General features: G+C 41.7%; 1 protein-coding gene across 5 annotated transcripts; it reads right to left on the minus strand.

The window, feature by feature from the left end:
- Positions 1-24619: 24619 nt before the first annotated feature.
- Positions 24620-223366, minus strand: EGF (epidermal growth factor). 5 transcript variants are annotated; one of them, XM_077476715.1, is made up of 24 exons: positions 221962-223362; positions 221751-221829; positions 202214-202820; positions 163725-163924; positions 162010-162191; positions 154163-154393; positions 149730-149941; positions 147822-147944; positions 146311-146433; positions 135514-135636; positions 130105-130230; positions 129763-129899; positions 126800-126948; positions 124695-124799; positions 124064-124284; positions 118108-118275; positions 95608-95775; positions 90509-90625; positions 86036-86161; positions 80688-80810; positions 74151-74301; positions 70106-70267; positions 40687-40764; positions 24620-26885 (listed from the first exon to the last, which is right to left on the minus strand). In XM_077476715.1, exons 3-23 carry the CDS (start codon positions 202341-202343, stop codon positions 40710-40712), a joined length of 3132 nt encoding a protein of 1043 aa, XP_077332841.1. In that variant the 5' UTR covers positions 202344-202820; positions 221751-221829; positions 221962-223362; the 3' UTR covers positions 24620-26885; positions 40687-40709. The 5 variants fall into 5 exon arrangements, with proteins under 5 accessions (XP_077332841.1, XP_077332840.1, XP_077332842.1 ...); XM_077476714.1 differs by having other exon boundaries at positions 202214-202825; XM_077476716.1 differs by lacking the exon at positions 40687-40764 and having other exon boundaries at positions 202214-202825; positions 221962-223366.
- Positions 223367-252051: the final 28685 nt, after the last annotated feature.

Genomic DNA, 252051 nt, shown 5'->3' on the forward strand with positions numbered 1-252051 from the left:
GATGATGGTGTGAAGTTTACTGAGGAGAAACAGGAAGTGAGAAATTCAGACAAAGAAAATAACATTTAGAAGGGAAATCGAGGGAAAAGGTAAGTGAACCAACAATGCACTAGTTTAAAGGACAAAGAAAAAGAAGAAAACTGCGCAATCCCTAATACTTCTATTAGGATATAAACCACTCTACCTTAAAGAAGTGTATCTTGTGATCTATTATTCTAACACACCAAACTTATGACTAAATAAACCATAAGACATTACTTATAACTAAATACAGTAAACATATATATTGCCCCTCATAGGTTATGAACCAAAAGGAAAAAATTTACAATTCTAAGTCAACGATTCAAAGACAAGAAACATATAAAGTAGAATCAAACAGTGCTGAAAATGTATGTGATAACATAAAGTCCATTAAAAGTCCAACTGGAGAAACACCCTGTGTAGAAGGGATCTATTCAATCGTAAAACTTTTCAATCAACGTGAAGTAAAACCAGGTGCACCTCCACCAGACAAGTAATAATAGCCCCTTACCAGACGTCCCGGTAGGGAGCGCTTAATCGAAAAATGGGTCTGAAGATGGATCAAACTTGAGCCCTCCAAATGGAACACTTTAACGTAAGACAGGTTAGGAGATACGCCAGTCATAAACCATCCAGCAGGGGAAAACGCTGTTTGAAGCGGGACTCAGATGTGTAGCATTGTAGGATCAAGGAAGGTTCACCATAGGGAGGAAAGGATGCTCCAAATAGTGTAAAATCATTTATTAAAACAAAAATATAAAACAAGAGATGCACTTACAAACATGAAAGAACATCGGGCATATCATCAAACTGGGCAAGCGTCGGCCGATCGCGAACACCAATCGATATCCCTTCTGGTACCAGTTCACATGAGGCAAGTCAGCGTGTCACGCCACCCAACGCGTTTCGTGAAAAATTCACGTCGTCTGGGGTATGGGTGACACGCCATATTGCCTCCATTATATAGTGAATGTTGGAACAAGCCACCTCCTCCGTTGTGTGAGAGCCTGTTTCACTTCCGGAATCAAAGGACCAGGCCTCACTCTCATATCCAATAGAGTGCGAGCCTATTTCACTTCCAGGATCAAAGGACCAGGCCTCACTCTCATATCCAATAGAGTGCGAAGTCAAGGGGCCAGGGCGGCGGAAGTGATCCATGCAATCACCCGCCCCTCTCTGTTTACGACTGTAAAACGACGCTCCTTACAACGGCGTGCCAACACGCCGTATGTAACGAGCGGATGGCGCCACATCGTACGTCACGAGCGGATGACAACACGCCGTACGTAGCGAGCGGATGGACGGCGCACATCACCCACTACAAGGAAGTATGTGCGCTCCATCTGATGCCAAGTCTCGCTTTCAATACAATGTACGTAACGAGCGGATGACAACACACCGTACGTAGCGGGCGGATGGGCGGCGCACATCACCCCCTACAGGGAAGTGTGTGCGCTTCATCTGGTGCCATGTCTCGCTTTCAATACAGTGTAGTCGTGGCTCCAGACCTCCTTAGCAAATAAATCTTCCTCCATATCACGAAGGAGGAAGAATAAAGAATTATATATATGTATACCTCAAATAAAATTAAATTAAAAAGGGAGGAGGGGACTAGTCCAACCCCAAAATTAAAAAATTATTAACTAACACTTAATAATCAAAATGGATAAAACATACAAAGCACTTGGCAATACATTACATATTAAGATAGCGGTATTAACTAAGCTACAAAGTTCACCCACAGCAAAAAAATAAAAGGGGCATACACAACTGTATTATGTAGAACTCAATACATTATGAGAAAAAAGATGTTTCTCTCTCAAAATGGAAAGAATGGGAGCTTACAAGAAAAACCATCAAACGCTACATTGAGGCAGAAAAATCCACAAATATCCAGATCCAACAATGTCTGATGGAAAAAGTCATAAATGCTTTACGTCCGTGCCTAGAACACTGGCAGGAACAACACGTCAAGCATTATTAATAAACGCATTAACGTCTGTATCTGTGTTCATACCGTAAGGGGTGTAAGTTTTTAGTCTATGGATCCACGACATCTCCAGCCGTGAGATCTCTCTGACCAGAGCTCCCCCCCTCCAGTGGGGTTTGTACTTATCAATCCCCATGTACAAGGTGTTAGACGGATCCCTTCCATGTTTCTCGTCATAATGTCTAGAAAAAGGGTGTTTGTCAAAACCCCGTTTAATGTTGGCGATATGCTCATTCAATCTGACCTTGAGGGCTCTCTTAGTTCTCCCCACGTACTGAAGCCCACAAGGACATTGGATGAGATAAACCACTGCTTCTGACGAGCATGTGATGAATGGCTCCACTGTATATCTTCTCTGGGTGCTGGTGGAGACGAATTCAAGAATTTTAGAATTTTTGTTCTTATTGTAGGAGCACACCTGACAATTCCTACATCTATAGAACCCTTTGAGGTTCTGAAAGAAGCATCTGTCCTTCACAGGGGGGTTCTGTACACTAGGAGCAATCATATTGCCTAGTGAAGAGACTCCTTTAAAAATCACTCTAGGGACTTCCGGTAGGATAGTTCCAAGAGTTTGGTCATTGGTCAAAATATGCCAGTGTCTACTAGTTTAAAGGAACCTATTTAGAAAATAAAAAGCAAAGCTTTACAACCCCTTTAAAGTATATCTAAAGCATTATGAATGGTGAAGTGGTGAAGCGCCCCTATATTATTTTGCTCTCCGTGTCCCCATTACAGAGATTTTGTCCCTCTATTTGGGAACACGAGAACAGGAATAGAGGGGAAATACGCCAATATGGACAGTTGTTCCAATGACAGTGCTCAAAGAGAGATTTCTCTTGCTTTGGAGAGAAGCCATTTCACTTCCTGTTGAGTTTTGAAAGAAGAAGTGAAATAAGATCTCCTTATAAATAAATAAACAGCAAAACAAATAAATAAACAGCAAATAAAAGTACCGACAAACCCTAAAAATTCCTTCAAAAACAAAAAAGATTTTCTCACTTGCATGGGCATGTGAAATACTACGGTTACTTCTGTAAAATATATAATGTATACGATATCTATAGAAAGTGACATAATATAATTATAATACAATATATAAAATCAACACTATTATAATATAGATTTCATTATGCTCTGCCTTTTTCATATGGGAAATATGCTCAGAATCATATTTATTATAACAAACAGCGAGTTATACACAGAAGCCATGTTTATATCCTTCTCATTTATGTATCCTCAGACAACCCTTGCTGCTAAGAGATCTCTTTTATTATTGTTACAGTAAATATTTGTATGCATGTCTGGACCCTTTTCTCTGGTTCATTGTATGATGAAAGGATAACAAACTACTCATGTGAAAAAAAAATTACATTTTTATGCAAAACAGAGGGATTTGATGGCTTTCTTCTTCAAACTTCAACACCATCAGAACGATGTCCAAGCCTTTAAGTCATGCTTAGTTATCACAAACAATACACAACCCTTGGAGAATATTCATGAAGAGTTGTGAATTAGCAGATATACTGTATATGGAATTTAACAGCATTACACAGTGCCATAACAGCTAATCACAGATCCCCATAGAAAATATCTGATGGTGGCCCCCCCGGTTAACTTTGTTTTGTGGCAGCTGACAGTCTCAACTGTAACAATATGTGTCATTGATCTTAAATAAGGTTTGCCTAAATCAAAGACAGGCAGCAGGAGAGCCGTCAGCATGGTTAGTACACTACTATTGACAAGGCTATTGTTATACCACTGGTATTTATGATTACTTCTATTCTATAAAAGAACACTCCTTAATAGGCTTCAAAATGTTATAATAATAAGAGCTTTATTTTTATGGTTACAATTAACACGTGCAGCCAGAGCTGTTTTTGCTATTTTCTTTAAAATAATCCTTTTAGGTCTGAAGCTTAGTTAAACCCCTATGAAGACATGAACCCTGTTTTGAAATATACTGTTGCACATACCTGTAAAACATTGACAAACTTTCATACCCAAAAATTTACATAGGCATTTAAAAGCTCATATAGGGAATCAGTTTACAGTTAACTATGAATAATGGCTCTAAAATGTTTGGTCTCATGGGGTGCTATGTAACATGTGTCACACAATTTAAGTTTTTAAAGCCAAAACTTTTTTTTTTCTTTTTCGTTTTGCATAGACTTGGAGAATTAATGTACATCTCTCCAAATGAGCAAAGTCAGATTTGCTATCAAAACAGTTGTCCCTGTCTCTCTGTTCCTGTTCTGGTGACAAAATGTGTTTTTCTCTCACTTTAATTGTATTGCAAGGGTATTGTTTGTTTACTCTTCGAAAAAAGCTTGCTTTTCATTATCAACCCTGAGCATGGGCGTCCGCAGATAGGGGCAAGGGGGGTAAAGTGCCCCCCCCTGGAATCAGGGATCCGATCTTAAATTCAGCACAGTTGCATCGCTATCAGGGTGCGGACAGCCCGAACCCGGGTGCCACCCACTAGTGGAGTAACGCCATCAAGGTGCTGTCAAGCCCCCATCAGTGTAGTGTGACTTCAGGCTCTTTTCCCTGCTCAGTCCAGCAGAGAACTCGGCGTTGCTGTGACAAGAGAAAGTCGAACTGCGGGCTATCAAAGGTTTCCCCCACTCGCCCCCCCCTTTCTCCTGTCAGGGACAAGAGACAGCGGCTCTCACCAGATTCCCTGCCCAGCTTCCTGCCCACTCCGTTCCTTCCCTATTGCCCATAAGTGAGAGCCAATCAAAAGAGCCTAGGAGAGGAGATCATCATGGGACAGGTAGTCCCAAAGATTGGCGGCCCCATTTTTCACAAGGAGGAGGCTACAGCTCGATTAAGAGAGATTGAGAGACTGCAGCCTGGAAAAAGCTGAGGGAGAAAGCGCTACAGGACAAAGAATGAGGAGTGTGCTGGGTGGAGGCCAGAGAGAGAGCCACGCTGCCCAGTGCCACCAGAGAGAGAGCCACGCTGCCCAGCGCCACCAGAGAGAGAGCCACGCTGCCCAGCGCCACCAGAGAGAGAGCCACGCTGCCCAGCGCCACCAGAGAGAGAGAGACACGCTGCCCATCACCACCAGAGAGAGAGAGACACGCTGTCCAGCACCACCAGAGAGAGAAAACTGAGCCACTACCAGGGTACAGACATGATACACTACTGACCAGAGTCACCCCCGGGGAACCCAGAGTGAGCGATCGTCCAGCCGGAAGGATCACTGCTGTAGTTTTGCTGGGTCTGGTAAGAGGGCCTGTTGGCCAATATCCATTACTTATCCTAGGGACTGTACTACGTCTGCAGTCTCTGACCATGATGATGTGATCAGGACAGTGTCGAAAAGGGGCAGTGCATGGGTGACCCTAAAATGATGCCCCCCCTTGAAAAATTTCTGCGGACGCCCATGACCCTGAGTTAAATAAACTCCATGTGAATCTGCAGTCTATATTCACAACTACTGTTCCTTCATCCCTTTGCAAAACAGAGTATCCAACATTGGAGGTGGACAGGGGTTTTAACAATCTCACATTCTTCCCTCATTGTTTCCCGTATTTTCTTTTTAAATTATTTTTATTGTTTTGAGGTTGGTAATTTAAAAAGAATTTTACCAAAACAAAGCATATCCACTTCTTTGTAATTCACATGAAAACAAAGGTCAACTTATTATTTGCTATTGGGTGCAAAAAGTATTCGAACATAGAATGCGAGGTGTTATAATGTCCCAGACATGTCATTCTTGCTGAAGGGAGCAAGATCTTGCCTTCCATATCAGATGTTGTATGTTTCGTAACAACAAAGGTAAGCATTTCTGACAAACTCCATGAGATAGTGTAGAAGTAAAGAAAGAGTAGAAAAAGTACAGAACAGAATAGAGGCGAGTAAATAGAGAAAAGTGGAAAACAAGAGATGCAGCCAAACCCAGCTCTCTGAGTTACTCATTGTTTATCTGAGAGATACTTTATCCATGTTTCCCATATTTTCTCGAATAAAAATATTTTGTCATTCAAAATGGCTGTTCATTTTTCTTTCACCATAACGCATGACAATTTAGATTTTATTAATTCAAACAAGATGGATGATGACTTCAAAGACCTGGCAATTGGTACCCTAGTTACTAGAATCTTTTCAGTATTTCCAATTAATAAAACCCATTTATATCGTAGTCTAAATAACAAGTAACAGTGAAAATAATAATAATATTTTCTCTAGTGTTGTTAAGAACTATATGGTTCAAATAGAGCTGGGTTGACCATTACAAGAAATCCTTGTGCAGATTCTTCCATACCATATAGCTTGAATAAAATCCATAATGATCCTCCACATACCTCCACAAATGTATGCCACTCAATATAAAATATAGGGAGAAGGGAGAAGGGAGAAAGGCTCCAATAGTGTAGTATTTTAAAAATGGAAGATTCAATTTATTAAAAATAACGATTAGACTCTCACATTAAAAGCAATGAAAACAGCACATAAGAAAAATGACTTCCTGGCGTCTTCCTGCCGGCTACTGACTCAGGGCCAGTGGCCGTGAGTCAGACGCAATACCAGAAGTGACGTAAGACTGGCGGAAGACACCAGGAAGTCATTTTTCTTATGTGCTGTTTTCATTGCTTTTAATGTGAGAGTCTAATCGTTATTTTTAACAAATTGAATTCTTATTCTTATTCTGGTATTATGTGAATACTATTAGATCCAGCTGCATTTTCTAGCACTTTGTGTGCAATTTGCACGTGTATACATTTTATTTTATATTTATCGCTGTTAGTACACGTTTAGTTCATGAGCATTTTTTATAGAACTTTTTATAAGCACTTGTTTGCTATTTTTAGTTTTTGTATATGAGATTTACCACTATTTATTGACCATATTCGTAGTTTTCACTTTTAGGTAGTAGCACGAAAGCCTTTTTTTATATTACATATAGCTTGAATGCCCACAGGGCAATACGGCATATAGATAAAGATAGGTTAGGAAAAAAAGAAGGATTGGTACCAGAAAATATGGACAGTAGTCAAGTGTCATCAAGGCTCTTGGTGAAATGAAGTATATACAGTATGTCCACAAAATTATTTATAGTTTGTGGAAGATTAAAATTGGTTTGGATTAATACAGTAGCATAAATTCCTTTATGGGAAAAATAATACATGCGCAACACTTTCCAAATATATATATTTGTATATAGATTACCCTTTAAAGTAAATGAGAATGTGTATTTATTTCCTGGTCCATTCACTTTTCCGTACACTGATTTTTTTTATATAAATATTAGACTGTCCATATAATAACACAAGATATTTACCTAATTAGTTATTTGTGTTTAGGTGCTGACAGCATGGTGACAGACATTCAGATTCAGATTTCTAGCTTGTATCCTATTAATCTGAATGGGGATATGATGATGTGTATAAATGCTTTCAGTCCAAGATGCTGACCCTACCAGAGACCTTTCTTGATGAAGACCACATTTCAGCCACCAGTCACTGAGGTCAGCATTCTGTATGTTTCCTCACAGTATTTTCCATCTCCTAGTTACAAGGCAGTCAGACATATTACTATTTCCCTAAGAAAGTTTGGTTTGATGAAAAGAATTGGAGCAGGAATCAGGATTCTTAACACAAATATCAGGAGTCTAGAGGACCTTTATTGTCCTGGTGTCATTTTAATGTGACATGAAAAAGACGTTTGTTTTTTGTTTCCTTTTATTGTTCAGCCTGGACTTTTTTTAATTACAGCAGTTTATTTAATATACAAAAACAATGTGATTAAAAGGTACATTAATTCACTATAAATGTAATCTTGGTGTTATTTTCTCCAGCCTAATGTCAACATGCCAAACAGATTAAAAGGCCGCTGGTTAACTAGTAGTATCAAATGTATTTGAGTGGGAGTGAGAAGGAATCCATCTCGCAGAATGTTTTCCACAGACAAGTCTTTTTTTAGACGAATTACTCACTACGTCATAGCTAGATATCAATGTTTATTGCACAGCTTAGCTAGAAACCTTAAAGAAGAACTTGAGTAAGCACTATTTGCTGCTAAACAAACCACATAAAATAACTGCAGTTCAGTTAAAAAAGAAGGAGCATGTTACCAGCTCGTTGACAAAGGTGCTGAGTTGTGTATTGGACATGCCACTTGGCACCTTGCACTTGTATACATATTCCTGCTTCTGCTCCTCTCTCTGGGTGAATGGAGCTTTATTATACAGTATATTATATATGTAAAGCACTGCTTAAATTGACAGCACTATATAAGCATCTGTAATAATACAGTATGCATAAGTGTCCCAATGGACATCATGGTTTGCAGAGATGGATTTTGTTTTTTACAATGTTGTTGCTTACTGGTCTACTTGCATCCATTGCGTGTGGGCATACTCCCGCGTGTTCTAAAAGAATTGAGCTCTGTCATTTTAAAGCCATTGTTTAGGGACTCTTTAATGACTCTAATAGTATCACTGGATTGAAAAGGCCAATGTGGTGCCTATCATTATAAAGGGGTCAAAGTCTTTACCAAGTAACTATATACCTATTAGTTTAACTTCAATAGTTGAGAAGATACTTGAGAATTTAATAAAAGACCACATATATTAGTTTTTGCTATAAAAAATACTTTAAGCAATAGCCAGCATGGATTCATTAAAGACGGAAGTTGTCAAACTAATCTAATTTTTTTTTGAGGAGGTAAGCAAAACCTTAGAGTAAAAAGAATTCTGGCTGGCTACATGTCCAGTAAAATCACCTTTATTTCAGCATTCCCAAAAACATTTTAAAAACACAAATAGAGGGGAGCAGCATCACCAGCTAACGCATTTCACACTCCGTTAGTGCTTAGTCATAACTCAAAATTATTCTTTTTGCACATTGGAATCCACAATGGATGGGGGCCAGCACCTAGTCTGTGTGTTAGTGGAGTTGGGGATGGGAGACTGACCTAGAGTGGTGTTCATTCACATGTAAGCAAAACCTTAGACAGTGGCTGTGGACGTGGTATACATGGATTTTGAAAAAGCGTTTGACACAGTTCCCCACACAGGACTAATGTAAGACATAAGGTAAAGACTACAGGCTTGGAAAAATCAGTTTGTAAATGGATAGAATACTGGCTTATAGACCATATTCAGTGGGTAGTAATTATCGATTTATACTCTGAATGGACTAAGGTTATTAGTGTGTACCCTAAGGTTCAGTGTTGGGACCCTTACTTATTTAATTCATAAATGATATAGGATCTGGGAATAAAATGCAGTGGAATAACATCCTTACAGGATGCCTCCAATTTACAAGCCAAACTCAATGCATTGTTTAATTTGGCAACTATGTGGCAAATGAGGCTTAATGTTGATAAATATAAAATGATGCACTGGGGGCTAAGAATATGCATGCATCATACATACTAGGGGGAGTACAACTGGGGGAATTAATGGTAAAGGATCTGGGTGTTCTGGTAGCTCATAAGCTTGATAGTAGCATGCAATGCCAAGCTGCGGTTTACAAAGTGAGCAAAATCCTTTCTTGTATTAAAAAAGGTATGGGCTGCAGGGAGAGGGACATCTGCCCCTGTACAAATTATTAGTAAGACCTCATCTGGAATATGCAGTTCAGTTTTGGGCACCAGTTCACAAAAAGGATATTGGGAAACTGGAGAAAAGTGCAGAGGAGTATAACCAAACTGATAAGAGGCATGGAGGAACTCAGCTATGAGGAAAGATTAGAGGAGCTGAATTTATTCTGTCTTGAGAGGTGAAGATTAAGGGGGATATGATCAACATGTATAATTAAATAAGTGGTCCGTGTAGTGGTCCATATAGTGACTTGGTGTAGAGTAATGCACTGTAGGGTCATCACAGAGGACAAGGGGGCATTCTTTACGTCTGGAGGATAAGAGATTTAATCTCCAAATATTGAAGGGCTTCTTCACAGTAAGAGCTGTGAAAATGTGGAAAAGGCTTCCTTTAAAGCTGCTTCTGGCTAGCTCAGTAGACTTTTTTAAAAAGGCCTGGGTTGTTTCCTAAATGCACATAATATAACTGGATACTAATATCTAAAGGTAAAGTTGATCCAGGGAGTGACTTGTTTTCCTCTGTCCCTCTCCTACTTTCCTTTATTCTCTCCCCTGATAAAAATGTAATTGTTCTAAGTTTGAACAAGAACTATTAAATGCTTTATACTGGCGACTATTCTGTTATGCAGCATATTTGGCTTGTATAGCTTTACGTGTCGTCAAAGATGCCTCACCATAATTTGAATAGTTACTATGAAAATGAATAAACATATGTTTGCCTATAAAGCTGAACCAGGAACTATTCAATTGCCTCTTTAGGGATAAAGAAGGAAGTAAATTGGATCATACCTTATTAGGGTTTTTTTTTTTTGCCTTTTGTGGGCATAAGATAGTGTATATGGAGGTTTTTATGGAGGTTTTTAATTTGTATGTGTTTTGAGGGTTTTTTTCTCTGTTGGTTAAACTGATTAATCAGATTAATGAAGTATCTACAATATCTGTGTGTCAATGACAGCTCTGTACAACCATAGCGATAAATAGAGTCCATCTCAAACTACCTGAATACATGCACACCTGTTTGACAGTTCATCCATAGAGGTGAATAAAGTTCATCACACACCACAGGGATGCTTGTACACTTTTCCAAGTAATGAGTGGCATTTACAAGACACAAATCATTACTCATCTAAATGAGGCATTTACTGTCAATCGGATGTCTATCATAGAGAATACAGAAGAATTTGAACTTTTAAATTCATTTAAAAATAGATAAATAAGCAAGATAGCTTTTATGGTGTCATAGAATTGTTATGTTGTCAGCATGATATAGTGGACTATGGACACATTTTTTTTGAGACAGTCAAAACCTAAACTACATGTCAACATTGCAAAGAAATATTGTTTTAAAGTTTTTTTCAGCTGAATATCCCACAAAATCCAAGTTTCCTAGCCATTTTAGATTAAAAAATAGATTAAAAAACAACTTCTAAGACAGTGAATCATGCACTTTAATTCACTGGTATGTGGCCAACCACAGTGCCTCTAGTGGAGACCCATAATCACTAGCTGCTCTTTGTGCTAATTGGCCTTGTCATCCCCGGGGTTGTAACTTCATGACACTAAAGCTGGCTATAAACAGAGCAATTATTTTTCCCTGCAACAATGGGTTGTCACAATTAAAGACAAAATTAAAGCCAATTAAAGCCACATACACACGATCGGTATTCCGGCCAGAAAAAGACAGATGAGAGCTTTTTATCGGAAAATGCGACTGTGTGTATGCTCCATCGGAATTTAGCTGTTCGAATTTCCGCCAGCCAAAAATTGATAGCATGTTCTCAATTTTCCCAACGGTAAAACTTTCTATCAGAAATTCCGATCGTGTGTATGCAATTCCGACACGCCAAAAATCACACATGCTCAGATTCAACTACGAGACAGAAGCTATTGGCTACTGGCTATTGAACTTCCCTTTTCTAGTCCCGTCATACATGTTGTACCTCACCGCGTTCTAAACGATCGGAATTTGGTGTGGCCGTGTGTAGGCAAGACAGCTTGAGCGGAATTCCGTCGGGAAAGCCATCAGAGCTTCTTTCAACGAGAATTCCGATCGTGTGTACGCGGCATAAGTGTTCTCTTGACGGGGAGGCAGTGGGAGCTGTCCCCACTGGGAAAACAGAGATTATTGCTAGCAGCTATTACAGCAATAGCAATAATAATATTTAAAATCTGGCAGGCTGGTTGCACCCAAGTTGATCTATCGATCAACTTGGGTATATTCAGCCTGCTCATAAATGGATCATACTTTTTACTTCTCAGCCTCCTGATTAGACAGTGAAAAAGCAGCACCATACTATAAGAGTTTAGAGTGAGAGTATAGTGGAGTGTATTACAATAGAATCCCAACTGTCTTACATTTATGGATCTTGCTATTTTCTCATCTGGCCCGGTGCAAATCGAAATATGGGAAGCTAATATAAGAAGAGATTTCAGGAATTTTTACTAGCAGTATTTAAAATGATGTGCTCTTATTTTTTGCCAACTAAAAAGTAGCTATTTAGATTTGCTTGGAGTTCACTTTTGGCTTACTTTGTAGGCAGTGATTTGAAACCACATTGCATAGTAAAAGAAATCCATGTTAGTGGATCATGCAGCACTAACAATGTAAAATCACAGCTTCTAGTCTATACCAACATTAAAATTACAGAGCTCATTCTAGATGGACTTGTACTTTTTCATATCGCCTTGACAGTTTGCATAGAATACCACCATGTTTGTTGTGCAAGCAGTGGCAGAGGTCAGTCCTTTTTAAATTAAAATGCAAATATTTCTGCAAGGCCGGTACGTCTCTGCTGTGTGCTTTATCCAGGGCTTAGGTCTTTATGGCTGTACTGAATGCCTCACTCTCAAATAGAATAGTTCACGACACTGGTATTAGGTAAGACATATTGTAGTATATGATAAGCTCTGTTAAACAAATGATTATTTGAAGAACAAAAATTCCATGCCACCAAGTTTACTATTGTTAAATATTTGTGACGTTTGGATTTTTTTATTTATTTTTTGATGATTCACTGAAGAAAGGAAGATACTAGTATCTTTCTTTATAATTAAGGAGCCACAAGATCTAATTTACAACCTACTTAGGAGTTTGTACCACTTTTGTTTTGGCATGGTCAGTTTTATAGAGTATACTTTGTGGTCACCAGAACTATCATGTAGCTGTTAGCTGTGGTTGCTACATGATGTATAGACATGCATTGCAAATTCACACATTGTCTAAGTTACAATTTACCTATGATGTGGCATTCCTGAACACATGAATGAATAACCACTTTGTGGTCTTAACTAATATAAAGTTAAAAGGATATCTACACCCAAAAACAAAAATATAATATACCGTAGCTTACTAGTCCTTGTATGTTTATAAGGCAGTGTGGAGTAAAGTGGTGCAGCTATATCAAAATAACATGAAATCATAGATATAAGATGTATGATATCACTATAAGTGTTGCAAAAACACACTGGAGTATGAATATAAAAAATCAAAGTATAACTCTGCTATACTATAGTATCCAGTGATAAATGTTGAAAAATAAAGTGTTCAAGTGCTAATAATATAAAACAATGAACAAAACAACAAATGAGCGTCCGTTTCTTTAAAAATTGTGTTCAAACTATAAACAAACAAGTCCCAGTTCATACATCCATATAGATGATCATCATCAAGAAAAGTAACAGGTGGTTGAATGAATATTGTGGTATATAATTAAAAAAAACAGTGACTCTTCACCCATGCTCCCCCTCGGGTCCACACTCACCAAATAGGTATACCCCTACAGGGGTGAAAGGCCTCACAATGGAGTCAACTCTCCATCCTATGTTCTCTCCTCATCATCCATGATCGTATTATGCGATCACATATAAGGGTAAAGAAAGGGGATCCGTATGGATACGTTTATTGAATAAAAGTTCATTAAAAGCACTTTCAATAGTGCTGGGAAAAAGTATACATGTGCATGAAAGTTTGTCTGGGACACCTTGCGTTCCACAGACCAAAAATCCCAAACCGGAAGTGACGTAGTGATGCTGTAAGCTCCACCCTACATGTTTTGTCTGCAGACCTCATGTATGTCTTGACTGCTTTCGTTTTAATCAGCAAGTATGGAAAATACCTGTTGTTCTTTCTAGGTAGAGTTTTTGTGAGTCTATTCCCCTATGCATTGCATGAAAAAAGCAATTCTAGAGGTAAGTGTGCCGTAATGTGCAAGCATACTGTGTATGGCAAATGCTGGCCACACACAACCCTTAGTTTAGTTTCACTTTAACGTTGAACAAAGCTCTATAAAGTTGAATAAGACCCCATTTACACACATTCATAACATGCCCGTTATTTGCTTGTTTCCACACGTTGCACATATGGCAGCCCATTCACTTGACACATGCCAAAACCTTGTGTGGCAAAATTTGTCACTGAGCCAGGCATGTTTGGCAAAGCAAGCATGGTGGGGCAGAAATGTGTGATTCTGCCTGCATTTTCAGAGTGACCACATGTGAATGCAGCCTGAAAGTAATATTTAAGACACATTTAAAAAACAAAAAACAAACATACTTACCTGCTCTGTGCAATGGTTTTGCACAGAGCAACCCCAATCCTCCGATTCTTGGGTCTCCCGCTGGCGCTCCTAGATCCTCTTCTTCTCAGTGTGCCCTCATAGCTAACAGCTTGCTCCCAATCCCTGCTCTGTGCGTTCATAAGAATCACAGAATGGGCCTCGTCCCCAACCCCTCCTCACTGGCTGTGATTGACAGCAGTGGGAGCAAATGGCTCCCGCTGCTGTCTCTCAGCCAATGAGGAGGCAGAGAACCCGGAGAGCAGCTGCTCTTGTGCACATCATTGGATCACGTTCAGCCTTGGTTAAGTAGTGAGGGGGGCTGCTGGGGGATCTGCATATTGAAGGTTTTTACCTCCATGTATAGAATGCATAAAGATAAAAAAAAAACTTCAGGCTATAGAACCACTTTAAAGCCTAACACTAACTATTCTTACAAATGTTCCTTTTTCCTCTTCCTACCTACTTTTCCCTGTGTTAGTGAGGACTGACAACAGTTGGGATGCTATGAGTGATGTCAAACCTTCCGGAATTCCAAGCCATTGTCGAGGGCTTCATGATACAGGGGAGTCGGAGCTGCAAAATCACATGACTGGATAGGACCTGAGTGAAAAAGGGTAAGTATACAGATCTTTTTTTGCACAGGGTGGGCGGGATAGGTGTGACGAGGGAACAGTTTTAAGGATAGCTAGTGTTAGGCTTTAATTCCACTTTTAGGCCAACCTGGGTGACACTGACATCCAAGGCTTCTTCCATAAATAAAGTGGAGGAAGCAAGAAAGTGGGTGATAACGCCATCTCATCTAAGGGCTGGTAAGCTGCAAAATATAACTTTTTTGGTTTGGCTTAGATACACTTAAGCAAGTTATTTGTTAAAGGCTAAGTTCAGCTTTGCAAAATGTTACATGTTACACCAGCATTTAGGGCAGCGTGCTCATCCAGTGTGGCCCACAGAGCCCTCTAATGTGTCCACATGCTCTGGGATGGGGGACCGGCAAGCCCACATCAAGGGTTACTGACCCATCAACACAGGGCATCAGAGTGGATGGAACTGGCACCAAAGAAAGCAAGCGGCTGGAGAGGGAGCCAGAGCTGCGAAAGTCAATGTTTCTTCTGCAGCACCAGCTCTTGTCCCAGGAGAAGTGCATTTGGTATCACTCTGCCTGGGACAGGAACCTTTCTAACAGCCTAGTAATGCCAGCACAAGCTGAAAGTCAAACAGGTCAGTTTATTAAACATCACATAGTCTTGCAATAGGAATATTATTTATTAAACATCGCATAGTTTTGCAAAGAGCATATTAGCACATTAAAAAAAGGGTTATTAGTCTGCTTTTACACTGATTCACAAGTGTAGCGCAGCTTTCCTGTGGGTTTGGAATTTGAAATTCTGTTTAATTTAATTTAATTGTGGCCCGCAACCGGTTACCAAATCTCTTAAGTGGCCCATGCTCTTCAAAAGGTTGAGCACCCCTTATTTAGAGTGTAACATGTAACAAGTTCCAGTAGCGCTTCCTCCAATGACAGTGGGTGAGGGTCTTTTTCCCCTGCAGTCGCTGTCACATTTGAAATCTGTGTGGCTGTGCAAGACTTCACCTGCACAGCAGCAACATTTATTTACAGGGATATGTGAATAAATAAACGACAAGTCCCTCTACCACCGCAGCAGACAAACTTGTAGTTTCAATGGACTGAGAGTGTACTGATCAGCATGCTCATAGTCCATTCACTCTTTCTCCAGCTTTCAAATAGAAAGCCCATAAAGAAGTACTGGCAGAAGACAGGAGGAAATGTGTGCAGGAGACTGACATTGCACTCGCGATCCACTGACTATGGGTGCATTGCTTTTGCAGATTCCTGTGGGGAAAAATAATACGTTTTTTTCTCAGCAAAAATATGTATTATTTTTCCCTTAAAGGTGAAATTATCCTTGAACTGCTTTCTGACCACCCACTGTCAAATGACGGCGGGGCAGAGCAGCTCTTGTTCTGGGACGCCATCATATGCTAGGACACGGCATCCCAGAACAAGAGCTGCACTGCCCCGCCGTCCGAGGCTCTTTAACCCTGTGATCGCCTGTGTCCAATCACAGCCGGTCACATGTAAACAAGGAGATACCGGTAATTGGCTCTCCTCGCCTCACACTGACAAAGTGTGAGGAGAGCAGAACTGATCAGCGGCATCTCCTCACAGAAGGACATCTAGGGATGTAATAAGGGCACTGACCATCAGTGCTCTGATTACAATAAAGAAATAAAGTGTAACAATACAGTGCCCACCAATGCCAGCATGCAAGGCCCACCAATGCCAGCATACAGTGCCCACCAGTGGTAGAAATCAGTGCCCACCACTGCCCAAAAGTGCCACAAATCAGTGCCCATTAGCCATACCAGTCAGTGCTGGCAATCAGTGCTGGCCATCAATGCCCATCACTGCTGTCCATCAATGCCCATAAGTGTCACCCATCAGTGCCACCCATCAATGACCATCTGTACCGCCTATCCATGCTGCCTATCTATGCCCACCAGTGCTGCCTATCAGTGCCCACCACTGCCGCCTATAAGTGCCCACCAGTGACACCTATTAGTGCCCATCAGTGCCACCTAACAGTGCCCATCAGTGCCACCTATCAGTGCTCATCAGTGCCACATATCAGTGCCACCTATCAGTGCCCTTAAGTGCAGCATATTAGTGCCTCATCAGTGCACATAAGTGCCGCCTCATCAGTGCCCATAAATGCAACCTCATCAATGCCCACCAGTTCAGCCTATCAGTGCCCATCGATGCCACCTCATCAGTGCACATCAGTGAAGGTAAAAAATTACTTCGTTACAAAATTTACTGACAGAAAAAAAGTAAAAAATATTATTTTTCCAAAATGTTTGGTCTTTTTTTTTGTAAAAAATAAAAAATGCAGCAGTGATTAAATACCACCAAAAGAAAGCTCTATTTGTGTGAAGAAAATGATAAAACATTTGTTTGGGTACAGTGTAGCGTGACCATGCAATTGTCATTCAAAGTGCGACAGCGCTGAAAGCTGAAAAATGGAAGGGGTGTTAGTGCCTGGTAGGCAAGTGGTTAAAGCTGAATTCAAATGAGGTTAAAAAACACACATGAATGCAGTTCAGCGTTTAATAATAAATTGTTCAATTCATTTTTAAATACAGCTTATGTAATTACCAGAATTTGCCTTGGTACTAGTCTCCTGTAACCCCCAGTAAAGCAGTACTCCATCTGGAAGATGTGAGATCAACACTGGGAGTCAATCACGTGTACTGCCTGGACATGTGTTGGCAAGGAGCATACTGTAGACAGGATGCCTACTCTTGGTTAGTCATTCTAGGTTGGGAGGAAGGGGTTAATGCTTGTGTTGCCTTCCCTTGTGTTAGTTGGTTTTCCTCTTGGGTCCAGTCTCCCTCCTGTATGATGTAAAGGGAAGAGGCCAGGATCCTGGGGGGGACCTGGAACAGAGAAGAACCCAGACAAGCATGGAAACCTGGTTCAGGCTCAGAATGCAGACTCTGAATTATGTCCTAAGAAGCTTGTTGGAATACTGACCCATTGGACATGTACTCCTTTGTTCGAGCTATCACCAGTTTACTTTTCCCAAAGATGCATCACCTGAACAGGTAAACTAGGGCAGCCATAGTTAAGTTAAGTTAAGTTAGGTTAAGTTAGGCAAAGGACATTGTCACATGTTGTACATGTTCTGTCAAATGTTCAGTAAAGTTGTTTACTCTGCTCAAAGCCTGGTCTGAAGTTACTGAAGGGGTGCATGTGGCGTCCTGGTATCTCTCTAAGGAATATGGGTCTAAACTAGCACATTGGAGTCTATGAAACATCACTACAACAAAGAAGTTGCTATGAGTAACCAGAAGGAAGAACAGACGACCAGTCATTGGCATGGTACCTGAATAGATGACAGGTTCTCCAGAAGTGAGGGGGATCAATATTCAGCTCCCTTCCTAGCTGTCTGTCTCCATCGTTAACTGGGAGAGGATTAGTATTACAGAAATCTAATACCTGGTCACTTGTTATGGAACAAGAAGGGTTAAGGGGAACAGGCATGAGGTGCGTGCTATGTGCTCAGCGGAACCCCATTCTGTTACTGGCAGGGCCGTAGATAATTTTTTTTCCTGGTTGGGGGGGGGGGGGGGGCAGTTCTGGTCTTTCAAACTTAAAGGCATCATTTAAACTTTAATGTTGGAGGAGGTATGGTAAAAACATTTGACAGCAGAGTGGGGCCATGAGGCTTTGCAGTGCAGTGCAGCAAAAATGATCCTCATTGAACTGAATAGAACGCAATGCACGCAGTTGTGGTGCAGTAGTGTACTCATTAGTACAGCAAGCTCCTCCTAAGCTCCCTAGTTTTTTTTTTTCATTCAGCCCGTTGGGTTGAACTAAAATAAACTTACCGTGTGAACCAGGCTTTAGATCTCATTCATATGTTCTAAATGGCCATGGAATGGCAAATATGTCATGAATACTTATAGCCAGGATCACAGATTTTACCTTTTTTGTCAGCTGCTCAGCCTGTTCACCTGAGTGATGGGCTTAAAAGAGCCACTGCTATTAACATGTATCTGCAAATCCAGTGGTCCCTTTGTTTAAGCTCCGGGGGACAAAGCAAAACACGTTGGGGTGTGGCCTGGTCTCTCCCATCACTAGTAAATTACCATAGGACTCCGTGGATGTGCGGCACCGGGGATTTTTTTCTCTCTTCCCTTTAGTGACTACAGGAGGTGGGATGAGCTCCATCCCTTGCCGGCACTCCTGCAGCACATTCAGTATCATCTACATTACCCCCCACATTGATTGAGCCTGAGCGACACACTAAAAAATCGTGGGTCACAGTGGTTACCTGCTGTTAGAGACAAATTTCTGACCCCGTATACAGAGAGATTTCATCCAAGGGCAAAAATGTACCCCTACCTGCAGGTCACCACTGGATGTGCAGATAGATGTGGGTACATGTTTACAGCAGCAGACAGCCTTATCTCTTTTCAGCCCATCACTCAGGTGTACAAGCTGAGCAGATATTGGAACATCTGAGATCCCGGGTGCAGGTACTTGCAGTATACTTGCTGCACCATGGTCATGTAGGATGTATGAATGAGACCCAAGACTTGATTTTAGTTAACCTCACTGTGCAAGTTGAGCAGGTGCAAGGGGCAACATATTGTGGTAGGCTGTAAATTCAGTGATTTATTTAAACCTTAAAAAACTGTGTCCTAAGAAATTTTATGAAATGTTTTAAGAGATGAAAAAAAATATATTGTGCACTACCTACCACAGGATGTTGCCCTTTGCACCTGGTCAATATGGTTGGCTTTTATTCAGTCGTAAACTGTAGTAAACCCAGCTTTTGCACTTACAAGTAAGCCTATAATAACGCTTACCTGTAGGTACAGTGGATATCTCCTAAACTTGTGGTGTTTAGAATATATTCACATGGAAAGCAGCCGCGATGTCACCAATGCATGCGCTCTGAAGGGACACCGCTTGGTTGTACTTCTTATGGATGGGAGTGCAGTTTGTTCTGCACTTTTGTGACCCATTTTTAGTCGACAGCCAGCTATAGCCCGCAGTCAGCTGACATCGCTCAGCAGGTCCAGGCTGTGGAAAGATCCTAACTTTAAAGTCAGGATTCACCCAGATGCCTGGACCAGCAGATAGCCAGCCGCTTCTGCCCCATCCACAGCCTGGTGTTCCAGTGAGCTTGGGGGGGGGGGGGGGCATAGACAGGAACTGACAGTCACCACCCTTTGCTCACTAAAGGCTGAGAACAGAGTGATCAGAGGTCTTTGGTCGCTCTATTGTTTGTCTTAGAGGCAGCTGGAGACAGATGCAACATTGGATCAATGCTCCATCCACCTGTGTAAGTATAATTAAAAAAAAAAACATCTCTTTTAAAGGAAAAAAAATCCCCCTCTCCTTCCTAAGAACCCTCCCCAAGCAAAGATTCCCATTGTAAAATATCTCCCTCCCTCAAATATTCCCCCAAAAATTAAACCCCATCTCTAAACTGACCCCCCCCCCCCAAAGCAAAAATATCTCCCACAGTCAACACCCTCTCCCCCAGCAAAGATTTCTAATTATGAAGAAAATCTCCCTTCATCCAATCAAACTCCCTCCCAGAAGCAAATCCCTGCCATTATCCACCCCCTGTAAACTTCTCTACAAGAAACCCCCCCCTTCCCCAAAAGCAAACCCACCCCCCTTCCTTAACCCCCCACCAAAAAAAACTCCCCCAGGCTAGAATTCTCACTCCCTCCTTCCCAAAAACAAAAATGGATGCCTCCCCACTTACCAGACCTCAGATTCAGCATGGCACAGAAGTAGGAAAACTTCTGCATCCCCAGTCTCCCTTCAGCTGTGTCATATGATACCTCAAGGAGGAGCCTATAAGTTCCCTCAACCGTGCACTGTCAATTGCCGGCATTTGAGACCTTGCAGTAATGTCATGCTTTTCAGGGGGACCCCTTATTAAACTGAGTGGATGGGGCACAATAGAAGGGGGGCTGGCTGCTGCACTCTGAAACTCTGATTGCTTCTACTGTGCTGATGCTGAGGCTAAACAGCAAGGACACTGTCTGTGCATTTTGCCAGGATGCTCTGGGGAGTGTTTGAACACCCCTGACTCCCCTCCTTATCTACGCCCCTGGTTACTGGGAGTGAGGTAACAGAGGTATGCTGACTGGTGGAGTGGGCATAGGCTCTGCATGTCCCTCCTAATGAAACACATACACTTGTTCAAGTGTGTAGGACAAGGGACAATATCTTTGGAAGATCTCCGTATACAACACTACACACCAGTGGTTCATCTCTGAATTGGGGGACTACCTTAATGTTTGAATTCCACATGACCCCCTTGCCTGGTCCAAGGCATTGGTGAGCAAGCCTTTGGGCAAGGTATTACTCTTGTGCTGGGAGGAGTGAAACCGTTTATTACCTGATGTATTCCAAAGATTCCACCCCGAGTAGGCCTCCTGTGTGACCCACACTGGGCGCCCAACGAGTTAATGGGGAACATATGGAGGAGTTGTCACCCACCTACTATAACACATACCCTACCCCTTACATATTGATAGGATGAGAGAGCAGAGTAAGTAGAGGTATGGGCAGAGATGTGGATGTGCACTAGATCTATTCAAGTCAGGTTACCAGCTTGGCTGTGCTGTTCAGAAAAGCCCAATTTCACAGCGCACAGTTAGGAATAACTGCTTTAAAGACTACTTCTTTTGAAAAAAAATATAAATGGTAGCACAATTTTCTTTTACTGTCAAGTTGGGCATCCCATAATCCCTAACCCCATCCAAGTTATCACCTCCTCAATATAACAACAAGCACAAAGCTCAAGGACAGTTTTTCTGCATCTGGATGCAAGTTAAAAAAAGGCTAAGTGACTGGCTGTGCAGCAGTGGGTAACCATGACATTTACAGCTCCTACGGGGGTAGTGATACACTGATAAAAAGCAAAATCTTTTTTTTTAATTACCTCAACAGGCAAGCTATACAGATGTCAAATATGTGTATAAACACTGATCTAATATGCTGGTGCAAAACTAAACTCTTATGCCGCGTACACACGATCATACTTTCTGGCAAACTTGGTCCGGCGGACCAGAATCCGTACGACAATTTGATCGTGTGTGGGCTCCAGCGGACTTTTTTTCCCCAAAAGTCCGATGGACCTAGAAATAAAACATGTTTCAAGTCTATCCGACTCGAGTCCGACGGACTAAAAATTGGGAAAACCGTTCATCTGTGTGATAGTCCGACGGACCGAATACAACGCAAGGGCAGCTATTGGCTACTGGCTATTGAACTTCCTTGTTTAGTCCCGTATATGTCATCACGTTTAAAATGAACGGACTTTCGAATGGGCTTAGTTCGGTCATGTGTGGCCAAGTCCGTTTCATTCAGAAAGTCCCCCGGACCTCCGCCAAAAGTCCGTCGGGAAGACCGTCGCACCTAGTCCGACGAAAAGTCCGGTCGTGTGTACACGGCATTATAGTACATCAGTACATAATGCCATAAATAAAAACTATGCTGCTGCATAAATAGTGACATTAATAAACTAAACCTTCATATGCATATAACTATTATAATACCCTTCTTGTGATGAAAATATATAAACAGCCAACATATGCACATGCTGTAAACATCAACAGAGTTAGTCCAAAAGAGTCCAAAAAAGTTAATGAAAGTACTTGTGCGCCTATAGAAAAAAGGACATGTGCTCCGCTCAAAAGTGCCTCAGGTGTTCCCATATGGGACAAAATGATATCACAAAAAATGGCATAATACATTTTTATGCATATCAAGGTTTAATTTATTACAGTGTCACTATTTATACAGCAGCGCAGTTTTCATTTATGTTATTATGTATAGTTTTATGTGCTTATTTAGCACATTAGGTTAATTGTGGCAGCTGAAACTCAAAATATTTATTTTATTCACTGCATTTTATAGTTTATTATTTTATAGTTTATTTATACTTTATTATTTGTAATTCAATCTATCGCGATACACTAAAAAAATTTCCACGGTGTGAAATAACATGTTGTAACTTTTAGTACATTACCCTGGATGCATGCAGGCAGGCAAAAAGGGCCCATATAATGGTAAAGGAAGTAACTTCAGACCTAATTTGTCTAGTTGCCAAAATTGCGTAGGATAGCCTAATCAGTCCAGGAATGACTAGCTTCAGCCTATATAATAAACCTTTGCATATACAGTAGATACAGTTTCAGAAAACTCAAAGAACATATGCTTTAGCTTGTAACAGTAGAGTTTGGGTCACAGCAGCTGAATGTTTAGGTATTTACCTTGCAATACAAGCCATGATGGGTACTGCACAAGACCTATTACATTCTTAACGTTCCATTTCCAACAGATGTAATCTAAATAAATATGTAGAATTTAGCACATTTGACTTATATACGTATGTGTGCCTTTCACAGCTTCACCAAACATTCAGAGCAGGCTGCTTCTAATACTTCCTCTTAAACGGTTGTTTGACAAATTACAATGTTAAAACTGACTGGAAAATGTACAAGAGAAAAAGCAAAAATTTCTTACTTTTGTATGTAAAGGCTCGTCGTACACACTATAAGAAAATTGGGCGAACATTTTGGTCCAAAGAATTTTCGTACGATTTTCGTATAGTGTGTACACAACTTTCGACTGCCTCATGATGGTATAGAATTGCCACTCATGGAATGCTATAACAGCAAAGCATGTACACTTCAACAATAGATATGGAAGCAGTTGAAAGGATCCCGCATCACTGCCTCATGATGGTACCGGATTGCCACTCATTCGGATGTATTGAAGTTGTTTGTCTCCCTTTTAACGGGTGCTGTGCCACTTCCATGGGCTGTCACCAACATCAGGTAATCCAAAGGTAATACAGCCATTGGCTGATGGATGGGGCAGCTGTTTCCTGATGTTTTCTGGGGGAAACTGTTCAAGATTTGGATACAGAAACCAGGCAGGGCTCCGGCACCTTTATCATTGCCTTCTACTAGTTGTCTACCAGTGACTTCCACAGAGGTCTGAGAACGGAGCCGCCCATGCTCCGAAACACGTTACTGCCCACCACCTCTCACTGACGCCATTGGCCTTGTGTGCCCCAGTGGGGAACCCGGAACACAGGCCGCCTTATTGCACTTGATTACATTTTTTAATATAGAGGCGTCTTTCTTTCTGCAATACTCGGTTTTGGTGGTGGGTACTCACAAATGAGGGTGGTTGTGGATTGGCACTAATGTCATCTCTAATTATCCTTTCTGCACTGGAATATGTCACTTTGGACTTTCTTTACATATTTATGCTTTGATTATCACCTGACACGTTACTATGTTGCACTGTATGGATTCTAAATTTTTATATGGGGTAAGGCCTTCATTGATTGTGTGTTTTAGCTGACAGTTGTCTATGTCCTTGGCCTGTAAAAAATTACAAGTTAAAATGTAGACAGAACTCAGGTAAAACCACAAAATGTATTTAAAAATCCATTTAAAGTTCAATTGCTTCTGCTGACTGTTATACCTTAGCATTGTGCTATATGTGTAAAATACAAAATACCACCCACCATGTTAACCTTTCTGCCCTAGGGTGTAATGCTGTTCTGTTATAGATACCGTGAGGGAACATTTGTCCACCCGTAGACCAGGATGTGTGTTACTAGCGGAATCATAAGGTAAATAAAGCCTTAGAAATAACACTAATGCAGACACCATAACTAAGGACTGGTAAGCTGCAATATATTATATATCTGTTTTTGAATTTAAATATGCTTGAATGATATTTGTATTGTTTATAAAAAAACAAATATATATATATATATATATATATATATATATATATATATATATATATTATCTCTGTCCAAATTTCACTTTTAATAACGTTCATAAAATGTTTGGTTTGCTTTTCCTACAATAAAATTTTGTAAAGCAAGGCAACATATTCAAAATAACAAGGCTGGAAAGTGTATGACGGGTTCAATTATTTTATATACAAAGTGTTGAAGACATGTAAAGCAGGAAAAGATATTTGCTATTTCCATGACTGATGTTTCACCAGCTGCTACCACTCTACAATTATTTCACCAACTACCAATAATGTTAGACCACATTTTAAATAAAAAAAAAACATATTTTTGCTTGTCACAGTAATTTTTTTTATGGTGCCCATCACACCATTGTATTTAGATATGCGGATGTTAGCTGCATAACTACAACAAAATACATCATGGTAAGAGTGCTGTAGAAGATTTGAGAATGATTTACTACAGGTTTTATACTAGCCTAGATGTTGTTGCTGCTAATAGTTATTCAAGCTAAATGGAAATATTAATTTTTTGTTATGTCAAAGCTGGCCAAGGCTTCTCACAAAAATTCAGTAAGTATTACACTTTGTAAAAATCCCTGACTAAGGGGCTTATACAGACTACCAATGGGGCAATGCTAAATATGTATGAAACAATCAATATCCAATAAGGGGACTGGAGTAAGTTTTTGTTCATTAATGGGAAGGATTCACTTGTAGGATCCATGTGGAGGAACACCTTGCACTATAGGAACAAGGGAATTCTTGGAATACTTAATAACTAATATCCCTTAGCATGTCTATAGGTCTTTCCTTAGATGCATCTGACCTCTCTATTCCATTCCATCCAAGGCAGGGGTTACTACTCCAAAGATGGAAAATTCAGTATACCGGTAATTGTCCCCTTTTAGATTTTAGTTTTTTTTTTTTTAACATACATAGCGAACCTTCTATTCTTTTCAGAGACTGAGCCATATGTACTGTATAATGATGTGATATGCAATGTTTAGAGAGTCATGTAGGTATTTTTAACAGTATATGACCTAAAACAGTTTGTTACACTCCAGTATTTTATTGGCTATTGATTTTTATACACATATTTATTATCATTTGTTTTATTTAAAGTTGTTTTATATACCATATATGCAATCTGTGTGTTTTATGGGTTAACAGAAGACTAGATATATCACAGCAGATGATGCCTGCTTTGGAACTTCATTTTTCTGATTGAAACATCAGACTAAGTTGCTTGATATGAAGTCACTGTAATTCATTTGTATTTGTACATTTCCGCTTACTCCGCATTGGTCCAAGTGGTGCACAGAACCAAGCCACAGCAAATCAACCTAGCATTTCCAGTAAAAGCTGCTCCAGTCTGATTTCATAATTCATTTATACCAGAGAAATACCAAGAGGTTGAAATGTTTTTGGGCAATAGGAGTAATATGGGGAAACCAATAGGAATGCAGTGCACTTCTGTTTAGAGCACCAAAGTACACAAAACTGGTGAATGGAGCTTCATAGTGTTAAATGTATTGAAGGAAACAATTAAATACTGTCCGTGATACTTTTTTTATTTGTACTAACATACAATTTTTCAGGACAAGCCTTTGGGGTATGTTCCCTTCTCCTAAGTCCTAGCAGTACTGACCTTGAAGAAGGGGAAATACCCACGAAAGCTTGTCCTGAAAAATAGTATGTTAGTGCAAATAAAAAAAGTATCACGGACAGTACTCAATTGTTTCTGTTGCAAGTGCACTAATATGGCTACAATCACCTCAAGAAAGTATTGAATGGAAATATTACAGAGAGATATAAAGAAGCCCTTAGGAAATCACTCCCTTTATGTTACGCAATGTTCAACCAGCAAGGTAGAAATGTGAGCACAGACATAAACTTCCAAACCTATCTTCTTTAATGTAGTCTACAAATCCACCTAATGGATATAAGAGGCTGAATTTAACCAGCAAGTCCTTGGATAGCTTTTTGCAATCACTTTGCTTAATTGGCTCAGTCCAAAAAAATACTATTATATAGTAGTAGTGGAGACTTTTCCTTAGAAAAATACAAAAAAAAGATGTCCACCTGCACTCTGGGCCTGAGCTGTTTGATAGCACTGGGAACAATGTGAACTATTTCATGTCTAAATTTAAAAACTGCTCATTTTGGAGCATAGTAGTTTTTAATCAAATAAGATTCCCAGGTAAATCTGTTGAAATTGCACAACTACGTAGAGGATTCACATTCTTCTTATTGCTGCAAATAGCTGTTCTTTCTGTTTTGCATTCATCTACAAATCAGATTATGGAACGCTGTTGTTTTTTGTAGGCACAGTCATTTTCATGTTAGTTTACACACTCTTGAAGCTCTGCTTTATTCTTCACAGACCAATTACTTGTTCATTTTTTCGTTTTCACAGTCTTGCTAGCCACTGACAAAAGAAAGAATGCAGAAAAATCAACAGCAAGTACAAGGGATTTTAAAGAAATCTTCATTTACTTAGGAACCCAGTCCAGCTTTTGTTTACATGACACTAGACACACAGAGTAATATCCTACCTGACTAAACAAGCTGCAGTACCAAATTTCACCAGCATGCGTACATGCAGAAAAAAGCTGGGGATGCAATTTCTATATTGCCAATAAAATCAGGGTGTAACTCGCTGGTGGGTTTTGTAGTCAGGAAGCCACCCTAAATTTGCAAAGAATGCCCAATAACACACATATGCATGCTCACACATATTTAAAGACAGATGTATACAATATAGAGCATGTTCTTGTCAGAAAATGATGTGCTGTAATGCTACCTTGAAGAAAAGCTTTCGGTTGACACCCAATATACTGGCATAGCTTTAAAAGCAATAAGAAACCTGACCTGTGGTACAAAGAGACATTTCAGCACTACATCTCCCTAAATGTCACTTGTGAGACATAGGCTTTTCCAGCGCAATGTTTATTAATGGTAAAAAAACATCCACCTGGCAATAAATCCTATGTAGGAAAATACAAATTAAGCAAGGCTTGGTAAATAAAATGAATATGAGCCTGTCTCCTGTAACAGACACAAGTGGTCTGCCTCTATTGTAAATACAGTTGGTCATTTTTATACTACATCTAGTTGACATTTACATGTCTGCCTGTGGGTATTGTATACAAAGAAATGATGAAGAGATGTATGTATCTTCTAAATGCAATTTCTATGAAATCATATTATTAACATATACATTATATTCATCATATGAATTAAGAAGAATATATTCTACCACCTCCACCACAATGCATCATGCATTCTTATAAGCCATGTGTCTATGAGAATTCTAAGTCATCGGGGATCATATGGAATTACAAGATGAAGTCAATAAAGCTGAGGTCTGAGATTTGTCAAAGAGGTTTCCAGTTTATATTAAACCCTTCCAGTCTGCCATCCATTGTTCTCATTCTAATAAAAGTGGGCATTTTAGGACGCAAGTGCTGGTATCATGCTCTTGTTAATGCAGCAAGATACCTTTATTGGGTCTAGAGATGGGAAGGCCAGGAAAAAAAATGGAAAAATTGGGTAAAAAATCTTTTTCTTTTTTTTTAAAAGCGTTTTTTGTTTTTTTCTGGAAAAGATAAAAAAAAAGAAGTATGGAATATGTTTTTAACAAAGATAAATACTATATCTACGATATGGCATTTCAATTATATATAATGAAGACCTTAACCACTTCCGGTCGCCTCACGCAGATATACTGCGTCAGAAGGGCACTTACAGGCAGAATCATGTACCTGTAGGTTGCCCTTTAAGAGGCGGGTTGCGGGCGCGCACGGGCGCTTCGTGAGCAAGATCGCGGGTCCCGCGGACTCGATGTCCGCAGGGATACCAGCAATCATCTCACGGAGAGGAATAACGGGGAAATTCTAACGTAAACAAGCATTTCCCCATTCTTCCTAGTGACAATGTCACTGATCACCGCTCCCTGTAAACGGGAGCGGTGATCAGTGTTGTGTCACACACAACCCCTCCCCCCACAGTTAGAATCACTCCCTAAGAAACACTTAACCCCTACAGCACCACTTAGTGGTTAACCCCTTCACTGCCAGTCTCATTTACACAGTAATCAATGCATTTTTTAATTGCACCGATCGCTGTATAAATGTGAATGGTCCCAAAATCGTGCCAAAAGTGTCCGATCTGTCCACCATGATGTTGCAGTCACAATAAAAATCGCTGATCGTCACCATTACTAATAAAAAAAAATTATTAATAAAAATGCCATAAAACCATCCCCTATTTTGTAAATGCTTTAACTTTTGCGCAAACCAATCAATAAACGCTTATTGTGATTTTTTTCTACCAAAAATATGTAGAAGAATACATATCAGCCTAAACTGAGGAAAAAAATTGTTTTTTTATATATTATTTGGGGATATTTATTATAGCAAAAACTAAAAAATAATGCTTTTTTTCAAAATTGTCACTATTTTCTTGTTTATAGCGAAAAAAATAAAAACCGCAAAGGTGATCAAATACCACCAAAAGAAAGCTCTATTTGTGGGAAAAAAAGGACGACAATTTTGTTTGGGATCCACGTCACAGGACCGCGCAATTGTCAGTTAAAGCGGCGCAGTGGCTAATCGCAAAAAGTGCTCTGGTCTTTGGCTAGCCAATTGGTCCAGGCTTAAGTGGTTAATGAAAGATTTCTGAGATTTTATGTAAAGTCTTAAACTAATGCAAGTTTTCTCAGCTGAAGACAAGCAAATCCTGGAATACAGTTCTAATAAGACTGTACTTATCAATGTAGTTCTCCAAAAAGAAAAATATGCATTTCTGCCACTATGGGGGCACTGCAGGGGAAAGCTCCAGTTTAGTTTGCTTGTGGGCTCCATCTTGTGCTTCCTACAGTTGGGGGATTGTTGGGATACAGTATATGATAGTTTCTGTCCTCTCAGGCTTTAATTGATAGGTAAGAGAGTAAATTTGTCTGAGAAATCAGTTTAACTTTATAACCTTTAAATGATTCCTACTAATGTTCTCCATCATCAGAGCATAATGTTTCCCTATAGTCTGCTCAGTAAATAGTTTTTTGCTTTTCCTCAGCTTTTTCTACAGCGCAATTTCTGCCGAGAGCAAATCTGCAATTTGCAAATACTGTGAGAAGAAATATTCTTTTCCAAATGCTACGAGGATGAAAAAACACATCCTTGCATGCCAGAGGTGCCCTAAAGACATTAAAAATACTTTATGGAATGAAAAGATGACAATAATGAAAGTGCAGGGAGATTTTCATCCAGTTCTCATTCCAGAAACACTCTTTCTGCTGCTTTTGGATCATCACAAAGTGTTTCTTCACCAGCAGCATCTTCAAGCAAGGAATTGTTACAAACCACGGCCTCCCAAAAATACACAATGCCTTCATTTATAGATAAAATGACAACTGAAAATCAGGAGAAAATTGATCAAGCTCTTGAAAGAGCAATATATGCTTCTGTATCAGCATTGCCAATAACTGAAAATGCATATTTGCAGGAAACTTTTACATTATTATGAGGGAAAAGGGGGGGGGGGGGGGTTACATGTTCTGCTGTATAGTTGAAATGATCTTAAGATATACAGTCCTTGCTATTCTATTTGTAATAAAAAATTACATTTTAAAAAGCAAGTTTAGTTCATTTGCTGAATATGCTGTAGTTTTATTTCAAGCATACATGTATATACACTACATTTCATCTTCCCAGTGTAACAAAACTATTTTTCAGTTTGTAAAACCACACTCTCAATTATTTTTTAATGTTTCCAAAATGTAATCTCTAATTGGGACCTGGGGGTTAAATGAGTCTTTTGCCAAAAATGTACACTTTCATGGAAAAGTGGGTGAATACTCTCCATCATAGTGGTTCAAATAATAATGGCAAAATAGACAACCAAACATATACATCTTGAGTGGCTAGATTGTTGTCAAAAAAATAAATAAAAAAAAAACTTTGAAAGGATTTAAGAGTCCCTGTGGCCTATACAAAGTGGGAATGGTGATTCTTGTGAAATAAATCACTGGTTCACTAAATCAAGGTGTTCACTGAAAGCTTTAGTGATGCCATTATTTCTAGTGAATATTTAGGCTACACGCATACTACTTTACAGCATAGCCATACTGAGGGAAATATAAGCTGTACAGTTGCTGACCTCTGAAAAAGCTAGTTGCCTGTCTGTCACACTGATCCAATGGCTTCTTGACCAAGAACAAATATGGAGATTAGAGGTTCGGAATTACATATAGTTACATAGTAGTTAAGTTGAATAGACAACAGTCCATCCAGTTCAACCTGTGTAGGTCAACGTGAGTCAGTGTCAATAATAATTTCCCACATCCCTCTATATTGTGTTCTTTAAAGCCCCATACACACTATCAGTTTTTCTGCTGAGTTTTTACTTCAGATTTACCAAAACCATATAATATGAGAACAAACCTTAGGAGTTTCAATGTGTATGCAATCAGGCAGGCCCTTCTACTACATGGTTTTGGTAAACCTGAAGGAAAAAATCAGCAGAAAATCTGATAGTGTGTATGGGGCTTTAGATGCATGTCCAAGAGTCTTTTAAAAAATATCAATACTCCTCACTGACATCACCCCTTGTGGAAGAGAGTTACACATTATGACAGTGAAAAATCCCCTTCACAGTTTAAGATTAAACCATTTCTCCAATCTCATTGTGTGGTCCTGTGTCCTCTCACACCCCTTGAGATTGAATAGCTTTTTTCCTATGCTGGGAACACCATTGAGATATTTGTAAATCACTATCATGTCCCCTCTCAAGAGTATTTTCTCCAGCGAGAATAAATGTAGTGCTTGTAGCTGTTCCTCGTATTTGAGGTCCTCCAGTCCCCTTATTAATTTAGTTGCACTTTTTTGGACTCACTCAAGCTTCAGCACATCTCTTCTGAGGTCTGGTGACCAGAAGTGGGCGAAATACTCCAGATGTGGCCGGACCAGAGTTTAAATATAGTGGCAGGATTATAGTTTTATCTCTTGAGTATATCCCTTTTTTATGCTTGCCAATATTCTGTCGGTTTTGGTAGCTGCAGCTTGACATTTCATGCTATGTTCCCCTAGGACCCTCAGATCTTTATCCATCCTCGACTCCCCCAGAGGTTCTCCCCCCAGTGAGTAGTTTGCATTTATGTTCTTAGCCCTCAAGTGCATTTTTTTGCATTTCTCCACATTAAGCCTCGTTTGCCATGTAACTGCCCACTCCATTATTTTGTTCAGGTCTTTCTGTAAAATTTCTATATCCTGCTGTGAAGTTATTGCCCTGCTTATTTTTGTATGAAACAAAAAGAGGGGTTTGGGACTTTAAATGCGGTGTGTGGGATCACACATCTCCATCCCTATCTATATGCAAGAAAAAGAAGAACCATGAGTACATGCATGGTAAATAACACATATTATTAACCAGATGTTCATAAAAACAATCATAGCAACTTGGAGATGACATATTGAGGTATAGGATAGCTGTCCATCATAAAGAAAATAAAAAGCAACATTTTATATGTGGTCATGTCTGTCAGATCTTTGTGATCCCTTTCTGGTGGGCTGATCTGAGTTCATTACCCGGTAGCTGCAAGGCACACTGGGCGCCCTCCCTCTTTCCTCTTATCCACCTTTGGTTGATGCAGGGGACTGGGCGGGCCAGTCCCACTGTGCATCGGCGCCACGCTTCCCCACACCATGTACACGGTGCCCTCTCTGGGCTTCCTGTTGCTGGCGTAAGTGGGATTCCAATCGTGGCCAGCACATGGGCACATGCATCTAATTGTTGTAGGCTGCTGTGGTCGCTCCGGTAGGAGGGCCTCTCCTTTCATACTGTGCCAGCGTGATGCTGGGAGGAGCTTATTTGTTCATGCTGAGCACATAAAGATCCCCACTTCACTATGTTAGCTCTCCTGGCAGAGCCTCCGGCAGCATACTGCACAAATCTGTGGATCATGGTTCTCTGTCACAGCTTTAGGTAATCACCTGTCTGGGCTTTCTGCCTATGCTTTTCAGTGTTTGATTAAAGACAGCATTGGCTGGTTTTCATACTTTTTCTTTTATCCTCTGCACTCTTCCTTTCCTTCTGAGCAGGTATGGCATTTTTCACTATTTCCACTCCACACTTCATTTGTATCCACCTTTTATCTTGGTGTTAGGCTAAATTTACTCTTAAATAATTTTCAACAATATTATATACCCTATATATTCACAATCTACGGGATTTATTCGCGTTTACAGCATTGGAGCCCAAATGGTTTTCTTTCTTTTCTTTTTGATCACTTGTTTCCTTTTCTCTGGGGGTCATGATGTGCATCCGGCTTTCCTGTGGACCCCTTCCTCATCTCCCGGGATTAACATTTTAAGCAGCCACCAGTTTTCATGTTCACATGGTCTAGACTTAATTGACATGTAAGTACTTAGTGAAATGAGTTAATTTCTCACCTCCTTTACATACTGTATATAGTCTCCCTTGTGTTTGGGTGTAACATTGGACCTTATCATTTTATTTATGCTTTTTTACAGACATTGGTGCACTCGCCCCTGATGATGTGGTAGGAAATCATGAAAGGTGCGTTGGGCCAATTTTGATGCACCATTTTCTTTTTAGATGGTTTTATTTCATCCACTCCCAAGTTGCCCCAACCACTTCAATACAGAGCATTTTTAACCCCTTCCTGCCCAAGCCAATTTTCAGTTTTCAGCGCTGTCGCAATTTAAATGGCATTTCTTTTGTTGGTATTTGATTATTTCTGCAGTTTTTATTTTTTGCGCTATAAATAAAAGAAGAAGTTGGAAAAAAAAACACACAATATTTTTTACTTTTTGCTATAATAAATATCCAATTTTTTAAAAAACAAAAACAATTTTTTTTCTCAGTTTAGGCCAATATGTAGTCTTCTACATATTTTTGGTAAAAAAATTGCAATAAGCGTATATTGTTTTGTTTGGGCAAATGTTATAGTGTCTACAAAATAGGGGATAGTTTTATGGCATTTTTATTATTGTTTTTTTTTTTTTTACTAGTAATGGCGGTGATCTGCGATTTTTATAATGACTGCGACATTGCGACAGACATATCGGACACTTTTGACACCATTTTGGGACCATTCACATTTATACAGCGAACAGTGCTATACAAATGTTATTACTGTATAAATGTCACTGGCAGGGAAGGGGTTAAAACTAGGAGGCACTCAAGGGGTTAATTGTGTTACCTAGGGAGGGATTCTAACTGTAGGGGGATGGGACTCACAAGGGGAGGAGACCGATCGGTGTTCCTCTGTACTGAGAACACATCGGTCTCCTCTCATCTGACAGGACGTGGATCTGTATGTTTACACACACAGATCCACGTCCCTCCTCTGTTAACGGGCAATCGCAGGTGCCCAGTGGACATTGTGGCCGCCAGGCACATGCATCGGCTCCCGAGTGACGCGGCCTGAAATGACACCAGCTCAGGATGGGAGATCCCTCCTGCAGACGTCATATGATAATGGCCGGGATGGGAAGTGGTTAAATAACAAACATGTTATACTTACCTCCACTGTGCTGTTTGTTTTGCACAGAGTGGCCCCGATCATCATTTCTGGGGTCCCCCAATGGCGCTTGTGGCTCCTCCCAGCATCAGTATACCCCCTAGGAGAAGCGCTCTCCCTGGGGGTTACCGTGGGGGTGCACTCCCTTGTCCAGCATTTGTGTCCATAGACACAGAATGCTGGACTCAGCCACGCCCCCCAGCGATCGCGTCATTGGACTTGATTGACAGCAGTGGGAGCCAATGGCTGTGCTGCTATTCATCTATCCAGTCAATAGCTGAGAACCCCAGCCAGAGAGGTAGAGCGTGTTTTCGCATTGGGAACGAACAGGCTCAGGTGAGTAAAATGGGAGAGGGGCTGGGGGACTGGTCAGTGACAGAAGTTTTTTCACCTCAATGCATAGGATGCATTAAGGTGAATAAACACGAGGGTTAACAACCCCTTTTATGATGGACAATTGACCCTTACCTTAATATGTCATCTCCAAGTTGCTATGATTGTTTTTATGAATTATGGTTAATAATATGTTATTGTTATGCTTATTTACCATGCATGTACTCATTTTGCTATGTCATGTTTTTTAATGTATTGAATAAAACATGTCTTCGTACATTGACTCATCTTTTAGCCATGCTAGACTACCTCATTTGAAATCCAAAACCCTCTTTTTCTTGCATGCATATTTTTGTATCGTCCACAAAAACTGAGATTGAGTTATGTATCTCATCCTCTATATCATTTATGAATCAATTAAACAGAATTGGTCCCAAGACAGAACCTTGTGGTACTCCACTTACCACTCCAGACCAGTCTGAGTACATGTTATTTATCACTACCCTTTGGACGCACAAATGGTCCATGCCTGCAGACCTCAGCTTGTAGATTAAACGTTTATGGGGAACTATATCGAATGCTTTTGCAAAATCCAGATACATCCGCAGGCCTCCCCCTCTAGATGGCAGCTCACTTCCTCATAGAATGTTAACAGATTGGTCTGGCAAGAACAACCCTTCATAAACCAATGCTAATTACTACTAATTATGCTGTTTTCATCAGCAAATTCTTGGATATAGTCCATTATCACCCCCTCCAATAATTTACCTACTATTGATGTTAGGCTGACTGGCCTGTAGTTCCCGGGAATATGTCTATGTCCTTTTTTGAATATTGGTACAACATTGGCTTTTCTCCAATCAGCTGGTACAATTCCTGTCAGTATGCTGTCTGTAAAGATTAGGAACAATAGTCTAGCTATAACCCCGACTGAGTTCTTTGAGGACTCTCGGGTGTAAGTCATCTGGTCCTGGTGACGTATTTGAGTTAAGCTTATCTAGTCTTTCCTTGACTCCGGCCTCTGTTAGCCATGAGGGTATATCATGTGATGTGTTACTAATAATATTGTCGTGGTCAATACACCCCTCCTTTTCCTATGTAAAAACTGAGGAGAAGAAAGCATTTAGTACAGCTGCCGTCTCTGTGCCATCTGTAACCACCCTCCCATCATTTTCAATGAGCTCCAATTTCGCTTTTTTTACTGTTAATATATCTAAAGAATTCCTTGGGATTTTTTTTACTCTCCTCAGCTATGTGTCTCTCTTTTTTAGCCACCCTGATTTCGTTCTTACACTTCTTATTGCATTCTTTGTAGCATTAGAATGCTGATAATGCCCCCCTCTGCTTTATATTTTTTAAAGGCCATTTTTTTCTCTCTAATAAGAATTTTTACGCTACGGTTTAGCCATCCAGGTTTACCCTTCGATCTTCTATATTTATTTCCCATTGGAATACACTGTGTGATACCTTTGTTTAATATGTTCCTAAAACATTCCCATTTTTCCTCTGTGTTCAATGTTTCTAGGATTTGGTGTCAATTGATGTCTTTTAGTATTGAGCACAGTTCAGAAAAGTTGGCTCTTTTGAACTTTTGAGTTTTTGTGCTACCCTCATGCCACCTTTTCCTATGATTTACGCTAAATATGATCATTCTGTGATTGCTAGATCCCAAGTTGTCCTATACTGTCACATCTGAGATCGGGCTTGGATCTTTTGTAATTAATAAATCTAGCAATGCATCCTTTCTAGTTGGAGAATGCACCAACTGAAACATGAAGTTGCCCTGCAAGAGATTTATGAAATGACAGGCCTTTAATGAGTGAGCTGTCCCCTCTGCCCAGTCAATATCGGAATAATTAAAATCTGCCATTATGCATTATGATGACATTTCCCTGCCTCGCTGCCCTTTCTAACTGTGATGGGAGGTCTACTTCCTCTTCCTCTTTTGGGTTTGGGGGCCTGTAAACATACCCCCACTATCCATTTCCCTCTTACTTCTTCTCTTTGAAGTTCTAATCTACCCACACGGTCGCTCTTGTCCGTTACACCGTTTTTGATACATAGACGCACCCCTCCCCCCTCTTCTACCTTCCCTGTCCCTTTGATACAAGGAATACCCCTGAATATTTGCCAGCCAGTCGTGTGAGCTGTCAAACCAAGTTTCTGTTATTCCCACAAAGTCTAAGCACTCCTCATGTAATAGCAGCTTCAGTTCCTCCATTTTGTTAACTAGGCTTCTAGTGTTTGTATATACTCCTCTCAGTGTTGTATGGGTGCATATTAAATTTTCCTTTTTTCATGCTTTATTTTTGATTTGACCCCTCATTCACTCCTGGATTAGACATTTCGGCTATATTATCACTACTGGCTCCAATATTACCCTCTGTCTTTTGCTCACTGCTGACTGTCACTTCCTTAGAACCCCCCCCCCCCCCCCCCCCACACCTAGTTTAAAAGCCCCTCCAACTTTGTGGCAATTTTTCTTCCCAAAATTACTTTACTTGCTGCATTTCAGTTACTCAGAGTCAGAAAGTGTTACAGCTAAAGACAGCCAGGCCAAATACCATTTTCAGAAGGTTCGTAAGACAACATCCAGATTTTTTTTTTCAGTACAAGCCTAACCTCTGAAATGCTCCTAAAGTGTCACTAAACCCACAACAGTATATATGCAGTAAAGCATGCTTGTTTTACTCACTGTGGAACCTAAGGGGTTAATCCTGCAAAAAGGCTGCTTGATCCTGTCTTCTCTGAGCCTTCCCTTTTTCCACAGTTTCCAATCTATCTAATGCTAGTACATAGCCTTGGGGGCACTCCGCACATGCTCAGTTTGATGTGTATTGCTAGAGAGTTTTGTTTTTGTTTTTTGGGAGGGTGCATGTGACCGGCAAGGGGCCAATCAGCATTGTCCAGACAGAGGGTCAGGAGTCATGCAGCCTCATAGGACAGTCAGAGGAGAATGAAAGCTCCTCCTACAAGCTTTAACCAGTGCTGGGCTGGACACTGATATAAGTCCCAAGACTGCTATATACAGCGGATAAGAAAAGGTATTTAGCATTTGGTGGGGAGTCTATTGTTGCTGGAGGATCTTATGTTGCTAGAGGGTCAATTCTTGCTGGTAGGGATCTACTGTTGAGGGGGGGCCAATTGTTGCTGGCTGCTTAAGGGTCTTTTGATGCTGGCTGTTAGGAGATCTACTGTATTGTTGCTGGCAGGGATTTATTGTTGTTGTTCAGGGGTACTATTGTTGCTGGCGGGGTCTATTGTTGTTAGGAGGATCTATTATTACTGGGGGGGTATTATGTATCTGGAGAGGATCTAATGTATTGCTTTTCTTTTATAATTAATGAAACCCATAAAAATTACTTAGCACCACAAAATTATACTTAGTTCTGTATTCTCTGAAAGGAGGGGTACTGAGAGGTGGGTGAGGAGTGGAACCAAGGGACAGTGCTCAGAGGTGGGTAGGGGGCAGAGACAAGGGTTGACTCAGAAGGGAGGAGTACCTGCTCCTATTCTTTGAGAAAAAAAGCCTTTACTTCTGTTTTCCTGAAGACTGACAATGAGGGTTAACTTCTTTAACCACTTCCCAACCTGCTCCCATACATATACGGCGGCAGGTTGACTGTCCTGCGCAAATCGCCATACTATGCCTCCTTCAAGAGGCATAGTAGGCGCACGCAGGGACCCGATGCACGTGGCCGGCGGGCGCGATCGCCACCGGCCACCTGTAATCATGGGCACGGGACCCTGAACGGGAATTTATTTGTGTGTATACACACAAATCCCTGTTCTGACAGGGGAGGAGAGACAGATTGTGTGTTTCTACTAAGTAGGAACAGTGATTTGTCTCCTCCCCCAGTGAGTCACATCCCCTCACAGTTAGAAACACACCTAGGGAACACACTTAACCCCTTGAGCGCCCCTAGTGTTAACCCCTTCCCTGCCAGTGACATTTATACAGTAATCAGTGCATTTTTATAGCACTGATCGCTCTATAAATGTCAGCGGTCCCAAGGAAGTGTCAAAAGTGTTCGATCTGTCCACCGCACTGTCGCAGTCCTGAAATCAAATCGCTTATTGCTGCCATTACTAGTAAAAAAAAAACATAAAAATTCCATCAATCTATTCCCTATTTTGTAGACGCAATAACGTTTGCGCAAACCAATCAATGTACCCTTATTGCAAAAAAATTTTTTAGCAAAAATATGTAGAATAATACATATTGGCCTGAACTGACGAAGATTTTTTTTTTATTATTTTTTTGGGGGGGATATTTATTATAGCAAAAATTTTAAAAATATCGTTTTTTTTTTTCAAAATTGTCACTCTTTTTTTGTTTATAGCGCAAAAAAAAAAAAACGCAGAGATGAGCAAATACCACGAAAAGAAAGCTCTATTTGTGGGGAAAAAAAGAACATCAATTTTGTTTGGGTAAAACATTGCACGACCGCGCAATTGTCAGTTAAATTGACGCAGTGCCGTATTGCAAAAAATGGCCTGTTCATTAACCACTTTCAGACTGGACCATTTTGCTGGCTTTAGACCAGACCACTTTTTGCGATTCGGCACAACGTCGCTTTAACTGACAATTGCGCGGTCCTGCGACAAACAAAATTGATGTCCTTTATATCCCACAAATAGAGTTCTCTTTTGGTGGTATTTGATCACCCCTGCAGTTTTTATTTTTTGTGCTATAAACAAAAATAGAGCGACAATTTTGAAAAATACTCATTATTTTTTACTTTTTGCTATAATAAATATCCCCCAAAAATATATAAAAAAACATTTTTTTTACTCAGTTTAGGCCGATACTTAATCTTCTACATATTTTTGGTAAAATAGGGGATAGTTTTAGGGCATTTTTATTAATAATTTTTTTTTTACTAGTAATGGCGGCGATCATTTTATTGTGACTGGACAATATGGCGGACACATCGGACATTTTTGACACATTTTTGTGACCATTGTCATTTATACAGCAATCAGTGCTATACAAATTCACTGATTCCTGTGTAAATGACACTGGCAGTGAAGGGGTTAATCAGGGGGTGGCAGTGTAGGGGTTAAGTGTGACCTAGGGGCGTGTTACTAACTGTGGGGGGCTGGGCTGTGTGTAAGTGAACACTGATCTCTGCTCCAATCACATGGAGCAGAGAACAGTGTCGCTTGTTGCTAGGCAGAACGGGGAGATGCTGTTTACATCGGCATCTCCCCGTTCAGCCTCCCCGTAAGACAATCGTGGGTATCCCCGCAGCGATCGAGTCTGCGGGACCCGCAACCGGACTCACGGGGGTCCCGACCGGCACGTGCGATGGCAGGGCGGCAAATACAATTGGACGTACCTGTACGCCAATATGCCTGCCTGTGCCATTCTGCCGACGTACATCCTCGTGCGCCAGTCGGGAAGTGGTTAAGGGGGCAAAGCCTTCCGGGGCTGAAGTGGTTAATAGACATTAATGTTCACTTGGAGAAGACCAATATGTGTGTTAAGTTAAATAATCATCTGATGGTGGGAAAGTCCATCATGTATATCAATGTATATCTTTTTCCCAACAGTCATAAAAGTGTTTGATATATAAGTTTGTAGAATAAATGGTTACTTAGCATGTTCCTCACACCCATCAACTGTTTCTGATATAACCAAAGGATACTAAGCCTAAATGCAGAGGGTAAAGTTCATTGATTTATTATTTATTATTATTTATTAATGTAAGCATTGGGGGTTGCATTCACTAATTTTGCCTTTGGATCCGTAGAAAGAACATTCCTGAATGAGATGAACAATTTGACTTGGAGTCTGGGGTGTGTTTTTTCACCCAGCACCTGTATATACGTAGTCTAAATACTGGCAGGACTCAAGCAGGATGTAAGGGATACAGGAGGTTAATCCTGCAATGTGTCTCCCTGTTCACAAACACTGTAATAGACGCGTTGGCCCTTAATTATTATCATTTTGCATATATAAGAGATAATAAGAAATATTTTCGATGCCTTTTTAACAAAAGCTGTTTGTAAAAATATGCGGGTTTCGACTAATTTGATAGGGTCTCACATATTGCAATACAGCATGTCATCGCTTTGCCATTTCCTTAATTTAGACTGGGCTCTCCAACTGTTGTGTGCTGGGGCTAACAATAACACTGGCTCATAACTGCAGAACATCCAAGCAGCTGTGAACTTAGAGGGATAACAATGAAGTAAGATGACCTGGAGTTCAGGGCAAAGTACTCAATGACTCTGGCAGCTATTTAATGTATAGAAGATGTGAATTATTTCATGGATAATCTCAAGTGGATCCCCACTGCCCTTTGATCCTCTGCTGCGACATATTAATAATAAAGAATTACTGTACCTCAGGCTGGCTTCTGCACATTGCTAATATGGCTCGATGTGGCGCCCGTCAGTGCTTCTGCTTTGTACGAGCTGATGCCTTACAGTGAAAACAGAAATATAAGAATGCAGTAAGTCAGACTGACCTAGGTAGCGTTTAAAGAATGTTGTGTAAATAATGATGTTATGCATCTTAGGTCCTTGTATTGGTCATAGACATAATTGTATTGTCATCAAAGTGGTAGATTTCGGATAGATAAGGTGAAAAAATCTTTCTTATCCCATGGAAACCAGCAGATACCAAGGGACTGATTGGATAGGCTATAAAACCTTGCACAATTATGATGCTTTTCATCAAGATAAAAGCTAGAAATGTCTGATTGTGCTCCTTCCTCTCTATTCTATTTATCTAAACATGCATGTTTGGGACATCCAGTTGTACATACACCAATCAGCCATACCATTATGTCCACTGACAGGTTACGTGAATAACACTGATTATCTCATTACAATGGCATCTGAAATTTGGTGTGATATATTAGGCAGCAAATAAAGCTGATATTTTGAAAGCAGAATAAAATGGGCATTGCAGTTTGTTGTCTATGGGGTGTGTAGCTTCAGACTAGGCAGGGTGCCCATGCTGACCCGTGGCCACAACCAAAAGTGCCTACAATGGGCATATAAGCATCAGAGGACTACGGAACAATAGAAGAAGCTGACCTGGTCTGATTAATCATGTTTTTTTTTTACATCATGTGGATGGCTGGGTGCATGTGCATCACATACCTGGAGAAGATATGGCACCATATATAGATGAATAGGGGAATAGAGCCCTATCATTGGTAATAGTCAGAGGAGTAGTGTCCCATCATTGGTAATAGTCAGAGGAATAGTGCCACATCATTGAAAATAGTCAGGGAACTAGTGCCCCATTAGTGATAATATTCAGAGGACTAGTGCCCTTTTAGTGGTAATATTTGGAGGACTAGTGCCCAAATATTGGAAATAGTTGGAGAAAAATGAGTCCCATCATTGGTATTATTCAGAGGCAAGCCAGCGGAGGCAGCGTGATGCTTTGGCCAATGTCCTACTCGGAAACTTTGGGTTCTGCCATTCATGTGGATGACACATACCACCCACCTAAATACTGTTGGTGACCAAGTATATCCAGTCATGGAAATTATATTCCTTGATGGCAGTGGCCTCTTTCAGCAAGTTTGTGAATGGTTTGAGGAACACAACAATGAGTTTGAAGTGTTGACTTGGCTTCTAAATTCTCCAGATTTCAGTCCATTAAGCATCTGTGAGATGTGCTGTAAAAACAAGTCCAATCCATGAAGACCCCCACCTTGAAACATACAGGACTTAAAGGATTTGATACTGATGGGTTTGTGCCAGATACCACAGCATACATTCAGCGGTGTAGTGGCGTCCATGCCGACGGGTCAAGGCTGTTTTGGCCACAAAAGGGGCTCAATATTAGGTGGGTGGTCATAAAGTTATGGCTAATAGCTGTATGTGTGTGCAGCCAACAGACAAGACTTGAGGGGGTCTGATTGTTCCTACGTGTACAACCATCCTCAGTCCATGGCTAGATCTAGCTCATTTTAAAGAAGTCTCAGAAACCGATTAGAATATAACTTTTTTTGGTAATAATGTGCTCTATGTGCTTTTTAACTTTTTACTTCAACTTTTTATCAGCTCTACGAGTTGTATTCAAAGCTAACAAATTGGGTCCAATGTTTTATTCTCTGTCCTGCACTGCTAATTAGACCAACAAATATTTGCAAAAGCTCTACTTTAAATTGTAATCATGTAGGTAGTTGAGTATTGTTCACATACTCTTATATGACAATTCACATAAAAAAGAGATTTTTATACCATTATAACTAACATGAAAAGTCACTGAAAAATGCTTTTGTAAAGCCAAGGCCACTGTAATATTAGTAGAGGTGGGCACACACAGACCCTATCATCTACCAACATCTAAAATCTCTTAAAGACTCCAATAGGAACATTTCCCCACCTAGATTTGTGTCTCTGCCTATATCTTACAATGTCACTATCTTTATGCAGAACTCTATAATTATTTACATATTCTACCCTAAGATGAATCCATTTGCAGTGGGTGGCACAATTATTTGGCTGTGTCATAGCTGCAGCACTTTATCTCAAATTAGAAATTTGATGGGAATCTCTCTTCTCCGGAGTCCCTTAAAATACAGGAAACCAGCATGGGAGAGCAGCAGAAATATCAAGGCCAAAATATTATAGCACAATGTCAAACTTTGCCCTGCAACAGGTTTGTAAGTATTCTGTGATGTATTGAGAATGCAACCTATGCCATCTATAAAAGCCAATTGCTAGGTTTTAAACATCACAATAACAATAGCAAAAGGAAAAGTTCTTATGCCCAGTATTCTAGAACCACCCTAGCACACGGAGATGCTATTGATGAACTTCTGCTCTTGCAAGATCCATCTGAACATTTTCTTCTCTCTTCACAGGTAAATCTGCGTTTATATCCCCATCTACTTCAAACTGAACACTGATTCTACTGCTCACTCTACTACTCACATGCTTATTTGGTAAATCTGCGTTTATATCCCCATCTACTTCAAACTGAACACTGATTCTACTGCTCACTCTACTACTCACATGCTTATTTGGTAAATCTGTTTTTCACTGCTGTTTCAATCTCAACCTGTAGCCATGCTCACATTATTTCAATGTTTATTTAGCTAGTAAGTCTTACCTAAATTATGGCTTAGCTTATCTTGACAATCTTGGCCTTTGGTCCTGTTTCGATTTGAATGTGATGTGAAAAGACTTTCTCTGCTAAATGTGTGCCCAATATTACCTCCTGATTGATTAATTGCCAGATTCAACCCACACCCAACACAGTATAAGAACAAGGCCTTCTTTACGGGGGAACACATACAGGGGGCTGCACATACAGGGGGTTCTTCCAAAGAAGTGGGGTTCTTTAAATAAGTGGCACTTCTGCTCTTGCACTTCAGTGATTTGCACAAAGCAACCCACAGCAGACTGCAGGTGACTTCATTTCCTAATTATCTTTCCTTCCTCCCTGAAACATGCACTCTTTACTTCTCCTCCTTTTCACAATTGCAGCCTCTATCCTCAAACTCCCTTTTCTACATCCCCCTGCTCCATCCCACAATCTGTACATATCGCCATCACTTCTTCCCTCTCCTTACTACTGCACTCATTATCTCTTCCTAACTCTAAACCCACTTGCTACCAAACCCCCCAGGGTACTGAAGCATATCCCCTCATACAAATCCTACTCTCATATTACCTCCCTTACATTTCTACTTCTGCTGGCCGCTGGAGACATTTCCCCTAACCCTGGCCCACCCTTATTTAACTGTACCCAACACACCTATCACCCTACACCCTCTGGCAGTCGCAATCTATGCAATTTAGTCTCGATTCCTCTTCTTCCCAAAACCAGCTTCCCCCTCTCCTGCGCCCTCTGGAACGCTCGCTCTGTCTGCAACAAACTCACAGCTGTTCATGACCTCTTTGTCACTAATTCCTTTAATCTACTTGCTCTCACAGAAACCTGGCTCCATGAATCTGACACCCCTTCTCCTGCTTCCCTCTCCCAGGGTGGCCTTCACTGGACTCACTCCCCTAGGCCTAATGGACGCAAGGGAGGTGGAGTGGGACTCCTCCTATCCCCCCAATGCACCTTCCAGATTATTCACTCGCCTCCCTCTCTTTCCCTCTCATCATTTGAAGCTCACTGTATTCGTCTATTCTCTCCTACTTCCCTAAGAATTGCTGTCATCTACCGGCCCCCTGGACCAGTATCAACTTTCCTTGATGAGTTCTCTGCCTGGCTACCCTACTTTCTGTCATCAGAAATTCCCACAATCCTTCTTGGTGATTTCAACATCCCTGCTAATACAAACACTCCTGCGACTTCTAAACTTCTTAGTCTAACCTCTTCATTTGACCTGAAGCAATGGGTACAGGCTTCTACTCATTCTGATGGCAACACCCTTGACCTTATATTCTCCTACCTTTGCACTCCATGCAACTTCTCAAATAATCCTTCTCCTCTTTCTGACCATCACTTAATTAGTTTCTCTCTCTCCCTGTCTTCCAACACCCTTCCCTCCAATCGTCTAACAATCACCCGTAGAAACTTTCGCAACTTCAACTCTTCTCTCCTTTATTCTGCTGCTGGCCACCTCTATGACAAAATCTCTCCCCTGTCCTGTCCCAACCAAGCCACTTCCACCTACAATAAAACCCTGTCCTCCATCCTGGACAAACTTGCTCCAATCACTACACGCAGAATCAGACCTCGACCACTACAACCCTGGCAAACAGATGACACTAGAATTCTCAAAAAACGCAGTCGTGCTCTTGAGCGTCTGTGGCACAAGACCAAGTCTCTCAAAGACTTCAACCAATACAAATCTGCCCTCCAAAAATACTACTCTTCCCTTCACACTGCCAAGCAGACCTACTTTACAACTCTTATTAACACCTTCTCATCCAGTCCCCGTAAACTTTTCTCTACATTCAACTCTCTACTCCGTCCTCCACCGCCTCCACCCACTGACTCACTCACAGCCCAGGAGATTGCTAATCACTTCAAAAACAAGATTGATACAATCCGTGATGAAATCTCCACTCTACAGGTATCTCCCCCAGTTAAGACCCCACAGGCACTCTCAACACTCCCCTTATTCAAAACTGCCACTACAGACGAAGTTGCTAAACTCCTTTCTAACGCCCACCTAACCACCTGCCCCCTGGATCCTATTCCCTCTCAAACACTACAGTCACCATCTGACTCTATACTACACTCTCTAACCCACATCTTCAATCTCTCCCTCACCTCTGGCATTTTCCCCAATGCTCTAAAACATGCACTGGTCACCCCCATACTTAAAAAGCCATCCTTGGACCCTACCAATCCCAACAACCTACGCCCTATCTCCTTGCTCCCTTTTTCCTCTAAACTCCTCGAGCGCCTGGTTTACAACCAACTGAGTGACTACCTCATCAAAAACAACCTTCTTGATCCCCTTCAATCTGGATTTCGCCCTCAACACTCAACAGAAACTGCTCTTTTAAAACTCACAAATGACCTACTAACTGCTAAAACCAACGGACACTACTCTGTACTCCTACTTCTGGACCTTTCAGCTGCCTTTGACACGGTTGACCACCCTCTCCTCCTCAAAAAACTTTACTCCCTTGGTCTCCGTGACTGTGCTCTTCAGTGGCTCTCATCCTATCTATCCCAACGCACCTTCAGTGTCACTTACAATTCTACTTCCTCCACTCCTCTTCCCCTCTCTGTCGGGGTCCCCCAAGGTTCTGTTCTCGGACCTCTTTTATTTTCAGTCTACACCTCTTCTCTGGGTCAGCTGATAGCCTCTCACGGCTTTCAATATCATTTCTACGCTGACGACACTCAAATCTATCTCTCCGCCCCTCAACTTACTCAATCAGTCTCCTCACGCATCACCAACTTACTAACAGACATATCTGTATGGATGTCACAACACTTCCTTAAACTCAACTTGTCCAAAACCAAACTTATAATATTTCCTCCCCAACGCCCCTCTTCCCCTGACTTCTCTGTCAAGAGCCATGGCACAACCATTCACCCATCCCCACATGTCAGGGTGCTAGGTGTTATCCTGGACTCTGAACTCTCCTTTCAGCCCCACATCCAATCACTTTCCAAAGCTTGCCGCCTCAACCTCCGAAACATCTCTAAACTACGCCCCTTTCTAACCAATGAAACCACAAAGCTCCTGATTCACTCCCTGGTTATCTCTCGCCTTGATTACTGCAACTCCCTCCTCATTGGTTCACCTTTAAATAGACTATCCCCCCTTCAGTCCATCATGAATGCTGCTGCCAGACTCATACACCTTACAAACCGCACAGTGTCTGCTAGCCCTCTCTGCCAATCCCTCCATTGGCTGCCACTTGCCCAACAAATTAAATTCAAAGTACTAACACTTACTTACAAAGCCATCCACAACTCTGCCCCCAGCTACATCTCTAGCCTAGTCTCCAAATACCAACCTATTCGCCCACTTCGTTCCTCCCAGGACCTCCTGCTCTCTAGCTCCCTCATCACCTCCTCCCATATCCGCCTACAGGACTTCTCCCGAGCCTCGCCCATCCTCTGGAACTCACTACCCCAATCTGTCAGACTGTCTCCAAATTTATCCACTTTCAGGCGATCCCTGAAAACCTTCCTCTTCAGAGAAGCCTATCCTGCCTCCATCTAAGGACTTCACTATTCTCTCCATTAGCTCATCCCCCACAGCTATTACCCTTTTGTATAACTTGACCCTCCCTCCTAGATTGTAAGCTCTAACGAGCAGGGCCCTCTGATTCCCCTTGTCTTGAATTGTATTGCATTGTACTGTCTACCCCAATGTTGTAAAGCGCTGCGTAAACTGTCGGCGCTATATAAATCCTGTATAATAATAATAATAATAATGTCAAACTTTGCCCTGCAACAGGTTTGTAAGTATTCTGTGATGTATTGAGAATGCAACCTATGCCATCTATAAAAGCCAATTGCTAGGTTTTAAACATCACAATAACAATAGCAAAAGGAAAAGTTCTTATGCCCAGTATTCTAGAACCACCCTAGCACACGGAGATGCTATTGATGAACTTCTTCTAAATATGCTAGTTACCTGGCTGTTTACTTACCACAACCTAAAATTTCAACCTTTTTTTTACCTTCACTGACCTGGCACAAGTATGCAGATCAGGAAAATTGGAGAAAAGTCAGGTGAAGTGCCATTTCACACTGTAGCGATGCGGGAACCCTACGTATCCACTGTGGGTTCCCCCATCGCATGTCTCCCGGCGGCAGTTGACACTGCCCTATGTGAACTGCTGGGAGTGTCAGTTAAAAGTTAATGACACCCATAATCAGTTTGCATATCGCAGTGCGAACTGCAAATTCAGACAGGAATTGGATCACATGGGTGTAAACACCCACGCAATCCCATTCTGCTGTGGACCAAAAAAAGGATCCTGTGCGAGTTTGGTCCAAATGTGATGCAAATCCAGCCATACTATCTGTATAAAATGCTGTAAAACATGTAAAACGCTGAGGTGATCAAATACCAAAAAAATAAAGTTATATTTGTGGGAAAAAAAGTGTTGCACAACCACGCAATTGTCAGTTAAAGTAACGCAGTGCCATATTGCAAAAAATGGCTTGGTCAGGAAGGGGGTAGATCTTCCGGAGGTGAAGTGGTGTAACTGAACAAGGTTTTGCACCCTTAAACCATCACCGATTGTTGGACAGAAGGTGGGGTGGGCTTTTGAGTGGAGGTTTGTCACAATGGAAAAGTTATATGGCAACCTGGATTCTACTAACGGTTAGTGATTCCAATTATGTAGGCCTTTATGCCCAAAAATCCTAATAGCAGCAGCATAGTATAATGCCTACGCTTCAATTTGCCAAAGCAGGAAAAATAGCAATATGAAATATGACTGGTAATAAAAAAATTATATGAAATTTCCCAGTCAAGAATAAAAAACCTACACAGGTATTTCACGTTATCAGTAGCAATCTAAAAGCAGTTTGTTAATAAGGTCTTTGATTCAACCTGGCCTATTCCCCTGTTTAGCACATATGTTTTTTTAGCAAAGCTACATGTATTATGTCATAGAGCAAACCATAATGTCAGACTGGATGGGTATTCTGGTGCAGTAGCGTGTGAGCCTTCTCACCAGATGTCTTCACATGTGACATAGATGTAATGTTTTCATGGCTCAGTTAAACTTTAAGCAAAGCCGCAGCAAACACAGACATCCAAGTCAAGATAGCTGAGATAACTAATGGGATGGTTAAATCAGGAACAGATGGCAGTCTCTTTTTGGAGGAAAACAGGGATTACCATGATGTTATATTTTCAAAATTCAATCAAAACATGCCAGCTCTCTGCAGGAATCTGGCCATTTGCTTTCAGAACTGGATGCTCAGTGCCATAAAGCCATTTTCAGAAACAAGAGAACAAGAGGAGAAGTAGTGGAAACAAATAATGTTGAGGTCAAGGGTATAATTAGAAATATGTCATTTTAAGGGCCTGCAGCAAGCGCCATCTTTTCCCAAAGGTACAGCACATTTATGATTATCACCACATTAAATAGAAAGAAATTGGTTTTGGCTTAATTTTATTTATTTACGGTATTAATTGGTGTACACCACACACAGGCGTATAACACGCGCATTCATTTTAAGAGGGAAGTTTCAGGGACATTTTTTTTTTTAAATAAGGAACTTTGAAGAAAAATAAGGGTCAGTGCCCATCTGTAGCCTCACAAGTGCCATCAATGCAGCCTCATCAGTCACCATCAATGCAGCAGTCTCACTATTGCCATCAATGCAGCAGCCTCATCATTGCCCTCAATGCAGCAGCCTCACCATTGCCTTCAATGCATCAGCCTCACCATTGCCATCAGTGTAGCCTGATCGATGCCCATCTGCAGCCTAGAGGGGTCGGGACGAGCACCAACAGATTACATACAGTGAGAATCTCCTATGGTAGACAGAACAGGGGTCCACTGGCGGCCCAGGAGACGGGACTTCCTATTACAAAGGCCACCAAGTAAACAGGAGATTCTCCTGTATGTAATCTGATGGCGCTTATCCCGCCCCCCCTCCCTGTCCCCTCCTAGGCAGCTAAAATTTTAGTTTTGGCATATAACACGCACATGCTATTTGCACCCGATTTTCAGGGTGAAAAAGTGTGTTATACGCCAATAAATACGGTACTTATTTGAAACTTTAGTTTAGATGTATGTATATACTGTAGTTGTGTGCGTAAAATTCTTATTGAGCTCTTTAAAGCAGAATTAAACTGTATTTGAGCACCAAAAACTGAAATCGCTATTTAATACATTTTTAATCAAAGCAAACTCACTCATTCATCCATGTCTCCGTGCTTTATTATATTGAGAAATCACTTTAAACCCCCCCCGTTTTTGAAGCAACAGATGATCAGATTACAGTTTCCTACATTAGGCCGGGATCATACTGGTACGACATGACAGTCGTATGACTGTGGATCCGACTTTGCCCTACCACCTCATGTCCGACTTCCATCTGACTTCAATGAACGAGATCCGACTTTGATCCCAAAAATACCAGGCTCTTTGAGTCTAGCATGAATCCTAAGGGGAAGCCCATGCCAAAACAAAAAAAAATGCGTGGTGTCCCCTCAAAATCCATCCCAGACCTTTATCCGAGTACACAGACTGGCAGGTCAGGAAAGGGAGGGGGAGCAAGTGCCCCCCTTCTAGGATCATACCAGGCCACTTGCCCTCAACATGGGGGGTGCTTTGGGACAGGGGGAACACTGTGCCCCCCACCCAAAGTACTTTGTCCCCATGATGATGGCGACAAAGGCCTCTTCCCGACAACCCTGGGTGGTGGTTGTCAGGGTCTGCGGGCGGGGGGCTTATTGAAATATGGAAGCCCCCTTTAACAAGGGGGCCCCCAGATCCTGCCCCCCCACCCTATGTGAATGAGTATGTTGTACATTGTACCCCTACCCATTCACCCAAAAAAGTGTCAAAAAGAAATAAAAAACAGTACACAGCTTTTTGACAAAGTAGCTCCAGCGTCTCTTCTCCATCCTATTTCTTCTCCCTCCGGTGATGTCTTCATCCTCCAGTTCTTCTCCAGTTCTTCTTGCTGCGCTGATGTCTTCTTCCTCTGATTCTTCCTCTGGTTCATCAGCATGGGGACTAGAGCCCCCATGTCCCAAAGCACCCACCCCCCCATGTTGACGACATATGACCTGGTATGGTCCAGGAGGGGCGTCGCTCATCCCCCCTCCTCCTGACTTGCCGTGCTACATGTTCAGATAAGGGTTTGGTATGCATTTTGGTGGGGGGCCCACACAGTTTTTCTTTATTTTCGAATGGGGGTTCCTCTTATAGATTCATACCAGACCCAAAGAGCCTGGTATGGAATTGGGGGGGACTCTACACCCTTTTTTATTTTGGCGTGGCGTTCCCCTGCAAGATCCTCAGCGCACAAGTTGCATGCCAAAGTTGGATCAGTTAAGATGATGATCCGACTTTGATCTGACTTCAATGATATTTAATGGGCTGAAGTAGGACCAAAGCCAGCCCAAAGTAGTGCAGGAACCTTTTTCAAAGTCAGACTGACTTGTGTCGGACCAGTTAAAATGGCTCTCATTTTTTACACGTCATGCGACATAACATGTGCTCGCAAAGTCGGAGCGTATGTTGTACCAGTGTGAACCCAGCCTTATCCTAATGTATCTGTTCTCACTCTTTAGAAGGAAATCTTTCTACAATTTGGAAAACTGTGCATGCTGTGGGCTATCTGTCAATTGAACTTGCTTGTTGGACTACAAGAACTGTTGTTTTTAGAATTATCTCTGCTGCTGGAATTGCTGTGCTGTGATATACTGTATTAAATTTCTGTTCTGAACAAACACCTGATTTTTGCATCGATTTATATTGATATCTTACATCACCATTTCTTCCTGTTCACAGTCTTGCACAGTCTATACAGCATTACCAACCTATGAAAGTTTCCAAAGGCTTTAAAGAGGAAGTAAACCCTGATGAGTTTACTTCCTCTTTTTTTCCCTGCAAAGGTAAAGCATAATGGACTACTATGCATCGCATAGTAGCCCATTATGTGTCACTTACCTGACACAGGAGCCAGCGAAGTCGCCGCTGTCCCCTGTAGTCCGCCGCATCCATCTTGCTTGTGGCGTCTCGCAGCTCCGTCGAATGACAGCGGCGAAGCCGCGATGACGTCACTCCCGCGCATGCGCACGGGAGTGGCGTCTCGCAGCTCCGCCGCTGTCATTCGGCAAAGCCGCGATGACGTCACTCCCGCGCATGAGCACGGGAGTCGACAAATGCGGCGGCTCCATTCTTGGAACTGCCGCGTTTAGTGCGCCTGCGCGCCGCTGTCTACGGCGCATGCGCCGTAGACAGCGGTGCCCGTTTTCGGGCAAATATCTCCTAAACCATATTTCTCAAAGTCGTTTGTAAGGGTTTACTTCCTCTTTAATCTTGTGTGGAAGAGATTAGAGCAAACTGACAACAAACCTAAAGTTACAGCATTTGCCTTATTCAAAAGATTTTACTTTACTAGATTGTCCAACAGAGAAAACCAGACATTTCAGGAACTGAATTGAGTGATCTTCTTCAGCTGAGGAAGACCCACATCTCTCCGGTCTTAGCTACTTAGACATTGCACAAGGTGTGAAACTATTGGAAGAAAAATTACCTTTACAATATTTAAAAAAAATGGGCAGCATTGGGCTTAAGGTATAAGAAGGTACATTAAAGTGATTGTAAACAATAACCTTGTGAACCAACCCATTCAGTTTGAAATAGAAATGAAAGTCAAAACATTTGTGTATAGATAAAAAAAAAAACATTAAAATAAATAGCTTTTTACCCTTTTTTTATAAGTGATTACCTTCCCTCTGTTCTTAGCTGCTAAAGAGCTGGGGGGAGAAGAAGCAGCAGCAGCACACTGAGCTTTCCAGTGAATGGCTGTGCAGGGGGGAGGGGAGGCATATCAGGACAAGTCTTATCATTGGAAGAGAACAGGCTGAGTTCCCAGCATAGCTAGAGAACTGAGCACGCTGGGAAAGATGTGGTTCTGTGCCTAGTGTGGTCAGTTTGAAATAGGAAAGCAGGGGGACTGGCGCACCAGGGATTTCACACAAAGGAAGAAATACAAAGAAAACAGGATACTTTTTCATACAAGTACATGGTACAGCAGACACATATAAGGAATATGAAATGTTGGGGTAACAAATGCTTTAAGACTCCTTCCTGCCTTTCTTCTTCTTTTTTGAAGTTCATTAAAGAGAGATTCCACCAAAAAAAAAAAATATTAAAAGCCAGCAGCTATAAATACTACAGCTGCTGACTTTTAATAAATGGACACTCACCTGTCCCGGGTTCCAGCGATGCTGGCAGCCGAGGCCGAACGATCGCTCGGCTCTCGGCTGCTGTCACCACCATTCTAGGTGAGGGAATCAGGAAGTGAAGCGAATCGGCTTCACTTCCCGGTTCCCTACTGCGCATGCGCGAGCCGCGCAATAGGAAATCTCCGCGCTGTCACTGGGACCCGTGTGTGTCCCAGCAGACAGCGCGGCAGGGCAGGAAATGGCATAGACTCCCACGGGAGTCAATGCCCGGAAGTGGGTGAAAATACCTGTCTTTGACAGGTATCTCCACCCCCCTCCCCCCTGAAAGGTGCCAATTGTGACACCGGAGGGGGGGGGGGGTCCGATCAGCGAAGGTTCCACTTTAGGGTGGAATCCCGCTTTAAGGACTTAGCCAGGAAGGATCCAAGCTTTTCAATTATCGACTAGCAAATCTAACCACAAAATACAGAGACTCCAGAAACATTGTCTCAGTTAAGTTGGCAATACATGGATCGAAATTCAGCTGGTTCAGCAGGGACTGGACAAATCTTGATCCATGTATGGGCATCTTGGTTGTACAAAAGTCGATCTACAGTCTCCTTCAACTATCATATCTAAATATATTGAGCTACATTAAACATTGAAAAGGACTTTGAGCCCTAGTTCACATTGCACACCGCATGTGATTTGCATGGGAATCATGCCACATTCCTGTGCAAATCACATGCGATTTGCACCTTTCATTTTAAATGGCTCGAATCGCACCGCATCTGCATGAAACTTGCTTGTGGAACTTCAAAAACTATTGTTTTAAAAAAAATTCTGCTGCTGGAATTGCTGTGCTGTCATATACTGTATTAAATGTCTGCTCTGAACAAACATTTGATGTTTGCATTGCTTTATATTGATACCTTACATCACTATTGCTTCCTGTTCACAATCTTGTGCAGTCTATAGAGCATTACCAGCCTATCAAAGTTTCCTCAGTTTAGTTTCTGCATATAGTGTGTCTCCTTTGTTTTCAGTATCTCTATGGTGCCACCCTGACATGCACCCTCCTTCCAGCTGGTGCCTTGCATGTGGAACATAGCAGAAGAACTGCTGAAATGACCTGGCTGGTGCATCCACAATAGGGTCCACTGGTGCTGTCTGGCCAGTGTATTTGCAGTAGTAGCTGTTGTCTTTCTGAGACTTTCAATCACAGTACTGTGCATGTGTCAGCTGGGCAAAACTCTAGCAGCCCCCTACTGTGTAGTCACTGGCTGGGCACAGATCCAGCTATTAGGAAGACAGCAGCCAACTTTGCATGGGCTGGCCATACAGCACCAGCAGCTCCTACTGCCCTGGCCAGGCATAGCGCCATTGCATATTGCATTGCTTTATATCTATAACGTATGTCACCATTGCTTCCTGTTCACAGACTTGCGCAGTCTTTACAGCCTTTTTACTTTATTATAGTATAAATATTTGTGAATCTGAAAGGTCCAACTTCTGGTGGCTAAGTATCATAGCATAATCTACACTATAAAGACAAAGAAATTGGAAAACTAAAACTGAAAAACACAAGTCAGGGGACAGATACAGAACAATTTCTAAGTCACTGGATGGACTTAGAAATCTTTGAAGTGCACTTAAATTATCATTAATAAAAGGAAAGAATATGGCACAGCTGGAAATCTTGGCTGCCCACCAAATGTGAGTTACCAAGAAGAAGACTAGTGAGGACAGCCACCAGGAGACCTATGGCTTTACGGAAGAGTGGCAGAAATATCCATTGTTGGGGGCGTGGCTTGGCGCGTGGCTGAGGTGGCAGCTTGTTAGAGGAGCTCCGGAGGACCCGCAGCCTTGAGCCTGTTGTCCTGCACATTCGCCCACGATAATGAGCAAGCAGAACAACTGGACACCTCACACATTGTCCCGCTGTTTGGTGGTGGCCTCCCAGAGCAGGAATATATCTGAAATCTTCAGGAATCAGTCCTTGAGCAGTGTGGCCAGAGTCAAGATAGCGCCGACACACACAGAGGAGGACTTCAGTGAAGACTCTCAGTCAGCGGCGGAGGATAATGGTAGGGGACTTCCACAGGCTGAGGTGGCTGGGAAGCACAGAGAGAGAACTATCAGCAGACTTCAAAAATTTACAACCTCACACTCTAATCATTTCATAGAAATGAATAGACATTTAGAGGATCTCGATAACAGAGGTAGACGGAACAATATTAGGGTCAGAGGGATCCCCAAAACAGTAGATAACGAACAAATCATCCAGCTTTACAGAGGGTATTTAATAGCCTATTGGAAAGGCCTGAGGATACTGAAATTGAATTTGTGAGAGTACACGGGGCCCTGAGAGTGCCTGGCCCAGACACTATGAACCCACGTGACATCATATACTGCCTGCAGAGCTTCATATCGAAAAGAGGATATCATGCAAAAAGCGTGCCGGAACGATCAAATTGTGTTTAATGGAGAAGTGATAATGCTCTTTCATGACTTGCCTCAAATAACTTTGAAAAACCGCAGGGCTAGACAAGCTCCGTGAGAAGGACCTGCGTTACATCTGGCGCTTTCCATTTGCACTACTTGTGAGCCATAATGGCCGCTAGCATTCTGTATGCTTTCCGGATGACCTCCCTGAATTCTGCAACTCGCTCCAACTAGGCCAAGTTGATCTCCCAGACTGGTATCAAGAATTTCTCCTTCCACCCCTACACAGGAGCCTCCCTTGCTCGCCATGTGCTTCCCCTGACAAACAGCAGTCTAAAAAGATGAAGCAAAGCCGTCAGGGAAGCTCAATCACTGGCAGCCCCAGGGCACAATGATACCTAAAGGGTGACCTACAACTTTCAGCCATATGTGCTGATCACTATGTTCCAAGTAACATCTTCCACCTTTTATATGCCTCCTTTTGCCCCCTTGTTTTTTGATCACCTCCTCAACAATTTCTGTGTTTTTCCCTTTCTGGGACCCGAGGCGCCCTATTCTATGTTAGGCAGAATAGTGACCAAACTTGTGTGTGATTTTACCCACCTTTCACTGGAAGGCTATTCATGCATAAACTTTTGCAGTTACAAGTGGCCCACCTCCCACCCATGACTTTGCCAAACCAGCCACACAGTATACGGCCTGAGAGGTACCCACAAGGAAGACACCTGTGTTTACCCATTAATGAACACAGGCCTCTGACTTCTTTTGCTATGCCACAATGTATACTCAGATGCCAACTAACTCTCAAGGCATTTAGGAACTTCTGTAATCCAGGCTGCAGCACTAAGAGGTTGGCCTGAAAACGCAGACATGTATATATTAAGCAATTATATGCAGCAGACTTCCAATCCACTTCAATATGGGACAGTTATGCACCTATTAATAGACAGATTATGCTTAATAGTTGCTTTAACAGTAATACCAGCTCAGGATTTATATATATTATATATGTCCGTTTTAGGCCTCATGCACACGAGACGCAGATGAAACCTCTGTTAAAAAAAAGCGTTTTGCCGCGTTTGCATGCCGCGTTTAGACGCGTTTAGACGCGTTTAGACGCGTTTGCGTTTAAACGCGTTTATAAAGATAACATCATGTAGACCCTCCCCAAGCTCTCAAAGCATTTTTTTTAACTATTTCTGCTATTTTGATCAGAGTGAGCAGCAGCAGCATAGAGAGCAGTTGTACACTTGCATTTGCCGTGTCACTTGCCACGGCACCTGCCACAAGTTGTGGATTGTCCACTTGCCACGTCACTTGCCACAAGTTGGGGATTGTCCACTTGCCACATCACCTGCCACGTCACCTGCCACAAATTGTGGATTGTCCACTTGCCACGTCACTTGCCACATCACCTGCCACGTCACTTGCCACGAGATGTGGATTGTCCACTTTCCACGTCATCTGCCATGCCACCTGCCACAAGCTGTGGATTGTCCACTTGCCACGTCACCAGCCACATCACCTGCCACAAGTTGTGGATTGTCCACTTGCCACGTGACTTGCCACATCACCTGCCACGTCACTTGCCACATCACCTGCCACAAGTTGTGGATTGTCTACTTGCCGCGTCACTTGCCACATCACCTGCCTTGTCACTTGCCACGTCACCTGCCACAAGTTGTGGATTGTTCACTTGCCACGTCACCTGCCACGTCACCTGCCACAAGTTGTGTATTGTCCACTTGCCATGTCACTTGCCACAAGCTGTGGATTGTCCACTTGCCACATCACTTGCCACGTCACCTGCCACGTCACTTACCACGTCACCTGCCACAAGTTGTGGATTGTCCACTTGCCACGTCACTTGCCACAAGCTGTGGATTGTCCACTTGCCACATCACTTGCCACATCACCTGCTACGTCACTTGCCACGTCACCTGCCACAAGTTTTGGATTGTCCATTTGCCACGTCACTTGCCACGTCAGCTGCCACGTCACTTGCCACGAGATGTGGATTGTCCACTTTCCACGTCATCTGCCATGCCACCTGCCACAAGCTGTGGATTGTCCACTTGCCACGTCACCAGCCACATCACCTGCCACAAGTTGTGGATTGTCCACTTGCCACGTGACTTGCCACATCACCTGCCACGTCACTTGCCACAAGTTGTGGATTGTCTACTTGCCGCGCCACTTGCCACATCACTTGCCACGTCACCTGCCACGTCACCTGCCACAAGTTGTGGATTGTCCACTTGCCACGTCACTTGCCACAAGCTGTGGATTGTCCACTTGCCACATCACTTGCCACGTCACCTGCCACGTCACTTGCCACGTCACCTGCCACAAGTTTTGGATTGTCCACTTGCCACGTCACTTTCCACGTCAGCTGCCACGTCACTTGCCACATCACCTGCCACGTCACCTGCCACAAGTTGTGGATTGTCCACTTGCCACGTCACTTGCCACATCACCTGCCACGTCACTTGCCACGAGATGTGGATTGTCCACTTGCCATGTCACTTGCCACGTCACCTGCCACGTCACTTGCCACGTCAGCTGCCACGTCACTTGCCACAAGATGTGGATTGTCCACTTGTCACATCACCTGCCACATCACTTGCCACATCACCTGCCACGTCACCTGCCACAAGTTGTGGATTGTCCACTTGCCACGTCACTTGCCACATCACCTGCCACGTCACTTGCCACAAGATGTGGATTGTCCACTTTCCACGTATCCTGCCATGCCATCTGCCACAAGTTGTGGATTGTCCACTTACCACGTCACCAGCCACATCACCTGCCACAAGTTGTGGATTGTCCACTTTCCACGTCACTTGCCACTTCACCTGCCACGTCACTTGCCACAAGTTGTGGATTGTCCACTTGCCACATCACTTGCCACCTGCCATGTCACTTGCCACAAGTTGTGGATTGTCCACTTGCCACGTCACTTGCCACAAGTTGTGGATTGTCCACTTGCAATTGCAATTGTTTAAAATATTTTTCTAATGGTTTTTCATCATTTGCAATCATTTTTGAGATTTTTAATGTAAAAAAAAGGTCACCTTTAAAAACGCATATAAACGCAAACGCGGCTAAACGCGGGTGCCGCGTTTAGCCGCGTTTAGCCGCGTTTAGCCGCGTTTTGCGTCTGAAACGCAGAAATTTTTGTTTCTGAACGCATTTTTTTGCTTCTGGAAAAACGAGATTAAACGCAACTGCATATAAACGGAAAAAAACGAGACTGTGTGCATGGACACATAGGATAACATTGAATGAGTTCAGGTGCAGTTGAAAAAACTGTCCAACTGCATCTGAACGCGCGTTTAACTGCGTCTCGTGTGCATGAGGCCTTAGATATGGTGGTAAACCGAGCAGTTCAGATGCTCCTACCAACCTATCGTGTTTCCACCTTTAAAACGTTTCTCTTTTCTCTGTTTTATTGCATGTTCCTGTTATGTAATAATATTATTATTATAATTTTTGAACACAAAAGATCCAAAGATACCTACCTTTTATGCGCTCCCAAAGGTTCATAAATCTATATCTGAACCTCCAGGTAGACCAATAATATCTAGTTGCCAATGTCTAACGGAAAATAGTAGTTCATTAATTGATAACTATTTACGCCCACACGTTACATCATTATTTTCCTATATTAAGGATACTATAGACTTACTTAAGACGATTGAGGGAATGTCCTTACCTCCAGACTGTTGGCTTGTTACTATTGATGTGGAATGTCTCTACAACGCCATCCCCCATGATAGGGGGGGTGGAGGTTGTACAGACATTCCTGAATGAAAGAAGTCCTCGGAGTGCTAGATATACGGCTTTTGTAATTGAATTGTTGAATTTTGTGCTTGGACATAGTATCTTCCAGTTTGATCAGACCCATTACCTCCAGGTGCAGGGGGTTGCGATGGGGACTAAATGTGCCCCATCGTATGCCAACCTGTACCTGGGGGGATGGGAAAAAGAACTGTTTTTGCGAGATGATGTGACACCTATGATTGAGAAAGTTCTTGCCTGGTACAGGTATTTGGATGATATCCTTATTTTTTGGTCTGGAACTGAAACTGAATTAAATCAATTTTTCCAACTAATTTTGATCAATAACTATAATCTCTATTTTACCCTTAAATACGATAGAAGGGAGGTTGAATTTTTGGACCTTAAGATTCGTGTTAACTCTGATGGTTTATTGACTTCCTCTATTTTTAGGAAGCCGACGGCTGGAAATACTATTTTACTTGCTAATAGTTCACATCCGCCGTCATTGATACGATCTATACCATATAGTCAATACCTTAGACTCAAACGAAATTGTAGCCAGGAATCAGACTATAAACAAGCAGCTAAAGCCCTTTATGATAGATTAAATGTACGTGGATATAGCCATAAATGCCTGAAAAAAGCATATAATCTAGTTCAGCAAAAAGATAGGAACACCCTTATTTTTTCTAAAAAGTTCTTTAAAAAAAACTAATACAGTAAGATTAGTTACTAGACACTCTAACCAAAATAATAAATTTAGAGATATAATACAGACATTTTGGCCTCTGTTATTGGCTGACTCTGTGGTGAAAAAATATGTCAATGAATATCCGGAGATTACCTATAAACGTGCTCCTTCTTTGAAGGACCGTTTGGTACATAGTCATTTTATTGACTGTGACAATGAACCCAAAATAGGGAAATATGGCTCCTATCCATGCGGACATTGTGACATGTGTAGATATATGGCTAGTTGCAGTAGATTTAAATTGCCAAATGGAACCTGGCATCAATTGAAATCCTATGTGACTTGCTCCACACTGGGCATAGTGTATTTAGCACAGTGCCGGTGTGGAGGGTTTTACATAGGTAAGACCAAAAGAGCCTTCTCGATACGTATGCGAGATCATATAAAACCAATTCTAATTAAAAAAATTACTACTGCAATTGGCAGGCATATAGGCTTACATCATGGCTTTAACCCAGACTACATTAAATTCCAGGCACTAGATCATGTTCCACTCTCCTCGAGAGGAGGAAGTGTTGATAAAAAACTTCTACAGATAGAAGCAAAATGGATATATAATTTAAAAGCAACAATATTCCCTGGGTTCAATGAAAATTTAAGTTATCGATCAGTTCTTTAAAATTGATGGTATTGTTGCCATAGTAACTGATACCTCCTACTTCTCCGATCTGATGTGAAGTGATGAAGTATGGCGGTTGGGGATGGTATTTGGGGGGGGGGGGATTTGGGTTTTGTTTTGTTTTGTTTTGTTTAGTTTTGCTTTTTATTTTTATTTTTTACCTTATTTTTAATAATTCCATAATTGTTAATTAGGGAAAAGATGTTATATTGGATGTATTTGTACTTTGCTGTGACACTTTATTGTATTGATATATAGAACTACTGATTCGTATATGCTTTTTGTTTTTAAGGCATGAGATGGGCTCTGATTATGTACACGGATTTCGCGATCAGTCTGGTCCATGATCGCGATCGGACCGATTGACATATGGGGGTATATTTTTCTTTTCCTCTCCTCTCCCCCCCTGTTTTCGTCTATATCCCCCCTTTTGTTTCCTACACCTACTTTACCATGCGATTCTCAGTTTTTTGAGTATCGCATGTTATTTATATGCATGGCTTCCAGTCGGCGACCTGTGGCGTTGTGGCATTGGGGAGGAGCATATGGACGTCCAAGGGCATCTTAGCTGGGTTGGACCTCATCCGACCTAGCAGGCTGCCCATTGGTTAGCGATAGTGCCTGCGTGTGAGACCGGGGAATCTAACATCCTGGGGCAGTGCGAGTGTGTTGGCTGGGGCACCGCATTAGCCGTGTTCTCGCTGTCTCCTCCAGCGTTGCACTGAATACCGGTATCTATACCGATGCATTATGGGAAACGTAGTTTCCCGATTCCCTTACAGGTCTTCTCGCGCATGCGCATTGCCGCTTTATACGTCCGCATCGAGCCGGTGACGTCAGACGCCGGCTCGATGGACGGCGGCCCTATATATTGGGACACTATGATACCCGGCTCAGTCGTGGGGGAGCCGTGCTAGGAGGAAGTTCACGTCCATAAAACCGGTTAGTAATTTTATCAATGGATCGCCAAGAATAGCTCCTTTTTAGTATTTAATCAATGCCAAATATATCCTTCTTTTTTTCAGACACCCTGTAAACAGGCTGTGAAGCCTGCTTGGGTGCGCCATCCTTCTGAGCTTGTCCTAATTCGAAGGGATTTTTTGTACATTCCGGTTGGTGCAATATTAAACTTTTGGACTATAAAAAAGGAACTTCTATTCCATCTTCGATTATGTAAGTGGATGATTTTAAATAAACAATAATCTTGCTCCACAAAATAATATTTTTAACAAAAGCAAAATGCATAAATTATAATGATTGTTATACATGATAAAATAAGCTAAAATGGCTATAGGACCAATTTATATTATAATACAATTGAAATGCTAAAATAGCTCTTGTCTACAAAGAGTATGTTGAAATATTTTTTTGTCCCGATTAGCCGTCGTCTATGCCCTCCTCGGCTATATTGCTTGGCTGTTGGACTTGTTGCCCTGCACTCTCCAATTCATCTGGCAGATATATTTTTTTCTGGGTGACGAATGGGTCGGTAAAGTGGGGGTGAGCATACTTCCATTTCTTGAGCCTTACTCATGTCTTTTAACCACTTCCCACCCGGCCAATGCACATATACGGCCGGGTGGGAGCCGCCTACTCCTGATAGGACGTTCAGGAACGTCATTCAGGAGTAGCGGGATCGCGCGCGCACGCGCCCGCGCAGCGGCGCGATCCCGATGCGCCCGTGTCACCCGGACACGGCGCATCTCAGATCGGCAGGAGGGCTCTGTGATTGGCCCTCCTGATCACATGACGGCCGTGTCCAATCACGGCCGTCATGTGATGTAAACAAACAGCCGGTTGCTAGGCAATCGGCTCCTCCTCTCCTCACACAGAAGTGTGAAGCTGTGGAGAGGAGAGCAGATCGCTGCAGCCAGCTGCTGATCAGTGAGTATGAGCTGCTTTTTACAGCTTTTTACTCACTGATCACCAGTCTAGTGTACACAGTAAACACACCACACAGTAAACACATCACACAGTATAAACACAATGTCCCCACACATGTCCCCAAAACATACATGTCCCCAAATAATAAAAACACATGTCCCTAATAATAAAAACATGTCCCCCACATATGTCCCACTAAAATCACATGTCCCAATGATTATCTGCACACATATGTACGTGATCACCTGCACACATATGTACATGATCATTTGCGTACATATGTCCGTGATCACACAAACCAATTATTATACACTTAACGGATTTTTTTTTACCAAAAACATGTAGCAGAATACATTTTGGCTTAAATTTATGACAAAATTTTTATTGGATTTTTATTGAAGTAGAAAAAAGAAAATATTGTTTTTTTTTTCCAAATTTCCGCTTTTTTGCGCTTATATCGCAAAAAATAAAAAACGGAGTCGTGAATAAATACCACCAAAATAAAGCTCTATTTGTGCGAACAAAATGATAAAAATTTCATTTGGGTACAGTGTAGCATGACCGCGCAATTGTCACTGAAAGCGCTAGAGCGCTGAAAGCTGAAAATTGGGCTGGGAAGGAAGGGGGCGAAAGTGCCCTGTATTGAAGTGGTTAAACACTATATATGTTGAATATATGTACTAATAGTGTATAAAGAACTGTACTTTGTGAAATTAATTTATGTTTTCTCTTTTATTTTTGATTTTGTTATGTTGGTAGTTGGCTTATCCTCTGATGAAGCAATAAGCGAAACATGTCGGGATAAATCAATCACAACTACCTCAACCTTACCTTTCCTTGGACCACAAAGCTGTATACAATTTTAGTATGACTATACAGATTACTGCTCTGTTTTTATAAATTTTGTATAATAAAATATGTATGGAAAAATCTTTTATTTATGAATATAATTTTGACTTTTTGCACCATTAATGTCCCATTTTCTAGGTTTGGTTTACCTAAAAAAATAACTTTTTTTGATATTCCTAAAAGGGATGAGGTGCCATTTAATGGGGTGCTGATGGAGGTTTGAATCATTTCCTTTTTGATCTAATAATATTATGTTATCTTGACTGGGTTTACATCTCAAATGTTGGGTAATGCTCCAGAAGATATGACACCCTATGACAGATAGGGCTGGGAATGATGCCCCCTCCTACTGCACCAAAGTGCAGAATAACTTCTTTAGAACCTTATTATTAGCCACCAAATGAGGCTGCGGACCTATAATCTCCATTCCTATAGTTCACCACCCTTAAAAAGTAACAGGCATCTTGCCCAGTGTTGTTCACATCAGCCGGTACCGCCCATCACCCCATAAAGTGCCTCCTGCTGTGGCATTTAGCCCCGCAGGAGTGCACTACATAAGACCTTGTGGATAGTATATCTATTTAAAAGGTGTCAGATCTAGGACTCACTTTTTTCTCTTCTGTTATACTCTGTTTCTGTATACTCTCATATCTTGGTAGTAGCTGCTTCCACCTTTACAAGCGTTTAACGAAATTATATGTACCCATTCTCACTATTTAACTTACCAATGTTGTTTACATGTCACAGTCTGTCTACATCTGTTCCATGGCATACTTTTCGCTGGGACACAGTTACACAGTGGTCTCTCACAGTGGCGGCTGGTGAAGTTTTTGGATGGGGGGGCGCCAGACCCCGCCCATCATTTTGGCCCCTCCCACTTCTCAAAAAACACGCACCTTATGTAATCTGAAAAAAAATTTGGCGTGGTTTCCCCCCTCCGAGGGCATACCAGGCCCTTAGGTCTGGTATGGATTCCAAGGGGAACCCCCTACGCCGAAAAAACGGCGTGGGGGTCCCCCCAGATCCACACCAGACCCTTATCTGAGCACACTACCCGGCCGGCCAGGAAAGGGGGTGGGGACGAGCGCCCCCCCTCCTGAGCCGTACCAGGCCGCGTGCCCTCAACATGGGGGGGTGCCTTGGGGGAGGGGGGCGTGCGGCCCCCCCACCCCAAAGCACCTTGTCCCCATGTTGATGAGGACACGGGCCTCTTCCCGACAACCCTGGCCGTTGGTTGTCGGGGTCTGCGGGCGGGGGGCTTATCCGAATCCGGGAGCCCCCTTTAATAAGGGGGCCCCGGATACCGGCCCCCCACCCTATGTGAATGAGTATGGGGTACAATGTACCCCTACCCATTCACCTGTGAAAAAAAGTACAAAAAAAACACAACACAGGGTTAAAATATTTTATTGCACAGCTCCGGGGGTCTTCCGTCTTCGGGGGTCTTCTCGCCAGACTCCTCCGCTATCTTCTTGTAGCTCTTTTGCTAGCGGAGGAGCCCGGCTTTCTTCCTCGCCGCCGGCCTCTTCTCCCGACTTCGGGGGTCTTGTCCCCCTCTTCGGTTCTTCTGCCGGGCCACCGCGCCTTCTTATAGCTCTTTTACAGGCGGTGGCCCGGTCTTCTGTCGCCGCCGCCGCCGCCCGTTCTTCTTCTTCTTCTTCTTCTCCTTCTTCTCCAGGAGATGTTGCCTCGACGATCTCCCTGGCCGGAATGCCAGGGACGCGCTGCGCTGCCACTTATATAGGGACAATGGGGCGGTGTCACATGGGTTGATGTCACATGGGTTGGTCACATGGGTTGATGTCACATGGCGACTGTGACATCAACCCATGTGACCAACCCATGTGACATCAACCCATGTGACACCGCCCCATTGTCCCTATATAAGTGGCAGCGCAGCGCGTCCCTGGCATTCCGGCCAGGGAGATCGTCGAGGCAACATCTCCTGGAGAAGAAGGAGAAGAAGAAGAAGAAGAAGAAGAACGGGCGGCGGCGGCGGCGACAGAAGACCGGGCCACCGCCTGTAAAAGAGCTATAAGAAGGCGCGGTGGCCCGGCAGAAGAACCGAAGAGGGGGACAAGACCCCCGAAGTCGGAAGAAGAGGCCGGCGGCGAGGAAGAAAGCCGGACTCCTAGCAAAAGAGCTACAAGAAGATATTCCCTAAAGGGTACATTGTACCCCATACTCATTCACATAGGGTGGGGGGCCGGTATCCGGGGCCCCCTTATTAAAGGGGGCTCCCGGATTCCGATAAGCCACCCGCCCGCAGACCCCGACAACCAACGGCCAGGGTTGTCGGGAAGAGGCCCTTGTCCTCATCAACATGGGGACAAGGTGCTTTGGGGTGGGGGGGCCGCACGCCCCCCTCCCCCAAGGCACCCCCTCATGTTGAGGGCACGCGGCCTGGTACGGCTCAGGAGGGGGGGCCGCCCGCTCGTCCCCACCCCCTTTCCTGGCCGGCCGGGTAGCGTGCTCGGATAAGGGTCTGGTGTGGATCTGGGGGGGACCCCCACGCCGTTTTTTCGGCGTAGGGGGTTCCCCTTGGAATCCATACCAGACCTAAGGGCCTGGTATGCTCTCGGAGGGGGAACCCACGTCAATTTTTTTTTCAGAAATTTGGCATGGAGTTCCCCCTTCAGAGCTCATTCTCTGATTGGCCACGGCAAAAGTCGTCTGGCCTGGGGAAACCTTTCTGGCTGTGAAAGCTTTTTGCATTCATTCAGCTAAATGCATGAACATTCTCAACAAAGTAGAAACTAGAAAGCCTTTATGCGGTGACTCACCTGTCTCACTGTCTTGCAGCTCCGCTCGGGCTAAGGAACGGAGCTGCCGACGTCACTTCTGGGTTTCGTGAAGCAGCCGAAAGCCGGAAGTGACTGCCTGTCTAAGAATGACAATGCTCCCGCCCGTAGAATCACAGTGATTTTACGGGCGGAAGCTAGTCGGCGTTCTGCAGTGCGCCGCAAGGCTGGTTTTTAACCCGCAAATGAAGCGCCATGGATGCAATCTTGTGATTGCATCGACGTGGCGCTTCTCATAGTGCACTGTGACCGGCACCACAGTACACTGTGTTAAATTGTTAAATGACATTTTTTTTTTTTTTTAAATGTCTTAAAGGGCCCGTTTTTTTTTTACTTTTTTTTTTTTAACACCTAGGGAGGGGGGGGGCGGTGCCCGGGCGCCCCCCTATGGGCGGGCTGCCACTGGTCTCTCATAATGTCAGAGGATTAAAGAAAGGTAGGCCGCATTTTGCCTTCTTACAAGAGACGCATTTCAAGACCCATAATGTACCCAGGCTCACTGATTCCTATTTTACTGAAGCACACCATGCCACAAATGACTTGACAAAATCAAAAGGGGTTACAATATTGATCAGCAAGGAAGCCAACTTTGAACTTACTGACAAACTGACAGACTCGGAAGGGAGATTTATTTTACTTAAAGGGAAACATAGAGGTATCCCAACCACGATAGCTAATGTGTACTTTCCAAACACATCCCACTTAACCTTCTGTCAACGCTTAGTGAGGGAACTTGAAAGCTTCAGCTCGGGGCGCATAATCTTGGGTGGGAACTTTAATCTCCCTTTAAACCCCTTGACAGACACCTCCTCAGGTAAAATGTACATAACATACAGAATTCTGAATAGTCTAAAATCATTACTGAATTCCCTACATCTCATAGAGTTGTGGCGTTACCTCTGTCCAGACGACAAGAATTTTACCTTTTACCATGCGCCAGATACTTGCGGATCGACTATTTATTCATTATCCCGCAGAGATCTATATACAGTCACAGAAGCAAACATTGGTATCCAATCCATATCTGATAATGCTCCAAGCTCACTTATGTTAGATTTGACAGCCTCCCCTGCTAAAGCACCTACTTAAACTCCTCACTACCGACCAATCACGTGTTACTGTCAAAAATGACATCACATTTAAAAGAATTCTTTGAACACAACATAACACCCGGGATCTGTTGATATGGGAGGCCCACAAATGTTCTATCAGAGGGGAATTAATTAAGATGAGAGCCAACGAAAAACGGATAGGGAAAGAGATATCCCCAAACTGACAGACAACATTTTGAAACTATAAACCCAACACAAACAATCTTTGACAACACACACTGTGACTGAATTACTGGAAACTAGGAAAACCCTGCAGAAAACAATTGACGCCACAACTAAACAAAAATCTATTATGAACGTGGAGACAAAACTGGCAAATTCCTAGCCAGGGCCCTGAAAGGCCCACAACACAACAACATATTCTAGGCATACGGAATAAGGAAGGGACATAACTGATAAGCTGATCGCCTAACATTTCCATGACTATTACCCTAATCATTACAACCTACCAACACCACATAAACCGGCAGACGTACAAGGAAACAGATCACAAATTATACAAGACTACCTAAATTCCTCTAAACTCCCTAAGATAACAGACGCAGACATTGAAATTCTAGAATAACCCATTGAAACATCTGAAATAAGACTAGCAATAAAAGACCTAAAGACAGGGAAAAGCCCTGGCCCGGGTGGTTTCTCATCCAATTACTATAAAACATTCATAGATATCTTGACCAATCCCCTAACAAAGGCACTGAATTCCTTCTCAACACCTAGAGAAGCCCCTCAGACATTTCTCTCGGCATATATAATGGTCATACCCAAGCCAAACAAAGATTCAGCACACTGCCCTAGCTATAGACCGATTTCCCTGCTAAATTTGGATGTCAAACTATTGACAAAAATTATAGCCAACAGACTAAGACCTTTATTCCATACACTGATCGGACCTGAACAGGCGGGATTTATGCCAGGTAGGGAGGCAAAAGACAATGTCACAAAATCACTCAATTTAATCTTTGTGGCCAGAATGCGAAAGGTTGAGGGCCTTCTCCTGTCCCTTTATCAGGAAGGTGATGGCTGCACAGGACATCCAGGGATTCCAAGTAGCAAGTACAGAATTTAAAATAGCAGCTTACGCTGATGATTTATAATTTTTCCTGATAAAACCACTTAAATCAATCCCTACACTGCTGAAGGAACTCTCCTTATATGGATATGTATCCAACCTAAAAATCAACTATACAAAATCAGAGGCGATGAATATCACTTTACCAGAGAAAATACTCAAGAACGCACAACACAAAAGTCCCTTTAAATGGGAGACTTCGGCTCTCAAATATTTGGGTATCTGGCTGACTACCCAACTTTCCCAAATTTTTGAACAAAACTTCCTACCCCTGCCCAAAATTATAGGGAAGGACCTGCTATCCTGGCACTCGAAAAACTTTTCCTGGTACGGTAGAGCAGCCATATGTAAAATGTCCATTTTACCTAGAATAATTTACCTATTCAGAACCTTACCCATAAAGATCCCCCAAAGTTTCTTCAAAACCCTACAATCGATCCAACTTGAATTAATTTGGGCGCAAAAACGCCCGCAGGTCAAATTTGACCTCATGACCAGACCCAAAGAAAGTCCTATACCCTTAAAATTGAATAATGAACAAACAGAAATGGAATGAACTGATTGGACGATATCAACTGGAGTTGCCTGCATCCCAAAGTAACGAATAGAACAAAATAAATTTAAGATTCATTCATTATGTTCTGATTCAGAAAGTCTGATGGATCCACCTTCATCCAACCCAAACACAATAGGTAGGAATCTATTTCTCTTTTATACCTTACTGAATTTATTGCATAATGTTTTCATTTCATATAAAGTGCATTCTTTGTAATAATGCAAAATGTTAATGCAAAAAGAGTCAGGCTGATTATCCAAGTGTCAAAGACTACTTCACGGCTCACATCCAAATAAAACAAATGTATCCGAATTAATACGTATTCATTTGTTATGTTATTAAATTGAATTCATTTCCTTATTCCGAATTGACTTTGTTTGTTGGGCTGTGCATATACAAATTAAATGAATGGTCTCTCAGGTTCAACCCCAACATAAAAAGAATCTTATTAGAATGTTCATGCTACGCTCACTAGAATAAAAATGAATGGATCTGAATCAATTTTGACCTATTGTTATGTCATTGTTATTTCGGATGCTTCAAATATTAACAAAAGGCCCAAACTATCACATCGTGTCATCCGAATAAATACAAATTAATTTGTTGTTTTCCTTATAATTTATTTTGGATTCACTGAAATTCGTTACTATTGTCATTCGGAGTTTCAGATATATCCGAACCTCCAAATAACGAAAATTCTGTCCGAATTTCAATAGATAACTAAACAAATCTCATATGTCAACATAATTGGATGATGGACGTCAGCAGAGCTCCCCCTCATTTACTAAGCTCTGGAGAAAACGCACTTGCAGAGCGTCTATTTGCCTTTAGTAAATCAACTCCACTATTACAGTAGCGGGCAATGCACCCGTACTGCAGAGCACCACAACATGTTTACTGTGATTGGGTGTGATTTTCTGTGCATTAGCAAGCAAACATACATATTAAAGCGGAGGTCCACCCTAAAGTGGACCTTCCGCTCATTGGAACCCTCCCCCCCTCCGGCGCCACAATTGGCACCTTTCAGGGGGAGGGGGGTGCAGATACCTGTACAGTACAGGTATCTGCACCCACTTCCGGGATAGCTCTCTGCGGAAAGGGGCGTAGATTGCGCCCCTTCCGCAAGTGCCCGCCCCTTTCCGCAAGTGCCCCGCTGCCTGCTGGGAAACACACAGATCCCAGAGGTAGCGGGGACCGTCCTTATTGCGCAGCGCGACTCGCGCATGCGCAGTAGGGAACCGGGAAATGAAGCCGAAAGGCTCCATTTCCTGATTCCCATACCCAAGATGGTGGCGGCAGCACCCGAGAGACGATCTAGAGATCGGCTTCGGGTGCCGACATTGCGGGCGCGCTGGACAGGTAAGTGTCACTATTTTAAAAGTCAGCAGCTGCAGTATTTGTAGCTGCTGGCTTTAAAAAAAAAAAAAACGCGGAGTCCCGGCAGACTCCCGCTTTAAATTATATAGTTTGTGTTTGCAGGAAAGCAAAATCAAATGGGTTTCACGAGTCATTACACTTTGCATTGCTCTACTATATCAACTTGCCAGAAAAGTTAGCATATTCATATTTTTTATAAATAATCACTATCTGAAATGATCTTCAGCTTATAGTACATGAATATTGCAGTCACCTGTAATGGTATATTACAAAGGACCCAAGACCCAGAGCCAGGAAGAGGACAACCAAAGATACAGCAATGGTAACACTACGAATCCTCATCTGTGTTGATCGTGGCTCCCACCACTTCAGGTCGTCAAACTGGCATTGTTCTCCCAAATACCCGTTCACACAGCTGAAATGTGAATTAAAATATTATGAGATTCACACGGAGAAAAATACATTTTTAAAATAGCACAATGTGATTACACTCATTTCAAACAGTAACAAAAAGTATTGCTAATATAATTAATTTGTTTAAATGGTGTTCTAGAGGACTCTGCATAGCTTGCCTGTGGCTGCGGCACTGTGTCAGGCCTCAGGCATTCCGAGTGCAGCTGTTATCATTTACAGTTCTGCTCCTTTACCCTGGACAGCCACTGGTATGTCCAAATGCATGCAATTATTTGTAGTGTAGCATTAGGAGAGCTGAAACACTGTCTACTAACTGATATTATGTAAGATACGACTAGACAGACAATTTGTTTGAAAATTCTTTTAAGTAAAAGCTGTTCCAGGCCTGCAGGCTAGGCAGTGTAAACTATTTCTTATTGTTATATTTACAAAGGTGCTGCAGAGGGGAAGGCAGGGACAGGATCAGGATACTACATACAAGGCCTCATGTACACTGGGCACTAAGCCCTAGTAAGGCCCCTTTCACACTGCCGCAACTTGAAAGTAGCATGATTTTGCCGCCATTTTACTGCAAATTTGCAAATTCACAGGCACGATTTCAGGGAATGTCTGTGTAAACTTGAGTTCTTTGGACCTCAACTCGCATCAAAGTCAGACCAAAGTAGTACAGGGACTACTTTGAATTTGGTGCGACTTGAAGTCGCACAGATATGAATGATACTCATTGGAAATCATGGGGTACGACTTGTCATGCGACTTTGCAGTCCCAAGTTGCAGGACAAGTCGCACAAGTGTGAAAGGGGCCTTAATAAGATCCCAGCATTTTGGTGGGGGCAGAAGGCGCATGTGCACCACCCAGGTCTGCTGCCAGCAGCCTGGAATATGCTAAAATGGCAGGATTTCATACACCAGGGCAAAATGCCCAACATCCAGTGTGCAGGAAGCCTAAAGATGAATATATCTTTTAGCAACTGATATAACAAAATCATATACCCAAAAACAGAAAAAAATCATTGAGGTTGATTTACTAAAACTGGAACGTGCAAAATCTAGTGCAGCTTTATATATGGCTGGAGCACATAAGCAGTACAGTGTATACTCTCGGCACCTGTATAATGCCGAGCATAAAGTCAGGTGCTGGGACTGTATGATTTCAGTGCACATATGTAGGACTCACATTATGAGTGTCTGTCCACTGGTCTGAGAAAGAAACTACCAAGTCCAGAAAAAAGGACGAGAATGGTAGCAGAAACGGTGACAAAGAAGGAGAGTGCCAGGTCTTGCATAGCTGGAGCAGGCCAAACTAGGAGGTAAATATGCAATACAATGCTGTATATACTTGCACAAATGCTCCAGGAACTTGCTTTGCTTTAGTTTCACTTCAAGTTAAAATGGTCATGAAATCTGAACAAAGCACATATCTGTGGTGTTTACTTTACTCTCTCCAAAGCCTTAAGTGTAATTTGTCTCTGGTGCTTCGTTCCTCTGTTATCAGCATGACTCACTTCTCAGAAGTTTTCCCAACACATGAGATACATTTTGGGAGGGGGGGAGCCCAGGACAGAGCTTGTCTATTCAGAACACAGTTTTTCTGCTGTGTGGAGGAGGGTGTGTGCCTTTCCTCCAATCAGCTCTCACACACTGCTACTGCAGCTCTCCACCCCCTCCTCTGTGCTCCTGACAGATTACGATGAAGAAAGACTTTTCTGCCCTTTTCAAGAGGTGTACAGAGGAGAAGTCTGAGCTAAACACGTAAAACCTATGTAAAGAGATTTGTTTAATTTCCTTGTAGTATTTGAGGCTGTTCACTTCACTGGGTATATGTGAGGGTTTACATCCAATTTAAGGTACTCATAGACATGATATGGAGGTCAGAAGATCCAAAGGCCAAATTATTCAAAGTGAACCTAAAGCAAAAACATTACTTTTTCTTTTTGCATATAGTGTGAAAAAAGATTAGAACCTCTGTCAGTTTTTTTTATTACTGCCAGGGCCTCCCTAGAGAAATTAACTCGCACAATTTGTCCTGGTGACCATTTGTCACAAGAATGGGAATACAGGAAGTCTACCAATGGGGACATATGTTCTGGTGACAATTAAAAAAGGCATCTCTTTCAGTTTGGTGTGATTTGCTCTCATTTCCTGTTTTGTCTACAGGAATGAAGGGAAATTACTTGACAAAGAGTCAGATGGGAAAAAAAGGGTTTTAAATATACTTTTAAACAATTAGTGCATCGCCATACTTATATTTTTGGTGTGTACAAGTTTATTTACTGTATTGACACCAGCCTTATTTGAGGTAATGTTCACAAACTACAAAATCACATTTCTGCTATTTTTGCTTGGCTTTCTCAGTCTATTTAATGGGACAACACCGCCACCTACTGGATTTTAAAAGAAATAGCATTTAAGTATATTGTGTGTTGGAAACTTAAATGTGATTGACATGTAAAATCTTGACTGTCATATACAATCCAGCCTAATTAAATAAAACAATGATGAGTTTGCACAAAACATTTAGATAATTTTTCATCCTATCTAAACAGATTCCAATCCAGTGTAAAGATCTCTATGGCAGCGAGTGGTATTGTACATTCAGATTCTTCAAAGTATATGGTCATCTTACGTTTCCCCAATGGGGGAACTTCCTCTCACTTTCTGCCATGTCATTGAAACCGGAAATTAGTGCAAATGTCTCTAACAGGGACACAGACAGCAATAAAGAAATATATTTGTTTCCTAAATGTACATAATATAACTGGATACTAATATTTTTAGGTAAAGTTGATCCAGGGAATATTCGATAGACTCTTATGGGATCAGTAAGGACATTTTACCCTGTTAGAGCAAATTGGACCATGCTATGATGTTTTTTTTTTTTTTGCCTTCCTCTGGATTAACTGTGGGTATAGGATAGGGTTGCCCCCTTTTCTTCAAGCCAAACCCAAACACTTTAGCGGCCTGGGACACCTTTAGGTGCCCTAAGGAGAGGAGTATTGTGGTGCGCATAGCGCTAACATTGGGTGTGCCCAAATTGCTCTTGCTGACATCATTGCCCTGCCCCCAATGATGGTGAACCCCCAGAGAGCTGCCTGCAGCTCCCAGAGGGCAACAGATTTGTGTTTGACTATCTTGGCTACCTGGGGAGCCACAGCCCAGTCTGGATAACGTGTCCGGGTTTCAGTATGCCTGAAACCCGGACACATGATTCAAAACCTGGACTGTCTGAGTGAATCCCGTATAGGTGGCAACCCTAGTATAGGATTGTGTTTAGGCGCTGCCATCTTAACGAAGGGAAGCAGGCAGTAGAGCCTTGCGGCTTCACTGCCCGTTTCCTACTGTGCATGCGCGAGTCACACTGCGCTTTGTGAATGGGCCCGTTGTTTTCTGGGGGACACACATGTGAAGGCAACGGGGCTGCTCGCTGAAGAGGAGGAAGCTCTATGGAATAGGCAGATTAGGAAGACTGCCTAGCAACAGGGGTTTCTGGTAAGTTAAAAAAAAAATCTAATTTTATTTTTTTTAAGAATATTAATGCTATTTTTTATCTTAGGGTGGCCCTCTTCTTTAACAACTATAACGAAGATCGAAAGGGAGAAGAGATCTTTCCAATTCTTCTCCACGCCATTCAAAACTGTTTGTTAGAGCCAAGGTTTAATAGGTTAACTAGAAGATACAGGGTGCCCCGTGTTAATGCATGACCTGTAATTGTGAACAATTTAACAAAAAGGATGAAAATATGTTATAAAGAAGGATTATATACTGGAAAAATCAGCCAAAAAAAAAAGTGACCTAAAGGGAGGAGAGCAATGTATACACAATAAAAAGTCCAAGCAGATACACCTGGTTACCGGTAAATGACAGATCTAATTCCATTGACTTACATGCATCCATATTCTTCTACTGCTGGTAAGTAGATGCACACGCCCCCATTATGACAGTAGTCATCATAGAATTCAGGGCAATTCTGTATATAGCCGCTACCTGAAGAGTTGTATACGGTTGTAAAAAAAGTGCTGGTAGGTGTGGTCAACTCTGAAAATAATGTAATATTCAAACATTAGCAAAAAACAAACCATTATTCCAACCTCTCACAATATATACCAATGTGGTCCACACTATAGCATGTAAGAGATATATTACAAGCCATTTAGCATGGCAGTCATCTAAAATTGAACTACATTAAACCAATTACACCATCTCCCATAAACGCAAGTCCGTGTACATTAACAATACAGGATTACTGTAAACATATGCAGGATGATATAACCTGCTTATGTTATAAAATGGTGTTATAAAATCATTTTTTATCCTTTCCATCATTTGCCACTTTGTTTGGATTTCCAATCAGACACCCAGCTGTGTCAATACAGAGGTTGTTCCAACCACTAAGGTGTGCTGGAGGGTCTCTGAACACTGTTCGCATGACATGAGGGTCAGTGGAAGCCTTCCCATGCTGAAGTAATACATAAGGCAGGGTCAGATTACAATCATGTGCCCTCAATAGTTTTGCACCTTTCACCATAATGTAAATTTGAATGCGTTAATCAATCCAAAACAGAAATGTAATGATATTGCAGCTTACCAATCCTTAAATGTAGTGGCTGCATTCATTTTCTTTTTTAGGCTTTTTTCCTTTATTTTTAACTTGGCGATCTGACTACTTACACACTTCCTGCCTTAGGGTGTCTCCACTCTGGATTGAGGAGCAACAGAGACACCTTTGGACAGCAGCAGTGTCAATCTGAGCACATGGTAGTGTTAGAAGGCCTAGAACATGTAGATCAGTGATTCTCAACCAGGGTTCCGTGGAACCTTAGGGTTCCTCCAGAGGTTGCTAGGGGTTCCTTAAGCATTGGCCAATTTCTCCTCTCAGATAAGGTCCCACTGACACCATTGATCTTTTTAGCTATCTCTAAGGAGGTAATTCTTCCCAATGACCACAAGTGTAAGGACCATTCCTCCCACTGACCATCACACTATTGTATCATGAGTTGTAGATTTCTAATTTTTAGCAGTTGTTCCCTGAGACCGGAGAACTATTTCAAGGGTTCCTCCGTGTTGAAAAGGTTCAGAAAGACTGATGTAGATGGACTTTACTAACAAATTAAAGCAGAACTTTAGCTAACAAATTAAGTGAAATAAAATGCAGTCTAATCCTATAGATTATAGTTATAAGGACATGTGAATCGTCTGTAATACCATTTAAGGTGCCACTAACAAAAATAAAATTACAATGCAAATGAGTGTATATGAATGGTGGTGATACCTTCTGCTAAACAGGGTGAGCAGGGTGGAACTAAACACCCCTCAATCCAATGTTGCATCACAGATCCCTTAGGAACTTCAGCTAACACTTATAAAGTAGTTACAGCAACAGTTTTTTTTTCCTTTTAGGGTAAAGATTTTACATAAATAAATAAAAGTGACCATTAAGCACCCCTGTCAGTGTCAACCCTCTAACTGCCACCTTTGCTGAACAGCTTGGTCTGCTAAAGGAAGTTGAAACATAACAGACTTACTGGCCGGATCAACAGATAAAGGAAAAAAGCCTTTAAAGAAAACCATGTTTACCTTGTTTACTTGAAGCTCATTTGTAAGTAGTGGGATCGTGTGATTGCCACAACTTGGCTGATTATGCCATACTACCAGTATGTCCAAAAGCTTATATGCTGATATTTATTTCCTAGACATGTATTTTGCATAAACTCCTGAAGAAGTGAACAGAGAGTCATGAAAAGAGTTGGGTTTTTAAATGCAAATTGCCAACTATGTATCTATATATGAAATATATGAACTGTTTAATGTCCATTGTTCATGATGTATTTATATTTGGAATGTATTTATAATATAATTATGACTGTGAAGAAAATGATGTCTTCATTTTATATATACTATAAATTAGCTCTATATATTTTTCAACTGATTTTTATTGTGTCTATAATGTGTAGTTATGTGTATTTGCCATACAGTACTTTCATGCATGAATCGCTTCTTTTAACCGCTTGCCGACCGGCTCACGCCGATATAAGTCGACAGAAGGGCACATACAGGCAGATTAAAATACCTGTACGTTGCCCTTTAAGCCCGCCGCGACCTCCGTGAGTGTGATCATGGGTCCCGCGGACTCAGTGTCATCGGGGACACCCGCGATCGTCTCACAGAGAGGAAGAGCGGGGAAATGCTGACAGGACACTGATCACAGCTCCTTGTAATCCGGAGCGGTGCTCAGTGTAGCCCCCCCCCCCACAGTTAGAATCACTCCCTAGGACACACTTCACCCTTACAGCTCCCCCTAGTGATTAACCACTTCACTGCCAGTCACATTTACACAGTAATCAATGCATTTTTAATCGCACTGATCTCTGTATAAATGTGAATGGTCCCAAAATAGCGCAAAAAGTGTCCGATCTGTCCGCCATAATGTTGCAGTCATGATAAAAATCGCTGATCACCGCCATTACTAGTAAAAAAAAAAAATTATTAATAAAAATGCCATAAAACTATCCCCTATTTTGTAGATGCTCTAACTTTTGCGCAAAACAATCAATAAACGCTTACAGGCATACCCCACTTTTAAATACACAATGGGGTTTATTTACTAAAGCTGGAAAGTGCAAAATCAGGCTCCCTTCTGCATAGAAACCAATAAGCTTCTAAACCCCAGATTGTTCAATTAAGCTTTGGTAATAAAACCTGGAAGCTCATTGGTTTCTATGCAGAAGTGAGCCTGATTTTGCACTTTCCAGCTTTGCTAAAAAAAAAACATTGTGTACTTAAAAGTGGGGTATGCCTGTATTGCGATTTTTTTTACCAAAAATATGTAGAAGAATACGTATCGACCTAACCTGAGGAAAAAAAAATTATATATTTTTGGGGATATTATAGCAAAAAGTAAAAAATAATGCAATTTTTTTCAAAATTGTCACAATTTTTTTGTTTATAGCGAAAAAAAAAAAGAAGAGATGATCAAATACCACCAAAAGAAAGCTCTATTTGTGGGGGGAAAGGATGCCATGTAGCGTGGCCACGCAATTGTCAGTTTAAGCGACGCAGTGCCGAATCGCAAAAAAAACGCTCTGGTCTTTTGTCAGCCAAATGGTCCGGGGATTCAGTGGTTAAAGTTCCAGGGCGAATGCTTTGATATTTTGTACATGCCCTTTTGGTGCTCTAGATCACATTTTATTTTATTAAAAAAAGGAAATAAATGCCGCCGCCACATCTAAAAATTGCTAAGCTGCAATGTAAAAAATGTCTTGATTTTGGGTTAAATACCAATTGTATGTAGCAACTGATACCCCTATTTCCACAATAAAGGAAAGGATAACAGAACACCAGAGGACCAAGAAGTGGAAGGTAAAAAATGTCTTAGACAGAACAGGTAAGAACAATTAAATGGGTTGTAACAACTTGTACTGTGCACTTCAACTCATATATGCTATATTATACAGCAAATACATCACGGAGCTATATAATTTATTATTTTCTGATAATAATGAGGCTTTCAGTTTTAGGCTGAATCTGGTCACTATATTCTGGGGATTCTGGATATGCACTTAGAAATTTGGGCATAAAAGAAAAGATTTGCATAGCTCCACTTACCTCCCTTTTTTTATTTATGATAGATGCTGTGACATTTTAAGAAGGTAATCATAGCGCAAAATAACGCATATTTTGACAAATGTAGGAGTTGGAATGAAAATGTATGAACTGGTAATACCCCTTGTCCTTAGTAACCGCTTCACACACTTGCCCTGGATATATGTCATGGCACCTCAGTAAAAGAATGCAGGGCTTAGTGGGAATGGGTCAGAGCTTTACAGCACTGTGACTCCAGCACATTTATGTCATAGCTCCACTACGACTAGGCTTTGCAGAGGTACTGACAAGAGCTTTAGTCCAATCTGTGTGTTGCGAGTATTTACCAAAGGAATACAGACTATTCACTTAGCAAAATGAATGTTCACTTTGTAGCGTTTATTTTGCAACGTGACTTTTTACTTAGTGTAGTGATTAAGGTTTATAAGAAGTGTTAATGGCAAAATCATCCAACTATTTGCAAGCAAAAATCCTTAAGTTCTTTTTTTTCCCTTAATTACAGTAATACCTTGGATTGCGAGAATAATTTGTTCCAGAAACATGCTTGTAATCCAAAGCACTTGTATATCAAAGCGAATTACCCCATAAGAAATAATGGAAACTCAGGTGATTTGTTCCACAACCATTTTTTCATATAAAAATGATTACGGCAATACAAAATACAGTATAAAGTGTACTGTAAAAATAAAAAAAAATTAACCTGCACTTCAAAAGACAGTACAGTATAAAATGTACTGCAAAAATAAAACAAATTAACCTGCACTTTGCCTTTTAAAAAAAGAAGGATCACAGTTTTAATGTAAAAAAAAAAAAAGACACAGTAAAGCTGTTGGTGTACAGAATACAGTACTGTATATGGCCAGAGGGCCAGTGGCTCTGGTGGCTCCCAACGCTTCCTGGAGAACTTGGGGACACTGTGGAACTGTTGACGTCCCTTCTGGGTACTCCGACCGTGCGTTACACCCGCCCCACCCACCTGGGAGTGTCTCCAAGTTCTCCAGGAAGCACTGGGAGTCACCAGCGCCCCGGACCTCTGGCCACATACAGTACTGCATACACCAGCGACACTACTGTATGTATACATCAGTGGCTTTACTGTATACAACAGCAGATTTACTGTACGTACACACCAGCAACTTTGCTGTATGTGTACACTAGCAGCTTTATTGTATACAACAGTGGATTTACTGTACATATACACCAGCGGCTTTACTGTATATAACAGCGGATTTACTGTAAGTAAACACCAGCAGCTTTACTGTACGTACACACCAGCAGCTTTATTGTATACAACAGTGGATTTACTGTACATATACACCAATATGTTGTTTGTCTTGCAAAACGCTTGTATAGTGCATTACCAGTGGCGGCCGCTCACACTAATCCATGCGTCCGGCCCCTAATCTACATGCAGGACGCCAGACACATGGATTTCAATTTGTTTTGGGTTTTTTAAGTACATGATTAGAACCTGAGGCTCTAATTGGCTTAAAAAGCGATGGGCTTGGGGCGTAGAGCACTGCGCCCTGAGCCCACCCAGTTGTGTGACATTAGCAAATCAATATTTCCTAATGTATTCCTGTTTCTCCTCCTAAGTCCTAACTCCTGATTGGCCAGGAGGAGAAGAAATCGCCGGGAGTCAGGAGGAGACGCAGAGGGGGAAACTGCCAAAGCCATGACCTGGGACAGTGGGGGTAAGTGGCGATCGATCGAGTGCTGGAGGTGGGGGGTAGGTGAATGTTTGGGTGGGGCCCCCCCCCAAGAAAGTTGAGGACCAGATGCCACTGCACGTTACTCGCAAACCAAGGTATTACTATTTCCCTTACCTGTAATGGGGTATTGAAGGTGAAAACAGTGTCACGTTATTTACAAGAAAGATCTGTAATTTTAACATGCATATTTAACTGCTCATCTCACCCCTTCATGTTGTATTGGTTCCTACATATGTAGGTGACATGAGCTCCAACCCTATAACCATGTGCTTGTAAAAAATGATCCGCTCATCCTCAACATAATGACTGTATAAAAGTTCATTTCATTGAATCACAATCATGACAGTGCATGTTCAGACTGTGCTGTTTCTCAGCATTACTGTTTGCTTTTAACAGAGCCCATAAAATGGTTTTAAACAGGCACTTTGTTTGGGATGTGCTAATCGTTTCATGAGGATGTACTTTTAACAAGTACTAGCATACTACCTCTATTTCAAGGGTAGCTGTAACCACTATACATTTTAGCATCACAATCTATGTCCATGAGCTGTTCAACTACTGTATGTTATGTATGTTACTGGAAATAAGTAAAAACACATACATAATTAATAACATAGTGGCTGCATTTATATATACTCAAAAAGCATTAAGCTTAAAAAAAAACAACAACAAAAAAAAAAACTTTAAATGTAGATTAAAGAAATAGAGTAATGCCTTTACTTTCTAAATGATAGGAAGAGTAATCATGGTCATAAAAAGGATTAAATAACACACTTCATAGTACATCAAAATTTTAAAGGCGTAAATGAATAGCATAATACAATATGAAGAAAAAGGGAACTGTGAACAATTTATATAGTTAATCACTTAAATCTCTAACACTGGATGTCAATTACGCCAAATGAAAAGAAGTGGAAAATGAAGAGACTTAAGAAACAATCATGATTATGGAGATTTCAGAAGATTATTCCCAAACAGCAGCAGGAGACATATGAACAGCTTATTAACTATGCAGGGATTCCATGGCTCCACTGTAAGACTTCTTTGGTTAACCACTATCCCTGTGCTCACTTTGCTTTCCCGGTGTCAGACTTCTGTGAAAAAACTCACCCAGGCAGTTAGCGGCAGTTCCAGGAACCCCATTACTACATATGCAGGTGTAATTCCCCGGTGTGTTTGTGCAGGGGAACTCATCTCCACATCCGTGAGTGCCCTGGGTGCATTCATCAATATCTACCACACAAAGGCATACAGTAAATAAGATTATAATACAGACTATGACAACATAGAATCATATATTTTATGTACATATGTGTATTATTTGTGTTAGTAAATTTTACCAGCTTACTTATATTACACGAAAGAGGTTTTATTCAACGACATCTTATACAGTGTTAGTACATTGGGTAAAAGCATGGCAGTTTTGTGTCTGATGGGCTGCACTAAGCTCTCCATGTAATGTATCATATAATAAATCATAGATGACAAGCTCTGTACTCCTGTACTACAACAGCAATTAGTGCAGTTCAAACACCTGAAGACATTTCATACATGTGTAAAGACTTAACAATGCAAAGACATGCCTCTTCCCATTAAAACAAAGTGCTCTTATCCCTTATGCTGTACTGCCTTAACTTAATGGATGCCTACACCCAGTGGTGGCAGCTTCTGGTATCTGTTCAAATTTTGTTCAAAAAGTCTTCTGACTGCACCCACACAGTAGCTCCTTAGCCCTTGTACACACGGTCGGAGATTTCGACTACCAAATCCGTAATTCCGACCGATTAATACCGGAACATCGGAAATTGTCGGAACATCCGATTGTACATAACGTGATGGCGTTATTTCGTTAGACGGGACTTCATTCAGGCTAGTAGCCAATAGCTTTGGTCTAGGAATTTGATCTGAGCATGCGTGGCACCTTGTCCGTCGGAGTAGGCTACACATGATCGGAGTATGTCCGATAGGAGCATTTTGTCTGAAAATTTTACCGGCAAGTTGGAAAACTTGGTCCGTCGGATATTCCGACGGAAACAGTCCGATGCAGACCACACACAGTCGGAATATCCGACAAAATGGTCCGATAGGACACATTCCGTCGGAATCTCCGACCGTGTGTACAAGGGCTTAGACTTCTGTGGGTCTGTGCCCAATGGCAAGAGACAGGGATAGTTTCATAGAAGACTATGGGATGCTAATGTACAGACATGGCCAGCATACAGAATGCTTTTGAAACAGGATGTAGACAAAAATTGGAGGCCACTGGATCAAGGTGGGTATGCCTCTTAGGGGTGCACTTTTTTAAAGTGTACTTTTTCTTTTAGGCTTGTCCCATGCATTGCTATGTCACAGCTAGAGCAATGCATGGTACACACATGATATGTAGCCATGACCCACTCAAAGAATGATCTCCAACAAGACCCAGCACATATTATAAATTTTTACATAAAAACGACTTTATACTTTACAGGTCCTTCCTTCTCTTGTTCTGCAACATGTAGACATACACTTGAATTCAACATCTTATAAATATGTACATCCAGCTTCTACTTGTTTGAGATATACAAGCTTGTTTTCTAGCATCCAAAGACTGGCCATGACGCCTCTTTTTTTGATTGGGGCAGAACAGCATCAAATTAGACAGCAAGACCTCTCTTACCAAGCTGACATGGAAGGAATAGGGATGGGACTCATATGACACAAAGGCATGACTCACTCATAGAATGATCTCCAACAAACACTAGTAAAGTATTATTAACTTTAGTAGTAAAGTATGTTTTAACTTTTTATCTTCACAAGTTAAAATACTTACTGGTATTTTAACTTGTGGGCACCCCTTGTACACATATGGGTACAAAAGGGGACAGCATGGGAAAAAGATCCCTACCTGTATTAGAGTTCCTTTCCTCCGAGCCATTTTAACACTCTATACCACCCCCATGGTGGCAGTCAAACTCCTGCATTCCTTATCTTTAACATTCCTGATCTTAAATGGTACCTGCAAAGATTGTCCTTTGTCCACACTGCTTTTTTTATCTTGGTACAGAACCACCAGTCTCTAATTTTCATCACAATCTGGATATCTCCTGAATTATCATACAAAACAGAAATTCTACTATCTCCCTATATGCCGACAATGTCCTTCTAATACAAAACAAACCCACATGTATCACCACCAAATCTTTATAAGAAGTTAGAGGAATATGGCTCCTTGTGGGAATACAGAATTAACAACACCAAAACTGAAGCACTTCCTATCAATGTTAGAGCTCCCCACTTTGGTCAGCTGGAAATTAATTTTAACTATAGCTGAAAGGCAGATTCCATTTCGTACCTAAGTGTACACATCATGCCTACTTATTGGTCTCTCTATAAACAAAACTTCCCCCCCTTATGCAAAGATATAGCACACAAATGGAAAACACATCCTCTATCTCTACTGAAATGAATTGCAACAATTAGGATGTCTATCATTCCTCAATGTCTCTATTTATTTAAAACACTTCCTATTAGGGTTCCTTTAAAGATCTTGCAAAAATTCAGATTGCCTTCATAAAGTGATTGTAAATCAATTTTTTTTAAAATAACAAACATGTTATACTTACCTGCTTGAGTAGCCCCAATCTTCCTCTTCTCAGGTCCCCATTTGGCTCTTCTGGCTCTTCCTCTTCTCGGTGTGCTACCAGAGGAAGCTGCTTCCTATTATGGCACACCTGCGGGGCTTGATCCCGAGCCATGCTGCCTGCATCCATAGACACAGACAGTGCGGCCTGGCCCAGCCCTCCACTACTTCGTCAAAGGATTTGATTGAAAGCAACATGAGCTAATGGCTCCTGCTGTTGCCTCTCTATCCTGGGAGGAGGGACAGAGAAGAGAGAGGAGAGCCGTTGCTCTAGGGTACAGCACTGGATTTACATTAGACTAAGGTGTGTATAAGGGGGAACTTGGGGGGGGGGGGGGTGGTTGAAAAAGCTACATTAATGTAAAAAAAACCTTCTACCTATACAACCACTTTCATCTCATATGGAACTACATGACATCTTTAGAGGGCTGCTTTGCACACCTAAATCCCAATGAAGTGTTGAAATTATGGATATAACAGAATATTATTTTGCAGTCCACTTGAGACATCTGGTGTCTTGGGCCATGTTCTGGTCCTAGAACTCCTGGACAGAACCTGAGTACATTTGGCTGGTGCTCATTCACCCCAACTCTTTGCCCTGCAGCTCAGGATACACAATATCAGACTCCAAACGTCTGGCTTCAATGCAATTCACTAAACTTATCTGGTGGCAAACCAAAGACAAATTCAATTTGACATCTACAAAATCATTGTTGACTTCCTTTTTCTGCACTCTGGGTATCCCTGATAACTCACAAATAGCCTTGGAGATTGTGCCCTTGCCTAGATTCTATGCTTCTTCTGTTCTCCAAATTACAGGATAAATATAACCTCCCTTCCTCAACCTTTTACAGTTATGTCCAAATCCAAAACTTTGCCCAGTTTTATATGAAATACTTTAAATTCAATCAGCTCACGCCCTTGTCGAAGTTCTGCAGGGAGGATGAGTGATATATTCAAAACAATGAGTACATTTCTTGAACATCCTTATATGTTGGTTGGAAAAGGTAGGGGGGGCATGAATTTCCCTTGAAGATTTGGCTAATGTCCTGTCTACTCTATATAACATCTTAATGTATTGGTATTATACTGTACTTAATGTATCTCATAAATTCCACAGTCAGTAACATGGCCCACTTAGCAGTGGGGCTAATTATAACATATCTGGTGGTCTTGCTCTGGCACCACATCTTTCTGGGGGGAAGCCGTTGCTTTGCTCTCAAAACTAGGGAAAACTTTTATCACTTTAGACCTTCTGACACACCTATTGGATCTCCCTATTTGAAGTGTAGAAAGTGTTTTTAAAAAAAAATTATTTCCCATATTCTAACAGAGACACAATTCCAGATAAACACTAAATGGACAACTTCCCCTACTTTGCATGACTTATTGAATAACATCAAAGAAGTAAGATTACTGAAACACCTAAGGCAAGATTGCACAACACATTGGACAAATTTAATGCTGTGTCGGGCATTTGAAGCACCCGATTTAAAGCATACGCTGACCTTCCTCTGTAATTTCATTGTGCACTAGATGGTTCCCTTTTCCCCACATATTCCTGCCCCATTTTCTCTAACCATTCCCTCACTCCTTCCCTTACATCTCTTTTTTTATGTTTCTTTCTTTTTGTATTGTTTCTCCACTGGTGTTATAACTAAGTCAATACTACCTGTCCTCCACATACTAACAGATGTTGTTTACCAGAAGGGCAATGTTGACCTAAATTCCTATATAGCCCTATTGAGCATGTTATGTACTGTGATCTATCATGTTTCACATGAAAGAGAGTTTGTTACCCTTGTATGTAGATCTCTCCATGTATCTTGTTATTTAACAAAATTCCTACCTAAATAAATTCTTAAAAAAAAAAAAAAATTCTTAACATAAAAAAAGAACTACTAGCATGGCACGAGTTGCTGAGCTGAGTGATAGCAGACTATTTTAAAGCAGCACGTATATGTAACATAATGCTCATATACTGCATATGATTAGCTGATAAAATGAAGAGTAAGGCACAATCCTGTCCTACTCGAATGAGATGCGCAATGAACTGTTAAAAAATATAACAGAGTTAAAACATTTTTTAACCTAAAACATGTAACCCAAATAAGAGTGTTCCTTATTGTAGAGTGCGTGTGTCAGTGTCAGTTCAATGACTCTCATGACTATTCATCAGAACCAGTTATTTGATGAGTTTAACTACTGGGTCATTCTTGATTTGAGCCTTGTATTCATATTAAAGATTTCCAATAAATCTATGCACTTGTTCCATTTGTATCTATTTTGTTACAGCTGCCAAAGGAAATGAAGAGAAATGCAGATATAAGCACGAAAAAATCTTAGGCTTTAGCCATTGATCTGAGGCTAAGGCAATATTCTCTTGACTGTAAGCTATGGAAGAAACCATTAACAAATAAATAGAATAGAGTTTTTATGCTACATAATCATGTCATCTTTTCTTTATATTCTGAATATATTATATATTATAATAAGCAATGCACTTCAATTTGCAGACATCTCTAGAGCCAGATGTAATGGCGTATAATGAGCACTATCTTAACTGAATGACTATCCTCATGATTAACTTTTTAATGCTACAAGACTCATTAAATAGGGCAGTGCAGGCAGGACAAAGTCCTGGAAAACCAGCAGCAACTAATAATCCTCATTTCAACAGTTAACAGTAACCAACTCAACGAAAGATAATTGCTGACTAATTGCTTTTATGCTTCAAAACATCAGACAGTAACAGGTGGTAAAGTGTGTTTGTAAAAGACACTCCATTCACCCATGAGCAAAGACTCCAATGCGAGAACTGGATATATTTGCTTACCTGCGCACTGAAGGCCATTTCCATGGAAACCATCTCTGCATCGGCATATATAACCACCCTCCATGTTGATACACTCTGCATTGTGTGGGTCACAGGCATCAAAGTGTGACAAGCATTCATCAATATCTAAAGTAAAGCATCAAGTTAAAAACAAACAAGTGTTCACACTTTCTGAAATACCTTGATTATACAAATGCCATGACTCAGAACTCTCATTATTAGTTAAAAAAATATTTCGTCAAAATAATATATTGCTCTATCTACATCTATCTACATTAGGACTCATAGATACAGCCGTTTCTGGTCATATAGTGTAAATTCAGGCGTATTTCCCTGCCAGGGTGTCCACGGGTAACATGTACAGCTGCAAATAAAAGTCAATGGGATTGATTTACTAAAACCTGAGCATGCAAAATCGGGTGCAGTTTGCCAAGAAACCAATCAGCTTCCAGGTTTTTTTGTCAAAGCCTAGTTGAATAAGCTAGAAGCTGATTGGCTACCATGCACAGTTACGCCAGATTTTCCACTCTCCAGTTTTTGTAAATCAACCCCAATGGCATCTACGGGGCTATACGTATTTATACGTAAGTAACTTGCAGAAACGCGCATATGAATATATAACTCTGGATGCAAATTTCTACCTCCAGAGTTGTAAGTCTGTATGCATGTGGGTGTTTTTGCAGGTACTTGGGTATACATGCTTATAGGCAGGTATGGCCATTGACTTCTACAGTATAGGTGGTTGTACACATTATCTTTGGGCTCCCTGGTAGGGAAATATGCTGGGATTTATACCATATGGCCAGATACAGCCATGTGCATGAGTCCTTACAAGCAAATGCCTTTATAATCCTTCTGACTGCAAAGTATATAAATTAAGGAGATGAGTGGTGGAATGTGGTGTCCACTTCTTCACCTTCTAGTTTCTACTATTATATCAATAATGTGGCAGCTGTTTTTTTCATTGAGACATCAGAGGGAGGTTGAGGGCTGTCTGTTATTGGTCTATGTAGATAGAGGTGCGTGATGTACAATAAATTCACCTGTGCCAAGAATATATGTGCATAACAAAAAAAGTTAGTCAGAGTTTACATTCCACAGTGATGCATGTTTAAATAGTAGGAGATTTGTGCTGTATTTAAAAAGAGGTGTCACTTATGTATGCTTAATATAAAATAGTAAAATTATATTTTACACTAGAAATGTTCATACAATATTAATTACCATGGACATATGCGGCAAGCAATGCTATGCCTTTTCATAATAGCCAAAAAATGTAGCATTTTTATATACACAACTGTTATGGTTAATGTCATTCAGTATGTAGGTCTAAAGAGCAGTTCTCAAGGATTCAGGCATAAGACTGAACAAAGGAAAATCTTTTTAAATCTTGCATAATAACAATAATGATAATAATTATAATAATAATTTGCATTCAGTCTTGATTCATTTTTACATTGTCTAGCCTTTACTGGAAAAATTACATAATATACCCAACACAACATAAATATCTCATCTGGTAACCATATGCCTAGATACTTTTTTCATTCATATTTTTATGTAAGGCACAGAACTCTGTCCATAGTTGCCAAGATCTGAGAATGACAGCAAACTACAATTATACCAAGGCATATATATATATATATATATATATATATATATATATATATATATATATAGTCAAGATAACAAATATATTGTAGGAAATTAATGCAGCTTTCCAAAATGCAGGCAATTTTACTGTAAGGCCCATGCCAAATTGGCGATCTTGCTCCTGGTGACGATTTGCTTGTGTCAGAATAGCTACAAAATGCTGAGAAAATTCTCACCTGTTTCCACATGTCACTCATTTCCTGGCTGGATGAGCAAGGGATCAATCCCTTGCTGACAGAATCGTAGCAGAATGTAACTCGCCAGCAACAGACTGACACCTTGCTTATCTGGTCACAGAAGGTGAAGTATATAAAAACAGGGCAGTATTTGCTCTGCCATGTATAGTGATCTAATAACCAGCAAGTTGTCACCAGTTACAGGATCAATAATGTGCCGTGGACCTTAGAGTTGATTGGTGTTCAAAATTGGAGACATTGCTGGGGACACAATTTTCCAGGGACACATTTTCAAAACCAGAGCATGTCCTTGAAAATGAAAAACTGCTGGCAATCGTGTTGTGTCTTAATGCGCTACGTGATACAAAAATAAATCCCCATTACACAAGCCAAGATATGTTGCTGAAATATTGTAAACAAACATCTAGGGGTTTGCTCAAACCATGTCAATCTGTATATATCAATGAGGGCTCAACGCAACAGCATATAGAAAACAATCGTTGTCTATGTTCCCTGTTCACACCATAATGCTGCTGCATTGCGGTGAATAGCAAAAAACTGCAGACACATACATTACACTGTGGATAAATGAAGTGTCATTTTGTAACACTTTGATAAAGTTGAAAAAAAAAGAAAACAGTGTGATGCAACCACACGTTGCACCACCCCTCACCCCTACACAACACAACCAACAATGGGCCTTTAAAAGGAAATACTGTAAAATGCACAACAATATTGATGTTGAAACTATGGCTCCACTTTTCTGTAAAGAAGCTAGAATGCTTATTCATATTCTATTCTGTAATTTGAGATAATCAATGTAAATACATCTTAATTAAAGTCAAAATAAGTAATATATTGACAAGACGAGATAGCCAAAATACAAACGTGAGCATGCAAATATGTATTCTCAGCAGAAATATGTTCCTTTCTGTTGTCCTAATGAATAAGTGCAGCGTCACTGTGTGAAACGCATCTACCTGTACCTGTTTGCCTGTCCTGTGGTGTTATTAATGTTATGGACTACAATAAAACGATTCATCACTACCTCGGTGTGCAGCCATCCATTCCTTTTATCATTTCCAGCACTGGTAGGTTATGCCACGTACACACGACCGGACTTTGACGGACTGGGTCCGGCAGACAATCTGACGGACTTTGCAGCTGAGGTCCGCCGGACTTTCAAACAAACGGATTTGGCCACACACGATCACTCCAAAAGTATGTCGGATTCGAACGTGATGACGTAGAATAAGGAAGTTCGTAGCCAGTAGCCAATAGCTGCCCTAGTGTTGGTTTTAGTCCATTGGACTAGCACACAGACAAATGGATTGTCCGTTAAACTCTGAGTCCAGCGGACAAATTTGAAGCCAGTCTTATTTCTAGGTCCGCTGGACTTTTGGGAAGTCAGGCCCACACATGATCTAATTGTCAGACAGACTCTGGTCCACCGGAAAGTCGATCGTGTGTACGCGTCATTAGTGTAGGAGTTTTGTGTTGGGCCTTTGGTGCAGGGTTTGATGTTACAGCAAACTTTGTCTGTTATCTCCCACTAAATGAGCAAAATATACTATATGATCAAAAGTTTGGGGAAAGTTGACCAACACACCTATTTGAAAACTGTTGGACAACCCAGTTCAAAACCATGGGCATTAGGATGCAGCTTTCTCCTTTACAGCTTCACTCTTCCAGGTAAGCTTTTCAGAAGATCTTGGGATGCGTTTATGGTCATTTGTGCTCATGTAGCCAAAAGAGCATTTTTAAGGTACTGATGTTAGATGAGAATATGTGGCTCACAATTTGTGTTCCAACTCATCCCATATTTAGAAGAGCTCTTTGTAGATGACTGAAGTTCCTCCACACCAAACATTTCAAACCATATCTTTTAGAACCTGCCTTTTTTGTTGGTCTGATGATCTGGTGTGATATACACATACTTTTCACCATATAGTGTTTTTGAAATGGCAGTGAGTATAATTCAATTGGAAGTTATTAACAACATAGCTGAATATGACGCGTGTTACAATATCCTGAGTCATTTACATGCTGAAATTAAATGTAAGCTTAACATTGAGATTAAGATTTATAAGTGTGATAAGTGTATATTTGTGCAGTAAAACTCCTTTTTTGCCGAAAACAATCCGTCATGATTCTCTGGTGCCAAAACACCCTTTTCAGAAGCCATAAAGAACCTCATAATGGTTGTTACAATTGGTCAGAACTGGGAAAACTGTCCACAAAAACACAACAGATACATAAAAACATCTTAAACCTCATAAAAATTGTTACAATTTGTCAGAACTGGGAGAATTGTCCACAAAAACACAACAGATATTAAAAAAATATTCAGTGAGTTTTCAATATCTACATTTACAAAAACTGAAATGTCAGTTTCAGCTGGACGTATGGTTTATATCACATCATAATTCCTATAACAACAGAGATGAATGGGAGCTTGTTTTAAGCCCCAATGTAAATTCTTGCATATTCTGAGCACAGGGAATCTCCGTGAACCCACTGCATTTTACTTACATCATGGGTTGGGGGTGATTTATTACTTGACATACAAAAAAACTGAAAGGGTTTCATCATTTCTTTTCACTTGATTACTGCAGTGAAAATAAGTAAGTGATTTGATCATTACCATGACAGGACTTGCCATTCCCAGTATAGCCTTCCAAACATTGGCATCTTGGTCCATCTTCTGATGGCACACAGTAAGCATTGATATCACACGAACTGTCCCCACAGCCACTCTCATCTGTTTGAAGAACAAAGTTTATAGCCTTACATTTCTGCCAAAAAGAATTACAGACCCAACAGGTGCCTCAGCTATGTGACCTTTTTACATTACATTTTCAGGTCAATATGGATTATTCCTAAAATACTATCATGGCAGCTAGTTATTGCAGTGCATTGCCATCTATAGTTTCCAGAGACGCTTTTATTAGATTAACACTGTGAGTGTCTAGCTCAAAGTGGCATTGAAATAAACACAGATCTACAGATTAAGGTGTATTGTATTATATGCCTCAATGGCAAAACCATTGCATTTAATGATACCTAGTATAATAATGATACCTAGTATAATTAAAATTCACAAATTATATTTGATGCCTGAAATACAGCTAAAGACATAAGGGTTGATTTACTGAACGAGTTTAGGCTCTTCACTTAGCTTACGGTAGTTTATAAGGTGAACCCTTGACTACCCCAACGCGTGAGAGGGTAATAATTTTTGGTGCATCTATCCATGCTATACAGCATGAATAAACAAATATCTTGTTGCGGCTTTTGTATTTGGATAGTCAGCCCTGCTGGATGATTGCATGCAGTAGTTGTTCAGCAGAAAATTATGCAGCAGGCCACCTACTTCAATGGGGTCAGCAGGGCCATCCACTGAGCGAAAATTGGATGGTTCCTTAGGAACCATCCAAAATCTTTACAGTGTATGGCCCATATAAGACAATTGTGACCAAAAAAGCTAGAGAGGATGAATCTCCCTAGCAAGGACATAGAAAAGATAAAAACCCAAACAGGGGTAGTAACCCTTCCCAATTCCTTCTAAAACTGTAAAAAAAGTATTTGCTTTACAAGTAATAATCTAGTTTAAAAATTTGGATTACTTGGATGTATCTGGATACAGGTATACCACAAGCAAAAGAACAATGCCTGTTCAACATAATTGGTTTGAGCCAGTGACTGTTGAACAGTGACATTGGAAGCAGCATGAAAGTAAAATCTAGAACAGAAGTGAGGACAGCAGTGGTAGTCAATGTATATTTCACAATGTTATAGACGTTTGAAACTGAGCATATGAAGGAAAACTACATAAGAGTTTAATCTTTCGTGAAAACTATCAGTAGCCCCAGGATTATGTGTAAATCTAAACTTTTCCTGTAAACGTCAAGTTAGGCCGTCAAGTTAGGTGCCTTTTCTGAGCCTTCCTTTGTCCCTTTAAATGTGATGTGCAACCACACCGACCAGTAGCAGAACAGTCGCTGGGACATGGTGTATCCAAGTTTGGCTTTTTACTAAAAAGTCAAGATATGAGCTTAACTATATTTGTCTGTATCGCTGACTGTACTAATTATTTTGACATTCATTATTTATCATATCCTCAGTTGGAATTGCCTAGGATTATGTTAAATAAATGTTGTAAGAAACTTTTCTACATAGAGTTGACTTTATGTTAATTTTTTTTTGCAGTCAGATTATCTACTGTATATCTGGAGATGGCTGAGTAAAAGAAATATGTAAACTTTTTAATATCATATAATTTGTACACTAATCTTAAAGTAGATTTTGGATAGATTAAGCCACAACAGAAAGTGAGAGTAAATTCATACAAAGTGAGGGAAGTCCATGGTTGTCACCAGGGTCACCAGAATTAGAGTCCAAACTGGAAGATTCCAGCTCTATTCCTTTTCTGGCGACAACTCCTAATTTTGTCACTAAATAATTAAAACAACGGCAAGTGGACACGATGGTACAGAATCAGTGTGTAAGAGTTCCTTTACTTTGCTTCACATAAAGAATTTTAAGGCATATCTTGTTTTCTAGACTTTACAATAAAAGCCCCCACAGTACCAGCAACAAGTTCCCACCACTGCCAGAAATCATTCCCCTCCAGTGCCAGCATCAGTGGCCATTAGTGATGCCAGTAGGTGCTGGCTATCAGTGCTGCCCATCAATGCCCATCGATGCCACCCATCAATGCCCATCAGTACCCATCAGTGCCTCCTATCTGTGCCACTTATCAGTGTCCACCAGTACCACCGATCAGTGCCCACCAGTACCACCCATCAGTGCCCATGAGTACCACCCATCAGTGCCGCCTATCAGTGCTCATCAGTGCCACATATCAGTGTCATCTAATCAATGCCCATAAGTGCCGCCTCATCAGTGCCCATAAGTGCCACCTCATCAGTGCCCATCAGTGCAGCCTATCAGTGCCCATCAGTGCTGCCTCATCAGCGCCCATCAGTGAAGGAGAAAAATTACTTGTTTATAAAATTTACTGACAGAAACACTGGAAGCTAATTGGTTTCTATGGAGAGCTGCACCAGATTTTGCACGCTGTTGTTTTAGTAAATGAACCCCATTGTCCTTGAGAATTTAGTTATAGGTTGCTTGGGATAAAAAATGTTTCCTTTGATTTATAACAACTCAATTTAATGCAAAAAAAAAATCAGCACCATTGTTTTGCAAGCACCATATAATGTACAACTTCAAATAGCATGTGTTTCACCTAATATATGCAATGTAGCTTAAAAATATCTAATATGTTGTGATGGTTTTCAAACTACCTGCTCTGTTGAAAACTTTTTTTTAATGACATAATATTTATATTAGATTTATATAACTGTTTGATACTATATTATGTGATAATAATTAACACTTGGCACTAGTACCCCTTGAATTTTTTCTTTTTACCATACGAAAAGTGCATGTTTCGTATTAGACATTACTAACTATCAGGGTGGTCTATGGAAGCTGAGCCACAAAGTAATAACAATGGCTATGCTGAGAAGCATATTTGCGTATTCATCTGCAAGCTTTTTAATTTCACTGTAAATAAACAGAAAGGACTGTGCTAAACCTTCACACTACCGTGCTTACAGGCAAGCTAAAATAAATTGATTTCTTAAAATAAAATAAATGTGTAAACAGTTTATGCGAAAAAGATCCCTCTAACAAAACTGTAGGATAACTTCTCCAGAAATCTATTTAGCGAGTTTCAAAAACCCCAAAGACTCTTGTCATAAATTATGAATGGACATTACCGATTTTTATGCTGTTGAATTTCGTCTGTTTTGCGACATTTAAAAAAGTAAATAAAGAGCTAAAAATAATTGCTGCCGTGATTAGGACATTAAAAATACAGATAAGATTAATCTTTTCCGACAGTAAATGTATGAAGCATTGTGCTAAAAAATTTATTTCAGGTAGAAATACTAAGGACAGTTTACAAGATGTTTTTGACATGCAAGAAAAGATCCTCTATTGTTAAATATCTATAGCTACAAAATTATAAAAACAATTTAACTAATTACATTTTTTACTGCTATTATTTTAATATTTTACTACGTTTTATTAGTTTGCATTTTTTTTTTTTTTACCATAGTGATCCATATCTATTTAAAATATATCCAACAAAAATATGTTTTCGATACAGTAGGAAATGATTATAACCCCTATGATTTTTTTTTTTTTCTGTCTGTCATTGAGAACATTTTCCTTCACTCTCGCTATGGAGATATAACATGCAGTTTGAGGAAATCTCTCCAACGTGAAAGGAAATCCCTTTTGTCACTGGAGCAGGTGTCCTTATTGGAAGATTTACCCTCATCTCCTGTTCTAGCAACAACTGTAAAACTTTATATTTCCCATCGATTTCTGCCCTGGGGACAATGGTTTACCAAGACCAATAAAGAGGGTGATTCCTTCTCTCTCTCTCTCTCTCTCTCTCTCTCTCTATCTCTCTCTCTCATTTCCTTCTCTGGCTTTTCTTATTCTCCCTTTACTTCCTTGATATTCTATTAAAAAATAAAAAATAAAGGAAGTAGGCAGCTCCGTATTTCTTTTTGGTGTGATTTGTTTCTTAAAGTACAGAAAGAATGAACCCATACCTGACTTATTCTCTATATCGCTCTCTTGATTTTTTGTGGGGTTACAACATTAGTTTACTGTATAGAAATGTTGTATGGTATACCATTGGATATGCAAATGTCTATATACCAGTCTTGTACTGTTCTGTATATGCCTGTTCCTGAGCCTAAATAAAATATTTGCAAAAAAAAAAAAAAAAGTGTGATTCCAGATGGGGACAAAGACTGCGGTAAAACCAGACAGAGGTTATAATCCCCTGGTCAAAAAAAAAAAAAAAAGTTACATGTTAAAGTAAAATGGATACATGTTAAGCAATGCTAACTAGGACACTTTCAGGTAATGAACGAAATTTAACAATTGACTGATATTTATGTTTGATAATATGTTAAATAATAATAATATCACATAGAAAAATCTTCATCTCGTTTTAATTGGTTCATTATTAACACATTTTTGAAAATATTACCAAAAATGTAATTGATTCATTATTAACACATTTTGAAGATGTTATCAAAAAGTGTAATTAAAAAGCATAAACTAGAATTTGACTATAAGGCTATAAATTCAGCATGCTTTTTTGTCTTTATAAATTAATGGCAAAATTTATTCCTATAAAGGCATTCCCCACTTTTAAGTAAACAATGGGGTTTATTTACTACTATTTACTAAAGCTGGAATGTGTAAAATCAGGCTCACTTCTGCATAGAAACCAATGAGCTTCTAACTCTGGCTAGTTCAATTAAACGTTGGTAATAAAACGTGGAAGCTCATTGGTTTCTATGCAGAAGTGAGCCTGATTTTACACTTTCCAGCTTTAGTAAATAAACCCCATTGTGTACTTAAAAGTGGGTATGCCTGTATATATACATATATATAGATATCTATAAATATAGATATCTATATAGCTATCTATCTATATAGCTATCTATATAGATATCTATCTATATAGAGATCTATCTATATAGATAGCTATCTATATAGATAGCTATCTATATAGATAGCTATCTATATATGTCTATATATATATATATATATATATATATATATATATATATATATATATATGTCTAGATATATATCTATATATATATAATATATAGATATAAAACAAGAAATTAAAACATACTTTACCTGATAAAAATATCTCAGCAACTAACTCATTGCTGCCATGGGCACTCTCTTTCGTAACGTTCCCATAAAAGATGGTACTTAGCGGGCCGTGAGGGAAGGACTGGTTAAGTGTAGCTCCGTCGCTAACAGCTATGCCTTTTCTAGGTTCCGACGTGATGTCTGCAAAGGCTGTAACACAAAGAACCATCAAAACTTCATCTTAAACTAATTACGCAGTCATTAGGTTAGTCATTACCAAGCTTCACACTTTGGCTCTCTTTTTTTTATTATTGTTCTTAATATAAGGGGCATTATGTGTATAATAGGATCAAGAGGTAAATATAGACAGCTTGGGAGCAGAATTATGTTTTATTATAGTCAGGTGCTAGTCGACTGTCCCATAATTTGGTGCGTGTTTAACGATAAGCAGAGACTAAGTTTAAACTAAAGGCTGAATAAAAGAGAGTTACACTTCTAACAAGCGAACGCTCTCCACTTTGAACATGAGCCAGTGCTTAAGCCCAGGCCTTCAAAGAAGATGAACGAGGACACTCCCTCTGCACGCAGTGGTGCCAAGCCAGGATATCTGGACACATCACAAGTATTCTCAGATTAGATTGTCAGCACAGTAAAGCTTCCATTATGCTACATCAAGGCATCTAAAGCAGTTCTCTTCCCCTTTTCCATTCTTTATGTCTGGGCCAGAAATACAATTCAATCCATGAAGGGTATCAAAACAAAGTGGTTCTTCTAATTCCATCCTTCTAACACTATAAAAGATTAGGACTGCAATGTAGTTATGAGCGGCGCCGAAAAAACAATGACTCACTGGCGCATTATTGTCTATTTAGGGAGAACGTGCACAGGACCCACAGTGTGATAAAATGATAAGCTCACAAACAGAAAAACCCTCACAAAGGATACACCTGAATGCACTGTAAATAAAAACATATTTGGGGGAAGATTAAGTTAATCCCAGACTACCTGCTGTTGTTTTAGAGGCATTAGCAGTTTTTCCACGGCTCCGTTTCGTAAAGTCTTTATTGAACAAATGATGCACACGTAGTCTGCTCTCACACATCACCACCCTGACACCTTTTTATGAATGGAAAAGTGTTCTTCCTTACCAAGCTCATCAATGTCAGCTGTCAGGTCTCGATTTTCCAGGTACACTTAGGAACAATCTGTTGATAGCGCGGGCCAAATTTAGAACTCCCGCTGTAGAGGTGCATTTCTAATTTCAAGCATTTTAAGTAGCTCTTAACTTTTAGATTAAGTGATTTTAAGAGTTTAAAGGATAGAAAATGTTAACAAATGTTCCTCCGATTAGTTACAGCAACCGAGCATGCTGTGATTGGACCATTGATATACCAAGTAGCCCATTTATAAAAGGTCCAAAGGAAAAATATTGATCAATATTCACTGGTTATTAACTGGATGTTGATCATTTTCCTTTGGACTGTTTTTTAGGGGTTTTTCACACTATTTTGGGCTTTAATTTTTCTTTACCCTGGCATTTAATTCCAGCTGGAATTTTTTTTTTGAGAAACCTTCCTACTGTGCTAAGATCGAATGGTGAACATGACAATGTATACCACAATACAGCATACAACCGGGATATTTCTGATGTCATGTTACATTTATTTTTATTTTCCCAAAGAAATAAAAAGGTAAGTAACATATATGCAATATATATAATATATATATATATATATATATATATATATATATATACCATATTTATCGGCGGCGGCGTATAACACGCCCCCCAAGTTTAGGAGGGAATTTAAAAGAAAAAAACTTTTAGGAGGGAAGTTTAAGGAAAAAAACTTACATTTAAATGCCCAATAATGCAGCCTTGTCAGTGTCATTTGCAGCCTTGCATTGCAGCCTTGTCAGTCATTTGCAGCCTTATCAGTTATTTGCAGGCTTGTCAGTGACTTTGCTGTTTAAAAATGGCGCCGCCGAGATACAGAGCGAATGTCCTGTGTATCTCGGCGGCGCTCGGTAGTTCTCGGCCTTTCTGGGCTATTTTCGGCCATTCTCAGCGGCTTACGGCTTTCCGAAAGCCGCCGAGAACACCCGAATGAGGCCGAAAATACCCGAAAGCCGGCGAGAGTGGCAGAGAAATTTAGAAACGGCGGGGGATCAGCGTATAAGTTATATGTTTCACATGCAGTTATTATTAGACAGAGATTATCAGGATATGTGTGTTGGGACTAATAAATCATAAATTGCTCATTCATCACTTATTGTCATGTTGTTTGCAACTTTTCTTTATTCAAATACATTCACAATTCTTCGCTTCCCATGGCTTTACATCCAACATCAGTATCTGACCTCCCAAATGAGCTTCTGGAAGAATGGTCAAACGTTTCCATAGACACACTCCTAAACCTTGTGGACAGCCTTCCCAGAAGAGTTGAAGCTGTTATATATAGCTTAAGGGTGGGCCAACTCAATATTGAATCCTACAGACTAAGACACGGATGCCATTAAAGTTCATGTGTGTCTAAAGGCAGGTATCCCAATACTTTTGACAATATAGTGTACATTAAACAGGCATGGTTCACATCAGGAAACCTGCCCTGAAATACAATGCAGCCACCACTTGTGTACATGCAAGTAGATATGAAGTAGCGGCAAAGAGGCTGCAAAAGATCAGCATCACTAAAAGGCAACTTAAGCTGGCCATATAATATATAATTTTTTAATTCAATTTCCTTTAGATTAACCTTCAACTATATAGTGCAGGGACTTGCCTGCATACAAATTGAAAGGGTTTGTCTTTGACCTCATATAATATGGTATTATTTTGGTAAATCTAAAGGAAAATTGTACAAGAAAATTGTATAATGTATTTTCAGACTTAGGATAGAAGAAATATTTTATAAAAAAAAAAATTAATAATTAATTACTTATCTAATTTTAACCACTTGCTGACCGCCCTACGTACATGCACTGCAGGGTGGTGGCTCTCCTGTGCAAAATTATGTACCTATCTATAATTTTGCTCTTCCAGGTCTGTGGCACACACACACACTGCCTGTGACCAGCTCCCACTGTGATTGGACACAGCGGAAGCGAAGCCAAACAACGGGTCCCGTCCATCGTTCCCGAGAGCGGCAGAATGGCGGTCTGCCTATGTAAACAAGGCAGATCGCCATTCTGTGACAAGGGAAGACAGAGATCTTGTGTTTCTGCTAATGTAGAACACAGATCTCTGCCTTCTTACAGTTAAAGCACACCCCTCAAAGTTAGAAAGCACTCCCTAGGAACACATTTAACCCTTTGTGATCAACCCCTTCCCTCTCCACTAAGTGTCACTTAGTGTCCGATTTGTCCACTGCAATGTCGCAGTCCCGCTATAAGTTGCTGAACGTCACCATTACTAGTAAAATAAATAGATAAATACAAATTCCATTAAAATATCCCATGGTTTGTAGACGCTATAACTTTTGCGCAAACCAATCAATCACTATATTATAGTGTGCCGTTAATAAATTTGTTAAGTTTTGTTCTGTTCCGTTTCGTATTAGCCGTTAATTCGTATTTCGTAATTCATGTCTGAAATTCAATTTGGATTCGTACGAAATACGAATTTTATTATGTTAGTTAACTTTTCGTAACAGTTACGAACATTGGATATGATGAATTTATCAGTATGATGGGGTCCCACCATCCCTGTGCTGTGCTCATTATGAGGGGCTCCCACCATCCCTGTGCTGTGCTCATTATGAGGGGCTCCCACCATCCCTGTGCTGTGCTGACTTCCTGAGTTTTTAACTTCATCATAACGAATAATCGTAATTAATGAACATTTTTATTTTGTCCGATTCTGAATCTCCCATCGACTACCAGTACCGGCCTCCCACTCCCATATTTTTAAAAAAAGGTAATTTTCCCAACTCTCACTCAGCAGCAGAAGAAAACCTCTGATTGGTCAACAAAACACCAATCACGTTTCCGTTGGATCCGAAATTCCTAAACGAAATTTCGTATTTCGTACAAAATTCGGAAACATAGCAATTCGTATGTCGGATCCTCCAGAATGTACGAATTTACGGAAATCCGTCCGAATTTTTGATTTTGAATTGCACATGTCTACAATATGCGCTTATTAGGATTATTATTATTATTTTTTTTTCTTACCAAAAATATGTAGCTGAATAGATATTGGCCTAAATTGAAGAAGACATTTTTCACTTTTATTGGATGTGTTTTATAATATAAAGTAAAAAATATAGTTTTTTTTCCAAAATTGTCGCTCTTTTTTTGATCAAATACCACTAAAAGAAAGCTCTATTTGTGTGGAAAAAAAGACGTAAATTATATATTATATATATATATATATATATATATATATATATATATATATATATATATATATATATATATATATATATATATATATATATATTATATATGCATGGCTTTGCATGACCGCGCAAGTGTCAGTTAAAATTACTGGCCTGGTCATGAAGGGGGGTAAACCATCTGGGGCTGAAGTGGTTAATGCATCATCTATAGGCTCTAATACGACTTGTATTATACAATGCTCATGCAGACAAGCAGTAGATATCACACACGTATTGCAAATCATAGCATATAGGAGAAAACTATTTTTTTATTGGCAGTGCTTTAGGAGATTTCACAAAAAGATTTCCATTTAGTGACAGCTGTAAAAATATGGCTTTAGATTACAGGCAAATGTTTATAAAATATGAGTGACTATCCATGTGACACAATTGAAACGCATAGGCTTACATTTGAATTGTGAGATTCAGACTATTTCAACTGCATAAACATCTCCAGTGCAAAATAGCACAAATAGTTATGTCATGTCGTAATAAAATCCACATCAATCATTTCATCAGAAAACAAATATGTCATTTAAGGAGAATTTCAAAGCAAAGGAATTAATGCATACTTTCACAGTAAGTACTTTCTGCAATTCTTGAAAAGAGTAAACAGCTTTTGGCATCTCCGTCAATGTTAACCGCTTCAGCCCCGGAAGATTTTACCCCCATCCTGACCAGAGCACTTTTTGCGATTCGGCACTGCGTTGCTTTAACTGACAATTGCATGGTCATGTACCGCTGCACCCAAACAAAATTGATGTCTTTTTTCCCCCCAAATAGAGCTTTCTTTTGGTAGTACTTGATCACTTCTGAGGTTTTTCTTTTTTTTTTGCGCTATAAACAAAAAAAAAAGCGACAATTTTGAAAAAAAATGCATTATTTTTTGCTATAATAAATAGCCCCAAAAAATATGTATAAAAAAGTATCTTTCCTTCAGTTTAGGCCGATATGTATTCCTCTACATATTTCTGGTAAAAAAAAAACGCAATAAGCGCATATTGAGATATATATATTTTATATATATATATATATATATATATATATATATATATATATATATATATATATATATATATATATATATAGGTTTGCACAAAAGTTATAGCTATAAAATAGGGGATAGTTTTATGGCATTTACATTTTTTACATTTTTTTATTAGTAATGGCGGCAATCTGCGATTTTTATCGGCACTGCGACATTATGGCGGACACATCGGACCCTTTTGACACTATTTTGGGACCATTGTCATTTATACAACGATCAGTGCTATAAAAATGCACTGTTTACTGTGTAAATGACACTGGCAGTGAAGGGGTTAACCATTAGGGGGCGATGAAGGAGTTAAGTGTGTGATTGTAGGGAGTGATTCAGGGGGGGTGAGCTTCAAGTCACATGACAGCGATCACCGATTCCTATTACAGGGAGCGGTGATCTCTGTCATGACACAAGGCAGAACGGGGAAATGCCTTGTTTACATAGGCACTTCCCCGTTCTGAGGCTCCGTGAAACGATCGCCAGGAGACTGGCGGACATCGAGTCTGCCGGTCCCACGGTCGCGGAGCCTGCTAACCCTGGCTCTTAAAGGGGACGTACAGGTACACCCATTTGCCCACCATTGCCATTGTGCCGATGTATATCGGCGCGTGGCGGTCGGCAAGTGGTTAAAGTATAATTTTTAAATTTTTAAGCTGAACTCTGAGAAATCAGAAAATTCTCAAGGGTTAATTCCTCAATCTATCGGGCATGGAAAATAAGATTTACTTACCCGATTCTTTGCTGTGGGTCACTTATTTGCACTTATTTCTGCACTCCTGTGACTTGTATTCAGTCAACAGTGGGCTAAAGTCTGCTGCCTGCTGAAGTCACTTAGCTGGTCCAAGCTCTTGAACCAACTTTAATGCCTGACCTGCAGCTGGTTTAGGTTCTTGTGCATTCTATGCATTAGGCTGGGTTCACACTGCTGCGATGCGGGAGCGCTGCAAATCTACTGTGGGTTCCCTCATCGCATGCCTCCCGGCGGCAGTTCACACTGCCCTATGCGAACTGCTGAGAATGTCAGTGAAAAGTTAATGACACCTCCAAATCAGTTCGCATATCGCAGTGCGATCTGCAAACTTGGACAGGAATCGGATCGCACGGTGTGAACACCCATGCAATCCAATTCTGCTGTGGACCAAAAAAAAGGGTCCTGTGCAAGTTTGGGCCGGATGCGATGCAAATTCAGCCATACTATCTGTATGGCTGAAATCGCATCGCACAGAGATCGCATGTGATTTGGACTGCAGTGCGGTGCAAATCACATCCAATCTCATACACCGCAGCAGTGTGAACCCAGCCTAAAGGTAAAAAACCTTCTGTGTGCAGCTGCCCCCCTAATACTCACCTGAGCTCCCTCTCAATCCAGCGATGTGCATGAGAACTAAGCATCTTACGGGTCTCTCATTCCTCATTGGCCAAGACAGCAGAGGGAGCCACTGGCTCCTTCCACTGTCGATCACAGCCAATGAGGGGAGAGCAGGGGGCTGAGCTGTGGCTCTGTGCATCATTAGGATGCATAGAATAGGGCTCGATAGTAAGCACGCATCAGTGCCCCAGAGCAAGCAGCTGGCTTTTGGGGGCATTGGCTGAAGAGGAGGAGCCAGGATCGCCGGCCAAGGACCTGAGAAGAGGAGGATCAGGTCTGCTCCGTGCAATACCACTGGACAGAACAGGTAAGTATAGAATGTTTTGTGTTTTTTCTTAAACTAACCTTTAATGTCGCTTAAAAGATGTTATATCTGCTTTATACATGTTCTCCTAAACTAAACTAAACTAAAAATCAATGCAAACGCCAACTTGCAGAGTGCAGTAAACCAATGGGAATTCATATTTCACTGATCCTATGTCAGTAAATTGAGATCACTTTACAAAAATCAATTTTTCATATTACTGTTACTCTTTATACTGTTTTATTCATAAATTCAAGTGACTCTCAGCATTAACAGCATATGGACCTTATACACGTGAGCACTGGAGGACACTAGGCCATCTTCCACTTAATCATTGACCATTGTCTATCCTTTTTGCTGCATGCAATGATATAAGCATTGGAGTGCAAGATTTAACAGCTTTAGGAATAGATGACACAATTGTTCATCATGTTGTGAACATTACAGTCATGATGGGTTGTTTTTCCAATATAAACTTCAAATCCTGTACCCTCAAGCTCAGATTAAGGGGTATGGCTAGATCCAAATTTTTGAGTTTAGGGAGGTCGCTTCAGTTGCAGGATGAATGATGGCCATACAATCAATTTTGTTGGTGGTTGGGGACATTAAACAGCAATTTTCAACCACAACATTCTGTCACCCATGGTTTTATTTATTCTGCAGTTTTCAGCTACCCAAACATTTGAATTTGATTCAAACCACCACAGTGCCCATCAAAAGTAATTTTCTATCATTTTTAATACTTGAAGCTGGGAAACTGCTTAACCACTTTCAGACCGGACCATTTTGCTGGCTTAAGACCAGACCACTTTTTGCGATTCGGCACTTTAACTGAAAATTGCGCGGTCGTGCGACATGGCTCCCAAACAAAATTTACGTCCTTTTTTTCCCACAAATAGAGCTTTCTTTTGGTGGTATTTGATCCCCCCTGCAGTTTTTATTTTTTGCGCTATAAACAAAAATAGAGCGACAATTTTGAAAAAAAACGCATAATTTTTTACTTTTTGTTATAATAAATATCCCCCAAAAATATATATAAATTATTTTTTTTCCCTCAGTTTAGGCCGATACGTATTCTTCTACATATTTTTGGTAAAAAAAATTGCAATAAGTGATTATTGATTAGTTTTCGCAACAGTTATAGCGTTTACAAAATAGGGGATAGTTTTATGGCATTTTTATTAATATTTTTTTTTTTTTACTAGTAATGGCAGCGATCATCGATTTTTATTGTGACTGCGACATTATGGCAGACACATCGGACATTTTTGACACATTTTTGGGACCGTTGTCATTTATACAGCAATCACTGCTATACAAATGCAGTGATTCCTGTGTAAATGACACTGGCAGTGAAGGGGTTAACCAGGCGGTGGCAGTGTAGGGGTTAAGTGTTCCTAGGGGCATGTTACTAACTGTGGGGGGCTGGGCTTTGTTTTAGTGAACACTGATCTCTGCTCCAATCACATGGAGCAGAGATCAGCGTCACTTGTTGCTAGACAGAACGGGGAGATGCTGTTTACAATGGCATCTCCAAGTTCAGAAGCCCCGTGAGATGATCGCGGGTATCCCCGCGGCAATCAAGTCCGCGGGATCCGCGACCGGACTCACAGGGGAACTGATGGCAGGGCGACATTTAAAAATGGACGTACCTGTACGCTAATATGCCTGCCCGTGCCATTCTGCCGACGTACATCAGCGTGCGCCGGTCGGGAACTGGTTAAAGTGTAAACTATTAGTTTAAAACTATGGTTAAATGCCTGATGGAAAAGCTTAGAATTAATGTACACCTATAAAGCCAAAACTTTTTTTTTTTTTTTAAATACAATTGAGCAATTACAATTTTTATCTGATTTACATTGCTGTCTGTGTTTTGGTTAGGTAGATTCATGATTTCTATTTGTCTTGGTGACCACTTTATCAATGGGACCAAAAGATAGAGAAAATCCAAAATTTTGAGTTGTCATCAGAACAGGAACATAGAGGAAATCTTCCAGTGGAGATGCTTGTTCCATTGACAACTGTTCAAAACTGGATTTACTTTTAAGGATATGCAGAGTGGTTTCAGCTAGATTGATTTAGCCTTGAATTTGCTTAATCTCAATTTCACTCATTCAGCTTCTCATGCCGCGTACACACTATTGGAATTTCCATTGGAATTCTGCTCAAGCTTGGCTTGCATACACAGGGTCACACAAAAGTTCTCTGAACTTTCGACCGTCAAGAACACTATGACGAGCCGAGAAAAGGAAGTTCAATGCTTTAGAGCATGCGCCGATTGTTTCCGAGCATGCATAGGAATTTTGCGCGTCGGAATTGGTACAGACAATCGGAATTTCTGATTGGAACTTTTCCAACCGAAAAATTGAGAACCTGCTGTCAATCTTTTGCTGGCGGAAATTCCCCCAGCAAAAGTCCGATGGAGCATACACACGGTAGGAATTTCCAACCAAAAGCTCAGATCGGACTTTTGCTGGCGGAATTTCCGATCATGTGTATGGGGCATTAGGGGAAACTTGCTTGAGGCTGGGTTCACACTAGTGCGAATTTGATATGCTTTTCTCCGCAACCAATTCACATATCAGGAGATTGTGACAGGCTCCCCATAGAGCTGGTTCACACATTTCCGGAGCGGCTCCGGTGCGAATTGCACAGGAGTCCTGTGCGTTTTCTGCTCCGTTTCAGGTCTGAATGTAGCCAAAAATTCAGGCTGAAATCAGACCTGAAGCGGTGAATGGAGACACACCGGACCCCTGCTGTGAGCAGCTCTGTTCCTCAGTGTGAACCCAGCCTAAAAGAAGAACAATTAATTAAATAATGTATTTATAATTAGTGTGTTTTTAAAAAATATATTGAGGGTAGTTCACTTCATTTGAATAACTATTCCTTATATTTGTGTCTTTCCCTTTTCTTGCATTTGATCATTTTTTGCGTAATCACAACTGTCTGTATTATACTTGTAATAAAAAAAACATAAAGTAATCATGCTAATGAGAGTCCATTTTTGGCACGAGAACAGATCCAGAATATTTAAAAGGAGCTTCCCAGAATCCTTAAAAAAATACCAATATCCACCTTAATTTCGTCTTTACTTTTAGTTCCACTACATTTGACCAAACTGGACAGAAAGTGACAGGAAATCTCGCAAATGGGACACCGATGGCGAAAACAGGTGTATTACCATTTCTCAATCCATTGAAAAATGAAAAAAACTGTTTGCTTCAGATATACTCCTTCCCTCCAACCAAACCAATAAAGACCAATCCAGGGGCAGACTGACAACTCATGGGGCCTCTGGGCAATAGGAGATTATGGGGCCTCCAGGCAGTCAGAGATTATGGGGCCACACAGTAAACACACACAGTATACAATCACACAGTATACACAGACATGTTTCTATTGGCTGAGAAGTTACTGGAGAGGTGGGGCAGCTATAATCCCAGGATCTTTAGACCAAAAGGGTGTCTTTAAGGGACATTTCAGAGACAGATGTAAAGAAAAAAACACAGATTTTTACATAATGTCCCTGATTTTATTGAGGCTGGCAACCCTGGTGGGGCCCCCTAGTGGCCCGGGGCCCTCAGGCAGTGTCCAAGTGGCCAAATGGTCAGTCTGCCCCTCGAACAATCCTCCAATTCCTCCTACCTTCAGTTTGGAATGTACTTCTATCTGTGAGTAAATTGTTGCGTAGGGGAGTAGCCTGGAGACAGGGTAAACCTACCAGCTACTCTAAAAATCCACTCTGGAGTTTATAAAGGGACAGCTGTAAAGTTTCCATTTAATTTCAAAACAAAAACATGAACATTTTTAATCCTGAGTATTATACAGCCATGTTATAAGTGTCCCATGGGTTACATGCAAATTTGTCAGTAATCTACAAGATGGGAATTGTAAATTTTGCACAGTTGAATTGTGTTTAGCCTGATGGTAGTATAGCTGGATAGTTGCCTTCAGCAAAAAAAAAAAAAATAAAAGAAGAATGTTTAAAAAAAAAAAAAAATAATAGTAATAATAATAATAATAATAACAATAATTATTTATATATATATATATATATATCTATATCTAGAGATATATATATATTTATCTATATCTATAGATATATCTATAGCTATGGATATAGCTATAGATATATCTATATATATTACACATCATATTGCTATGCTTTGAAGAATCACCAGATAAAACATAATTTTGCATTGGAGAACGTGTCCCGTCGTTTTTACTATTGGATATTGGTGGAAAATTGGTGGAAAAGTCCACCTTGACACTTAAACTCCTGAAAAACAGAGGTACAGAGGAAGTAACCCACCCTATGTTTGGATATATAGATATAGATATATCTATATAGATATATAAATATACACTGTATAAATATTTATATCATTTCATTATGGGGAAACAAAACAGATTTTTAATTAATTAAGTAACTAATTAATTAGGTTTCCCTAATTTTGTATGCAGAAGTTAATTGAACTTGAGATTACAGTTTTAGTTGGAGAGGATTTGCATCTTAAATAAGAGGCTCAAAAGCTGTTGAATGGCGCTAGCTCTACATAGATCGTATGAATCACATTTTAGCTGGTCTAACATCTGTCTTCCTTTGCACACCTATTCTTTTTATTTTTATTCTGCTCGGGGACAAAACAGACTTTTGCCTTTTTTTTTTCACTTGTAATTCCTTCCACAAATCTTAAATACGTCAAGTATCGGTATGATCTTGGGTATAAAACTAAAGGCAGGCAGTGTGATTTTCATGAAATCTTTTGTGTAAATCTTTCAACATCTTTTCAAAGGAGCTTCTGAAAACTGCTGATAGAGCCTGCCGACGGTTCATATTCAATATTTTCTTTTAGTAACAAGAAGAAAGCCAAGATCTGCCAGCGGCATCTAAAATATGTCAAAGATAATCACAATAGAGCTTCATCACTCTCTCAGGTCATATATCACGATGGCTCACAATAGGTTTGGACACAGTGTTCTGGGGCTGACTCTATAAAATGAAAATAGACATCAGCTTAGTGGTCATTTTTAGTAATACGCTCATTTTTTTTTTTTTCAAACTGACGTCGCCTCTGCCAGTGCCGAACGCCCATATTAGCCACTGGGACTATTTAGGAAAGCATAGTGTCATGACATGGTAAGCTTCAATCTGCCCTCCTAGCATAATTATGTTGTCATGTGTCATGTTTATGGGGTCAGCATGTTTTCCAAATGGCCTGAAAACTTAGTGGCCAGTGGTAACAATGCCTTCTGTCTGTGTTATCACTCTTGCCTCTAGTTACTACTTAAATAGGGAACATGAATGACATGATGACAATGAGGATTACAGGGGCTTCTGCTGTGCCATCCTCTCCCCCAGCTGTTGTTAAAGACTGAGTGCAATTCCACTGTTAGTAAAAGGACAACAGCCTAATGTTGAGGACAGCAGTCTGGAATGTAGAAATTCGAGCCTTTGTCACTGTTATCTAGCCGAGCCGAGAAATTTACCAAAGAAAATTGTCATTTGTAGGATTATTCTCAACCGGACTAAGTCATAATGCTCTCATCACAGATATACTGTTGTGTTGGGAGATTTTACCTTTTTTTTTTTTTTTTTAGACCAGTTGTGATTTTCTGCCACCTGGGTCTAGTTTCTATCTGATAATGAGCCCAATCATCACTAATGTCATTAAATATGTGCTTTAATGCTGTATTTAGGGATAGTTCTGCCTAAGAATGCATGAAGATGATATTGTTTTGACTGGGACCAGCGCTTAGGCTTTCAACACTGTACAAGATTATTATCATGAAAGCCAGAGCTCACGCGCATGGGCATATTGGGACACATATCGCATATTTTAGCACCCGGGAAGCCATAAGTGTTATGTGCAGCTGCTTGTACAAATGGATGCAGGATACAGCTGTATGCGGCTATACGCAGCCCCAATCATAAACATGCATACATCCGTGTGCATGAGTTCTTGAAGAATATACCAAGACAAAATAATTTTGGAGTTTTTCGATAGAATGAAGAAGGTTTAGAATGCCTGTCACTTTTTATTAACCACGTAAGGACCAAGCCTCTTTTTGAGATGTGTTGAAAAAGTTAAAAACATTTTTTTTTGCTATAAACTTACTTAGAACCCCCAAACATTATACATTTTTTTCTAACACCCTAGAGAATAAAATGGCGGTCGTTGCAATACTTTCTATCACACCGTATTTGCGCAGCGGTCTTGCAAGCGCATTTTTTTGGGAAAAAATATATTTTTTGAATAAAAAAATAAGGCAACAGTAAAGTTAGCCCAATTTTTTTTTATATTGTGAAAGATAATGTTAAGCTGAGTAAATTGATACCCAACATGTCACGTTTCTAAATTGCACTCGCTTGTGGAATGGCGACAAACTTTTACCCTTAAAAATCTCCATAGGGGACAGTTAAAAAATTCTACAGGTTGCACGTTTTAAGTCACAGAGGAGGTCTAGGGCTAGAATTATTGCTCTCACTCTACCGATTCATTTCATATGCAGACACTACTCACGCTTCTGCATGCGAGCTCGGTGGGATAGGGCGTGTTTTTAAAAAATATATATTTTTTTTATTTTTACACTCAGATCTCATATTTACACAAAAATGCATTAAAAAATTGTCATTTACATTTTGTTTTTAAATGGCCCTTTAAGAGCTGTGGAATTTACGTTTTGATGTCACTTCCGCCCTGCATTGTTATGGAGACGGGTGGGGGCCATCTTCCCCTCACTCGTCTCCATATCCACCAAGGGTGAAGATCTGATTGCCTCCGCCGCTGCCGATGGTTTAGGTAAGCGGCGGAGGGCAACGGGCGCCAACCACTATTATCGGAATCCAGACTGCCGGCCTAACAAGAGGATACTGCCATAACAATGATATTCCCCTTCAAAGTAAGGACGTATATTGGCGTGCGGCAGTCTGGAAGTGGTTAATATCCAAGGATCCTCTTAGAGAGATGTACCTTCACTTCCTGTCCTGCTAACAATGATTTCACCAGACAGGAAGTAAGAGAAAATCTGCAACAAGTACACAGACAAAAATACAAATCTCTAAAGCTACTTACAACTCAACTCAATCCCTTTCCACATCCCCCACTCTCATTCACTTTTTTTCTATCCTTGGTCCCTTTCGAAAGTTCTCCTGGACTGTGATTCACAGCTCGTTGAAACTACTACAAGTTGTTTGTACTGGCTCTTGTTTATGGTATACAACCTTTGTACCACTCTTACATGATCTTCAGCCTTATCTATGTGTAAAATGTATAAAACCTTAATAAAACATTAACTTAAAAAAAAATACAAATTTCATAATGCATGAGTATGGCTCAAGTTAGATATATTCTTTTTTGGTTATATTTTACTCACATACAGTATATATTTATTCCTATAGGGTCAATCTAAATTAATTATTTTAATTATTATTATTACCATTATTTTCATTATTGCTGTTTCTTACCCTATTAATGAACTGAAATTCATATTATCACATTTGTCTGAGGTTCTTGTACAGTATATTGATTATCCATTCAATGTTACCTAATATTCTTTTTTTTACATCCAATACTATTGGCTATTGGTTATTTGGTTTTAACTATCACCCTTAGCAGGGGGTATTGTGTTAATTTTGTACTGTATATGGAGATGTAATTATATTTTTTTCTAGCCCTGATCATAGGGGTGTCTTTGGACCCCCAAAACGTGTTGGCTATTTTTTGGATTTCCCCCCCTGACTTTTATCAAAATATAAAGTTGTATCTAGGCATCTTAGCAGTGGCTTGGTTGATTTATTTTTACTCTTTGTTAGAAATACAAATTTGACAGGGGTGCTAGCCTTCCCCTACCCTACTAAGGAAAATAATAAATATTTCTGCCTGTTTCTTTTCTGTTTCTGTTGGAGAGTTCCTTTTACTTCCTGTAAAATGCCACCAGGAGGACAGAACCTCAGGGAAAATCTCTCTAACAGAGCCCCGGATTGCAGTAAAAATAAAAGACAGAGGTTCTAACCCCAACTTATTCAAAATGGAAAAAAAATTGGCTAGAGACACACTTTAAATATGCTGATGGAGGTACTTTTTCAGATCTCTCATTGGTCTGTACAGTCTATCGATGAACAATCAGAATAGAAAGAGAGATTTCTGCATATTACTTAATCTATAAAGCCAAGTGGATAAAGTTTGGTTAAGCAAGATGATCTGTGCAAAAAAAGTTGCATTGGATTGTTTTTTAATTTTGACATTATTCATAAAAGTAATGCATTGTAATGCAAAGGCAAATGTTTTATAGATTGGTGGAGAGAGGGTCGCAAAAGCGCTAGATACCAAACCAACCTGACATGCCAGACTATTAGCCTCAGAAGATGTATTATAATTTTTTAGCACAAAAACATATTTTTTCATGCCCAGCAATATAACTGTAACATGGTTGGATCACTGCCAAACTGTAATACTAGATCTTCACCTAGTAGAACCTCCCCCCCCCCCCCCCCGCTATTTGGACCGTTCAGCCAGTTCCTGCAGCACTTAAGACTTCTTGCTTAACAGCTTTGCAGGGGTGGGCTGTGCGCCCGAGCACTGCTTCATCCCCCCCAGTTTCAACTACATTTTCTTAACGGTTCTCTTTGGAAGGCCATAGGCCTTGGATAGATACACCTAACACATCCATGTAGAGGCTTCAATTAATAACCCCCTTGTACAAAGCTATACGGGCATACCCCACTTTTAAGTACACAATGGGGTTTATTTACTAAAGCTGGAAAGTGCAAAATCAGGGGCTCACTTCTGCATAGAAACCAATGAGCTTCTAACCCCAGATTGTTCAATTAAGCTTTGGTAATAAAACCTGGAAGCTCATTGGTTTCTATGCAGAAGTGAGCCTGATTTTGCACTTTCCAGCTTTAGTAAATAAACCCCATTGTGTACTTAAAAGTGAGGTATGCCTGTACATACACACATACACCCTACAAATGCTTTGCTTCAATAATATTCCTCTAACCCTCATTTCAGCAGTTCCAATACAATAAACTGCATCTACTTGATCTGTACAGTACATAAAAGTAGATCAGGATGTGTGTATGTATTAAACATATAGAATCGTTAGACCAGTTCCAGGGACAACAAGTCACAGCCATATCCTTTATTTAAGTATTTATTCAAAGAAATGGGAGAAACCACTCTCCCATAGTTGCAGTAGGACTTTCAGGGATGTGACGTTGTCACTGAGGTAAGCACAGGAAAAGGTAATAGGTTAAAAATAAAAATGTATTGATACAAATTCATATATAATATCATAAAAAAATTGACAAATAGTTCTATGAACCACATATGGCAGTTGCCAATAAGAAACGTAGATCTCAATTAAAATTTGAAGAGTGCCTGTGCATGGAGTAGTCCATGTGTGTATGTACTAGAGAATTACCCAATTCAAAACCTATGTTATGCATTATATTGTCTAAATAATGTAGTAGCTTCTAGTCTATGACAGAATTGAGTCGTTGTTGTTTGCAGTCATCTCTGCTGATAAACCTCTACTACATTTTGGGCTGGTCAGTTAGCTTCTAGGTTTAGCTTAGCTGTCAAATCTCAGCTTCCATGACATTCTTCTGTAAGTGCATGATCATGTAAATTGTACGTAATGTCAAAATAAACGAAAACTGTAACATTCTTTTGAAACCTAAAAATTGCATTTACACCTAATAGTGTCAAAGCAGAATGCTAATGACATACGAAAGTGGAAAGCTTGAGCAAAAATAGGTAGATAACTCCATTCTTGCATTAGCCTAAGCTGTCATTCTTTGTGGAAGGAATCTTAATGAACACTACAAGTATTTATTTGTCTCTTGGAATCCCATGTAGAATGTTGTTTTTCTAGTGTTAAATTCAGACAGGAGGCGTAGCATGCTCCAGCTATTCTCAGTCTATACAAAGATCACCCCAAGTATCAGTGTGGTTTTGTAAAAAAAACTTTAGAGAAGCAGACTGTTAATCTGGCTACACAGTATAAAATTTCCCTTTAGATTTACAAAAAACATATAATATGAGGTCAAACCTTAACACTTTGTATTTATATGCAATCAGGAAGGCCCTTGCACTACATAGTTGAAGGTAAATCTAAAGGAACTTGAACAAAAAAAATGTATATTGTGTAGCCAGCTTTAAACATATGTTGTTCTGCATTAACAGATACCAACACATTAACATTTACCCCAGGTTCACACTATAAGCCGCTGCACAACACACAGGAGCGCTGTGCGTTCCTGTTCTCCGTTTCAGGGACGAATCAGGGCCGATTTTAAGACTGAATTTGGCCCTGAAAAGGAGCCAAAGACGCATGCGTTTTTTCTGCAGTGGGCTCCACAGCCTCCCCGGAAATATGTGAACCGGCTCCATTGGGAGCCAGTCACATTCTCCTAGTATGTGAATTAGATGCGGGGAAACGCACATCTAATTCGCATAGGTGTGAACGGGGGCTGAAAGCTGTGTCTTTTGTCAACAATTAATGCATAATTAAAAAAAAAAAACACTTAATGCATGATTAACATGTGATCACTCATATGAGCATTTTAAAGCCTAGCACACACTGCTAGTTTTTTTCCGTTCTTCAACCCAGTGGGCTGAACAAAACAAAACTGACAGCTCAGGATGGAGACACTGTACTAACAATCCAATGTTAGTACAGTGATCTCCCCTGCTGTTTTATTGTGTTCTGACAAGGGGGTGGCCCCCTACCAGGGCACTCCAGTCAACGCTCACAGCTGTTGGCTAAGAGCACTGATCAGAAGCCAGTTGGCAGACCTTATTCGGTCATGTCCCTTTTGTCGGCCTGGCTTGGGCCGAATGTCAGCCTGTTTCTATCGAACCAGCCATGTCGCCGGACATTCGGCCCCTGAGTAGGAGGCTTAAGGTTCATACAATCAAACCATGTTAGGATAGTATAAATATTTGCAATACTATTATCATACTTGCTTCTCTTTTTATTACACAATAATACTTAAACTAGACACATGTTACTTCATAGGTATAGGATACAGAAAACCAAATATTTTAAAAGGAAGTGGTTGGAAAGACAAATATATTAGACATTTAGCCATATGCTTGATCAGCATCTGCGCATTGAAATGGAGAAATTTGGAAGAATAAGCAATCTTACAGGTAATCTGAGGGTGGCATCATCATACTTGTTGCACCTACCCCCAAAGGAGTCACTCATGCTTGGGTCCCCTGGTTCTACAACCCCAATTCCCCAAAAAAATTTGGAACACTGTGTAAAATCGACATAAAAACAGAATGCAATGATTTGCAAATCTCATGAACACATATCTTATTCACAACGGAAAATAAAAAAACATATCAAATGTTTAACCACTTGCCTACCAGCCACAGTAAATATACTGCCGCGGGGCAGCACATGCAGGCACAATAATGTACATGTATGTCATTGAGCCTGCCCCGAGTTACTGTGATCGCCTAATTATAGTGACCGGTAATCAGTAACCATGTATTTTTATTTTATTTATTTATTTCAGGTACTTATATAGCGCCGTCAATTTATGCAGCGCTTTACATATACATTGTACATTCACATCAGTCCCTACCCTCAAGGAGCTTACACTCTAAGGTCCCTAACTCACATTCATACATACTAGGGACAATTTAGACAGGATACAATTAATCTACCAGTATGTCTTTGGAGTGTGGGAGGAAACCGGAGTACCCGGAGGTAGCCCACGCAGGCACAGGGAGAACATGCAAACTCCAGGCAGGTAGTGTCATGGTTGGGATTCAAACCAGTGACCCTTCTTACTGCTAGGTGAAAGTGTTACCCACTACACCACTGTGCCGCCCTATGTATCATGTAATCACTATGCTTGGTCATAGCGATCACATGATAACAATGTAAAAAACCTGTCATGAATGGAAAGCCATTCATGAACAGCTTGCTTACTGATGTGATCTATTATTGGTCCAAAGCAATCACATGGTACCTGGCTACCTGTACTATGTGATTAGTTGTAGCCAATCACTGTATTACACTACTGACAGTATGTAAAAAAAAAAAAGTGATAAAAATGTGTATTTAATTGCTTTATTTTCTGAAAAATTGTGACAAAAACTACAACTTCAAAAAAAAACTCACTATGCCTCTTACTAAATACCTCAGACTGTCTATTTTCCAAAAAGGGGACATTTGGAGGGTATTTGTACTGCCCTGGCATGTTGGGGTCTCAAGAAATTAGATAGGCCATCAGTAAATCAGGGTTGATCAATTCTCAAATATATATATGCCATCATTTGTAGACGCTATAACTTTCACACAAAACAATTAATATACACTTATTGGGATTTTTTGTTTACTAAAGACATGTAGCAGAATACATTTTGCCTGAAATTTATGAAGACATTTTATTTCATTGAATGTGTTTTATTACAGAAGGTAGAAAATATTTGTTTTGTTTTTCAAATTATTTTTTTTTCATTTAAAAATTAAAAATTTAATAACCCAGTGGTGATCAAATACCACCAAAAGAAAGCTCTATTTGTTTGAAAAAAATAACATTATAAATTTCACTTGGGTACAGTGTTACATGACCAAGCAACTGCCAGTTAAAGCAGCACGGTGCTGAAAAGCAAAAAATTTAATTGTCAAGAAGGGGGTAAAACCTTCCAGAGCACTGAGAAAATGTATCATTCTAACAAAATATAATTTTGAAACTGATGGCAGCAACACATCTCAAAAAAGTTGGGACAGGGCCATGCTTATCACAGTGTAGCACCCTCTCTTCTTTTAACAACACTCTGTAAATGTCCGGGAACTGAGGAGAAGAGTTACTGGAGTTTTGGGAGAGGAATGTTGTCCTATTCTTGCCTGATATAGGATTCTAACTGTTTAACAATCCTGGGTCTTCTTTGTATTTTTTGTTTCAAGATGTACCAAATATTTTTAGTTGGTGAAAGGTCTGGACTGCAGGCAGGCCAGTTAAGCACCCAGATTCTTCAACTACAAAGTTTTGTGGTTGTCATAGATGCAGTATGCGGTTTAGCATTGTCCTACTAAAATATTCAAGGCCTTCCTTGAAAAAGACGTCATTTGGATGGGAGCATATTCTGCTCTAAAACCTGGATATAGGTTTCAGCATTGATTGTGCCTTTCCAGATGTGCAAGCTGCCATTCCATACACATGAATGCACCCCCATGCCATCAGAGATGCAGGCTTTTGAACTGAGAGCTGATAAAATGCTGGTCCCTCTTCTTTTTAGTCCGGAGGATGTGGCACCCATTGTTCCCAAAAAGGATGTATAATTTAGATTTGTCTAAACACAGAACAGTTTTCCACTTTGCAACTGACCATTTTAAATACGCTTTGGCCCACAGAAGACAGTAGCATTGTTCAGATCATGTTCAGATATGGCTTCTTCTTTACATGATAGAGCTTTAATTTGCATTTTTGGATTGCACAGTAAACTGTGTTTAGGCAACGATTTTTGAAAGCCCATGCAGTGATGTCCACAGAATCATGCCTGTTTATAATGCAGGGACATGTTAGGGCCTGAAGATCATGGGCATCCAATATTGTGTTTTGTAATTGTGTCCCTTACACACAGAGATTTCTCAAAGTCTCAGAATCTTTTGATGACATTACTGTATGTACTGTAGATGATGAAATATTTAAAGTCTTTGCAATTTTACAGTGGGGAACATTATTCTGAAATTGTTCATGTTCAACACTTTTTAGAAGCAGCTTTTCACAGATTGGTAAACCTCTGCCCATCTTTACTCCTGAGACACTCTGACTGTGACTTATGCTTATTTTGTACCCAATCATATTATTGACCTGTTGCCAATTTACCTAATTAGTTGTAAAATGTTATTCCAGCTCTTCCTTGTTGGTACCACTTACTTTGCCAGCTTTTTGTTGCCCTGTCCCAGTATTTTTTAGACGTGGTGCTGCCATCAATTTCAAAATGACTTTTTTTTTTAACATGTGATATGTTTTCTATTTTCTCTTGTGAATAAAATATGGGTTTATGAGATTCTGTTTTTATGCAGATTTTACACAGTGTCCCAACTTTTTTGGAATTGGGGTTGTAGATGACAGCAACCTTTCAAGCAACGTCACACCCTCTGACACACCAAGGCTAAATAAAAATAATTTATCTTGGAAATACTCCCAAGAAGGCAACATTACTGTATGGTAATAGCAATAAACAATAACACATAATAAATTGGCACAACACTACACATAACAGGAGGACCAGGTGTCTTTGTACCCAAACCATGAAAGTGGAAAGGTCCAAACTAAAGGGGCGGTACTGAAAGCTAAAAGTCCTTCAGTCTCTCCTAACCCCTCCCACTGGCCAGTGTAAATAATGTGGGGCATAAGTACCCAAATGGTATCCCAAGGTAAAGTGACACTGTCCCTTTAAGTAATGAACAAGGAAGTTGTGGCTAGCAGCCTCACACCACCAAGCAGTCTGTGATTAAGCCTCCTCCTGCACTCTGGCGCCCGGTGACATTGGCAGCTACTCAAGACCCGGACATGGCAATCAAGAAACATTTGTGGCGACTCAGGACCCAGCAATGGTGATCTCTTAAAGAACCTGTGATGATCTCTCAGTCATGCCCTCCAGTCCAAGAAGACTGGCATCCAGTCTCTCACTCTCTGTCTCTGACACTAATACTGCAGCAGGTAGCTCTCTGACTTAGCAGCCCACTCTGATGGTCACCTCTCACTCTTTTCTGAGACTGCCAGGGCCCGGGCTTCTTTCTACCTTTTCCCCCTTCAGCAGCTTTCTATCTTCCTGGGACCTGTAGACCCATCCAGTCCTTGAGTTGATAAATAACTGTCCCTGGGAACTACATCCCGCATAGTTCCAGGTGGCTCCAAGGAGTCTTTTCTTCCTCCCAGGCTGCACAGCAGCCAATCAGAATCCTCTGTATCCTGAGACAGGTGGTGGGCTCTCCTCCAACTCCCTGTGACTGTAAACCCAGCCCAAACAAGTGTCCTGTTTCTATCTCTGCCCACATAGCCACTTGTTTACTCACTGGCAGTTGGAGAAAGAGGGAAAAACTTTTTGGGCAGCTGCAGCATCCCAAAAGATAGCTAAGTTTATGTGCCAGTAGGCATAAAGTGTCACAGACCAAGGCTACATACTAAATGCTGTTCTTAACACTTGTGCTTAACAGCAGAATTGGTCCAATCATAGCTGATTTGCAGGGTCAAGTTCTAGAACCACAGTTCCATTCGTTTTTAATAGGGCCAGTAACACTAGGAGGAGTATAAGTTGTGACCAACTGCCCCCCCCCCCCTTTGTGTTGCATAAACTCACCAAAAAAATAATGTATTATGATTATTAATTATTATACAGAATGTGTATAGCATATAAAGTAGCAGACATACAATCTTTATAATGCATATCTATATCGGTTCAAAAATAAGCATTACCTAGCTTCACCAATGGATGCACGACCACAAGAGCGGAAGGTCTCTGCATACTCCCACGGAGGCGTACCCAGCTGTGTGTGTTCTTCCTGTCCATTCTTATTATTGATGGCTGCACCCAGTCAGACAACCAAATGTGATCTTCAAATATGGTTATACCAAATGGATGACCTGAGAAATATATACAAATATAATAATCCACAGCCTTTTCCTTGTATTATTCATATAAATTCGACTTCTAAAAACCTATAGATGAAGAGTGTAAGGTGAGATGTCTGTTCACTAGGCAGGCCACCCCCCAAATAATGCAGCAATGAAACAGAAGGTGGCTGGGGTACAGTGGAGATGTAGTTTACTACAAATATACATAACCAGTAACCCAAAACAGGGAGTTAAAGAAGCCATATCTGTAACGAAAAATGTAATACTGTATTGAACTTAGTTCACTTAGCCTTACCTTTCATGCTAATGGCCTGATCTAGCTGAATGTCATTGGAATGGTGATTACTGTATTTTGGGGTGGAAGTAGTCATTCCAGGACAATTATTCTGGTAAGAACACATTTTAGGGAGGGTTGGATTTTGTTTTATCTTTTGGTAGTACACGATAAAAGGCATATAGTAGTATTAAATGCTGTCTTTTTCACACCAAAGAGCCAAAGCACCTACGTTACTGAAGCTGGAAAAGTGTGAAGAAAAACCACTTCCAAAAATACTACTCTTCAAGTATATCTAAAGCCAAAACGTGTTTTTTACTTTGAATAGAGTGAGGAACACTTGTATTGCTGTCCTTGTCCTATTCTGGTCAAAACTTTATAAGAGGGGATTACTCCTCACTTTGAAGGAATCAGTATCTTTAATGAGACACAGACGGCAAAATATTTTTTTAAAAATGAAGGAGCTTTATCGAAAACCAAAAAAGTTTTAATTTTAGAAACACCGATATCTGTATTTTCTATAAAATATTGAGACATTTTGATACAGGCTGTACATGCAATAACTGATGTGTGGCTGTGGAATATTACCACTTTAATATGACATATCTTAACTCAGATATCTTCATGTTTAATCAGCTCTTGATACAGTTACATATAAACATAATAACCAACTGTAATTCATGCTCCTTACTACATTACAAGAATATGTGTGCATATTATGTGTCCCAAACTTTCAGAATGAAGACCTAAGACACATTAAATTCCATTGCACACCTCTTAGCCCCTGTACACACGGCCGGAGATTTCCACAACCAAATCCGTTGGATTTTGTCCGTCAGATTTAGTCTGACGGTTGTGTCCGAAACTGTTGCATACACGCGGTCGGACTAAGTTGTCGAAAAATCCGATCTTTCAGAACGTGATGACGTAATTTAGTTACAATGGGACTGGATTCAGGCTAGTAGCCAATAGCTTTGATGTAGGAATTTGATCTGAGCATGCGTGGCACTTGGTCCGATCAAAATTCTCTACACATGATCGGATTACGTCCGACCGGCCCAGTTGGTCGGGAAATATTTCAAAACATGATGGAAAATTGGGTCCGACGGAGATTCGGACGGAATCAGTCCGATGCATACCACACACAGTCGGATTATCTGACGACACGGTCCGATAAGACGCATTCCGACGGATTCTCCGACCGTGTGTACGTGGCATTAGACCCTCCACCCAGTATGTCCACAGTTGGATCACCATGTTCACTCACTTTTAACTAGCCCAAATACTGTATTTAGAATCTGGAAATGGGATAACCTCACTAAGGTCTGAACTCTAGTGACAACTGGGTTTTTTAGTAATAGGTTAAAAAAACACAGAAATTTAATAGCCCAAGACATCAACAGGATTTTGTTCCTAAAACTAAAACTGAAAAGAAAACATAGGGGGTATTAGATAAAGCTGCTGTGCCACTTTTCTGGCCTTAATTCCTTTCGTTAATGTATTGCCCCAAAATTCATGAAGCATTTGCAACAGTTTTGGTTCTGGCAGCAACTAGTGCACCAAATTCAGGTAGTTCTAAAATGTGCCACTATTATAATGTTATAACACCACGCTCAATACTCTCCTCTTTTTGCCCAGTTACCACAGATGAAGTTAATAAACTCCTCTCCATGGCCCACCTCACTACCTGCTCCATGGACCCTGTCCCCTCATAATTACTGCTACCACCTTCCCACTCTATCCTTAACTCCCTAACCCACATCTTCAACCTCTCCCTCTCCTCCGGCACCTTTCCTTCCCTGCTCAAACATGCACTGGTTACCCACATACTCAAAAAACCCTCACTAAACCCCACCTGTTTGAACAACTTAAGACCCATCTCCCTGCTCTCATTTGCCTCCAAGCTCATTGAACACCTTGTCCATGACCAAATGAGTCGCTACCTCATGGACAACAACCTTCTCGACCCCCTACAGTCTGGCTTCCACCCACAACATTCTACTGAAACTGCCCTACTAAAACTCACCAATGACCTAACTGCCAAAACCAACGGCCACTACTCCATACTCATACTTTTAGACCTCTCTGCTGCCTTTGACACAGTTGACCACCTGCTCCTCATCAGAAAATTATGCAGCCTTGGCCTCCGCGATTTCTGCTTTATCCTGGTTTTCCACCTACCTATCTCACTTTCAGTGTCACTTACAACTCCATCTCCTCCGCTCCCCTTCCTCTTTCTGTTGGGGTACCCCAAGGTTCTGTCCTTGGGCCCTCCTATTCCCGCTCTATACCTCTTCCCTGGGCCAGTTGATAACCTCCCATGGTTTCCAATACCACCTCTATGCCGACGAAACCCAGATCTATCTCTCCACTCCTCAACTCACCCCCTCAATCTCCTCACAGATCTCAAACTTACTGAATGACATATCAGTATGGATGTCCTGGGTGTAATCCTTGACTCTGACCTTTCCTTCAGCCCCCATATTCAATCACTGGCTAAATCCTACCACCTTCACCTCCGCAACATCTCCAGAAATCGACCCTTCCTGACTAATGACACCACAAAGCAACTCGTTCACTCCTTGATTATTTCCCGCCTTGACTACTGCAACTCTCTCCTTAATGGCCTACCCTTAAGCAGGCTATCCCCCCTTCAGTCTATTATGAATGCTGCTGCTAGACTAATACACCTCACTAATTGATCCATGACTGCTGCCTCTCTCTGCCAATCCTTTCACTGGCTTCCCCTACCCCACCGTGTAAAATTCAAAATGCTAACCATAACATACAAAGCCATCCACAACATTGCCCCGATCTACATTACCAACCTCATCTGCAGATATCGCCCAAATTGTCCCCTCTTCACCTCCCAGGACCTCCTGCTTTCTAGCTCCCTTGTTACCTCCTCCCATGCTCGCCTTCAAGACTTCTTCAGAGCCTCTCCCATCCTCTGGAACTGCCTGCCCCAGTCTGTCCGATCAGCCCCAACCCTGTCTACCTTTAAGAGTTTCTTGAAAACTCATTTATTCAGGAAAGCCTATCCCACACCCACCTAACTGTCCCCGAAAAAATCATTCTCTGCAGCTATTACCTTTTGTACCACCACCCCCTCCCTTTAGAATGTAAGCTTTACGAGCAGCGCCCTCCTGTACCTTTTGTATTGTACTGTAATTGTGTTGTCCCCCCTATACATTGTAAAGCACTGCATAAACTGTTGGCGCTATAAAAATCGTGTATAATAATAATAATAATGTGCCACAATGAATGCGCCAATTCAAAATGATGACTATTCGTATCTTACGAAAGTGGAACTAACGAAGACCAATTCTCTTTTGGCATAGAGAGAGAGAAATTGGCATAGACAATTTTTGCAAAAGTTTCCTGTGTGCATTCTAAAAGTAGCGTAGCTTATGCCAAATTCAAGTACAAGTTCGAGACAGGTATGTGAATTTGGTGCATACTGCACTATTTTTTAGAATGCATGGCAGACACTTTTGCAAAATCTGTCTACATAAGTCTTTAAAAATTCCATGGATTATCTTACATAGTTACCTAGTTAATCAAGTTGAAAAAAGACACAAGTCCATCTTGTTAGTCTGATTTTTTTTTAACAAGCACTCACTGTGCCTACATACTCATTATGTAATTTCTATATGATAATCTGCTACCTGTAGCTTGGCTAATGCTTCAGGGTGTTGTATTTAAAAGTAAATCTATTAGAAAATGGGTACTACCATTGCTTACCTGAGTTTCTTGAGTGCTATGCTAAAATTTGGGGTTCAGGACTGCTAGAATCCATGAACCAGAATTTGTATGCATATCAGGAAAGTCAGAGAAAAGTCAGAAGTTGAGAAAAAATATATAAACTGCGCTCAGGAAAAAGTTACATATAGAAATTACGAAAATAAATACAAATAAAAGTGAAAACAAACTATAGGCAGCAGCTCTAAGTGAGATACAAGCACTGAATTCAATGGAAAATATGAAAAGCTGCGCCAATACCAATATATGATAAAGCTAACTATATAGAACAAAAAAAATAAAAAATACATTTTTATCTAAAGGGTGTCTGACTCTCGTACAAAATCAATGCCTAAAGAGCAATCATCCAATTGTGCATATAGCAAACAAAAAAATATGTATTAAGTAAAGAACATGTAGTCCATATGAATTATGAAGCTGCATATAAAAAAGTGAAAGTAAAAAAAGTGAAAGTAAAAAAATTTGTGTTTATAAATTATAGTCCAAAAAAATATTCCAATATGAAGACGGTTATCATGTCACCACCGTGAATCCACACAAAACTGAAGATCTGTGCCCGTTACCAAATAAGTGATGCGCTTACCAGAAATATGGATAATAACAGCCTTATTGATACTAGCCCACAGCAGGGTAATGGAACAACAAATCCCGATTCCGGCATCCACAATGGCCCTTAGCATGGATATATGGCGATACAGCAGCCTTTAAAACTCCAATGATCAGTGGTCACATATGTCTCCGGTAACCCCATAAAGGAAAAAGAGATGCCTCCATAGCGTAAAAACGTTTGGGTATTTTATTAAGATAAAAGAATCACACTTACATGAAAAAATTTCTTAGGTCAGCATTGAAAGCGGAACTGAAAAACGCCGGCCGGCATTCAAACAAAGCGTCCCGTCCTCCCCTCAAAGAGCGTGGTGGCGTCACTGCGTACCTTCCCAGACGCGTTTCGTCATAGGTGACGTTATCAATGGTTCCCCATTGATTTATCATATATTGTTATTGGCGCAGCTTTTCATATTTTCCATAAAAGTCAGAAGTTGTTCTTTCTCAAACTTGTTCCAGGTTTGTGACTCCAAGTATTGAAGCCAAATAAAAAGCATGATGACCAGGTAAGTAGTATTTGCAAAATGAGAAGTCTCCATATCAAGGGAGAATAAATCAATAAATTGAGTGAAAAATCACTTCAATTATCCAGTCATGTGAAAAGCAAGTTCTGCTTATTTCATCTACACATGCCTGGGCATTTAGAATGGATGCCCAGGTGCCCAGGCGCTCATTTATTGAGTGAAGGTTCTCAACTCCCTTAGTAAACCAGTCTCATTTTCTCAGAAGAGATTTCTGTTAACTTGGATCCATCATGTAAAACTAAAAATCTATCATAAATACTACAGCAATAACGAAAGTTGAAATTCAGTTGTACATATGACCATGTGGTGCATGGTGGGAATTGAATATGCCTTAAAAAGTTGATCACATTCTCATTACAGTATATATTTTTCTGTCAAAAAGGATGATGTTCAGCTTTATGCAGACATGTAATAAGTAAATACAACTTACACCTCTGTAGTGAAAGAATATATGTTATATATGCAATACCAGTCTTAACATACAATATCTCTAATGTGCCGTTGGTAAAAAGATAATCCTATTCCAAGCTAGTGTTTTTTTACAAAATAAAGTGCATCTGATTTCTGTAATATAGACTGGGTTTAATAATTTGACAGGTGGTTTTATTTACATGATTTACCAAAACCTCACCTACATCATGGGATAGGCTGTGGCGATTGGAGCCATCCAGATCTGAAGATTCAACGACCGATTTCTTGGCATCACACCAATAAAGCTTATTAGTGAGGGTGTCTACAGTGATTCCACTTGGCCACACCAGGTTCGTATTGATCACAATTCTTCTGTCCCTTCCCTCAAGACTGGAGCTTCCTATTTCAGGAGCAGATCCTATATCTGTCCAAAACAATTTCCTAAAAAAGAAAGAAATTCCAATTCTAAAATACTAGTATTAGTATATAATTTTTTACCCAGGGCACAATAAGGGGTCTGTTCTTAGATTAAAAAAAAGCTTAGGCCCATCATCTGCCACTCTAACACTCAAAAACAAGTGAAACTTTAATTTATGGTGCACAAAAGCATACTACCAGCCTCCCACAGTGAAGTGATCAGTGCCTAAGCAAACAATTGCTAGGCCCAAGAGCTAACATATGAGTGGCAAGCTTAGCTGTATGCTAATATCAACTTTCAGAAAGCTGGTATTTGCGTAGGACATTTCGGGGGACTGTAGTGATGCACCTGAGTTGGCACAAGTATACCATCTTTTCTACATGCTTACTTTAAACATATAAGACTAGACAAATAATGCACTACTGATTCATACCCAGCCCGCGGATGTAGACAAATTCCTCTGGGCTCATGCAAGTTTTCGTGGATAATCTTTTCTCTGTTTTCTCCATTCAAGTCACTCCTTTCAATGCAGGATTTTCTATTTATTGTTAAAATAACAAGATGATAAAGTAATAAATTCATCATTCAGTAAAACAATGAAAATGTATTTACTAGTACTGGAATTTAAAAAGCAGACATTTTATATATATGTCCTTATCTACTGTGTACCCAGTAATGCACAATTCGTCAAGAGCACACACGTGCATGTTGTTGCAAGTTGTTGCATGTATAAATTGAGGTATCAACAAACAGCTTAGGATACATGCAACCCTATATAACAATAACAGTTGGGAGGTAGATGACCCAGTCTAAGATCAGAATGTTTTCTAAAAAACATTATATTTCAATCCCCAGAACAGTCTTTCTCAACGTTTTTAGCATGGAGGAACTGCTTAAAGTAATTCATAGGTTTTGGGAAATACCTGAATGTAAGAGGGTTGAATTTATGCCAGTTAGGTGCTGCCCCAGACAGGAAGGTGAAGGTTAATGTTTTTTCCAGTTCTTTGGTCTTGACAGGTTTTCTTTGGGTCCAACCCACTGATCCTGTGCTATAAGAGAGGGACAGTGGTCTGGAGCAGAGAGGTTACCGGGACCTGGGGCTCATCCCCGAAGACTCCAGCACTGGGAAATGCTACTTTTGGATCCCCTGATTATACATATAGTCTACCTACCTTTGCAGGTATGCTGGGGCAGCACATAACCTGAGTTTAGGATTAACTTGGATTAGGGATGTAGGAAGAAATATCGTTCTTGCATGTGGATTTGTAATATGTTGCACTATTCCAAGTAAAGCTTTTGAAACCTTGTTCCCACCTGGTCTGAAGTTACTAAAGGGGTGTAATATAAGCAGGGGCGGACTGACAACTCATGGGGTCATAGGAGATTATGGGGCCCCCAGGTAATCAGACATTATGGGCCCACACAGTATACACAAACACACACACACAGTATACAATTACACAGTATACACAGACATGTTTCTATTCGCTGAGAAAGTACTGGAGAGATGGGGCTATAATCTCAGAATTTTTAGACCAAAAGGATGTCGGTAAGGGACATTTCAGAGACAGATGTAAAAAAACACAGATTTTTACATACTTTCCCTGGTTTTACTGAGGCTGGCAACCCTGGTTGGGCCCCCTAGTGGCACGGAGCCCTCGGGCAGTGCCCGAGTGGCCCAATGGTCAGTCCGCCCCTGAATACAAGTAACCGGCACCTTGCTACAGTTCAGGTCACTAAGGTACTTTGAGGTATAAAGACAACAGTACAAGAGTTAATAGCGTAAAGAGGCAAGTGGTTAAATAGGGTAAGAGAAGTTTACCAAGCAGCCTGTCAATACGTGTGTGCATGGCAGGACCCCATAGCATTACCGAGAGTGAGATAGTTGTAATACACTGGACAGGTAGATGTGGAAAAGACTCAGCGTGCCCCTCTTAAATGCAAGTTATGGTGAAGCTGTACATTGTCACAAGGAGGACAGTTATGGTGCAAATGTACACGGTGTATGTTCGTCTCCAAAATCAGAGGCCTGCCTTAAGTATTCCCAGACAGAGGCCTCAGCTATGTCCCAGGGCATTAATGAAAATGTCACAGAAGTAAAGGTACCCCATGTGTAGTCAAGTGATCCTGTTACAGGTGCCTAGTGTAGCCCAGAAGAACCCACCCCGGGGTAGTCCTCTCATATAACCCAGACTTGGCACCCAACAAGTTAGGAAAAACCACTTGCCTACTGCCCCCTTACAGTTTACATGTTAACATTTTTAAACTTACAGCTCATTGCACATTAGTGTCAGTAGGTCGTACTGAGTTTTAAATGAAAGAATAATGATTGGGGTTTCTGTAATCATAAAATAAATAACAATACTTGCCAAAAAATAAAAACAGACAGTGAAAATTGTAGTGCCCAAACTGCAACTGCCCTCACCTCAAGGAACCCTAGAAACCTCTGAAGGATCCTTGGATTTCCATAGAATCAAAGCTGAGAAAGGCTGCCGTACAAGATGTATATGCATTTTTAATCCTCTTTAAGATACTTACCCTCTGTCAGTCCAGTACAGTTTTCTGTTTATGGCATCAATGGTAAGTCCCTCTGGCGTGTCTACACCTTCTGTAATCACTTTTTTTCGACTGCTTCCATCCATCTTTGCACTTTCTATGCACTTCAGAGCTGTGTGTGCAAAGTAAATCTAAGAATAAAATTGTACAGACACATAAAACATCATGACTACAGATATGGGTTCTAGATTACTCATAGTAGTAAAAAATAAATATGTAATGTTCATTAATCTGCCCAAAAATAACATTGCAGTTCCATGACTATAAAATCGTATTAGATAAAGGCAGAGATATCCCAGAGCATCTGTTTTCAAATATACATACAATGTATGGTGACATGTTTATTTATTCCAATCAAGGCTGCTTTTAAAAACACACTTTTTTTCCTTATGAATAGGGGGGGTTAGGGAAGGCTTAAAACTGCTGTCAGGGTTTTTTTGCCATTTATATCTCCATTTTAGGATAGGACATAATTGATATAAAATGTAACTAGACATTAGTTGTCTGCTGTCATTATGACTGGTAGATGAATCAAGGTGGATGAAAACCATGCAAGGCTGCCCTCTTGTGGAGTATTATGAGTATAACAATTATATGTGCATAGACATCTTAAGATGCAACTTTACCTAAAAAATTTGAACAGGTAGGCAAGATTTTTAATGCAGAGGGGACATGCATTAAATTTATTTATCTGCCAGTCTACACTGAACACTGAGCTGTGCCAATGGAAACTGTATATACTTGGATATTGAACTCACTGAAGTGACAATTTTGTCACTGAAAAAAGGAAATGATCAATAACATCATATCTACATTTATGTACAAAGGCATCGGCATTTAAAATTTCTATTGTAACACAGTTCTGCGCAAATAGCACATTTTTTTTGCTATTTTGAAAAGTTTAGGCAATAATGTTTCACTTATTGTAAGACATTTGAATATTAATGTCATAAACAATGTTCAAAAATTGAAAATGAAGGTGATTCCAAAGTGCTTATTCAGAAGTGATCATATTGCTTTATGTAAAGATTCAAAGCAAGCAACTTAGGTATCCACTACCCTATGTTTTTTGGACATTCCATTCTTGCTGGATGCAAGGATTGATATCAGCATAAAAGGGGTATGAACAATTGCAGTCCTTTGGCTATGGAGGTACTGATAGGCATAATTAGCTAGATTGATTTGCTATCAATTTTTGCTATCCATTTTTGTCTCTGGGACAAGGGTCTCGAGGAGATAAAGAGAAGGTGAATCTACCTAGAGAAGATACATACAGAAAAAAAAACATAAAATGGGTTCTAATTCCGCCCTATATTAAACAAACAGTTTAACCTGCACATCTCCTGTTGTACGTATCGACTAACCCATCCATATTTAGATATTAAAGCTTACCCCCACCCCAAAGCACTTTGTGACATCACAGGGGGTGGGGTCTCTGGGTGACATCATCAGATGGCCACGTCCCCTGACTATTTAACCACTTAAAGACCGAGCCTATTTTTTAGATGTGTTGTTTACAAGTTAAAAACTGTTTTTGTTTTTTTTTGCTCAAAATATACTTAGAACCCCCAAACATTATACAGTTTTTTTCTAACACCCTAGAGAATAAAATGGCGGTCGTTGCAATACTTTCTGTCATATCGTATTTGCGCAGCGGTCTTACAAGCGCACTTTTTTGGAAAAAGACATCAGTAAAGTTAGCCCATTTGTTTTATATTGTGAAAGATAATGTTACGCCAAGTAAATTGATACCCAACAGGTCACACTTCAAAATTGCGCCCGCCCGTGGAATGGCGACAAACTTTTACCCTTAGAAATCTCCACAGGTGACGTTTAAAAAATTCTATAGGTGGCATGTTTTGAGTTTCAGAGGAGATCTAGTGCCATAATTATTGCTCTCACTCTACCGATCGCGGTGATACCTCACATGTGTGGTTTGAACACTGTTTTCATATGCGACCGGTACTCACATATGCGTTTGCTTCTGCACATGAGCTTGTTGGGACGGGGCGTGTTTAAAAAAAAAAAAAAAATCTTATTTATTTTACCTTTTATTTTTTATTTTTACACAGTTTTTAAAAAATATATATATATATATTTTTGGCACTTTGATTCCTATTAGAAGGAATGTAAACATCCCTTGTAATAGAAAAAAAGCATGACAGCACCTCTTAAATATGAGATCTGGGGTCAAAAATATCTCAGATCTCATATTTACACTAAAATGCAATAAAAAAAAATTGTCATTTAAAAAAAAGATTTTAAAAAATGGCCCTTTAAGAGCTATGGGGGGAAAGTGACGTTTTGACATCGCTTCCACCCTGCAAAATCATGGAGATGGGTGGGGGCCATCTTCCCCTCACTCGTCTCCATGCACAGCTCTGAGAAGGACCAGATGACGTCCACCAATGCCGACGGCTCCGGTAAGCGGTGGAGGACACCGGAGCGCGGCAGGAGGGGGGCCCCTCTCCCGCCGTCGATAAAAGTGATCTCGCAGCGAATCTGCCGCAGAGACCACTTTTATCTTGTAGCCGACCACCGGCCAAACACGAGGATACAAGGGTTATGGCAGCTAGCTACTGCCACAATAACGATATCCACCCTCAAAATGAGGACGTATATTTAACCCTTAGTGAATTGACCCCTTAGTCTTAAATTTCCTAACAACTTGATTATATGCCATTGCAAATTGCCAGCACTTATTAAGGATATACCTATTAACATAAGTGACTTAAGAAAAAGAATGTGTACACTGTACAGTATACTGCATTGTTTTATCTAAATGTTTACTATTTTTTTGTATTTTCTGTCTATTAACTAGACGCTTAGAATTTCTGTATAAAGTTCTGTACTAATGGGATAATTGAGACATGGACATTAAAAACTCCCTTTGACCATAGGGCTTTGACATACAAAGTATATATGGTCTGTTCAACATACACTACCCTATTTTCCATAGGGTCATGGTCCAGTGCTAAGACTCTCCCCATCTGTGTGTCCAGTAGACTGTCATAATCTGTCCCATCAAAGTTCATTTTCCGGATATCTTGTACATTTGTAAACAGTAAGAATGGCCGAGGACCTGTACTTAATGCACAAAGAAATATTAATGAGTTAAATGAATACTGTCAAAGAAGAAAAAAAAGAAATGGACAACAAAAGTCAAAACTATATTTAGTATTTTGTAACATGGTTAAACCATTTATATATTTGCCTTATCTTTGCCCGATGCTTGCTATTTTTATTGCTTACAATGGCAACAAAAAAAAACTATAAAATCTACTAACCTGAAGCAAGGCAACGCTTCTTATCCCATTGTAGAGTGTATCCAGGAAAACAGTCACAGCCCCATTCTGCTCTTCTAGTCCTCCTGCATATCTGGCTACATCCTCCGTTGTCAGGAGACGAGCAGCCTTGAAAACAACATATCTGGGGCACTTATGATTTTGTATACATTTACTACACATAACATCTTTTGGGTTTTTCTAACTATGAATGTGTGATTTTATTGCAGTCCTACTTCACAACAGCTTCCAGCTTTAATGAAAATATATAAATCACACAAGAAAGACAAATGTATCAATATCATACTTGCCAACAGTCCCGATTTTCCCAGGACAATCCTGATTTTGGGACCCTGGTCCCGATCAGAAGCCGTCACGATTAAAGTCCCAGGATTTTGCTTTTGTCCCGGAAAATCAGAACAGTTTTTGGCACCGGAGCTGCTTCTGGCCCCAAAAATATGGCCGCCGCCACCGCCCCGAGATCTCTTTCCTGTTTCCCCCTAGCTCTCAGCTCAGATCCGAACTCCGCCCCTCCAGCCCTCTGCACTGCAGATCCTCCCACTCTCCCTCACAATTTTATTCGTCTGTCTACCACCCCTGCCCCCGTCCATGCTCCCCTGTTTTCATGGTGTTTTACTGAAACAGTTTTCCCCATGAAAACAGGGGCGGTAGACAGCCAAATAACATTGTGAGGGAGAGTGGGAGGAGCCGCAGTGCAGAGGGCTGGAGGGGCAGATTTCCGATCTCAGCTGAGAGCCAGCCGAGAGCCAGGGGAAACAGATTTTCTGCGGGAAACCAATGTTGGCACAACACCGGTTTGTGAGATGCAGAGCCAAGGGACTCTACTGCACTGGGTGCACCTGATGTAAGGAGGTACTCCGCTGCCTGGGGACACCTGATGTAAGGAGGCACTCCACTGGGGATGCTTGATGTAAGGAGGGACTCCACTGGGGACACCTGATGTAAGGAGGCACTATGCTGGGGAAGCCTGATATAAGGAGGGACTCTGCTGGGGACGCCTGATGTAAAGAGGCACTCCGCTGGGGACACCTGATGTCCCCGGGATCCTGCAATGTCCTCCCGCTGTGTCCATGGGCTGTGTTCCATTCCCTGCGAGCATTGCGACGCATGGGGCGAAACCCAGCAGAAAATTCAAAATAGTGAAAAATACAGAACGCATTAAGTACACTGTAATCTGTAAGATTACATTACTGTATCAAATAATTTCACCTCCCTTTTTCCCTAGTGCTTTGCCAGTGCCCTGCATGCACTTTTATATTATATACAGTATACTGTTCTTTCTGCCTGGAAACTTGGGATTTTCCATGGCAACCAAAAAGCGTCCTTTTACATCAAAAGTGGTTTTAGACCAGCTAGAAAACAGTGACAGTAAATTGGGATCACTTGCAGAATTTAGCGATAGTGATTAGTGGGGAAATTCGTCATCAAACACTGAAAGTGAGGACAGTGACAATTCTCCGACTGAGCAAATTTCAGCGTTTTTGATTTGATTACATTATTGAATACATTTTATTATTTTTGATAATTATTTATAGTTATTTATTATATTATAATTCATGATTTCATGTTTCAAATGTTATCATACCTGGGATGTCTACTAGACTCTTGTTTGGACAGATTTAAGTGAGTTATTCCTAAGAAATACATGCCTACAATATAAAACTCCAAATTTCTATGCAAAACAATGCACCGCTTTCAGACACAAAAATCTGACATAGTCATACCTCCAGGGAGGTTAAAGAGGTCCTTTCATGCTTTTTTCTATTACAAGGGATGATTCCATTGCTTGTAATAGGAATAAAAGTGATCCAAAACATTTTTTTTAAAGGGACAGTGTCAAAATAGAAAATAAAAAGTAAAATAAATAAGTGTAGGACGTATACTTAACCTCCCTGGCGGTATGACTATTTCAGATTTTTTATGCTCAAAGAGGTACAATGTTTTGCATGGAAATTTGGCATTTTATATTGTAGGCATGTAATTCTTAGAAATAACTCACTTAAATCTGTCCAAACAAGAGTCTAGTAAATATCCCGGGTATGATGAAGTTTGAAACACGAAATCATAAATTATAATATAATAACTATAAATGATTATAACAAATAATAATATAATAATAATAAAAATGATTCAATAATGTAATCAAATCAAAAACACTGAAATTTGCTCAGTTAGAGAATTGTCGCTATCATTACTTTCAGTGATTGATGACGGATTTCCCCACCAATCAGTATCGCTCAATTCTGCAAGTGATTCTAATTTATTATCAGTGTTTTCCAGCTGGTCTAAAATCACTTTTGATGTAAAGGGACAGTTTTGGTTGCTATGGACAATCTCCAGTTTCCAGGCAGAAAAACAATATATATAATATAAAACTGCATGCAGGGCACTGGACAAAGCATTAGGGACAAAACGGATGTGAAATTATTTAATACAGTAATGTAATCTGTAAGATTACAGTGTACTGTATGTATTGTGTGTGTTTCATTTTTTTAATTTGGCGCCGGGCTCTGTCCCCGTGCGTCGCAACGCTCGCAGGGAACGGAACCCGGTGCTGTGATGAATCAAGCGGAGGACGGCTCGCACACACAGCGGGGAGACATCACAGGATCCTGGGGACAGGGTAAGTAGCTGTACCTGGATCCTGCGATGTGAATCCGAGTGTGGCTCGGGGTTACCGCTTTTGGTACTGAAAATCCAGCCCGAGCCACACGCCAGGGAGGTTAAGTTACGCCCTGCATATCTAAACAATGTTCAAACTACACATGTGAGGTATTGCTGCGATCGTTAGTGTGAGAGCAATAATTCTAGCAATACCTCAAAACTGGTAACCTGTAGAAATTTTTAAACTTCGCCTATGGAGATTTTTAAGTGTCAACCTTTGTCGCCATTCACCGAGCGGGCGCAATTTTGAAGCATGACTTGTTAGGTATCAATATACTTGGCGTAACATTATTTTTCATAATATAAAAAAAAATTGGACTAACTTAACTGTTTTCTTTTTTTTTTATTTAAAATTTCTTATTTTTTTTCAAAAAATTGCATTTGTAAGACCGCTGCGCAAATAAATGTGACATTAAGTATTGCAACGACCGCCATTTTATTCTCTAGTGTGTCTGAAAAAAAAAAAAAAAAAAAAAAAATATATATATATATATATATATATATATATATATATATTTGGGGGTTCTAAGTCATTTTCTAGCAAAAAAAACCTAATTTGAACTTGTAAACAAGTGTAAAAAATAGGTCCTTAAGTGGGTAAATACAACAACACATGTGAATGTTTTTAAACCATTTGTCATTATGCTACCTCAATAGCTTGGTTTTTATGTCCATGTATTTACTCATGTTTTTAATAAACTATGTAACCATGTTTATTTCTTTTGTTGACCCCCGTGCTCACCTCACTCAAATTGCCATGAGGTATTTTTGCTTTGTTGTACTGTATAGGGATCGAGGTGTGTCACGGGCAGTACCAGACCTTTCTCTTTTTTTTTACTCAACCTGTTCTGTGTTTAAATCTGAGCTTTAGCCGCTGAGCTCAATAAACTGGCTTTATTCAGAAAAACAACTATTACTAGCTTGGTAAACATGTGTAAATGAGCATGCGGTCTGGAGATATAAATATAATATATTCAAGCAATCCTTTAGCTATAACTATCAAAAACTATTTTTTTTTTCAAGTGTAACTTTTTAGTCCTGAACATAATAAAGACAGAAAATATACACAGAACACTGCATATTCGTAATACTATAGATAATATAAATAATAAAATAGTTATATTGTTCTATATACTATATCTACATATTCAATATATTATTACATTGTCATGACAGACTAGGTCACTAGGCAGGTCCATGATGATCATTTAACTATTTATTTATGTTGGCACACAATGACAGGATGCTTACAGACATGTTGAGTTCACCAGTTGGGGAAGATTTACTAAAACTGGAGAGTGCAAAATCTGATGCAGTTGTGCATGGTAGCCAATTAGCGTCTAACTTCAGCTTGTTCAATTAAGCTTTGACAAAAAAAAGCCCGGAAACAAATTGGTTACTATGCAAACTAGACGCGCACTGTCGAAAAAATTCGCTCATTTTTGTTTTCGTTTCAATCAGTTTTTTTTCCCCCATTTCTCGGGTCATTCGTTATGATCGCAATTCGTAAATCCGTAAATATTAAAATACGGAAATTTGAAAATCCGAAAATAAGAAAGAAAATCTGAAAATTCGAAAGAATAACTAACTATTACGTTATAGGTAATGGAATTTACTTTCAAATTTGGCTGTTAGTAAATGTAACGAATTTCTCAAAAGTTACGAATCATCCAAAATAATGAATGTCGCATCTAAACAAATGGAACAGAACAAATTAATCATAAATAATAATAATAAAAAAGTTTTTATTATTATTATTGTTATTTCTTATTATTAATTTGTTCCGTTCCACGGCATTCATTATTTCGAATAATTCGGAACTTCGGATACATTCGTAATCGTTATGTTCACTAACAGCCAAATTTGAAAGGAAATTTTAATACCTATAATTTAAAGCGGTGTTCCAGCCGTTTTTTTGTTTTTTTTTTAAAGTCAGCAACTACAAACACTGTAGCTGCTGACTTTTAATAAGAGCACTTACCTTACCATCCTATCTAAGGGAAACAGCCCGTTTCCTACTGCGCTCTGCAAGTCACGCGGCGCTTTGTGAATGGCCCTGTTGATTTCTGGGACACACGCAGGTCCCAGAAGACAATGGGGCAGCTCGCCGAAGAGGAGGAAGTGACCGAACAGCATCGCGGAATAGGAAGAGGCAGATTAGGAAGCAACAGGCATTTCTGGTAAGTAAAAAGATTTTTTTTTTATAGATTTTTTTGGACAAAGTTAATGTTTTTTTTTTTTAAGGGTGGACCTCCGCTTTAATAGTTAGTAATAATAGTTAGTAATAGTTAAGTTATTATTAGTTAGTTATTATTTCAGATTTTCGAAATTTTAGGTTTTCGGATTTTCGAACTTACGAATTTTCGAACTTACAAATGTCTGAATTTGCAAATTTACAAATTTTCGAATTTATGAATTTTCAAATATTAGATTTTACGAATATTTGTAAAAATGTGTTAAACATGTTTTCGTTAATTCGGATAGTTCCGAATGAACTAATTTGTCGAAATTCGTTAGAAAAACTATTCAGGATGAAACGAATTGCACAGGTCTAATGCAAACTTGCACCAGACTTTGTACTTTCCAGTTTTAGTGAATCCATCCCGTTGTGATCAGGCCCATGATGATGTGCCATATGGGAAGGGGCTGGAAATGTCATACATGCTGATAAGAGAGGATGGCTAGTTCATTAACGTGACCATTATTCTTTCTAGAAGTCCTGCATACCTGTGCACCTTTTCCCATCACTAGCAAGCACTGATCCTTCGGGGCAGTAGCAGACAGGTCCTCCAGCTGTCTGTACACAGCCATGACTGCAGTTTCTATTTTCTTGTAAGCAAGGTGTCACATCTAGCAGATTGAAAAAGAGTTGTCTGATTAAACACAGCTGTAAGCATTATGAATTGAGCAAACATCTGTAATTAACTACCAGACAGATATAAATATTGTGATGGATAGCAGGTGCTTTCCTTTTCTATGTAAACTTAAGTCTTTTCGTATTTTGTTTGCCTGAAAAAAACTTCCATTGTACCCAATAGGACAAAAGATAGTGAAATCATAGAAATATAGAAACCAGTAGGTTGCCTTCACAGGTTTCGTATAACAGTAGCCTTATGAGTAATGCTGGCTATACAGGATGCAAAAAATCGGCTGCAATTCTGTCGTTTAGACAGTTTGTCCTTTTTTAGGTCAGTTAACGGGCACAAAATCCATAATCGTTTTAAATGTTTTTGAGCTGAAAAATGTTGGAAATTTTCAGCCGAACAAACGATAAATTGAAAGGTTAACTGCTTCACCCCCGGAAGATTTTACCCCCCTTCCTGACCAGAGCAATTTTTGCGATTCGGCACTGCGTCTCTTTAACTGACAATTGCGCACTCATGCGACGTTGTACCCAAACAAAATTGACGTCCTTTTTTTCCCACAAATAGAGCTTTCTTTTGGTGGCATTTGATCATCTCTGCGGTTTTTATTTTTTGCGCCATAAACAAAAAAAAGAGCGACAATTTTAATAAAAAGCTATATTTTCTACTTTTTGCTAAAATATATATCCCCCAAAAATATATAAAAAAACGATATGTTTTCTTCTACATATTTTTGGTAATAAAAATTGCAATAAGCGTATATTGATTGGTTTGCACAAAAGTTATAGCTTCTGCAAAATAGGGCAGTAATGGCAAATCTTGGCACCCCAGATGTTTTGGAAATACATTTCCCATGATGCTCATGCACTCTGCCGTGTAGTTGAGCATCATGGGAAATGTAGTTCCAAAACATCAAGGTTCGCCATCACTGAAATAGGGAATCGTTTTATAGCATTTTTATTATTATTTTTTTTTTTACTAGTAATGGCGGTGATCTGCAATTTTTATCATTATTGTGACATTATTGCGGACACATCGGACAATTCTGACACATTTTTGGGACCATTGGCATTAATACAGTGATCAGTGCTATAAAAATGCATTGATTACTGTAAAAATGTCACTGGCAGTGGTTGTGAACCCTTACAGACCACTTTTACCTACAGCTAAGCCTAGATTAAGGCTTACCTGTAGGTGCAAGAAATATCTCCTAAACCTACACGGTTTAGGAGATATTTGCAAAAGACGGGCACCGCTGTCTACAGCATGTTACGAGCGATCACGGGAGCCCAGCGGCCATCGAGACCGCCGGGCACTCGCATCGGGCTTCGGGGCGAGGTGCAGGCATGCGCCCCTAGTGGAGACCAGAGGGAACAACGTAACATAACGGCGATTTGCGCAGCTAAGCCATGTTACCGCAGTATAACTGCGGCTGGTGGTTGGCAAGCGGTTAATTCGAACTGTTTGCACTAGGTATATGTAAAACAAACAAACAAAAATGTATTCATTTATGTCCACTGAACGATTTATCGGTCATTACATGATGGCACTATCGTTCGCGCCTCTGGCCGAATGTATGTTTTTCAAAAATGGGTTTAGCCGATTTTCTGTCTAGTGTATGGCCAGCATTAGCCTTTCTGTACGAAACATAGCAAGGTATTTTTATGGGAAGGTGAGCACCGAACACTTTTATTAAAAGTTATTTTAATACTGAATCTGTAAATCCTGCTTCCTGAGACATAAGCCATTATAAAGTCATTTATGCCAGACAGATTTTTTTTGTTTTTTTATGAGATTTTTTTCTGGTTCCCATTGCTGAAAAAAATATCTGTTGAGTGCAACTCACACCAAGGAGGGGAAGAAATGAGCGACAAGACCATGGTGACAAGTAAAGAGCAGGACTAAGGATCATGAAAGCGTAGTACGGCGTACATGAAGATGAGAACATAAGGACCTGGTAAGTGCTTATGCCTGACGGGTGTTTGGTGATGGTACATTACATGGAGGATTGGAAAAGACACAGCTTCAAATATTACTGTTGGAATGAAGGTTTAGTGACAAGCTGCAGCTGACAAGTGTTTGTGAACAGAGATTAGCATGGTGCAAGCTACGGACTAATAAGACACTTTAAATGTTTGATTTATTTCTTTTACATACTCTTATATGTTTTGTGCTGTCCAATCACATTTATTTATTTATCTATATTTATATGGTTCTGCGATCCTTTATTATTTAGCTTACTCTCAGGAATATCAAATGTATGGATTTATTTTTTATTTTTAAGGGACTGTAGGGAAAAAGCATTTTCTATTCACCATAAGACATATTGGGGGTTATTTACTAAAACTGCATGGTGCAAAATCTGGTGTAGCTCTGAAGAGAAACCATAGAATCAGATTCCAGGTTTTATTGTTAAATCTTAATTGAACGCGCTGAAATTAGAAGCCGAATTTCTATCATGCACAGCTGCGCCAGATTCTGAGTGCACCAGTTAGTACCATTGTTTGCGATATGGCACTGCGTCGCTTTAACTGACAATTGCATGGTCGTGCGATGCTGTACCCAAACAAAATTGACATCTTTTTTCCCACAAATAGAGCTTTTTTTGGTGGTATTTGATCACCTTTGCGTTTTTTTGTTTTTTTTTGCTCTATAAACAAAACAAAAAAAAGAGTGACAATTTAGAAAAACAATCAATATTTTATACTTTTTGCAATAATAAATAATAATAATAAAAAAAAATGTAAAAAAAAAAAATTTCTTCATCAGTTTAGGCCGATATATATTCTACATATTTTTGGGGAAAAGAAAATCTCAACAAGCGTATATTGATTGGTTTGCACAAAAGTTATAGCGTCTACAAATAGGGAATAGATTTATGGCATTTTTATCATTTTATTTTTTTACTAGTAATGGCGGCGATCTGCGATTTTTAGCAGGACTGCGACATTGTGGCGGACAGATCGGACACTTTTGACACATTTAGGGGTTAAATGTGTTCCCTCAGGTGTGTTTCTAACTGTGGGGGGATGGGACTAACTAGAGGAGGAGACATATCACTGTTCCTGATTATTAGGAACAGACGATCTGTTTCTCTTCTCCTGTCAGAATGAAGATGTGTGTGTTTACCCACGTTTACCCCCGTTCTGTCTCTCCAGCCCATTATCACATGTGGCTGGTGGACATCGCAGCCGCCGCCCACGTGCATCAGGTCCCCCACGGGCGCCTGCTATGGCTACATCTATGGCAATTTGCGGGAATGAGCCGACCTGCAGCAGTATAATGACGGCGGCTGGTCGGCTAGTGGTTAAAGGAGAAGTACAGCCAAAGCTCATTTGTTCTTTCCCTGCGGATCACAGGAGTGCAGTTCATTCTGCGGCATCGGGGGTACAGCGGTAAAGCGACACTATTTTTAGCTGCACTTTACCGTTGAGGTTTTCGGCCACTAACAGGGCACTTTTAACCCCCGCTAGAGGCCAAAAAAGGGTTAAAAATGCTGCAGCTGCACTTTGCCGGCGGTCCAGCGGTGCTACCTATTGATTTCAATGAGCAGGGGCGCTTTAGGAGTGGTGTATACACCACACCTACATCGCTGCAAAGATGCGGCTTGCAGGACTTTTTTTACCATCCTGCCAGTGCACTGCTCCAATGTAAAAGCCCTCAGCCCTCCTGGAGTGAGAGGAGAGGCTCTTTCAAGGTGCTTTGCAGGCACTATTTTTAGCATTATAGCACCTGTAAAGTGCCTCAGTGTGAAAGTAGCCTAAGTGATATTTGAGTAGTAAGATATGTAGCACCCTCTAGTTAGTGAGTGCTAGAAGTGAGGATTTTTTTGACAGGGTAGGAAAATTTGGGCAGGCCTAGCTGGTGGCTAGGCCTGTTTGTTTCCATTCTGGGCTGGGACTGGCTCAGGGAGATTTGGGTGACTGACAGGTGGCATCACCATCACCTCCCCCTTCCTTCTAGAAGGTCCTGGAAGGAGAGGAGAGGAGGAGAGGTAGAGCTGCCTGAGTTATCTGTGGAGCCTTGACCAATCCCCAACTTGGATTGGCAGGGTGCAGGCCTCCTTAAACACCTGTGGTCAGCCCAGCTGGGGGAGAGTTGTCAGTGGAAGAGCTGGACTGAGAGAGTGTGGAGGCTGTGCCCCAGTCTGGGCGGAGGGGTGGGGGGGTGGCCCTGGGCTGGGGCTTGGGTGCATCTGGGAGGAGTGAAGAGATCCTGGAATCAGAAGCACATGCGAGAGCAGGAGAGAGGACAGCAGGAGAGAACACTCTAAGCCCCTGTACACACGGTTGGAGATTCTGCCAACCAAATCCGTCGGATTTTGTCCGTCGGATTTAGTCCGACGGATTGTGTCCGAAACTGTTGCATACACACGGTCGGACTAAGTTATCGAAAAATCCGATCTTTCAGAACGTGATGACGTAATTTCGTTACGATGGGACTAGATTCAGGCTAGTAGCCAATAGCTTTGATGTAGGAATTTGATCTGAGCATGTGTGGCACTTGGTCCGATCAAAATTCTCTACACATGATCGGATTACGTCCGACCGGCCCAGTTGGTCGGGAAATATTTCCAACATGTTGGAAAACTGGGTCCGACGGAGATTCGGACTGAATCAGTCCGATGCATACCACACACAGTCTGATTATCTGACGACACGATCCGATAAGACGCATTCCGATTGATTCTCCGACCGTGTGTACGCGGCATAAGAGTCTAAGAAGGACTACTGGTCGCAGCCAGGAGGGTTGGTGAATAAGCACAGTCGGGAGGACTGGGGAGGCACGTCTGAGAGAGCTGGAAGATTGCCGTTTGAGAGATGGGTGCAGAACCAGTGGAGAGAGGACTGTGGAGAAGGGCAGTGGAAAGGGGTCCTTGCAGAAGGATGGCTGGCAGGGCCTGAAGAGAGCTATCTGAGAGTTGTAGCTGAGCAGAGGACAGCTAGCACCTGAACTATTCTACACCACAGGGGCCCGAGGTTCCTACCCACAAAAGGCAGTTCATTAAGGCCTGGCTGGAGCAGTGTGAGGCCTATCCACATGGTGCTAGTCTGGAGGAGTGACAGTCTGCAGGCAAGGGAAGTGCTGGAGAGAAGATTAAGGTGTAAGTACAGTAAGTGTACATAGTAGTCCCAATTGATTGCTCTACAATTCATAATTGTTTTACAATTCAGAATTAATTGTTCTACAATTCCTGGGCATCCCATAATTCCCTAATACCCATCCAAGTTGAATCCCCTCAATAAAACAAAACACGCTATGGACTGGTCTGTGTTACTGAGTGACTGTAAGATGGACGTTGTGTTGGACAGGGTGACGGGTGAACCACAATTTTCAGCAACCCATATGCTAGTAGTTATTACAATTTAATAATGATTGAATGATGATTGTGTACAATTTAGTGATGATTGAGCCCTCGTTCACATTGGAGAGACTTGTCATGCAATTTGACAGGTCAAATCATATGACAAGTCGCACCTTACTGTTAGCAATGACCCTGTTCAAATTGGTGCGACGCCAACTTTGTGGTTTGAAAAAGTAGTTCCTGCACTACTTTTGACCAATTTTGGGTGCGACTTGCATAGACATCTGTGCATGAAACCATACAGATGTCTTGAAAGTCGCACCTAAAGTTGCACTGACGCAAGGCTTTGAAATCGTGCAATTTCCGATCAAGTCACACGATTTCAAAGCCACATTCAATGTAAACAAGGGCATAGTCTCTATTATTTTTCTTCTTTATGCATTCTAAGGGTACATTCACACCAGATGCAGAAGAACTGCATCAAGTAGATATTGTGGTGCAGTCCCACCACCACTGGAAGACAAGGCAAAATGTCTTGTCTCCTAGCTGGCTGGTTCAGACCATACTTTTTTTCAGCGCAGTGTAAGGCAATCCACCATCTTGCAACAACCAGTAGAACCTGTGTGACATTTCAATAAAGTTTGTTTAAAAAAAAAAAGTGAACAGTGAGATGTGCAGCGATCAGCACTGCACACCAACCACTGTCTTGTAACTCAGTGGCTAGAATAGACCAGGGATATGCAATTAGCGGACCTTCAACTGTTGCCGAACTACAAGTCCCATGAGGAATAGCAAGACTCTGACACCCACAAGCATAACACCCAGAGGCAAAGGCATGATGAGACTTGTATTTTTGCGATGGCTGGAGGTCCGCTAATTGCATATCCCTGGAATAGACCCTAAAAGACCAGAGACATATCAAAACCATCCTGCACACAGCAAATGTTCAGGGGAGTAAGCTGCTCATAGTTTGTGAAAACTTGTACATGGGAAGATGGTGAGGGGTCTGCCTAAAATCACTCATAAAGCTAAAGCTTTTTGAATTTATTCAGCTTCTACTTAGGCCGCGTACACACGCGCGGACTGTTGGCCCAACTTTGTCCGTCCAACAGTTTGAGCGAACAGTCCGCTCAAACTTAGCATGGACGGACATGGCCACACACGACGAACGAACAGTTTGCTGAAACCGTGCGCGATGACGTGAACGGCACGTACGACGGGACGCAAAATACGACGTCCTATACACTGCATTATAACTTTCGGCTTGAAAATCCTTTCTGAGCATGCGCGGAACTTAGTTTGACGAACAAGCCTACACACGGGCGGACTGTTCGTTGAAACAAGGTTTCAGCGGACAGTTTTTCGGAATTTCCGTAAAACCTTGTCCGTCCAACTGTCCGCTGAAACTGTCCGCTGAAAGCCCACACACGAGCGGACTGTCCGCCCAAACACTGTTCAGCGGACAAGGTTGGGCCAACAGTCCGCGCGTGTGTACGCGGCCTTACTCAATTCAATTATTACAAGTTTAAATGGCAGCTGCATTGCATGTGAAAAGTTGTGTATAATGCAACACAAGTAACAACCAATCTGTCAATCACTCACCAATATACAGCAAAATCTGCCTATAGTCTTTACTGCCCATTATGAGGAACTCATATTTTTCATTTTAAACATGCTGTTGTATGTGCTTGTCATTTGCTGATGAATGCATTTCCCACATTTTAACAGGAAAAAAGTGGGGAGTGAGCACTGAACACCTTTATTAAAAAGCTGTTATTTTAATACTGAATCTGTAAATCTTTTGTCCTGTAATTATTCACGCAAGATTAGTTCATGTAATAGTTGCATAACCAATGTTTAAAACAATGAATCGTTAAATCTGTGTCTTGAAGCTAATTCCATTGTGCACGCTTCCTACAATTAACATTATAGATTGAAATGACAAATTACAGTTGCACGAACATGTCTGCAAAACACAGACAAAGATTACAATGCATTTATCTGACTCTGCACTAGTCACCTCACAATAAAACAGCATTTACAGGAAATTTGTAATCTTTCACATTGGAGAGCTATTCTAAACATTCTCATTAATTTAGTGAGCAAAGGAGAAGAAGGCAAAATAATGAGAGTCATTAAAGCAGCAATATGTAATTTGTTAAATTGCTTTAATGCAGCGAGAGTACTCATAAACTAACATAAGTGACAGTTTCCTATGAGGTTGTTGATAACATTCAACTATGTAATTAGTGGCAACAATAATTAAAGTGTAACTAGACCACAGAGATCTAGAATTTATGAGGACCAACAACACAAACCAATAGATCCTAATGAAAAGGACTGACAACAGGGGCGGACTGACCATTCAGCAACTCGGGCACTGCCCAAGGGTCCCGAGCTACTAGGGGGCCCCATCAGGGTTGCCAGCCTCAGTAAAACCAGGGACAGTAAGTAAAAATCTGTGTTTTTTTTAGATCTGGCATCTGAAATGTCCCTTGCCGACATCCTTTTGGTCTAAAAATCCAGAGATTATGGCTGCCCCGCCTCTCCAGTACCTTCTCAGCCAACATATGTGTATACTGTGTGTACATGTATGTGTAACCTGTGTGATTTTATACTGTGTGTGTGTGTGTGTTTGTGTATACTGTGTGGCCCCATAATCTCTCATTGCCTGGGGGCCCCATAATCTCCTATTTCCCGGGGGCCCCATGAGTTGTCAGTCCGCCCCTGACTGACAAGAACTATAAAGGAGAAATCTGCCCACAGACAGCAAAAGAAGAAACGCAACTGGGGTTCTAACTACACATGTGCATTCGTTATTGTCCAAATGCATTTTCGTCCAAATTCAGGGATTTTCGTGTTCGTTTTAACACAATTTAGCAGAGGAATACTAAAGCAAGGCAATCCTAGAACAAAATAAAATTGTTCATCAGAATTTATCAGTAAGCTTAACAAGCATAATGCCACGTACACACGACCGTTTTTTCCGTCCGAATAAACTCTGACGGTTTTTTCCTGATGGAGTTCCACTGAAACTGTCTTGCCTACACATGATCACACCAAAGTCCGATCAGCTAGAACGTGGTGACATACAACACGGGACTAGAAAAGGGAAGTTCAATAGCCAGTAGCCAATAGCTGCCCTTGCGTTGTTTTTGGTCTGTTGGAATAGCATACAGACAAACAGTTTTCCCGATAGAAATTGATTCCATCGGAAAGATTGAAAACACGTTCTATTTCTAGGTCCGTCAGAATTTTCAAAAAAAAAGAGTCTGATGAGGCCCACACACGATCGGAATATCCGATGAAAAGATTCCGTCTGACTTTTTCTGCCGGAAAGTCTGACCGTGTGTACACGACATTACAGACATGCAATTGGGTAAAAGAAAGGGCAAGGGATGAGGTTCAGATTCACAAGAAATCCCCAGGATTTGCAAAGTTTTTGAACCTGCTGAAAATTTTAAATTTGGCATCAGAATGAAAGAACCCCTAGTATACAGTGCATAGCCTTTGCTCCTGGTCAGTTGAGTCACAATAGCCAATAACCTGAAGGAAAGCATAATCCAGCCCACAACAGCCATATTGTCAGTGCATGTTGGATCTATTAATATTTCTTTGTAAGCCACAGCACTTTTTTTTTTTTTTTCGATTTTGGAATTGGCACATGTTACCTATGGCAGGGCCTGGTCTCCCAGGACCTTTGTTTGACAATAACTTGCTTATTGGTCCTGCAAATGGGCAGAATTGAATAAACAGGACCATCTTCTATAGACTTCAGTAGGGTTTGCCACAGATTCTTCAGATTTCAAGAAAAATTCACAAAACTGTTCAGGAACTAAACCCAGACATATTAAAATAATACCAAAAGTTTTTTTTTTTAATTAAAATAAAAAAGTTTATACTTGCCTGCTCTGTGCAATGATATTGCAAAGAGCAGTCCCTTACCACCTCTTCTGGAAGCCATCCACCTCACTGTCCGCTTTTTTTTCTTCCTACAAGTGCCCCCTTAACAAGCCATGTGCTATGGGGGCACACTCTTGAAACAGGCTGCGTGCGTCAATAGACACATACAGTTACTGAAAAGCCATGTCCCTGCTCCCTCCTTAAGGCTGGGTTCACACTGCTGCGGGGGGAGATCCGGATGTGATTCGCACAGCAAATCACATCCGATCTCCGTAGCACTGCGAGTTCAGCCATACAGATAGTATGGCTGAACTCGCAGCTGTCCCGCAGCAAACTCGCACAGGACCCTTTTTTGGGTCCGCAACGGAATCGGATCGCATGGGGGTTCACACCATGCGATCCGATTCCTGTGCGAGTCGGCAGATCGCACTGCGATATGCCGACGGATCTGGGGGTGTCATTAACATAACATTGACACCCCCAGCCGTCCGCATAGGGCAGTGTGAACTGCCGGCGGGAGGTGAGCGATGCGGGAAAACGCCGCGGATTCGCGGCGTTCCCGCATCGCAATAGTGTGAACCTAGCCTAAAGGAGTTTGACTGACAGCAGCAGGAGCCTTTGACTGCCGCTGCTGTCAGAGTCTCTTGTGAAAGAGAGGACCATTGCTGCAGCTGGATCGGTGACAAGGTGACAGGACATATGCACAGGAGTCACAGCCCTCTTTGCATTCACGGCACACTTGTTTGGGGACCCGGGTCCTGCCCCAGGGGACATGTATCAATTTAATTTTTTTTTTTTTTTAACTTACGTTTTTTCGAGAGCAGTGATTTTTTTTTCTTAAAATGCATATTGTTTGGTGTTCGCTGAACATCCGAACAACCAAAGTTTGGCCCCAACTTATCCTCGGGCCAAACCGTTCACCCATCCCTATAAGCCACACTTAGGCCTATGCAAAGGTAGTGAGTCAGTCAACAGTAAATGGATTCAACCATGTTCGGGACAAACATTGCACTATACTCAAACAAAAAAGTTAAAACAAGTTAAAACATAAACATTGTAAATAAGTACTATATATACACATATATATAGATCACTTGGTCAGCATTTTTGGCCAATTTTGGAATTTCTAGAATGCAGGGCATACATCCTTGAATGCATACAGCCCTAAACACAAGTCTAACTAAGTACAACATCCAGTTGCATACAGCGATTGTGTATTTCAGCCTGTCTTAGATTTTGAGAGGCTGCTGACAGCAAGGCTGGACGCTGTACCAGTGCCTTACCAGGATGTTATACATGTGGCCTAAGGGCTAGTGTGTCTTATGGAGGAACAGAAGTAAAGATGTTCTCTTAAATTGGATTCTGCCACAGTTGTGCCAAATGAAATGTGCATAGTGATGGCATTTAAAAGTGGAAACAAAACTATATATATGTAAATGGGAAAGAACTCACCATGACATGACTTGTTGTCTGGTAGAAGAACATAGCCTCTTGGACAAGTACAAAAATAGGAACCTGGTATATTTTCACAGCCAAGAGTGCAGCCATGGGTCCAAAGAGCACACTCATTTATATCTAAAGACAAATATATAAAGATGTAACTTAGAATACATACCTAGACTTATACATTTTTCAAATATTCATGTCATGTGTTTAATATAGACTACAAAATGACTTGTCAGGGCAGAAACTTAAAACAACCCATCTCAGCTGTTTTACTTTCATGTTTAGGTTCACCTGAAATAGAAAGTCTAGCGAGCTGAGCCTCCCACCTTTAACCTTCCTCAATAAACATTTATAATTTAACAGCTGGAACTGTTTTATTTTTTCTAAATATTAAACATATTTTTCTTACGGTGTTCATTTTCATCAGAGCTGGACGTTCATTCCTTAAATACTAGAATGAGGAGGGTCTGAGGACTTTAACACGTGTGTTATGTACAAAAAGGAATAAATTGCACAGATCTTACTGGTGTCATTTTTAAAGGGAAATTCCTTTTATGGGTTAGTGGAGGAGGGAGAGTAGAGTGTTCCGAATACATACATCCCCAGGCACCTGTTTTTCCCTGGTTTAAAGAAAAATCTGCTTGGGGGGGGGGGGGGGGGGTTGTTGGCTGATTCAATCGCTTGCTGGTTCCTTAAAGTGAAACTTAAAGGAAATTCCTTTTATGGGTTAGTGGAGGAGGGAATGTAGAGTGTTCCGAATACATACATCCCCAGGCACCTGTTTTTCCCTGGTTTAAAGAAAAATCTGCTTGGGGGGGGGGGGGGGGTTGTTGGCTGATTCAATCGCTTGCTGGTTCCTTAAAGTGAAACTTAAAGGAAATTCCTTTTATGGGTTAGTGGAGGAGGGAATGTAGAGTGTTCCGAATACATACATCCCCAGGCACCTGTTTTTCCCTGGTTTAAAGAAAAATCTGCTTGGGGGGGGGGGGGGGGGGGGGGGGGGGTTGTTGGCTGATTCAATCGCTTGCTGGTTCCTTAAAGTGAAACAGAATTGAAAAAGTAAAAAGTAGTAGTGTTTGTAGTGAGTAATGGACTAAGGCACCGCTGCCTCTAACTAGTAGTCACATGAGGTTTGGAGTGAGATTTGGTGATGTCACTACTGTGCTGCTCACTTTTCTCTTTGCTGGAGGCTCTGTCATAAGGAAGAAAAGCCCTGCATATACCAACATGGCCACCTTCATAATGAAAACAGCGCATAACAATACATTGTAAGTCAGTAAAGAGGAAATGTTGGTAATTAGTCCTTAGGTGTCATGAACATGGATGTTTCTAAGGTATTTTATATTTCCAGAAGCCACAGGTGCCACACTAAGTGAATGGCTACATGCAGTCAAACTCTTGTTTACATGGATGCTACTTATTAATACAATGAAGCTTTACACATATTAGGTTAACCTAAATTGAATCAGTTATTACCTGTATCTCAAAGGTAATCAAAGAAAGAGGGTCCATCTCACCTTCACAGTGTCTTCCATCAATGGAAATTTGAAACCCTTCTATACATCTACATTTCTGGCTTGCTGCATCATTTTGACATATTCCTGTACAATAGTCAGTTCCCTCATTGCAAAGGTCAGGCTCTAGAAATATTCAGTACATAAGAGTATTTTATTGTGTCCTTCATCCCAGTATTATACAAAATATGTTTGTGCAGAATTCATATGTAGCAAAATTATCTTCATGTTTTTCAGTAAAGTTAGGGCAAAAAAATGATGCAAAACGCTGTAGTTTGCTGATCAATAAAAACAGACCCAATTAAAAAAATTGTATGATTTTCTTGTACGGTATTTTGTGTCATTAAATGTCAGACCAAAATGAAAAAAATTAAGTACATGCACAATCCCTATAGGTTCCCCTTGATGTCCCTCCAAGTACAGAATAATACCTGATATTCTTCCAGAAATGCACTCAGTCCTTTTGTGGGCTGAAAGCACAAATTGTTGTTGTGGAGTGTTGAGTGTCTTTTGTTAAACCTCTCAATCCCTCCCACCCTCCACATCTATATGATACAAAACTAGGTACCCACTCCCCCCCCCCCAAAAAAAGGCGAGGCGTGCTTAAAGCGGAGGTTCCACTTTTGGGTGGAACTCTGCTTTATTGCCTACTAAGGATGGATTCACACCTGTGCAATTTTAGTGCTTTTTGAATTTTGAAGATTTGCACTACAGTCCATTTAACATGGTTTCCTATGGAACACGTTCTGTAGTGCAAATCTGCAAAATGCAAAAAGCACAAAAAATGCATAGGTGTGAATCCAGCCTTATAGGATACTAATACTAAGTTATGTTGCTAATATATAGAAAGAATGTAGCAGTGCTAAGGAGTGAATAAATAACACTTGTGCTAAATATTTGGCATATACCTAAAAAATATAAAAAATCACCAAAAACAATTGTTGCTACTATGTATCTTTGTGCATATGAGGCAGTTGCCCGGTGTGGGCTTGGTTGTATTGGCCTATTGTCTTGTTTTGTAATACCTTGCAAAATTCAATAAAAAAAAGATTAACTACCCGCTGCTACAGAAGGTATGTTTACCTTTTTCCTTTGGAGGCTTTAAAAGATGCCTGATCATTTCTACATTTGTATAAAGTATGCAAAAAAGGTTAAAATAAAAAGGCTCTAGCACTAAAAGGGTTAAATGTAGTAAACCAATCAGCCTAATGATTTGCAAAAAACATGAAGACTAAGACATGGGTTCCATATCAATCAATTGTGTTCCAGTTTAAGGCTGGGTTCACACTGCTGCGGTGTACGAGATCGGATGTGATTTGCACCGCACTGCAGTGCAAATCACATGCGATCTCTGTGCGATGCGATTTCAGCCATACAGATAGTATGGCTGAATTCGCATCGCATACGGCCCAAACTCGCACAGGACCCTTTTTTTGGTCCGCAGCAGAATCGGATCGCGTGAGTGTTCACACCATGCAATCCGATTCCTGTCCGAGTTTGCAGATCGCACTGCGATATGCGAACTGATTTGGAGGTGTCATTACTTTTTAACTGACACTCCCAGCAGTTTGCATAGGGCAGTGTGAACTGCCGCCGGGAGACATGCGATGCGGGAACCCGCAGTGGATTTGCAGCGTTCCTACATCGCAGCAGTGTGAACCTAGCCTTACTGACATTTATTTAGAAATGCAATATTACTCCTATTTTAAAAAAAGTTAAAGAAATGACAAAAGACAGGAAGCCATAGATATAAGACAGAATCATCACGCAAACTAGTATTGGGCTCACTAAGCTTTAACATTAGCCGTTTGTGATAACGAGTGTTATTTTTAGCAATGACAGCCATGTGAGCTGAAAATAACAGTCAGATGGCTCAAAATTAGCAGTCGTTACGTTATTGAATCAACTTACCAGATATCTGTGAGTAAGTAGCCTCACTGGTATGTGACAGCTGAGCAATTACTTTCATGTCGATGACGTCCACAATGGATGGTTTTAGCTTAATGGTAGTGCAATTTTTTCCTGTATATTTGTGAATTTTTCTGATGGAAGCAGATTTCCTTTCTGAATAGTAGATATGATCATAAAAAACTGAAAGTCCTACATTATTTTGTCTTGAAGCCCTAAAAGGTAAAAAGAAAGTTCATCACCCAATTACATTTAGTTTTGAAATGCCATAAATTATTAGATCTACTTCTACTAGGATTCAACATAAGGTTTAAACATGCTGATAGCATTTATACCAATCTATCTCATGTCATGGTAAATATTAATTTATTACTTTTGCTAGACGTGTCTATGCCATGTTCCTTTTTGAAATGTTCATATGTATTTTGATATTTAATTACTCAATAAAACTTTATGAAACAAAAAAAAATCTTCTTCTACAACATCTGTTATGTAAATCATAACGATGACTGCTTAATTTTATCTTCAATGTACCAATTGCTTTATTCAAAATCATTTCAGATTTTTGTGGATCTTGGGCAAAGCTATCCTAATGTAAACTGTACTTAAAGGGGAGCGCTACCCTAAAGTGGAACTTCTGCTCAGCAGATTCCTCCCCCCCCCCCCCCCCGTTGCCACAGTTGGCACCTTTCAGGGGAGAGGGGGGTGCAGATACCTGTATAATACAGGTATCTGCACCCACTTCCGGGCATAGCTAGCCGCACAATAGCCATAGATGCCCGCTCCCCGTTGTGTTCTGGGAAACACACTGCGTGTGCAGTAAGGAACCAGGCAGTGAAGCCGCAATGCTTCACTTCCTGATTCCTTGGCAGGGGCAGCACGTCATCTGCTGCCAACATCGGCACTTATACGCCCTTCCTGCCCAAGCCATTTTTCAGCTTTCAGAGCTGTCGCACTTTGAATGACAATTGCACGGTCATGCTACACTGTACCCAAACTCATTTTTTATCATTTTCTTCACACAAAGCGTTCTTTTGGTGGGATTTAATCACTGTTGGGTTTTTTATTTTAAAAAAGACCAAAAATTTTGAAAAATAAATGTTTTTTACTTTTTTTTTCTGTCAGTAAATTTTGTAACTAAGTAAGTTTTCGCCTTCACTGATGTGCACTGATGAGGCGGCACTGATGGGCAGTGATAGGCTGAACTGGTGGGCATTGAGGAGGTGGTACTTATAGGCACTGATGAGGTGGCACTGATGATGAGGCACTTATATGCCGCACTTATGGGCACTGATAGGTGGCACGGATAGGTGGCACTGATGAGCACTGATAGGCGGCACTGATAGTCACTAATAGGAGACACTGATGGGCATTGATAGGTGGCACTGGTGGGCACTGAGAGGTATTGATGGGTGGCACTGATGGGCGACACTGATTGCCAGCACTGACTGGCATCGCTAATGGGCACTGATAGGTGGCACTTGTGGGCAGTGGTGGGCACTGACTGTGCCACTGGTGGGCACTGATTGCTGTCATTGGTGGGCACTGATTGGTGACACTGTATTGCTATATTGTAATCAGGGCACTGATTACATTCCTAGATGTCCCCCTGCGTGAAGATGCTGCTGATTGGCTCTCTTAGTCCTTGTACACACGGTCGGAGATTCTGACGGAATGTGTCCGTTCGGACCGTTTTGTCGGATATTCCGACTGTGTGTGGTCTACATCAGACTGTTTCCGTTGGAGTATCCGATGGACCAAGTTTTTCAACTTGTTGTTAAAATTTTCAGACAAAATGCTCCGATCGGACATACTTCGATCATGTGTAGAGAATTCTGACAAAGTGCCACACATGCTCAGATCAAATTCCTACACCAAAGCTATTGGCTACTAGCCTGAACGTAGTCCCGTCATAACCAAATAACGTCATCATATCGGATTTTCCGACAACTTTGTCCGACCGTGTGTATGCAACAGTTTCGGACAAAATCCGTCGGACAAAATCTGACGGATTTGGTTTTCGGAATCTCCGACCGTGTGTACAAGGGCTAAGCCACACACTCTGCCAGTGTGAGACAAGGAGAGCCGATTACTGGTATCTCCGTGTTTACATTGATTGCACACAGCCAATCACTTGGTTAAAGCACCACGGACGTTGCTCTTTACAGAGATTGGGGTCGCGCCATGTCCTAGCAACATTCTATGCATTAAGCTAAAAAACCTTCTGTGTGTAGCAGCTCCCCCCCCCCCCCCAAGGGGCCAGGAGCAGTGCAGAGAGACCCAAGAAGCAGAGGATCCAGGCTGCTCTGTGCAGAGAAGTTAAGTATAACATGATTTTTTTTTTATCCACTTAAGCCCGGGAACATTTTGCTGGTCAAAGACCAGAGCACTTTTTACGAATCGGCACTGTGTTGATTTAACTGATAATTGTGTGGTCATGTGACGTGGCTCCCAAACAAAATTGATGTCTTTTTTTCCCCACAAATAAAGCTTTCTTTTGATGGTATTTGATCACCTCTGCGGTTTTTATTTTTTGTGCTATAAACAAATAAATAGCGACAATTTTGAAAAAAATGCACGATTTGTTACATTTTGCTATAATAAATATCCCCTAAAAATATATAAAAAACATTTTTTTTCCTCAGTTTAGGCCGATACGTATTCTAGATATTTTTGGTAGATAAAAATCGCAATAAGCGTTTATTGATTGGTTTGCGCAAAAGTTATAGCGTTTACAAAATAGGGGATAGTTTTATGGCATTTTTATTAATAATTATTTTTTTTTTACTAGTAATGGCGGCGATCAGCAATTTTTATCATGACTGTGACATTATGGCGAACACATCGGACATTTTTGACACATTTTTGGGACCATTGTCATTTATACAGCAATCAGTGCACTGATGATGCACCGATTCCTGTGTAAATGACACTGGCAGTGAAGGGGTTAACCACTAGGGGGCAGTGTAGGGGTTAAGTATGTCCCTAGGAGAGAAATGATTCTAACTGTGGGGGATCGTGGCTTACGTGTGACACATCACTGATCTCTGCTCCCGATCACAGGGAGCAGAGATCAGTGACACTGTAACTAGGCAGAACGGGGAGATGCTTGTTTACATTAACATCTCCCCGTTCTTCTCCGTGAGGCGATTGCGGGTATCCCCATGGACATCGAGTCCGCAGGACCCGCGACCCGAAATCACGGAGCTTGTCGCCGGTGGCACGCACACGCCCGCAGACCGCCTCTTAAAGGGCAACGTACAGGTACGTTAGTTTGCCTGTACGAGCCCTTCTGCCGATGTATATCAGTGTGAGGCGGTCGACAATCGGTTAAACAAAACTTTATAATCACTTTAAGCCCAGGTTCACAATGAGCTGTGGGAATGAAGCCGTGCGAGTTCAACTGAACTCACACGATTTCACTCCCGAATGTCAGTCCCAAATTCTTCTGTGATTTCACAGACATCGATGTCAATGGAAATCGCAAAAAGTAGCACAGAAACTACTTTTTGAAATCAAGGTGGCGCTGCAAATGCAACGTCACACCGATTAGGACAGTGCCATTGCCGCCGATTTGACATGTCAAATTGCATGTCAAATCGCATCAATGTGAACCAGGGCTAAGTGCTACTAAGTTAAATCAGAGATTTTGTATGGTTTGGGAGGGGGTAAAACTGTTAGGCATGAAATGTTCCATAACCAATCTGAAATGAAAATAACCAACTTCAAATAGAGAGTGAAAATAATCTACACTTGGAAAAAAAGGAAAACCTACAAATAAAAAGTGTATTCCTCTCCTATTCACAATCTAAGGCCGCGTACACACGCGGGGACTGTTCGCCCAACTTTGTCCGCTGAACAGTGTTTCGGCAAACAGTCCGCTCGTGTGTGGGCTTTCAGCGGACAGTTTCAGCGAACAGTCCGCTGAACAAGGTTTTTCGGAAATTCCGAAAAACTGTCCCCTCGTGTGTAGGCTTGTTCGTCAAACTAAGTTCCGCGCATGCTCAGAAAGGATTTACACGCCGAAAGTTATAATGCAGTGTATAGGACATCGTATTTTTCGTCCCGTCGTACGTGCCGTTCACGTCATCGCGCACAGTTTCAGCAAACTGTTCGTCCGTCGTGTGTGGCCATGTCCGTTCATGCTAATTTTGAGCGGACTGTTTGCCGAAACTGTTTGACGGACAAAGTTGGGCGAACAGTCCCCGCGTGTGTACGCGGCCTAAGAATCTTGCTTTATCAAACCATAAGATAGTAAGATATGTTCTTTTTTATGCAGTACACAGCTTGTATCGAAATCCTGGTACATGGTCCACATACGTTTTAATTTAAAATAGAATTTAAAGTCTAGACATTTGTGAATTGCGGATATGCAAGGATAGTGGGAATGAATGTACAAATTAAATGTTAAAAATGTTATGTGTGTACAAACTTACATGGCTAAATGCTTAATTACAGTTACAGATTCCCCATAGTAAGTGCATGTGCCAAGGCTTGATTCTGCAGCATCTAGTTCCGAATGAACCCAGTAGATTCTTTTGTCACCTGTGTCCAATGCTAGGCCTTTGAGTTCTCCTTTCATTTCAATAACAGACGTCACATTGGTTCCATTCAATCTGGACCTTTCAATGACAGAAACTGAACTTCCAGATGTCCAGAACAGAAAACTGAAAATCAAAAAGGAAACATAACTAATAGCACAGTCAATGGAGATGCAATTTCAAATATATGCATATAAAGATATGCTTGGTAATTGATAATAGAAAGTTTAGATAAAGTATTATTATTTTCTTATATTTTTATTGCAATTAAGTGTCGCTAAAAAGTGCCTGCTTAAACGTTTTTTACGGTATGATGGTTTATTCAGGGGATGGACGTATTACATCACAGAGCCTATTAGGCTGACTTGATGACTTTTACACTGATGTACATGCTCAAAAAAGAATTATTGGACAAATCATTTCTTGTTGATTATCATACACTGTACATTCATTATACAATTTTGTGTGCAGCCGTCTTTGACAAATTTCCATTTATTAGTATATGTGTAACAAATACATTTATTAGCATATGTTGAAGTTGTAGTCATTTCTATTTCATCTGCAAAGCAATTCATGTTGGGGATCAGTCTTCTTCTTTGATAACTTGTAACAATTACAAAGCACAATTGCTGCAATATTGAACTTGGCCACTAGTGGTCAGCAGAAGCAAGAATAAAGCTTCTGCTGATGATCATAGGACCAGCTTACAATGTTGGTATTATCTAAAAAAAGAAAACTATTCATATAAATACAAAACAAAATATGTTTAAATATACAAAATATACCTTATGAATTATATATATATATATATATATATATATATATGCACACACACATATCTCAAAAAAATTGAATAACATCAAGAAGTTAATTTATTTCAGTAATTCAATTCAAAAAGTGAAACTCATATATTATATAGATTCATTACACACAGAGAGATATATTTCAAGCATATGGCGATTATGGCTTACAGCTAGTGAAAACCCAAAATTCAGTATCTCAGAAAATTAGAATATTGTGAAAAAGTTCAATATTTCAGACCCATGTTGTCACACTCTAATCAGCTAATTGGAAGGAAAAATTGTGGTAGAAAAAGGTGCACAAGCAACAACGATAACCGTAGCATTGAGAGGATTGTGAAGCAAAGGCCACTAAAGAATTTGGGGGAGATTCACAAGGAGTGGACTACGGCTGGTGTCTCTGCTTCAAGAGCCACCACAAAGACGTTTCCAGGACATGGGCTACAACTATTTAATTCCTTTTTCATTCCTTGTGTCACTCCTGAACCAGAGACAATGTCATAAGCGTCTTACCTGGGCTAAGGAGAAAAAGGATTGGACTGTAGCTCAGTGGTCCAAAGTCTTCGGTTGAAAGTAAATTTTGCATTTCATTTGGAATTCAACGTCCCAGAGTCTGGAGGAAGAGTGGGGAGGCACAGAATCCAAGTTGCATGAGGTCCAGTGTGAAGTTTCCTCAGTCAGTGATGATTTGGTGAGCCATGTCATCTGCTGGTATTGGTCCACTGTGTTTTATCAATTTGAAAGCCAGGGCAACCCTCTACCAGGAAATTTTAGAGCACTTCATGCCTCCCTCTGCTGACCAGCTTTATGGCGATGCTGATTTCATTTTCCACCTGGACTTGGCACCTGCCTACATTGCCAAAAGTACCAATACAGACGGTCCCCTAGTTATAAACATCCGACTTACAAACAACTCCTACTTACAAACGGAGGGAGACAACCCAAAATGTTCACAATCCAATTGTCATTGTAACAGAAAGTGAGGTGAAATCTTCTGAACAGGGGCGTAGATAACAAAACAAGCATTACAGGGGTGTTAACCATTCCCTATGCTATCCAAAAAGCTTAAAAATAGGGGGGTTTTTTGGCTGGAGCTACACTTAAAAAATGTACCCTTTCTGACTTACAAACAGATTCAACTTAAGGACAAACCTACAGACCCTATCTTGTTTGTAACCCAGGGACTGCCTGTACTTGGTTTAATGATCATGGTATCACTGTGCTTGATTGGCCAGCAAACTCACCTGATCTAAACCCCATAAAGCAGGCATGTCCAAAGTCCGGCCTGCGGGTCAATCGCGGCCCGCGTTCCGGTTTTGAGCAGCCGCCCGGTAATTTGGACATGTACATCTTTTGTGGCCCCCAATGAATCCCCGAGTGCCGGAGGCCACAAAAGATGTACATGCTGGCTGCATTGGAGGGACAGGGAGGAGGTGGGACAAGTGCCGTACATACAGGTGAATTTCCCATCTCCTTTCCCATTGGACGACTGTTCTGTCCATCATAGGAGGCGGCACTTTGTATTAAAGAGGCCGCTGAGAAAATAGATTCTGCTGTATGTAATCTGTTGGCGCTCGTCCCGCCCCCTCCCTGTCCCATCCGAGGTTGCAGATGGGCATCAATCAGGCTTCACTAATGGCAATAGTGAGTCTGCATTCATGGCAATGGGGGTGCTGAATTTCTGACAATGGCAGGGCTGCATTCCTGGCAATGGTAAGACAGCATTGATGGCAACGGTGGGACTGCATTCATGGCAACGGTGGGGCTGCATTCGAGGCAACGGTGGGTCTGCATTCATGCCAATGGTGGGGCTGCATTCAAGGCAACGGTGGGTCTGCATTCATGGCAACGGTGGGACTGAATTAATGGCCAACGGTGGGACTGAATTAATGGCAACGGTGGGTCCATCATAGGAGGTGGGACTTTGTAATAAAGAGGTCACCAAGAAAACAGATTCTGCTGTATGTAATAATTTGGCACTTGTCCCACCCCCTCCCTGTCCCATCTGAGGTTGCAGATGGGCATCAATCAGGCTACACTGTTAGCAATGAATTTCTGACAATGGTGGGGCTGCATTCCTGGCAATGGTAAGGCAGCATTCATGACAACGGTGGGGCTGAATTCATGGCAACAGTGGGGCTGCATTCATGGCAATGGTGAGGTTGCATTCATGACAATGGTGGGTCCATCATAGGAGGCGGGACTATTAAAGAGGCCGCAGAGAAAACGGATTCTGCTGTATGTAATATATTGATGCTCGTCCCGCCCCCTACCTGTCCCATCCGAGTTTGCAGATGGGCATCAATCAGGCTGCACTGAAGGCAATGGTGAGTCTGCATTCATGGCAATAGGGGTGCTGCATTCCTGGCAATGGTGGGGCTGCATTCCTGGCAATGGTAAGGCTGCATTCATGGCAACGGTGGGGTTCAATTCATGGCAACGTGGGGACTGAATTCATGATAATGGTGGGTCTGCATTCATGGCAACGTTGGGTCTGCGTTCATGGCAACGGGGAGGCTGCAGATGGGCACTGACCCTTATTTTGCTTCACAGTTCTTTATTTAAAATTCAATTTTTTCCTAAAACTTCCCTCTTAAAGTGAAGGTGCGTGTTATGCCGCGTACACACGATCAAACTATCCGGCGGAAAAGTCTGGCGGACTCGAGTCCACCAGACAATCCGCCCATGTGTGGGCTCCGGCGGACTTTTTTTACCCAAAAGTCCAGCAGACTTAGTAAGTAGTTTTAACTCAAAAAGAGTCCGGCGGACAATACGGTCGTGTGTGCGCTAGTCTGCCGTACTTTTGAAATGAATGGACTTTTCCCGCACTGAGAAAAGTCAGTTCATTTTGAGCGTGGCTCCAGGTAGCCGGGACTAGCGAAGGAAGTCAATGACGCCGCCTTCGGTATAGACTTAAAGGGGAAGCCCTAAAAAAAAAAAAAAAAAAAAAACCCTGAAAAAAAGCCCCGAAAAAACGGCATGGGGGTCCCCCCTAGGTCCATATCAGACCCTTATCAGAGCACGCAACCCGGCCGGTCAGGAAAGGGGGTGGGGACGAGTGAGCACCCCCCTTCCTGAGCCATACCAGGCCGCGTGCCCTCAATATGGGGGGGTGCTTTGGGGAAGGGGGGCCGCACGCCCCCCCACCCCAAAGCACCTTGTCCCCATGTTGATGAGGACAAGGGCCTCTTCCCAACAACCCTGGCCGTTGGTTGTCGGGGTCTGTGGGCGGGGGGCTTATCGGAATCCTACCCATTCACCTGTGAAAAAAATGTAAATAAAACACAACACACAAGGGTTAAAAATAATTGATTGCACAGCTCCGGGGGTCTTCTTCCATCTTGGGGGTCTAGCTCTTTTACTAGCGGAGGAGCCTGGCTTTCTTCTTCGCCGCCGCCCGGGGTCTTCTTCCGACTTCGGGGGTCTTGTCCCCCTCTTCGGTTCTTCTTGCCGGGCCTCCGCTCCTTCTTCCAGCTCCTTTACTGGCGGTCAGTCCGCCGGAAAAGTCCCGTGTGTGGGCAGGTCCGCTCGTTCCGACAGTCCGGCGGACTTTACGGCGGTTTGTCCCCCAGACTAAGTCCACCAGATAGTCTGATCATGTGTACGCGGCATAATACACCGATAAATACGGTATATTCAAATAACACGCCCGAGTTCATCTCTTCACCACAGCAGCCACAAAGGCAAGAGAATTCTTGTTGGGCTGTGTATTAGTGCTCGGACGAATACACTTAGAATGAATTTTAATGGTTAAAAGAATGTCAGGCAAAATGGTCGGCCCTCACGCATGTTCACTTTATCAAATCTGGCCCTCATTCAAAGTTTGTACACCCTGCCATAAAGAATCTGTGGGGGTATTGCCAAGAGGAAGGGGAGAGACACCAGACTGATCGCCTCCATGCCACGGGGCATCGATTAAGTAATTCATGCAAAAGGAGCCCCGACCAAGTATTGAGTGCATACTATACTGTACATGGACATACTTTTTAGTAAGCCAACATTTCTGTATTAAAAATCTTTTCTTTTTTTTTATTGGTCTTATGTATTATTCTAATTTTCTGAAATACTGAATTTTGGGTTTTCACTAGCTGTAAGCCATAATCATCAAAATTAAAAGAAAGAAATGCTTGAAATAAATCAAGTGTGTGATGAATCTATATAATATACGAGTTTCACTTTTTTAATTTAATTACTGAAATAAATTAACTTTTGATGATATTCTAACTTTTTGAGATGTACCTCTATAAACACTCATCAGCCACTTTATTAGGTACCCCTTACTAGTACGGGGGTGGACCCCCTTTTGCCTTTAGAACTGTCTTAATTCTTTGTGGCATAGATTCAACAAGGTGTTAGAAACATTCCTCAGAGATTTTGGTCCATATTGACATGATAACATCACGCAGTTGCTGCAGATCTGTCGGCTGAACATCCATGATGCAAATCTCCCGTTCCACCACATCCCAAAGGTGCTCTATTGGATTGAGATCTGGTGACTGTGGAGGTCATTGAAGTACAGTGAACGCATTGTTATGTTCAAGAAACCAGTGATGAGATGATTTGAGCTTTGTGACATGGTGCATTATACTTCTGGAAGTAGCCATCAGCAGATGGATACACCGTAGTCATAAAGGGATGGACATGGTCAAAAAAAATACTCAGGTCGGCCGTGGCATTAAAACAATGCTCAATTGGTACTAAGGGGCCCAAAGTGTGCCAAGAAAATATTCCCCAGACCATTACACCAATGGCCTGAACTGTTGATACAAGGCAGGATGGATCCATGCTTTCATGTTGTTTATGCAAAATTCTGACCCTACCATCTGAATGTTGCAGCTGAAATCCAGACCCATCAGACCAGCCAACATTTTTCCAATCTTCTATTTTCCAATTTTGGTTAGCCTGTGCGAATTGTAGCCTCAGTTTCCTGTTCTTAGTTGACAGGAATGGCACCTGGTGTGGTCTTCTACTGCTGTAACCCATCTGCTTCAAGGTTCGATGTGTTGTGCATTCAGAGATAGTATTCTGCATACCTTGGTTGTAACAAGTGGTTATTTGAGTTACTGTTGCATCGAACCATGTCTGCCCATTCTTCTTTGACCTCTGACAACAACAAGGCATTTTCGTCCACACAACTGCCACTCACTGGATATTTTCTCTTTTTCGGATCATTCTCTGTAATCCCTAGAGATGGTTGTGCATGAAAATCCCAGTAGATCAGCAGTTTTTTAAATACTCAGACCAGCCCTTCTGGCACCAACAACCATGCCACGTTCAAAGCCACTTAAATCCCCTTTCTTTCCCATTCTGATGCTTGGTTTGAACTTCAGCAAGCACTACCACCTGTAGATGCCTAAATGCATTGATTTCTGCCATGTGATTGGCTGATTAGCAATTTGTGTTATCAAGCAATTGAACAGGTGTACCTAATAAAGTGTCTGGTGACTGTGTGAATATATATATATATATACACACACACACACATATATATATATATATATATATATATATATATATATATATATACACAGTATCTCCCAAAAGTGAGTACACCCCTCAAATTTTTGTAAATAGTTTATGATAACTTTTCATCTGACAGCACTGAAGAGATGACACTTTGCTACAATGTAAAGTAGTGAGTGTACAGCTTGTATAACAGTGTAAATTTGCTGCCCCCTCAAAATAACTCAACATGCAGCCATTAATGTCTAAACTGCTGGCAACAAAAGTGAGTACACCCCTAAGTGAAAACTTAGGAAATTGGGCCCAATTAGCCATTTTTCCTCCTCGGTGTCATGTGACTCGTTAGTGTTACAAAGTCTCAGGTGCAGGTGTGTTAAATTTGGTGTTATTGCTCTCACTCTCTCATACTGGTCACTGGACGACCACGGCCTTGCTAAAGAAGCTGAGGGTAAAGGTGATGGACTGGTCAACATGTCTCCAGACCTAAATGCTTATGAGCATCTGTGGGGCATCCTCAAATAGAAAGTGGAGGAGCACATAGGTCTCTAACATCCACTAGCTCCATGATGTCACCATGGTGGAGTGGAAGAGGACTTCAGTGGCAACCTGTGAAGCTCTGGTGAACTCGATGACCAAGAGGGTTAATAATGATGGCCACACAAAATATTGACACTTTGGGCCCAGTTTGGCCATTTTCACTTAGGGGTGTACTCACTTTTGTTGCCAGTGGTTTAGACAAGAATGGCTGTGTGTTGAATTATTTTGAGGGGGCAGCTAATTTACACTGTTATACAAGCTGTACACTCACTACTTTACATTGTAGAAAAGTGTGATTTATTCAGTGTTGTTGTCACATGAAAGGATATAATTAAATATTTACAAAAATGTGAGGGGTGTACTCATTATATATATATATATATATATATATATATATATATATATATATATATATATATATATATAATGTAAGTATACAAATGGTAAAAGTAGGTTAAAAATACTGTTCGTACTGTACGTACCCCCTCCTCACATGCTACATACTGCTTGTAAAATTGTTATGAGTAAATACCTTTTTAGTTCAGCTCTGGCACTCTTTTTCACTGTTTCAGCGAGTGGCTCAGCAACGACGGCTCATCACCCAGGGAGGTAAATACAGTGGGGACTGGGGGTATGGAGGGTATATGGTATTGTTCCACCTTTTAACTTTTTTCTGTAAAGATGAACCAACCCTTTAATGGTTTATTAATGAATGCATAACTGCATTAATAGGTCTGTTCAGCTTTACACAGTAAAGGGTGGTCTGCTTTTAATGGCTGCTAGAGGAATTTCCCTCCAATGATTTTTTACATGAAATTCACTATATTTCTATATTCCCAGCACCTAATTTGAAAGTAACAAATACTGTAATTATTGTATTATTATTATTAAAATGTGTGATATAGTATAATAAATAATATGAAGTTCTAAAGTAGCATATACCCCTCCACAGGATCAACAGAAATGAAGGTGGGATGAACTAAACCTCTCAAAAGGGTTCGAGACTTCTTCCCACTCAAGCTGGTCCATTCTATGGTTCCTTTGTTCTGGTTAGACCAGAAAATCATTTTGTGTTTCCAGTCCACTGTAAATAGTGTGGCTCCCTGCATTACAGCACGCATTCTCTGAAAAAGAAAATTTGTACAGCCATAACAGAAAAGTAAGACCCAAAGTATAATCAACTGAAATGTGTCATATATAAAACAATGATATAATCAACAATTAAAACCACAAAATCTAATTATGGTATAACTGAATCATGACTATAGAATACAAAACCTTCTGGGTGCACTCAATTTTTTTAGATAAAATGCCTGTCCAAAATACCAAGCCATTGACTCTGATTTAAAGTACCCGTGCAAGATAAAGGAAAGCCTGCAAACATGGCCTGTGGGGGGTACTTGAGGACTGAGGTTGAGAACCATTGATCTATGGGACAGAAATCCCAAATTTTACAGTTGTTACTGGAACAAGTGGCGAGGGGAAATCTTCCAATGGGGATACATGTGCCAGGGAAACTAATTGGTTTCATTGATGTTTGTGCCACGGAGAGAGATTTACCCTGACTTCTTCTTCTGTCCTAAACCATTGAACCAACAGGAAAGGAAGAAAATGTTCCACCAATAAATATGTGACAGAGGTTCTAACCCTTCCACAACTTATCCAAAATGAGAGTTTTAATTTGGGTACTTAGTTGATAAACATACCGAGAAAACTTAACTCATATGGACAGATCAGAGGAAAAACAGGCAGATTTCTTGGGCACAGTGGGTGCAAACAGAAAAGACATCTGTGGGTGACCAAAGTAAATGGTCAGAACAGTCAGCCTAAACTACTGTTCTTGCATGATAGTACAACAATCATAATGCAGTTGCTGTTATAGATCACATACACATGTGCAATTGTAAGATGCCATGCCATTTATTATACTGGGGTTAATTTACTAAAACGGTAGGGTGCAAAATAACAAGAACAAGCTGAAGTTAGAAACTGATTGGCTACCATGCACAACTGCACCAGATTTTGCACTTTTCCAGTTTTAGTAAATTGATCCCAATATGTGGGTTTAAATATTATATGGGGAAATAACATTTTTATGGCTGGATTCTATATGTATAGACCAGTGATGGCGAACCTTGGCACCCCATATGTTTGGGAACTACATTTCCCATGATGCTCATGCGCTATGAAGTGTAGTTGAGCATCATGGGAAATGTAGTTCCAAAAAATCTGGGGTGCCAAGGTTCGCCATCACTGATATAGACCAATTCCACCAGAACAATATTTTAGTTTTGCAAGGTTGTTGCAAGTTGAGTCACATGCTTGCATCATACACAAATAATGGTGTTATGATTTCAAGATGTCTTCTCCAAAATGCAGTATAAAAAATAGTTGGGGATTCACATGAAAGAAGGTTTCACCTTCCTTGTGTCCTAATATTAGGTGGTGTATATGAGAAACCATAGTAATGAGACACAATATAAGGAGGTGGTTAATAATTCAAATCATTAGAGTCCATCAAAAATGTCATGTTTTGGTGGAGTTGCCCTTTATTGTCCAACCATAATTAATCCATTGTATTGCATACATGCAGATCTGTTACAATGTAATGTGCGTGTGAATATTCATTTTTTGCTATATATTTTCATGCACCTTACCTCACGTTTAGTCCCATTCAAGAACACTCTTTGAAGAAAACCTTTGCTGAGATCAAGCCAGTAGACTCTTTGATCCTGATGATCAAAATCCAGAGAGGCTAAAGACCCCGTGTTACGTGCTACTGTTCTGAAATTGGTCCCATCGCTGTCAATGCTAAAAATTTCATTTCTGTGACTAAACAGCAGGAATGGCATTAGAGCTAAAAGAAATGAAAAAAACACAGAGGAAATTACAATATAGTTTATGAATACAATATTCTCTATGATCAAAAATTGGGACATGCCTTTTATTCAGAATTATATTTGCAAAAGCATGCCCTGACAAAGTTTGAAATGTATGGAAGATAAATACATTTGTAAAAAAAACGGTGTCAGTTTTAGATTAAAGCTCCTTTTTGTCAACCTGAAATTGTGGCTGTGTGTCCTCATCAAGAACATTAGAATAAAGAGTTTGTTAGATGGTGATGTGATAGAGATCGCATCTTCATTTAAACCCCTCTTCTCTAAAGCTGGCCCTATGCTGACCAAATTCAATTGCTTTAGCAGGCCTTTGCCCGAATTTTCAAACAGTTTGTGGCAGACCCCGCTCAATAAAAGTTAATTGTTTGATCGATTTCTGTCGAAGGGACATGTTGGAAAATGCTTTTTGATCAGCAGCTCCAGCCGAACATTACAGCCTCTGATCAGTGTGTGCTGACAGTGGCAGGTACAGCTGTCAAAAATTGAATTTCTCAATGTGGCGGACTTTTGTGTGGATTGTGAAATCTGGCATGCTAGCCATTAGAAAATTAGTTTGGCTGCTGGCTGAATGAAAAACGCAAAAATAAAATTCTTCCATCCACACAAACTAAGTGGATGAAGGACATTGTATTCTGAAGGATACACTGATCAGCAGCTGCAAGTAACTGGCTGCACCCACTGATCAACAAAGGTTTTCCAGCGTGTCCCTTCAAACAATCGGATTCTGTTGAGCAGGGATAGCCACCAGTGTTGCCAACTTACCAGATTGAAATTTACTGACACAACACCCAAAATTTCCTGGCATAGCCAACTTCTTACTGGCATTTACAAAGGTTTCAAAATTACAGTTTTAAGTGCAAATTAGAGTATTTAGGCTACAAACAAGTACAATATGCCATTAGCAATATGATTTAAGGTGGATAAGGCAAAAAATATATGTCTTATTTTATTTTTGATATAGTAAGTAAGTAGCTCAAGGACAGGCCTCAGAAGGCCAAGAAATTAGAGCGGCACACACATGAAATTGACTCTCACAATGACACTGACACCAGCAGCACAGATGATGAGACCTCACTGACACGTCACCTCCTGAGTCACAGTCTCTCTCCAAGCCAAATGGTCCCTACAGTCTAAACAGCACTGATGCTCCCTGTCCCAGCATGCCTTGCTCCCATACACGAGGCTCTGGCCACTCTGCTTGGCTCCATTGCACTAATCACATGACATGCTCAGGCACCGCCTCCGCCAGAGCCGCACGATCACACTGTAACAGGCATTCGGATGGTCTCAGCTGGCTCCAGACCAAGCCAAGCGTCACAGCCATATATTTTACTGGCAACCTTTTACTTTAAAATTGCCTGTTTTTTACTGGATGCCAGTAAAAATACTGACGGTAGGCAACACTGATAGCCACACACTGTGTAAGTGTACCTGTATGCATATACAGCAGGGGTGCCCAACCTTTTGAAGAGCAAGGGCCACTTAAGCGACTTAGTAACCAGTCGTGGGCCACAATGAGCAGATGACAGTTCTGCATCCACTCTGCATATGCAAAGCGGACACAGACACAGCCCACTCTCCTCTATGGGCCCCCTCATCTGATCAAATGGAAGGGGACCATTTTCCATTTTTTTTAGCAGATCGGATTGGAAGGAGGCAGGTGTAAACGGACACAAGTCTGTTTATATCTGCTGCTCTATAGAGGTGAATGGAGGGTCCAATTGGGTCAGACAGATCATGTTAAAGGGGCCTAAGGCTACTTTTACACTGATGCACCTGTGGATTTTTGCAGGTTAGCTGTATTTTGCCATAGAATTTCTTTCTGAAAGTGCACCAAACCCACAGGTAAGATGAGAAGTCTATGGCTCAGTGCAGGTAAGCCGCAGGCACACTGCGCTATACCTGCAAATCAGTTACCACTGCAGAACAGAGATGTCCATATATACACTGTGATTTTAGTAATAAACTTGCTGTTCCAGGCCGAGTGCATTTGGTATCACTCCACCTATGACAGGAGCCCGTGCTATACAGGAAGCATTGGCTTATGCAGCTCTGCTCCACAGCTGCTTGCTTCCTGTACCATTGGTTTCATTCACAACACTGATGCTCTGGCATGGCAGGTAGACAACCTCCAATCTGGGCTTGCCAACCCACCATCCCAGAGCAGGAGGTCGCGGGCCACATCAGAGGGCTCCGCAGGCCACATGTGGCCCCCAGGCCACTGGTTGGGCACCCCTGATATACAGTATATGTGAGCCCTAGATGCTAGTTTCAGTTCAGTGCTCATCTAAAAACACAAAATTGGTGACTAGATCTGATGACTAGGGTTCTGTTTTATCCCAGATTGCACTATAAGAAATGGGTTGAAAAACTTGGATGCGTGGAGATACTATACGTCTTCAAAGCTCTAAACATTGGAAATTGGCTTTCCTTATGCTGGAAGGATTTTTGAAATATTGGGTTTGTCATTTTCAGATACAAATAAATGTCATGAGCTGATTTCATATTACACATGTGCCATGCTGGGAAATGAGGAAATAAATTCAGGGTGTTAAAGATTAAATTAACCTTGACAGGAAGAGTTTCCAAAGAATTTATGTTGTTTGCACTGATGGAAGCACAGTATCAGCTAAGTTTAACAGCTTTTCTGCTGTGGATTGTTTACATTGAACAAAGTAGTGTGAGAATATGTTAAAAATGTAGACGGCGCTTACGTGCATTGCAAAAAGTATGCTGAACCTATACAATGATCCTGAGGATTTACAGATTTGACATTCATATCATGATATCTGCTAAAAGTTCATTTTTTCTTCAAACAATTTAGGAGGATTTAAGTGTACACTGAAGCTCATTAAGTAAGTTGCTTACATCACACTAGAAATTAAAAATACATTTCCTCCTAAAAATAATTGTTAACAGTAGGAGATCATGTATTTATAGGCAAAGGTTTTGGTTTGGTAAAAAACAACTCTGACAATTTTATGCAATCCTTTAGTGCTTGATATAGAAAAAAAATGAAAACAGTAAAAACATTTTTAATTAATCCACATCCTTGGCCAAAAAGTACGTAATGAACTTGTAATAAAACATCATTTGGTAATGGAGATGACACGCCTGAAAGTCCTATGGTTAGATTAAATTGTGTGGTCTTCCTTTAAGGCCCCAAAACATTTGCTAAACATTTTTTTGGCTTGATATATAATGAAGCTTTCTGAAAGTATTCTGCTGGAGTTCAGTTGTTTCAGATCCCATACTAGGTTGGCATTACTAATCCTCATCCCATGAATTTTAGCAGTAACTAGCAGTGCAAAGCATTTCTGTGACTAGCAAGCTCAATGAATTACCGTAGGTCTTTCTGCATCAGGGGCGACCCGTCCACTAGGGGTGCCCGGCGCCACCCCCTCTCTCCTCTCTACTCCCTATATGCAGTGGATAGATTCATGCGTAGCATGAATCTATCCATGGCCACCCCATCATATTCATGTGTCTGGCCCTTTTTGGGTCACCAGGCACTAGAGCTGCACAATTCTGGGCAAAATGAGAATCACGATTTTTTTGCTTACAATAAAAAGATCATGATTCTCTCACAATTCTCGCAAAGTAAAATCTTTCACATTATACAAAAAAAAAAAAAAAATGGGCTAACTTTACTGGTTATCTTTTTTTTTTAAATTCATTAAAGTAATTTTTTTTTTTAAAGTTGCATTTCAAAGACCGCTGCGCAAATACAGTGTGACACAAAAAATGTATCAACCACCATTTTATTCTCTAGGGTGTCTACTAAATATATATAAATATATATATATATATATATATATATATATATATATATAAAATGTTTGGGGATTCTAAGTAATTTTCTAGCCAAAAAAAATGATTTTAACTTGAAACCAACAAATGTCAGAAAAAGGTTTAGTTTTTTTACTCACACACAAAGTCTATTCCATTGACAAATTGTTACAATGTTTATACTTACGTTCAACTGATAAAGAATGTTTTGATTCTTGGCAGACTGCCCAGTTTTTCTCTTCTTTTCTTTTGAGGGCTGTGGCTCCAGAAGAGCGGAGAGAATTCTTTGCATAGAAAGAATTGTGAAACACTTTAGTCAAGATCACTATAACGAATCTTGACGATTAATTGTGCAGCTCTACCGGGCACATGAATTATAGCGGCAGGGGTGTATTTTTAAGCACCTGATTAGAGCCTTAGGGCCGGTTCACACTGCGACGCGAGGCGAGGCGACACGGCTCGCCTCGCCTCGCTCCCGCAAGTCGCCCCCATTCTGTACAATGGAACCGTTCTGAGAGGAGCGACTCGAGTCGCTCCGACTCAGAAAAAAGGTTCCTGTACTACTTTGGGGCGACTTCAGGGGCGACTTGCATTGACTTCTATACAGAAGTCCTCTGCAAGTCGCCGCTGAGGTCCGTGCAGGTCGCGGCGAGGCAAGTCGGAGACGCCTCGCCGCGCATCGCTGTGTGCACCGGCCCTTAGGCTCTAATAGGCTTTAAAATAGCGTGGGCTCGGGTTGCAGAGCATGCAACCTGGAGACCACCTAGGTGTGTTGCAACAGCAAATTCATTTTCCCTTTTTCAACACTGATCCTCCTCCTGAACAATCGGGAAGCAGGTATGAAACCCGTTTCCTGACTGGCCAAAACGTCAGGGGATCCTATTTACTTCACTTCATGTCACTATGCACATGGTCCTTGGCTGATGGGTAGAAGTTGGCAGGGTGCTCTACAAAGCTTCCTGAAAATATTACAGCACCCTGCCTTAGTTCTCCTCTCAAGAGCCTGCAGCCCTGATGCCCTGATGGGAGGAGTTGTGCAAATATCAGAATGCAGAGACAAAAGCACAGAGACCTAATGTCGACATGACTGAGTCTACAAAAACATATGTAATGAAACTGTTTTTTTTTTTTCTAAATTTCATTAGCATGCTAATGAGCAAGTATGGCTGAAATAGGGAAGGCAAAATATAAGCAGATTATTCAACTGTAAAGGAAACATCAGTGAAGTAGCAGGTACCTAGGTTAGTCTTCACATTCATTTCTTTTTGGATCCTTTGCACATGCAGAGATTAAACCCTTCCCCAAATATTAAATCCTACCCTGGGGAATGACAAAAGTGGATCTTAAGCACAGTATTGAGTAAAAGTGCAAAGTATCACCATGTACAGTATATCCTTGCTGGGGCATTTTTTCCTCCAACAGATGAGAAATGTAAGGGGCACTATGTTGATCACTGCACTTTATTGTGCTGTACATAGCAAAGTCCTGACTAGGGCTAATCTTCGGGTTGGAGTCACGCTTGAGATCGACCTGAACCTACCTGTTCGTAGATTGGCAAATTGATTAACAAGATTGCCATATTTGGCCAGTTAGATAATGTGAATCTCTGGCTACGGTTTGTAAACAGCCCAGTTGGAGATCTGTCATTTAGCAGCGATAGTACTAGTGATGTTAAATGACAGATCCACAGTCATCCTCGGTTTGTACACATGCATATGATCTCACCCAGAATCCTTTACTGGTTTGTCCACAAGCAGTGGCCAGCAAGGGAACTGTCACACTATGGCAGTAGTGTGACAAGATCTGATTTGAATTTTACAGGGAACCTGGTGCCTTTTTTTCCTTGTTCCTTTAGGCTGGGTTCACACTGCTGCGGGGGGAGATCCGGATGTGATTCGCACCGCAAATCACATCCGATCTCTGTGCGATGCAAGTTCAGCCATACAGATAGTATGGCTGAATTCGCAGCGCTCCTGCAGCAAACTCGCACGGGACCCTTTTTTTGGTCCGCAACAGAATCGGATCGCATGGGGGTTCACACCATGCGATCCGATTCCTGTGCGAGTCGGCAGATCGCACTGCGATATGCGGACGGATCTGGGGGTGTCATTAACATAACATTGACACTCCCAGCCGTCCGCATAGGGCAGTGTGAACTGCCGGCGGGGGGTGTGCGATGCGGGAAAACGCCGCGGATTTGCGGCGTTCCCGCATCGCAGCGGTGTGAACCCAGCCTTAATGTGCACCCTCTCTTAAAAAAAAAAAATGTAAACCAGGCCCTTCTCCAAGCAAGCAGTCTGGGTGGCCAGAAAATGTATGACAGCGAACATCCGCTCCACCCCATACCAGACCATATGCCTTTAAAGCGGTAGTAAAGTCTTGTTTTTAATTTTTTTTAAATAACAAACATGTTATACTTACCTGCTCTGTGCAGTGATTTTTCACAGAGCAGCCCAGATTCTCCTCTTCTCAGGTCCCTCGTCGGTGCTCTTGGCCCCTCACTCCTGTTGAGTGCCCCCACAGCAAGCAGCTTGCTATGGGGGCACCTGAGCCGAGCCGCTGCTCTGAGTGTCCATTCAGAGCTGCAGTTCCCTATCTCTCCTTATCGGCTCACTAGGTTTGATTGACAGCAGCGGGAGCGATCTATTGCTGACTCATGATGGGGCTCAGGTAAGTAGTAGGAGGGGTGAGAGTGGCTGCTGCACACAGAAGGTTTTTTTTATCTTAATCATCTTTTTTAACATAGAATGCATTAGGATAAAAAATCATTCTGTCTTTACAACCACTTTAGCATTGGATGGGTGCATTGAAAGAGGGAGTGGCAAATCCATGCTGAGGGCAAAGGGGCCTCTGTGGAGTAACTTTATTATAAAGGGGCTTCCAGATTCTGATAAGCCTCTGAGCAAACCCTTAAAATTATTTTGGGGGCCAGATGTGGGGATGAGGATCCTGTCCACTCAATATAGAGACAATGTTCCTTTTTTTTCTTTCTAAGAAGCCTGCAGAGCATTGCACCTGCGTTCAGCAGATCACAAGTGCAATGTCCAGTTCTGCAGACTCTTATGCTACGTACACATGACCGGACTTTCCAGCAGACTAGGTCAGACAGAATCAGTCCGTCAGACAATCCGATCATGTGTGGGCTAATCAGATTGTTTTTCAAAAAAAAAATCCAACGGACCTAGAAATAGAACATGTTTCAAATCTGTCCGACTGACTCAATTCCTATCGGGAAAACCATTTGTCTGTATGCTGGTCCGACTGACCAAATATTAAGCAAGGGAAGCTATTGGCTACTGACTATTGAACAAACGGACTTTCGAACGGACTTAGTCCATTCCTGTATGGGCAAGTCCGTTTGTTCGGAAGTCTGTCGGAACTCCGCCAAATGTCCGTCAGGAAGACCATCAGACCTAGTCAGCCGTAAAGTTTGGTCGTGTGTACGCGGCATTATGATAACTGTCTGCTTGTTCCTTATACAGGCAAGCAGTTATCTGAGAGCTGGAAGATCAATGGACTATGAGAACGCTCACCAGCGCCCACCCAGCTCATTAAAAAATATAAGCTGTCAGCAGCAATGGCCTATGGTACCTGTAGGCATTTATTCACAGGAAACTGTGAAAGAATGGCGTGGCCATGTGGGTGGAGCCCCGTGTGGCCACACTGTTTTCAAATAGTGACAGAGGGTGTGGGGAGAAGATCCCCTGCCCACTGTCACAGGGAGGGGGGTAACAGAAGAAGAGGCTGCAGATGCTGCTGGAACATGTTACATCTTCAACCCTAAAAACGGGTGGAACAAGTACCATGTTCCAAAGGTGAACCTGTTCTTTAACTGCTTCCCGACCGCCCTTACACCAATATATATTGGGAGAAGGGCACTACAGGCAGAATCACATACCTGTATGTTGCCCTTTAAGAAGCGGCGGGTCCCGCAGACTCAATCGCCACGGGGATACCCGCGATCGCCTCTTGGAGAGGAAGAACGGGGAGATGCTAAAGCAAACAAGCATCTGCCCGTTCTGCCTAGTGACAGTGACACTGGTCTCTGCTCCCTGTGATTGGAGCAGAGATCAGTGATGTGTAAAACACAGCCACGCCCCCCACAGTTAGCAAAACGCCCCTAGGACACACTTAACCCCTACGCTGCCACCTAGTGGTTAACCCCTTCACTGCCAGTGTCATTTACACAGGAATCAGTGCATTTGTATAGCACTGATTGCTGTATAAATGACAATGGTCCCAAAAATGTGTCAAAAATGTCCGATGTGTCCACCATAAAGTCGCAGTCATGATAAAAATCGCTGATCGCCACCATTTAAAAAAAAATTATTAATAAAAATGCCATAAAACTATCCCCTATTTTGTAAACGCTATAACTTTTGCGCAAACCAATCAATAATTGCTTATTGTGATTTTTTTTTACCAAAAATATGTAGAAGAATACGTATTGGCCTAAACTGTGGAAAAAAATTGTTTTGTATATATTTTTGGGGGATATTTATTATAGCAAAAAGTAAAAAATAATGCATTTTTTTCATAATTGTCGCTCTTTTTTTGTTTATAGCGCAAACAAATAAAAACCACAGAGGTGATCAAATACCACCAAAAGAAAGCTTTATTTGTGGGAAAAAAAGGACATCAATTTTGTTTGGGAGCTACATCACACGATCACTCAATTGTCAGTTAAAGAGATGCAGTGCCAAATCGCAAAAAGTGCTATGGTCAGGAAGGGGTAAAGTCTTCCGGGGCTGAAGTGGTTAAGTCTTGGTTCACATATATGCAAATTGGATGCATTTTTAACCACATCCAATTCGCATCACATGTGAATCGGACCGGCTTTCAATGGAGCCAGTTAACACACGTGCATTGCGGACATGGTGCGGTTTGGAAAAGGGTCCGGTGCATTTTTGGATCCGTTCAGGTGCAAATTCAGGTAAAATTTTGCACATGAATCGCACCTGAACCGGTAAAGAGAAATGCACCAGACACCAGACTGCAAACTGCAGCCACATATGTGTGAACCCAGCCTAAGGCCTCTTGTGCACAGGCAAAAAAAAAACACCATGTTTGTTGTAATGTAGTTTTTTTTTAACGGATGTGAATATGGGTGCAGGGTTGTCTATGGGACAATGCAAACAGTTATGTAAAGATCTATAATGCAGTACTGTGTTATTCAAAACATTCACCGCTCCTGCCCATTGAAATCAATGGGGCAGCTCGGCTATACCGCTGGCAAAGCGCTGCTGTAGCAGAACTTTGCGGTGGTTTTAACCCTTTCCCGACCGCTAGCAGGAAGGTAAAATCGCCCCCGCTAGCGGCCGAATACCGCCGCTAAAATGTCGGTAAAGCGGCGCTAAAAAGCCACTCCCGTCCCAGTGTGAAAAGGGCCTGAGGGTAACACTATGATCCCAATTCTTATGCAATCAGGCAGACCCTTGGACTGCATGGTTTTGGTAAATCTGAAGACAAAAAACCTGCAGAAAATCTAATAGTGTATGGGGCCTACGAGGATGTACATAAATTGCAAGACTGGCAGCTAATGGAAAACGAAGAAGAATTATATGTGTGCATGTGTATACGCAGGTTTACGCACCTGTACATGCGTTTATCAGAGGTCTTTACAAAATATAATTTGTGTATTTTTACTCAAGATCTTTCTGCCATCGAGACCCTTCATATAAACATCAGTAAATTATTATGTCTGTGTGAAAGAGGCCAAATACCTATTTTTTGTTAGTCAGTCGCTTTCCCTTTGTTTCTTTATTTTTGTTTGGCTTTCTTGTTTCTATGGCTCCCATTTACTCCCGTTTTTTTCATTCTGATCCATTGACTCAATGCTCTACCCTGTTTTTTTTTTTTGGGGGGGGGGGGCTTTCTATGAGGCATGAGTTCTGGGTTTTGTGAGGGTTTTGTGAGCACTTGTTGGCTAAGACGCACTTCCAGCTGGGGGGCCTCATAGGTGGAGTTGCCATGGTAACATGGATGGCGGGCTGTTCCGGTGTAACATTTACTACAATCATCAATTTAAATGAATGCTCTGGGACTGGTAAGAAACTAACATCATACAAGTTTATCTGTTGTCTGCTGGGAACTGTTGTGCTTTCTTCCAGGGCCCCAACTGTGCCAGCCAATGTTTTTTTGTTCATCAGTCACTGGCCAGTGAGATAAAACTGGCACTGTAATAGCAAATGTCTTTATATACTGTTGCTAGGTAAATGCAATTCAGTTATGTTAATTACTGTTAGAATACTACAGGTGTTTAACCACTTCAATACCAGGCACTTAGACACCTTCCTGCCCAAACCAATTTTCAGCACTGTCACAATTTGAATGACAATTGCACGTTTATGCTACACTGTACCCAAACAAATTTTCATTATTTTGTTCCCACAAATAGAGATTTATTTTGGTGGTATTTGATCACCTCTGCGATTTAAATTTTTTTGTGCAACAAATAAACAAAGACCAAAAATTTTGAAAAAAAAAAAAGTTTTTCTTTGTTTCTGTTATTTTTTTTTGTAAATAAGTAAGTTTTCTTCTTTAATGACGGGGATTGATATGGGTGCACTGATGGGCACTTATAAGGCGGCACTGATGGCCACCGATGAGGTGGCACTGATGAGGTGGCACTGATGGGCACTGATAGGTGGCACTGATATGCGGCACTGATGGGCACTCATAGGTGGCACTGATGGGCACTCGTAGGCGGCACTGATGGGTACTTATGGGTGGCACTGATGGGTACTTATGGGTGGCACTGATAGGTGGTACGGATGGGCACTGATAGGTGAGCACTGATGGGCACAGATGGGCACTGATAGGTGGCATTCATGTACACTGATAGGTGGCATTGCTGGGCATTACTGATTTTATTTGTGCCATAGAGTTGCCAGTCAGTGCCCATTTGTGGGCACTGATTGGCATATGTTGGGCATTCATTTGCATTTGTGGATGGCCATGGGGGATGTACCTGGGCATTAACATGTTAGGTGCTTCCCTGGTGGTCCTGGCGGCTTCCCTAGTGGTCCAGTGTGGACATCCGATAAACAATCAGCACAGACCCCCCCTGTCAGGAGAGCCAATCGGCTCTCCTATACTCTACAGATGCGAGTGAGGAAAAGCCGATCAATGACTGTTCCTGTTTAAATCGTGATCTGCCGTGATGAGCCATGATCAGGCTCCATCGGAGGATCTTTACTGAGAACAATGTAGCGATGTGTCAGACTGACACACCGCACCACCGTTCGCCGCGATGCGCGCCCCCACGGGCGCACAGCAGGTGTTATCCTGCTGGACATCATATGACGCCCAGTCAGGATAACTGAACCACCGCCCGACCCTCATTCTGCTATAGACCGGGCGGAAATGGTTAACCATACCTCTCAGAATAATGTTGTTGTCTTATGGATTATCTGCATACGTACACTAGCTAAACCTCTTATTTTATGCTTTGCTTGGCCTAATAAATTCTTTGAAATACCTCAAGTGGCTTTGTGCTGGGTGAGTGGAGTGCATTATCTTCAGGTATGCAGAAAAATCACAAAACAATTAAGTTGCCCTCCTTGGGGTACTGCTACAAGTGGAGGCTCGGTCAAAGATTTGAATTTGGGACCAGCCAATCCACCACGATGGACCCCGTCACTGCTGCCGACTAGTGTTAAGAGAAAAATGGCAGGTTTGGACTCTGTGTAATTATGGGTCTCACTGGTGTCGCCTGAACAGGTACAGATCCAGCGAGTTGTATCGACATTGGTACCTGATAAGAAAACATTTGAGGTGGACACAAAAATTGACCAGACAGCCTCCTGCACTTATGTTTTATTAGAATGGGGAAAATTGAGTACTGTCCGTGAATGGGGGAAAGGAATAATCTTGTCTGGCTTTCAGGAGGATAGTGTACAACTGCCAGGGGATCTTAAAGCTCAGCTCACCCAGCCAGGTATGTAGAACAGACACCAAGAAAGTGCCAGTTCCATAGAGTCGGATTCAGGAGAACCAGCTACAGCTCAAACCTGATCCTCAGGCTTCCCCACTGCCTCATTTTTACCAATATGGGAAGGCTAGTAAAAACCTTAGTTTAGAACTCAGCAGCATTCAACAATTATGGGTATCACAAGTTGAGGTTCTATCTTGCAAGAGTCCCAGTGCCATCAGGAGAAGAAGATTTGGAACAGAAGAATCAATGATACCACTCCTATAACACACTGATAACAGAGCTCCCGGGTGCTCAATCCACAGTCGTTTGGCTGAGGAGATAATGTAAAAAGATGATCCGCACACCAGTTTTTTCTTTTAAGAAATCTTTTTTTTTTATTCAGAAACCACAGTGTACAAACGCAGATAAAATCTGTTGAAACGTTTTAGTCTATAGGGCCTTAGTCCAGTGGTTCTCAACTCCTGTCCTCAGGACCCACTACCAGGCCAGATTTTAAGTATTACCTTGGGAAGATGCAGACTAGAATACTGCAATCACTGAGCAGCAAATGATATCACCTGTGATGTATTTCAGTTATCTTGCAAACCTGGCCTGTTAGTGGGCCCTGAGGACAGGGAACCACTGCCTTAGTTGTATGACTAAGGCCTTAAAGGCTGAAATGCGTCAACTGATTTTATCTGCGTTTGTACACTGTGGTTTCTGAATAAAATGAAGATTTCTTAAGAGCAACAACTGGTGTGCGGATCATCTTTTTAGAAGAAGATTTTGAGACCTGGATAGATCAAGCAGTCCAAGATGTAAAAGTCGAAATTTGCTGACACGGCCAAGAGACGGGATAATCAAGAGTGTGGGAATTCATGCTTCTGATGCTGTCCAGATCTTAAAAAGAGACAAGTCAGGCTGCACAGCTACTGAGTATATAGAAGCCTTGCAGGAGATTTACCAGTGCAAGACTATTCCGAACTGGTTTATGTGTTCTCACACACCTACCAAAATGAGGCAGAAGAGTTGTCCTCATATGTTAAGCAGCTGGACAATATTTTAGACCAGAATATTCAGAAAGGCGGCATGGGGCCAGCTAACGTGAGCAAGACTTTGTTGACACAGACTATTAACCACTTGCCGACAAGCCGCTCTTATTATTATGCAACAGGTCTGCACGATAACATGAATCGCCATAGGTGTACGTCGGCACCTTTAAGGGCAATAGCAGGATACTTGATGCGCATGGCCAGCAGTCATGATGACCACCAGCCACCCATGATCGCGGACATGAGAGCCAGAACGGGGATGTTTGTGTGTAAACATACACATATCCCCATTCTGAGAGGAGAGACAGATTGTCTGTTCCTAGTAATTAGGAACATCGATCGATCTCCTCCCCCAGTGAGTCCCATCCCCCACAGTTAGAAACACTCATGAGGGAACACATTTAACCCCTTGATCACCTCCTAGCATTAACCCCTTCCCTGCCAGTGACATTTATACAGTAATCAGTGCATTTTTATAGCACTGATCTGATAAATGTCAGTGGTCCCAAAAAGTGTCAAAAGTGTCCGATCTGTCCGCTGTCCTGCTAAAAATTGCCGCCATTACTAGTAAAAAAAATTATAATAATAAAAATGCCATAAATCTATCCCCTATTTTGTAGACCCTATAACCTTTGCACAAACCAATCAATATATGCGTATTGCGATTTTGTTTACCAAAAATATGTTGTAGAATATATATATTCTATATAAACTGATGAAACAATTCTATTATTTTAAATTTTTTTGGGGGATATTTATTATAGCAAAAAAAAATTTATTTATTTTTTCAAAATTGTTGCTTTTTTTTGTTTATAGCACAAAAAATAAAAACCATAGAGGTGATCAAATACCACTAAAAGAAAGCTCTATTTGTGGGGGAAAAAAAATTTGGGTGCGGCGTTGCACGACTGCGCAATTGTCAGTTACAGCGATGCAGTGCTGTATTGCAAAAAATGTCCTGGTCATTAAGGGGGCAAATCTATAAGTGGTTAAGGGACACTTCAAGCCAGAGACCAGAATGAGCAGTTAACCTACCCCAAATTGATTTCAGAAAGAAGAGGCTCTGTATAAGGCCAAAAAAGCTGCTGTTGGTTCACCAAACACAAATATTGTGGAGGTGGTAACTATATGCACATTGGAGGTAAAGTTCCCGCTTTAAAGACACAGATATCCTAGAAGATGATGAAGCTGATGACTCCGCACCTTCAGGGAAGAAAGCATTAAGGCCTACTCAGACAGACACACCACAGAATAATCCCATTGAAAAGCCTTCCAGATCAGTGGTCTGCTGTAAGTGTGGAGGCTTTGTCGCTACTACTGTGACTGTTCCAGCCCAACAAAGTCACAGAGAGAATATTACAAGCCAAACGGGTGCCCATCTATGCCAGTTTGTTATAGTTCCTAGCTTCAAAACAAAGGGGGAAGGAGGCCCAAGCCTTTGTGTCAAAATCCATCTAAAGCCACAATTAGGCTGTCCAAATTACCCTCAGGCTCAGGTCTGAGATCGCGGGAGATCAGTGCACAACCCAAAACTATTTGCCCAGATGGCAAAAGAATGGCCATCAGACCAAAAGAGAGGTCCAAGTGCAAGCAATAAAACAAGTCACCTTAGCTTCTATAAGCAAGTTCACTGTCAAGCTTGTAGGCCCTTCTCCAATAGAGCCTGTTCAGATGGAAGATGTTTACAAGTCCTTCTGGATTTAGGGGCTAAACTGGACTAGACTTCAATCTACCATCTACTTTAATCTTCTGGCAGGATCTGGCTTCTCTGACAAACACCTAAAGTACCTACCCTTGCAAAAGTTAGAAGATCGACGTACGTTTGATATCAAGGGCACATCAACTTACGCTTCATATAGCTACGTCATCACAAAGCTTTCCTGACGATAGGAAACGTCGAGGCGCCTTCCGGTCACGTCACTTCCGGGCCCCAGCTTCCGGTTTAGTCTCCAACGGCAGTGGAACGCACGTCAATTTCCAGAGCGAGCAAGGCATATCGCAGCATTCATCCTACCACGCACACTTTACCATCTAGTGCCAGTATACAAGCACTTATTAATGTAAGCAGGCAATTTTTTTCATTTATTATTGATGTTTTAATAAGTCAAGCAATATTACGCTATTGAATCTTCATTGTCTTTTCTTAACTCATGTACCCATTGTGGGAGAGAGGAGAGCGTTGGATAGCCCGAGATTCCACACCAGGCTGAAAGATTGCAGCACAAGCGAATTCTGACCTTATTTTTGGTTAAAGAGGTGATGGCTGTTTTGTGAGCAGGTTATTTTACAAGAGCACATTGGGTGTTGCTGGATGTTTACAAGCGGTGGAGGATATCTACATTCATTGATTGAACTAATCAGGTTTCATTTTGGAATATTCCCTGAGAACATGACTTGGTGGGGGGTGCTACAGAAGAGCTACCAGAGGACCTATTCTATCCAAAGAACACTCCTATGATGCCCGAATAGAAAAAAAGTGCTAAAGCACAACTTCTAAACTGGCGGAAAGCGTTCTCTTATTGTGGTGAGGAAGAAATGGATTACTGAGAATGTGCATTGACTATAACACCCTCAAAATAAGAACCATCCCAGACCAGTACACCAACCCTCAAATAGAAGATACTGTGCAAAATCTATCAGGGCCAAAAGGTTCAGGATGTTGGACCTGAGAAGCAGGTACCATCAGATCCCCATGCACCCTGATGATCTGTATAAAATCACCCTTATCTACCTGGTTGGTTTCATTGAGTTTAATGCCACAAGGTTCTAACAGGAGCCCCTGAAACATTTGAGTGTTTAATGGAGCAAGCTTTTGCTGACATAAACCTTATTAAAGTGCTTGTGTACCTGGATGACATAATCATCTTTGGATGGACTTTAGAAGAGCATGAGGAGCATTTGGAGAATGTTTTGAAGCAATTCTATGAAGAAGGTTTGACATTTTCTCTTGAGAAGTGCAAATTCTATCAGCCATCATTCACGTACTTTGGGCATGTTATCTCCACTGAAGAAGTGGCCACTGACCACAAGATGTTGGAAGGCATCACCAACTGGCCCAGACCCAGATTATTTCTGAGGTTCTGTTCTTAATACAGAAGGTTCATGGAAGGGTTTGCAAAGATAGCCCAGCCTCTCACTGAGCTCTTGCAGGCTGAAGAAGATAAAGAAGAGAAAAAGTTAATCAAGCCAAAGGTTTGAGAAAGTCCCGAAAGGCCTTTCTTCATTTGAAATGGAGTTTGACCAGTGCACCAGTTTTGCCCTATTTTGACCCTACCAGGTCCTACAAGATACACGTTGATGCCATCAGAGAAGGACTGAGCAGTGTGTTGTGTAAAGAATATGACAGATAACTGAGACCAGTTGCTTATGTGAGCCAAAATCTTACCTGGTCTATGAGAAACTACTCTACCCACAAGTTGGAGTTTTTGGCTTTAAAGTGGGCTGTCAGGGACAAGCTGAAAGAATACTTTACAGGGCACAATCTGAAGTTAAGAAGGATAACAACCCACTCACATACACTATATTACCAAAAGTATTGGGACTGCCTTTACATGCGCATGAACTTTATTGGCATCTCGGTCTTAGTCCGTAGCGTTCAATTTAGAGTTGGCCCACCCTTTTCAGCTAAAACAGCTTCAACTCTTCTGGAAAGGCTGTACACAAGGTTTAGGAGTGTGTCTATGGGAATGTTTGACCATTCTTCCAGAAGTGCATTTATGAGGTCAGGTACTGATGTGGAAGAGAAGGCCTGGCTTTGCAGTCTCCGCTCTAATTCATCCCATAGGTGTTCTATGGGGTTGATGTCAGGACTCAAGGCAGTCAAATTCCTCCACCCCAAACTCGCTCATCCATGTCTTTATGGACCTTGCTTTGGGCACTGGTCCAAATCATTTGGTGGAAAGGGGATTATGGTGTGGGGTTGTTTTTCAGGGGTTGGGCTTGGTCCCTTAGTTCCAGTGAAGAGAACTCTTAAGGCGTCAGCAAACCAAGACATTTTGGACAATTTAATGCTCCCAAATTTGTGGGAACAGTTTGGGGATGGCCCCATCCTGTTCCAACATGAATGCATACCAGAGCACAAAGTAAGGTCCATAAAGACATGGATGAGCGAGTTTGGGGTGGAGGAAATTGACTGGCCTGCACGGAGTCCTGACCTCAACCTGATAGAACACTTTTGGGATGAATTGAATCGGAGACTGTGAGCCAAGCCTTCTTGTCCACATCAGCCTGACCTCACAAATACGCTTCTGGAAAAATTACCAAACATAGAGTTAAAGCTGTTACAGCTGCAAAGTGTGGGCCAACTCAACATTGAACCCTATGGACTATGACTGGGATGCCATTAAATTCATGTGCGTGTAAAGGCAGGTGTCCCAATACTTTTGGTAATATAGTGTATGATCTTACCACAGCCAAACTGGATGTCACAGGACAGGGAGGGTTGGCAGCACTGTTTGTGTTCCATGTCAGCTTAAATCACTTTCCTGGAGTCAATAATTAGGAATGCTGATGCTCTGTCAAGAAGACCCTATGACTCAGAGACTTCTAAGGAAGAGTGGACTCAATTGAATTCAGAAGGAGTCCAAGCTTTGTGTTAAGGAATTGAGTACAGAGCCAGCGGGGCAACAGGGGCCGAAGTCATTGCACTCACCATTGTTAGCATCACTGCAACTTGTGAAAAATAAAACACCAGCACTTGTCCTTGGGCTTGTAAATCTTCTTTATTAAACACCTGAGTAAAAGTCACAGATGCAAAAGTGCTAACATGTTTCAGCCATGAATGACCTTACTCCTATGAGTAAGTCTATTCATGGCTGAAACATGCCAGCACTTTTGCATCTGTGACTTTTACCCAGGTGTTTAAAAAAATTTTTTACAAGCCCAAGGAGGAGTGTCAGTGTTTCATTTTTCAGATGGATACATAAGACATACAGGAGCTTTTACCATAGCACCATTTACTGCACACAGATATCAGATCTGGCAGGGTTGAGCACAGAAAGTTCTTTTTGTATCTACTGCAACTTGGCCCCAGTGTGGAATGAGGGTCTGTGTAGTCTTTCCAAGAAAAACTTGAGGAAAGACCAAATGCAAGATCCTATCTCTGGTTTGACTTTGAAAGCCTTGGGGAGTGGTTGCCCAGAACTTCTACTAGCCTCAGATTCTCTGAAGGAGGCTTGAATAGTCCACAAAGAGTGGGATCGTTTACAGTTGCTGGACGGGGTGATCTACTGAAGGGGCCTCTTGGGTGAGCCCAAAGAAAGCTGGCAATTGTTCCTCCTCAAGAAACATAGAGGCATAGGGGGTTATTTACGAAATGCAAATCCACTTTGCACTGCAAGTGCACTTGAAAGTGCACTGAAAGTGAACTTGGAAGTGCAGTCGCTCTAAATCTAAGGGGTAGATCTGAAATGAGGGGAAGCTCTGCTGATTTTACCATCCAATCATGTGCAAACTAAAATGCTGTTTTTTATTTTCCTTGCATGTCCCCCTCGGATCTACAGCAGCTTTACTTCCAAGTGCACTTTCAGTGCACTTTCAAGTGCACTTCCAGTGCAAAGTAGATTTTCCTTTAGTAAATAACCCCCATAGTGTTGAATGTGTTACACAATGAACATGGACACTTAAGATCTGAAAGAATGTTCAAGTTAGAGATCGTTTATACTGGCCATGTATGCAGACTAAAGTCGAGAACTATTATCGCTCCTGTCTCTGCTGCATGCAGAGGAAGACTCTACCATCCAGAGCTGCCCCACTGGGCCCTCTCCAGAGTCAAGTTCCCATGAATTTGGTGTGCATTGATTTCTTAAGTATTGATCGTAACACGAGTGGCCAAGGGAATATCCTAGTAGTGACTGGCCATTTCCCTGATAGTGACTGATCATTTTATGCCCAAGCTTGTCCAGTAAGAGAACAAGTGGCTACAGTCACCAAAGTATTAGTGGAAATGTTCTTTGTTGACTATGAACTACCCCAGAGAATCCACTCTGAAGGAAGAGATTTGGAAAGCAGGCCCCTTCAAACAGCTGTTTGATCCGCTGATCATTAGGAAGTCAAAAATGGCACCTTACCACCCTCAAGGGGATCCACCACCAGGGAGATTTAATCATATCCTCCTTGACATATTAGATACCCTTTCTTCAGAAAGAAAACAACATTGGAGCAGACGCATCTCCGCTGTGGTGCATGCTTATAACAGTATTGAGAATGATGCCCCTAGATATTCCCCTTATAGATTTATATTCAGGAAAAAGCTGAACTGCTAGTGGATTGGGCATTGGCATCTCCCTAGACAGAACATCAGCTACAACTCACAAAGACTGTGTGGACAGACTCTGGACAAACTTAAAGATGGCTCATGTGAAAGCTTGAGAACCTCCGGATCCAGAGGTCTGTGGAACAAGAGGAGTTATTATGTGAAAGTTTGAGTACATGATTTACAGCTGCGACAAAAGGTGTTTCTAAGAAATCTGGGACCTCCTGGAAAGCATAGGTTAGCTGAACTAGGGATTCCCAGCAATATATAATCTGCAAGCAACTGCCTATCCTCCCTGTATACCAAATCCATCCTGTTGAGAAGACAGGGCCTATGAAGACCTTCCATCAAAACCATGTATTGCTTCTGAGTGTAGTTGTCATGGTATCTGCAAGAACTGAGATGCCACCACCACACCAACTTCGTCCAAGCGAGTTCTAGTCAATAGATCTAAACCACTGTCACATGCTGAAGCAGAACAAGAAGAAGATAACAGTGATGATGACTTATGCCTTGTACACACGGTCGGAAATTCCGACGGAAAAGGTCCGGTCGGATTATATTGTCGGAAAATCCGATCGTGTGTGGGCTCTATCAGACTTTTTCCGTCGGAAATTTGAGTGCGAGATAAAAAAATCAGATCTGAATTTTTCCGATCGTTTGTAGAGAATTCCGATCAGACAAAGTGCCACGCATGCTCAGATCAAATTACAAGACCAAATCTATTGGCTAGTAACCTCAACGTAGTCCAGTCATAACGAACGAACTTCATCACGTTCCGAACTATCGTATTTTCCGACAACTTTGTCCGACCGTGTGTATGCAACACAAGTTTCGAACAAAATCCGTCTGAAAAAATCCAATGGATTTTGTGGTCGGAATGTCCGACGGTGTGTACAGGGCATGAGATGTGGATTGGATGTGGCCTTCTGAGCCACCAGAGTTAGTGCTACAGATTCAAGTGGAAGAGGACTCAGATTAAGGGATCTCTGCAAAATTCCTTGTAGAGAAAACAGAACCATCTTCAGCACCTTCTTCAGTATCTTCTCCAGTGTCCCATGAGCAGAACATCTTTTGATTGCCAGAGCCTGAACAAGAAGATTCTACCTCAGAACCATATGAACACAGGGAACAGTAGGTCAAAAGAATGGTATGAACCCCACAAAGACCTACATATGACTCACATGACAACAGTTCAGAAGATATTATCCTGCCTGTGCACTGGTCCTTTGACATTTCAGTGCTACCCATAACAGCACCAGAGGAGAAGGCCCTTTCTTCACCCCTGACACACTTTGATGGCAGATTCCATTACCTGATGCCTTTGTTAAGAAATGTTATATAACAAATTTAGTTTCTAGGTAACTTGTTTATTAACTTGCACTTAGTTCCCTGTTGCCTTTCACCTTTTTGTCGGACCAAAGATTCTTTGGTTGGGGGGGGGGGGGGGAGTATGCAACCTAGACTATAGCTGATAACTGCTTTGGAACTTCCTTTGTTCCTGCTGTATTAGCCTTCTGCAATGAGGACAGTGTTAAATTGAATATTCATTAATGCAGACGCAACAGAGTAAGAGGGGAGTGATTTGGGCTGCTGGAAAAGGGGAGCACTGTTGTGCCACCAGCCTGGAGAATATAGAGATTAAGCCGCTGTTGGACCATGTGCTGCTGTCGGACCAAAGATTCTTTGGTGGGGGGGGGGGGGAGTATGCAACCTAGACTATAGCTGATAACTGCTTTGGAACTTCCTTTGTTCCTGCTGTATTAGCCTTCTGCAATGAGGACAGTGTTAAATTGAATATTCATTAATGCAGACGCAACAGAGTAAGAGGGGAGTGATTTGGGCTGCTGGAAAAGGGGAGCACTGTTGTGCCACCAGCCTGGAGAATATAGAGATTAAGCCGCTGTTGGACCATGTGCTGCTGCAACCATTTTCTTGTGCTGAGAAACTGAGAGAGAGCATGACACGTTTACAGTGAAGAACAATGGTTTGTGGCCAGAGTTTGCTGCAGCTACCTGAAGCCCTGCTGCCCAGGAGAAGAGGGCTATTCAGAGGCTACTGCTACCATCATACTCTGTGCAATGCTGTATGTGGGGGGATGGTCCTGGAAGAAAGCAGTTGTGTAGGAAAGAGACTAAGCTGTTGCTGCTGGATGAATGAATACCTGCCATAGCTTTTGGGTGAAAACTGAGGGAAGCAAAGAGACTGAGAGCGTTTTACTTGGGAGGGTATGGTTTGAATGTCTGGTGAGATCAGACTGTACTAGAGAGCACTCCCACCACTTTTAAGGTAGGAAAGGAGGACCTGCCTCAGCAGGAGTGAAAGAGAGAGGTCATCAGGAACTTCTAGACTTTTACTAAATCAAAGCATGTGTCTGGAAACTGAGAAGGGGGTGCCCTGGGACTGGTAAGATACTAAAATTATACAAGTTTATCTGTATCTACGGCGAACTGTTGTGCTTTCTTCAAGGGCCCCAACTTTACCAGCCAACTTTTTTTTTTTCATCAATCACTGGCCATTGGGATAAAACTGGAACTGTTATAGCAAGTTAGGACTGTCTTTATATACTGTTGCTTGGTAAATGCAGTTCAGTTCTGTTAATTACTGTTAGTCAGAGTACTACAGGTGGTTAACCTCTCAGAGTAAAGTGGTCTTATTGATTGTTTGTATAAGTACATTTGCTAAACCTCTTTTCTTTTAGGCTATTCTTGGCCTAATACATTTTTTGAGCTACCTTACAGTGTGCCAGTAAGTGCTGGGTGAGCGAGGTGTATCATCTGCAGGTGTGCAAAGAAATCACAAAAGATTCGGTGGCTCCTCTGGGGGTAGCACTTCAATATCTTTGTACCTTTTCTTGCATTATAGCCAACAACAGCACATAGCTGCAAATGGCATTGAAAGTATTAATAATGCCTTACCACAAACATTTCTTTGTGTCTTGTGACAGTATCCGTTTTAGAAGACAGACTGAAATGTGTGGTCAAAATTTGGGACCATTTTTGCATGAGGAGTACAATTTTGTCTTGGGAAACCTCACATTTCTGAGTCAGTGATGTATTTTGAACAGTTTTATCATGTGGTCCAGGGTGTATTGATGTGGATTACTGGTCAGACTAATGACTGGTACATGCAGAGATGTTGTTTTTTTTCGTTCAACCCAGTGAGCTGAACGAAAAAACTGACAGATAGCTGTACCAACACAAGAGATGGTTGGTTGGTGTAGCGATCTCCCCTGCTGTGCCATTGTGTTCTGACAGGGGACGGCCCTCCTGCCAGGAAACACTGATCAGCGCTGGCAGCCATCTGTAAACACTGACCAGACGTCGGCCGGTTCCTATTGACTATGGCTAGTTATGATATGCGTTCTTAAACCAAGGCTGTGGGTGGCAATTATTCTGGTTCTTATACAACAGCTATGGCTGAAACTTTTTTTGGACTATGTATAGAGGCGAAGACTGCAGTAGTGATATAGAATTTGGTACCGGACCTAGCACAGGCCTGGTTCAGAAACTTGTGAATACCAATTCTGGCCTGATCTCTGCTGGTTTGGCACTTATTACAACTTATTAAAATAAATTTTCTGTATATTCAAAACAGTCCATTGAATGAGCCTGTTTCTACAAGAAAAACTGTTTTTTACTCATGTTATAACATTATGTCTGTAGGAACCACAATTCCATATTTCAGCAACAAGTAATGTTGTATGCAAAATCTGGAACTGTAATTAGCGATCTCAGGAAACAAGTGATGTACAAGAAAAGGAGAAAATTAGTGAAAACATGCAATTAAAAGTTGTGAAGTACTAATTTGTCCAAAATAATGTATTGACCTTCCAAGAGAGACGCATGCTACCTCATACCTGTAGGGGAAGGGTTTTTCTTTTCATGCCTAGCCAACGAAAAGAGTGGTGGGAAGCTGAATATATTTTGTTGTGGAGGGAGGAATTAAGTAACTGTCTTACCACGCATGAGCAAAAAAAAAATAATAATAAACTGAAAAAATTATTTTACTTATTTGGTCTCTTTACACCCTTGTTCCTTCAATTTACAATCACCGAAAAACTACTACAATTTTGTTATATGTCTGTTTATAAAAAAAATTGAGAGTTTAAAACTTTGTGTGAGTCACTTTTTTGTAATAGAAAAGCCCTTCAGATAACAGGCCATTACATTTATCAGTAACTACAAATACTACATAGATTTCAATTAAGCATGACGCACCATGACATTTTAATGCCCCTCGTATCCTGGCAACGGTGGTATTATGGAGGCCGTGTCCTGAAAAAAAAGTAGCTTAACAAAATACAAAGGCACTCTGCAGCATCGTGTCGGTCTGTTCTGAATAGAAGAATGAGCTGGCCAAAAGCAGGGATGAAAAGATCCTTTATGTCACCTTAGCGCATAATGCGTTAGAGGAACAAATGAAAATAATGAACAATCTCCGATCCTTGGCAGCTCTCAATGGTACTGTAGACAAACACAAAATTTGCACTTATTGGAAGGCATGAGAAAAGGCCTGATGAAGCAGGGCAGTGCATTAGTATGCCAAGCAGGAAGAGATCAGGAGAAATGAATATTAAGCCGTGGCTCCTGGACAGACACTAACGTAGAAGGAATGTGCAGATACAAACAGTGTACTTTATAAACTGTTAAAATGTATACATTTATTGATTATTTGTTTGAACCACATTTTATTTAAACTTAAGGTAAAGTAAAAAAAAAACATGTTTAGTACATCTCTGAAAAACATGCACATTCCCCTGTGTTTTGTTTTCTACCACTATCTACCCCTGTATCTTGGCCTAGGCCAAGATAGCCCAGTCCTAGGGCAGCACTTTACAGGGAGGGCAGCAAAAAAGCTGCTCACTCCCCCCAACCCGCACAAAGAAAAGACCCTTCTCCTGGCTCCTGCACAAAAACATACAGCTCAGCCCATACAAACCGGTGACAGTCTGGCAGCAGTTGTCCACTGATATTCCAATGTAATCTCACATGGACCGATTACCTGGGATTCGGGACAGATGATCACTCCAGGACATAAACAGCTTGTGTCCAAGGACAGTCATCTGTCAATCACTATAGATAATCATTCCATAAAGTGATTACATTTAAACATTGAGGATGGCTGTGGGTGCTGTCAGCCTTTCATTGCTTTGAACAGCCTGAGCAGCTTCAACTGTCTTCAAGCACCTGAAAATCCAACTGCAGGAGTCTACTGCAGTTGAGGTGGAGCTCTAAGAGCAAAAGGTGGAGCATCAAGAGGAAGGGGTGTGGTTTACAGATGACAGGGTGGGCATTAAACAGGAAGAGGTGTGATCTTGACAGGAAGGGGCCGGTCATATTTAAATTAGAGGTTGCACAAGTTTATTCAGGCTTAGGGTAGCACAAAACCTAAATACACTACTGCTGACAACACTGTTTTGGTTTTCAGTGTTGGCAAAAGCAGTGTTGACAGCTTACTCTGGGAAGTTACAAGCTCACTGCATTTTTGGCAGGTATTTTTCAGTACTTGCAGTGTCTTCAAAGAGACAAAAGTAAATGTGGCATGAGAGACATTTTTCCTGGTCAACCTTTACCCTAAAAACCTGGCAAACCACATTATTTTTTCAAGCATGGTCAGAAATAAAGTATGCATAAAGCCATATAATGTGAATATCGGATGGCCAGAGGTTGAGTTTTTGGAGAACATAAGAGCACCCCTTTAGTGATAAAGGAAAAGAGGTAGACATTGCTCCACTGACTCTACTGCTATCACTCAGGTTCAGAGCTTTATCCAATGGGTAAGATGTTCTTTGAACCTAAAACTTTCTAGGTTAATAGAACTAATAGTTCTAATAATAACTATTCTAATAGAATCTTGTATAAATAGAACCAGTTCATGCAATTAAAGCTAAGCCTAAAGCTAGCAAGGCTTCTTTTCCAGAATTATCAATTGTGGTTTATACATTTATAAACAATCATCTGGTGTTAATCTCTAAAGTCTGATTAATCTAGATGAATTATGCCCCTCATCACTTTTAACAGTCACAGATGGTACTTTGGCCAATAATTTGGCCCCAATGCTAGGCTTTTTTTTAAGCTGAAATTCGGATAAAATTTTAGACTATGGTCTGTGATCCCCACCTGAGAGATTTGCACTAGCTTCCTGTCAGGAACGGAAAGTGATGGGAAACTCCTTTACTAGAGATACAGAAAGCTCATATTTTTTATTAAAATGAGGAAGGGTTAAAAGCTCTGTTGGATTATTACTATACGTGTTTTCCTATCCTAGAGATAAGTATTCCCTTTACTTCCTGTCCTGCTGTCATAGGCAAAAAGTTTTGGCTAGAATTGGGCTTTAAAATCTGTGCAGTCTCTTTACAACCATACTATGAATTTATTCTATAGCTCTCCCTGGCCTTTTGTTATCTACTGAGTCTGTCTACACCTTTGGCTCTGGTTATCTATCATCTTCTTACCTATACCTGGTTTAATTATTCCTTTAGGATTTATGGATGCCTTCTCCTCTGTAGGATTACATAGCATAGTTCGTACCCTATCCCTTGTTCCTGCATATTCTATAATTCTACTAATTCAACTTGAATTGGCACTCTGGTTACTTCCCAGAACTGTTCCCAGGTTCCTGTTGTCTGGATCTACTTAGACTCTGCAAACCTCAAACTTCTGTCTGTTCTACAAATCTATCTGAATGATACCTGCCATGACCCCAGTTCATGGAATAATAGGCCACTGTATGTTATAGCAGTCTTATTGCCTATGTTTAATTTTCAGCATCTTTTTGTATGTGCTGTATTGTATAAAGTAAAATTAGACCTATAATAAAATTCAAACTTCACTTTTATATTTTTTCTTGTTATCCTGTCTTCAACTGGCGACATTATTCTCACACAGTCCAGTAAGAGTGCCAAACAAATGCCCAGGAGTCCAAAATTTTTAATGATAAAACTGATTCATACCAGAAATAATCCAATGAGTCTCAAGAGTCAAATGTACTCCCCTTTCATCAAGGCTTAGCACATTTGACTTTTGCTTAGGACTCAAGTAATCAGATACTAAATAGATCTGCAGTGTGATTTACTGCTTGGAACAGTTTCAGGAGCAAAGGTTAAAGTTATTGTAAAGGATTTTTTTTTAACAACAAACATATCATACTTACCTGTTCAATGCAATTGTTTTGCACAGAGCAGCCCTGATCCTCTTCTTCTCAGTAACCCACCGTTACTTCTAGCTCCGCTAGCACCGATTGCTATGGGGGCACTCTTGTGGGCTTGCTCCTGAGCCAGCTCTATGTGTCCAAAGACAAAGACACACTGAGCAGGGCTCGGCCCCACCCTCACTTCCTCTGAGCTAATGCTGCTGTCTCTGAGCCAATGAGAATAGAGAGAGCCTTTGATCTTGTGCACAGCTCTGGATCGAGATCGGGCTATGGTAAGTATAAGGGGGGCCTGGGGGAATCTACATGCAGAATGTTTTTGTCCTCAGGTGTATGCATGCAGGGAAAACAGCTGCTGGCAAGTATAGCCAAAATAAAAAAGCACCCTGTTGAAACAGATATCACTCACAGATGCAGGTGTGCTGGATGTCAAACTTCACAACTGGATGCAAACCAAGGTAGCAAGATTAAGCAGCCATACAGTATCCTTAGTATGTGTATGCAGGGATAACAGATGCTTGCAAGTATGCAGCAAAAGTAGAAATTGTCTCAATTTTGTGGAGTGCTACCAAACTGGAGCCAGTGTGCCCAATGACGTTTTCAGTGACCTTTAGCTCCCAGTTTGCACTTGTATTCTTCTTACAATTACACTTTTGTGTCCACCTAATCCTAAGAAACCTGCATTCCAATTCCTATGTTGAGCTCTGCAATGTATGCACTGGTATTAGAAATTAACATGAGAAGCCAAAACCAGTCCATTACAAGCTCCTAGTCTGTTGATACATTGTTAAAGGAGAAGTCCAGCCGAAGCTTGTTTGGCTGGACTTCTCCTATGGTTCACAGGAGTGCAAAAATACCCATATTTATTTTTTAAGAGTGGGCTTATACAAGATAACAAGCTCTCCAAGTCCCATGGCTACTAACTCTTTCAAATTACTTCCTGTTATTCAAAGCTGTGCCAGATCCTAGGCTACTAAAGGCACATTAACTGCCCTGCCCCACTAGAGTAGCCCAAGATGTATTCATTTTATTGGGGTGAAAGCTTCCCTTTGTTTGCAGCAGTTGGGTCTGGGAGGGCTTTCTGATCTGATTAGTGATTAGAGGCTCTGGTAGAGGTACTAATGGCTAGGACATACAATGTTAAGGCACAATGGGCAGAATGAAGAACTGAGTGAATGATGTGGATGAGGCACTTGTGCTGTTGTGGATGGAAGAGCAAGCACTCTTTTAAGCAAGTTGTGTACTATGACTAAGCGGCCTGCCTTTTCGTCCTCTGCAACAGATGTCACTGGAAATGAAGTGTTCCCCAGAATGTTCTAAAAGGATCAACACATAAAGGAGCCAGTGACAGTGCCAATACTCTTCTTTAGGTGAGCTGTACATGGAAAAGCAGGTTAAAGACATTAAACTATTTGGCATGTTTACAGAATCCCACTCCTCTGCTTAGATATACGGTTCAAACAAGGACTAATTGTATATTTGCTTTTGTGTACTTATCCTATGTTTCTCTACTCCTCATTACAGGGCTGATATATTAAAAGTAAAATATATTGAATATTTCCCATTATCTGCTAACTGTAAATTCTGCAGTCCATGTTTTGAAAAAGAAGCAAGAATTCTGATCGGTTGCATAACTAAACAGAACATTTTTTTCCTTTAGCACATTTATACAACAGCCCCAAAATGAGTCCAGTGAGCTAGTTATTATTACTGTTTGCTATGACGGTAAAACTTTCATGGATTAAAGTAGAACTATGGTCTCCCATATAAAATACATATGCTGCAGCCCTTATTGATACGTGAATCTATACACTAAGCGCACTTACAGTTTTCTCTAAGAACCCCTACAAATTCCTACAAATCAAGATAATATACAAGGTGTGTCCAGAAGAAGTCCATCCATTGTTAATATAAAGAGAACGGTTTGCGCAACATTGATGTAACCTGGCAGCCAAAGAGAGTGGACTGGAGAGCGCATGTGTGAACAATTATGACTTCACAGTACTAGTCAGTGGGGGGCGAAAGATGCCGTTAAATGAGCATGTGTACTATTTGGCTGTAGCATTCAAATGACTTAGCAAGTAAAGCAACAAATTTGCATCTGTGGAAACAATTTGGATGATTCAGGAGGCTTTTAAGGATGATTCAATGAGTGCCACGCAAATAAAAGCATGCTACAAATGTTTCAAAGATGGTTGACAATCTGTTGAAAGTGATCCATGTTCTGAAAGGCCTGCAACAAGCAGAACATCTGAGAATGTTGAACGTGTATTTGCCTCGGTGGCACAGACCAGCACTTCACAGAAAATGTGGCTCCCACAGTTCTGCCCTGTGTTATACCTCCTTCTTATTTGATTGACAGTGTTATTTAGTGTAGCGCTACCCCAGGAGGAGCCACTTAAATATGTTGGGTTCCGTTACTCTGCCTCTCAACCCCAATAAGAAGCTCAGCCCCCTCTGGCACACCTGGCAATAGTGTAAGTGCAAGGACCAATGAGAAACACACACATTATGATAAAACACAGAAATTGTCTTTACTGTAATATTTCTGTGGAAATGTAACAAACAGTAACAATATATATATGTTCAAGCAATGCAATGGGAGAGCAATAACTGAGGTTATGAGCAATATAGCAGGCTGCATTCAGGGGATTCAAAACCTGAGAATAACCCCAAGAGCAGAGGCAAACACTTCAATAACAATAAATCACAATATGGCAATCTGTACCAGATTGGTTACCTTTACTCAGGTCGCCTCTATGAGTCCAGAACGGAGGAGAGCAGAGGAATGACCCTCTTATGTCAGGCCTCTCTCTTCTGTCTCCTGACACTACAGGCCCAACTTTAAACACTTTATTCAAATCAACATGTAATGGCTTAAAGCAGAGTTCCAACTACAGATACCATTTTTTTTTCTTTAAATCCATCTGTTATAATGATATTGGACTAATGATGCACTCATTAGCCTTGTAAATTGAGCTGCTATTGTTCATATTTTATAATCAAACTAAACTTATATTCCTGCTGGTTGGCCATTCCCATCTTGCTTGTGGGCAGGCGAAGCCCACAAGGATAAACCTCCAGGATACAGGACTGTTGAATAACCAGAATGCACTGCCCGTTTTCGCGCATGCGCAGTAAGTACCCATTGCAGCACAGGAAACTTCTCAAAATAACACGATGAGAGCCCTCGGCGCTGCCCACTGACTCCTGGGAGGGAATGACACACATCTCCAAGGAGCCCTAGTGAGCAAGGGAAATTACGTAAATCACCGCAGAGATGAAGAGGCAGAATACAAGACACCCCATAGCAACAGTGCAGAAGGGGCGAGTCCAATTGTTGTTGCTGAAGGATTATGATGTTTATTTCTGTAAAGTAAATTTTATGGGTGGAACTCTGCTTTAACTTCCTAGATAAACTTTTCCACACCCACTGCATATTCAGAGTCCTGAATATGTGTGTGCGGGTCCGTATGGCACTAGTAGCTTCAGTCGTTTTGAAGAAAAGATAAAGCTTTGTGTCTTCAGCTAGCCACTTTTGTTGGTGCACATAAACTTCTGAATAGCAGGGCTAAACAACACAACTTGCCCGGATTATCGAGTAAAGAAGACGGAATCCTTCTCAGCAAGGTGAAAAGACAATGATGTCTGTATACAGTGTCCCCGGAAATGGATGACCTTATCCTTTTAGCCTTGTGGCACTACAAGTGTCAGCAAGATGAATAACAGAAATGATGTCTGTATACAGTGTCCATTTAACTTCTTTTGTGGTGCAGTATCCCTGTTTCCTGCAAATGAGCAAAAGCCCCCTTACCCAATCCTGTGGTTGAGGCCCCAACGAACGTCCTCAAACAAGCAGGCTCTGAATGGTCACCTCACACTGGAACGCTTCACATTTGGTGCAGGTGTGCCTGGATGTGGACCTGGGATCCCCTTCTCTCAGGTTGGATGTCCAGACTGGCAGCGGAGGCCTAAATCGTGCAGTGAAATCACCTAGGAGGCAATACCGCTCCCTTAGGTCTGATCTCTTCCTCTGCCTCAGGCTGTCTGAATTCTGCTCAGGAAATCCAAATGGAGTCTCTCCTTTCCTGCCCTCAGAGCATGCTGGTCTTTTGTAGTCCCATAGAGTAAAATCTAAATGTGGAACTACAATTCTCTTTATGCTTTGCTCCCTGATGGTAATCACTCTGCGGACGGGATGTGATGACACAGAGCCTTAGCTGCCACTAGAGGGAAACAGTGCAACAATGTTTCAAAGTGTCTTTTGATATGGCAGGTAAGACAGCCATCTCCCTGCTACATTAGTAAAGCAAGTAAAAAGAGAGAAGAGGGGAAGATTAGGTGGGGATAGAACCAGCTTATTACACACCCAGTCTGTGCCAAAGTATGCAACAGAACGTCATGTGAGGGAATTATTGCATTATTGGCCTCTGACAGTACTGCATGTAACATTTTTAACGCCTCCATTAATGCTGGAAAAAAGACTACAAGATGGCATATGAATGATATGAAATATGTAAAATGCAAAGTAGATCCCATGGGCATGTGCGAGAGTTACTCCACCAAGGCCCAGCGAATCAAAACGCCAAAGACAGCAGCCCTAAAAAAGACTTTGAGAAGATGGAAGGGACAGATGTGAGCACTGACATTGCAGCACTGGAAGGGATCACTTGCAAGGTTAGTCTGCAATAATGTGCTAATACATAGCTCCCAACTGTCCCTGATTTTGAGGGGCTGTCCCTGATTTGGAACAAAGTCCCTCTGTCCCTCTTTCCTCCTCATTTGTCCCTTATTTTGATCTGAGCTATATAGTTGTATATAAAATGCACTTTTTATCTTTCAAAAAGTCTTTCTCAGAGCTAAATTCTAAATGGCTGCATTTGCAAATTGCAAAAGCCAGTATCATAGTAGTGGTAAAAAGCTTGTGGGTTTAACTAATATTTTTTTTGTTTAATTTTCCTTTAAGGGGGAGTGGTAGGGAGTGTGTCCTATGCCTACATATTTTTGCTAATAGGCGTCCTTTGTTTCCATCTCAAACAGTTGGGAGGTATGCTAGTATGCTGAGCATAACTAACACATTATGGCAAACAGCTACTGGGGGGCCTCTGTAGCCATTTACTTTCCCTTTAGGTAACCCTGCAGTTGCACCTTAAAGAGGAATTCCAGTCATTTTTTGTGTTTATTAAAAGTCAGCAGCTACAAAAAGTGTAGTTAACAAGAGTGGCGTCGGGAGGGGGGCTGAGGGGGGCTGGAGCCCATAGTGGGTCCCCAAAAATCCACAGGTGTCTGGCATTTACAATTCTATTATTAGCCATGGACTGATCTGACCCGAGCACAGCCAAGTGACATAGCAGGTCCCGCCTTCTGGAGCCTATGATGGACGTCCCACTGGTCCAATGTCGGGACCACGGGACACGTAACGTCCATCATAGGCACTGCAGGCTCCAGAAAACGGGAATTACAATGTGGCCGCCACTTCACTGGGAGAAGATCCCCGCTCAGCGCTCAGGCGGGCAGCTCTCCTTTCCTCTCCTGTCATGGCTCTGGCTCTGGCTGCCTGGAGTGCCTGCTGCTGTCTACTCTACTGTGATTGGCGTGCCGCACACTACAGCTGAAGTCTGGTCAGGTAGGTCTGTGTTATCAGGGTGGGTCAGTGTATCTCAGATAGGTAGGTCAGTGTGTGTCAGGTAGGTCAGTGTATGTCAGATAGGTCAGTGTATGTCAGGTAGGTCAGTGTATGTCAGGTAGGTCAGTGTATGTCAGCCAGGTAGGTCAGTGTATGTCAGACAGGTAGGTTAGTGTGTGTCAGCCAGATAGGTCAGTGTGTGTCAGTGTATGTCAGGTAGGTAATACCCCCCCTCCACACAAATCCAAATGCCCGCCTCCCCCCCCCCCCCCCGGTGCAGGGCTCTGACTTTGGGCTGAAGTGCCCTGGTCTTTTTGCCACCTAGCAACGCCCTGGTTAACGACTTTTATTAAACAGACACGCACCTGTCCCACGATCCAGCAATGTGGCCGCCCAAACCCTCGGTTCTCTCCCTCCCCTCACCCCAGCGCCGGAATTACAAGTGTGGGCACCCAGCTGTGAGTTGCAGATTTACAGCCGGGTGCACACTGCACATGCACGATTCGCGCTGCGCCTCCTCAATGGTCAGGCAATCTTCTTGGACCTGTGATGTGCCCCTGAAGATTACAGGGAGGGAGGGGAGAGGAGAACTTACGCTCGGATGACCAAGGTAGCCAGAGCGGAAGTAGGAGCAAGTACCTGTCAAAATCAGGTACCTGCCCCCCCCCCACCCCCCCACGAAAAAAAATGATATGCCAAATGTGGCAAAGGAGGGGGAGAAGTGCTTAAAGCTGAACTTCCACTTTTATTAGTATATAGTAGTATTAAATCCTTTATCTTAACACATTCAGTACAATAAAATAAACATTCCCTAGTTGTTCTTCTGCAGTTTACAACTTTGAGAGTTCCTGCACACTGAACTTAAAAAAAAAAACACTCATCTAGGGCATTTTTTGCACAAGCGTTAAGGAGCATTTGGTTTCTTTTTTTTTCTTCCAGAGAACCCCTTTAAAAAAATGCAAATCTGAAGAGTCTATTTTCTGCCTTTAAACGCTGAATTTAAAGAGTCATTCCACTTTTGTTGAGAAAAAAACATTCCTCTGGAAGATCTATGTACACTGCAGGGATTTTAACAAACTTTGTTGCAGATTCCTATCCCTTGTTATTCTGAAGAAATAGCTGTTTGTTTGTCTGTGTCCATGTGCACAGTGAGACTGTATGGGAGTGATTTTATAATTATCACTCAGCTGCTGCATCTGCAGGGCTCCAATGAGGAAAGCTGCTGAGTTAGCATCCCTTTAGTGCCGGTTCACACCAGTGCGTGGTGCGAGATGGCATGTGATTCGCACCGCACTGCAAATCACATGTGATGTCCGTACGATGCGATTTCAGCCATACAGATAGTATGGCTGAATTTGCATCGCATTCGGACCAAACTTACATTCAGACCAAACTTGCACAGGACCCTTTATTTGGTCCGCACCAGAATCGGATTGCATGGGTGTTCACACCCATGCGATCCAATTCACGTCTGAACTGTCAGTTTGCACTGCGATATTCAAGCTGAAATGGGGGTGTCATTAACATTGTATTGACACTCTCGGCAGTTTGCATATGGCAGTGTGAACTGCCTTACGAGTCGGGTGCGATGCAGGAACCCGCAGTGTATTCGCAGGGTTCCCGCATCGCATAAGTGTGAACTGGCACTGAGACGTGATTTCCCTTTGAGAGTATCACACCAAAAATAACATTTTCGTAGCAAGAGATGCTCAAAATTTGACTTGTATCTTAGTGCAGACTTCTGGGAAAATCAGTAAGCCAATCACACAAGCAGGAAATTACATTTTTGGGGGCGTTCTGTGTACCATCTGTGTACAGAACACCTCCAGGTAGCCAGATTGCATTGCATTTTACAGAAAATTATGGAGCTGTAGATCAAAAAGGAAAGGCCATTTTAATTAACACTCAATTACAATATGACTTGTGTTGCATATGTAAATGCTATATAATTTTTTTCCTATTTGCTATTTTTTCCCCCCACAAAAGTGGAGTTACCCTTTATCTTCTTCACGCTGCATATTTGCGCATCTCCCTTTGTGCTGGCACTGCGCCGCATGTACTAACGATTGGGACTCGGAACTCCCAATTCCGGGTCACCTCATCGCTGTGATAGTCTATGATTGGCTATCATAGTGATCAGTCACTGTGAAGCCCGCACTGTTTTCTCTCTCTCTGTGAATGGAGGAGAGAGAGGCATTAGGGGTTATTTACTAAAGGAAAATCCACTTTGCACTGCAAGTGCACTTGGAAGTGAAGTCGCTGTAGATCCGAGGGGGACATAAGGAAAATAAAAAACTGCGTTTTAGCTTGCACGTGATTGAATGATAAAATCAGCAGAGCTTCCACTCGTTTCAGATCTACCACTTAGATTTAGAGCAACTGCACTTCCAAGTGCACTTGCAGTGCAAAGTGGATTTGCCTTTCGTAAATAACCCCCAATGCTTCTCTGTCTCTCTCTGCAGAGGAAAAAAAAGTGTGTAAATAAAAAAAAAAAAATTAATAATAACAAAAATAAAAAATAAAAATAAAATACTCTAGGTCAGTACCAGGGTTACTGTTTGGGTCAAGGTCAGGGTCAGTAATATTTTTTTTTGGACAGGATTTTTTTTTCTTTAAATTAGTATCAGTGCCAGTTTGTGTCAGTGTGTTTACTATGCCTCAGTAATGAATGAACACAGTGAGTGAGTGTGTCCACTGTGTTCATTTAGAAAAGTAAGGTGCTGGTAAATGACATATTTACTAGCCCCTTCCCCCATTCTCCACCCTGAAAGAACCCCTGCAGCAGCTGGGGGAGGGAAAGCCCGGGTAGTAGGGGGAATCAGCACTGTCCGTAGACATTAGGTTGTGCCCAGGTACACCTGGCACACCCCCTGCGCACGCCTATGGCTGCCTTAACACAACATATATCAGAAGATTAGGAAAGTGTAAACGTGTGGATAGGTGTGAAAGTGCCCCACAGTGTGGAGTCAGAAAGTAAGAGCACTGCTCATCAGAACTCTGCACGCCTCCTATACTCCATTTTAACGTTAGTTTATGCATTTCTGTGATAAAACGCTTTATACCACAGATTACCACAACACCTAGTAAACACCAGAACTCTGTGTGGTGTTGTGCCATTCATTTACAATGAAATCCACCCCTAACTAACCAATACAGTAGGTTCTGATGGACCTACACTGGAGCACAACACACCATAACAAGTTATGGAATACTGCTTATTAACGTATAGCGGTAACTCAATCCATGTGTGAAAGGGGCCTTGTTGTATGTCACTGTACACCTGAAATAAACGCTATAGAAGGATCAGCAATTTTTTAAAACAACATGATACACATATACGTCCAGTACGTATAGGCTTCCCAAATACCTATGCTATATAATTCTGATACTTAGAATATAATTACAATCCCTACACTGGCTCCCAATTACCCAATGAATTCAATTCAAAATACTAACCACAACATACAAAGCCATTCACAACTCTGCCCCGAGCTACATCATCAATCTTGTCTCCAAATATCACCCAAATCATCCTCTCCGCTCTTCTCAAGACCTCCTACTCTCAAGCTCTCTCGTCTCCTCCTCCCATGCTCATCTCCAGGATTTCTCCAGAGCCTCTCCCATCCTCTGGAACTCGCTACCTCAACCTGTCTGGCTGTCCCCTACTCTTGCTACCTTCAGGTGATCCCTGAAAACTCATCTCTTCAGGAAAGCCTATCACGTCTACAACTAATCTCCTACCACTTCCATCAGCTCATTCCCCACAGTTACAACCTTTTGTACCACCTGCTCCACCCTATTAGATTGTAAGCTCTTCTGAGCAGGGCCCTCTTAATCCTGTTGTATTTTATTGTATTATAACTGTATTGTCTCCCTTTTTTACATTGTAAAGTGCTGCGTAAACTGTTGGCACGATATAACTCCTGTATAGTAATAATCATTTTAAATATGTCTGTTAGTAATTCTCTGTAATGCCATGACATTAATTAATATGCCAAAGTGTAAATGTATTATATTGCATGTATGTAATTGCATACTTCTGTATACTGTCTGCATGGACAATGACATATCACTTGTTTTGATATTGATAATAAAAAAGAATTCCCCCCTGTGTGAATTGCAGTACACCTTCCTGGCTATTCTACAGACAGTCATTCAAACAATGCGAGGCTCACAAAGTCCATTTCATTTCCTGAGCAATGCTTACACTAACCTAAGAAATGACTTGTGGACGGCTCTAATACAGAAAGACCTGCAAGAGACTCAGTCACAAAGGATAGACTCTTTTCAATTTAGGATTCATTACAGATTTATAGAATTTCTTAACCATTACATTTGGAAAATTTTAAATTATTATAGATTTAATATGCTGATTATTTAATCGTACATGCAATAATGTAACACATTATTAAAGACATAAAAACATGCATCATGGGTTTGAGAAAAGCAGTATTAAACTCAAAAACAAAAATCTAATATATTGCAGATTACCAATCCTAAAATGCAGCTGCAGTAGTTTTTTTTTTTTTTTCACATGGTGATCCTGCCAGTAACACACTTTCTATTCTAAGGTGTTTCTACTCTGGATGGAGGAGCAATGGAGACACCTTTGGACAGCAGCATTGTCAATCTGGGGAGAGGGTAGTGTTAGACTAGCAGATTTAAATGTAATTGACTAAGAAAAGCTAACACTTTCAAGCAATTACAAAAAATTTTGTTTTCCTTTTGAGATAAAGGTTTCATATAAATGAATCAAGTCAAACCATTGTAATCACCTCCGTAAATGTTAAATAATGTCTCCTAAGCCACTAACTGCCACATTTGCTGGACAGTTTGGTCTGATGAAAAACTGACTTTCTGGCAGGATCAACAGGAAAAAAATGCAGCTACTACATCTAAAAACTGGTAAGCTGCAATATAATAACATTTCGTTTTTGGGGTTTAATACCACTATAATAGTTACACAGCTGCACATTTTAATTAGATACAAATTATAAAATACATCTTGAGGCTGGGTTCACACTATTGTGAATTGGATGCGGTTTTCCCCGCAACCAGTCCGCATAGCAGGAGATTGTGACCATGCTAACGTGCATGCGTTAGCACACGCCTAAACGCATTGGTACTGCAGTTTTACGCAATTTTTAAAAAAGGTCAGTGACTGAGTTTTTGTGTTTCTCGCACATAGGGCACCCCATTCACTTCTTCAATGGGCTGCCTATGCACGTTTGTCGCCCCAAAAGGAGCTTCTGATTCTTTTTGGGCAATAAGCTTTATGGGGTTTTTTAAGGCACGTTTTGCTGCGATTGCTGCGTGATTCTGTGACACCACATCCGCAGCAAAATTGCGCCACATTTGCCATGCAATTTGAAATCATGGGCAGGATCGTGTCGATTTGGTCCTTGAATCCAAATCGCCAAGTTTGTATGGGGCCTAACAGTGAAAGGGACATTTTAGCAAAATATCTAGTTGAATACAATCACAGGCTTATTCAACAAACTACTACTAAATACAATTTAGATGATCTGAGCCACTATTTAATGCAAGATAGGTGCAAGAATTCTGATTGGCTGTTGAGGTTCACTGCATGCTACACGTCTTTCCTTATCAAATAAACCACCTAGGTACAGTTGTCTCTGACTCTAAATTTATTTTTCCATTGTTCTGGTATTTTCTTAATCTGTTCAATAATTTCCTTTCTTTTGACCCCCTTTGTTGATTACATATGTGTATGGATTGCCTCAAACAATCAGAACAATCACATCTCTGTTGAAATGGACTGTGACTATAGCAACTATAAAGCTGTGTTCACAATTAAGCTTTTCTTGAGAGATTAATGATCGGAAATTCGGCCAGCAAAAGACCAATGAGAGCTTTTGGTGTTAAAATGCAACTGTGTGTATGCTCCATCTGACTTTTGCTGACCAAATTCCCACCAGCAAAAGATTGAGAGCAGGTTCTCAATTTTTCGGCCGGAAAAAGTTCCGATCGTCTGTACAAATTCCAATGCCAAAATTCCTACGCATGCTCGGAACCATTGAATTTCATTTTCTCGGCTCGTCGTAATGTTGTACGTCATCGCGTTCTTGACTAGCGAAAGTTCCGCAAACTTTTGTGTGACCGTGTGTATGCAAGCCAAGCTTGAGCGGAATTCCGTCGGAAAAGCCATCCAACTTTTTTCCAACAGAAAATCCGCTCATGTGTACGGGGCATTAGCTGTGAATGAGTGCAAGAAGAGTGAAGAATGATTTATGTGTCACCCTTTGTACCTTCGCCTGTACTCATTCCTACAGATCCTCAAAATTCCCCATATAGTCAAAGTTTTACTTATAAGGCTTTGCTCCATTAAAATATATGATACTCTGTCATAATTTTATAAAATGCTAACGCGCCCAAAAAAATGTTTTCTTTATCAACAAAATAAATTCCACTTACTCATCAGCTAATAAAACATTTACTTACCGTTGCAAGTTGACTGTCCGTTACTAAAATCACCATAACCTTCTTGACAATCCCATTGCTGTATTCCTTGGGTGCAAAGGAAAGCCGTAAAAAAAAATAATGGCCAGAAAACAGTTAATAAAAGGAACATAATCTCCTCTTCTTGTGATTGCTGTCCATAGGCTGCATGTCACTTGTCTTTCACCCCATGCAGCTGTGTGCATGAAGGACGCTCCATCTCTTCCCCACAGCCCTTCACAGCCAACAACATTTTCTCAGCAATGCCAGATTTTTGTTATTCTGCTTTCTATTTACTTCAACAATGCGGTGACCCCTCTCCGTATACAAGCCTCCTAATTAGTTATGCCTCTTGATTTTTTTCTTTTCGAAGCAAAGTATGAAATGCCAGGCACCCTGGTGACGAATGTAACACGTTCAGCAAATACAGTCTGGAAGCATTTCTTTCAGTGTCAGAGCAAACTGCTATGTGATAACCTTCCAGTTCGTGGTGTGCAGTCTTCTATACCAGGGTCTGTCTTTCCCCAATTGCTGCCCCCTTTAAAACGCTTCCTTGCCACTCCTCCTGTCTTCTTAGTGCCAGCCAAGTGGAGCCCGTCTTTAGTCTATTCTATGCTGGGAATGAAAGGATCCAGACTTAGAACAAACATACAAGCACTTGTAACTCTTTCAAATTGTAGGAAGGTATGTTGAGAGGTATCATGAATTTTATTTTGATGACTGGGGGCAATACATAACAAGTCTGAGACTAGAGAATAATAAGTACATTTGAAACTCATTTAAGTGTTCTTTGATTCAAAAATGAGACAGGTGATTCATCTGAAATACAGTAATCTGACTTATGCTTGGGTGCATGAATTATTGAAAATCAATATGAAAGAGAACAAAAATGACTCATTGCAAAGATCATCAGCCTACCTATACAGGTTGTAAACAGTGCACAGTTCTGGCTCTTCACATGATCAGGAAGACATTGAGAAATACTTGTCTCAGCAAATTGTGAAATGGTAGCACTAGCATTTAAAAACAAAACAAAGGCATAGTTTACAATATCCTCTTTGAGATTTGGAATACCAATGGATTTACGTTTTACTCTAACCCTGACAAACTACATTTACTGCAAACAATCGCCCGGTGTTGGATAAGGAACCTAAAAGAAGACCTCCACCTAACAACGAGATTCAGCATGAGGCAAAATTCAGCGGATAAAGCATGTGTTATCTCATCTTTTAGTTCTTGCTGTGTTCTCCCTACAGTACCAACCCTTTACCACTTGGTCCTTATCCTCCATTCTTCTCTTGTTCTACATTATAAAGAACAGATAAGCACAATCATGTTCCACGAGTGGTGGTGTTCCATGTTTCACGAGTGGTGGGGACTACTATAATAGATGTTGGCAACACATCCACGGATATATTTCTGCCTGGCCAATATAGGCCATGATCATGGCACCACACAACCACCACCGGCTGTGTTGTTATTGTTGTCCCTGCCCAGGTATTGCATTATTCTTAAGAGAACAGTAGACTTTGTATTTACAATTCACTCACCCACCTATTTACAGTTCAAGCACTCTAGGTCCATACACCTAGAAACCTAAGAACACCTACCCTTCATATTGCTATTAGATTAGGCCCATAGTTTGCACTACTCTTCTAGTGATAACACTGATGCCCTGTTCAAACTTGAAGCACGTAGCTTGTAGCTCAAAATTTAAATACGCTCAACAAGCAAAAACCCATCATTTTTAATAGCCCTTGTTCACATCTTAGCATTCTGTCTCTTGCAGCAAACCGCCTGTTACAGCCTACCTATGCTTTATGTATGGATTTATGTTTTACTCTAACCCTGGCAAACTATGTTTACTGCAAACAATCATCCAGTGTTGCATAAGGAATTTCTAGAAGAACTCCACCTAACACTGAGATTCAGCACTAGGCAGAATTCAGAAATTAAAAGCATGTGTTATTACATCTCTTAGTTCTGTGCTCTCACCTACAGTACCAACCCTATGCCACATGGTCCTCATCCTCCATTGCAATCCTGTTCTGTGTTATAAAGAACAGATAAGCACAACTATGTTTTCAAGTTCCTTTGAGTGTTGGTGACTGCCATTATTGATGATGGCAACACAACCAGGGCCTGGCCAATATGCTGTAGGTCATGGCCATGGAACCACACACCCACTACTGGCTGTGTTCTGATTACTGCTGTCCCTGCCCAGGTCTTGTATTATTCTTAATGGAACATTGGACTGTGTATTTATAATTCACTCACCCACCTATTTACAGTTCTCCCATTCTATGTCCATACGCCTACCCTTCAAATTGCTATCAGGCCCATAGTTTGCACTACTCTTCTAGTGATAACACTGAGACCACATTTACACTTGAACATTTTGTAACTTGTAGCTCGAAACTCAAAAATGCTCAACAAGCAAAAACCCATTGTTTTAATAGCCCTTCTGTCCCTTGTGGCAAAACGGCTGTTGCTCAAAAAAGTATACATGAGCTACTTTTCAGGCAGAATTTAGCATTTTCGTCCACATAGACTTCAATGGAAAAGTCTGAAAAGTGCAACATTAACTTTTTTGAACGTTTTTCAAGCGTTTTGTCGCACGTTTTCTGCTTAAACAGCAGCTCCTCACCCCTTTTTCAACAGCATTCCACACCTTTTAGTTGAAAACATTACAAAAAAAAGACCCTGACAAAAGCTGCAAAAATGTGCAATTCTGCTCCAAAAAACACTTGAAAACATGGCACTTAGGTGTGAGTGTAACTTGACTTTTTGAACTTTAGTGATTCCACTCTCATGCTCAGCTTTTTTTTTGTCTGACTATGTCTTATCTTGCTAGGGTGATACTAAGGATAGCCAGTACATTAGTTTGGGGGTGGCAAAGGATTCTTGGCCTGGGAGAAAGGAAATACAAATCCAGTCCCGGATACAGTACCATATCACCCATATTGGCATGTGGACAGGAAAAAGCTTGATAAGAAGATGCACGATCATGAAATTCCCTACAAACTGATGATTCTCTGCAGTCCATTTTAAGCCAGCCACCCTTTGCCGGGCTCAGTTGTCAATACATGAGAAACTAAAGGTCTCTGTGTGTTCTGTCTCATCTTTCCCTTGTTAGTTACAAATATGAAGAAGAAAAAGGGAACGCAGATAGATCACAAAAGCTTAGCTTGAGATACAAATCGCATATGTCTGAATCTGCCACTCCACTTTATTGAGGGCTGTTTTTCTCATTCAAAGATTTTTATTGAATGATCAACATAAAATAGCAATTATAATATATCAATAAGGAGTCATTTAGCAATAGTACGTGAAATAAAAATACAGGTTGAAACAATGTAATGATGAAATGACACACAAAGGTTAGAATGAGGGCTGTTTTTCTTACTTTCTATAGTCCTCGCCTGATGGCTAACCATACTTTTATTGTTTTATCAAAAAGACTTCCAGGCTGGGTTAACAACCATGCGAATTGGATGTGGATTTCTCCGCATCCAATTTGCATGACAGGAGATTGTGACCAGCTCTCTATGGAGTCGGTTCACATATCTCTGTTGCGGCTTCGGAGCAGCTTGCACAGGAATGCTTGGCTCCGTCTTTGGCTCTGTTTCCGGGTGGCGAATTCGGGCAAAAATGCAGCCCAATTCCTCCCTGAAATGGAAAACAGGGAGGCACTGTACCCCTTCTGCGAGCCACATCCATCTGAGGTGTGAACCCAGTCCCAGACACTTTCCAACAATGCCAATTGATCTGAAATGTGTGCACATCATCAGGTGCATCTATAGATGTATGGTATACTGTATATGGTAACATATAAGACACTGTTATTAACTCTATGCCACCTGTTTTTCTTTCCTTTAACATGCCTGTGTAGTGTATATACTCACAAGACACTTTATTAGGTACACTTTGCTAGTACTGGGTTGGACGCCCTTTTGCCTTCAGAATTGCCTTAATTCTTTGTGGCTTAGATTAAACAAGGTGTTGAAAACTTCAACTTAAAAATTTGTCAGCTGCACATCCATGATGTGAATATCCCGTTCCACCACATCTCAAAGGTGCTCCATTGGATTGAGCTGGATTTATCTGGTGACTGTGGAGGCCATTGGAGTACAGTGAACTCATTGCCATGTTCAAGAAACCAGAGGTGAGATGATTTGAGCTTGGTGGCATGGTGCATTATCCTGCTGGAAGTAGCCATCAGAAGATGGGTACACTGTAGTCATATAGGGTTGGACATGGTCAGCAACAATACTCAGGTATGCTATGGCATTTAAACGATTCTCAACAGGTACTAAGAGGCCCAAGTTGTGCCAAGACCATGACACCACCACAACCATCCTGAACCTTTGATATAAGGCAGGATGGATCCATGTTTTCATGTTGTTTATGCCAAATTATGACCCTACCATCTGAATGTTGCAGCTGATTGATCTGGTGACTGTGGAGGCCATTGGAGTACAGTGAACTCATTGCCATGTTCAAGAAACCAGTGGTGAGATGATTTGAGCTTTGTGACATGGTGCATTATCCTGCTGGAATTAGCCATCAGAAGATGGGTACACTGTAGTCATAAAGGGTTGGACATGGTCAGCAACAATACTCAGGAAGGCTATGGCATTTAAACGATGCTCAATTGGTACTAAGAGGCCCAAGTTGTGCCAAGACCATAACACCACCACCACCATCCTGAACCTTTGATATAAGGCAGGATGGCTCCATGCTTTGATGTTGTTTACGCCAAATTCTGAATGTCATCAGACCAGGCAATATTTTTCCAATCTTCTATTGTCCAACTTTGGTGAGCCTGTGCGAATTGTAGCACCATTTCCCTGTTCTTAGCTGACAGGCGTGGCACCTGGTGTGGTCTTCTGCTGCTTCAAGGTTCAAGGTGTTGTGAGTTCAGAGATGGTATTTTGCATACCTTGGTTGTAACGAGTGGTTATTTGAGTTACTGTTGCCTTTCTATCATCTCAAATGTCTGCCCATTCTCCTCTGACATCAACAAAATATTTTTGCCCACACAAACTGCCGCCCACTGGATATTTTCACTTTTTCAGACAACTCTCTGTAAACCCTAGTGATGGTTGTGCATGAAAATCCCAGTAGATCAGCAGTTTTTGAAATACTCAGACCAGCCTGTCTGGCACCAAAACAGTGCCATGTTCAAAGTCACTTAAATCCTTTTTTTTCCCCATTCTGATGCTCAGTTCAAACTTTGGCAAGTGATCTTCACTACGTCTAGATGCCTAAGTGCATTGAGTTGCTGCTATGTGATCGGCAGATTAGCAATTTGTGTTACAAATCAATTGAACAGGTGTATTAATAAAGTGGCTGGTGAGTGTGTAAGCACTGGGTGCCCACTGTAATTTTTAGGAGATAAAATCTATGGGAGCTAAAATCTAAGCATACATTTAGATTTTTCCTTAAATTTTTTTTATATACACTACTCCTTGCAAGAAGGGTCATCTTCAGAAGATAGTTGTTCTGGGTCCTGACTAAATAATTTTTTCTCACCACTCATTGACATTAGTTTAGAAAGCAGTAACAATGGCTGTAGCCCCAAGGTCTAGTGCCCACCTGGAACATCTTCTATCCAGTCTTGTGACACCTAAGCTTGCCACTTTTTTTTTTTTTTTTTTTTTTTTTTTTTTTTTAGACAAAATATCATCCTAATGATATTCTTTCTATTAACAGCATTGGCAGCATGTCTCTTTTTCACCAACCAGGCCAGTAAAATACCAGCAAGGGGCCAACCCTAGGCTGGTAGCTATGAGTGATAGGATCTCCTGTGATGTAAAGGAATGTCAGCAATCACATGCTTAGCTGGACATGGTTAAAAGGCCTGAGTGTTGATTTAATGTAGACTCTCATCATCTATTTATTGATGCTGTTGGCATTAAAAATTTGCAGCGACAAAAAAGCACACAGCCTTTTTCCAGACATCAAAGGCAGATACAGAGCAACGAACACGGTACTTAGGCCTCACCTTCTGCCCTAGACTTGGGCCCCACACATATGAAGTGGCTGCAAATTGCTGGGGCATGAAATTTCAATTTAAAGTTGAACACTGGGTTTTAGAAAAACTAATATACCATATACAGCAAATAAAAGATTGACATTTTTTTTAGGTTTACAGCCATTAGAACAGATACAGACCCACTTTTAATTGGGATGTAAGCTTGTTTTACCAATTAAGCATAAGTATAAAAAAAAAAATAGAAGAAAGGGCAGCAAATAAGTAAACTGCTGTTATCTGCAAAAATATAAAAAATGCCTCCATTTCTGTAAACCACAGGGTAGGAAAATGTATCTACCTAAAGTTCCCTGTACCATCCAAGTGCCAACTTTCCTCCCCCCTCAGGGCCTAATAAACACACTCTAATTGTTCTCCTTGTTCTGTTTGCTCTGGACATTAATTAAAATGCATCTTACCAATTCTTATATGTAATGGCTGCATTCGTTTTCTTTTTTAGGCATTCTTTGCTTTATTTTCTCCTGATGATCCGGCCAGTAAAGCTATTATTTTTCAACAGAACAAGCTATCCTGTAGTTGTAACAGATAGAGGGTTGAGACAAACCATGTAATATTGACAGGGGTACTTACAATAATCAGTTTTCATTTATTTATTAGGCTTGTGCAATTCGATTCGTAACAAATCTAAATTCGGCTGAATTTTGCATCTTTCGGACATTCGAATACATCCAAATGTCCGATTAAAAAAACTATGAATTTCAACGAATAGGAAAGAAATTATAGCGGATATAACAAATTAATTCAACATGATTCTCTAATTCGTTAAAGATCTAATGAAACAAAATTTAAACTCAAGGTAAATCTAAAGCCCCATACACACTATGAGATTTTCTGCTGATTTTTTTCCTTCAGATTTACCAAAACCATGTAGTGCAAGGGCCTGCCTGATTGCATAAAAAAATGTAAACTCCTAAGGTTTGACCTCATATTATATGGTTTTGGTAAATCTGAAGGAAAAAAATCAGCAGAAATCTCATTGTGTGTATGAGGCTTAAGGCCGCGTACACACGGGCGGACTGTTCGCCCAACTTTGTCCGCTGAACAGTGTTTGGGCGGACAGTCCGCTCGTGTGTGGGCTTTCAGCGGACAGTTTCAGCGGACAGTTTGACGAACAAGGTTTTTCGGAAATTCCGTAAAACTGTCTCCGCCCGTGTGAAGGCTTGTTCGACAAACTAAGTTCCGCGCATGCTCAGAAAGGCTTAACACGCCGAAAGTTATAATGCAGTGTATAGGACGTCGTATTTTTCGTCCCGTCGTACGTGCCGTTCACGTCATCGCGCACGGTTTCAGCAAACTGTTCGTTCGTCGTGTGTGGCCATGTCCGTCCATGCTAATTTTGAGCGGACTGTTTGCCGAAACTGTTTGACGGACAAAGTTGGGCGAACAGTCCGCCCGTGTGTACGCGGCCTTACAGTCCATTCAGCTGATTCATTTTGTGCTGGAGGTGGGATTACTGACAAAGTGCATTCCTGAAACTGAGTGAGAGAAGGGTGTTGTATTGTATTTTAGCAGAGAAGAGATATTGTCATTGTGTGTGTGTTAATAGATTCAATAAACAACTTTCCAAACTACGATTCGTTATCACGAATCAATATACATACATAAATATCGAATTTCAACAAATACAAAAGAAACTATGGCGGATGCGAATGAATTCGACATGATTCGGTAATTCGTTAAAGATCAAATGAAACAAAAGGTCAACTCAAAGTAAATCTTATGCCCTGTACACACGGTCGAACTTTCAGACGCCAAAATTAGTTGGATTTTTCCCCCGTGAGTCCGGTCGTGGGTCTCGCGGACTCGATCGCCGCGGGGATATCCGCGATCATCTCACGGACGGCTGAATGGGGAGATGCCGTCGTAAACAGCATCTCCCTGTTCTGCCTAGCAACAAGTGATGCTGATCTCTGCTCCATGTGATTGGAGCAGAAATCAGTGTTCACTAACACAAAGCCCAGCCCCCCACAGTTAGTAACACGCCCCTAGGAACAATTAACCCCTACACTGCCACCCCCTGGTTAACCCCTTCATCGCCAGTGTCATTTACACAGGAATCACTGCATTTGTATAGCACTGATTGCTGTATAAATGACAATGATCCCAAAAATGTGTCAAAAATGTCCCATGTGTCCCCCATAATGTTGCAGTCACAATAAAAATCGCTGATCGCCGCCATTACTAGTAAAAAAAAAAATGATTAATAAAAATACCATAAAACTACCCCCTATTTTGTAAACGCTATGACTTTTGTGCAAACCAATCAATAATCGCTTATTGCGATTTTTTTTACCAAAAATATGTAGACGAATACGTATCGGCCTAAACTTAGGGGAAAAAATGTTTTTATATATTTTTGGGGGATATTTATTATAACAAAAAGTAAAAAATAATGCGTTTTTTTCAAAATGGTCGCTCTATTTTTGTTTATAGCGCAAAAAATAAAAACCGCAGGGGTGATCAAATACCACCAAAAGAAAGCTCTATTTGTGGGAAAAAAAGGACATCAGTTTTGTTTGGGAGCCACATCGCACGACCGTGCAATCGTCAGTTTAAGCGACGCAGTGCCAAATCGCAAAAAGTGGTCTGATCTTAAGCCAGCAAATTGGTCCGGTCTTAAAGTAGTTAATAATTTTTTTTTTACTAGTAATGGCGGCAATCAGCAATTTTTATTGTGACTGCGACATAATGCCAGACATGTTGGCCATTTTTGACACATTTTTGGGACCATTGTCATTTATACAGCAATCAGTGCTATACAAATGCACTGATTCCTGTGTAAATGACACTGGCAGTGAAGGGGTTAACCAGGGGGTGGCAGTGTAGGGGTTAAGTGTGCCCTAGGGGGATGTTACTAACTGTGGGGGCCTGGGCTGTCTGTTAGTGAACACTGATCTCTGCTCCAATCACAGGGACCAGAGATCAGTGTCACTTGTTGCTAGGCAGAACAGGGAGATGCTGTTTACATCGGCATCTCCCCGTTCAGCCTCCCCATGAGATGATCGCGGGTATCCTCGCAGTGATCGAGTCCGCAGGACCTGTGACTGGACTCATGGGGGTCCCAACCTGCGCGCGCCGTTGGCGGCGTGCACGCGTTGGCAGGGCGGCAATTTCAAATGGACGTACCTGTACGCCAATTTGCCTGCCCTGCCATTCTGTCTACGTACATAATTGTGCGCTGGTCGGGAAGTGGTTAAAGGCTAAATTCACATTTATAGGAAAATCTTTAAGGTGAACTTACACAGGTCCCACTCCTTGCCCCCCACCCCCCAGTCCCACTGAATCTCGGATTCTAAGCCCCGGTATATCTGTGCCAGGAATCCGGAAGCTTAGAAATCCCCTGAGCTTAATGTCCAAACGTCCCTCATCAGAAAGGACATATAGAGCATTCTAATTGGTCAGCGCTGTCATATGGGCATCTATAAAAAATAGATTTCTCTTTTTTTCAAAGCGACTATTTTGCGAGATGACATGCTTGTTGCATGTCAGCCCCTTATCGTGTGGTATTGAGTTTTATAAGGCCTCTACGTCCAGTTCCACAAGGATTGATGCTGGTGGGACGCATATGCCATCAATAATTTGTAATAGATGCATGGTATCTTTTACATAGCTTGGTAAATTCAGCACGTGTGGGCGTAAGTGACTGTCTACAAACTGGCTAAGGTTTTCCGTCAGCGAACCATTACTGGATATGATGGGCCTACCCAATGGCCGGTGCATGTTCTTATGCAGTTTAGGCGAAGCATCGAAAGTTGTGGCATGGGGTAGTGCAATTCTCACATAATCCCATTCCTACTTTTGAAAGTATATTAGCAGCGTGTGATTCGTCAACTAATTTGTAAAATTCCTGATGGAATTTATAAATTTTTGTTGAAGAAATTTTGTAGTAACATTGCTTGTTGGATAAGATTCTATTGCAAAGCTCTTCATAATGCTCAATATTCATAATAACAATATTTCCCCCCTTGTCGGAAAGTTAAATCGTGATTGAGGAGTTGGAGGCTAGTGATTTTAGCTCCTTTAGCTCCTCCGTTCCTCATCACTTAAATTGTGCTGCCTATTATTGGAGGTATTGATTTTACAAATTTCACTACATGTCAGCTGGACAAAGGCTAACACATTTGTGTTGGTATTGAGGGTAGAAAATGTATCTGATTTCTTTTTAAATGTGTGTAAAGACGTAGTGGGTAATTCTGATCGAAGCATCCAAGCAAATGCTCAAGGTTGATCCAATCAATCAGATCTGGGGGATCGTTTTCCTCCAGTGATTAGATTAGATTATCTAGAGCAGTGAGTTCTTAGGATTTGAATATAGGTTGTTGAGGTACATCTTTATAATACATATGTTTAAGGATACATTTTACGTGCAAACAATTGAATGCCTTTGGTCACCTCGAACTTGTCCATGTCCTGATTGGGACAGAAGCTCAAACCACATGCCAATACTTGTATCTCTGATTCGCTAAAGTTATAAGAGGAGAGATTAATCACATTAAGGTTATTGGAAATTAGTGATTGAGTGAGTGACTCATGTTGGTACAATCCTTGATCAGTCATGTCTCTACATTGTCGATTGGTTTGACTAAAAAAATTGTCCTGTGTTACATTGAGTGCCTGTACCATGTTGTCTAATACCATTAGTCTAGGAAGAAGACTTAGCTTAGACTTAGAAGGCGTAGCTGCGGAGAGCCCCGGACTCCTGGCGTGGATATACCAGGGCTTAGAACCGGAGATTGCCGCAGTCCAAGTCAGCGTGACCAGGGGGGGGGGCGAGGAGGGGGACCTGTTCATCTTACAGATTTTTTTGTAAAGGTGAACTTACACTTTAAACACACTTTAAGTTGTGTTTATTGCCTAGCCCACTGTTATTTTATTTGTTTTTATTTGGATCTATAACCGATCAATTTGTTCACATTTTTAAAATTGTTTTGTATGGGTTTTTATGTGCTGTTCTTGATATTTGTGCATTTTTGTTTGAGTGTGCTCTGTTTTCTAACCACAAGATGGCAGCCTGCTGATGCGTCATAGGTCTAATTAGGCTGACCTATCAGATTAATGGTTATTTCCACTTTTTTAAAAAAAACATGGTTTGATTAGAAGTTTAAAAATTGATTTGGAGATTAGTTTCTTCTTTCGAAATAACTATGTTTTCATACTTAATAGGGTATAGAAATATTGTATTTTTCCCTATTGGGAATGCTTCCCTTTGATTTGCGAGGAGTTTCCCATTTCCTTTCTGTGTTTGAAATGCAATTGTTGCTGCCAATACTGCCTACTGCCATCCCCTATATATGGCGCCCTGTCACTCACTGGCCATTCCCCTGATAATGTCATTGATGATGAAATTCATAGGAAGAAGTTGTGGCGTGTGACGTCATCGTGCATTGGGACGCAGGACCCATTTTGTTGGTCGGAAGCTTATGTTTATTTCGACATGCAGATTTTTACTTTTATTGAAATAAGTGCAATACTTTTAAACAAATAAATCTTTGAGAAATTACTACACTATGTTATGCATTCTGCATTTTTCCCTAAAACACATGGGAGATCTTAGTGGAGAGTATCAGCAGAGTGAGAGAGTTGTATTAAGAGGAGAGTGGTGAAGCATCTCCATTGGATTCCCAGTCTGGAGTGTGTCCCATATTGCGAGTTTGACCTTCCGCTGTGGGCGTCCACACTTGATGGTAAGTGACAGTGTGATTGGGTGTTAGTGATGGCAGTGCCTTTGATGTAAAGGCCTTGTGCAGACTCTTTTATGTGTAGAATTGGATGTCACAATCTAATCCATATATAGTGCTGCAGCTCTAGTATACGTATTTACATGTATTGTTTTTTTTCCAGCAATATTGTGCTAGCTATTACCTCCTTTCATTTTTGTGACCTATGTAATTTACCACCTAGCACCCCTAGCTAAAAATATATATACCATAATAGTCCAGATGAAACACTAATAAAATAGTGTAAACCGTATATGATAAAGTCCACAAAAACTGTTGAGGCATAGAGTCTACTAGAGTTAGTCCACTAGAGGGAACATTGGTTGCAGCCCAATAGCTATTACTATGTTTACTATGCTTCAGTTTGTGAATGAAGGAGGAGCTCTGTAGAGAGCTATTCCTGTCCATTCATTCTGTGCAGCTGAAGCTGCAGAGATGGAGATTGAAGGCTCTGTGGGTTCCTTTCTCTGTCTCAAAGTTGAAACATCAAAGGTCTGTTTAGACCCTATATTTCGCTGAATTTCCCCAATATATATACAAAATAAAATGGAAAAAAATAATTAAAAAAATAAAATAACAACAACAGAAATCTATTGACACCAGTGGAAGAAATACCGGGGGTTTAAAAAGTCACACTGGTGACTAGGCCTTTGCATTTCGTCACCAGGTTCTGAGAGAAGGGCCCCGGCTGTGGGCCGGGGGATCCTTCATGGTTTCTTGCACGGAAGCCTTGAAGGTTTTAGTTAAACCTCTGCGGTCAGGTGTATGTATATTTAAACCAGTCCCACATTGCTGCTGTGCCCCTGCCTGTGGCTCAATAATGTTTGGTTTATAATGCAGCCACTACATTTAGGATTTGGTAAGTTGCAATATATACAATTTTTGGCTTTGAGTTTAACGGCCGGTTCACACCACAATTTCTGCATTCCAGATGTGTTTCTGCATGCACATTTTTTATGCGTTCCGATGCATTCTTTATGCATAAGTGATGTGTTCCGGTGTGTTTTTTCCCCTCTTTTTTTTTTTCTTTTTTTCTTCATCTCAATTTAGGACATGTGAATTCTGGTGCCTTTTTGATGCTTTTTTAATGCGTTTGGAGGTGTTCGGGTTAGTTTTTGGTGCATTTGTCCGCATTCTAGATGGTGCATCTAGTGTGAACAAGCCATAATTATGCTTTAATTTCATTCAGTTTGGATGTATGCATAAGAAATGTCCCATGGGAACTCTCTGTATAGTTGATAACAGCATTTTCTGCCAGTGTCTTTTGAAAGTATATCAACCTTTCCTTTTTCATCTTGAGAAGTAAAAATTTCCTTTTATTTTTATTTTTTTTACATTTAATTTACATGTCAGGAACATGTTATATTATGATATTATATGGATTCCCATTTAACTCTGCATATAATCTTTCAAACTCTTGCTACCTTTTAATACAACCAGCACATCATCAATATACCTTTGCCATAGACGATGTGTGCCCCTAAATCATGCACACCCCTCACCAACATTTTCCCCTAGTAACCCAGGTGAAGATAATGATACTGGGGTGCATGAGGCTTCCATAGTTTCTCTGCTTATTTGTCTATAAAAATTATATGCAAATAGGAAATAATTATTTTTAAAAATGAATTTAAGTAGATCCATTAGAAATAATTTTTTAACTTGGTCTGTACAATTGTAATAAATACTCCACAGCCTCTATGCCAACTCAGTGTGAAATTGATGTATACAATATATCAACATCAAAAAATAATTCAACTGGGATACGCTCCTGTTCAAATTTTGTCGAATTCAGACTTGTGGATACTCCTGTGACACATATTCAGCTGACAGCAGGCTAAAGTCTGTTGTCGGCTGACATCACTCAGTAGCTCCAGGCCCTGGATGGATCCTGACTTTATTGTTCGGATCCACACAGATGCCTAATCGGCAGCTGGCTCGGCCACCTAGCATGCTGCTCCACTGAGCGCTGTAGGGGCAGAAAGAGCCCATCACTTACTCTCTCTGCTCTCACAGCATCTGAATGGGTGGCTACAAAGAGAGATGTTGAGAGAGCTGAATGAATTGTAGATGCAAGGAAAGGGATGCGGATGGGGATCTGATGGAATAGTTCTAAGGTGTTTATGGGGGCTAAATGTACACAGGATTTTAAAGAAACAGGATGCAACATTTGCAAACTTAAACTTTAAGCGTATATGTAAAAAAATTTACACTTTAAAGCTAAACCCCAGGCATATATATTTACCATTATATCAGACTCCTGCAGTGCCTGTACAGCAAAATTCAGACTAGGAGAGAGAGAAAGCAGCACAAGGGATCATGTGCTAACAATAAACATGCTGATAGGAGAAGAGAGCAGAGTGACAGAGATTAGCTCATCAGTCTGCTGCTTCTCCTTTCACTGTTCGCACACAGGCTGGGGAAAGGACAAGACCTAAAAGTGTTACTAAACCGATGGGCAGATTGGGCTGTGCTGTGCGGCAGGTTGTATGGACAGAAATGCAAATCCTTTGGCAGATAAATCAGCTCCCTTATATGTATTTTATCTGTATTTCATATGTATCTGTATTTAACTGTTTGTCTGCAGTTCAGTTTTAACAACGTGTCTTGGTTTATAACTGGATGATGGTAATTTATTAACATTTATTACAATTTATATTAGAGCAAGCTATAGTCTGATACATTTATGTAAATGTATGTTATTTATGTGTGGATTGGGTTTTCATTTTGTCAAAGTAATCAGTTATGGATTTGATTATTTCTTTTTATTTTATAAATATTTGAAAAAACAGTTTTCATCTGTCATAAAAAATAATTTTAGGCAGGAGCATAACTAGAAACTTCAGGGCCCCAGTGTGAGAAATCAATTCCCCTCGAAAGCAGGGCCTTTCCTTCCGAGCCTGTTTTTTTTCTTACAAACCTTGTTTTTTATTATTTTTTTACTATTTTTTTAAGGAGCTCCATGGGGGGGGGGGGGCGGCTTTGGTGAAATATCAGGGGTTTAAACAGACCTCTGATGTTACACCTTTTAGTCAGAGAAAACAGATTGAGGACGCAGCTCTTAATCTACATTTTTCTGCAGTCTCAATTGCACAGAATGAATGGACAGGAATAGCTCTGTCTCTCTTCATTTACAAACTGAAACATATTAAACACAGTTTACTATACTTTAGTTCTGAATGGGCAGAGTCGGTGATCAGTACTGATTACTGACTCTGTCCATTCAGAAAGGGAAGAGGCTGGTAAATTACATATTAACTGGTCCCTTCCCTGCTCTCCATCCACCGCAGTACCAGGGGGGAGAGGGGAGGGGGGAAGCAAGCAGAGCTGCAGGGGGGACAAGGTGGGGCCAGGGGAGAATACAAAGGCCCAGGGCAGCAGAAATAAAATAGAGAAGACGATCTCTTTAATATCCCCCCTTCAGCTGCTGAATGCCCATTTTTTTTGATAATGTTTTTTGAAAATGTCTAGGTGTTTTTAAAAAGCCTTGCTGGAGGTAAATGTTAGTTTTGCATGTGTGCGCTGTAATATTTTTGATCAATGTTACAATGTCTCAGGTGTGACTGGGGAGCAGGTGTGTTAAATGTGGTATTATTGCTCTCGCTCTCTCTCTCTCTCTCTCTCTCTCTCTCTCTCTCTCTCTCTCTCTCTCTTTCATATTGGTCACTGGAAGTTCAACATGGCACCTCATGGCAAAGAACTCTCTGAGGATCTGTAAAAAAGGATTGTTGCTCTACATAAAGATGGCCTAGGCTATAAGAAGATTGCCAAGACCCTGAAACAGAGCTGCAGCATGGTGGCCAAGACATTAAGCGGTTTCACAGGACAGGTTCCACTCAGAATAGGCCTCGCTATGGTCGACCAAAGAAGTTGAGTGCATGTGCTCAGCATCATATCCAGAGATTGTCTTTGGGAAATAGACATACGAGTTCTGCCAGCATTGCTGCAGAGGTTGAAGGGGTGGGGTCAGCCTGACCATACACTGCACACTGCATCTAATTGGTCTGCATGGCTGTCATCCCAGAAGGAAGTCTCTTCTAAAGATGATGCACAAGAAAGCCTGCAAACAGTTTATCGAAGACAAGCAGACTAAGGACATGGATTACTGGAACCATGTCTTGTGGACTAATGATACCAAGATAAACTTATTTAATTCAGATGGTGTCAAGCGTGTGTGCTGGCAGCCAGATGAGGAGTAAAAAGACATGTGCCTTGACTAGAGTCAAGCATGGTGATGGGAGTGTCATGGTCTGAGGCTGCATGAGTGCTGCTGGCACTGGGGAGCTACAGTTCATTGAGGGAACTATGAATGCCAACATGTACTGTGACATACTGAAGCAGAGCATGATCCCCTCCCTTTGGAGACTGGGCCGCAGGACAGTATTCCAACATAATACTGACCCCAAACACACCTCCAAGATGACCACTGACTTGCTAAAGAAGCTAAAGGTGATGGACTGGGCAAGCATGTTTCCAGACCTAAACCCTATCTGTGCGGCATCCTCAAACGGAAGGTGGAGGAGAGCAAAGTCTCTAACAGTCACCAGCCCTGTTAAGTCGTCATGAAGGAGTGGAAGAGGACTCCAGTGGCAACCTGTGAAGCTCTGGTGAAGTCCATGTCCAAGATGATTAAGATAGTGCTGGAAAATAATGGCAGCCACACAAAATATTGATGCTTTGGGCCCAATTTGGGCATTTTCACTTAGGGGTGTACTCATTTTTGTTGCCAGCGGTTTAGACATTTATGTGTTGATTTATTTTGAGGGGACAGCAAATTTACACTGTTATACAAGCTGTACACTCACTACTTTACATTGTAGCAAAGTGTCATTTCTTCAGTGTTGTCACTTGAAAAGATATAATCAAATATTTACAAAAATGTGAGGGGTGTACTAATTTTTGTGAGATACTGTATATTTCCCCACAACAACCTTACAAATGTTATCAGCTGTGTTTCTGTCACACTTCGCTTACTGCCACGGTGCTAATTAATAAAATCCTTACAGATGCACTAAACACACAATACAATTCATGGGTCATGAAGTGCTAATTGTAAAAATTCCTCCTATCAGCTGCCCATATGAGAGACACTACTTTGTGGATGGAGCACCGGCTAACTGCTTAAAACAAGAAAATACAATATTCATTAAATATTTTGTTGTTTAGTAGTACAATGTATCTGTAGAACAATAAAATAGTTTGGTTATTATAGCAGATCTGTGTTTGAGTTTGTCAATCCACTGGTACAAACATAAAAAAAAATATTTGAAGATGATTTTACAAGTAGAGCACCCAGGGAGGCTCAAAATTCAGTGTGTTTTCATATACAACTAGAGACTTTACGGAACTGAGAGTGACGTTTTCTTCATGCCAGTTTTTTTTCTTTTCAGCGCACAAGCCACATCGCACAAGCCGGATCATAGTGATCCGACTTGTGGTGCGACTATTCTATTCAAATCAATGGGTTCTCAATGGGTTCATTGATTTTGAATAAAGGCAGAGACACGTTGCTAAGTGCTAGCGAGGCTAAACGTGCATTAACGCCAATGCAAAAAGATACTAAAAGCATGTTTTTACAGCCGCTTTTCCCTGTCGTTGGTAGTGGCTTTGCAGCTTGTATGCATGAGGCCTAAAGCTGGCCACACACATTGGTCTAATTGTACAATCTTTATAAAATACCCCTGCGATATATTAAAAACTATGTAGGGTGACGACCTAACTAAACAGCCTAATAGCCAACCCAAGGAGATTGCAGATACAAATGAGTATGGCCTCTTAAGACTGGTATTGAGTATTAAAGTGGTAGTAAACCCACATGAAAAAAAAAAAGACCTGCAAGACAAAGGCATAATAGCATGTAATACTCACCGGAGATTGAAGCCCCCACCGCGATGCCCGTACACACCACCGGGTGGCGTCATTTCTCCCTGAAGATGCACTCACTGAAGCAAATGGCATGTACGTGCCATTTGCTTCAGTGCACATGTGCCGATGACATCAGCACATGCAGATACAGGGGATATCTCCTAAACCGCGCAGGTTTAGGAGATATCCAGGGTATCTATGGGTAAGCCTTATAAGCCTTACAGTATAAATCACACAAAAGGGGGGTATTAATATTAAAGTGTATGTAAAAACATTTCTGTTCAGTTTCTGATAGAGTGGGAAGTGGTTAGATTTCATCTCACATTTTTATTGCAGACTGCATCCTGTTGGGGAAATTTAAGCCTTGGTGACCATTGTCCCTAACAGAGTAAGTGATGGGAAATCCAAAATATTAAAGTGGACACCAGAGCAAGAAGTGAAGAAAAATCCTACAACTAGGACCCCTGTTCTATTTACAACCCTCTAAAGCAGAGTGCTCAAGCAGCAGGTTGAACTAAAAACACTCACGGATCTCTGCATCCACACAAGTGATGTGGATGCACAGTTCTCCCCCACTGCACTATTGTATTCTGACAGCAGGGAATGACTACTTTTCAATGAACTATCACGGTGCTGTTGAGCGCTAAGGTAATTCACTGAGGGTTATTTACTAAAGGCAAATCTACTTTACACTACAAGTGCAAACTACAAGTGCAAAGTGCACTTGAAATTGCATAGAAAGTGCACTTGGAAGTAAAGTTGCTGTAGATCCGAGGGGGACATGCAAGGAAAATAAAAAAAAATAGCATTTTAGATTGCACATGATTGGATAATAAAATCAGCAGAGCTTTCCCTCATTTCAGATCTACCTCTTAGATTTACAGCGACTGCACTTCCAAGTGCACTTTGCACTTGTAGTTTGCACTTGTAGTGCAAAGTGGATTTGCCTTTCGTAAATAACCCCCACAGATCACACTGACAGTCTACAGGAGACTCTGCTGATCGCTGGTGCAATGCTTTTACCTGCAAAAAAATGTACATTTATTTTTTTATCTTATTTTTAAGTGAACTCATCCTTTAACCTTTCCCTACTCTATCTCAAACTAAAAAAAAATGGCTTTAAATTAACTTTATTTTATTTTAAAAGGCCAGCCAGAGTGTAACACTATTAGATGAAAGCTTCATTTTCATTGGAAATGAATGTTTGAAATGCACAAAGGCTTACCTTTCCTTTACCTGAGGGCTACAACATGCAGCTTAGGAACTTTTAAATCATATTTTTTTAAAACACTGCCATAGTTTGGCCATACCCCATTTAGTTGCTACAGTACACTCAGTGCTACCATTTTTCCTCTGTCTTATTAAGATCTTTGCAATGTGCCCACTGCCCTTGCCCTGTTAAAGTAGAACTATAGGCAAAACTTTTTCTTATTTTAGAAAGAGTAAGGGAGGGTTATAGAATCTGTTCATTTTTTGTTGTTGCCATCTTAGTCTCATTGGGGAGACTAACCTCACTTCCTGTCCCGTAGCCAGAACAGGAAGTGAGAGAAAATCCCAGCAATCTAAGGGAATCCCCCCTCAGTCACCAGAACTAGTGTCCCCATTGGAAGATTTCCCCTTTATTACTTTGGGATTTTATTTTATTTTTGCTTTCAATGATAACGGTGAACAGAACAAATAGAGAGGGTGCATCTCCCTAATGGGGAGACAGACAGTAAAAAAACCTGACAGGTGTTCTAATCCATCTTCACTCAATCCAAAACTAAAAAAAAAAGTTTTGCCTTTAGTTATACTTTATATAGGCTTGATAAACCATCAGGTGTAATATCACAATAATATTATTTTTAATAATAATTTACACAAATTTAATATCAAAGCTAAAAACATTTTGGGTAATACTCACGAAGGGCATTCCTTGAGTGACTGTTGGTCTTCCCAACACTAGTCTGCTAAGTCACATAGATAAGAATTGTTGTGATCTCCTGAAGAAGGAAACAAGACATGATCAGTTTGCTCACACAGCACTTAACTAAATGGGGTATGTAGGTCTAATTATAGCTTTATTAAAGAAATGTATTATATTACTACTACTAGACAGATAATGTTTAGCTTACCTATGCAGTACGAAGCCATGAAGTAGTAGTCCAACATGAAAGGCATAGTCAGCCAGCTGGGCAAGGGAACGCACTTTAGGGTGTGTTTGCAGTTCTAAGCTAGTTGACGTGCTTAAATTATGACACCAGTAGGGGAATGTGCTGTAATCGCCAACATTTCTTTTCCATAGCTCCCATCTAGCATTTGCTCAGCAGAATTCCCAGCTGGGTTCTAAGGCTCCTCTCTCTCCACTCTAAGATTTTCTAGTAAAAGGTGAGCAGACATTAAAGAAACAGAGAACTTTCAAGTTCGGCTTTCAAGGCTGATCACATGGTGTGACCCTGAGCAGTGTAGGACACATTCACCAGCTGCCTGCAAAAGGAAGCCAAAGGACTGGACGGTGACCCAAATGCCACTGTGGGAAGTAACTGACATCCAAGAGCTTGGCATTCAAGTTTAGCTACCGAACACACCCTTGTGAGGGGGCACAGCTGCAGATTATGCTGCTCAAAAAAGGGAAAGAAGGACAAGGAAAGGTTATGTACAATGTGAACATCTCTGCTCTACAACTGTGCTCATTGAGTAGCTGCGAAGTATCAAGAATGCATTTGATCGCGTGTACGCTGTCATATACATTCTTAAAAGAACATACAAAAATCTAAGAAGATCCTTTACTCTCCAGCGTCTTTCAGCACAGCAGGAACATTGTACAGCAGAACAATGACAACATCTATCCGCTTCACTGGCCATTCATACCCTAAATACATTCATTAACCTTCTTCATTTCCAGTGACGTACATGAAATTCAGCCATTTCTGTAGCTAACATAACATTTTGGACTCTGTTACTTTAGGCGAACAGTACAATATATAAATGCTGACTACAAATGAGAAGCATCAAGAAATATATAACTTGAATTCATTTTTACTTTCCAAATTCCCCCTATAGAAAATAAAATAAATGACAAGCAACGATAAATAACTTTTGACAGGGCCACCAGAAATTCTACGTTGTTATATGTAAAAAGTTTAAAAGTGGTTTATGTACTAGCTAGGCAAGAAATATTTAAAATTAAACTGATACTGTGGGGAGTAGTATTTTCAAATGCTCAGGTGGCTTTCTGACCACTTATGCTATAGATTAACTACTTCTGTCAATTTTAACGAGAACCTGTTTGAGAAGGCTTATCTATATTAAGAACGAAAATATAATATATTGTAGCTTAAATGATAGCTAAAGGTTAGTTTCAAAAACAAAACAAAAACAAAAAACATGTCATAGTTGCCTCCTCTGTGCAGTTGGTTTTGGCCCTGATCCTCCTCTTCTGGGGTCCCTCAGCAGCGCTCCTGGCTCCTCCTCATCTCGTGTGCCCCATTGGAGAGGTGTGCTCCCGTGTCCTGCTGCTGCGTCCATTGACACAGACAGCAGGACTCGGCCCTGCCTCCCGGCTCCTGTGCCATTGGATTGGATTACAGCAGCAGGAGCCAATGGCTGTGCTGCTATCAATCTATCCAATCAGGACCCGAGACACCAGCTGGAGCTGGTGTGCCCGTCCCCGTCGCTGGAAAGACCGGGTTCAGGTAAGTAAAAGGGGGGCTTTGGGGGGGGTCTGCTGAATCACAGAAGGCTTTTCACCTTAATGTATAGAATGCATTAAAGGCTAAGTTAACCTTTTTTTTATTCTAAATTCCAGCACCCCTATGTACCAATATAGCATTCATGTAATTTTTTTGCAAAAATATCAAAGCTTTCCATAAAATCTACAGACACATACCTTACTGTCCTCCATCCATGATTCCAAACGTATCTGTTGCTTCTTTCTTACGTCCTTACAGACTGTAGGTTATGACACAGGAAGGAGTTGACCAGCTGACCTCATTAGCACACACCCTGCATCATCTACCCTCCCATTCCCAGCTGCACATTTTTTTAAATGAGATGCAATCAATCAGTGATCACCCCTCTCACTAAATACACAATCAGATTGCATAGTGTATGGCCATCTTTATACAAGTACATAGAAGGGAGTGGACAGAAAAACTCAGCTGTCAAGCTCCGTTCACATCTCTGCATAGTGGGAACTCGCATTCCCACATACCTTCTTTTTTTTTTGTGAGGTGGTGCGTTTTGGAGCATTTTCACTCATCACATCACACCAAATGGACCGCCCTACATGCAGCATTTGCTCCAAAGAAGCTTCAGAACCTTTTTTTTTAGAGCAGAGCTTGGTGCATTTTTTTTACTGCGATTTTTGGTGCAGCACATTTCTGAAGGCCCCATTCACATCTAGCACAGTGGGAGCACACATTTTGTGTCCCATTTATCCTGTGAGCCTGTTGATTTAAATGGGCTGTGCTATATGTGGCATATGGGACATGTTAGCATTTTGTGGGTTCTGTGTTTTTTACTGTGCACCATTTGCCATTCATTTTTCACATGGCAAAATGTGTGTTTGCTTCTGTGTTTGGTGTGTTGTTAGCAATTAATGGCACTGAAAGCACAACTAGTAATTCTAGGTGTATAAAGGTGGCCATACACTATACAATCTGATTGTACAGGGCCTGCCTGATTGGATATAGGGTGATTGGCTAGATAGGTGTTTCCTCCTATTATATACATTTTGTAAATCTAAAGGAGATTGTACAATGTCACTGGTGGGAATTGCATATTTTTATATCACACGATATTTGCGCAGCGGTTTTTATAAAGTCAATTGTTTTGAAAAAATACACTTTAATGGATTTTAATGCACAAAAACACAGTATAATACCCAATTGTTTGGTAGAATATATACGATGATGTTACGCCAAGCAAATAGATGAAATTGCATCCGTACGTAGAACGGTGCCAAATTACGGTACCCTAAAATTAACAACTTCCCTTGTAATAACATGGGCCATGACAGGTCCTCTTTTTAGAGTGATCTGGGGTCTATTACAGCTGATCAGACACAGATCGGTCTGGTTGGCTGCTTCTCCGGCTAGTAACGGCCAGGTAAGCAAAGAACTCAAACAGGAAGATTAAATCCTCATCGCCTTCCTTTTTGTGACATCACACAGTGGGAGGTGTTCTCACTGTGTGCCTAGAGCTGGACGTCGCCGATCGCATCCTTACTGGGCTCTCTGATCGTTAGCCAATAGGATTACTTTTACTTTGTGCAGAATTGTCAGCCCTAAAAGAGAATATCGTGGTCATTGCTGCAGCTGCAACGATGACCGAGATATCATCCTTCCCGTCCAAGGATATTTAAAAACATACGGTGGACAGGAAGCAGTTAAGGAGCAGCATTATCACATTGAACAGAAGTGTTAGGATTACAGAACACTTCCCCTCCTCCTCTTCATATAAAATATGGGGTAGGGATGAGCCGAACACCCCCCAGTTCAGTTCGCACCAGAACATGTGAACAGGCAAAAGTTTACGCAAACACGCAAACCCTATTAAAGTCTATGGGACATGAACATGAAAATTCAAAAGTGCTCATTTAAAGGCTTATATGCAAGTTATTGCCATAAAAAGTGTATGGGGACCTGGGTACCTCCCTAGGGGACATGTATCAATGCAAAAAAAAGTTTAAAGTGGCACATCTGTGTGATGTGTAGAACAGTGCCACAGCAAAATTAGATTTTTAAAGGAAAAAATGTAATTTAAACTTGTTTGCAGCTGTAATGTATTGCCAGCAATATGGATAAAAAAATTAAGAATAAAAACAGCGTGCAGTCCCCCCCCCCCCCCCCCAGTCCTGCCTTCGGGTCTGGTATGGATTTTAAGGGGAACTCCACACCAAAATGTAAAAAAAAATTGGTGTGAGGTCCCCCCAAAATCCATACCAGACCCTTATCTGAGCATGCAGCCTGGAGGTCAGGATAGGGGCGGCGAGCAAGTACCCCACCCCTCCTGAACCATACCAGAAAAGACAGAACAAAAACTGCCTCTAAGTGTAGCATTTATTAGACATGGCAAAGATAGCAATATAAACTCACAGGCGGTCTTGTCTTCCCTGGAGCAGTGTGCTGAACTTCTCTCATTGGGACGCATTCACCAATAGATGAGCCGATATTACTTTTCCCTCCTGTGAGTTTATATTGCTATCTTTGACATGTCTAATAAATGCTACACTTAGAGGTGCTTTTTGTTCTGTCTTTTCGTGCATCCACTACAGAGCCAACTTTGCTCCTGAGAAAAACTTTAGCCCTGGGTACATCAGCTTTACAGACTTCCCCCATTTGGCCCTGCATTACCTTTAACTGAACCTCATATGGACCCTGTTGGATATTACATCACTTTTTGCAGAACCTTATAAGTACTTGGACTTGATTTTTAGTGTTTCACCCTGAGCGCATGTCATATATGTTTTATTCTCCTGAACCATATCAGGCCACATGCCCTCAACATGGGGAAGGTGCTCTGGGGTGCCCCCCAAAGCACCCTGTCCCCATGTTGATGGGGACAAGAGCCTCTTCCCGACAACTCTGGCCATTGGTTGTCGGGGTCTGTGGGCAGGGGCTTATCGGAATTTGGAAGCCCCTTTAACCAGGGGGCCCCCAGATCCCGCCCCTCTCTATGTGAATGGGTATCGGTTACATTTTACATTTACCAATTCACCAAAAAAAGTGTCAAAAAGTAAAAACCACAATAGACAGTTTTTGACAATTCCTTTACTAAAAATAAAAAAAAAGTGTCCCGCAATGTACATCCATCGTCAATCACGCCGCCCGATGGACCCGAAAAATAGAAAAAAAAACGAAACTCCGCCACCATGGAAGGGCTCCCGCTGACTGCTGTCTTTTCCCTTTGACAGCTCTTATATAAGCAAGGGCAGGGCCACTCGCTGACCTGATGACCCCGCCCCCATCTGATGTCACATGACGTCAGAAGGGGGCGTGGTCACTCGGTTACGTTAACGGGTGGCCCCGCCCTTGCCTATATAACAGCTATCACAGCTAATAGACAGCAGTCAACAGGAGGCCTACCATTGAGGTGGAGCTTTGCTTTTTTTTTTCTATTTTTCGGGCCTGTCGGGTGGCGTGATTGATGATGGATGTACACCGCGGGACACTTTTATTTATTATTAATAAAGGAATTGTCAAAAACTATCTATGATGGTTTTGGTATGGATTTTGGGGGGACCCTACAACGTTTTTTTCTTAATTCTGTCATAGGGTTCCCCTTAACCACTTCAATGCACTGTTTTATATACTGTACACTGATTGAACTGTGTATATATATATATATATATATATATATATATATATATATATATATAGAGGTGGCTCTCTAATTAGGCATGGGTGGTCACCTAAGGGCCTCGCACTGGCAGGGGCCTCGCCTAATCTACCTAGTTAAAGAGCCACCTCTGGCAGCAAGGATCTCCCCGCCATCAGAAAAGTGCCGTATCCTGGCTGGTCTATAAGCGCTGCCTACAATGCACTCATCACAGGACTGCATTCAGGACCAGCTCAGGAGGCAGGGGACAGGAGCTGACAGCTCCGGATCACATAAGGCAGCGACCTTAGGGGGGGTTACTGAAGCCAACGGTCCCTCAAGTGCTTATGCTGGCATCGCCCTGCTCACACCTGCGCGGCACAGCAGACATCAGACCGGTAACATGCAGCACCGAGCACTGTGAGCTTCAGATGCTGCATCCACACTAACTTTCACCAGCTTCCGTGGCCCCTCCACCTCCTCTTCCACATGAAAGGCAGACGAGAGACGATGGCCTTTCATTTCAGCACATCGATCAGTTGCTACTTCTCTCCAATATAATCCCCTCCCACGTGGGTGGTACCCCAGAACCTCCTCCATTCCAGCATACTCGTTGGTGAACTGGAAGTACGTGAGAGGAGGGGGGGGGCGAGTGAGATCAGGGGGAGGGGCCAGCAGGCATAGCAGCAGGAAAAATGATTCCACAAGAGACATAGAGGGAGGTCTCATAATGTAGTATTTTTAATAGATAAAAGCAAATAACAACAACAAATGGCGATTACACTCACATGTAACAGTGCCGATCCGCCACCGGGTGTAATCAGCATTTGCAAGTCGGCTAGTCCTAAAGGGATAGCGTGAAGTCCACGTTTCTCCTAAGGCCAAGCCTAGATAGGATGTGGGATCAGAACCTGGAATGGCAGCTCCTCTACTCCGACATACATCTTTAGGGAGTGATGTCACACTACTCCTAGCCTGCTTAAAAGTGAATGGGAAGGGTGCTGTTGGTGGGACTTCTCCAAAATGGAGGAGAAGACAAAAATATAAAATATCTGCAAAATCTCCCTCTAGGGGACTTACACACACTGTTCCCACCATACAGCATAAACCAACCTGATATCAACATGTAAAAACTCGAAAGACACATTAAAAAACATCGCAAATTGATAAAATATCATAGCTAAATCATATAAAGAAAATAGTGACATGATAAAAAAATATAATAAACAGGAACCATGTAAACTGGCACCATCCAGTGGCCAGGCAGAATAAATGTGGAACCCTAGATGCGTGCAACATAGCCTATAATGAAAAAAAAAAGAAGAGCAGCGCCATCTAGTGGGCAGTACCTAAAAAGGCCTGAAATAAAATGTATACATGGCCAAAACTGATATAAATTGGAAAAATAAAATTATATATGAAAAAATATTCTATAAAAAATATATATTTTATAAAATAATATAAATTCCTGTGTACAAACTAGATGAACTAGCAAAAAAGAAGAAAGAGTCATCCCATATAAATAGATTTTAAAAGAAAAATGCTACACTCCACCCACCAAAAATGTGATGGATGGCCTATAGTAGAACAGTCCTCAATAGTCAGTCAAAAAACACTTCAGATCAATACCAATATTTAACCCCCTAGGCTGTAAAGATTGTAGTCTAAATATCCATTGTGTCTTTGGGACACCTACTTTGCCATGTCTGTACCTCCCCAATGCTGGCGAACCCTATTAGCACCCCAAAATCTGAGTAGGGAGGGGTCTTTATTGTCTACCAACCTAAAGTGGTTGGACACACTATGGTACTTAAACCCTTTTTTGATGTTTTCTATATGCTCCCCACCCTTATAGCCATGGTCGTGGTGGTTCTGCCCACATATTGGAAATCACAGCGGCACATCAAGAGGTAGGTGACATCTCTTGTAACAGGTGATGAACTGACGAATATCATATTCACCCCCCGTGACCACCGATGGAAAACTGGAGGCCTTCCTGGTTTTATCCCTAGTGGTTCTGCATGCTTTACATCTCATGCACTTAAAGAATCCTGTGGGAACCAAAAAGATAGGAGGTCTCTTGGGGGGGGGGGGGGCGGATAACATTTTTGGCCAACATATTGAGCAACCCTGGAGCCCTCCTATATATAAAAAAAATTTTACTAGAAAGAATCTTTTTTAAGGTAGGGTCCTTACACAATAATGGCCAATGTGTCTTGATAATTCTCTCAACTTCCTTATATTGGAAATTAAAGCCAGATACAAAAGCAAAATCAAACTTATGTTGTCCTGGATTTTTTACTTTAGGCCTCAAAAGGTTTGAATGATCGATTGATCTGACTTTCCTCGTAGCTTCCAATTGCCTTTTATTATAGCCCTTTTCCACAAACCTGCCAATGAGCATATCAGTCTGAACCATGAAGTCTCCTTCACTCACACAATTTCTCTTAATTCAGAGAAACTGGCCTTTCGGAATTGCCTGCACCCAGTCTGAGTGGTGGCAACTCCGAGTGGAAATGTAGCCATTCCGATCGGTCTCTTTGAAGTGGGTTTGTGTCTCTAGACAGGAACTCTCCTTAAAGATTTCAAGATCCAGGAACTGTATATTTGATTGATGCCAAGTGCTAGTGAATTTGATATGATAATCATTACAATTTATTTATGATAAGAACCTTTCCAATTCCTCTTGGGGACCCTCCCACATGATGAAAATATTATCTAGGTATCGTTGGTACATTTGTAGTTGTGGCCACTGGTTGGTAAAGATACATTCCTCCTCCCACTTGTTTAGAAATATATTTGCAATACTCGAAGCATACCTAGCCCCCATAGCCACCCCCTTGATTTGGTTGTAGAAATCTCCCGCATGCCAAAAATAATTATTATTCATTGCCATGTCGAGAGCCTCTGCAAGAAATTTGACTTGGGGCTTTTTTAGGTGGGAGTATTTTTGTAACGTCCATAGGGCAGCATCAAAAAGCATCCTGTTGGACAATGTTGGTATATAGGGACTCAAAGTCCACTGTTACCAGCAACATATGGTTTCCCACCACAGTTGTCACGTTGATAAGATCCCTGCTATCCTTGAGGTATGCTTGACTCTTCATGGCTATAGGTTGCAAAAAATTATCAATATATTCACCTAGCCTCGAGAATAAGGAATCTATCCCACTAACAATGGGTCTGTATGGAGGAGTTTGTCCATTCTTATGTATCTTCGGAATATAATAAATAACCCAAATTTTAGGGACTTTAGGTAATAGGTATTTGGCTTCTTTTTTGTTAAGTATATCCAATATCAAACCTTTATCAATCAATTGTATTATGGATGGGAGACCTCTACAGTCTGCCCATGTGACTCATGAGACTGCTCCATTGACCATGGCCGTAGGGGCTCTTCATCAGGAGATAATCCAATTCCAAGTTATTTCCTCACCTCATTTCCCAGTGGTTATTGGTTATCCTTGGTTACAAGGGCACAACCCCTATTTTGATTGGCTTTGTGCTGAGGTTCTTTCCTGGTCACCACAATGCAGGAAGATATGTTTACAGAAAGTGGCTAAGGTCTTGTGCACCTCTTCACTCTCCTCCCAGCTGGAAGAATACCACAAATTTAGCGATGTCTTTGACAAAGATCAAGCCAGTAATTTGCCTCCACACCGGTCATATAATTGTGCAATTGACCTCCAACCTGGTGCCATACCCCCTCGTGGCCGGGTGTACCCTTTGTCTGTCTTGGAGGACAAAGCCATGGAGGAGTATGTTGCAGATGCACTTTCTCAAGGATTCATCCATAAATCCTCGTCTCCTGCTGGTTTCCTCTTTGTGAAAAAGAAGAGTGGTGAACTGAGACCTTGTATTGATTGTAGGGGTCTCAATCACTTTACAATTAAAAATGCTTATTCAATTCCATTGATTACAGAGTTATTTGACTGCCTTAAGGGAGGAGTGTTTTTTACGAAGCTTGATTTGTAAAGGGGCATACAATCTCCTGATGATCAAGGAAGGTGACGAATGGAAAACTTCGTTTAACCTAGTTATGCCGTTTGGTCTTTGCAACACTCCGGTAGTTCTCCAGGAATTTGTCAATGATGTCCTCCGAGATTTGTTGCAGCTATGTGTGGTGGTTTATCTCGATGAGAACCATCACACAGATGTTTGCCGTGTTTTGCAGTGGTTGAGAGATAATAACCTGTATTGTAAATTGGAGAAATGCGAGTTTCATTGTGAACAGGTTAAATTCCTGGGTTATGTCATTTCTAGTGATGGACGAACGTTTCGCCCGGCGGTCGTTTCGCGGCGAATTTCCGACTTTCGCCGTCCGCGGGTTCGAACGCCTTTTTCCGTCGTTCGCCCCGGCGGACTTACGTGTTTAATGTATACAAGAACTTTAACCTTTCGTGACACGTTTATCATGTGTTACAGGACAACCAATTGAGACATGACAGCTCATGGACACTTGGACATTCCCCCTAACCTATAAATACACCCGATCCGGTGGCCATTTTACATTCTTTCTTCTGTCACTGTAGGGAAAGGATCCTGTGTGGAGTAGGGACAGAGAAAACGCTAGCTATTTGGTACACAAAAGTTCTTTTCAGGACTGGTATAGGTGTTAGGTCAGCAGCCTGAGTTTCTTTTGTCAGTTTAGATAAAGGGACAGAGCGCTGTATGCTGCTATTTTAGGGACAGCTCAGCCAGATTAGTCTTTCTTCATCATCATCATCATCATCATCATTAGCTGTTACTATCAGGTCCACAAAAGAGCTGTTCCAGCTAATCGTTCCAGCCTACTCTTTTTTGCCAATTTGTATAGGGACAGGCAGGAAGCAGTGTGTCAGGCAGTGAGGATAATTTTAAAGACTTGCTGTTACTATTAGTTCCACAAAGGTTCTTTTCAGGACTGGTATCAGTGGTACGGTAATAGGCTTGTACACGTATAATATTCTTTCTTCCAAATATAGAAAGAATATTATACTTGACTGCTGCCCTTCTGCTGCAGTCTGCTAATCATTCACAACTCACTTGTTCCACAAAGCTCTTTATCAGGACTGGTAACTTGGTCTGTCTAGGGTGCTACGGTACATAGGCTTGGGTGCGGTACAGTCTGCTGTTCTGTAAGGACCGCTATCGGTCCACAATACATAGGGTTGCCGTGCACTACTGCTGACCGCTGCCCTATACTGCAGCAGTCCTTCAGCGGTATAGGGACTGACGCACAGTCTGCTAAACACTAATACACAACCTGCTTGGTCCACAAAAGTTCTTATAAGGACTGGTAACTTGGTATAGGGTGCTACGGTACATAGGCCTGAGTGCGTTACAGTCTGCTGTTCTGTAAGGACCGCTATCGGTCCACAATACATAGGGTTGACGTGCACTACTGCTGACCGCTGCCCTATACTGCAGCAGTCCTTCAGCGGTATAGGGACTGACGCACAGTCTGCTAAACACTAACACACAACCTGCTTGGTCCACAAAAGTTCTTATAAGGACTGGTAACTTGGTATAGGGTGCTACGGTACATAGGCCTGAGTGCAGTACAGTCTGCTGTTCTGTAAGGACTGCTATCGGTCCACAATACATAGGGTTGCCGTGCACTACTGCTGACCGCTGCCCTATACTGCAGCAGTCCTTCAGCGGTATAGGGACTGACGCACAGTCTGCTAAACACTAATACACAACCTGCTTGGTCCACAAAAGTTCTTATAAGGACTGGTAACTTGGTATAGGGTGCTACGGTACATAGGCCTGAGTGCAGTACAGTCTGCTGTTCTGTAAGGACCGCTATCGGTCCACAATACATAGGGTTGCCGTGCACTACTGCTGACCGCTGCCCTATACTGCAGCAGTCCTTCATTGGTATAGGGACTGACGTACAGTCTGCTAATCACTAACACACAACCTGCTCGGTCCACAAAAGTTCTTATAAGGACTGGTAACTTGGTATAGGGTGCTACGGTACATAGGCCTGAGTGCGTTACAGTCTGCTGTTCTGTAAGGACCGCTATCGGTCCACAATACATAGGGTTGCCGTGCACTACTGCTGACCGCTGCCCTATACTGCAGCAGTCCTTCAGCGGTATAGGGACTGACGCACAGTCTGCTAAACACTAATACACAACCTGCTTGGTCCACAAAAGTTCTTATAAGGACTGGTAACTTGGTATAGGGTGCTACGGTACATAGGCCTGAGTGCAGTACAGTCTGCTGTTCTGTAAGGACCGCTATCGGTCCACAATACATAGGGTTGCCGTGCACTACTGCTGACCGCTGCCCTATACTGCAGCAGTCCTTCATTGGTATAGGGACTGACGTACAGTCTGCTAATCACTAACACACAACCTGCTTGGTCCACAAAAGTTCTTATAAGGACTGGTAACTTGGTATAGGGTGCTACGGTACATAGGCCTGAGTGCGTTACAGTCTGCTGTTCTGTAAGGACCGCTATCGGTCCACAATACATAGGGTTGCCGTGCACTACTGCTGACCGCTGCCCTATACTGCAGCAGTCCTTCAGCGGTATAGGGACTGACGCACAGTCTGCTAAACACTAACACACAACCTGCTTGGTCCACAAAAGTTTTTATAAGGACTGGTAACTTGGTATAGGGTGCTACGGTACATAGGCCTGAGTGCAGTACAGTCTGCTGTTCTGTAAGGACCGCTATCGGTCCACAATACATAGGGTTGACGTGCACTACTGCTGACCGCTGCCCTATACTGCAGCAGTCCTTCAGCGGTATAGGGACTAAGAGTTTTGTCACAGGGTGATTTAAAAAATGACAGGCAGAGGAAGAGGCAGGCCCTTCCGCAGGGGTGGTAGGGGTAGGGCAGGAGCAACAGCCTTGAGCCAAAGTGGGAAGTTGCAGAAGGTGCGTTCAATTACTTTAAAGGACGCACCAGACTTGGTTGAGTGGCTCACTCAGCCTTATTCTTCTGCACCCTCCTCATCCTCTCGATCTGCACCCTCTTCTTCACTCTCTGCTATGTGCACCCCCAAAGACACTACCACCAACAACACCACCACCACCACATACCTTCCGCTTGAGTGCAAATGGGGGCCTTCATGCTCCAGTGTTTTAATAGGGACCCCCGTATAAAAAGCATGAGGGTCAAGGACCAGTACTGGGTGGCAACGTACTTAGATCCCCGGTACAAACACAAAATGGCGGAAATGTTACCGCCGTCGCAGAGGGCTGTCAGAATGCAGCACTTCCAGGCCTTGCTTCGAGAAATGCTGCATTCTGCTTTTGCGTGCGCTGGCAGAGGAGCAATTCCCACTCCCAGAGAAGGATTTGCGGGTACCAATCCAACAGCGCCTGCAAGAAGAGGCCGGTTTGAAGATGTGTTGGTGACTTCGGATATGAGGTCATTCTTTCAGCCGACCCATCGACAGGTGTCATCCGGATCCAGCATCAGGGAACGCCTAGACCGTCAGGTGTCCGACTACATTGGGTTAACGGCCGATGTGGACGCTCTGAGGAGTGATGAACCCCTAGACTACTGGGTGGGCAGGCTTGACCTCTGGCCAGAGCTTGCCCAATTTGCAATCGAACTGTTGGCTTGCCCCTCATCCAGTGTCCTGTCCGAAAGGACGTTCAGCGCAGCAGGGGGGATTGTGACCGATAAGCGTACTCGCCTAGCTCACGACAGTGTTAACTACCTCACATTTCTAAAAATGAATGAGGCATGGATCTCGGAGGAATTCAACACATGTGATCAGTAGACCATGTATATGTCTATAAACAATTTTTGGAATCAAGCACACAGACCTTCTTAATTCATTTGGCTCACTTCCCTGACCCAAAAAAGCACACCGTACTATATGCCCCTACCCTCCTCTTTGAAGAGGTTGAGCGGTGTCATATTTCTACTGGGGCTGCTTATTATGAGGGGTTCCCACCATCCCTGTGCTGTGCTGACTTCCTCCTGGGTGTTCTTATTATGAGGGGCTCCCACCATCCCTGTGCTGTGCTGACTTCCTCCTGGGGGTTCTTATTATGAGGGGATCACACCATCCCTGTGCTGTGCTGACTTCCTCCTGGGGCTGCTTACGGTGCTGCTGTCAGCGCTGTATGTCACGGAGCTGCTGTCAGCGCTGTATGTCACGGAGCTGCTGTCAGCGCTGTATGTCACGGAGCTGCTGTCAGCGCTGTATGTCACGGAGCTGCTGTCAGCGCTGTATGTCACGGAGCTGCTGTCAGCGCTGTATGTCACGGAGCTGCTGTCAGCGCTGTATGTCACGGAGCTGCTGTCAGCGCTGTATGTCACGGAGCTGCTGTCAGCGCTGTATGTCACGGTGCTGCTGTCAGCGCTGTATGTCACGGAGCTGCTGTCAGCGCTGTATGTCACGGAGCTGCTGTCAGTGCTGTATGTCACGGAGCTGCTGTCAGCGCTGTATGTCACGGAGCTGCTGTCAGCGCTGTATGTCACGGAGCTGCTGTCAGCGCTGTATGTCACGGTGCTGCTGTCAGCGCTGTATGTCACGGAGCTGCTGTCAGCGCTGTATGTCACGGAGCTGCTGTCAGTGCTGTATGTCACGGAGCTGCTGTCAGCGCTGTATGTCACGGAGCTGCTGTCAGCGCTGTATGTCACGGAGCTGCTGTCAGCGCTGTATGTCACGGTGCTGCTGTCAGCGCTGTATGTCACGGAGCTGCTGTCAGCGCTGTATGTCACGGAGCTGCTGTCAGCGCTGTATGTCACGGAGCTGCTGTCAGCGCTGTATGTCACGGAGCTGCTGTCAGCGCTGTATGTCACGGAGCTGCTGTCAGCGCTGTATGTCACGGTGCTGATGTCAGTGCTCTGTATTACGGTGCTGCTGTCAGTGCTCTGTATCTCCTGCACCCTCTTGTTTGCCTACCCTGGTCCCTGACCTTCCCTCTCCTCCATTGCCTTCATTAGCTCCATAGTCCTGAATTGTCAGAACAATTTCCCAAATAAAAAAAAAATGCTTGTAGTTATCGATCCCAAATTCACCTCATACATGTATTATGCTATTGTCCAGGTGGTGGGACTACGTGCTACCCCCTAATAATTACCCCGTGGCCGCAAATTCGACCTAAAGGTTTGCGAAATTCGCCTCCCATTGAAGTCAATGGAGCCCGCGGCGAACGGTCGTTTTCGCGAACGTTTGTGTCCGTTCGCGTTTCGCGTTCGCGAAACGTCCCGTCGGAAGTTCGTCCATCACTAGTCATTTCCACTGCTGGTTTTTCGATGGACCCAGAGAAACTTTCGGCAGTTCTACAGTGGCCCCCAACCATTGCAGTGTTTTTTTGGCTTTGCCAATTATTATCGTAAATTTATTTGTAACTTCTCGTCTCTGCTCAAACCCGTGACTGATATGACCAGAAAGGACTGTAACCCACAGAATTGGTCTCCAGAGTCTATTAATGCCTTTGAGAGTCTCAAGGCTGCCTTTGCTTCTGCTCCTGTTTTGGTACATCCTGATCCTATGGTACCTTTCATCCTTACAGTTGATGCATCTGAAACTAGAGTTAGTACCCTGCTGTATCAACTTCCTACCTCTGAGAGTGCTATGCATCCTGGTGGCTGCTTTTCCAAGAAATGAGATTAATGACAGAGAGTTGTTAGCAATCATTTTAACCCTTAAAGAATGGAGGCATCTCCTTGAAGGTACCACTGTGCCTTTTCTTATTCTGACTGTCCATAAGAATCTCACATTCTTGTCTGAGGCTAAAGTCCTCTCTCATAGTAGGGCATGATGGGCTCTTTTCTTGTCAAGTTTCAATTACATAGTCTCATTCTTATCCGATACTAAGAATGTAAGGGCTGATGCTTTGTCACAACAGTTTTCCTCCAACTTCCAAGATGCTGTTCCTGTTCTGCCGCGTGCACACGATCGGACTATCCGGCGGACTTAGGCTGGTGGACCAGAGTCCGTCGGACAATTCGACCGTGTGTGGACTCCAGCAGACTTTTTCTTCCCAAAAGTCCGGCGGACTTAGAAAGAAGAATTGACTCAAAACTCGGCTTTCTAGCGGAAATCTGCTCGTCTGTGTGCTAGTCCGCCAGATTTTCCAAATGAACGGACTTGCCCACACGGACTAAAGTCCGTTCATTTTGAACATGACTTCAGGTATGACGGGACTAGAGAAGGAAGTCAATGTTGCCACTTCCACCGGCGAGATTGACACCTTGCGAGCCACGTCGCCTGGTATGGGTTTTAAGGGTAACCCCTACACTGCGGCCCCCCCACTCCAAAGCACCTTGTCCCCATGTTGATAAAGACAAGGGCCTCTTCCCGACAACCCTGGCCGTTGGTTGTCGGGGTCTGTGGGCGGGGGGACTTATGGGAATCCGGGAGCCCCCTTTAATAAGGGGGCCCCCAGATCCTGGCCCCCCCCACGCTATGTGAATGAGTATGGGGTACATCGTACCCCTACCCATTCACCTGAGGGAAAAAGTGTCAATAAAAAAAACACACTACACAGGTTTTTAAAGTAGTTTATTAGGCAGCTGCGGGGGTCTTCTTCCGACTTCGGGGGTCTATTTCCGACTTCTCCACGCTTTCTGGTTCTTCTCGCCGGGCTCCTCCGCTATCTTCTGCTCTTTTGCCGCTCTTTTGCTAGTAGTGGAGCCCGGTTTTCTCCTTCATCATGGCCGTCTTCTTCTTCCTTATTCTGTTCTTCTGATGTTGACACGATGCTCTCTCCCGTTGTAATGCCGTGGACACGGTGTGCCTCGACTTACATAGGCATAAGGGGGGGGGGGGTCACCGGGTGATGCCACATGGTGACCCCGGCCCTTATGACTTCACAGTCCTGGGGATGTTGTGACTATGGCATCATAAGGGGTGGGGTCACCATTTGACATCACCCGGTGACCCCGCCCCTTATGCATATATAAGTCTCCGCTCACCATGTCCACGGCATTACAGCGGGAGAGAGCGTCGTGTCAACATCAGAAGAACAGAAGAAGGAAGAAGAAGAAGAAGGCAGCGCAGTCGACGACGAAGGAGAAAGCCGGGCTCCTCCGCTAGCAAAAGAGCGGCAAAAGCGCAGAGAAGTCGGAATAAGACCCCCGAAGTCGGAAGAAGACCCCCGGAGCTGCCTAATAAACTACTTTAAAAACCTGTGCAGTGTGTTATTTTTTATTGATTTTTTTCCCTCAGGTGAATGGGTAGGGGTACGATGTACCCCATACTCATTTACATAGGGTGAGGGGGCTGGGATCTGGGGGCCCCCTTATTAAAGGGGGCTCCCAGATTCCGATAAGTCCCCCGCCCGCAGACCCCGACAACCAACAGCCAGGGTTATTGGGAAGAGGCTCTTGTCCTCATCAACATGGGGACAAGGTGCTTTGGGGTGGGGAGGCTGCAGGGTGCCCTCCTTCCCCAAAGCACCCATCCCCCATGTTGAGGGCATGCGGCCTGGTACAGTTCAGGAGGGGGGTCGCTCGCTCGTCCCCACCCCCTTTCCTGACCGGTCGGGCTGCGTGCTCGGATAAGGGTCTGGTATGGACTTTGGGGGGACCCCCACACCATTTTTCGGCGTAGGGGTTACCCTTAAAACCCATACCAGGTGATGGGGCTCGCAAGGTGTCAATCTCGCCGATGGAAGCGGCGACATTGACTTCCTTCTCTAGTCCCGTCGTACCTGAAGTCACGTTCAAAATGAACTGACTTTAGTCCATGTGTGGGCAAGTCCGTTCATTTGAAAAGTCCGGCAGATAGTTTGATCGTGTGTACGCGGCATTCCTGTGATTCCTTCTGATCATATTCTGGCTATGGTTCGCACCAGTCTCACATCTCCTTTGAGTGACAAAATTCTTGCCACTCAAATCCATTCTACTATTGAGAAACCTTGTGACCGCTGCTTTGTTCCTGAGAGTCTTCGTACTGCCGTGCTCCAGACTTACCATTTTCCCAAGGCTGCGTGCCACCCGTTCGGCGAATTCCAAACGTTATGGGCCGTTCACGCCAAATTCGTGTGGCGCTCACGGCCCACAATGCACTGCGATGGCGCAGTGCTTTGCTGGCTCATGATTGGCCAAGCATGCACTGTGACCCCGCATGCTTGGCCAATCACAGCGCCGGCAGCGAGGAGAGCCATGATTGGCCTTGTGTAGTGTGTTGGCATCTGTAGCAGTTAGTGGGTGTTCTGTGTACCTTCAACACAGTATACACCGATCGTTATCGGCCGATTTTTCGTTCTTGCTCTTCTGTAGTGGTTGTTGTCTGCGTGCCCTGACCGCAGTATACACCGCTATATTCACCTATATAGCTAGCGATATATCTATCTATCTTTTATAATAGAGCTTGCCGTCAGTGTTAGGAGATTGTGCGTGCTGTCTGCGTGCTCTGAACCCAGTATACACTGCTATATCCACCTATATAGCTAAATATCTTGCTCGTTTTAAGTAGAGCTGTCAGTCAGTGTTAGGAGATTGTGTGTGCTGTCTGCGTGCTCTGAACGCAGTATACACCGCTATATCCACCTATATAGCTAAATATCTTGCTCGTTTTAAATAGAGCTTTCAGTCAGTGTTAGGAGATTGTGCGTGCTGTCTGCGTGCTCTGAACCCAGTATACACCGCTATATCCACCTATATAGCTAACTATCTTGCTCGTTTTAAGTAGAGCTGTCAGTCAGTGTTAGGAGATTGTGCGTGCTGTCTGCATGCTCTGAACGCAGTATACACCGCTATATCCACCTATATAGCTAAATATCTTGCTCGTTTTAAATAGAGCTTTCAGTCAGTGTTAGGAGATTGTGCGTGCTGTCTGCGTGCTCTGAACCCAGTATACACCGCTATATCCACCTATATAGCTAACTATCTTGCTCGTTTTAAGTAGAGCTGTCAGTCAGTGTTAGGAGATTGTGCGTGCTGTCTGCGTGCTCTGAACGCAGTATACACCGCTATATCCACCTATATAGCTAACTATCTTGCTCGTTTTAAATAGAGCTTTCAGTCAGTGTTAGGAGATTGTGTGTGCTGTCTGCGTGCTCTGAACGCAGTATACACCGCTATATCCACCTATATAGCTAACTATCTTGCTCGTTTTAAATAGAGCTTTCAGTCAGTGTTAGGAGCTTGTGTGTGCTGGCTGCGTGCTCTGATCTCTGAGGACTTCCAGAGTGGTGGAGAAAGAGAGGGAGCTGATGACTTCAGTCAGCCCAGGCCAGGTGCCTGTTTCTCAGCCTAATGAAGGACGTGGAGCCCCTAAGCTCCTGGAGCTCGTCAAGGAGGAGAGGTTGTTTTTGGAGAACCAGCTGGATCTTGCAGATTGGTCTCTGAGACAGCCAGGAGAGGATGTGGAGAAATCTGCAGACAGAAGAAAGAAAGCTAAAAGCTTAATTGTAAAGGCTTCCCGCAGCTACTGCGAGAAAATGAAGGTCCTGGCGGAGCTAAGGAACCGGAGAGACAGATCAGGCGTTGTAAAGAGACAGGAGTATAAGACGGTGATAGACGGATTGAAGAAGCAGTGCAACATATTGGGTGAGCTGTTATCCAACCTGATTGACAGTGCTTCTGGTGAGAAAGACTTTCTATCTAACGTGGACAAAGCGATGAGAATTGCGTGTGACGAGGGGACCCAGGCAGGGAGACGCCGTAGACTGTATCCAGCCCCGAACACAACGCAGGAGGAGGAAATGGCGGGTCCCTCTGTGGAAGCCAGCCATGAAGAAAAGGAAAGTGCGGTGGATAGAAAGGTGGCCAGTGACAAACCAGAGGGAAAGACTGTGGTGGAAAGAAAGCCAGCGGTGTGTAAAGAAACAGTTTTGGAGAGAGAGAGTGCTGTGAAGGCTGAAAATGTGAAGAGCATTCCTGGTGAAAAGACTGCTAGCCCTGCTAACTCCACTAATCCTGCAGAGGGGTCAGGTAAGCCTAAGGGTTGCCAGCCTATGAATGAGGCTGTGTCCTCAGAGGGCAGGTTAGACCCCGGTGAAGTGGGAAGGAGGCAGCAAAAGGACATTAAAGACAGGAGTGTTGTTAAGAAGATACCAGTGGTGCAGCTTGCTAGGATAGTAAGCAAAGGAAAAATGGACTTACCTGTACAGTCCCCAGTGATCCCAGCCGGTGGTTGCAAGCAGGGCACGCCGTCAGTTGCGTTGTCGGCTGCCACTGCTGCAAGCCGGTCTCAGGGTAAGGGGACTAGGGTATATGAGAGTCAAGCCAGCTTGGCTGCCGCTGTGGGCAGCGGTGCAGTGTCGGCCGGCGGCATGGCATCTGACAGTTCGGGAATGGCGGCCGTGAATAAGAGAACGCCGTCTTCCTGCGGGAGGAGGGGTGGTGCTACTGACCGCGAGGCCAATAGTAGCGCGGGAAGGGGTGATGACGCACTTCCGGTGCGCGAGCTGGTTCATGGCGAGAATAGCCCGCGGCCTGAAGTGACGGTGGCGGGTCCGGAAGTTGACCCCGAGGGTCGTTTTCAAAGGACTTCCGGTCTGCTTTCTGGTCAAGAGAGTGTAAACAGTAACAGTAACAGTAATGTTGAAATGTCTAATTGTATAGTGCCAGAACAAGCTACGGCCTGGGGTGACTGCCCAATGGGCGAGCTTGATGGTGAGAACCCTGCAATGACGTTCATTCGCGGCTTGGAGGGTTCTCAATCAGGGCCGAGCCAAGTGTCAGTGGATTCCTGCGGGGCCCATATGGAGGTGGAGTGGCAGGAAGCCTGGGAGGCTTTGCTTTATAGCTCTGAGGATGAGACCTATCCTAAAGTTCAGGCTGGGGTAAACGATGTGGGGAGTGTGACTTCCCATGCCGTGAGTGGGGGGGCTGCTTCTCATGTTGTACCCCCAGTGTCTGTGGCAGAGGCTCCTCCTCCGGGACCCGTACTAAGGGGGACACCGGAGGTAAAGTTGCTGACGGCACTTGGTGAAAGGCGTTCCTACGCCAATGTTGCTGGGTCCAGTGTGCCTCTGGACCACCTGTACCACCAGTTTGGGGCCAGTAACTTTCGGGTACCCCCGGCTGGTCAGACCCCTGGGGCCAGTACTTGGTCTAGGGGGACAGGTGGTCCGGAGCGCAAGCGTAGGAATGTGGTCCAGCTGAGATGGGAGGGTGAAGGTCAGTGCCCCACGAGGGGCCAAGTGGTTGACATGGTCCTGGCGTTGGGGTTCAGGGTGGCTGAGCTATTTGCTGTGATCCACCCAGCTGGCACCCCTGACTTTGATGTCAGTTTCACCAACGCTGTGACTATGGAGCGTTTTATAACCGCTTTTGGGTTGGTTAAAGGGGCTGATCCCTGGAAAGGGTTCCGCCTGATTCCTTTGAGTAGGCAGGAGGAGATTAAAAACCTGACGGTGTTAGTAAGGAACGAGAGCCTGCCCCCGGAGGACATAGCAACTTGGCTGGGGAGACACGGCCAGTTGCAGTGTCCTCTAAATAAATGCTTAGACGAGCGTGGGGTATGGACTGGAGCATGGAACACCAGGATTCGTTTGAGAAGATCTGGCAACACGGTTGCACATGTCCCAGGAAGTGCTTTCCTGGGACGAGATAGAATCCTGGTGTTCTACCCAGGCCAGCCCCGTAGGTGTTTCAGGTGTGGGTGTCCAACCCACATGAGTGCAGATTGCACAGTTGTGCGCTGCACTAAGTGCAATAAGTTTGGACACTCAGGTGACACGTGTGGGTTGATCTGCTGCAACCTTTGCGGTCAAATGGGGCATCCCTTTAGCAGATGCCCCAGAGCCTACAGGGGTGAAGCTGCAGCAGGTGGTGGGCCAGGAGGGGATAGTGCACCTCCTCCTGCTGGGCAGAGTTCTGGAGGGGAAAGGCAGGGAAGCGCTCCTACGGCGGAGCCACAGGGTGCACCTCGAACCCAAAAGGCAAGTAGGGTCCCTCAAAGAGAAAAGGGGGTACGGCATGCAGATGTTGCCCAAGCCCCTGTCACTGAAGTTCAGGTGCCCGGTCCAGATATTGGTCAGGTGGAGGTAGTTGGGCCTCCCTTTTTGGATAAGGGGGGGGCACAGGGTTCTGTTTCCCAGGTTACTGCTCCCACTCCCCTTCCTCGGAGATGTAGGCCGGGCAGACGTCTGGTCACTGTCTCCTCATCCGATTCTTCGGCTGGGGATGACAGGTCTGGGGAGGAGGAGATGGAAGTCTCGGTTAAGGGGGCTCAGAAACGCCCAAAAGAAGTATCGGATGAGGAAGGTGAAGTGGCTTGGGTCACGATTAGGAAAAAGCAGGGGAAGAAGAAGAAAAAAAGGGCCCCGTTACCTGAGGTGGATCCTGGGCCACCAGAAGGGCCTAGCAGTAGGGGTGATGCTCTACTTATAAATTTTTCTTCTGGGGAGGAGGAGGGGGAAGATGACATGTAAGTTGTTTTTTCCCTTTTGTTTGTATAGTTTATTATCTGTTAAATTGCAAAGTGTATGTTAACTGATATTTGATTTGTAATGAAAAATTTGTATGTTCGGTAGCAGATAACCATTAAAAAAATATCCACCTATATAGCTAAATATCTTGCTCGTTTTAAATAGAGCTTTCAGTAAGTGTTAGGAGATTGTGCGTGCTGTCTGCGTGCTCTGAACACAGTATACACCGCTATATCCACCTATATAGCTAAATATCTTGATCGTTTTAAATAGAGCTTTCCGTCAGTGTTAGGAGATTGTGCGCGCTGTCTGCGTGCTCTGAACGCAGTATACACCGCTATATCCACCTATATAGCTAAATATCTTGATCGTTTTAAATAGACCTTTCAGTCAGTGTTAGGAGATTGTGCGTGCTGTCTGCGTGCTCTGAACGCAGTATACACCGCTATATCCACCTATATAGCTAAATATCTTGCTCATTTTAAATAGAGCTTTCCGTCAGTGTTAGGAGATTGTGCATGCTGTCTGCGTGCTCTGAACGCAGTATACACCGCTATATCCACCTATATAGCTAAATATCTTGCTCGTTTTAAATAGAGCTTTCAGTCAGTGTTAGGAGATTGTGCGTGCTGTCTACGTGCTCTGAACGCAGTATACACCGCTATATCCACCTATATAGCTAACTATCTTGCTCGTTTTAAATAGAGCTTTCAGTCAGTGTTAGGAGATTGTGCATGCTGTCTGCGTGCTCTGAACGCAGTATACACCTCTATATCCACCTATATAGCTAACTATCTTGCTCGTTTTAAATAGAGCTTTCCGTCAGTGTTAGGAGATTGTGTGCGCTGTCTGCGTGCTCTGAACGCAGTATACACCGCTATATCCACCTATATAGCTAAATATCTTGCTCGTTTTAAATAGAGCTTTCAGTCAGTGTTAGGAGATTGTGCGTGCTGTCTGCGTGCTCTGAACGCAGTACACATCGCTATATCCACCTATATAGCTAACTATCTTGCTCGTTTTAAATAGAGCTTTCAGTCAGTGTTAGGAGATTGTGCGTGCTGTCTGCGTGCTCTGAACGCAGTATACATCGCTATATCCACCTATATAGCTAACTATCTTGCTCGTTTTAAATAGAGCTTTCAGTCAGTGTTAGGAGATTGTGCGTGCTGTCTGCGTGCTCTGAACGCAGTATACATCGCTATATCCACCTATATAGCTAACTATCTTGCTCGTTTTAAATAGAGCTTTCAGTCAGTGTTAGGAGATTGTGCATGCTGTCTGCGTGCTCTGAACGCAGTATACACCTCTATATCCACCTATATAGCTAACTATCTTGCTCGTTTTAAATAGAACTTGCAGTCAGCGGTAGGAGATTGTGCGTGCTGTCTGCGTGCTCTGAAAAACGGCAAAACAAATTATACAGGGGTGATAACCCTTCCCTATGTTTTCCAAATAGCTTAAAAATAGTTTTTTTGACTGGAGCTACACTTTAAAAATGTACCAGTTGAAAATTACAAACAGATTCAACTTAACACAACAAACCTACACAGTCCCTGTCTTGTTTGCACCGCCTGTATACTCAAAAGGGCCTGGGGGCCACACGTATTTCCTTTTTTTAATATGGGTACGGGGTTCCCCTTAATATGCGTACAAGACCCAAAGGGGCTGGTAATGGGCAGGGAGGGCTACCCATGCCATTTTTCTCAATGATTTTCAACCATATTGCAGGAACCAGATATAACATTAAAACCGCAAGCAGTTTTAAATGACGTTATTTCCGTTAAATGTCTTTTTGTGCAGGGACTGTTCTAAACACGGGAAACACATGGCACTTCACAGGCATACTACAGACACCCCCCAGGCACGATATTTAAAGGAATATTTGACTTTTTTTTTTCACTTTAATCATCATTAAAATCAGTGCTCCCGCCAAAACGGCCATTTTTAAAACTTTTTTTTGCATTGACCCATGTCCCCTGGGGCAGGAGCCAGGTCCCCAAACCCTTTTTAGGACAGTATCTTGCATATTAGCTGTTAAAATTAGCACTTTTAATTTCGAACGTTCGAGTCCCATAGACTTCAATGGGGTTCGTACAAATTTGGGGTCCGTTCGAAAGTTCTGGTGCGAACCGAACCGGGGGGTGTTCGGCTCATCCCTAGTAGTCAATCAAGGAGTGGGGTGGATAAACTCTTGCGTGTAATGTGGTCAGGAAGAAGAATAAAGGGCCCCATAGTGTAATTCCATTGAGTAAAGGGGTATTTATTGAATAAAAAGGAACACTGAAAAGCGCTTTGGTACAATTGATGCAAGCAGAGCACGTCCTGATGCATCTAGTCTAACAAGACATCATCTGGGGTGCTGTTCTGCTGCAGTTATTGCATTTAAATAAAGTGGTGTGACCCCCATAATGAGATACAGAACCATAGTGTCTCCTCATTAATGTACGTAAACGCGATCACTTCCTGTCCCAGCAAGATGGCGCAGGGGCATACGTTTCAAGCCTCACTCTGAAGAGTGGATAGCTTCCTATTTTGTGAAAATGGCGCAGTGGCGTTCAATACAAGCATCTCTATGAAGGGGGATCCTAGTGCACAGCAGCGTCAACTATTGAACACCATGTTAAATCAAAACTCATTGTCAATCCTCGCCTTCAAAATCAAGCTGATCCTCATGTGAGGCAGTGTTTATAATAACGGATCAACCTTCACATGACCTAGGAGTATACAATGGTCCGTCCCCGCACTGTCAATCACAGACATTGTGGACAGCCATAGGTAGCCATAGCCATAGGTATAGCCTCAATAATATGTATGCTAGAGGCAAAACCTGTATCAGCAACATCATTAAAGGCCAGTTACCATACATGATAGTATTAAAAGACTTGGTTATTCGCCCTGCAGACAAGGGGAATGTTGGAACCATTAAACTTGGGCACCAGGGCCAGAGCTGCTCCTTCCGCACTCTATGCTGACTGTCACCAAGTTTGGGGAGGTGCAGTGTCGTGCGGCAACAGTAATTACACAGACTCTGGTTGCAGAGAACAGAACCTGTGTTAATGCAGATTCTAGTATTTCACAACAGGCACCCCACCAGAAACACTCACGACAAGTAACAGCAACATGTAGCAGAACAGGTCTCAGATGTGCGGACAGCATCTGTCTTGAGTTGCAGAATATGGCCTGGCTGGTCTGGATCCAAATGGGGAGATCTTCAGGTAGGATGGCATATGCCCATTCTTGCCCTATTCATCAGGAACCTCTCCCTGCCGCTAGTCACTGTCCCTGTTAGACAGGTGACCTGTCCCTACACTACCAAAACACAAAATGCACAGTGGCGTCACTAGTGGGGGCCAGAGGGGGCCTTGAACCCCAATATTATCCTGTGCCCCCCATATGCCCCCCCCCCAATTAAATGAAACTGACACTCGGAGCATGGGTGTGATGGAGCGTCTGCAATTTAGGATTTAGGGATGATAATGGGCAGAGATAGTGATTATTTCATCACTTTCGGGTGCAGGCAGAGTGATATACCACTCCGTGGCTGCCAACCATTAAATTAAAGTCAGTGTACAGTCCCTTCTATATCAATACCCTGAGACCAGCTAGGGCTTTAATTTAATGGTCAGGAGCCGCAGTGCGGTAGATCACTCCGCCTGCACCTGAAAGGGAAAGTGACCTGTATGTCCCACACTGAGCGGTCCATTGTCCAGCACAGAGCACTTCCCATTCATTCACAGTGCAATGCAGCTGAGCTTGCAGAGAAAGGGACTGGGGAATCTCTGTCCTCAGTCCCTTTCCCTGTCTCAAAAGTGAGATATTAGGGGGTCTGCTTAGACCCCCGATATGTCACTAAAGCCCCCCAAACAGGGCTACAGGTCCCAGCATGAACCTGTGAGATCTAAGGAGTTACATCTTTAGACCTCAGGGGTTCATGCTGGGACTTGTAGTCCTTAAATGTTAAGGGCTGGGACCCCCAAAGGTGAAAGACTACAGGTCCCAGCATGAGTCTCTCAGAGCTAAGGATGTGACACCCCTCACCTCCCCCAATGGAGGGGGTAGGAATCAGGTAGGTCAGTGTAAGGGTTGGTGTAATTAACAGGTAGGTCAGTGTAGGGATCAGAGTGGACAGGTAGGTCAGTGTAGGGATCAGGGTGGACAGGTAGGTCAGTGTAGGAATCAGGATGGCCAGATAGGTCAGTGTAGGGATCAGGGTGGACAGGTAGGTCAGTGTAGGAATCAGGTAGGCCAGTGTAGTGGAGAATAAAACAAAGGTGAATTTGTAACAAGACCAAGTGCATTCTATTCTTGGAAAAAAAAGATATATATTATCTATCTATCTATCTGTCTATCTATCTATCTATCTGTCTAGTCCTGCATATGCCTGAGTAACTGGTTGCTAGGCTGAGCAGGGCCTCCGAGAGAGAGCAGCCAGCCACAGACACCACACCAGAAAGAGCCACACTTACTGCTGGTAAGGATCCAGCCTGTGCCCACTGCCCAGTCAGTGCTAGACAGTCCCAGGGCCGCCGCCGACTACTCGCGCAGCCGCTGTAGCACATTGCCAGCAGTGCAATCCAACTCTGAGCTGCCAGACTTCTCCAGTTCAACTTCTCTTCTCCTGAGCTGAGCCTCCCGCCCACGAGGTCTGCCAGAGTCATTGGGAAACTTCCAGGTTAGTGTGTTACACACACTTTGTTATTTACCGTGAGCATTCTCCCCCTCTGTTCTGCTGCTGTGTCCCCCACTCCCCCTCTGTTCTGCTGCTGTCCACCACTCCCCCTCCATTCTGCTGCTGTGTCCCCCACTCCCCCTCCGTTCTGCTGCTGTCCCCTACTCCCTCTCCGTTCTGCTGCTGTGTCCCACTCCCCCTCCATTCTGCTGCTGTCCCCCACTACCCCTCCGTTCTGCTGCTGTGTCCTCCACTCCCCCTCCGTTCTGCTGCTGTCCCCCACTCCCCCTCCATTCTGTTGCTGTGTCCCCCACTCCCCTTCCGTTCTTTTGCTGTCCCCCACTCCCCCTCCATTCTGCTGCTCTCCTCCACTCCACCTCTGTTCTGCTGCTGTCCCCCACTCCCTCTCCATTCTGCTGCTGTCCCCCACTCCCCCTCCATTATACAGTAGCTCACAAAAGTGAGTACACCCCTCACATTTTTGTCAAATATTTTATTATAGATTTTCATGTGACAACACTGAAGAAATGACACTTTGCTACAATGTAAAGTAGTGAGTGTACAACTTGTATAACAGTGTACGTTTGCTGTCCCCTCAAAATAACACAAGGCCATTAATGTCTAAACCGCTGGCAACAAAAGTGAGTACACCCCTAAGTGAAATTGTCCAAATTGGGCCCAATTAATTTCCCTCCCTGGTGTCATGTGACTCGTTAGTGTTACAAGGTCTCAGGTGTGAATGGGTAGCAGGTATGTTAAATTTGGTGTTATCACTCTCATTCCCTCATACTGGTCATTGGAAGTTCAACATGGCACCTCAAGGCAAATAACTCTCTGAGATCTGAAAAAAAAATGTTGCTCTACGCAAAGATGGCCTTGGCTATAAGAAGATTGCCAAGACCCTAAAACTGAGCTGCAACACGGTGACCAAGACCATAGAGCGGTTTAACAAGACAGGTTCCACTCAGAACAGGCCTCGCCATGGTCGACCAGAGAAGTTGAGTGCACGTGCTCAGTGTCATATACAGAGGTTGTCTTTGGGAAATAGACGTATAAGTGCTAACAGCATTGCTGCAGAGGTTGAAGGGGTGGGAGGGTCAGCCTCTGAGTGCTTAGACCATGCGCAGCACTCTCCATCAAATTGGTCTGCATGGCTGTCATCCCAGAAGGAAGCCTCTTCTAAAGATGATGCACAGGAAAGCCCGCAAACAGTTTGCTGAAGACAGGCAGACTAAGGACTTGGATTACTGGAACCATGTCCTGTGGTCTGATGAGACCAAGATAACCTTCTTTGGTTCACATGGTGTCAAGTGTGTGTGGCGACAACCAGGAGTACAAAGACAAAGGTGTATCTTGCCTACAGTCAAGCATGTGGTGGGAGTGTCATGGTCTGGGGCTGCATGAGTGCTACTGGCATTGGGGAGCTATAGTTCATTGAGGGAACCATGAATGCCAACATGTACTGTGACATACTATAGCAGAGCATGATCCCCTCCCTTTGGAGACTGGGCTGCAGGGCAGTATTTCATCATGATAATGACCCCAAACACACCTCCAAGACAACTACTGCCTTGCTAAAGAAGCTAAGGGTAAAGGTGATGGACTGGCCAAGCATGTCTCCAGACCTAAACCCTATTGAGTATCTGTGGGGCATCCTCAAAACGGAAGGTGGAGGAGCGCAAGATCTCTAACATCCACCAGCTCAGTGATGTCGTCATGGAGGAGTGAAAGAGAACTCCAGTGGCAACCCTTGAAACTCTGGTGAACTTCATGTCCAAGAGGGTTAAGGCAGTGCTGGAAAATAATGGTGGCCACACAAAATATTGACACTTTGGGCCCAGTTTGGACAATTTTCACTTAGGGGTGTACTCACTTTTGTTACCAGCGGTTTAGATATTAATGGCTGTGTGTTGAGTTATTTTGAGGGGACAGTAAATTTGCACTGTTATAAAAGCTGTACACTCACTACTTTACATTGTAGCAAAGTGTAATTTCTTCAGTGTTGTCACATGAAAAGATATAATAAAATATGCACAAAAATGTGAAGGGGTGTACTTACTTTTGTGATATGTATATATAGATATAATTGTTTTTTATAGTTGGCCCCCATACTTTTGTCCCTGCCCCCCCATGTGCCCCCCAAATATGAAAGCTAGAGATAACACTGAAAATGCACAACAAGCCTGGGAGCCAGGGCCTTAAATAGGCTCTGCTTGACCCACGATGGCTGCTAGAGTCACATGGAGGGGCAGAATCCAGTCAGATAGCTTCCCCAGTGATCCTGGAAACCATGAAGGAATCATGTTAATCTTGACTTCCTCTCCCCTGCAATGCCACTGTGGTTGAATGCCACCTGCAGTGGAGGAAATAGACTGCACCTGCCTACAGGTGAAAAAAGGATAATGGTGACTCACTACTGTACTCACATCACAACAAAGTGTGGGCAGGGCCTAGGTTGGGTACCTTGTATTAGTGAGAAAGCACCCACACACAGTGTATATAGCACTAATGTCTTTATATAACTCTTACACAGTGGTCCACAGTAATAAATTAACTAATCTTCAGCGCTAGTATAAACAGTTCAGAGCATGTACAGTTTCCTAGCATTTGCAGGATATGTTACCAGAGTATGGCTTCTATTAGCAAGGGTAGTGTCCTTTCTGGGTATGGGTAGAAAGCATTCCTGCAGTCTGAGCCAGCTCCTTGTCTCTGCACTGTTCGATGGATTGTGTGTAAAGAAGAAGGAACCTTCCTTAGACTATCCCTCTTCTCCAGTAACCTGAGCTCTTCGCTGTCCTTCACAAGCAGGTTCCTCTTCCAACCATTCACTCACCAGAAGCGTGCCAAAATGACATGGGGACCCTATATAAAAAATGTTGCCTCACCCAAGATGTCCAATGAAGGTCACCAGAGGTTTCAGCGTCCAATCAGATATCTGTTGCCTTGGGGACACCAACGAAGTGTATGAGGGTTTCAATTTCCTCTAACAAACTCCATGGCATTGGTATAATGGCACAGTGCCACCTACTGGACAGTAGAAAATTTGCACCCGCCTACAAGAGTAATACAGAGCAACCTTGGATTATGCGCATAATCCGTTCCAGGAGAATGCTTGTAATCCAAAGCACTCACATTACAAAGCGAGTTTCCCCATAGAAGTCAATGGAAAGAACGATAATTCATTCCACGTTGACTTCTATGGCATGCAATACCGCATGTGGCCAGAGGTGGGTGGGGGCACCTGAGAGACTCAAAAATACTTGGAGACCGGTTGGCTGCACTCGGAAAGGCTTTGAAACACTCAGGAACAGAGTATTTCCAAGTATTTCCAAGTGTTTCCAAGTATTTCCGAATGGCTTCGAGTGTCACCGACACCCCTGCACCTCTGGTCAAATGTGGTACTGCACAATGCAGAGGCTTGAATCCTGCTCGTTTTGCGAGACAACACTCGCAAATAAGTCAGGATTTAAAAAAAAATTGCTTGTATTGAAAAACGCTCGTTAACCGCGTTACTCACAATCCGAGGTTCCACTGTATATTTGTTTACAGACACAATTAGGGTTCATACGCATGGATGTAATTATGGCCACATGCCCATACAGCATAAATTATGTCTGTATTTACTGTGCTCCTGTAATCTCGTGTAAACTCTGGTGCTTGTGATTACAAGCACACACATGGACGTATGTTCCTGGGCGCAGTATTGTGAGTAACGTGGTTAACGAGCGTTTCGCAAAATGAGTGTTTCGCAGTACGAGCAATTTTTTTTTTTTAAATCCTGACTCATTTGTGAGTGTTGTCTCGCAAAACGAGCAAGATTCAAGCCTCTGCATTGTGAAGCTATATGGAGGTTTTCTATTTTTTTTTATTGGTTGAACTAGATGGGCTTGTGTTTTTTTTACTTGTGTCTTCTTTTTTAATCTGACTGTAACTACCGTATTTAT

The sequence above is a fragment of the Lithobates pipiens genome, unplaced genomic scaffold (genome assembly GCF_037356315.1).
Source record: "Lithobates pipiens isolate NorthernLeopardFrog02 unplaced genomic scaffold, aLitPip1_a1.2 Scaffold_13, whole genome shotgun sequence".
In the NCBI taxonomy this organism is placed as follows: domain Eukaryota; kingdom Metazoa; phylum Chordata; class Amphibia; order Anura; family Ranidae; genus Lithobates; species Lithobates pipiens.

What these genes read in the sequence shown, in the direction of transcription:
- EGF (XM_077476715.1), bottom strand. Translation starts at nt 202,343, where the DNA reads ATGTTCCTTTTATTAACTGTTTTCTGGCCATTATTTTTTTTTACGGCT. An exon ending in CAGCCTATCCCATGATGTAG is followed by an intron (nt 118,276 to 124,063) that starts GTGAGGTTTTGG and finishes TATATTTCTCAG; the next exon opens with GTCATCCATTTGGTATAACC. An exon ending in AACTGCCGCTAACTGCCTGG is followed by an intron (nt 74,302 to 80,687) that starts GTGAGTTTTTTC and finishes CATTATTTTCAG; the next exon opens with AGTTGACCACACCTACCAGC.